This window comes from Nuphar pumila, chromosome 2 (genome assembly GCF_984573655.1).
Source record: "Nuphar pumila chromosome 2, dmNupPumi1.hap1.1, whole genome shotgun sequence".
In the NCBI taxonomy this organism is placed as follows: Eukaryota; Viridiplantae; Streptophyta; class Magnoliopsida; order Nymphaeales; family Nymphaeaceae; genus Nuphar; species Nuphar pumila.
This window is the reverse complement of record NC_143250.1, coordinates 137,682,207-137,970,564: the sequence shown is the minus strand read 5'-3', so window position 1 is coordinate 137,970,564 and position 288,358 is coordinate 137,682,207. Positions and strand designations below refer to the sequence as shown.

The 288,358-nt window shown below is 36.8% G+C and overlaps 4 protein-coding genes, 1 long non-coding RNA gene and 3 pseudogenes across 10 annotated transcripts; 3 read left to right on the top strand and 5 right to left on the bottom strand.

Annotated features, from left to right (window-relative positions):
- Positions 1–7,350: 7,350 nt before the first annotated feature.
- On the bottom strand, positions 7,351–9,245 carry LOC149847281 (aldehyde oxidase GLOX pseudogene; annotated as a pseudogene). The gene has a single exon (XR_016430600.1). The product of XR_016430600.1 is annotated as an aldehyde oxidase GLOX pseudogene (transcript).
- Positions 9,246–75,085: 65,840 nt separating this feature from the next.
- On the top strand, positions 75,086–76,396 carry LOC149847280 (uncharacterized). Its single transcript, XR_016430599.1, has 2 exons — positions 75,086–75,260; positions 76,085–76,396. It is a non-coding gene; the product is annotated as an uncharacterized LOC149847280 (long non-coding RNA).
- Positions 76,397–77,623: 1,227 nt separating this feature from the next.
- Positions 77,624–78,724, top strand: LOC149847279 (uncharacterized). The gene has a single exon (XM_089993845.1). The coding sequence runs from the start codon at positions 77,624–77,626 to the stop codon at positions 78,722–78,724; it is 1,101 nt and encodes a 366-aa protein (XP_089849971.1).
- A 5,266-nt stretch (positions 78,725–83,990) lies between these two features.
- On the top strand, positions 83,991–108,318 carry LOC149847278 (helicase SEN1-like). 2 transcript variants are annotated; one of them, XM_089998370.1, is made up of 9 exons: positions 83,991–84,117; positions 97,454–97,987; positions 98,975–100,129; positions 100,207–100,534; positions 100,835–101,090; positions 101,822–102,035; positions 102,703–102,782; positions 102,990–103,052; positions 108,249–108,318. In XM_089998370.1, exons 1-8 carry the CDS (start codon positions 84,007–84,009, stop codon positions 103,045–103,047), a joined length of 2,736 nt encoding a protein of 911 aa, XP_089854496.1. In that variant the 5' UTR covers positions 83,991–84,006; the 3' UTR covers positions 103,048–103,052; positions 108,249–108,318. The 2 variants fall into 2 exon arrangements, with proteins under 2 accessions (XP_089854496.1, XP_089854495.1); XM_089998369.1 differs by lacking the exon at positions 108,249–108,318 and adding an exon at positions 103,818–103,950.
- A 41,528-nt stretch (positions 108,319–149,846) lies between these two features.
- Positions 149,847–213,122, bottom strand: LOC149847276 (chaperone protein dnaJ GFA2, mitochondrial-like). Of its 2 annotated transcripts, XM_089996894.1 has the most exons (19): positions 212,945–213,122; positions 212,287–212,537; positions 212,106–212,205; positions 211,174–211,254; positions 210,960–211,051; positions 203,398–203,481; positions 203,266–203,304; positions 197,123–197,239; positions 186,475–186,525; positions 186,293–186,380; positions 186,089–186,153; positions 185,920–185,994; positions 169,971–170,043; positions 163,223–163,314; positions 163,070–163,141; positions 162,659–162,715; positions 150,896–150,944; positions 150,692–150,758; positions 149,847–150,399 (listed from the first exon to the last, which is right to left on the bottom strand). In XM_089996894.1, exons 2-19 carry the CDS (start codon positions 212,392–212,394, stop codon positions 150,303–150,305), a joined length of 1,407 nt encoding a protein of 468 aa, XP_089853020.1. In that variant the 5' UTR covers positions 212,395–212,537; positions 212,945–213,122; the 3' UTR covers positions 149,847–150,302. The 2 variants fall into 2 exon arrangements, with proteins under 2 accessions (XP_089853020.1, XP_089853021.1); XM_089996895.1 differs by lacking the exon at positions 162,659–162,715.
- LOC149847277 (U2 spliceosomal RNA) lies at positions 163,649–163,792 on the bottom strand (annotated as a pseudogene).
- A 34,998-nt stretch (positions 213,123–248,120) lies between the features above and the next one.
- LOC149847275 (3-isopropylmalate dehydrogenase, chloroplastic-like) lies at positions 248,121–262,421 on the bottom strand. Of its 2 annotated transcripts, none has more exons than XM_089998367.1 (8): positions 262,321–262,421; positions 260,445–260,690; positions 250,022–250,342; positions 249,786–249,947; positions 249,631–249,705; positions 249,267–249,376; positions 249,126–249,198; positions 248,121–248,521 (listed from the first exon to the last, which is right to left on the bottom strand). In XM_089998367.1, exons 2-8 carry the CDS (start codon positions 260,610–260,612, stop codon positions 248,330–248,332), a joined length of 1,101 nt encoding a protein of 366 aa, XP_089854493.1. In that variant the 5' UTR covers positions 260,613–260,690; positions 262,321–262,421; the 3' UTR covers positions 248,121–248,329. The 2 variants fall into 2 exon arrangements, with proteins under 2 accessions (XP_089854493.1, XP_089854494.1); XM_089998368.1 differs by having other exon boundaries at positions 248,407–248,536.
- An 18,870-nt stretch (positions 262,422–281,291) lies between these two features.
- LOC149847274 (pentatricopeptide repeat-containing protein At2g15690, mitochondrial pseudogene) lies at positions 281,292–283,161 on the bottom strand (annotated as a pseudogene). Its single transcript, XR_016430367.1, has one exon. The product of XR_016430367.1 is annotated as a pentatricopeptide repeat-containing protein At2g15690, mitochondrial pseudogene (transcript).
- Positions 283,162–288,358: the final 5,197 nt, after the last annotated feature.

Sequence of the window (288,358 nt, the reverse complement as noted above, 5' to 3'; positions counted from 1 at the left end):
CAACGAGTTCTAAAAGGTTTCGACAACCCAGTGGTGCCAAAAATTAGTCAGCCCCCATAGGTGTCTACTTATTTGCCACAAATCTAACCACATTTGATTAATGCAAAAGAGGGGCATCTATAGATACCTCAATTTTGATCAGGTTATTTCAAAGTTCTACTAGATTAAACATTTAGACTAAAAAAAGGCATCATCTAGATTTTTTAAAAAAATATCAATTAAACTAGAGAATCTTAGCTTTCCAACAAGATAAAAATCAGTTCCATATGATATCAGAGTAGAAAGTTGTGGTTAAAACAAGGTAACTTGTTTATTAAAAAACCTATTTTCAGGTAGGGTCCACTTTGAACACATTTTTTATTACCAAAATGATTGAATTTGGTTTGCACTTAAAAGATGAATTAAAGTTGGAGATGTTAGCTTTTCAATACATCAAACGGTCTATGCCTCAATCTAATATCTAGATAGAAAGTTATGACTAAAATAAGTCACACTGTCATAATGGATATGAAGTATGACCCAATTTAAGCGTAGAGATCCGAAATTCTATTATTAAATTCGTAGGAAACCTCTAGAAACTCCATCAAAGCATGTCTTTTATAAAGAAATTACTCAAAAGCCTATATTTGTCTCCCTAGAACCCCAAAAAATAAAATATTCTTAAATCCTATCTTACCCAAACTCTTATCACAAGCAAAACTCTTTTTGGATAATACACTAATATGTAACCAATACTGATTATCTCGATCCGAGAAGTTGGTACCTTCGAGTAGTACTTGTGACTGCAACCCCTTTTTTTCCCCTTGTAAGCCTTAACAAGTTGTCCTTTGGCACACAAAAACCTCAAAGTCTCTCTCTCTCTCTCTCTCTCTCTTTATTCCTTATTTCCCTCTTTTTCTTTATTCTTCTTAGGGTATGCTTGTTGATAAAAAATTGCGAAAGAAATATTTGACTAACCTAGATTTGCATAAATTCCTTAAAAAATATTTTTCAAAAGATATGGAGATGTTTGCAAGCTTTGACCGTCCTTTGCCTGAAGGAAAGATAAAGTCAAGGCAGGTTCTCGATTTTCTTAGCTCGAATCGCACCACCACAAATAGAAAGAAAATAAAATGTGTAATTATTTAAATGAATAAACTGACTAGAATCATCTTAAATGAACAAAGGGATATGAAAATACCTTTTTAAGACTTTGGGGTCCGTTTAACTCATTTAGGCTCTTCCTCCTCTGTTTAGCAGCATTTTCAAGTAAGTTTGAGGGTTTTTAATGGCTTTGACAGCACCTCCGCATTGGTATGGTAGTTTAGGTTCAGGCCAAGAGAAGGACAAAGTGTAAGCAAGGCTTAGATAGGCTCTTTCTCTAGGGTTAGCACTCAGATATAGGATTTTCTGATCTTCTGATCCTCCCAAACTATTGGGGCTACCCCTATTGATAAGTTTTTTGCATGAGATATGAATCCAAGAATTTCTAAGTTTGAATCCAACTCAAATAGATATGTCCAGCCATGTAATGACATTAATAAAAAATTCTCTCATGCTCTCCCCATAGATGTAGGCGGTTTTGCTAAACCATATAGATTTGGTGTCTTTGTTTTCTTGATTACTTTCTTATCTTTTGTTGCATTGTGTATTTGCATGCTTTTCACGCCTACAAACTAGTATCAGAGCAAGACCTAGTCTTTGAGCTTGTTCATCATAACAACAAAAGGATCAAACATGAAGTATAAAATTGAAAATTTTAATGGGAATATGAACTTTGAGTTATGACAACATAGAGTGAAAGATCTTTTGACCCAACAATTACTAATTAAACTCTTATATGAGAAATATAAGAAACTCAAAGATATGCCCGATGATGATTGTGATGACATATGTGAAAGAGTGATTAGTGTTGTTCGACTTAATCTTATGGATGATGTCCTCTATAATGTCATGAATATATACTGTCCCCCAAAGCTATGGTTGAAATTAGAGATCTTATATATGACTAAATAATTGACTAACAAACTTTATTTAAAAAACAAATATATGTTCTTCATATAGTGGAAGACTAAAATTTACAGAATCACTTAAATATCTTCAATAACATCTTGGCTCTTGGCTCAATTCTTGAGTCTTGAAGTAAAAATTAAAGAAGAAGATCAAACTTTGTTACTTTTGGTCTCTTTTTCTTCATCCGACAATCACCTGGTGACCACTCTTTTATTAGGGTAGGAGACTATTAAGTTGGATAAGGTTGTTGCAACTCTTTTATCGAATGAGATAAGAAAAAATTGGGCACTGATTGATCTCAAAGAGAAGAGTTTATGGAAAAAAGTGATTAAGGTAAAAAAAGAGATTGATCAAAGTCATGAGATCTTGAAAATAAGAATCAGTCAAAGTCAATAGAAAATAACACTTTTGCTATTATTGCAAGAAGGGGGGACACTTGAAGAAGAATAGGAGAAAGCTGAAAGAAGACATCAAGAATAAGTAGAAGGGAAAGATCTCAAAACAAGAAAGTATGGTAGCCGATATAAATAAAAGTGATGGTGAAAATCTTCTTTTAATTTATACTGGTATGAATCAATTCTATTATCACTGGACTTTATATTCTGAATGCTCATATAATATGTGTTTGCATTGGTTCGATACCATTCAAGATTATAATGGTGGTTTTGTTCTTATAGGTAATGATGTCTTGAAAATCAAGATATTTGATGAGGTGATAAAAACCTTAACTGATGTAAGATATATACTTGAACTTAAAAAAAGTTTAATCTCTTTGGGTGCCTTAAATCTAAGTAGTTAAATGTTTGCAACAATAGGTAGAGTTCTTAGGTAACCAAAGGAACTTTGGTTGTCATGAAGGGTCAATCAATAGAAAACCTATATCAGTTAATAGAAAACACAGTTTTAGGTGAAGCTGTTATGACTATTAATGAAGAGTCCAGTGCATATTAGAGCACTCTTTGATATATGCATCTAGAGAATATGAATGAAAGAGGTATGATAGAACTTCATACAAGAAACTTGTTGAATGTTGTTAAGTCATGCAAACTAAATTTCTGCAAATATTGTGTGTTGGGAAAACAATGCAGGGTAGTTTTCAAGACTGCAAAGTTTATGAATCATGGCATTTTAGACTATATACATACAAGTGTACGAGGGTATGCACTAGATAAATCTAATGGTGATGTTGAATATTTTATTACCTTTGTAGATAACTGCTCAAAGAAAGTTCAAGTCTACTTCATGAAGAGCAAAACCGAATCATTTTTGTAATTTAAACAATGGAAGGCAAGGTAGCAATACAAATAGGAAAAAAGATGTAATAGTTGAGATCGGATAATGAAGGAGAGTATAAGTCTAATAAGTTTATAGAATTTTGTAGAAATGAGAGAATCACTCATTGATTTACCACACCAGATACATCTCAATAGAAGGGTTGAAAAAAGAAGATGAACAAGACTCGCATGAACTCACAGTATGAGGTTGAATACAAGATTGGAGAAAAGCTTTTAGGCAAAGATAGTTGCTTTATTGTCAATAGGTCACCATCTAAAGGAATTGATTACAAGACTCTACAAGATAAATAGGCCGGTAATTATTATTTTTTTTAAAGTCTTTGGATGTCCTACTTACGTTCATGTGCACCGTGGACAACATTCTAAGTTAGATGTTAAATTTAACTCATGCATCTTTCTCAGATATGAGAAAAGAGTAAATGAATACAAATTATGGGATCCTAATGTTGTGTTAGATGTGGAGCACATGGTGAAAGCAAATAAGAAGGATAATATACAATAAAAAGATGATGAAAATAAACCGACACTTGAGGTGGAGGTTGATGATACCAATTCACCAACAAGGGAAGGTGTGGTCTCTTCCCAAGAAGCTCCTAATTGAAAAAATTGTGGATCAATTAAAAAAAAATTCATTGTTTTGCTTGCAAACCAAATACTTCAATCATTTGTTCTAAACTATATTATATGATATAAAATATATGTTCATTACTACTTAACGAGCTTATATGAGTCAAGAGGACCCAAACACCTGTCTTTTCATTTTTGACTTGCCTATTTTGTGAGTTCGAACAAGCTCCTTATGTGCCACACCTCGAGTTTTTCGACTTGTTTCCGAGCCCTAGTTACATTAAGTGGATGAAACAAAACCAAGTTCATGTTTCAGACACCCTTTAAATGGTGGCACACATCCTTCAGCTTTTAACCGACCTGTTTTTTGGACATCTCACTCACTTGTGAGCTCAATGGTATAAAAACCCCAAGTCCCACTTGCCCCTAAAGTCTACACCTAGCTTCAGCCTCGGGATACACACTCGTAGGATTTCAAACTTATGACATCCCTTCAGCTTGATGACATCCACCGGTCACCCAAGCTGACACGCTGACATGGACACTGACACACATGGACATTATTTTAATTTTTTTAATAATATTTGTAATATTTTTTACTATTAGAATATCAAAAAATGGTTTTTATTCATTAAAAATTTAAAAATTCCTTGTCCTTGTGTCCTACTTTGTTAGAAAAGAAAATTTTGAATTAGCAAGCCGAATCCGTGTCACGTGTCCCGTACTAGATGAATGGAGCCCTTGTGGGCTTTAACTAACAACCGTTGTGTGCTACTTAATGACCATTTGCTAAAAAATGACGATTCTCTCTCTCTGGTCCCTTATGGCTGGCCGGGCTTGGCTAATAACAGTAGTGGCAAATCTAATAAAAGTAAACGCCCGAGAGCCAGCCAGCAGCTGGTACTGTCGGTGGGCCGGTACTAATTGTTCTCCTGTGGGGTGGTTGGATAACAAATTACACAGAGTACAGTAACAAATTCCATAAGACAGCAGCAGCCATGTGCCCTGTACCGTGTATTGCATGGCTCAGCTTGCAATTGTAACTGTACTAGTGCCCACAGACAGACTGTTGGCTGATACACTTTCTTCAACTGCATCTCTTTCTTCCAAGGCTCTCCTACAATGCATTTATGGAGGGAGGATCAGGTGCAATGTGATTAAACACTTTTAGTGTGCTGCTGCACATGATCATCCATCATCTTTGAGATATAGCCTGTCAGCTGTAGGGGCTCAGCAGATAGTGGGTGATCAAGTATAGCAGCACACTTGAAGTGTGCAATCACATTGCACATGATCTCAATTCTCATTTATGAGGTTGCGGGAAGAATGACAGATTTCTGACCATTTCACATGTGCACCAAATTCTTTCTCTCCCTGACACTTAGTGTCACTGCAACCTTATTTATTAACCATCTTTTCTCACTTTTATTTTTTCTTTGTGCATACTAAATTGGGCAGTTGAGCTCTTTTATTGTTCTTGAAAGCAGCAGGCAAAGTTGCTTCTTCTCATCACTGTTTCACTGTCCACAGATAACTGTGGAGCCAGCTTAATTTAAATAGCCTGAGGTTCATAGTTGATGCAGGGGCGGGCTAGATCTAATTTGATTCATCAAAAAGAAGTGCAATAAGAAGATTAGAAAATTTTAGATTCAGGATCCATATAGATCCATTTATTTATTTTCTGTCTTAGTTTGGATCCCATATCTATTCAGGATTGGTCATAGGATTATGATTTCTCTTTTTATTATAAATATGTTAATTTTGAGTTTGTAATTAGATTGGTTGATCGATTTTCCTAAACTTGATTAATTTTCTTCTCTTTCTCTCTAAACCCTAGGCATAGCTTGTAACTCGTAGTTCGGTAGAACTCTAAACCCTATTATCTCAACTTTCTATTTGCCATTGGTGTTTTAATTCTGCACATTGCTTTGGCTCCATAAGAATAACAAACACCTGCCAACCGCCAGATCATCCATTGCAGCACCAAACCAGGCATTCCTACCGTGAACGAGAGAGAGAGAGAGAGAGAGAGAGAGAGAGAGAGAGAGAGAGAGAGAGAGAGAGATTTGAGTTCCTAAAGGTGCGCTCTCTCTTCGAATAATTGACGCCGGTGTTGAAGAAACGTGAATGAGAAGGGATTTTGCAATGTTGATATTGAGATTTGAGGTTGATTTTGATGGGGAGATAGGTCTGATAATAGCAGACTTTTCACCATGAAGATTTGACAAAGAAGACCCAAGATCAAACTCCGCTGGTGCACGAGTGTTCATAGTTTTCAGAGATGGGTCACGTAAGGAAGGGTTGTCGTGGGGCCCCACCCGGGGTTTTTTCTCGCTTCAGCAAGGGTTCCTTATCATAAAAAAAGGGCTTTCTAGCATTTTAAACCAGTATTATTGAGCCGGGTAGCCCAGCTCTAAACTTTTGCCTAACCTAGGTAACTTTCATTTTATGGAAGATCAATCATAAGTGTGATCCACATGGTCCATTTAGTGAATATTGGTATTCGAATGAAAAAAATCTGCAGCTATGAAAATAAAAAATCATATTTTTACAGAAAAATGCAATGCAAGGGTTGATTTGTATCAAGTTCATCATGATGAATCCATTTATGACGTCTAATTTGATTAAGGTTTATTTGGAAACTGGCAAATGTGATGAGTGTTTATGCATTTGGTAGATACATGATCAAACTACCTTGGTGGTGGATGTTTGAAAATTAGTTGTTGAGATGAGATTTTATGTAGGAGAGGAAGTGAGACCAAATCGGTTTCACTTATCCCGTCATTCCTATCTTCATACCCTTTCTTGGGATTTCTTTGGTTCAAGTTGTTTTGATCAAATCGGACTCCACAGATGTGATCTACATAATTCATTTAGTGAAAATCATCATTCAAATTGCCAAAATCCAAACTATATGCAAGATTTTTTGACGATTAATAATCAACAGTTGACAAAATACAAAATTTTGTGATTTAGAAAATCATATTTTTCGTTGAAAAATAATAATCCAAGAGACGATTCTTACTAAATTTGACCATGTTGAATCAATCCATAAAGTCATATTTGATCAAAACAACTTGCATCGTAAGATTATTTGAAAAGGGTAAGAAGATTAAGGATGACATAGGGGATGAGTGGAAAAGTGACACTGTCCTTAAATCTGAGATTTGGCAGTTACCATTTTTCAAAATCCAAAAAATCCCTGGGACTACCAGTTTCCAAACACAACAAAAAACAACTTGCATCAATGAGATTCCAAAATGAGTATTATAATGGGATGACATGGATGAGTGAAAATGAGTAAAGTTGCACCCAAGAAAACCCATGTATCTTAGATCTCCATCACTCTACTTACGTCACCCAAATGGCGTGGGTTCGAATCCCATACCATACACCCCCACTTCGCCTACAACAAACTTTTTACTCTGAGAATTCACCTCAGGATCATAAACATAATCGCGCTGATTCTGCCTGCCGTACTTACGGTTGGAGAGTATTTAACAAACCAAAATTCTCCACACCTAAATTTGTATTACCATAAATACAGTAATACACAACTCCAACAAAATCCAACAACTACCCAAAGAATTAAATCCAAGAAAAATAAAAAACAAAAAAATCCAAGAAAGAAAAAGAGAAAGAGAGTCCATTTGAGGTCTCTCTCACTGGATCTTTACCCAAATCCCGGGGCTGGGTATGCCTTGATGGACGACGAAGATCATGTAGTAACCCGGAGGCGCGATCTCAGCCGTCGGTGGGGCCATGACGGTCACCTGGAACGTCGAGGGCAGAAGCGTACGCGACGTCGTCACCACCTCCAGCACCAGCATCCTCTGGTTCATCGCGAACGAGTGCGTCGTGAAAGACGGCGCCAGCATCTTCACCTCCACCACCAGCTTCTTTTCCTCCGGTACCTCCTCGTCGTTCTCCGGCGACGTTTGGCCGGTCACGGTGAAGACAACGGTGAACGGCTGCTTGTACCCGAGGCCCTCCGTCTGCGTCGCGAACACGATCCTCGGTCGCGCTGGCGCCACCTCCGGCCGGAGATACGGCGGAGAGAACGCCTCCAGCCGGAGTTCTGTCGGAAAATCCACACCGGTGAAGCTGTAATTGATGTTAGGGTTGCTCCCTCCCACCAGGACCCTCCCGTCCGGCAGCACCACGGCCGACGAGTGGTACAATCTTGGGATCCGCGACTCGTTCATCAAGTCGAATCTCTTCCCCCTGGGAGCTCCCGGGCGGTAGATCACCGGATTCAACGCCGGTTTCCGGCCGAGGAACCACCCGGCGGTGCCGCTCATGGCGCCGTTGATGATGAGAATGTCGCCGCTGGGCAGGATCAGCATGTCTCCCATGACCCTCGTCACCGGCATCGCCTCCATCTCCCACGCCGGTGACGGGTCCGTCAATCTCAGCCGGCCACACGTCGCCACCGCCGCGACGAACTCGCCGTTCACCGCCTTTTCGAACGATCCCCTCGGCGCGCCGCCGCAGACCATGACCTCCACCTTCCGTACCCCGCCGGGAAAGTCCTCCGACAGCCGGATCGGCAGCAGAACCGACGATCCGGAGCTCGGGTAGTTCCTCGGATCCCCGCCGCGGATCTCCGGGAACTCGCGCAGGATCCGATTCCTCGAGTAGTCGAAGAGGATAGATCGCGTGTTGGCGAAAACGAAGAGGTTTCCGTCCGGGAGTAGGTGCAAGAACGGGTAGAGGTTGTTCTCGTCGGGATCCTGACGCGTCTCCCGGAGGAACCCGAGGTCGAACTTCTCCGGCGGGTCGGAGTTCGGGAAGAACTCGTAGTTGAACTGGAGGCGGCCTCCGACGACGATGATCCGTCCGTCGGGGAGGATCTGGTTGGTGGCGTACCACCTCCTGACCGCTAGCGGCTGCGGGGACTCGAACCAGTCGCAGTTCTGGAAGTCGGGGCAGGGGGAGAAGGTGCGGACGACGCGGTCGCCGTCGTTGTATCCACCGGTCTGAACGAGGCGGCCGTCGGGGGAGAGGGAGCCGGAGGAGCACCAGGTGTCGGTGCGGACGGTGAGTGGACGGACGGCGTTAGTGGCGACGTCGTAGACGAGGGAGTGGGCGGTGCAGTCCTTCTTGAGGGCGACGTCGTTGGGGTCGTACCGGCAGCGGCCCAAGGGCAGGGTGAGGTTCGAGGGCCCGAAGTCGGTTCGGTCGAACATCACCACCTTGTCGTTGTGCATCACCTGCATGTGCATCGCAGATATCCCCACGCTCTCCCTCAGTAAGCTCCACTCTCCTCCCTCGCCTGACTCCGCCAATGACCGGCGAATAAGAAGACGAAGGATGGAGCAGAGGATCAAGAGGAAGGGTGGTGAAGAACATCGCGCCATCGATCAATATCGTCTTGTGCAGCTTCTCTCTCTCTCTGGATTCTCTGGGCTTTTTTCTTGGTATGGATATCAAGAGAGAGGATACATGTGTTGGTACGGGGAGGAGATATAGATATGAATTTATGATGATTAGGGAAAACTAGGTTGGCGGACTTCAGGGCGTGGGATTAACTGGAATGGAGACGGTTGGATGATGTCCGGGCGTGGTTGAGATCTTGGTAGATCACTTGGATCTCTTTCCCTTCCCAACTTAGCAGATCACTTACCAGAGCTTTTGATGCACTTTTGAAACCGAAGATGCTAAAAAATCTCTAAGTTACACTCCTCTTACTTAGGAAAATTGAAGGAAAACATATAAAAATACTAAAAAAAATTACATAAAATTTAGGGAAAACAATAAGTATAATCTTTCAACTCACTAACCCCATGTAACAAGTATTTATAGAAAAAATTAAACCTTAATGCTATTTTGGATCTGTGATAGATTCGTTATATAAAAAAATATAATTCTATACAAATCCCAAATACAAAAAAAAAAAAAACTTAAACTAAAATAAGATCCAAATACTTCTCATCTGCATCAGCTTTTCAGAAACTAGTGTTTGCAATGCCATGATTCTTGGATTTTTCTCAAGATCACATTCACGATATTTTCTCAAGGTTAGTCAAACACGATTGTGACCGTTGGCTGAGTTTGTCTTTTAAGTTAAAATTGATCACAGCTTCGTGACCAAAGCAAGCACGCAGGATCCATGCAAGTTTGATTCTTCCAAAATATGAACAGATGTAACTTTTATTTTTCTTTTTTTCTAAAATCAAATTTTGTTGTAATTAAAACCTACGTGTAAGGTTGTAAACATTTAGCCGACTTTGCATGAGTTGGAAGTAGGGGTGGAAAACGGGCCTGGCGATCCGATGGGCCAAGCTGACCCGACCTGCCTTAGGCCGGGTTTGGGCCAAGATTTTAGGCCCGAGTGGGCCAAAACTCAACCCATTATATACATAAGCCAAGCCTTGTCTGGCCCAAATTTGAGTTATTTATTATTTTTTTAATAATATAAAAATACAAAAAATTAACTATTGCATAGTAACTTGGTAAGTATTACTATTTACCTTACATTAATTTTATGAAAACTAGAAAGATAATTAATTGAGTGCATGGAAAGTTGAGAACTTGTTAATTATTATTATTTACAAATGGATTTGGGCCAGGCCGGACTGGTTTGACCAATAGGTCGGACCATGGGCAAAATCTTCAAATCTCAGCTTGTTAAAAACCAGGCAAAAATTCAGCCCGTTAATAAATGGGCCTGGCTGCACTTAAAGCCCAATAAGCCGAGCTCTAAACTGGCCCGGGCTAGGCCGGGTCGATGCCCACCCCTAGTTGAAACTATAGCTATGGGTGAGAAGTGGGATATAAGCCACATCATCGTCAATCCAAATCCAAAAGGAACGCCTAAGCAGTGAGTTAATCGGAATCAGAATATGGACTCAAATAATGCAGTAGAATTGTTTAGAGATCCAAGTTTTATGTCGTAGCATTGGATTTAATAAAAAAAGGTTGTGAGGAAAACTATTATATGTAAAAGGTTCGAACGGACAGTATTGAATCCGGATCTGAATATATAACAGCCAAAATACTTATCCGGATCCAAAAAATGCTTGATCATTTGAGACTGAACGTGGCCCGGATACTCATAAGGATTTTATTTTAAGATCCATATCTGAAGATAAAGTGTCAGATCCTTGATGACGGGTTGGGAATGAGGATCTGACCCGGATTTTGATTCAGAACCACGTACCTGTGAGCTATGAAATTATTTAATTCTCCTCTTCCTTGCCTTACATGGGGCCCTAGCTTAAAAAGTTTGCTTTAACCACTTAGTTGGTTAGTAGCTAGTCTTAATTGAGAATACCTGCAGATTTTAACTTATCTTTAAATGGCAAAGTTTTATGATGCAAGTATGTTGCCTGTTGTTCATATTTAAAGGTTACTTTTGACCCATGTCAGTATCGGTATCCGCCCTGAATCGTTTGGCCAACGATTCCCGTGAATTGATCAATACCGATTCTCAAGTGAACCGTTTTGAATAGGCTAAAAAATAATTAAAAAAACATCTTGTGTCAACCAAAACATGACACGTGTTAAATTATTAAAGTAATATTAAAAAATTAATTTTAAGCACTTTTTACATTTATTAAAAAATACCAAATTCAGGTTAGTATCGTATCAATTTTCTGCCGATATGATACGTATTGCCCGATCACCACAACAAAGCCGTGGATTAGCGACGACCACATTCCGTCGCTATTCTGTCGCTAACAGGCTTAGCGACGACTAGGCGACGGTATGCTTACGTCGCGAATTTTTCGACGCTAACTGGCGACAGAATAAATTTGTCGCCAGGTCTGTCGCTAATTGCGACAGAATAACGAACGATATATTCCGTCGCCAATCCGCCGGTACTAACCGACGACCACGGCTTGGCGACAGATTCACGTCCGTCGCTAAGCCGTCGCTAGATTTATATGCATAGCGACAGATGGTTCCGTCGCTAATCCATCGCAAACACGAAAAAAATTTAAAAAAATTATTTGAAAATTAAATACCGAGAACGGTACAATTTATATTTTCTGTACAATTTATATTTCTTGTAAATAAAAAACAAACCACACAAAAAATTCCATATAAAAGGAATCTACAACAATTAATCGTTTCACCTTAAAATTAACAAGTTCAATTAACTACAATTCAATAATTACATTTAAGAAAAAAAAATAGAACTTCAACACAGTTCTCTAATCATCGCCAAGATTTTGTGCGTCTTCTTCTTCATTGCCTTTATCTGTCCCTTTAGCTTCGCTACGCTGATTATTGCCACCAACCTACACAAGAAAAGAACAGTCAGTATTGATAAACAAAATATAATGAAATAAATTACACACTATATGTGATTCTATCATGTGCTCATATGTGTTCTAAGGCAATAAAAAAACTTTATATGTGATTCTATCATGCTCATATGTGCTCTAAGGCAGGCAAAAAACTATATATGTGATTCAATCATGCTCATATGTGTGCTAAGACAGTCAAAAAATTGAATATGTGATTATAGCATGCTAACATGAGTTCTATGGCAGACAGAAAAACTCTATATGTGATTCTATCATGCTCACATGTGCTCTAAGGCAAGCAAAGCAAAAAACTTTATATGTGAATATATCATGAATGATATATGTTCTAAGGCAGTAAAAAAATTCTATATGTGATTTTGGCATGCTCATATGTGTTCTCAGGCAGTCAAAAAACTGAATATGTGATTATAACATGCTCATATGTGTTCTCAGGCAGTAAAAAAACTGAATATTGATTATAGCATGCTCATATGTGTTCTAAGGCAGTCAAAAAAACTTTATATATGATTCTATCATGCTCATATGTGCTCTAAGGCAAGCAAAAAACTTTATATGTGATTATAGCATGCTTATATGTGCTCTAAGGCAGGCAAAAAACTCTATATGTGATTCTATCATGCTCATATGTGCTCTAAGGCAGTCAAAAAAACTTTATATGTGATTCTATCATGCTCATATGTGGTCTAAGGCAGGCAAAAAACTTTATATGTGATTATAGCATGCTCATATGTGCTCTAAGGCAGACAAAAAACTCTATATGTGATTCTATCATGCTCATATGTGCTCTAAGGCAAGCAAAAAGTTATATATGTGATTCGATTATGCTCATATGTGTTCTAAGGCAGACAAACAAAAAAATTGAATATGTGATTATACCTGAGAGGGACCTGCAATCGAAGATCCCCTGTTCAGCACAAGATTGTTAATCTCATCTCGGAGAAAGGGGGCGACAGTGTCATGGAAGTAGTCATTCATTGTTTCCTTAATGATCTGGCGTACATCATCACTGGAAAGAATATGCTGCTGCTTGGAGCTTATGTCGACGGAAGAAGTCGGTGAGCCGTAACTGAAAGAAGCAATAACTAGTGAAGTGTTCAGATTACTCTCAAACTCGAACACACGACCCTTTTTGGGTTCACCTGCTGCAGTCACCCATGCTACAGGATCAAATGATGGATGCTGAGTAGCGTCATTGCCATATCGCTCTACCATCTGTTGCTCATATGCCTCATACAAAATAATGTTTAAAGTATGCATTAATAATTAATGATAACATTATGATAACTTGCATATTGTAATGATTATTAATAGAATAAATACATACTGTTGTCGTTTTCGCCTTCTCTGATACGAAGACTCAAATGGTCTTCCGTTTATGTGTTTCAACAAACACATTCTTATATGGTACAATGCCTCCTTTTTTTGCTTCCTTCGAAGTTAAATGACAAAAGATTTAGTTCACAAGTTTGCAACAATACTTATAAAATTAATATGATATATTGATGAGTTACCATTTTCTTCAGGTGGCTCCCAAATGTCTTAGATTCACCTGTGTGTAGATGGGCTTCGAGCATTTTCGCTCGATTTTGTGCAGCATTCGCAGAGCGATTTCAAAATGCATCTCTTGCCCACTTATATCACATTTCATCCCAATAATCTTTCCTGATAGTAATAGGGCTATGGCCCTTCCACTGTAGTGGATCATCTATTACGCCAGATGATTTTTTTGCTGCAGTATTCATAGTGTGCAGTATGTCTGCAAATCGATTGACAACCACCTTCTGCCACACCTTTCTTGCATCATTTTCTTCCACTGTAGTTGCGAAGCGATTCGAAACCTACAAATATTTTCAGAAAGTTAGTAGACATTACTTAAATAAATTAAATATAAAACACATTAACTATGAGGAACAAATGTATACCATGAATGAAGACCACAATCTGTCTAACACCTCCTTTGGGTACTCTTTCCATTGAGCCACCGGTCCTGGTAGATGTTGAAGAAGTGAATTCCTAATCTTTCGTACTACTTGTGGCTCAAACCTCGTGTTGCACATGAATTGATACACAGTAAATATCAATATAAAATATTTATAAGATATGCAATAATTGAAAACAAAATACTTACGATCGATTATCGATATACACTATTCGAATGAGTCTTCTTGCGGCAGACTGAGAAGACCCTGCTTTCTGTGTTGGCTCATGACTTGTTTGATCAACTGGTGTAGGTGGGTCGTGTACAAGCGAAACATCATCTATAAAAAAATACGTTAGACTTTCTCAGAATACGCATTTGAACTAATCAAACATCCAATTAGTTAAATGATATACCTATCACAGAAGCCCGTGAAGATGAAGGCTGAGCCTGACTACTACTGGATGAGCGACCACTGTAACCTCCACGAACCATATTCTAACAAATAACATATGTCATACAATACATTCAAGTCATTCACATCAAGTATTACAATACATTCAAGTCATTCGCATCAAGTATTACAATATATTCAAATCATTCATATCAAGTACTGCAATGCATTCAAGTCATTCACATCAAGCATTGCAATGCATTCAAATCATTCGCATCAAGTATTATAATGCATTCAAATAATTCAAATCATTCACATCAAGTATTGCAATAATTCAAATCATTCGTTGCATTAATTACAATACATTCAAATAATTCAAATCATTCACATCAAGTATTGCAATGCATTCGAATCATTCGTATCAAGTATTACAATACATTCAAATAATTCAAATCATTCACATCAAGTATTACAATGCATTCAAATAATTCGTATCAAGTATTACAATATATTCAAATAAAATTTTTAATCATTCACATCAAGTATTGCAATACAACTCATTCATTCGCATCAAGTATTACAATACATTCAAATAATTCAAATCATTCACATCAAGTATTGCAATGCATTTAAATAGAGGTTTGTATTACAAGATTTTTCTCACTAGCTTGAGAATTCTTCCTCGTTACTTGATTGACTTTTTTCTTCTTCATTGTTTTCCCATCCACTTGGTACATCATTTGGATCACATTCCTCTATGAATGTTTCATCGGCCAATGAAGATATGACATGCATATCATGCGCAACATCGTGACCATAAGTGAAGTCATAGACATCATCTGATTGATAGTAATCGTTGTCTTCAACTAACTCATCTTTCTGTAACTGATCATACTCAGGGTATAGTTTGGACTTCACCTTTCAAACTGCCCACCATTCATTTCTATCTGACTTTTTTATACTCGGATATGAAGTATAATAAACTTGTTGAGCTTGCGAGGCTAATATGAATGGTTCATATGTTCCAAACCTGGATTTATGATTCACCTCCACAATGCCTGAAGCTTTGTCGAGTCTTGTTGCAGTTAGATCAAACCAATGACACTTGAATAAAGTTACCCTGTTATTTATGCCTAAGTAAGTCAACTCCATTATTTCCTCTATAACACCGTAGTAATCATGTTCATTTTCACCGTAGCTGCTACCCTTGACACATACGCCACTATTCATCGTTGATTTGTTTATATCGTAATCTTTTGTATGGAATCGATAACCATTTACAATGTACCCGTTGTAGCATTGCACAACTTTGGTCGGACCATTTTCTAAATCACATATTCCTTGATCTTTAACATCACCATGGTGGACCTACGCACAGACATAAACAATGATTGTGATCACGATCAATTAAGTAACTTAGTGTTGTTTATAAGTATAAAATTTATGTTAGCTTCTTTACCAGCTGTTTCAACCACTCCACAAACTTAGTTTCACGTTCTTTGTGTATTTCTGCATCAGTGAGATGTGAAACTTCGCTTTGCAACTCCAGATCAAATCGTCTGCAAACCACAAATACTTATATTACCGAGCCATGTATCCACATATAAAACATAAAAGGATTTATAATTGTATTGCGTCTACATATACTTACTCGATGTATGGGTCGATCGCTGAGCAATTAAAAAAATATAGATGTGTGCTGCGTCTTGCTCTCGATCTGTCAAGAGCCTTGATCGGAAACTACCAAATGCATGCCCAAGTTGTTGAAATATCGATAGCTTGTCAGCTACAGTTACTTGTTCTCCATCATCGTTATGGGGCGGGCATGTGTAACGTGTTGGAATATGAGGTTCGAAGTACATAGATGAGAAATTTGAAATCTCTTCTAAAGTGTACGCCTCACAAATAGAGCCTTCTACTCTTGCTTTATTACGAACCTTTTTATTGAGGTCGAACATGCATCTGGCAAAAATATACATTTCAAATTTTAAATATCTGGAATTAAGGAGACAAATATAAAAAAACATATACCTTCCAAATGGGTACATCCATCGATATTGCACAGGGCCACCAACCCTTAGTTCATATGGCAGATGTATGATTAAATGTTCCATAACATCGAAAAATGCTGGCAGAAATATCTTTTCTAGCAGACAAACAGTGGTGATGACAGAGTCCTCGAGATTCTTTACATCTGATACTACGACTTCCGATGCACACAATGTTCTGAAAAATCCGCTCAACTTAGACAATACCCCCCATATAGGTTTGTCTAACATATCATGGAATGTTAGGGGTATCAATCGTTGCATAAAGATATGACAATCATGACTCTTCAACCCATATAATTGTCCATCGTCAATCTTCACAGCCCGAGCAATGTTAGAGACATATCAATCTGGAAATCTCAATTGTCTCAACCATTGATATACATGTTTTATTTGATCAGGTCTGAGCACGTACTTTGCCTTTGGTTTCGGTACTTTGCCATTATACTCTTTGAGTTCCAATTCTGGTCGTTTACATATTAATTTTAAATCCGTACGGGCCTTCGGATTATCCTTCATTTTTCCTTTAACATTCATTACTGTATTGAACATATTATCAAACACATATTTCTCCACATGCATCACATCCAAATTATATCGTATCAATAGGGTCGGCCAATACGGTAGTTTCCAAAAAATAGATTTCTTCTTCCAATTGTGATCCTTCCCAAATCCACGAAAGGGTGTAGGACTGCGGACATTTGTTAATACATCTGAAAAGTATCGCAATCTTCTTAGAATCTCTATGCCAGACAATCTTGAAGATGGATTTTCTGTTTCAGTTGTGCCTGCTTTAAACATATTCTTTTGTCGTCGGAACGGATGATCGCTAGGTAGAAATCGACGATGACACTCAAACTAGCAAGGCTTCTTTCTATGCCTCAATCTAAAAGCTTTGGAATCCTCCATGCAGTACGAACATGCCAATCTCCCATGTGTGCTCCAACCAGATAGCGTATCATATGCAGGGAAGTCACTGATTGTCCATAGAACAACGACCTTCATGTTGAAATTTTTTTTTTGGTGGGCAACATACGTGGTAACACCGTCATCCCACAATACTTTTAGTTCATCAATCAATCACCTTAAATATACATCAAGATTTTGGCCAGGTGAGGTCGGACCAGGGATCAACAGAGACAAGAAAAGATTTGGACGTTTCATACACAAGCTTGGTGGAAGGTTGTATGGAATTACAAATACTAGCCAGCATGAATATTGAGTTGATCTACCCCCAAATAGATTAAATCCATCTGTACATAGACCAAGTCTAACATTTCACACTTCCATTGTGAAGTTCTGCTGAGTACGATCAAAGTGCTTCCAAGCTTCAGCGTCAACAGGATGCGTGATCTTGTTTTCATCGTGTTGAACTTTATTTGCATGCCATCTCATGTGTTTAGCTGTCCTTGAAGACATATACAATCACTGCAATCTAGGAGTGATAGGAAAGTAGCAGAGCGACTTGTATGAAACTTCCTTTGATCTCGTGTTACCATTGCCTCTTGTCTTTGGCTTGAACCGAGGATGCCCACATGACGACCATGATATGTTGTTTTTCTGCTCCTTGAAATACAACATGCAGTGATTTGGACATGCATCAATCTTTTTGTAACCCATACCCAGAGCGTTGACCATAACTTTCACACGATAGAAATTTTGTGGCAATTTCTCATCTTTGGGCAACATACTCTTCACAATCATGCACAAACGGTCAAAACATGATTGACTCAAATTATACTCGGACTTCAAATTTATTAGTTGAAGAACTGCAGACAAGATAGTGTGACTCTCGCAACCGTTCCAAAGTGGTTCATCAACATCTCTAAGTAAATCATAAAATCTACTAGCTGCATCGTTTGGTGATTCTTCATCTACGACAGTTCTTACATCACTAGAACTCATAGCAGAACCCAGTTCTGTTCCTGCGGCATCAAATATCAAATCTGTATATGGATTATCGTGCACCACATTCACCCGTGCATCAAAATTGTTTCTAAATTCTTCTCCATGAAACGTCCAGTTCTGATAATCATTCACAAAACCCTTCCTGTATAGGTGATGTCTAACGCTATGAGATTCTACAAATTGATTATTCTTACAAATCTTGCAGGGACACCTAATCTGACCTATTGGATCTACTGTACTGACACTTGCCGCTGCAAATTCTATAAAACTGTCAACACCAACTATATATTCATCCGATAACCCATTGTCCACTATCCTACGGTACATCCATTCACGGTTTGCAGTCATTTTCTTATGATGTTACGAATAATAGCCTAACGAATTAAAAGAGAACAATCAGAATGCTACGATGAAGAAAATATCAAATTTATCATACAATATATGATGTCATGCAATAACAAGAATTTTGATGCATGCATTGATAACTTAATATTTTCATGTGCAAACTATTAATGACACGATACAATCATTTGAAACATGCATTCATTATACAATTTCACATGGAAGTCATAATCAAATTGAAAGTAACTACATACAAGCATGAATACAATTACATTAAACATTACAATACATCGTAATTAGTCATATCAAACTAATGGCAAACATGTACCTGCAACAAACACACTTCAATATCTCACTAACTACTACCATGCTTAGCATGGACTCCATACTCCAAAAATAAGAACACTTCAATATTCATACATTAAAATCATACTCAACATGATCTCTGAACTCCAACAAAGCAACCCTAAGTATCAACAACTAAGTGAGTGTGTGAACAATAAAATGTTACATCTAATAAATTAAATAACATGTGATACGCTTGCATCACTTACTTACCACGGGTATTTACTCGATTTGCATTGTTTTTGTCAATTACTTACCACAGGTGGCTGAGCACGAGCTGGTTCTGTTGAAAAATCTGCACAAAAAAACACAGTTTTAAAATGAAGTCACCACAAAAAAAAAGAGGTTGTTTCGGCAAGGGGTCGACTCCCCTGTTGTTCCAGCAGGGGGTCGACCCCCTTACGAAACATAGGGGGTTAACTGACCCCCTGTTCGGGCAGGGGGTCGACCCCCAGCCTTTCCGCCAGTGAGTCGACCCCCTGCCGGAACAGCAGGGGGTCGCCCCCCTACCTGATCAGGCAGAGGGTCGACCCCCTTCCTGATCCGGCAGGGGGTTAAACCCATGCCGGAAAGGCAGGGGGTGCCGGGGTCGACCCCCTGTCGGAATAGGGAAGGGGTTAACCTCCTGCCTGTTCCGGCAAGGGGTTAACCCCCTGCCTGTTCCGGTAAGGGGTTAACCCCTTGCCTGTTCCGGTAAGGAGTTAACCCCCTGTCGGAAAAGGCAGGAGTTAAACCCCCTGCCTTTTTCGGCAGGGGGTTAACCCCCTGCGTTTTTCGTCAAGGGGTTGCCCCTCTGCCTGAAAACGCAGGGGGGGGGTGCCTTCCTTTACTTGTTTTCGGGGGTTGGGACCGGCGGACGGTGGGATCGGCGAACGACGGGAGCAGCGAAAGAAGAAAAGGAAAAGCTGTCTGGGATTAGGGTTATTCGAAAATTAGCGACGGCTTAGCGACAGATGAATTCCGTCGCTAAGCCAACATAAATCAAATTTACGGAACGAGCGACAGACTATATTCTGTCGCCAAGTCCGTCGCTACTTAGCGATGGACTGGATTCGGTCGCCAACGTCGTCCGCAAATGGTGCGACCGTAACGACAAATCATTACGTCGCAAAATATGTCGCTAAGTAGCGACAAACTGGGCGACAAACTATATTTCGTCGCTATGTTCATAAACTTCATTAATTATAGCGACGGATGATTGTCGCTCAGTAATCAGTCGCTAACGAGCGATGGAAAAATTCCGTCGCTAACAACGTATTTTCTTGTAGTGGATACAGGCTGATACCCACCGATACTGACAACATTACTTTTGTCCCCTACTTTAATTAAAAATATATGTTCAATACTTTTAAAAATGATCGCCTTTGGGCTTCAATTTTCTCGACCCGACAAAACCGGAACTAGAATCGGAACCCAGCTACTTCTTATTTGGGTGAACGATGGGTCTGATACTTGACCCTTGGCAGCTCACCAACTGATGGTAAAGCCATGGATAGCTAAGGGGTCTCATGTGGGAGACGGGGTTGAGTGTGCACCCCCGGAACACGCACTATAGCTACAGTGCATGTTACGGCTTTCCCTACACCCCCACGCGAGCGATGCTCAGTCGGAACTCAGGAACACACACAGTGTTCATGAGGGTAACATATAACCTGCCCGCCTCATGTGGACACAATTAAAAAAACCGCAGCCTAGAAGTAATAAGTAAAACATTAGGTGTTTTTGTAAAATTACTCAAAATTTTTTGGTTGTTTCTGTTTCATTTTATTTCTAACAATGGGCATGCTTTTATTTTTACGTATTTGGTTTGCACAATAAGTGTCCCAACAAGACCCAAGGGGTTTGGCATAGTGGGATGGGGGCCTAGACCATTTGGGTTCAAATCCCATGGGCGTTACCTTCCTGCTTAAGCCCAAGCTTGGCGACTCCCTAGGGCCGAGGGGTTGAGTTTTACACTGACATGGACAGAGACCGTAAGTAGGGCAGGCTGAGCGTGGCTAGGTCGCTTCGCTTGGAGCGATTTCTCCTAGTAAAAATAATAAGTGTGCCAACAAACAAACTTTAAGCTTAAAAAACAAAAACAAACTATTTACAGAGACATCCAAGTAACATCAGCTGTTTGCATAGACAAAATAAGGCAATGCCATAAAAACGTGTCCACAAAAGCATGAAATTTGGTAAATCTAGTAGAAATTTGTGTGTGTGTGTCCTTTGGAACAATGCTTAAATGTCAAAGTGTACCTAAAGTTGTTGAGTACCACGGTTACATTAACATCACATAATTGCAACCTATTGCAGACTCATAGCTGTAGCTTCTAGAAGATTGCTTTCTTTCTTTGTTTTTTTTTTTTAACCTGAAAAAATTACCTCACTCACTAATGAGCTCACTGGGGTAAAATACCTAAGGGCCTCTTTCTCCACTCACCAGCTTCTGCTTTGTGGCTAGGGATGTAAATGGGTCGGATCTTTAGTTGTTCTGGATTCGATTCCCATAAGAATTCCTATGTATTTAGCTGTTCCAAATCTGAACCGTTTGCATATCTATTTGAGGCAAGGGACAAAACATTATACTAAGCTATTTAAAGCCACAAAAACTACCAACATGCTTCTTTTAGGCTTTTGAAGATTTATTAGAAGCTCACCTGCAAATGAGAAGCTAAGCTTGTCTCTGCCGGGGTGGGCCGCGTGGCGAGCAGGGTGGTTGTGAGGGTAATAAGATCGAAGGCACCAGATCGAGCCCTACTAGCGCACGGGTGTGTCCGTAGCTTTCAGAGGTAGGCCATGTAAGGCAGGGTTGTCGTGAGGTCCCACTCGGAGTTTTCCTTGCTTCGGTGAGGGTTCCTCGTCATAAAAAAAAAGGTTAAATATAATTTATATATTTCACATTGCATAGTGCAGCTTCAAGAAAAAAAAATGGCAGAAATGTTTGCATTGCAGACAATAGGTTTAGAGATAAAATCTCATTGCATCCTGCTTTGTGATAATGTATGTTTTCCTATCATAAAAGAGTTAGAGCTCTACTCAATAAGTCTACATTTCAAGTCCTATAACTGTCAGACTTGAAGCCATATTTTTTTTTTAAATGAACAAGCCAGCTCAAGCTTGGCTCGACTAGATACAATCATGAGCCAAGTTTGAATCCCTAAAATTTAGCTCCTTTATTGGTAAGGCTGCACACGAACCGGATCCGAGCCGAGCTTGGCTGGTTCAAACTCGGCTCATAAAAAAATTTGCAGTTCAAGCTCAGTTTGAGCCGAGCATGAACAGCCTCTGTCTGTAACTGGCTTGAGCTGAGCCGAATATAGCTCGAGCTGAATATACTTAGAAAAGAGGTGACATCTCACCCATTTGGGTGAGACCACTTTTTTAATTTATTTTGTCAACAAAATATGTATATATACTAATCTTAGATACGTTATATGACTATATAAACTGAGCTTAATCGGCCTAATCGTGGTTGATTGCCTTTTCAAGCTTGTCTCGTATGTACCAAGCCTAAGCCCTTGTTCAAGCTCGGCTCATCTATTTTTTTGGGACGAGTTTGAGCCAAGCTTAAAAGGGTCGAGTCCTTGCTAGCTCGGCTAGTTGTGCATCCCTATTTAACGGTGGGGATACAAATGGATTGGATATAAGTTGGATATGAATCAAATCGGAACAACAAAAGACTCAAAAAACTTCTATATCAGATAAATATATAAAAAAGTTGGATCTGGATCAAGTGGGAACAACCAAAAATCATAAAACTTTTATATTGGATCGGGTCAGTTTGCATCCATATTTACCCACCCTGCCCTCTTGAAGTGGCCCCCTCCCCACTCACCCACCTCTTTGTTTTCCTTGGATGGGAGCCACAAACCAGCAAGGACTGAAAAGAACAATCCATAGCAATAATGTAACTTGAGCATCACTTCAAATCCACTTGTTATATTATGGATCTTGGCAATAGGGGCTGGTAAACAAGTTGAATAAACCAAACAGAAGGTGTTCAAGCTTGTCTTATTCTTGTGGCAAGTCGAGCCGAGTTCTAGCTTAGAAGAGCCAAAGTTAAATAAGCCAAGCTTGAGCCGGCTCGCTAACTAAAAAAATACAACTTTAAAATTAAAAATAATAAAAATCCGAATCCAAACCTATTGATCCAAGCTCAAACTAACTCATTTACAAAATAAAGACATTGTTTCAAAGCTGTAAGCAATAAACTAAACTCTAAACTCTCTATGATATAAAATATATTTATTACTAATTCTCAAACCTGCATGAGTCGAACCCGAGCTGAGTCAAACACTCGTTATTCGTATTTGACCTATGCAGGATTCGGAAAAAACAGAACCGGGTTGGATGACTCATCTGAGTTTTTTAGGTCACTTAGATGTGAAACCGGAAGCCTGTAGTTAGTTTTGGATCTTTTGTGGTTCATGGTTTAATTTAAATTTATTTCTTCATTTTATTTATTTATTTACACATTATATTTTGCCAGCAGCCGGATAACTAAGAGACGTTTTTTTTTTTTTTTACTTTTTCCTAAAACAATGGTTGATTCAGGAGTACAAACAAACACTAGGCTGTGACTTTGCAAGCAAGAAAAGTAGGGATCTCAACGGGTCGGATTCAGATGAAAAAAGATAAAACTGTATCGGATCTGAGCTAATCGGAGGATTCAGAGTCAGATGGAAAAAGTTAAAACCGAATCCGGATCTGACTAGCTTTAAACCTGACATTTACATTTAATCGGGTTTGGGTTTCAATGAAAATCTCAGTAGCGAACTCGAATCTGTCTAATCGGATTCAGATTCGGGTAGGATGTTGGGTTACATCCGACCCGTTGACATCCCTAAAGAAAAGGAAGCTAAAAAGACAAGCAAAAGAGGGAATAGGAAATGTACACACCAATTCAGCTAGGATGGTAAAACTTGAATATGACATTTCAAACAAAAATAAATGTGGACCCTAAATGGTTCCATTTCTTGCGCCTAGACAAACGTCAAAATGAGGCCATAAGAAAAACGACTCTCAATTTGTTTGGCTAAAAAGTCGTTTTCTCAATTGGCCAGAATCTAAATCGTGAAGGGCCCCTTGTGATTCTGATTCATGTGACTCCAAATTAAGTTTGATTTGGACTCCCACATGGCCAACTTAGCAAATTGTACCCTAAAAATCTAATTGATGGGATTAAGTTTTTCACAACTTAAAAAATAGAATTTTTAAAATAAAAGTAAAAAAATTATTGAAGGCACACAAATCACATTGTACTCTAGCTATTCTATGATAATAATGAACGGATATTGTCTAATTCACACCACCATAACTAGGGGGATGGCAGTGGACCGGGGCGGGGGCGGGGGTCTCCTCCCCTGCCCCGTTTTAAAATTTCACCCTCCATCTCCACCTCCATCCCCACATGGTTTTTGGTTTTAACCTCTATCCCCGTTTTATGTTCTTCGTCCCCGGTCCAAATGGGGTGAGGTGGGGTGTGGCCCCGTTTTCCCTCGATCCACTGTCATCCTTAAAGAGTATTTTAGCATTTTACTAACATGGATCGCGGATGAGGCGGAGAAAAGAGTAAGTCTATCCCCGTTTCCATTCCGCATGGGTTTTGATTTTAACCTCTATCCCCACATGGGTTTTGATTTTAACCTCAATCCCCGTTTCATGTCCTCCATCTCAGGTCCAAACGGGGCAAGGCGGGGTGGGGTCCCATTTCCCCCCGGTCCACTGCCATCTCTAACCATAGCCCCTGCAAGAAATTTGCATCTGCTTACATGAATAGAATCACTTCTAAGAAATCAAAACAAGAGAACCACAAAATCCTTTAGGCCCTTTTTGGAATCTGCCAGACAGTGGCAGCTAAGGATGCACATGCCGAATCCCAAAAATTTATGGTTTTAGCAAATCCACATCGCTGTTTGGCATAAATGAAACCGTTCAGCTGAGGATTTACCACTTTCACTTGTGCGGCCGTTTCAAATGTAACCGGAAAAGCTGAAATTATAAAATGTAACTGAAGAACTGAAATTATAACTGGAAGAGCATTGAGAAGGTCGTCGGAGCAGTCACCGGTGTCAGAACTGGTGTAGCACTTGGTAACTACCACCTCATCCAGGTGGAAAGTGAAACGTGGAACTAGAGTCGCTACTTCCCACTCCAGTTCCATTATTTCCTGCAACTTGTGCTGGGTATTCCCCACTTCCCACAAACGGCTAGTTTCCAAACAGTAATGTTTGAAATGCGGGACACAAGGCATGAACTTAAAAACCCTACTTGGTGTAAAAAAAAAAGCAAAAAAAAATAAAAAATTACAGTGTTTTTTTTTTCTTATCAAACAAATCTTTTGTCATCTAGTGGCTTTTTGTTAAACAAATTAGTAATGAGAGCATTTTAGCTAGTTTCTTTTGCTAAATAAAGACGCATTGAATAATTTTGAGGTCCAAACATTCTTTGACAGATAAATCATAAGAGTAAGTGGCTAAATGTAATAAATGAAATGTTAGGGTAACTTTGTGTAAATATCTGATATTTTCTACAGCTTTTTGAAACTTACTCAAAAGAGCTTTTTGAATTGCAAATAAGTGGTGCCAATAAACAAACTTTAAGTTAAAGTCTTGAAGAAAACAAAAACAAAAACAAAAACAAAAACAAAGCTATTTACAAAAAGATCCAATTAATATCCAACTTTTTCATTATAAAACTTTTTTTTTTATTTATAACTAGAAGAAACCACACCCGACACGAAGATCTGGTCGCACTGGCTGCGTCGTTTTGAGTAATGTCTCAAATGTAAAGCGTACCTAAGTTCTTAAGGACTTCCCTTTAACATTGGCATCCCATAGTTGCAATGAAGTTGAGATGCCAATCTTTCTTCTCCTTCACATACGAATATCTTTTTAATGCTAAAAAGAATTGCACTTTTTTTAATTAATGTCATTTTCATTATAAAAGTCTGGTGTTTTCATTATAAAATCTAAATATATAATGAATATTTCATAAATTAGCATTTTTATTTGCTACCTGACTTTCTTCTAATCCACATTTAAGCCATTATTATGTACACACTCAATTAGATGTTCCCCGCCTTAAAAAACAAAGCCAGAAACACTGGCCTAGGGCTGAAAAACGAGATGAGCTGGGGTGGACAAAGGACTGGGTAAGCTCGGGCTTATCCTACAATGTAAATTAGCAGAGCCTGACTACTAAGCCCAAGCTTGTTATATCAATAGGGGTTGCACGTACTTAATAAGGGTAATGAGTTTGATTAAGCTTGATTAGCCTAATTAAGATCGTGAAGATATTATATGAGTATGTTTTGTTACAAGTAACAAAAAAAATTGTCCTACCATAACGAGTAGGATGTTAGCTTCTTATTCAAGCGATGATTGGTTTGGATCCTACCCCCTTACATGCATACTTTTTTTTTAAAATCAAAAGTTAGTCAGCTTAATTGAGGAGCCTCAGGAAAGCTTGACCCAATCAGAGCTCAAACACCCAAGTTTTTAATCTAACCAAGTTGGTTAGACCAACGATAAATTTTTGTGCTGCCCATGTGCAACCATAATCATGAGTTGCATGTGGCTTGGCTCTTTTTAAGCTTCTAAAGAGCATTCAAGAAATATAATGTGCTCACTTTAGTTACCATTACGAGCATAGACATATGATAACAGTATTGAATACGTTGGTTGTCTAAGACCAAAGTTTACGTAACAAATCATATCTTGAAGGCTTCTAACAAGTGTGATTATTAGCCATTCCCTCTCAATAGGTCTACCTGCCCCCACGCATATCAAATTTTCTAACTGACAAAGAGACAATGTCAGGTTTTATGCAAGCTGAAAGAAATCACCACAGTTTGTATTCAGCTGAAGGAGGAGAGAGAGGAAGAAAGGAGAAAGTGAGATGCTAAAAAATGGCAGCCACATTGGAGATGACTAACCCTAATCCTTTATTATGAATCATATAATACAAAAGGTTTAAAATACATGCAAATAACAAAAATGCCATTACATAAAGAAATCAGTCTAAGAATAATAAGACACACAGATCTGGATCCGATGACATCAAAACATATTTTATCACCCTCCCTTAAGTTGTGCATGGTCATAGACTATGGACAACTTGTTCTTTAAGAACCAAAATTGATGCTTTGTTAGGCCTTTGGTAAACAAATCTACAACTTGGCTTTCTGTACGAATGTGATGAGGCTCAATTTCTTTCTCTTCAACCTTCTGTCTAATGAAATATTGACCTATCTCAATATGCTTTGTGTGACTATGTTGTATAGGATTATAAACAATGTTAATGGCACTTTGATTATTACACAACAAAAATGATTGTGAGATTTCTTCTCCAAGATCTGCAAGAAGATGTTTGACCCAAGTAGCTTCAGCTATTCAAGAGGTTGCTCCATGAAAACTTTCTCCTTCAAATCTCCATGTAAGAAGGCATTTTTAACATCAAGCTGGCTTAACTGCCAACCATAATCAACAGCTAGAGATATAACAACCTATATTGTTCCCATCTTAACAACAGGACTGAAAGTTTCACCATAGTCTTGCCTATATTCTTGCATGAAACTGCGTGCCACAAGTCTTACTTTATATATTTCAATACATCCATCAGGTTTATACTTTATCTTATAAACCCATTTGCACCCAACAACATTTTTCTTCTTAAGTGTAGGAACAATTTCTCAAGTTTAACATTCATGAAGAGCTTCCATTTCCTCATTCATAGCCTCTATCCATTTATGTGATTTAATGACTTGATGAAAGTTGACAGGTTCATCATGCTTCTCTGCTTGAGACATGAATAACTGAAAGTTCATGAAAAAATTATCATAGCTGACCCATATTTGAATAGGATGACATATCCTTTCTGATATTCTCAACGAAGGTTGACTCATATCCTACTCAACATTGCCCGTGCCATTATTTCTTCCCCTTCTGACATAAACTTGACCAGAAAATCTTTGAAATTCTCTAGGCATTTTATTTTCAGAAGGATGTGAAGTTTCAAGATTTTGTTTATTTGAATTTAATTCTTCACAAAATGGTTGACAAGATTTCTTTTCACTCTCAAACAATTCAACACTTAATTAAGGATCATAAACTTCAACAATTTGAGATGAGTTCTGCTCTTGAACTAATGACATGCTCTCAAAATTTTGTTCATTAAAGACAATATTTTTGAAAATCTTGATATGCTTGGTTATCAGATCATAACATCTATATCCCTTATAATCATCCATATATCCAACAAATTTACACTTCACAGCTTTATCCAGAAACTTATTCTTCAGAGATTTGTCAATATGAACATAACAAATACAACCAAAAGTGTGCAAATTATTATAATTAGGATGTTTTCCAAAAAGGATAAAAAATGGGGACTTGTCTTCTAAAATTCTCATGGGCAGACGATTAATCACATGTACAACAGCATGAAAGGCTTCTATTCAAAGATTAATAGAAATGTTACTATCATGAAGCATACTCATGGCACTTTCAACGATATGTTGATGTTTTCTTTTAGCCACTCCATTCTATTGAGGAGTGTGTGGACAGGACACAAGCCTACTTATCTCATTATTTCAAAAAAATTAAGAAAGTCATTTTAAGAATATTCACCTCCACCATCACATTGAAAATGCACAACATTGGAAAAAAAATGATTCTTAACGAGGGCACAAAAGTCTTGAAACAATCTAAAAACTTCAAACTTGTGTTTCATGAAGTATATCCAGATGAAACGAGAATAATTGTCAATGCATAAAACATAATATCAATTTTCAAATGAAGAACATATAGAAGCTGCCCTCCCATACATCAAAATACACAATTTCAAAAGCTTTTGAGACTCTTTTGTTAACAAGATTAAAAGGAAGAAGATGACTCTTACATAACTGACAGCTTGAACATTTTTGACATATAAGTCAAAATGAAAACATGACTTTGATGTTTTACTTGCCAGACCTTCATAAGTCTAACCCATTTTACAAGTTTACAAGTGATAAGTAGTTGTTGCAGGCAATGACGTGATGATAAGGCAATATCATGGTTCTACTCTTTCTGTCTGTTCGCTCTTGAGCACATTTTTGGTCTTTTGAATATGAATTTTTGTATGAAACTATTTTTATCTAAATCTTTGGTTTGAATCATGATATGTTTGAATGAATATGTGGAGATTTGGACTCAAATCCAATACATTTGGAAACCCGATCACTTTAGCTGGGCACTTCGATTATAACCTGCCCAAGGTTTGCTAACTTAGGTCTTTCTAACAAGCTTTTTCGATCTAACTCTGAAAGAAATGATCCGTTTCAAAAAATTTAATTTTTTTTAAGTTAGAAATTTTAGGGCGTTACAATAACCTTCTACTTCCTTATTTCCTTATTGGAACTCTTATCGACGGGTTTGAGATTGAGTTTTATTTCAGCCTCTTTCCTGCATTGGTAAAAAAACAAAAAATAAAATAAAGATGTGAGAAAAGAAACAACTGTAACACCAAGAAATAAAGAAATTATCAAAATTTTTAGGCTTCGGTTTCTCTTAAAGATGGTGAAAAATCTTACCTCTCTGCCATTGAGGGAGATCCTCAACCTGAGTAAAAAAAATAAGAATTCATTATGACAATTCTAAAACCTCATGCAACACCTGTCCCTATCCAAACGAATGAATCCAAATTAAGAGGATTATATAGAGTATGATATAACTAAATGTCATATATTTGCCATAGTATGACGAAACCACAATGACATTGAGTTATCGAGTTAACCCAACAGGAAAATTTCCCAAAACAAAAAGAAAATAAAAATAATAATAAATGGCATATCCAATTACTTTGACATGGTGTAGGAATCCCCCATTTTTCTCTTTCTTTTTATTCAAATTCGGTGCTTGCCTTGTTCACTCCCTCTCCATTTTGCTTTTCCTCCTTTATTGGAGGTTCATTTCTTAATGGCGAAGAGAAGGGAATAAAGGTTTTTAAGATGGTGAAGAACTATAGTTCTAAGATCCAACTCTCTGCGTTTGTGTTTGGTTAACGCAGAATGGAAATTGCCATGGAGTCCAACGAAGAGCAAGCAATGCCCAATTTGCTGAATACGATTTTGAATTGGTCGATACAAGACGTGTTACATAAGAACCTCTTCAAGGGCAAGGTGATCAGCTCAATGAACCTATCACACTCATGCTTTTCATTGGCTCTAAAATTACATGTATGTCTTGTTTTTTTGTTCATGATGAGAATTGACAGGACCAAATTTTTTTTTTTTTACATTAATCATCCCCCGAAGACGTAACCTGTGCTGGCTTTGCATGTCATACTTACGGACACTGTCCTGACAGCATAAAACTCTGTGGGCTTACCCTTTGCCCCCTCAGGGAGTCGCCCATAGAATTTGATCATAGACCACCTGCCGAGCAAACTAGGTCCCATCCCACTATGCCAATCTCCTTTGGGGTGATATGACCAAAATTTGAATGGATAGTATCTCATAGACTCAGCAACATGGTGTTTACAATCGAGTTGCCAATTTGCCTTGGTCATAGGTAACTCAGGTAAGGTCTTCTCTATAGGTTTGCTCTCTAGGAAAATTTTAGATTTTCATTCCAATGCAAAAGATTTATCAGTTATATATTATAGAAGACTAAAAGTAATTTGTTTATGATTTTGAATATCGTAATGGCTGAGATGTGTGTTGTAAAGCACAAATTCTAATTTAAATATATTGCGGATGCTTAATGAATATAAAATTTGTGGAATTTTCTATGTCATAATTAGATCGAAATTCTAATGGCATTCTATATGATAATGCTGTCATGAATGGGACGTTAAGTGATCACATCTAACACTATATAAGTGATCTACAGGTTTTGTGTAGTGGGAACTGGGTTTTGGATCACCGGAATCTGACCTATATACAGGTTTTTTCGGCGATCCAAAATCAATGGTTATCAAGGTATCAGTTTTTTTACGGCTCATAAAATCATGTTTTTTTTGTTGATCCAAGAGTCTATTCCCACTAAATCGTCTAACGGTTCAGATCTATCATAAAACAGTTCAAAACTATGGGACAGAATAAAAAATGGGGCCTAATATGTTCACCTCTCTCTCTCTCTCTCTCTCTCTCTCTCTCTCTATATATATATATATATATAAAGCCACATGAACTAGGGTTTTGCTCTCAACGCTGGAAATGTGACACTTTTGTTGTCAGTAACACTAATTGGTGGACAAAAGGTTTGAGGGATAACAAAAGTATTACCATTTATTTTAATTTATTTGATGATAAGAAGTTTTGAGGGATACTAACCTTTATTTAGTTAGGGGTGGATATCAGGTCGGGCTGGACTGATTAGGACCCGACAGGCCCAACCCTTATTTAGGCCAAATTACGGCCCAAACCAATTACATTCGGGCCCGGATTGGGCTAGGGCTTGGGTTGTTCAGGCCTTTTAAACCAGACCCAATTAATGTGTTGGGGTCGTGAGGCCCTAGGCATTTTGCACATGGGCCCAGCCTGACTTTATTGGAGCTTGAGCTGCAAAGTGTAGCCCGAGCCCGACGAGCAGCCCAGCCCGATGGTTGTCAGAGAAATCATTCATTAACTACTTGGGGCTAGTAAACAAGCCGAACAAACTGAACAGAGCATGTTGGAGCTTGGCTCAATTACCAATAGACCGAACTCGTAACTCTGCTCGTATTCATGTTTAGCCGAGCTGAGCTCAGCTCATCCTTGAACGAGGCGAACACGAGTTGGCTCATATAAAAAAATTATCATGTAATTTATAGATGAAATATATATTTTTTCTATTATCGAAAATATATATTTTTATATATTGAACTTAATAGTTTATATTTTAAATGTATTTTATGCATCCATTTCTCTCTCTCTCTCTCTCTCTCTCTCTCTCTCTCTCTATATATATATATATATATATATATATATATATATATATATATATATATATATATTGCATCATTCTTTTTGTATATTACATTTAAAGTGTATTTTGTACATAAAAATATATACTTTACTAACACACGTCATATGCCATTCTCTTCACTGAATCATTTTAAAAATAGATTCAAGGTTCAATACAATTTTTTACCACAGCGAGAAGTATTGAGGGATGCCACACATCCGGGTACCGTTGTGCTTTTTGAAGGGATACCACACATCTATGGGACCCCCCCCCCCCCACCACCACCACCACCACCACCACCACCACCACACACACACACAATAAATAGATGCATGGCAGAATGGCTTCCAGTGTTTGAACCAATGTTATCAGTATCGGTGGCGCATTGGCTGATACACATCCTATCGGCAGAAAATCGATTCACAAGCTTGAATCAGCTATTTTTAATAAATATAAAAAATATCAAAAAGTATTTTTTTAATATTTTTTTTAAGCTTTAACACATGCACGTTATGATTGACACGTAATAAATTTTTATTTTTATTTTTAAGCTAATACAGAAACTGATTCACTTAAGTATTGGTATCGGCTGATACAGCTGAATTGGTGGCCAAACGATTCAGGGCCGATACCGATACTGACAACATTGGTTTGAACCAAGGACTTTGCAATACCCAATTACTGGATCTCATCAGGAGGAAGTGTAGCCAATGTTGTCAATATCAATATTGGCCCTGAATCGTTTGACCAACGATTCAGGTGAATTGATGGGCCAATACCGATAATCAAGTGAATAATTCTGAATCGGCCAAAAAATAATTAAAAAATGTTAGTGTCAATCAGAATGTGACACTTGTTAAAGCCATTAAAATAATATTAAAAAATAATTTTAAGTATTTTTTATATTTATTAAAAAATAACCGATTCAGGGTTTTCCAACGATACAATACATATCTGCCGATACAGGCTGATACACACCGATACTGATGACATTGAGTGTGGCATCCACTCACTTGGTGAATACCTTTGCAAGGTGCTAGGCCAAGTACTTGATCTGCTCTTCCTTTATTTTTTTTAGATGACAAGGAACCCTCGCCGAGAACCGGGTCACTTAATGGGCTCGGGCTCGCCCACCCTCTTGCGAGAGAAACCCTTTTTTCTTAATTCTAATTTCAGATAATGCACCTTCTCTTTGCATGCAGGTTGTGGAAATCCCATCGACGTTTCCCTCGATTGTGAGTTATCTCGGATCCTATATTTTCCCACTCATGGAAGAGATCCGGTCGGAGCTATGCTCTTGCTTTGAAGTTATTTCCAATGCACCAAGTGGGAAAATACTAAGTGCCGTAATGTCTAAGGAGACAAGATCTTCCTTTTTCAAGATTGAGGTTGGTGCATGGAAAAACGGATCAGAGTCCAGTGGCGAACTCTCCAAACCAAGTATTGATGATCTTCTTATCTTATTGACCATCAAGCCAAAAGGTGTTTCAGACTTGAGAAACTGCGAATCAGCTCATGCTTTGGCGGTTGTTACTAAGGTTACCAAGAGCAATGAAAATAAGATGACAGTTTATGCACCAAAATTCGATGGAGAAATCAAGTTTCGATATGCCATCTTACTAATGAATGTAACCACGTATAGAATGATTTCGGACGCATTGAACTTGGAGATTAGCAGCAAGAGAAACTTGAAGATTATTGAAAGGCTACTGAGCACCGACTCAAGTTTGACAACAGTAAGTTTGATTTTGTCTCATTTCTGTGCCTGAAACCACAGTGAGAAATATCAGCAATATTATGGAAATATCATGAACAGTGTGATATTTTAGTTGCTGTTTTAAATGGTTAAAATTATATCATCTTTTACACAAAAAATACTGCTTCATTTATGTTTATATTAGATAAGGCTAATGTCTGCTACCCTCGTGGGTAAGGAAGCCTCTTTTATTTTTCCAGTTTCTTTTGTTCATCCACATGTTAAGTTTAGTAGAAACAGGCTTTTAGATCATGTTTCTCTGAGGAATGTGTCAGATTTTAGTAGGGTTGAAATATCAAAAGCTTAAAATATACTAAATTTTTAAATATAAAAAATAAACATATTTTTATGTCAAATATGAGCCAAGTACCAACGAGGGCTCTGCTTGTCTGGCAGCAGCAGTTAGTGCACGTCACCTTGTGTTGGGACGTTGCAAGTTCGAACCACAAATTAAATGGTATCGTTGTTTTATAACTGGTAGGGATCTGCCAAACCCCAGCTTTCTCTGTTTAAAAAAACTATGAGCCAAGGGTCAATTCTTAGTATTTAGACTATTCTGATCACATCCATGAGATCAGATATCGTCAAAACAACGGTTTCTTACGAGGGTAGCAAATGCTAACAACAACAACAACTATGCCTTCATCCCAAAACAATTGGGGTCAGCGATATGAACAAAAAAAGAAAATCATTCTGGGTCTTCCACATGAATCCTTTTCCTCCAATCATTTCTATCCAATGCCATGTCCTCAGTGAGGTTCAAAGCATTCATATCCTTTCCTATCATCTCCATCCAAGTCTTCTTAGGCCTACCACGTCCTCTTTTAACTAATATATCTTTTCATTTCTCTATCCTTTTAACTGGAGCATCATTAGACCTTCGCCGAATATGACCAAACCACCATAAACGATTCTCTCTCATCTTATTTTCAATGAATGGAACACCTACCTTCTTATGTATCTCCTCGTTTCGAATCTTATCTTTTATTGTATTTTCACACATCCATCTAAGCATACACATCTCAGCTACACTCATTTTTTGAATATGATGTCTCTTGGCAGCTCAACATTCGTACCATATAATAAAGTGGAACTAATTGTCGTCCTATAAAACTTTTTCTTCAACCGCAATGACATTTTATATGATCGCACAACACTCCAGTTGTACTTTTTCATTTCATCCACCCAATCTTTATCTTATGATTTACACCTCCATCAATTTCTCCATACTTTTGAATGATAGATCTCAAATATTTGAAACAGCCATCCACCAGTATTTCTTGCTCACCAAGCTTCACTACACTCCCATCACTACTTCGTTGCTTACTAAACCGACATTCCATATATTCTGTCTTACTCTTACTCAACTTAAAACCTCTTTCTTCCAATGTTTGTCTCCATAATTTTAACTTAGCATTAACCCCAACTCTAGACTCATTAATCCAAATAATATCATCAGCAAACAACATACACCATGGCACATTTTCTTGAATTGATCTCGTAAGCTCATTCATCACTATAACAAATAGGAAAGGGCTTAATGCAGATGTAATCCAACCGTTATAGGAAAATTGGTTGTCACCCCTCCACAAGTGCGGACATTGGTTACTACTCTTTCGTACATATCTTTAATTATACTAATGTACTTGACAAAAACACCTTTCTTCATCATTGTCCATCAGAAAATATCCCTAGGTACTCTATCGTATGCCTTCTCCAAATCAATAAAAAGCAAATGCAAATCTTTGTTCTTCTCTCTATATCTCTCAATAAGTTGTCTAAGAAGATGTATAGCTTCCATAGTTGATCTTTCAGGCATAAAACCAAATTGATTCTCCGATATCATGACAACCTTCTTCAACCTATACTTAATCACCCTCTCCCAAAGTTTCATAGTATGACTCATGAGTTTTATATCACGATAGTTTGTGTAATCTTGTGTAATAAAGGCACCAAAGTATTCTTCCTCCACTCATTAAGCATCTTATTTGTCTGTCAAATCTTGTTAAAAAGATTTGTCAACCATTCTAAACCTTTCTCACCCAAACATTTTCAAGCCTCGATAGGTATACCATCTGAGCCAACTGCCCTTCTTGATTTCATTTTCTTCAAAGCCTCTACAATTTCTTTTGTTTGAATCTTACGCATAAAGTCGCGATTCATCTCATGAAAAGGAATGGAGAAGTCTCCAAGATCTTGAGCATGACTTCTATTAAATAGCTTATCAAAATAATCTTTTCATCTCTCCTTAATCTCCTCATCTTTGACTAAAACCCTTTGCGTTTCATCTTTGACACATCTAACCATACCCAGATCCCTCGATTTTCTATCTCTCATCTTTGCAAGCCTATAAATATCCTTCTCGCTCTCTTTGGTATCCAACTTGTCATAAACCTCCTTATATACCTTATCCTTCGTGTTTCGAACTACTTTTTTAGCTTCCTTCTTTGCTATCATATACTTCTCCAAATTCTCATTATCACGACTCTTATTTAGATTTCTATAACACTCTTTTTTAACCTTAATAGCTAATTTGACATCCTCGTTCTACCATGATGTATCCTTACCTAGCGGTGCACCGCCTTTAGACTCACCCAATACCTCCTTAGCCACCTTTCTCATGTCACCCGATATCTTATTCCACATTGATTCTGAATCTTTCTCGCGACACCAATCAGCTTTCTTAACTACCTGCTCTACAAACATTTCTTGTTTAGCTCTTTTCAGTGCCCACCACTTAATTCTAAGATTTATCCTATGTTTATTCTTTTTGCGGTATTTTTTAATTCTAAGATCTAAAATTAAGACTTTATGTTGTATAGTTATACTTTCTCTCGGTATAGCCTTATAATCGATGCAACAACCCCTATCTTTCTTTTTAAATAGGAAAAAAATTATCTGACTCGTAACCTTATTTCTATTTTTATAAATTTTTATTTTTTACAAAATTTTCATGATTTTTTAGTGTATTTATTTTGTAGATAAAAACACAAGAAAAATAAACAGTTTCAATTTCAAACAAGAATCAATTAGCTGCCACTATTTTTGCCATTTTCAATGTAACATGGATACTCTTGAGTGTGCAGCTGCACCTTACGGCCCTCCATTTCTGAGGTACAGCCTGTCAGCTGTATGGCCCAGCAGATGGTGAAGGGTGGGTCAGGTGAAGAGGCACACTAAAGTGTACAATGCTATTGCACCTGATGATCGATCGTTCGTCCATGTGAATTGTGACATATATGAACCACCTTGCTTTTTCTGGTAATTTTAATTCTATAAAGATGGTCTGCATATCTATCAGGACGCTTGTGGCGTGTGCTCATCTGAACAGGCTGGTGGTAAGATGGGGGGAGACTTACGTAGGGAATTAAACTTGTCGAAGCTGAACGAGTCGCAGATCGATGCAATCACAGCTGTGTATGCAGCAGCACATTGCACTCACTCGCATCTGGTGAAGCTCATTTGGGGCCCTCCTGGCACAGGTAAGACCAGCACCATCTGCAGGCTCTTGGAGGAGCTCTTAAATATAAAGTGCAACACCCTCGCCTGTGCCCCAACAAACGTTGCTGTCACGGAAATTGCCTCACGGCTGGTAAAGTTGGTCCGAGGATCGCGTGAGAAGCTTGGAAACGGATTCTCATGCTGTTCCTTGGGAGACATGGTCCTGTTTGGCAACAGAGAGAAAATGAAAGTTGATGGTGATCTCGAAGACATACTTCTGGATGCACGCATTAAGAAACTGACAGTTTTCTTTGGTGGGTGGAAGCATTGGGCAACATCCATGATTAACCTTCTGAAGGATCCCCTGTCTCGATACCGTACATTTCTCAATCACAAAAGTGATATAAAAGACGGAGGTGAGAAAGAAGTTAGTTTTCCACAGTTCCTGGGACAACGGTTTGACACCATTGTGACTCGACTCAAGGATTTTGTTCCTGTCTTTTACACCCACCTTCCTATGTTCCTCATTCCAAACAATGGATTCAAATTCATGAGAAAACTTCTGGACATGTTTGTTTCTTTCAGAAGCTTGCTACTCATTGCTGAAAATGGTGGTGTTGATTTGGAGAGTCTATTTGCCAGATTTGGAGAGGCTGGTATTGAGGAGTTTTTGATGGAGGAGAGTTTTTGTGGTCTCGCTCTCTACTCTTCTGAAAAGAAGCTGCAGCATACTAGAATGGGATGCATTGTGATTCTTGAATATCTTGACAAGGCTGTGACAATGGCCACTACAGTCGGCATTGATTCATTAACGCGTTTATGCTTAAGCAATGCTTCCCTCCTCTTCTGCACTGTTGCAAGCTCTGCTCGATTGCATAGCTTGAGGATTGATCATATGAAACTCTTGATCATTGATGAAGCAGCACAAGTTAAAGAATGCGAGGCACTGATACCATTGGAGCTTAAGGGTTTACAGCACTCTGTTCTTATAGGGGATGAACTACAGTTATCTGCATTGGTTAAGAGCAAGGTTTGAAGTTTCTTTTAGTCTATTGTTTATGCTAATAGAATGTGTGAATTCTGTTTAGTTAAATCTTTTTTTTTTGTTCTTCTTTGTATCAGATGTCAGATAAATATGGATTCAGAAGGAGCTTGTTTGAGAGACTGAGCCTGCTAGGACATCATAAACACCTTTTAAATGTACAATACAGAATGCATCCATCAATAAGCTCTTTTCCCAATGCTAAATTCTACAAAAACATGATTTTGGATGGTGAAAATGTCAAGGAAAGAAGTTATGAAAAGAGATATCTTGAAGGAAGAATGTTTGGAAGCTATTCTTTTATAAATGTTACTGATGGAGAGGAGGAAAAGGATGGGAGAGGAAACAGCTGGAAGAACGTGGTGGAGGCTGCTGTTGTCTCTAAAATAGTTCAAAGGCTTTTTAAAGGTGATGATAAGTTCATTTTGAAAGTTCTCATTTTCTCGCCATAAAAAAGAAAAAGTGTCTTTCAGGTTTCCTTTATATTTTAGTTCTTTGATGATTCGCTACAAAAGGTGCTGTGGGTGGTTTTTGTCAGTTGAGCAATCAGACGTTTTATGCCCGTTCATGGTTGTTTTGGTTTAATTTGGAAAAGCGCCTTCTTTAAACTTCTGGTATTTGTTGAAAGTTCAGTTGTACATTAGTACTGTCAGGATACAATGTTTTAGTGCATGTAGAAGGAATTTTGTGCTGAATATCTACTTTTACAGCTTGGGGCGGAGCAGGGGAAACCCTGAGCATTGGTGTCATATGCCCATACAATGCTCAAGTTGCCATACTTCAGAAGAAGCTCTCGTCCAAGTACCAGATGTATGATAATTTTGTTGTTGAAGTTAAATCTGTTGATGGCTTCCAAGGGAGCGAGGAAGACATTATAATTCTTTCCACAGTAAGATCAAACAACGAGGGATCAATAGGTTTTCTTTCCAACCGCAATCGATCAAATGTGGCATTAACAAGGGCTAGGTATTCCTGTGATTTTCATATTTGAGACTCTCTCTCTCTCTCTCTCTCTCTCTCTCTCTCTCTCTCTCTCTCTCTCTCTCTCTCTCTCTCTCTCTTGCATTTCTTTCATTTAGGGCTGGGAAACCAGATGAGCCGCTTGTGGCTTGGCCCATAAGAAGCTCATTTGAACTCGTAAAATAGGCTCAGCAAGCCGAATAAGAGCAGCAAGTGTTCAGTTCGTATAGGCTTGTTGGTTAGTAATAAATATATTTTATATTATAGAGTGCAGAACTTTGAAGGTTTGGCTTGCAAGTAATAAGTTTAAAGTTCAAATCTTGTTGCTTACCGCTTGGAAACAATGTACTTATTTTGTAATGATCCAGTTTGAAAATCACTGCACTTGACTGCCCGCCTTCTCTGGGGTACTGCCTTCAACTGTGGGGCCCAACAGAAGATGGAGGGCAGATCAGGTGCAGCGGCATACCAAAGTGTGCAATGTGATTGCACCTGGTCCGTCGGTCTGCTCAATAGGTTTATGGTTTAAATTATATTAATTTTAACTTTGGAAAAGAATTTTTTGGGTATAGGAGTCAGCTCGAACTCAGCTTGTTTAACTCAGACGTGCCATGAGCTTCAGCTGAGCTCGACTCAACACAAGAGACAAGCCGAGCTTGAAAGCTCTACCTGCACTAATTTGTAGAAAAAAGTACATAATTGGTTGGCTTCAAATAACCGATGCAGGCATTGTCTTTGGATTGTTGGTGATGGAAGAACTTTGGTCCGTAACCGTTCCATATGGAGAGATTTAGTGCATGATGCCAAACGACGTGGATGTTTCTTTAGTGCTGCAGAGGATGAGCTTCTAGCAAAGGCCATAGTTGACGCCAAATGTGAACTTGGTCAGAGCAGTCAATCTCATGTAGAAGATGAGCTTCTAGCAAGGGCCATAGTTGATGCCAAATGTGAACTTGGTCAGAGCAGTCAATCTCCTGAAAGAGACTCATGTCCCGTTCATTCAAATTCTAAGGTAATACACAGATTGAATATTACCTGTTTCCTTTTCAAAAGCTCATGTAAACAGCTTGTTTTTAGCCCTTTTCTACTAGATCCGGTATTGAAATATATATTTTGTGTCTTGATCCAATCCTACCTTACCAGATATCATTCGGATCCAAATTTGTATCTGAATTCTTTTTGGGTATTTTGGATTTGGATTTGCATCTGACATGATCTGGCCCATATCCAGCCCATTTCCACCCCCATATCAGACGAAGAGATGAACATCATCGGGTTATGTAAAAGGTGCTGAAACAAATTTATGGAAGCAAATATGAAATATTGAAACATCTATTTATTACATGTATTTCCAACTATACGGTTATGACCACCTATGCAGGTTTTCTTCTATTTAGCATCAAATATAACAATCCCTTGTAACGAGAGATAAAGAGTGGCAGGTTATAGAAAACTGATATGCTGAACCATCTATTGCTTACATTTTCAATATATTGTATTAAGCTCTGCAGGTTTTCTTCTATTAAGCTCTGCAGGATTTATTGCATCTTGTATCAATATAACCATCTGAATTTGCTGTGCACAAGCTTTTCATGAGGCTCATTTCCCCATATACATATACTACTCTATTTCAGGATGATATACATGTTGAAGAGTTATCTGATAGGATTGATCTGCTCGATCTGGGGAAGGCATCAAGTTCATCTACCTCTAGGTGAGTGCTAATGGAGCTTTCAAGCGATAACCACACTGCATAAATTTTGTCAAATGCAACTTTTTTTTCTCTTTTTCCCCTTTTCTTCTCATGACTTAATCACATTCGCATTTTCTCCTTTGAGCTTGTCTATTTTTCTCTTTGAAAGAACCTTTCAGCAAGTCTCTCAATCATTCCGGCTAATCTGTTGCAGGAAAAATGTATCTTCAAAGAAGCTGAATTTACGTGCTTATAATTGCACGGTGCTATAAAACATGTACTCTCTCTCTCTCTCTCTCTCTCTCTCTCTCTCTCTCTCTCTCTCTCTCATAGACACACACACACATATCCATACACATTCATCCACTTATGGATTCTAATTTCTGTAAATACTTGAGCCTGGAAAATCAATTGCACAGAATTTCTGTAAATACTTGAGCTTGGGAAAGCCATAAAAAACATGACCCAAGTGTCAATTCCTAGCAAATGAACTATGCAAACACGTGTGGGATCAGATTTGTGAAAAAAGTGCCTGAACTGCTCTGTTTTTACAGAGTTTGTATATTTTGTAGTTTGTATATATAGTTTTATATCCTGGTATTTTTTTCCAAAGATTTTCCTGAGAAAATCAGGTTTTATCATGAGATTTTCTTGAAAACAAGTTTGTGACTTTGTTTAAATATATCTTGTCGCCGAACTGATGTCGCACCACTTCTAGCTCCCTTTGCCCTATGCCTTGAATCTTCATTTTTTGCAGGCTGGCTCATTGACGAAGATGGTGTGCCATATCTAATTTGCTTAACCAAGGAAAGAAAATTTTGGGACTAGGATGGTCATTCTTGTTTGTTTATTTGGATCCATTACTACACTTATTGGACATGTTTGTTATACTGGCATTGCGAAGAAAACCCAACTGTTTGTTTCATGCAATTCTTAATGGAAAATTGCTGAATCGGCACCCCTTTTCTCTCCCTTCCTATCATGATCAAAATAAACATCACATACCTACCACACTATATCACCCCCCCAACATGAAAGCTTATACCACCCTCCAATATGAAAGCATTCACATGGAAAGGCCGGGCTGGCAGGATTTTTTTAAGAAATTGGTGCCCTTTCACATGAAAAACCCTGCTCTTTGATAAAATGAAAGAACCAAAAGCTTGTGCCAGATTGTAATCTTGGCTTGGCCAAAATCAAACAAGGGGCAAAGAAAAACATGGTAAAGATTTAATTAAAGTGGAACAGTAATCAATTGACTCTACCAAATGTTCTATTTTCCACTAGATTTATTCAAAACTTATCGTGGTATATCGCTATACCTGTTTTTATACCTATTTTTTGGGAAATTTATAGGTTTTGAAGCAAATGGCGATATATCGCTATATGTAGAGATTAACTCTAATCTCACTTGTAATATATAGAGTTTTTGCCCATACATTCTAAACATATTTTAACATGATGTAAAAGAAAAGCCGTCCAAACAATATTACTTGAGTACTTAGTACTTGATGATCAATGGTTCGCAACAACTAGCAAATTTTAGACCCAGGTCCAACTAGAGTCTAACCTAAACCTAGCTCTTCCAATATCGAGTTTAATTGGCCTGGTCAACCGTTGCGGATCAGCCTACTGACCCATTAAAATTTTAAAATAATAAAAATGGAAAGGTTTTAAATGATTCAAGTTGGTTTTAGGTTGGGTTTTGGCTAGGGGTGTCAACGGGTCAGATATGGTTCAGACCCAGGTGGCTGCAGAACAGAATCTGACTTTGAGGTCATGGTACCATCTCTGGACCTGGGTCTGATCAGATCCACTATAAGAAAAACCATACTCGGGTCCTATAAGGATTACATAAACTAGACCCAGTCCATACCCTATAAAATAACATTTTTTATCTCTTTTATACTGAAAAATCACATATCTTAATCGAAAGTCGGACTCGGGTTGCACTACAAGGATGAGGGTCAATAGCGGTGATGCTTTAACGATGAGAAAAAAACTCGCTACTATTAATCAAGCAATAAGGGCGAAAGTTTTGTCCCCGCTAATTGATAGGTAATAGCTGCAACATAAATATCGTCGTTATTACTCTATTATGGCCATGAATCTCACTATTATTGCTTCATCAATAATGGTGAGCTGGACCGGGCCTTGAATGCCTTGCCCCTACATACATCTCACCGTTATTGCTTATATCTATAACGACGACATCAGAATGTCTCCGTTAAAGATTTGTTTATAACTGTGAGATTATCTAGCCGTCAAATATTATCGATAAAACATTTTAACTGCTATATTTAACGAGCAGAAGATCTCACTGTTATAGGTCAATAATAGTGAGATCTAAATCTTGTTGTTATAGGGTTTGACTCTATAATGACGAAAGTTATATTACTATTAGAGATATATGTATAACGACAAAATTCTCTATCGTTAAATATTGTTGTTAAAATACTTTGATGGCAATATTTAATGGTCATAGAATCTCGTTGTTATAGATCAATAACAGTAAGATCTGGATCACGTTGTTATAGGGTTTTACTCTATAACAACAAAAGTTATGTCTCCATTAGAGTTATATTTAAAAAGGGCTTGACGACCCTTTTTTTTATTTCTCTCTGCAATCTCGCAGAACCACCGACCACCTCCAATCCTGCTCCTTGCTCGGGTGACAAGCCCAATAACGACCTCCCAATCCTTCTCCTTATTCAGGTGACATCGACGACGACCACCTCCTAATTCATTTGCTTGAATTTTTTTTCGTGTTTGGGTAAAGAGGGTCAAAATCGAGTTCTTGCAAAGAGTGCTCTCTCTCTCTCTCTCTACAAGAAAATACGTTGTTAGCGATGGACTTTAGTGACGGAATATTTTTGTCGCTAGTTAGCAACGGATTAACGAGCGAAAAACATTCGTCGCTATAATGAACGAAGCTTACGAAAACAGCGACGGAATATAGTCCGTCACCAAGTCCGTCGCTAATTAGCGACGACTTTTGTGACATATTATTTTGTCGTTACGGCTGCACCATTTGGCGATGACGTTTGTGACAAAAGCTATTCCGTCACTAATTAGCGACAGACTTGGCAACGAAATATAGTCTGTCGCTCGTTTCGTAAATTTGATTTACGTTGGCTTAGCGACAGCATTAATCCATCGCTAAGCCGTCGTTAATTTTTGAATAACTCTAATCCCAGACAGCTTTTCCTTTTCTTCTTTCACCGCTCTCGTCGTTCGCCGTTCGTCGGTCCCACTCCCGCCGTTCGTCGTTCCCACCGTCACCCGGTCCCACCGCCCGGAGACAGGTAAACGACGCCCCGCCCCCCCCGTTTTCCGGCAGGGGGTCGACCCTCTGCCTGCTCAGGAAGGCAGGCGACCCCCTGTTGTTTCTACAGGGGGTCGACTCACTGGCGGAAAGGCTGGGGGTCGACCCCCTGCCCGAACCGGGGGTTAGTTAACCCCCTATGTTCCGTAAGGGGGTCGATCCCCTGCCGGAACAGCAGGAGAGTCAACCCCTTGCCGGAACAACTTTTTTTTTATGGTGACTTCATTTTAAAACAGTATTTTTTTGTGCAGATTTTTCAACGGAACCAGCTTATGCTCAGCCACCTGTGGTAAGTAAGTGACAAAAATAATGTCAATCGGGTAAATACCCGTGGTGAGTAAGTGATGCAAGCGTATCACATGTTATTTAATTTATTAGATGTAACATTTTATTGTTCACACACTCACTTAGTTGTTGATATTTAGGGTTGCTTTGTTGGAGTTCGGAGATCATGCTGAGCATGATTTTAATGTATGAATATGAAAGTGTTTTTATTTTTGGAATACGAAGTCCATGCTAGGCATGGTAGTAGTTAGTGAGATATTGAAGTGTGTTTGCTGCAGGTACATGTTTGTCATTTGTTTAATATGAATTATTACGATGTATTGCAATGTTTGATGTAATTATATCAATGCTTGCATGTAGTTACTTTTAATTTGATTATGACTTCCATGTGAAATTGTATAATGAAAGCATGTTTCAAATGATTGTATCGTGTCATTAATAGTTTGCACATGAAAATATTAAGTTATTAATGCATGCATCAAAATTCTTGTTATTGTATGACATCATATATTGCATGATAAATTTGATATTTTCTTCATCGTAGCATTTTGATTGTTCTTTTTTAATTCGTTACGCTATTATTCGTAACATTATAAGAAAATGACTGCAAACCGTGAATGGATGTACCGTAGGATAGTAGACAATGAGTTATCGCATGAATATATGGATGATGTTGATAGTTTTATTGAATTTGCAACGGCAAGTGTCAGTACAGTGGATCCCACAGGTGAGATTAGGTGTCCCTGCAAGATTTATAAGAATAATCGATTTGTAGAACCTCATAGCGTTAGACATCACCTATACAGGAAGGGTTTTGTGAGTGATTATCAGAACTGAACGTTTCATGGAGAAGAATTTAGAAACGATTTTGATGCATGGGTAAATGTGGTGCATGATAATCTATATACGGATTTGATATTTGATGTCGCAGAAACAGAACTGGGTTCTGCTATGAGTTCTAGTGATGTAAGAACTGCCGTAAATGAAGAATCACCAAACGATGCAGCTAGTAGATTTTATGATTTACTTAGAGATGCTGATGAGCCACTTTAGAATGGTTGCGAGAGTCACACTATCTTGTCTGCAGTTCTTCAACTAATGAATTTGAAGTTCGAGTATAATTTGAGTCAATCATGTTTTGACCGTTTGTGTATGATTGTGAAGAGTATGTTGCCCAAAGATGAGAAATTGCCACAAAATTTCTATCGTGCGAAAGTTATGGTCAACGCTCTAGGTATGGGTTACAAAAAGATTGATGCTTGTCCAAATCACTGCATGTTGTATTTCAAAGAGCAGGAAAACAACATATCATGCCCGTCATATGGGCATTCTCGATTCAAGCCAAAGACAAGAGGCAATGGTAGCACGAGATCAAAAGAAGTTTCATACAAGTCGCTTTGCTACTTTCCTATCACTCCTAGATTGCAGCGATTGTATATGTCTTCAAGAACAGCTTAACACATGAGATGACATGCAAATAAAGTTCGACACGATGAAAACAAGATCATGCATCCTGTTGACGCTGAAGCTTGGAAGCACTTTGATCGTACTCATCAGAACTTAGCAATGGAAGTGCGAAATGTTAGACTCGGTCTATGTACAGATGGAGGTAGATCAACTCCATACTCATGTTGGCCAGTATTTGTAACTTCATACAACCTTCTACCAAGCTTGTGTATGAAACGTCCAAATCTTTTCTTGTCTCTGTTGATCCTTGGTCCGACCTTACCTGGCCAAAATCTTGATGTATATTTAAGGCCATTGATTGATGAACTAAAAGTGCTGTGAGATGACGGTATTACCACGTATGATGCCCACAAAAAACAAAATTTCAACATGAAGGTCGTTGTTCTATGGACAATCAGTGATTTCCCTGCATATGGTATGCTATCTGGTTGGAGCACACATGGAAGGTTGGCATGTCCGTACTGCATGGAGGATTCAAAAGCTTTTAGATTGAGGCATGGAAGGAAGTCTTGCTAGTTTGAGTGTCATCGTCAATTTCTACCCAGCGACCATCCGTTCCGACGACAAAAGAATGTGTTTAAAGCAGGCACAACTGACACAGAAGGTTCATCCACAAGATTGTCTGGCATAGAGATTCTAAGAAGATTGCGATACTTTCCAGATGTATTAACAGATGCCCGCAGTCCTATACCCTTTCGTGGATTTGGGAAAGATCACAATTGGACAAAGAAATCTATTTTTTGGAAACTACCGTATTGGCCGACCCTATTGATACGACATAATTTGGATGTGATGCATGTAGAGAAAAATGTGTTTGATAATGTGTTCAATACAATAATGAATGTTAAAAGAAAAACGAAGGATAATCCAAAGGCCCGTATGGATTTAAAATTAATATGTAAAAGACCAGAATTGGAACTCAAAGAGTATAATGGCAAAGTACTGAAACCTAAGGCAAAGTACGTGCTTAGACCTAATCAAATAAAACATGTATGTCAATGGTTGAGACAATTGAGATTTCCAGATGGATATGTCTCTAACATTGCTCGGGTTGTGAAGATTGATGATGGACAATTATATGGGTTGAAGAGCCATGATTGTCATATATTTATGCAACGATTGATACCCCTAACATTCCATGATATGTTAGACAAACCTATATGGGGAGTATTATTTGAGTTTAGCGGATTTTTCAGAATATTATGCGCATCGAAGGTCGTAGTATCAGATGTAAAGAATCTCGATGACTCTGTCATCACCACTGTTTGTCTGCTAGAAAAGATATTTCTGCCAGCATTTTTCGATGTTATGGAACATTTAATCATACATTTGACATATGAACTAAGGGTTGGTGGCCCTGTGCAATATCGATGAATGTACCCATTTGAAAGGTATATGTTTTTTTATATTTGTCTCTTTAATGACAGATATTTAAAATTTGAAATATATATTTTTGCCAGATGCATGTTCGACCTCAAAAAAAAGGTTCGTAATAAAGCAAGAGTAGAAGGCTCTATTTGTGAGGCGTACACTTTAGAAGAGATTTCAAATTTCTTATCTATGTACTTCGAACCTCATATTCCAACACGTTACACATGCCCGCCCCGTAACGATAATGGAGAACAAGTAACTGTAGCTGACAAGCTATCGATATTTCAACCACTTGGGCATGCATTTGGTAGTTGCTGATCAAGGCTCTTGACAGATCGAGAGCAAGATGCAACACACATCTATATTCTTTTTAATTGCTCAACGATCGACCCATACATCGAGTAAGTATATGTAGACGCAACACAATTATAAATCATTTTATGTTTTATATGTGGATACATGACTCGGTAATATAAGTATTTGTGGTTTGCAGACGATTTGATCTGGAGTTGCAAAGAGAAGTTTCACATCTCACTGATGCAGAAGTACAAAAAGAACGTGAAACTAAGTTTGTGGAGTGGTTGAAACAGTTGGTAAAGAAGCTAACATAAATTTTGTACTTATAAACAACACTAAGTTATTTAATTGATCGTGATCACAATCATTGTTTATGTCTGTGCGTAGGTCCGCCATGGTGATGTTAAAGATCAATGAATATGTGATTTAGAAAATAGTCTGACCAAAGTTATGCAATGCTACAACGGGTACATCGTAAATGGTTATCGATTCCATACAAAAGATTATGGTATAAACAAATCAATGATGAATAGTGGCGTGTGTGTCAAGGATATCTGCTACGGTGAAAATGAACATGATTACTACGGTGTTATAGAGGAAATAATGGAGTTGACTTACTTAGGCATAAATAACAGGGTAACTTTATTTAAGTCTCATTGGTTTGATCCAACTGCAACAAGACTCGACAAAGCTTCAGGCATTGTGGAGGTGAATCATAAATCAAGGTTTGGAACATATGAACCATTCATATTAGCCTCGCAAGCTTAACAAGTTTATTATACTTCATATCCAAGTATAAAAAAGTCAGATAGAAATAAATGGTGGACAATTTGCAAGGTGAAGTCCAAACTATACCCTGAGTATGATCAGTTACAAGAAGATGAGTTAGCTGAAGACAGTGATTACTATCAATCAGATGATGTCTATGACTTCGCTTATGGTCATGATGTTGCGCATGATATGCATGTCATATCTCCATTGGCCGATGAAACATTCATAGAGGAATATGATCCAAATGATGTACCAAGTGGATGGGTAAACAATGAAGAAGAAGAAGAAAGTCAAATAAGTGACGAGGAAGAATTCTCAAGCTAGTGAGAAAAATTTTGTAATACAAACCTCTATTTAAATGCATTGCAATACTTGATGTGAATGATTTGAATTATTTGAATGTATTGTAATACTTGATGCAAATGAATGAGTTGTATTGCAATACTTGATGTGATTGATTACAAATTTTATTTGAATGTATTGTAATACTTGATACGAATTATTCGAATGCATTGTAATACTTGATGTGAATGATTTGAATTATTTGAATGTAATGTAATACTTGATGCGAATGAATGAGTTGTATTGCAATACTTGATGTAAATGATTTGAATTATTTGAATGTATTGTAATACTTGATACGAATGATTCGATGAGTAAAGTATTATAAGTATGAATCTTAGGGATGAATCTTGGGTGTGTGTATATGAGCATATACTTATAATTATTTGAGTTTTATTTAATTTTATAAGTATTGTTGCAAACTTGTGTACTAAATCTTTTGTCATTTAACTTCGCAGGAAGCAGAAAAAGGAGGCAGTGTACCATATAAGGATGTGTTTGTAGAAACACATAAACGGAAGATCACGGGAGTCTTCGTATCAGAGAATGCGAGAACGACAACGGTATGTATTAATTCTATTAATAATCATTGCAATATATATGCAAATTATCATAATGTTATCATTAATTATTAATGAATACTTTAAACATTATTTTGTAGGAGGCATATGAGCAACAAATGGTAGAGCGATATGGCGATGACGCTACTCAGCATCCATCATTTGATCCTACAGCATGGGTGACTGCAGCAGGTGAACCCAAAAAAGGTCGCGTGTTCGGGTTTGGGAGTAATATTAACACTTCACCAGTTATTGGTTCTTCCAGTTACGGCTCACCGACTTCTTGCGCCGACATAAGCTCCAAGCAGCCGACTATTCTTTCCGGTGATGATGTACGCCAGATCATTAATGAATCACTGAATAACTACTTTCAATACACAGTCGCCCCTTTCTCCGTAATGAGATCAAGGCCGCTGTTCAGGATAGGGGATCTTCTATTCCAGGTCCCTCTCAGGTATAATCACATATTCAGTTTTTTGACTGCCTTAGAGCACATATGAGCATGCTATAATAACATATAGAGTTTTTTTATTGCATCAGAGCACATATGAGCATGCTATAATCACATATAAAGTTTTTTTGTCTGCCTTAGAGCACATATGAGCATGCTATAATCACATATAAAGTTACTTTGCCTGCCTTAGAGCACATATGAGCATGCTATATTCACATATTCAATTTTTTGACTGCCTTAGCACACATACGAGCATGATCGAATCACATATATAGTTTTTTGCCTGCCTTAAAGCACATCTGAGCATGGTAGAATCACATATAGAGTTTTTTTAGATGCCTTAGAACACATATGAACATGCTATAATCACATATTCAATTTTTTGACTGCCTTAGCACACATATGCGCATGATAGAATCACACACATATATATATATATAACTTTTTGTCTGCCTTAGAGCACATATGAGCATGATAGAATCACATATAAAGTTTTTTTGACTGCATTAGAACACATATGAGCATGCTATAATCACATATTCAGTTTTTTGACTGCCTAAGAACACATATGAGCATATTATAATCACATATTCAGTTTTTTGATTGCCTTAGCACACATATGAGCATGCTATAATAACATATAGAGTTTTTTACTGCCTTAAAACACATATGAACATGTTATATATCATTTATGATAGAATCACATATAAAATTTTTGGCTTTGCCTGCCTTAGAGCACATATGAGCATGCTATATTCACATATTCAATTTTTTTACTGCCTTAGCACACATACGAGCATGATCGAATCACATATATAGTTTTTTGCCTGCCTTAAAGCACATCTGAGCATGGTAGAATCACATATAGAGTTTTTTTAGATGCCTTAGAACACATATGAACATGCTATAATCACATATTCAATTTTTTGACTGCCTTAGCACACATATGAGCATGATAGAATCACATATAGAGTTTTTTTATTGCCTTAGATCACACATGAGCACATGATAGAATCACATATAGTGTGTAATTTATTTCATTATATTTTGTTTATCAATACTGACTGTTCTTTTCTTGTGTAGGCTGCTAGCGATAATCAGGGTAGTGGAGCTGAAGGGACAGATAAAGACAATGAACAAGAAGACGCACAAAATCTTGGCGATGATTAGAGGACTGTGTTGAAGAAGTTCTATTTTTTTTTATTTTTCCTAATTGTAATTGTTGAATTGTAAATAATTAAACTTCTTAATTTTAAGGTGGAACGATTAATTGTTGTAGATTCTTGTTATATGAATTTTTTTGTGTGGTTTGTTTTTTATTTACAGGAAATATAAATTGTACAGGAAATAGAAATTGTACACTTCTCGGTAATTAATTTTCAAATAAATTTTTTTAAATTTTTTTTCGTGTTTGCGACGGATTAGCGACGGAACCATTCGTCGCTATTCATATTAATCTAGCGACGGCATAGCGACGGAAGTAAATCCGTCGCCAAGCCGTGGTCGCCGTTTAGTACCGGCGGATTGGCGACGGAATATAGCGCTCGTTATTCCGTCGCAATTAGCGACGGACCTGGCGACAGAATAATTCTGTCGCCAGTTAGCGTCGAAATATTCGTGACATAAGCATACTGTCGCCTCGTTGTCGCTAATTCGTCGCTAACCATGTTAGCGACGGATTAGCGACGGAATGTGGTCGTCGCTAATCTACTGCTTTATTGTAGTGATCGTCAATCGAAGTTGTAGATCATTGCTAGATGTCGTTGATCATCGATCAAAGTTGCAGATGGTCGCTAGAGGCCACCGATCATGCAGACACAATCATCATAAAAAATAAACAGAAAAAACAAACAATCAGTTAGTACCTTTAGTTTAAGGCAACTGTCTTAATTCGGCCATGAAGTCGTCGAAAATCTAACTAACAAAAAAGTGAGGATATGATGATTAAAAAATTAAAAAATAAAATAAAATTGTTTCTATTTGGCCGATGTAATCTGAACTGCTAGGGTGAGGGTAAAAGTACCCTTGTCTATTTTTTAAAAAAAAAACCTATTTTTTCCCATCGATCTCTCGCTGAAAAACTCAGAGATCATTAGACTTGGCCGACGGTTGTGTTTTAGGCGAGTGACAATCAAGAGATCTGTTGCAGCACCTGAGTGAGGCGGCTCCAAGCGAAAGGCCAACCCCATCGGTCGGTTGTGACCTGCAATGGTGGGAAGCAGTTGCTTGAGGATCATTGTAGGGAATTCCTGCCTTCCATTACTGTCAGACTCAAACTCTTACTGTAACATCTGTGATTTTCTTGAAATTCTTGATTTTGGGTTATTATAAAATTAAAATTTAAATTATGAAGAATATTACAAGAATAATTATAAAATTTAAAAATATGTGGCTTAAAAAAGTGAATAAACAATTTTGTGTATACATTTGTATTATGGATCTTGGATTGAATTAGGTTCGGATCCAAACCTGAGTTGGATCTAGTGTTGTTTTGGATTTGGTATTTGAATATGATTCTTTATAGTGTTATTCATGTATTAATCCATATTAAGTCAGAACAAACAAGAAATAATAAGATTATAAAGGTTTTATAATATTAAAAAGGGTTTTTACAAAATCATTTTTTGAGAAACCTAAAGCTGTGATGTTTGATATATTTGTTCTTACCAGTTTCAGAAATAAATCGATAACTCTATGAATACCAGTCCAAAAAATCTAAATAAAATCACTACGATCATCTATACATCTTGATGTTGAATTGAAAATCTTGTTTCACTTATTTTGGATCAGTATTGATGCAGGTATGCCTATTTTAACAGAGCCCCAATTTATGGCCCTATTTACAGGATGATTTTGACCCATATTTGATAAAAGTTGTAAACACTTATGAAAAATGACTATAAATATTTTATAAAAATTTTGGGTGAATCTTAATACCAAATATTAGTCTGTTTAAAAAGAGTTTTGTCAAAAATACTTAAAAAAAAAATCCAAAAATACTTTAATCGGATTAAAATCTTGCAGATTATAGATTCTAGATCAAAACTTTGTCTAGATAGGGTTTTGTAAATGATTTTTAATTATTTTTTTGTTTATTATTTTTACAAACAATCTATTGGGTTATATTCTTGACAGGTACATGTAACCACAGTTAAAATCCCATGATTTTATAGATATTCTATCATTCTTGACAGATTTTATAAAATAGGGTCACCAAAAAACTGAATGTCCTATAAACTTATACTTTTTTTAATTACTTAATTAATTAAGAAAAGTAGTTAGAATATACCCTTAGATTAGGACTGATAGGGATCAACCCTAGAGAGTTTCGGCTGGTATGAAACTCCAAGAAGAGGGAAGCCCCCCCTTTAGTGGATTTTTATTATAAAAAAAAGAGAGACAATTCTATCTTATTTTTAACTCTTTTCTTCTTCCTCTTTCTTCTTCTTCTTTCTTAGACCTTTTTCAGTAGCCGTTGGAGCTCTACCAAGGTTCTAAGATGAAAGACAAAGGTCGATCTTTGGTTAAAAACTCAATTAAGGTAGGTACATCAATCGCATAGACACCGATTTTTCTAAATGCATGAAATATGCGTGGGACGATTTTTAGATCTGAACTAATAATGGATAATACCTTGAAACACATCTCTAAGTTTGATTTTCAATCTAGAGAATATGTTTTTATGGATCTATGTTATTAAAGAATAGAAAAAAAACCAGTTTTTGAAATAGGACGATTTACGAGCTTATAAAGAAAAAAAATGATTTGGGGATAGGTTCTTTAATTTTTTTGTTAGCTCTTACTGTTTCAGCATGATTAATATGTTAATCTTAGTTTATATTGATGAAATATAGGTTTTATATGATCTGAAAATTTGTTATATGCTTGAATCCATATTCTTGCATGCAAAAGATCGGTTTAATGAAGATTTTGGCAAAAACATTTTTAGGGCTTGGTTGTTCTTAGTAAAGAAAGTTGATATAAGCATGTATGATGAATTATTTCATGTTTAGCATAATTAAACTGCATGTTAATGTATAAAAAAATCATGTTTTCATGACTGATTAGTGTTTATTATGATTTTTTCATAAATGAAACCTTATTCGAGCTATTTCTTAATGGCTTTTACGATTCTCGGATGATGTATGTTATTTGTTTTGACAAGATTAGCATGGATCTGAGTAAATAATTATTGTATAATGATATAAACATGATTAAAGCATCAAAAAGTTATGATTGTATGGACCTTTACCTTGAATCTTGTTCTTTCTAGATGGATCTTGCATGATTTTGGATCTTAGTTTTCTGTCCTCATTTTTTATGTTGACCTATTTCAGAACAAAATCAATACCTCATTGAAAATGAAGTCAATGAATTAAAATAAAAATGCTGAAATGTTCTACACATCTAGTGATTCAATTTAGACTCTTGAATCGCTTTGTTTGGAGTTGTATTGAGGCTAAAACATCCTTCACAACAAAGCACTAGTTTTCTACCTTGTCTGCATGACTATTCTGACTCATGATATTATTGATTTTAAATACCCAATAAAAACTCATCAAAATAAATTAGAAAAAATTTGGGAGAAAGATAATAAGTATAATAAGATCTTGTAAAAAGTGTTTTGTATAAAGCTTTTTCTATAGGCCTGAAGAAATTTCCCATTCCGAGATAAATTTTTGCAGATGACAGGATCTAGTTTATAGTTTTCCTAAAAAGGGTTTAGTCCAAGAATTTTTGTGATTTTTGTACAGTAAATTTTTAGGTTCTGTTTCTTGGACTATTTTCATATGATATAAGGGCATTATCAGTAAAATTGGAAAAGTATAATTCGGTAATTGAAAATTTTGGTGGGTTGTTCAAAAATGGGTTAACAAGGACCCAAATTTACATATGAGGCCATGTATGATTGCTTGAATATATTTTACATTATGCAGCATGGTTATGGATGTTATCTTGAAATTTGAACTGATATATATGCAAACTGAATGTATTCCATGTCACTCTTGTTTTATAACCATTTATATGACATGCATGTTGATGGACATTGAATATTATAAGGCAATATCAGTGTAAATTGAATTGTTACACATGTTGTTGCTTGTTTATGCATGATAATGAATTGCTTGTAGTTGCATCCTTTATTTATGCATGTGAGCATGTGACATTGTAATAATGATGTGTGATATAAGCATGTGTAGCTCGCTGTGAGTCAGGGTTCAGTGAAACTTATGGGTGCCTATGGTGCACCAACGACAGAAAAAGATATCCCTACACATAATCACATAATTGCCTCGTGGAGGCTGGGCTCATAGTGTAAACTGTGAGATTTGGATGGGTCAAAAACAGACTTACTTATGAAATCTCCATTGGAGAGATTGGGCTGGTGAGCCTGAGTGTGTGTGCGGTGAGCATATATAATTTAATTTTAATTATTCGAGTTTTATTTAATTTTATTAAATTATTCAAGTATACTTATAATTATTCGATGAGTAAAGTATTAAGTATGAATCTTGGGGAGCCAAAATCCTATGCAGAGGTACAAGCAGATGTACATAGGGATGAATGGATGCAAGCCATGTAGGAGGAGATGAATTCTCTACATAAGAATCACACCTATGACCTGGTGGAGCTACCAAAAGGTAGAAAGGTGCTACAACATAAGTGGGTTTTCAAGCTTAAGAATGAAGGCCAAGGTAAACTGAGATATAAGGCCAGATTAGTGGTGAAAGGCTTTAAGCAGGAGAAAGGCATTGACTTAAGACATTGACTTTGATGAGATCTTCTCACCTGTAGTGAAAATGTCATCTATCAGGGTGATACTTGGTTTGGTGGCATATCTAGATTTGGAGTTGGTGCAGTTAGAAGTCAAGACTGCTTTCCTTTATGGAGATCTAGATGAAGAAATCTACATGGTACAACCAGAAGGTTTTGAAGTTGCTAGGAAGAAGCATATAATTTACAAGCTGAGGAAAAGCTTGTATGGACTCACGCAAGCACCTAGGCAGTGGTATAGGAAGTTTGATGCATTCATGATGGATCAAAAGTATCACAGATCAGTTGTAGATCATTGTGTTTATATCAAGGAGTTCTTGATAGGTAATTTCATTATCCTATTATTGTATGTAGATTATATGTTGATTGTTGGGTAGGATAATCACTTGATTGGCCAATTAAAGAAGGATATAAACAAGTTCTTTGACACGAAGGACTTGGGCTCAATACAACAATTGTTGGGCATGAGAATCACTCGTGACAAGAAGGCCAAGAAGTTGCAGTTGTCACTGGAGAAATATGTTGAAAGGGTACTTACGATATTCAACATAAAAGAAGCCAAGCCAATTGGCACTCCTTTAGTAGGGCATTTCAGATTGAGCAATGAGCAATCTCCATCCTCAGCAAATGAGAAGGAGAGAATGGAGAAGATTGTGTATGCTTCTGCAGTAGGGAGTCTTATGTATGTCATGGTTTGTACCCGCCCAAACTTAGCTTATGCAGTTAGTATGGTGAGCATGTATTTATCAAATCCTGGCAAAGAGCACTGGGCAGCCGTGAAGTGGATCCTCCGGTATCTAAAGGGTAAATCTAGTTATTGTTTATGTTTTGGTAAATCTAACCCAGAGATACAAGGATTTGTTGATGCAGAAGATTTGAATATCAGAAAGTCTTTTTTCTAGTTATGTGTTTACTTTGGCAGAGGGGGTTGTATCTTGGCAGTCCTGATTGCAAAAGTGTGTGGCTTTCTCTACCACAAAGGCAGAATACATTGCAGTGATAGAAGCCTGCAATTTTCTTCAGGATATAGGTCTTAGCTAGAAGGCCTATGTGTTGCATTGTGATAGCCAAAGTGCCATACACTTGGCGAAGAATTCAGCTTATCAATCAAGGACCAAGTATGTTGATGTTAGGTATCATTGGATACGAGAGGTGCTTGAGCAGAAGTTGATGCAATTAGAAAAGATTCATAAAAAGAAGAACCCTGCAAACATGATGGTGAAGTCTCTACCAAAAGATAAGCATGACAGACACAAAGACTTGGTAGGGATGACTGCTTTTCAGGCAGGGCCCTAGGTTGTTTCTTCATTACCGGTGTGATCCCTCTCTTGATGCTGGGGGGGGGTGAGTTTGTTGGGTCGGATCCAAACTCAAGAGAGGACCCGACTCTCACTACCTTAAGTGAGGTGAGAAAAAGGAGGGCAGCAGTGTGCCATTTTTCATCAAAAAACAAAAGGGGGCTTCACGGTGAGGTCAAACGGAGAGAAGAAGAAGAGTGAATTAGCAAGGGGGAGTATGTTGCATCGTTGTGGCGTGGAAGGTCATTAGCAGAAAAAGAGAGAGAGAAAAGAAGAAAAGATAGAGAGAGGGTTGCACACTTGGGTGATCTCTTTTCTCATTTTCTTTGGGTTTTTTTCTCAAATGGATAGAGGTGGTTATTTTCACCTCTTGCAATTATCTTTTTCTGCAGAAAATAGCAAGAAGTGTGTTGTTGGTGTATTGACTTTGATTTAATACATAAGTTTACCTTGCCCATGGTTTTTTACCCCAAGATTGGGGGTTTTTCTATGTAAACTTGTGCTCACTCATTTTTTGTTATATTTCTGCAATATCTTTGTTTTATATAAAAATTATAACTTGATATCAGTGCTAGCAGTTGGGGTTATTTATTTTCAGTAGCACCTTGCAATTATATATATGAGACAATATAGAGCATAAAGGAAACAACTTAAACAAACTGATTTGGTGAAGAAACTTGCAGCTGCAAGTGGGAACATAACAGATTTTTATAGACTTCATAAATTTCTATTGAAGTTGATAAATCTGATTTGGTGAGTTTTACATAACTTGGTTATATATTGCAAGTGTTTCAAAAGGGATGAGGCTCTCAGAGACTAGGCTCTGATACCACTATAGGGATCATTTTTTATGATGTGTGCAAAGAGATAGAACATATGAGAGAGAGATGCAGGGAAAATAACCTTTTTCATAGGGGTTATGCTTATCGATATTGTATGTATTCTCTTTTCCAATAGACCTATCCATATAGAAGAATAGAGACTGAGAATCAGTTTGCTACCCCTGAGTTACTGTTTTTCTCACATAATGGGGTAATTGTTTTGGATAACTATCCAAATAAGGCACATTTGGATAGGCCCTCATTTGGATAGCGAATAGGCAACCCATGCATTGAGCAGAGAGCAAAGGTGTAGCTAGAGGGGAGCCCAGTCCTGCCTCCTGAAACAGTTAATTTTTTTTTTTTTTTAAAAAGCCCAGTCCTAGCTCAGCCCTGATTCCATATGAAATAGTTTTTTATTCATTTTTGTAGCCCAGCCCAGTCCTAGCCCAGCCCTGACTGCAGCAAATAGTTTGATTTGTCCATATGAAATGGATTTTTATTAATAATTGTAGTCATTTTTTATTTTATCTCAAAAAAAAAAATTTCGGGGGCGCTGCCCCAGAACCCCCGACTATTGCACAAATAATTTTTTTTTTGCTACACCCTTGTTTGCCCCCCCCCCCCCCTCACATGAATCCTAGCTACGTCCCTGGCAGAGAGGGCTCACCTCCCTCCTCAATGCATGAATCCACGCATGAGGTGCATGGCCGTCAAGGGTGTGTGTATATATATAATTACCTCTTTCATAATTATTTTTTTGTGTAGATCTGACCCTATGAACGTAATCTATAATGTTTAGCAGGAAATGGCTTTTGAATCATGTGATTATGACATGTACGTTTTTCAAGGGTTTCAAAAATTAACCACTCACACTATACCAAAAATTCACAACTGAAAAAATAATATTTTTACATAAAAAAGACACGGTACAAGGTCTGATTCTTAGTAAACAAGTCATGCTTAACAAATATGATGGATTTGCTAGGAAATGATACTTGGATCATATTTTTTTGATAAAAACATTATTTTTAAGCCTTGAATATTTATGTAAATCTTAGACCGATGATTTTTAAACTTTATAAAAACCTACTTGCATACCATAACAGGATAATCCAATATTCGGTTCCTATAAAATCAAGCATTTGTATCGTCATATTTAAGAAAAACATGAAAACCCTTCAAAAGCCACTAGACAGCTCTCTCTCTCTCTCTCTCTCTCTCTATATATATATATATATATATATATATATATAATGGCACGATGCTCCAAAAGCACTTATTTTTTTTTGTTGGTCATGACGAGTCAGTCTCGCTGAAGAGTGGTAAAACCCCAGGTGGGGCCCCACGCACCTACTGTCTTTTTGTTGGTCTGTTTTTAAGACGAGGAACCTTCGCCGAAGAGAGGGAAAACCCGAGGTGGGGCCCCACGCACCTACAGTCTCTTTGTTGGTCTTTTTTTAAGACGAGGAACCTTCGCCGAAGAGAGGGAAAACCCTAGGTGGGGCCCCACGACCCCGCACTGGTTAATGTCTTTTTGTTGGTCCAATAATTGTTGGAAGGAAGCCTCACGTGATTTATACTATATTCTGTAATCTAAGAGGCTAGTTTTCAAATGTACCTGTAATTTAGAATATTTAGTAAGTTACAAGTCACCATTTATAAGTTTTTTTCTTTTTTTTTAATTCTTTTACTTATTTTTGTTTTAGTGAGTATTAGGGAGATGCTGAAATCAAGGCGACCTCTACCTTCCTTTGGTTAACCAGTTCAAACCTTACGTTTGAAAACCAGCAGTCTGGGTAGGTGGAGATGGAAGTGTGAAATCCACAAATACTGTGGATTTGGTAATTCTTTTTTAAAAAGGCAAGCTGGGGTTAGGCAGACCCTTAACTGTTATACAACTATACCATTGGGTTTTGAACCTACAACATCCCATGGTAACCTGCACTAGCAGCTCTTACAAGACAAGCGAAGCCCTCATTGGTTGTGGATTTGGTGCTTCCCACCAGCATGTTTGGCAGCACCATCAATAATCCGAAGCTCCAGCAGCACATAACACATTATTAACATATGAATTATGTAAAGAAATAAGATGTTTTTTTTCTTCTTCCAGCCCACAAAGGCTCCAGTCATCTTGAAAGAAATAAGATATATATTAAAAAAAAAATTAAAGGCAAGATGGGGTTAGGCAGACCCACCTCCACCACCACCACCACCACCACCACCACCCCCACCCACCAATTAATTCAACATACCACTAGGGTTTTCTTTTGGAGCCTGCAACATCCAATCACAAGGAGACATGCACTGAACCAACCACGCGGAACCCGTTGGTACAAATATTGGCAAGTTTTCAAAGATTCTTGAAAAACATTGAGGGCGTGTTTGGAATCTCTGCGCTGGGATGGGCGTTTATGCATTTGGTATTTCCAAGGCAAAAATCTTGGTCAAGCACCCATGGTGGTCCTGTTTGGAATCTCAGCGCTAGGATCGCCGTTTATGCATTTGTGATGGGAAGTGAGGCCCTTTCTCCTTTGTATTTACCCTAAAAGGATGGATTTGGCAGCCACCCACTTCCCAAACAAGCCCTGTTATTTTCAAAATTCTACCTATTTTTTTAAAACATCAAACTCTTATCATGATATTATCACAACAATAAAAGAAGATTTTTTTTTTGTTTTTATTATATTTTATATTTTTCTTATGTATTTTTAAAGTTTAAACATGCCTCTATTTGTTTCTCGAAAAACATTTTTTTTTTAATTTACCGGGAGATTCTCCATTGTAGAGATAATCCCGATAACCAGATTTATGAATTATGACCATGCAATGCCCCCCCACATGTCTCGGATCTGGATTCTGGCCTACTTACCCTAACCCGACCCGTTTGCTCTCCCAGCTGTACGAAAGAGTGGCTCCACTGCTGCTTCCAAGATCGTCGTTTCATCTCCTCCTCATTCAATTTTCCCGACCTCAGAAAACTATAAAAAGAGGGAAAAGAAACTTTAAAATTTATCATCTAAGAAAACGACGCCTCATTCATTCTTCAGTCTCCCTCTCTCTCTCACTTCGTCGATCGGATCTCTTTGCTCTCTCAGAGGTGAGCATCCACTACTCTTTCAAAGGTATTTTACGTTTTTTTCCCCTTCTTTTTCATTTGTTCTATGAATCGTTCAAGCTGTATTCCTCAAATATCAGGAACGCCATAGAAATCGAGAAATCAGGATCTCTGTAAGCCTAATTTTATATGCTAGTCCATGATAAATTCATTATGCACTCCAGAGATCATGATTTGGTCGCTTGATTGAGATAAATCGGGTTCTCAACTCGTGCTCTTGTCACAAACGTATTTTTCTGACTTATTTTGGGTTATTCAAATGGTTAGTTGATTTTTTTTTTCTTTTTTTTAGGTTGTATCTGGGTTTTTTTTTTTTTTTGAAAGGCAATTTGGGATTAGGCGGACCCCTACCAGAACAACAGCCGCACGTGGCAGAGGGATTCGATCCTGAGCCTTCAGCTTGACACAGGATACCGCTTACCACGTGGGATACCACCTCGATGGTAGTTGTAGCGTTGTCTTGCTTAATTAACGACTTAATGGTTTTTCTTGTCTGTTCAGAATTCTCAAGTTAGAACTAATTAAAAACGTTCGTGTTTCTTTAAATATAGAATTCAATCCAGCGTTTAGTTTGTTCATTTTCTTATCTTTTTATTTTTTGATAGTCAAGATGGGTTTAGTTCCTAGTGGCAAATGTTAAAAACAGCAAAAATATCGGCAGTCAAAAACTCAGGAGAATTTGAAATTTTCATAAATCTCACTTTTTTTGGAAAAAAATCTCAGCAATAAAAAATAAATTAAAAATATTTGTTATAAGAAAATGTAAATAAAATATATTTAAAAATAAAAAACTTGGGGGTTTTCACGATAAATATCTGTTAAAAATGTAAATCTCCTGATATTTGTCACGGTTTAAAAATCTCATGAGAAATTGCCGTTTTAAACTTTCAAGCAATTTCTTGCAATTTCTCACGATATTATCGTATCGCATGGTTTGTGAAATTTTACACCAGACCTAGGCTCGACCCGAGTTCTGATTAAGACCCATAATTTTTAAATGTAAAATTGATAAAAAAATATTATTTTATATATCAGGTATGGTCCGAGTCTGGTTCATGTAATTCTTATCGGGTTCGGGTATGATTTTTCTTATAATAAACTCGATCCAGATCGGATACCATACCCAAAAATCTGATCCAGGTCTGGTCTACCTAATTCGGAACCCAACCACGCCTTGTTTAACAAGCTATCTGTTTTTTTACTTTAGGTCGTTATCTGCTTTTATGATATTTTGTACGGAAAAAACTTTTATTATCGCTTGACTTTAAAGTCCATGTTTTTTGGCTTTTTCATGCTTTTTCTTTTTTGGATTTATAGACAGCCTGTCATACCTACGATCGTCATACTGGTGACGTAAAACTCCCAAGGACTAGGGATGGCAGTGGACCGGGGGAAAGCGGGCCCCGCCCCGCCTCGCCCGGTTTGGACCGGGGATGAAGGGTATGAAACGGGGATGGAGGCGGGGACGAAGGTTAAAATCCATCCCCGTCCGGGGGTGGAGGCGGGGATGAACGTGCACTTTTCCCCGCCCCACCTCATCCCCGTTTGAATCGAGGATGGAGGACATGGAACAGGGATGAAGGCGGGGATGGAAGATAAAATCCATTCCCCGCCGGGGATGGAGGCGGGGCGGGGGTGGAGACCTTGTCCCCCGCCCTGCCCCGCCCCACCCCACTGCCATCCCTAGCTAGGACCCGCGAAAGGGCTTATGCTTTTCATGCTTTATTTTGTGGACATAGTTATCAGAACAAAACTGATAAACTGGATCGTGAAACGGTTGGCTTGACTAGAGCCGAGTCCCTGAACGAGACGACTAGGCCTTGAGTTTGAACCAAAGTTAAGTTCTTGGACCCTAAGTTGACCGAATAGTATAGACCAAAAGGCAGAATTGGAGTAGGGATCTCACATTTTTATCTTTTATGTTAGTTGTATTGGTGTTTCATTTATTCAATTCTCAAATTTTTTTATTTGCCACACGACTCTCGTTCCAGACCTAGCCAACTTGAGTCGTTTAAGTAAGAAACTGAGTTGGTTTTGGGTCTTGATGTTTCCAGCCATGGTTTGGAACTTTATTGCTTTTGTAAAAAGCCATGGGGCTCCACTTGTATGGTGGGAGCAGTTAGTGCACGTTGTGTTGGGATGTTGCAAGTTGAAAACCCAATGGTAGGATTGTATAATTGGTGGAGGGCTGCCTAACTATGGATGGCAGTAGACTAGGGGAAAATGGGGGTTTGCCCCCTCCTCACCCCGTTTGTACCGGAGATGGAGGACATGAAACAGAAAATGAATCGGAGATGGAGGTTAAAATCAAAACCCGTGTGGAGATGGAGGCGGCGATGGTCTTACTCTTGTCCTCGCTCCGTTCGTGATCCTTATTAAAAAAAATTACTATTATACCTTTATATATATAAATATTTTAACCCTAACATAAAATCTCTCATTTTTTCTTCCTCTCTTTTTTCTAAAGAGTTGTTCGAGCTTCTGTTTCTCTCTTCTCCTCTCCTTCCTCTAACAACTGAAGGTGATCACGGAAGATGAACCGGAGAAACAGGGCTTTGCACCGCCTTGTCCCGTTTGGATCGAGAATAGAGGACATGAAACGGAGAATGAATTGGGGATGAAGGTTAAAATCAAAACTCATGCATGGATGAAAGCGGGGATAGAAGGCAAAATTTTAAGACGGAGCGAGGCTGTTGTTCTGGTAGGGATCCGCCTAACCCCAGCTTGCGTTTCAAAAAAAAAAAATTCTTCCCCTGCTTTTTGGGATACAATGGGTCAGCTCTAGGGCCCAACAGCAGATGATGAGTGATTAGGTGCAGCATCACACCAAAAGTGTGCAATGTAACACTGCACCTGATCTTATCTTGGATATGCAACACCCATTCTATTCAGGCAGTTGACCTCAACAGGTATCTTTTTTTCGGTTCTTATGTCACAGTGACACGCCATTTAGAGTGCATGTCACGGATAGCCAAGTCAGGCGCACTATAACACGCCTTGACATGTATTTATTATCATTTTAATGTATCTAATACATTTAAAAAAAGGAAGTATTTCATATATTAAAATATTAACAATCAGCTTTTATTGCTTAAAAAAAAATCTGTGGCCGTATCCTATTTTTAAAAATCACTTTCGAGCTTGAGTGACGAACTTAAGTCGCGCGTCGGGTCATACCCGTACCTTTGTGACACAGACCGGTTTCATGGCATGTTTTGTGGGGCCTGGCAAGACGCATAGTGTGGTGAGATGGGGCATCACATTTTGTGTGCTTGCACTTGATCCCACCAGTGATGTATTCATCCGCTTTTTTTCTTTCTTTTATTCAAATTCGGTGCTTGTCTTGTTCACTCCCGCTCCTTTTTCGATTTTCCTCCTTTACTGGATGTTCATTTCTTAATGGATAAAACGGAGTAGGTTTTTAAGGTGGTGAGCTTCTATAGTTCTAAGATCGATCTTACTGCATTTGTGTTGGTTAACGCAGAAGGGAAATTGAAAAGAAGTGCAAAAAAGAGCAAGCAATGTCAAATTTTGTGGATACGATTCTGAATTGGTCGATACAAGACGTGTTAAATGAGAACCTCTTCAAGGGCAAGGTCAGCTCAATGATCCTATCACACTCATGCTTTTCTTTGGCTATAAAATTACAAGTATGTCTTATTCTTTGTTCATGTGAATTGATAGGACCAAATTTTCTTTGATATCTACCCGAGTTACTGAAAGCACCATATTATATGGGGAAGCGTGCTTCCTCGAAGCACATTTCGAAAGCACGAAACATGGTGCTTCTAAAATATGCAAAAAAAACACAAAAAAAATTGGGAAGTGCACTTTCAATTTAGGGAAAGCACAATTTCCATTTAGGTGAAGCTCGCTTTCCCCATGTTTAACCCATGTTTTTTCTTATTTTTTCATTTTTTTTTGTATTTTTTTTCTTTTTCCACTTCCTCTTTGCTTTCTAGGTCGCTTTTGGTTCGCTTTTTAAGTCACTTTCGAGACGATTTCCGGTTTGTTTCTAAGTCATCTCATGCTTTCCGCTTCCTAAAACCCGAATCGCTTCCCGCTCCTGCTTCTTCGACTAACAACTCTTATATCTACACAGAGAAATCACCTTCAAGAATAGACCTAACCGCGCTGGCTTTGCCTGCCTTATTGAGGACCACTGTCCTAGCTAGCAGGTGGACTTACCCCATGCTCACAGGTTGTCACCCATGAAATTTGAAACTAGCTAGACCATCTGCCTAGCAGCCTAGGTAGGCCATCCCTATATACCAATCCCCTTTGTGAACCGAGTTGCCAATTTGCCTTGGTCATAGACTCATAGGTAGGGGTGGCAAAACCAGACATGACCCGCCAACCCGCCTCATAGGCGGGTTCGGGTTGGGCAAAAATGAACCTGTTTAATAAATGGGTCGACCCGCCTAACCCGTTTATTAAACAGGTCGGGTTCGTGTTAGGGGTATGCCAACCCACCAACCTGGCTGACCCATCTAATAAACGGGTTAGGCGGGCGGGTCAACCCGCTAACCCGCCAACCTGTTTACCCGAACCAACCAGTTTATTAAGCGGGTTGGCGGGTCGTGTCGGGTTACCCGTTTAATAAATGGGTCGGGTTCGTGTTTGGCCACAGCCGACCCGTTTAATAAACGGGTCAGGTACGGGTTGAGGTATGCTGACCCGCCAACCCGACCCGATTGCCACCCCTAGTCATATATAGGTAACTCAGGCAAGGCCTTCTTCTCTATAGGTTTGGTCTCTAGGAATCATTTAGATTTTCATTCCAATGCAAAAAAAAAAAAAAAACGTTAAATTATAGTTTATGATTTTGAATATCGTAACGGCTGAGATGTGTGTTGTAAAGATCAAATTCTAATTTAAATACATTGTGGATGCTTAATGAATGTAAAATTTGTGGAATTTTCTGTCATACTAATTAGATCTAAATTCTAAAGGGCATTCCATATGATAATGCTGTCATGAATGGGACGTTAAGTGATCTGGAGTTGTTAAATTAGAACTTGAATCGGGAAAAGGTCCAATGATAAGTGTTACGGGTTTGGATTGGAGGTCCGACCAATTCCAATCCATGTGCAGCCTTACATGAGGAGGGAGCCCGTATGTTAAACCTACGAACACAAAAGATATTATAAAGCAATACAAAATATATACAAGCTCATAAGGGCAGCTCGTATATATTTATAAAGCAATACAAAATATATACAAGCTCATAAGCAATGCAAAAGATATTATAAAGCAATACAAAATAGGTACCCGAAGCCTGACGGTCTGCCCAGCCCGATGGTTGCCGGACAAATCGTTCATTGACTACTTGGAGCTGATAAACGAGATGAACAAATTGAACAGAGCTTGGCTCGTTTACCAATAGACCGAGCTCGTGACCCGGCTCGTATTCATGTTTATCCAAGCCGAGCTCAAGCTCGGCTCATCCTTGAACGAGGCAAGGCGAACACGAGTTGGCTCATACAAAAAAATTATCATGTTATTTATAGATGAAATATATATTTTTGTATACTACGGTAATCTTTTTAAAAATCCAGGAACCCTCGCTGAGAACCGGGTCACTTAATGGGCATGCCCGCCCTCTCGCGAATAAACCCTTTTTTTTTTCTTAATGCTAATTGCAAATAATGCACATTTTCTTTGCATGCAGGTTGTGGAAATCCCATTGACGTTTCCCTCGATTGTGAGTTATCTCGGATCCTATATTTTCCCACTGATGGAAGAGACCCGGTCGGAGGTATTCTCTTGCATTGAAGTTATTTCCAAGGCACCAAGTTGGAAAATATTACGTGCTGTAAAGTCTCACAAGAAAAGATCTTCTTCCTTTTTCGAGATTGAGATTGGTGCATGGGAAAACGGATCAAAGTCCAGTGGCGAACTCCCCAAACCAATTTATAATGATATTCTTATCTTATCGACCATCAAGCCAAAAGTTGTCTCAGACTTGAGAAAGTACGGATCAGCTCATGCTTTAGCGGTTGTTACATATGTTAACCCGAGCAATGAAAATGTGATGACAGTTTCTGCTCCAAAATGTGATGGAGAAATCAAGTTTCAATATGCCATCTTACTAACGAATGTGACCACGTATAGAAGGATTTCGGAGGCATTGGACTTGGAGACTAGCAGCGAGAGAAACTTGAAGATTATTGAAAGGTTGCTGAGCACCGACTCAAGTTTGGCAACAGTAAGTAATGATTTCGTCTCATTTCTGTGCCTGGAAGCAGAGTAAGAAGTATCAGCAATATTATGGAAATATCAATATTTGCATGATATCTTAGTTGCTGTTTTAAATGGTCAAAATGTCATTATATTAGATAAGGGTAATGTTTGCTACCCTCGTGGGTGAGGAACCCTCTTTTTCTTCCAATTTTTTTTTGCTCATCTGACTCTCCATATGTGATCTGCATATTAAGTTTAGTAGGAACGGGCTTTCAGATCATGTTTTTCTGAGGTATATGTCAGATTTTAGTAGGGTTGAAAAATCAACACCTTAAAATATATCAAATTTTTAAATCTAAAAAAGCATATTTTTATGTCAAAAAAAACTATGACCCAAGGGTCAATTGTTACTATTTAGACCGAACACATCACTTTCTCCTTTGAGTTCCAACTAAGGGGTTCTTTACACACGAGGGTGGCAAATGCTGACCCCTATTCGTATATTGATAAGAAGGTTTATTTCTATTTTTATATATTTTTACTTTTACAAAAATTTTATAATTTTTTAGTGTATTTATTTTGTAGATAAAAACAAGAGAAAAAATAAACAGTTTCACTTTAAACAATTGTTTTTTAGTGTATTTATTTTGCCATTTTTCAGTGTGACATGATACTCCTAGAAGGGCATCGCATCTGTGCCGTGTAAGGTGCTGTCAGCCATACTGGAGTATATTTTTGGCCTAAGTTCACAGACACACACACACGCTTAGGGATGGCAGTGGACTGGGGGAAAGCGGGGCCCCGCCCCGCCTTGCCCCGTTTGGACCGGGGATGAAGGGTATGAAACGGGGATGGAGGCGGGGACGAAGGTTAAAATCCATCCCCGTCCGGGGGTGGAGGCGGGGATGGACGTGCACTTTTCCCCGCCCCGCCCACTACAAGAAAATTGTTAATTAGCGACGGAAATTAGCGACGGATTTTTCCCGTCGCTACTTAGCGACAGATTAGCTAGAGATAGAATCTGTCGCTAATTTGCGACGGATTAGCGAGGAAACGACTTTTATCGCTAATCTGTCGCTACTTAGCGACGGATTAGCGACTGCATGTTTTTGTCGCTACTTTTGATTACAAGAACACCATTTTAGCGACGGATTTAGAGAGGGAACTTTGTCGTCGCTACTCCGTCGCTAATTAGCGATGGAGTAGCGACAGAATATATTCTGTCGCTTTTTTGGTATTTGGGTTTCGCGACGGCTTCGCGACGGAATTTTTCCGTCGCTAAGCCGTCGCTAAATGTCGCGTAAATCCCTAATCCCATCCCTCTTTCTCTTTTCCCTGTTTCGCTGTACTGCACCCTCCCGCCGCCCGTCGGCCCTCGCCACCGTCCGGCCACCGCCGCTCGCCAGCCGCCGCTCCCCGTCCACCGCTCGCCAGCTGCCGCTCCCCGTCAACCTCCCGCCACCGTCCGGCGAAGCGCAGGTTCTTCTTCTTCTTCTTCTTCTTCTTCTTCTTCTTCTTCTTCTTCTTCTTCTTCTTCTTCTAAACGCAGGGGGTACGCCCCTTCCCTGCCGGAAACGGAGGGGGTTTAACCCCCTGCCGTGCTTTCCGGCAGGGGGGGTCGACCCCCTGCGTTTCCGGCAAGGGGGGTCGACCCCCTGTCGGAAAGGCATGGGGGGTCGACCCCCTGCCGGAAACGCATGGGGGGTCGACCCCCTGCCGGAAACGCATGGGGGGTCGACCCCCCTGCCGTAAAGGCACGGCAGGGGGTCAACCCCCCATGCCGGAACTGCCTTTCCGGCAGGGGGTTTAACCCCCTTCCCTGTTTTGAAAAGAATTTTTGTCGGCTGGGCCGGCTATGGCCCTGTCATAGGCTCGCCTAGCACCCAGCCGACTGGGTGCTGGGCCTGGCGCACCTGCCAGCATGCTGGCAGTCAGCCGAGTGCTACTCGGCTGGCTGCCAGCCAGCCAACAGCCACCAACGTGAATAAAAAGATTTTTTTTTTTGAAATAAAGGGATCATACCCAGCCGATCACTCGGCTGGGCCAACAACGAGGGTTCACGGCTTGACTTCGGCTGGTCTGTCAGCCGACACCCATACCACATCGATCGTGCCATGGATTTCTTTTTGAAAAAAAAATGAAAAACAAGGAAAAATATCAATATAACATAGTGGATTCGTAGATCCACTGATTCGCCATGGATTTCCATCAAAACATCCATGGAAATCCTACCTCTACCCGATTTCTCAAACGTTTCACATAAGAAAATGCCCGTACCTTGAGAGAAATACCCGATTTTTTTAGTTAGTGTTTCATCTTGTTTCATGATTAGTTAGTTTGTTACTTAATTTGTTTTGTTTTTGTGCAGATTTTTCAACGGAACCAACTCGTGCTCGGCCACCTGTGGTAAGTAAATGACAAAAACAATGCAAATCGGGTAAATACCCGTGGTGAGTAAGTGATGCAAACGTATCACATGTTATTTAATTTATTGAATGCAGCACTTTATTGTTCACACACTCACTTAGTTGTTGATATCTAGGACTGCTTTGTTGGAGTTCGGAGATCATGCTGAGCATGATTTTAATGTAGAAATATGGAAGTGTTCTTATTTTTGGAGTACGGAGTCCATGCTAAGCATGGTAGTAGTTAGTGAGATATTGAAGTGTGTTTGCTGCAGGTACATGTTTGCCATTTATTTGATATGAATGATTATGATGTATTGCAATGTTTGATGTAATTGTATCCATGCTTGCATGTAGTTACTTTCAATTTGATTTTGACTTCCATGTGAAATTTTATAATAAAAGCATGCTTCAAATGATTGTATCATGTCATTAATAGTTTGCACATGAAAATATTAAGTTATCAATGCATGCATCAAAATTCTTGTTATTGTTTGACATAGTATATTGCATGATAAATTTGATATTTTCTTCATCGTCGCATTCTGATTGTTTTTTTCTTAATTCGTTAGGATACTATTCGTAACATCATACGACAGAATGACTGCAAACCGTGAATGGATGTACCGTAGGATAGTGGACAATGAGTTATCGCATGAATATATGGATGGTGTCGATAGTTTTATTGAATTTGCAACGGCGAGTGTCAGTACGGTAGATCCCACAGGTCGGATTAGGTGTCCCTGCAAGATTTGTAAGAATAATCGATTTGTAGAACCTCATGGCGTTAGACATCACCTATACAGGAAGGGTTTTGTGAGTGATTATCAGAACTGGGCGTTTCATGGAGAAGAATTTAGAAACGATTTTGATGCACGGGTGAATGTGGTGTACGATAATCCATATACGAATTTGATATTTGATGCTGCAGGAACAGAACTGGGTTCTGCTATGAGTTCTAGTGATGTAAGAACTGTCGTAGATGAAGAATCACCAAACGATGCAGCTAGTAGATTTTATGATTTACTTAAAGATGCTGATGAGCCACTTTGGAACGGTTGTGAGAGTCACACTATCTTGTCTGCAGTTCTTCAACTAATGAATTTGAAGTCCGAGTATAATTTGAGTCAATCATGTTTTGACCGTTTGTGCATGATTGTGAAGAGTATGTTGCCTAAAGATGAGAAATTGCCACAAAATTTCTATCGTGCGAAAGTTATGGTCAACGCTCTAGGTATGGGTTACAAAAAGATTGATGCTTGTCCAAATCACTGCATGTTGTATTTCAAGGAGCAGGAAAACGACATATCATGCCCGTCATGTGGGCATCCTCGGTTCAAGCCAAAGACAAGAGGCAATGGTAGCACGAGATCAAAGGAAGTTTCATACAAGTCGCTCCGCTACTTTCCTATCACTCCTAGATTGCAGCGATTGTATATGTCTTCAAAGACAGCTAAACACATGAGATGGCATGCAAATAAAGTTCGACACGATGAAAACAAGATCACGCATCCTGTTGACGCTGAAGCTTGGAAGCACTTTGATCGTACTCATCAGAACTTCGCAATGGAAGTGCGAAATGTTAGACTCGGTCTATGTACAGATGGATTTAATCCATTTGGGGGTAGATCAACTCCATACTCATGCTGGCCAGTATTTGTAACTCCATACAACCTTCCACCAAGCTTGTGTATGAAACGTCCAAATCTTTTCTTGTCTCTGTTGATCCCTGGTCCGACCTCACCTGGCCAAAATCTTGATGTATATCTAAGGCCATTGATTGATGAATTAAAAGTACTGTGGGATGACGGTGTTACCACGTATGATGCCCACAAAAAACAAAATTTCAACATGAAGGCCGCTGTTCTATGGACAATCAGTGACTTCCCTGCATATGGTATGTTATCTGGTTGGAGCACACATGGGAGGTTGGCTTGTCCGTACTGCATGGAGGATTCCAAAGCTTTTAGATTGAGGCATGGAAGGAAGCCTTGCTGGTTTGATTGCCATCGTCGATTTCTACCCAGCGATCATCCGTTCCGACGTCAAAAGAATGCATTTACAGCAGGCACAACTGAAATGGAAGGTCCATCCTCAAGATTGTCTGGCATAGAGATTTTAAGAAGATTGCGATACTTTCCAAATGTATTAACAGATGCCCGCAGTCCTACACCCTTCCGTGGATTTGGGAAGGAACACAATTGGACGAAAAAATCTATTTTTTGGGAACTACCGTATTGGCCGACCCTATTGATACGACATAATTTGGATGTGATGCATATAGAGAAAAATGTGTTTGATAATGTGTTCAATACAGTAATGAATATTAAAGGAAAAACGAAGGATAATCCGAAGGCCCGTATGGATTTAAAATTAATATGTAAAAGACCAGAATTGGAACTCAAAGAGTATAATGGCAAAGTACTGAAACCAAAGGCGAAGTACGTGCTCGGACCTGATCAAATAAAACATGTATGTCAATGGTTGAGACAACTGAGATTTCCAGATGGATATGTCTCTAACATTGCTCGGGCTGTGAAGATTGACGATGGACAGTTATATGGGTTGAAGAGCTATGATTGTCATATCTTTATGCAACGATTGATACCCCTAGCATTCCATGATATGTTAGACAAACCTATATGGGGGGTATTGTCTGAGTTGAGCGGATTTTTCAGAACATTGTGCGCATCGGAGGTCATTGTATCAGATGTAAAGAATCTCGAGGACTCTGTCATCACCACTGTTTGTCTGTTAGAAAAGATATTTACGCCAGCATTTTTCGATGTTATGGAACATTTGATCATACATCTGCCATATGAACTAAGGGTTGGTGGCCCTGTGCAATATCGATGAATGTACCCATTTGAAAGGTATATGTTTTTTTATATTTGTCTCTTTAATGACAGATATTTAAAATTTGAAATGTATATTCTTGTCAGATGCATGTTCGACCTAAAAAAAAAGGTTCGTAATAAAGCAAGAGTAGAAGGCTCTATTTGTGAGGCGTACACTTTAGAAGAGATTTCAAATTTCTCATCTATGTACTTCGAACCTCATATTTCAACACGTTACACATGCCCGCCCCGTAACGATGATGGAGAACAAGTAACTGTAGCTGACAAGCTGTCGATATTTCAACGACTTGGGCATGCATTTGGTAGTTGCCGATCAAGGCTATTGACAGATCGAGAGCAAGATGCAGCACACATCTATATTCTTTTTAATTGTTCAGCGATCGACCCATACATCGAGTAAGTATATGTATATGCAACTCAATTATAAATCCTTTTATGTTCTATATGTGGATACATGGCTCGGTAATATAAGTATTTGTGGTTTGCAGACGATTTGATCTGGAGTTGCAAAGCAAAGTTTCACATCTCACTAATGCAGAAGTACAAAAAGAACGTGAAACTAAGTTTGTGGAGTGGTTGAAACAGTTGGTAAAGAAGCTAACATAAATTTTGTACTTATAAACAACACTAAGTTACTTAATTGATCGTGATCACAATAATTGTTTATGTCTGTGCGTAGGTTCGCCATGGTGATGTTAAAGATCAAGGAATATGTGATTTAGAAAATGGTCCGACCAAAGTTGTGCAATGCTACAACGGGTATATCGTAAATGGTTATCGATTCCATACAAAAGACTACGGTATAAACAAATCAACGATAAATAGTGGCGTGTGTGTCAAGGGTAGCAGCTACGGTGAAAATGAACATGATTACTACGGTGTTATAGAGGAAATAATGGAGTTGACTTACTTAGGCATGAATAACAGGGTTACGGTATTCAAGTGTCATTGGTTTGATCCAACTGCAACAAGACTCGACAAAGCTTCAGGCATTGTGGAGGTGAATCATAAATCCAGGTTTGGAACATATGAATCATTCATATTAGCCTCGCAAGCTCAACAAGTTTATTATACTTCATATCCGAGTATAAAAAAGTCAGATAGAAATGAATGGTGGGCAGTTTGCAAGGTGAAATCCAAACTATACCCCGAGTATGATCAGTTACAAGAAGATGAGTTAGCTGAAGACAGTGATTACTATCAATCAGATGATGTCTGTGACTTCGCTTATGGTCACGATGTTGCGCATGATATGCATGTCATATCTCCATTGGCTGATGAAACATTCATAGAGGAATGTGATCCAAATGATGTACCAAGTGGATGGGCAAACAATGAAGAAGAAGAAGAAGAAGAAGAAGAAGAAGAAGAAGAAGAAGAAGAAGAAGAAGAAAGTCAAACTAGTGACGAGGAAGAATTCTCAAGCTAGTGAAAAAAATCTTATACTACAAACCTCTATTTAAATGCATTGTAATACTTGATGTGAGTTGTATTGCAATACTTGGTGTGAATGATTAAAATTTTTATTTCAATGTATTGTAATACTTAATACGAATGATTCGAATGCATTGTAATTTATCTGAATGTATTATAATTTATGCAATTAACGAATGATTTGAATTAGTGCAATACTTGGTGTGTATTTTTTTACAGATGATGTTGCGCCTGTATACGACCCACCTACACCAGTTGATCGCACAAGTCAACAGCCAACACAGGAAACAGGGTCTTCACAGGCTGGCACAAGAAGACTCATTCGAATAGTGTATATCGATAATCGACCGTAAGTATTTTGTTTTCAATTATTGCATATCTTTTAAATATTTTATATTGATATTTACTGTGTAACAATTCATGTGCTGCACGAGGTTTGAGCCACAAGAAGTAGTACGGGAGATTAGGAATTCACTTCTTCAACATCTACCAGGACCAGTTGCTCAATGGAAAGAGTACCCAAAGGAGGTATTAGACAGATTGTGGTCCTCATTCATGGTATACAGTTGTTCCTCATAGTTAATGTGTTTCATATTTAATTTATTTAAGCAATGTCTACTAACTTTCTGAAAATATTTGTAGGCTTCGAATCGCTTTGCAACTACGGTGGAAGAAAATGATGCAAGGAAGGTGTGGCAGAAGGTGGCTGCCAATCGATTTGCAGACATGCTGCACACTATGAAGACTGCAGCAAAAAAAGCATCTGGCGTAGTAGATGATCCATTACTGTGGAAGGGCCATGGTCCTATTACTATCAGGAGAGATTACTGGGATGAAATGTGCGATATGTGGGCGGGAGATGCATTTAAAAATCGCTCTGCGAAGGCTTCACAAAATCGATCGAATATGCCCGAAGCCCATCTACACACAGGTGGATCTAAGACATTTGGGAGCCACCTAAAGAAAATGGTAACTCATCAATATATAATATTAATTTTATAAGTATAGTTGCAAATTTGTGTACTAAATCTTTTGTCATTTAACTTCGCAGGAAGCAGAAAAAGGAGGCAGTGTACCATATAAGGATGTGTTTGTAGAAACACATAAACGGAAGACCACGGGAGTCTTCGTATCAGAGAAGGCGAGAACGACAACGGTATGTATTAATTCTATTAATAATCATTGCAATATATATGCAAGTCATCATAATATTATCATTAATTATTAATGAATACTTTAAACATTATTTTGTAGGAGGCATATGAGCAACAAATGGTAGAGCGATATGGTGAAGACGCTACTCAGCATCCATCATTTGATCCTACAGCATGGGTGACTGCAGCAGGTGAACCCAAAAAAGGTCGCGTGTTCGGGTTTGGGAGTAATATGAACACTTCACCAGTTATTGGTTCTTCCAGTTACGGCTCACCAACTTCTTGCGCCGACATAAGCTCCAAGCAGCCGACTATTCTTTCCGGTGATGATGTACGCGAGATCATTAATGAATCACTGAATAACTACTTCCAATACACCGTCGCCCCCTTTCTCCGAAATGAGATCAAGGCCGCTGTTCAGGATAGGGGATCTTCGATTCCAGGTCCCTCTCAGGTATAATCACATATATAGTTTTTTTGACTATCTTAAAGCACATCTGAGCATAGTAGAATCACATATAGAGTTTTTCTAGATGCCTTAGAACACATATGAACATGCTATAATCACATATTCAATTTTTTTACTGCCTTAGCACACATATGAGCATGATAGAATCACATATATATATATATTTAACTTTTTGTCTGTCTTAGAGCACATATGAGCATGATAGAATCACATATAAAGTTTTTTTGATTGCATTAGAACACATAAGCATGCTATAATCACATATTCAGTTTTTTTACTGCCTAAGAACACATATGAGCATATTATAATCACATATTCTGTTTTTTGACTGCCTTAGCACACATATGAACATGCTATAATAACATATAGAGTTTTTTAACTGCCTTAGAACACATATGAACATGTTATATATCATTTATGATAGAATCACATATAAAATTTTTGGCTTTGCCTGCCTTAGAGCACATATGAGCATGCTATATTCACATATTCAATTTTTTTACTGCCTTAGCACACATACGAGCATGATCGAATCACATATATAGTTTTTTGCTTGCCTTAAAGCACATCTGAGCATGGTAGAATCACATATAGAGTTTTTTTATATGCCTTAGAACACATATGAACATGCTATAATCACATATTCAATTTTTTGACTGCCTTAGCACACATATGAGCATGATAGAATCACATATAGAGTTTTTTTATTGCCTTAGATCACACATGAGCACATGATAGAATCACATATAGTGTGTAATTTATTTCATTATATTTTGTTTATCAATACTGACTGTTCTTTTCTTGTGTAGGCTGCTAGCGATAATCAGGGTAGTGGAGCTGAAGGGACAGATAAAGACAATGAACAAGAAGACGCACAAAATCTTGGCGATGATTAGAGGACTGTGTTGAAGAAGTTCTATTTTTTTTATTTTTCCTAATTGTAATTGTTGAATTGTAAATAATTAAACTTCTTAGTTTTAAGGTGGAACGATTAATTATTATAGATACTTGTTATATGAATTTTTTTGTGTGGTTTGTTTTTTATTTACAGGAAATATAAATTGTACAGGAAATATAAATTGTACAGTTCTCCGTAATTAATTTTTAAATAAAATTTTTTTGATTTTTTTTCGTTTTTGCGACGGATTAGCGACGGATGATTCCGTCGCTATTCATATTAATCTAGCGACGGCTTAGCGACGGAATTAAATCCGTCGCCACGCCGTGGTCGCCGTTTAGTACCGGCGGATTGGCGACGGAATATAGCGTTCGTTATTCCGTCGCAATTAGCGACGGACTTGGCGACGGAATAATTCCGTCGCCAGTTAGCGTCGAAATATTCGCGACGTAAGCATACTGTCGCCGCGTTGTCGCTAATCCGTCGCTAACATGGTTAGCGACGGATTAGCGACGAAAGGTGGTCGTCGCTAATCTACTGCTCTGTTGTAGTGGCCCCATCCCCGCCACGATCCCCGCCTCATCCCCGCCCCAACCACTTTTCCCCGCAATATCCCCGCCCCGCCCCGCCTCATCCCCGTTTGAACCGGGGATGGAGGACATGAAACGGGGATGAAGGCGGGCATGGAGGATAAAATCCATTCCCCGCCGGGGATGGAGGCGGGGGTGGAGGATAAAATCTTGAGGCGGGGCGGGGCTGGAGACCTTGTCCCCCGCCCCGCCCCCAGCCCCACTGCCATCCCTACAAACGCTAGAGTGTGGATCAGGTGCAATGCGATTGCACAAAAAAAACTGTGTCCCACTGTCTTACGCGCTGACACATATTCGATTCAGTGCAGGAACCCTTCAAATTTTGTAGGGGTCAGTATGAATGAGACGGGTGTCATTCAAAAAAAGTGGGAACCATCTAGCCATTGATTGGATGGCTAGGATTGAATGTATGACGAAACCCATTATATTTCAAATGATGGGATCCGAGTTCTTTCTTTATGCAAGTTGTTCTTTCCATGTTCATGCTTTTATAAATTGCGATGCTGCACCTGTCGTAGTTGCACCCGCACCCATGGAGGGCGGATCAGGTGCAATCACGTTGCACACTTTGAGTGTGCAGCTGCACCTCACCGTCCTCCATTTCTGGGGTACACCCTGTCAGCTGTGTGGCCCAGCAGAGGTTGAAGGGTGGCTCGGGTGCAGCGGCACACTAAACTGTACAATGCGATTGCACCTGATTATTCATCCATGTGACATATATAGACCACCTTGGTTTTGTGGTAAATCACGATTCTAATTCTAAAAAAGATGGTCTGTATATCTATCAGGACACTTGTGGGGTGTGCTCATCTAAACAGGCTGGTGGTAAGATAGGGGGAGACCTACGTAGGGAATTAAGCATGTCAAAGCTGAACGAGTCGCAGATCGATGCAATCACTACTGTGTATGCAGCTGCACGTTGCACTCACTCGAATCTGGTGAAGCTCATTTGGGGCCCTCCTGGCACAGGTAAGACCAGCACCATCTGTAGGCTCCTGGAGCAGCTCCTAAAGACGAAGTGCAACACCCTCACCTGTGCTCCGACAAACGTTGCTGTCACGGAAATTGCCTCACGGCTGGTAAAGTTGGTCAGAGGATCGCGTGAGAAGCTTGAAAACGGATTTTCATGCTGTTACTTGGGTGACATGGTCCTGTTTGGCAACAAAGAGAAATTGAAAGTTGATGGTGATCTTGAAGACATATTTTTGGACGCACGCATTGAGAAACTGATTGCTTTCTTTGGTCCACTCAGTGGGTGGAAGCATTGGGCAACATCCATGATTGACCTTCTGAAGGATCCCCTGTCTCAATACCATACATTTCTCAATGACAAAAGTGTTAAAAAAGTTGTCAGTTTTCCACAGTTCCTGAGACAAAAGTTTGACATCAATGTGACTCGACTCAAGAATTTTGTTCCCGTCTTTTACACCCACCTTCCCATGTCCCTCATTCCAAACAATGGATTCAAATTCATGAGGAAACTTCTGGAGACATTTGCTTCTTTTAGAAGCTTGCTACGCATGGCTGAAAATGGTGGTGTTGATTTGGAAAGTCTATTTGCTAGATTTGAAGAGGTTGGTATTGGGGAGTTTTTTATTGAGGAGAGTTTTCGTGGTCTCTCTCTCGATGGCTTTTCTGAAAAGAAGCTGCAGCAAACAAGAATGATATGCATTGCGATTCTTAAATATCTTGACAAGGCCGGAACAATGACCACTAAAGTTAGCATTGATTCATTAACGCGCTTATGCTTACGCAATGCTTCCCTCCTCTTCTGCACTGTTGCAAGCTCTGCTCGATTGCATATCTTGGGGATTCGTCATATGAAGCTCTTGATCATTGATGAAGCAGCACAACTTAAAGAATGTGAGGCGCTGATACCATTGGAACTTAAGGGTTTACAGCACTCTGTTCTTATAGGGGATGAACTGCAGTTATCTTCAGTGGTTAAGAGCAAGGTTTGAAGTTTTGAAATCTTAGTCTATTGTTTCTGCAAATATAATGTATGATCTCTGTTTAGTTACATCGTTTTTTTCTTTTCTTTCTATCAGATGTCAGATAAATCTGGATTCGGAAGGAGCTTGTTTGGGAGGCTGAGCCTGCTAAGACATCATAAACACCTTTTAAATGTACAATACAGAATGCATCCATCAATAAGCTCCTTTCCCAATGCTAAATTCTACAGAAACATGATTATGGATGGTGAAAATGTCAAGGAAAGAAGTTATGAAAAGAGATATCTTGAAGGAAGAATGTTTGGAAGCTATTCTTTTATAAATGTTACTGATGGAAAGGAGGAAAAGGATGGGAGAGGAAACAGCTGGAAGAACGTGGTGGAGGCTGCTGTTGTCTCTAAAATAGTTCAAAGGCTTTTTAAAGGTGATGATAAGTTCATTTTGAAAGTTCTCATTTTCTCGCCATAAAAAAGAAAAAGTGTCTTTCAGGTTTCCTTTATATTTTAGTTCTTTGATGATTCGCTACAAAAGGTGCTGTGGGTGGTTTTTGTCAGTTGAGCAATCAGACGTTTTATGCCCGTTCATGGTTGTTTTGGTTTAATTTGGAAAAGCGCCTTCTTTAAACTTCTGGTATTTGTTGAAAGTTCAGTTGTACATTAGTACTGTCAGGATACAATGTTTTAGTGCATGTAGAAGGAATTTTGTGCTGAATATCTACTTTTACAGCTTGGGGCGGAGCAGGGGAAACCCTGAGCATTGGTGTCATATGCCCATACAATGCTCAAGTTGCCATACTTCAGAAGAAGCTCTTGTCCAAGTACCAGATGTATGACAAATTTGTTGTAGAAGTTAAATCTGTTGATGGCTTCCAAGGGAGCGAGGAAGATATTATAATTCTTTCCACAGTAAGATCAAACAATGGGGGATCAATCGGCTTCCTTTCCAACCAAAATCGATCAAATGTGGCATTAACAAGGGCTAGGTATTCCTGTGATTTGCTTATTTGAGTCTCTCTCTCTCTCTCTCTCTCTCTCTCTCTCTCTCTCTCTCTCTCTCTCTCTCTCTCTCTCTCTCTCTTTTGCATTTCTTTCATTTAGGGCTTGGAAACCAGATGAGCCGCTTGTGGCTTGGCTCATAAGGTGCCCATTTGAACTCGTAAAATAGGCTCCGCAAGCCTAATAAGAGCAGCAAGGGTTCAGTTCGTATAAGCTTGTTGTTTAGTAATAAATATATTTTATATTATAGAGTGCAGAACTTTGAAGGTTTGGCTTGCAAGTAATAAGTTTAAAGTTTAATCTTGTTGCTTACAGCTTGGAAACAATAACAATGTATTTATTTTTTATGAGCCAGTTTGAAAATCACTTCACACTTCGTGTGCCGTTGCACTTGACTGCCCGCCTTCTCTGGGGTACAGCCTTCAGCTGTGGGGCCCAACAGAAGATGGAGGGCAGATCAGGTGCAGCGGCATACCAAAGTGTGCAATGTGATTGCACCTCATCCGCAGTCTGTTCAATAGGTTTATGGTCTAAATTCTATTAATTTTCACTTTGGAAAAGAATTTTTTGGGTATAAGAGTCAGCTCGAACTCAGCTTGTTTAACTCAAACGTGCCATGAGCTTCAGCTGAGCTCGACTCAACACAAGTGACAAGCCGAGCTTGAAAGCTCTACCTGCACTAATTTGTAGAAAAAAGTTTATAATTGGTTGGCTTCAAATAACCGATGCAGGCATTGTCTTTGGATTGTTGGTGATGGAAGAACTTTGGCCACTAAACCTTCCATATGGAGAGATTTAGTGCGTGATGCCAAACGACGTAGATGTTTCTTTAGTGCTGCAGAGGATGAGCTTCTAGCAAAGGCCATAGTTGATGCCAAATGTGAACTTGGTCAGAGCAGTCAATCTTCTGTAGAAAATGAGCTTCTAGCAAGGGCCATAGTTGATGCCAAATGTGAACTTGGTCAGAGCAGTCAATCTTCTGTAGAAAATGAGCTTCTAGCAAGGGCCATAGTTGATGCCAAATGTGAACTTGGTCACAGCAGTCAATCTTCTAGAATAGACTCTGGCCCAGTTCATGCAAATTCTAAGGTAATACACATTGAATATTACATGTTTCCTTTTCAAAAGCTCATGTACACAGCTTGTTTTTAGCCCTTTTCAACTAGATCCGGAAATAAAATTTATATTTTTTGTTTGGATCCATTCCTACCTTTTCAGATATCATTCGGATCCAAATTTGTATCCTAATTATTTTTGGGTATTTTGGATTTGGATTTGGATCTGACATGATGTGGCCCATATCCAGTCCAATTCCACCCCTATCTTAGACGAAGAGATGAACAACAGCGGGTAATGGAAACGGTGCTGATACAAATTTATGGAAGCAAATATGATGTATTGAAACATCTATTTATTACATGTATTTCCAACTGTACTGCTATGACCACCTATACAGGTTTTCTTCTATTTAGCATCAAATATAACAATCTGAAATTACAGTCCACAAATTTTGCTTTACAATTTAATAAAAATTGCTCTTGTACCGAGAGATGAACAGTGGCAGGTTATAGAAAACTAATATGATGAACCATCTATTGCTTACATTTTCAATATATTGTCATGAGCAGCTCTGCAGGCTTTATTGCATCTTGTATCAAAATAACCATCTGAATTTGCTGTGCACAAGCTTTTCAAGAGGCTCATTTTCCCATATACATATACTACTCTATTTCAGGATTATATACATGTTGAAGAGTTATCTGATAGGATTGATCTGCTCGATCTGGGGAAGGCATTCGATCTGGGGAAGGCATGGAGTTCATCTACCTATAGGTGAGTGCTAATGGAGCTTTCAAGCGATAACCACACTGCATAAATTTTGTCAAATGCAACTGTTTTTTTTTGCTCTTTTCCCCTTTTCTTCTCATGAAAGAACTTACTGCTACTTAATCACATTCGCATTTTCTCCTTTGAGCTTGTCTATTTTTCTCTTTAAAAGAACCTTTCAGCAAGTCTCTCAATCATTCTGGCTAATCTGTTGCAGGAAAAACGTATCTTCAAAGAAGCTGGATTCACGTGCTTATAATTGCACGGTGCTATAAAACATGTACTCTCTCTCTCTCGCCTCTCTCTCTCTCTCACACACACACATATCCATACACATTCATCCACTAATGGATTCTAATTTCTGTAAATACTTGAGCCTGGAAAATCAATTGCACAGAATTTCTGTAAATACTTGAGCTTGGGAAAGCCATAAAAAACATGACCCAAATGTCAATTCCTAGCAAATGAACTATGCAAACACGTGTGGGATCAGATATGTGAAAAAAGTGGCTGAACTGCTCAGTTTTTACAGAGTTTATATATTTTGTAGTTTGTATATATAGTTTTATATCCTGATATTTTTTCCAAAGATTTTCCTGAGAAAACCAGGTTTTATCATGAGATTTTCTTGAAAAAAAGTTCGTGACTTTGTTTAAATATATCCTGTCGCAGAAGGGATGTCGCACCACTTCTATTTCCCTTTGCCCTATGCCTTGAATCTTCATTTTTTTGCAGGCTGGCTCATTGACGAAGATGGTTTGCCATATCTTATTTTCTTAACCAAGGAAGGAAATTTTTGGGACTAGGATGGTCATTCTTGTTTGTTTATTTGGATCTATCACTATACTTAGCATTGGATACATGTTTATTATACTGGCATTGGAAAGAAAACCCGACTGTTTTGTTTCATGCAATTTTTAATGGAAATTTGCTGAATCGGCAACCCTATCCTATCATGATCAAAATAAACACCAAATCATCAGCGTGTAAACATCAATTTGAGTAGCTTGGTTAACTCGGTTCCATCCCGATTCCTCAAACCGATATTTAATGCTGTTGCATCCCGAACACAGAATCACGCCTTGTTGATAAATCTCTGCTTTTTACTTTAGGTCGTAATCTGCTTTTTGAATTACATTGTTCGTGAATGATATTTTGTAGGGAAAAAAACTTTTATTCTCGCTTGACTTTAAAGTCCATGTTCTTGGCTTTTTCATGCTTTTTCTTTTTTGGATTTATAATAACTCCAAGAAAGTGGTGGCTCAGCCTGTCATACCTACGATCGTCATACCGGTGACGTAAAACTCCGTCTTGGTGCTTTATGCTTTTATTTTGTGGACAAAGTTATCAGAACAAAACTGATAAACCGGATTGTGAAAAGGTTGACTTGACTAGAGCCGAGTCCCTGAGCGAGACTACTTGGCCTCAAGTTTGAACCAAGGTTGAGTTCTTGGACCCTAAGTTGACCGAATAGTATGGACCAAAAGGCAGAATTGGAGTAGGGATCTCACATTTTTTATCTTCTATGTTACTTGTATTGGAGTTTCATTTATTCAATTCTCAAAATTTTTTTATTTGTCATACGACTCTCGTTCCAGACCTAGCCAACTTGAGTCGTTCATGTAAAAAACTGAGTTGGTTTTGAGTCTTGATGTGTCCAGCGATGGTTCGAACTTTATTGCTTTTGTTAAAAGCCAGGGGGCTCTACTTGTATGGTAGGAGCAGTTAGTGCACGTCACCTTGTGTTGGAACGTTGCAAGTTCAAAACCCAATGGGGCGATTGTATAACTGGAGGGCTTGCCTTTCAGAAAAAAAAAAGGGACATCAAGCTTTCAAGTTGAAGGAAGCTGTGAGTTAGATACTCAGCGTGTGTTTCCTTTGCTGCAAGGCTGAAGCTAGATGGGGAACTTTTTCTGGTGGGCAAGGGATAATACTCAGTAGAGTTTTGTACTGCACAGACAAATCTACGCGACATGTCTTGGCGATCAGGGCTGGCTGGCCTTTTTATTTAAAACATTTTTATATATTTAAAACATTTCAAAAAATGTATTTCATATATGAAAATATTAACAATCAGCTTTTATTGATTAAAAAAAAATCTGTGCCCGTGTGTCCTAATTTATTCTAAAATTACTTTCGAGCATGCGTGTCGAACTTAAGTCGCCGTGTCGGGTCATACCCGTACCTTTGTGATACAGACCCGATTCATGGCATGTTTTGTTGGGCCTGGCAAGACGCATCGCAATATGCTTGCACCTGATCCCATCAGTGTAGGAATCCCCTTTTTTTTTCCTTTCTTTTATTCAAATTCGGTGCTTGTCTTTTTCACTCCCCTCTCCATTTCTCTTTTCCTCCTTTATTGGAGGTTCATTTCTTAATGGCGAAGAGAAGGGAATAAAGGTTTTTAAGATGGTGAAGAACTATAGTTCTAAGTTCCAACTCCCTGCGTCTGTGTTTGGTTAACGCAGAATGGAAATTGCCATGGAGTCCAACGAAGAGCAAGCCATGCCCAATTTGGTGGATTCGATGCTGAATTGGTCGATCGAAGACGTGTTGAATGAGAAACACTTCAAGGGCAAGGTCAGCTCAATGAACCTATCACACTCAAGCTTTTCATTAGATCTAAAATTACAATGTCTTGTTTACACAGAGAAATCACCTCTAGGAATAGAGACCTAGTCGCGCTGGCTTTGTCGGTCGTACTTACGGCCACTGTTCTAGCAGTGTAATACTCCGCGGGCTTACCCCTTGCCTACAGGGAATCGCTCGTGAAATTTGAACCTAGACCGCCTGCCTAGCAGCCTAGAACCCATCCCACTATGCTAATCCCTTTGGGGGCGGTATGACCCAAATTTGAATGGCTAGTATCTCATAGACTCAGCAACATGGTATTAATTATAACCGAGTTGCCAATTTGCCTTGGTCATAGGTAACTAAGGCAAGGCCTTCTCTATAGGTTTGGTCTCTAGGAAACTTTTGGATTTTCATTCCAATGCAAAAAAAAAAAATCCGTTAAATTATAGAAGTTGGTTTATGATTTTGAATATCGTAATGGCTGAGATGTGTGTTGTAAAGCTCAAATTCCAATTTAAATCATCGTTTTCAAAACCAATGACTCATCACGTGGCTCGTTCTTGATTAAATCGTCGGCAAGGTCAACCCATTGACTTGGATATGGGACATGTCAACTTTATATTTTATATAAAATATAATATATGTATTTTTTTAAGCTATATATATTTATATATAGTATGTTACCAATATATTGTATATAATATGCATTTTATAATACTTTTATAATACGTTTAATATATGATTGTATTAATATAAACATAACCATATTTTTATATATAATATACATACTATTTATATTATATTTTATATAATATATATAATTATATACAAAATTATATAGAGAGAAAGAGAGAGTGAGAAGGTGGTAGTTACAAACCACTTTTCTAGCTAACCACCATACTAACCGGGCTTTTAAAAGGTTTTTTCATGTTTTAATTTCTTAAATCTGACCATACAGATTAGTTCACATGCTTGATTTTATAGGAAATAACTCTTGGATCATCCAATTCTAATACACAAGTAGGTTTTTATAAGGTTTACAAAATCAACGATGTAAGATTTTTTTTGAATATTCAAGGTTTAAAAAAGTCATGTTTTCCATTAAAAAAACATGATCCAAGTGTCATTTCTTAGCAAATTGACCGTGCTAAATATCTATATGGTAAAATTTAAGTAATACATGCAAAAAACCTTTCGAAAGCAATTAGCACAACATTTAGCTACAAAAGTGGTTAGTAGCTACCACCTTCTCTCTCTCTCTCTCTCTCTCTCTCTCTCTATATATATATATATATATATATATATATATATATATATATATATATATATTCTTTTTGTATATTACATTTAAAGTGTATCATATACATAAAATATATATTAACTGTACGAGCTGAGCTGAACACAGGGTTTGAACTAGACTTGTTTAAGCTAAACGAGCTGCTCATGGCTCACCTTGCCAACAGTATCAACCCAGTTGTGAGCTATTCGCTTTGTTTACATACTATTTAATATATGTATAACCATATTTTTATACATAATATACATACTATTTATATTATATTTTATATAATATATATAATTATATGCAAAATAATATATATATATATATAGAGAGAGAGAGAGAAAAGGTGGTAGCTACGAACCACTTTTCTAGCTAACCACCACACTAACTGGGTTTTTTAAAGGTTTTTCATGTTTTAATTTCTTAAATCTGACCTTACAGATATGTTCACATGCTTGATTTGATAGAAAATAACTCTTGGATCATCCAATTTTGATAAGCAAGTAGGTTTTTATAAGGTTTACAAAATCAATGTTGTAAGATTTTTAATATTCAAGGCTTAAAAAAGTCATGTTTTCCTTAAAAAAAACATGATCCAAGTGTCATTTCTTAGCAAATTGACCGAACACATCTATATGGTAAAATTTAAGTAATACACAAAGAAAACCTTTCGAAACCCTAGTTAGCACAACATTTAGCTAGAAAAGTGGTTAGTAGCTATATATATATATATATATATATATATATATATATATATATATAGAGAGAGAGAGAGAGAGAGTTGGCACCTATAAAAAATTATGATGTTATTTATATAGATGAAATATATACATTTTCTATTATGCAAAATATATATTAAACTTAAGAGTTGATATTTTACATGTATTTTATGCATCCTTCTCTCTCTCTCTCTCTCTCTCTCTCTCTCTCTCTCTCTCTCTCTCTCTCTCTCTCTCTCTATATATATATATATATATATATATATATATATACATTCTTTTTGTATATCACATTTAAAGTGTATCATATACATAAAATATATATTAACTATACGATATCCCCGAGCTGAGTTTGAACTGGACTTGTCTAAGCTAAACAAGCTGCTCATGGCTCACATCGCCAACTGTATCAATTGAGTAATGAGTTATTCGCTTTGTTTACCAGCCCTACTTGCTTTTAAGATAATTTCTGCACTCTTTTTTCTTGAGAGAAGATCTAGTAACATGACAGAGTACTTTGCAAGATAATGGGGAGGAGGGTGAGAAAGTGGCATTGCTGTTAGTATCCACCACAAGGGTAAGGGTCAATAGCGGTGACTTTTCTTGTCATTGTTGCCCTATTTATCGTCTCTATAGATCTATAACCGTGACAAAAGATGATCATTAATTTTTTGCCTCTGTTGAGTAATAGTGGTGACATTTACAGGTCATCGTTAATGTGTAACCCAACACAAACAAAGAATCTTGCCAAAAATGGAAACACTAATAGCGGCAACCCACCCTATAACGATGATATTTCTGTATCGCCGTTATAACCTATAATGGAGAGAATTAACTCATTGTTATAGTTGATAACAGAGAGAAGTAAATCATCGTTATAGGCTATGAAGGTGACAATTAAGTCACTGTTATAGGTTGTAATAGTGACATAGGGTTAAGGCTGATAACGGCGACACAAGAATGTCACCATTATAATCCTTAAACCTGCAAAAATAAAATTTTTATATTAGTTATAATTTTTTTTACATTACATTAAATAAAATAAAAAATATAATTTAAATATATACTTTAAACATCTTCAAATATACATCTATTCAAATATAAGCATACACTTCAAACATTAATTCAAATATAAACATATGCTAGTGTTTATACATTCTGAAACATACATTCAAATATAAACTTACACTTCTCTAACATCCTCAAACATTCATCATCTCCAACTCCCTCAAATATTCAACTTCAAACATATATTCAAATATAAACATATACTTTAAAAAATAAACATACATCCTCTCTAACCCCCTCTCCAAACCTGCAACAAACACTTTAAGAATGAGTACAATATGACAATTCAAAAAAAAAGTTGTAAAAAAAAACAATTATGACAATGTTAATGATGATGAAAGCACTATGAGAATTCAGTTTGATGACTTATAGATATTTTAATCACATTACGATTGAAGGCTCGATAATTTTTTCACCTTTTTCTGCACTTCCAGGAGAATCTAGAAAAGCATAAAGATAACATTAACAAAACATCTTTTCACATTCAAGAGGATGTCAACTTCAATTTAATATATATATATATATATATATATATATATATATATAATTAGTTTCACACTAACTACATCTCATTGTGGTAAAAATTAATACAGGTCAAATAGAGAAAGAAGATATAAACAAACACGTGTTCTTAGAACATAACATCAAAAACTACAACATGTTCATCCAACAAATAGACATTTGATGGTCTTATCTACAAGGAAATAAGAGAGATCTAGGATGAGGGTTCTGTCTGAGAGAATCTATGAAGGTCTGCATCTGCTTTCTGAGCTTTCTAGTTTCTTCTCTCTCGCTACTCGTCTTCTCTATCTCGCTCCAATTTATAAAGGAATCTCTCTCATTCTTCTTTCTTTGTCTCGTTGAACTCAGTCCATCCTTTGTTCCTCTCTTAATTGTTGGAGCTCTGACTCTGTCGCCTCTAGTTGAGAAAATAACTCTAAAACACGAGCTTTGCCTTTGGATGGAATGACAAATTCACTCATCCTTCTCACATGTCTGGACCACTCCTCGAGGACTTTGACAAAGATGTCTCGTTGTGACATCAACGGGCATCCTTCTAAAGAACATGTTTCATCACTTTCAATCTCCATAAAGTATAGCTTATTATACATTATGTTAATATTTGGTTATCAGTAACTAATGATAATGTACAAAATAGAATGAATGAATGTGGCTTTCGTCTCGCTACTACAAAGTGTGAGTTACTTATAAATGTATCTTCTACTTCACTTTAGATGAATATCGTCCAATCTGAATGGGTGTGCATCTCTTTGTAGAACACACTCATTGTCGGTTCGTACCCTTTTAATTTAGTATGTAAATAACAAATTTATAATCTATTAAATCAAACATATTTAACATTATACTACTATGTGAAAAAAATAAACTTAGAGAATAAGAAACTTACCCTCGTATGAAACCTCCAGATATACGAAGACGATCAACTGGTATGTTTGACCATCTGTTTTGCTCTATTCATGATTTTTTTTATGTCCACTATTAACCAAAGAAAGATCAATTAGTTACCATGGTCATAGGTAACTAAGGCAAGGCCTTCTCTATAGGTTTGGTCTCTAGGAAACTTTTAGATTTTCATTCCAATGCAAAAAAATTTATCCGTTAAATTACAGAAGTCGGTTTATGATTTTGAATATCGTAATGGCTGAGATGTGTGTTGAAAAGCTCAAATTCCAATTTAAATCATCGTTTTCAAAACCAATGACTCATCACCTGGCTGGTTCTTGATTGAGTCGTCGGCAAGGTCAACCCATTGACTTGGATATGGGACATGTTAACTTTATATTTTATATAAAATATAATATATGTATTTTTTTAAGCTATATATATATATTTTATATATATATAGTATGTTACCAATATATTGTATACAATATGCATTTTATGATATTTTTATAAGACGTTTAATATATGATTGTATTAATATAAATATAACCATATTTTTATATATAATATACATACTATTTATATTATATTTTATATAATATATATAATTATATACAAAATTATATAGAGAGAAAGAGAGAGTGAGAAGGTGGTAGTTACAAACCACTTTTCTAGCTAACCACCATACTAACCGGGCTTTTAAAAGGTTTTTTCATGTTTTAATTTCTTAAATCTGACCATACAAATGAGTTCACATGCTTTATTTTATAGGAAATAACTCTTGGATCATCCAATTCTAATACACAAGTAGGTTTTTATAAGGTTTACAAAATCAACGATGTAAGATTTTTTTTGAGTATTCAAGGTTTAAAAAAGTCATGTTTTCCATTAAAAAAACATGATCCAAGTGTAATTTCTTAGCAAATTGACCGTGCTAAATATCTATATGGTAAAATTTAAGTAATACATGCAAAAAACATTTCGAAAAGCAGTTAGCACAACATTTAGCTACAAAAGTGGTTAGTAGCTACCACCTCTCTCTCTCTCTCTCTCTCTCTCTCTCTCTCTCTCTCTCTCTCTCTCTCTCTCTCTCTATATATATATATATATATATATATATATATATATATATATATATATATATATATTCTTTTTGTATATTACATTTAAAGTGTATCATATACATAAAATATATTAACTATACGAGCTCCCCGAGCTGAGCTGAACACAGGGTTTGAACTAGACTTGTTTAAGCTAAACGAGCTGCTCATGGCTCACCTTGCCAACGGTATCAACCCAGTTGCGAGCTATTCACTTTGTTTACATACTATTTAATATATGTATAACCATATTTTTATACATAATATACATACTATTTATATTATATTTTATATAATATATATAATTATATACAAAATAATATATATATATAGAGAGAGAGAGAAAAGGTGGTAGCTACGAACCACTTTTCTAGCTAACCACCATACTAACTGGGCTTTTTAAAGGTTTTTTCATGTTTTAATTTCTTAAATCTGACCTTACAGATTTGTTCACATGCTTGATTTGATAGAAAATAACTCTTGGATCAACCAATTTCCATAAGCAAATAAGTTTTTATAAGGTTTACAAAATCAATGATGTAAGATTTTTTTTAATATTCAAGACTTAAAAAAGTCATGTTTTCCTTAAAAAAAACATGATCCAAGTGTCATTTCTTAGCAAATTGACCGAACACATCTATATGGTAAAATTTAAGTAATACATGAAGAAAACCTTTTGAAACCCTAGTTAGCACAACATTTAGCTAGAAAAGTGGTTAGTAGCTATATATATATATATATATATATATATATATATAGAGAGAGAGAGAGAGAGAGAGAGACAAAAAATTATCCTGTTATTTATATAGATGAAATATATACATTTTCTATTATGCAAAATATATATTAAACTTAAGAGTTCATATTTACATGTATTTTATGCATCCTTCTTTCTCTTTCTCTTCCTCTCTCTCTCTCTCTCTCTATATATATATATATACATTCTTTTTGTGTATCACATTTAAAGTGTATCATATACATAAAATATATATTAACTATATGAAATCCCCGAGCTGAGTTTGAACTGGACTTGTTTAAGCTAAACAAGCTGCTCATGGCTGACCTCGCCAACTGTATCAATCGAGTAATGAGTTACTCGCTTTGTTTACCAGCCCTACTTGCTTTTAAGATAATTTTTGCACTCTTTTTTCTTGAGAGAAAATCCAGTAACATGACAGAGTACTTTGCAAGATAATGGGGAGGAGGGTGAGAAAGTGGCATTGCTGTTACTATCCACCACAAGGGTAAGGGTCAATAGCGGTGACTTTTCTTGTCATTGTTGCCCTATTTATCGTCTCTATAGGTCTATAACAGTGAGAAAAAATGATCACTAATTTTTTGCCTCAGTTGAGTAATAGTGGCGACATTTACAGGTCATCGTTAATGTGTAACCCAACACAAACAAAGAATCTTGCCAAAAATGGAAACACTAATAGCGGCAACCCAACCTATAACGATGATATTTCTGTATCGCCGTTATAACCTATAATGGAGAGAATTAACTCATTGTTATAGTTGATAACAGAGAAAAGTAAATCATCATTATAGGCTATGAAGGTGACAATTAAGTCACTGTTATAGGTTGTAACAGTGACATAGGGTTAAGGCTGATAACGGCGACACAGGAATGTCACTATTATAATCCTTAAACTTGCAAAAATAATTTTTTTATATTATTTTTTATTTTTTTTACATTACATTAAATAAAATAAAAAATATAATTTAAATATACACTTCAAACATCTTCAAATATACATCTATTCAAATATAAGCATACACTTCAAACATCAATTCAAATATAAACATATACTAGTGTTTATACATTCTGAAACATATATTCAAATATAAACTTACACTTCTCCAACATCCTCAAACATTCATCATCTCCAACTCCCTCAAATATTCAACTTCAAACATATATTCAAATATAAACATATACTTTAAAAAATAAACATACATCCTCTCTAACCCCCTCTCCAAACCTGCAACAAACACTTCAAGAATGAGTACAATATGACAATTCAAAAAAAAAGTTGTAAAAAGAAACAATTATGACAATGTTAATGATGATGACAGCACTATGAGAATTCAGTTTGATGACTTATAGATATTTTAATCACATTACGATTGAAGGCTCGATAATATTTTCACCTTTTTTTGCACTTCCAGGAGAATCTAGAAAAGCACAAATTAACAAAACATCTTTTTACATTCAAGAGAATATCAACTTCAATTTAAGATATATATATATATAAATATATATATATATATATATATTAGTTTATATATATTTAAAATTTATATAATTAGTTTCACACTAACTACATCTCATTGTGGTAAAAATTAATACAAGCCAAATAGAGAAAGAAGATATAAACAAACATGTGTTCTTAGAACATAACATAACATCAAAAACTACGACATGTTCATCCAACAAATAGACATTTGATGGTCTTATCTACAAGGAAATAAGAGAGATCTAGGTTGAGGGTTCTGTCTGAGAGAATCTATGAAGGTCTGCATCTGCTCTCTGAGCTTTCTAGTTTCTTCTCTCTCGCTCCTCGTCTTCTCTGTCTCGCTCCAATTTATAAAGGAATCTCTCTCATTCTTCTCTCTTTGTCTCGTTGAACTCAGTCCATCTTTTGTTCCTCTCTTAATTGTTGGAGCTCTGACTTTGTCGCCTCTAGTTGAGAAAATAACTCTAAAACACGAGCTTTGCCTTTGGATGGAATGACAAATTCACTCATCCTTCTCACATGTCTGGACCGCTCCTCGAGGACTTTGACAAAGACGTCTCGTTGTGACATCAACGGGCATCCTTCTAAAGAACATGTTTCATCACTTTCAATCTCCATAAATTGTAGCTTGTTATACATTATGTTAATATTTGGTTATCAGTAACTAATGATAATGTAAAAAATAGAATGAATGAATGTGGCTTTCGTCTCGCTACTACAAAGTGTGAGTTACTTATAAATGTGTCTTCTACTTCACTTTAGATGAATATCGTCCAATCTGAATGGGTGTGCATCTCTTTGTAGAACACACTCATTATTGGTCCGTACCCTTTTAATTTAGTATGTAAATAACAAATTTATAATCTATTAAATCAAACATATTTAGCATTATACTATTATATGAAAAAAATAAACTTAGAGAATAAGAAACTAACCCTCGTATGAAACCTCTAGATATACGAAGATAATCAACTGGTATGTTTGACCATCTGTTTTGCTCTATTCGTGATTTTTTTTTGATGTCCACTATTAACCAAAGAAAGATCAATTAGTTCACAAAAATCTAAAAATTTGAACATTTATTTACTTATAAATATATATCTAATATTTACAATCAAATAGTCTTTTATGAAAAAGTTGCAAATCATGTTCCACACTTCAGAGTCGATTCCTTTGAGAGGATGTTTTGCTGCTTTGTCATAGTTTTCAAACCTCTTGTAATGCTTGTAAAAACCTTCTTGCACCCTTTAGTATAATAGCTAAAGTTGCTTATCCATGGTAGCACGATGTTTAGTTATATATTTGTCTAAATCAAACTCGACCTGCACCAAATTATCAAAATATAGTTAATAATAATTCTTTTATTGATTAATTTGTGTATCAAAATATAGTTAGGCAATAAACATACTCTACTGCCTCATGCAACACCATATTCTCGTCTTCTAGGACCTTTATCCATGACTTGTGAGTGATGTTGGCATGCTCCCTAACGATGCACGAAAGCCTTCTAGAGAATACGGAGGTGCACTCGCCCATAACTCTTTACATCACAGGTTAGATAGTTACTGAAGTCTTTTATTGTTTGTTTGCTTCTAGTGGGATACACATTTGTTCTTCTCATATTTGCGCTGACATGATTCTGTAGTTGTTAATTTGTTGTAAGAAATATATATTAATAGAAATGATAGTAATAAATTTTTAATTGTACTAGAGAAATACTTGATGGCTTTAGAGCTACAGTGGCCTGTGGTGTGAGGGAGTTCTCCTCTTCTTCCCTTGAAATATCACCCATCTATGATTTGAAGTCGATCATGTCTACGTGTTCAACTTGGCTAGAGGATGGTGAACTGATCCACAGGGAGAAAGAATGCCTACCTTCTCGTTGTGAACGATATGTCAACATCTGTTAATTTCATGCAAACAATATTTGCTCATACTACTCTGTACAAAATTGAATCATACAAGAATATTCACTATCATAAAAGAACAACATTAAATCAAATAAATGACAACAACAAGATCATAGAGTTAAGATAGCACATAATTGTAAAATATAAACAAAGGTCATGTACATTTTTTAACTTGTTTTACAGAAGGAAAAAGAACACAAAGACACTTACATTACACTTCCTTTGTGACCCTTGATACTTTGTCAACTCTTTATTAGGTAGATGTTTAATTGCACTTATATCAATTTTTAGGTTTAGTCATGAGTCCAACCAATCAAGACTTTCTGTTAATATCTATACAATAAAAATTTAAAAATAAAATAAAAAAACTACAAATAGATTAGGGCGATTGACATGTCATCAACTATATCTTTTATTGAACACATTCTGCAGTCTTATCTTATATATATGGGTCAAGTTCATCCTTACGTATGCGCCTACTATCAAGCCAATTAGTTTGGATATGGGTAATTTGTTCACAATATATATATATATATATATATATATATATATATATATATATATATATATATACATATATATATTCACTTACAGCACATGCACTTTGTATATAACCCCCAACTTTTACCAAATGCCGAATTCCAAAATGAGATACACTTCAAATATTGTTCACAGCATATGTGATTGTGCATTAGCATCATTTCTCATGTCAATTTTCATATCTTGGTGGAAATTCAGTTTGGAATGACCCTATAAAAATTGAATTCATCAAGATATGGAAATTCACATGAGAAATCTGCAACAATAAAATACATTTAGTAATTTAAAAACATAAAAGAAGGCTGAAATTTAATGTGTAGAAAGAAAAGGCATTGTTCTTAGATTTTGCTAATAAAAATGCAAATATTATAACATATTCATAATACAATTATTTAGAAGATAATAATGTGATGTATCTAAAATGAATAAATATTTGATTGTAATCAAGGTACAAACTATAGGATAAAAGTCACCTTCATATATATATATATATATATATATATATATTAAACTTCTTATAAATGGAACCTTGTAAATATGATCTACATAGCTCCTTCAGTAGAAAAATGGGTTTTGAATCATGTGATTCTGATATGAAAGCAGGTTTTTTCACAGCTTGCATCTATAATTTATAGCTCAGTAGTTATGTACCTTGATTAGTACCAAATATTTTTTAAATATCACATAATATTAAATAATTTAAAATGGACAACAAAATACCACATTTTAGTGCTATATTTTCAAAAATATTGCAACAATTTAGCACTATGACATCTAACCCAACTCAGCCAGCCAAAGTGCCTCATTAGTCAACTCCAACTTGGCCTATCCAGTAGAACAGAACCTCATACCTACACAAACTATTCATGCACTTCAAAAAATACCAAAACAAGGAACATCATATAATCAGCCCTCTATTTCTCTAAACACGATCAGGAAATAATATCATTATTAAAGGGCTCTACTACATGATGCATTGGAAGAGTCAAAACACACTAGCTCTCGAAAACCACAAACAATAAAAGAATGAAACAAAACAAAACCCAAAAATAATGAAAAAACAGAGCATGTGTGGATGCATTGGAAGAGTGCTTTCATTTCGAAATTTCATCGTGGAACAGAAAAGGAATCCACTCCATAAGTCTGAAGGAAGACGCCAAGAAAAATGGTGAAAAAAACAAAGAAATGAAGTGAAAGGGAAAAACAAAAAACCTCAAAACACTGCATGTTAAAAAATACTTAGGTAAGGAAAAACAATACGACAAAAGAAGACACAAAGCAATGAAGAAGCGGAGTAGAGGAACGAGGATCACCTCATGTTTCTTTCCTCCTTTTCGGTCAAGGTTGCAGTGAAGGCTTGGGCTTGAACAAAGAAGGGCTGAAGAAGAAGACAAGAGGGGAGGCCCAAGAGAGAGAGAGAGAGAACAAAAGAGAAAGGAGGAGAAGGAAGAAAAAGAAGAAAGAGAAGAGGAGGAGGAAGAAGAGAGAGATATATATACCTTGCACTTGCAGTCGGAGGAGGATGGAGGGTTGCCTGGCGATGGGAGATCACAAAGAGAGAGAAGGGAGGAGGCACTCTGGCGGCGATGGTATCACTCGAGCAGGGCGAGGAGGGAGCAAGCACTTTGGCGGCGGCCGACGGTGGTCCAACAAGAGTACAGAGAGATCACGGAAAGAGAAAGAGACAAAGAGAGAAGAAGAGGAAAAGGGCCTATCGGGCTATTTTAAAATACTAGGTTATAACGGAGACAAAAATGTTGTCATTATAGAGAAAAAAGAAAGACTATAAATGTGACTGACATGTTGCTGTTATATAGAAAGGCTATAACGGCAACATTCTTTATCTCTCTATTATATATCAATAGTGGCGATATTATTTAAATGTTAAATATTATAGTAAAAGTTTTTTAACGGCAATAATTTACAACCATATAATGTCATACCTATAATGGTAACATATAAAATCATCATTATAGACATGTCTTTAACTGCGACATTTGGGCTGGGCCAAAGCATTCATGAGGATATCTAAAGTTGCTGTTATTTCTAAGTCAATAGCAGTGACTTTTGTTGTCATCATTTAAGAGTCACTGCTATTGATTTTGTTCTTTGTACGTAGTGATCATTGCAAAACTAGCAAAAATAGCTTATTTTATTTTTTTTTAAATGGTTTAAAATAAAAGAAAATTTAATATTTTCATAGTTTTGGTATTATTTTAATATTTTGTTAACAAGTCATCTATCAGTTAAAAATTGACTCTCTTAAGAATCTGAACCATTTTTAAAATAGATTCAAGGTTCAATACAATTTTTACAACATTGAGAAGTAGAGGGATGCCACATCCAGGTACCGTTGTGCTTAATGAAGGGATATCACACATCTATTCACTGGGATCGCCCTCCCAATGAATAGATGCATGGCAACCAGTGTTTTCAATAGGGGTGTCAACGGGTCGGGTTTACCAGGACCCAAACCAAACCAAACCTTAAGGGTACGGGTATGGTGATAAATAAGAAAACCCGATTAAGACATGAATCCAGATCCAAAGATCCAATTAATACATGGACTCGGGTTTAATTTGTGAAATTTTATACCAGACCTGTTTCCAACCCCAGTTCCGATTAAGACCTGCAATTTTTCAATGTAAAAATGATAAAAAAAATATGGTTTTACAGGGTATGGCCCACGTCTGGTTCATGTGGTTCTTATCTTGTCTGGATATGGTTTCTCTTATAGGGGCTACCTATTAGACCTGGGTCTAGACCCGATACCATACCCAAAAACAGAGGCCAGGTCTGGTTCTACCTGGGTCCGAACCAAACCCGTCCTGTCGACTCCCCTAATTTGCAATACCCAATCACTGGATCTCATCAAGAGGAAGTGTGGCATCCACTCACTTGGTGAATACCTTTGCAATGTGCTAGGTCAAGTACTTGATCTGCTCTCCCTTTATTTATTTTTAGATCACAAGGAACCCTGGCCAAGAACAGGGTCACTTAATGGGCTCGCCCGCCCTCTTGGGAGATAAACCCTTTTTTCTTATGGCTAATTGCAACTAATGCACCTTTTCTTTGCATGCAGGTTGTGGAAATCCCATTGACGTTTCCCTCGCTTGCGAGTTATCTCGGATCCTATACTTTCCCACTGATGGAAGAGACCCGGTCGGAGCTATGCTCCTGCTTTAAAGTTATTTCCAAGGCACCAAGTGGGAAAATACTACGTGCCGAAATGTCTAAGAAGAAAAGATCTTCCTTTTTCAAGATTGAGGTTGGCGCATGGGGAAACGGAGCAGAGTCCAGTGGCGAACTCCCCATGCCAAGGATTGATGATCTTCTTATTTTATTGCCCATCAAGCCAAAAGTTGTCTCAGACTTGAGAAAGTGCGGATCAGCTCATGCTTTCGCGGTTGTTACTAAGGTTACCAAAGATAATAAAAATGCGATGACAGTTTATGCTCCAAAATGTGATGGAGAAATGAAGTTTCAATATGCCATCTTACTAACGAATGTGACCACGTATAGAAGGATTTCGGAGGCATTGGACTTGGAGACTAGCAGCAAGAGAAACTTGAAGATTATTGAAAGGTTACTCAGCACCGACTCAAGTTTGGCAACAGTAAGTTTGATTTCGTCTCATTTCTGTGCCTGGAACCACAGTGAGAAGTATCAGCAATATTATGAGAATATCATGATCTGTGAGATTTTTTAGCTGCTGTTTTAAATGGTCAAAATATCATCTTTTAAACACAAAAATGCTGTCTCATTTGTGTTTATATTAGATAAGGGTAATGTTTGCTACCTTGTGGGTAAGGAACCCTGTTTTGTGTTTTCAGTGTTTTTTGCTCATCTGACTCTCCAGATGTGATCTACATGTTAAGTTTAGTAGAAATCAGCTTTTGGATAATTCTTTTCTGAAGCATATATGTCATATTTTAATAGGGTTGAAAAATCAACCGCTTACAATGTATTAAATTTTTAAACCTAAAAGAAAACATATTTTTATGTCAAAAAACTATGATCGATGCTTAGTATTTGGAAGAGATCAGAATTATTCAAAACAACGTGTCCCTATGAGTTACAACTAAGAGTTACTTACAGCAAATCCTAACCTTATCCTATATATATATATATATATATATATATATATATATATTGGTAAAAACGTTTTTTTTTTCATATTTTTTAGTGTATTTATTTTGTAGATAAAAATACGAGAAAAATAAACAGTTTTAATTTTAAAGAAGAATTAATTAGCTGCCATTATTATTCCATTTTCAATGTTACACGGGGATACTCCCAGAAGGGCATCGCATCAGTGTGTGTGGATGTGACACTTGGACGCTGCTTGCACACTGTCACATCCACACCATGGAGGGCGGATCATGTGCAATCACATTGCACACTTTGAGTGTGCAGCTGCACCTTACCGCCCCTCCATTTATGAGGTCCAGTCTGTCAGCTGTAGCGGCACACTAAAGAGTTCAATGGGGTTGCAACTGATGATCCACCGTCCGAACATGTGAATTGTGACATATATAAACCACCTTGTTTTTGTGGTAAATCATAATTCTAATTCTATAAAGATGGTCTGCATATCTATCAGGACGCTTGTGGGGTGTGCTCATCTGAACAGGCTGGTGGTAAGATTGGGGAAGACCTACGTAGGGAATTAAGCTTGTCGAAGCTGAACGAATCGCAGATCGATGCAATCACAGCTGTGCATGCAGCTGCCCGATGTACTCACTCGCATCTGGTGAAGCTCATTTGGGGCCCTCCTGGCACAGGTAAGACCAGCACCACCTGCAGGCTCCTGGAGCAGATCTTAAAGATGAAGTGCAACACCCTCACCTGTGCCCCAACAAACGTTGCTGTCACGGAAATTGCCTCACGGCTGGTAAAGTTGGTCAGAGGATCGCGTGAGAAGCTTGGAAATGGATTCTCATGCTGTTACTTGGGAGACATCATCCTGTTTGGCAACAAAGAGAAACTGAAAGTTGATGGTGATCTTGAAGACATATTTCTGGATGCACGCATTGAGAAACTGAGTGCTTTCTTTGGTGGGTGGAAGCATTGGGCAACATCCATGATTGACCTTCTAAAGCATTCCCTGTCTCAATACCATACATTTCTCAATGGCAAAAGTGATGAAGTTATCAGTTTTCCACAGTTCCTTGGACAACGGTTCGACATCATTGTGACCCAACTCAAGGATTTTGTTCCTCTCTTTTACACCCACCTTCCTATGTCCCTCATTCCAAACAATGGATTCAAATTGATGAGGAAACTTCTGGACACGTTTGTTTCTTTTAGAAACTTGCTACGCATTGCTGAAGATGGTGGTGTTGATCTGGGGAGTCTATTTGCCAGATTTGAAGTGGTTGGTATCGGGCAGATTTTGATCGAGGACAGTTTTCGTGGTCTCTCTGTCGATAGCTTTTCTAAAAAGAAGCTGCAGCATACTAGAATGGTATGCATTGTGATTCTTGAATATCTTGACAAGGCTGTGACAATGACCACTACAGTTACCATTGATTCATTAACGCGTTTATGCTGGCGCAATGCTTCCCTCCTCTTCTGCACTGCTGCAAGCTCTGCTCAATTGCATATCATGGGGATTCATCATATGAAGCTCTTGATCATTGATGAAGCAGCGCAACTTAAAGAATGTGAGGCACTGATACCATTGGAGCTTAAGGGTTTACAACACTCTGTTCTTATAGGGGATGAACTGCAGTTATCTTCACTGATTAAGAGCAAGGTTTGAAGTTTTGAAATCTTAGTCTATTGTTTATGCAAATATTAGTTACATCATTTTTTTTTTGTTCTTTGTATCAGATGTCAGATAAATATGGATTGGGAAGAAGCTTGTTTGAGAGGCTGAGCCTGCTAGAACATCATAAACACCTTTTAAATGTACAATACAGAATGCATCCATCAATAAGCTCTTTTCCCAATGCTAAATTCTACAAAAACATGATTTTGGATGGTGAAAATGTCAAGGAAAGAAGTTATGAAAAGAGATATCTTGAAGGAAGAATGTTTGGAAGCTATTCTTTTATAAATGTTACTGATGGAGAGGAGGAAAAGGATTGGAGAGGAAACAGCTGGAAGAACGTGGTGGAGGCTGCTGTTATCTCTAAAATAGTTCAAAGGCTTTTTAAAGGTGATAAGTTCATTTTGAAAGTTCTCATTTTCTCACCATAAAAAAAGAAAAAGTGACTTTCAGGTTTCCTTTCTATTTTAATTCTTTGATGGTTCGCTACAAAAGGTGTTGTGGGTGGTTTTTGTTAGTTGAACAATCAGACGTTTTATGCCCGTTCATAGTTGTTTTGGTTTAATTTGGAAAAGCGCCTTCTTTGAAAATCTGGTATTTGTTGAAAGTTCAGTTGTACATTAGTACTGTCAGGATACAGTGTTTTAGTGCATGCAGAAGAAATTTTGTGCTGAATATCTACTTTTACAGCTTGGGGTGGTGCAGGGGAAACCCTGAGCATTGGTGTCATATGCCCATACAATGCTCAAGTTGCCATACTTCAGAAGAAGCTCTCGTCCAAGTACCAGATGTATGATAATTTTGTTGTTGAAGTTAAATCTGTTGATGGCTTCCAAGGGAGCGAGGAAGACATTATAATTCTTTCCACAGTAAGATCAAACAACGAGGGATCAATAGGCTTTCTTTCCAACCGCAATCGATCAAATGTGGCATTAACAAGGGCTAGGTATTCCTGTGATTTTCTTATTTGAGACTCTCTCTCTCTCTCTCTCTCTCTCTCTCTCTCTCTCTCTCTCTCTCTCTCTCTCTCTCTCTCTCTTGCATTTAGGGATGGGAAACAAGATGAACCGCTTGTGGCTTGGCTCGCAAGGAGCTTATTTGAACGTCTAAAATAGGCTCAGCAAGCCGAATAAAAGCAGCAAGTGTTCAATTAGTACAGGCTTGTTGGTTAATAATAAATATATTTTATATCATAGAGTGCAGAACTTTGAAGGTTTGGCTTGGAAGTAATGTTTAAAGTTCAAATCGTATTGCTTACAGCTTGGAAACAAAGTATTTATTTTGTAATGAGCCAGTTTGAAAATAACATCACTTTGAGGGTGCCGTTGCACCTGACTGCCATCCTTCTCTAGGGTATAGACTTCAGCTGTGGGGCCCAACAGAAGAAGGAGGGCAGATCAGGTGCAGCGGCACACCAAAGTGTGCAATGTAATTGCACCTGATCCGTCGTCTGCTCAAGTGGTTTAGGTCTAAACTCTATTAACTTTAGCTTTGGAAAAGGATTTTTTGGGTATACGAGCCAGATAAAACTCAGCTTGTTTAACTCAGACTTGTCATGAGCTTGAGCTCAGCTTGACCCACGACAACAAGAAGCCGAGCTTGAAAGCCCTACCTGCACAGCTGCATTAATTTGTAGAAAAAAGTGCATAATTGGTTAGCTTCAAATAACCGATGCAGGCATTGTCTTTGGATTGTTGGAGATGGAAGAACTTTGGTCCGTAACCGTTCCATATGGCACGATTTAGTGCATGATGCCAAACAACGTGGATGTTTCTTTAGTGCTGCAGAGGATGAGCTTCTAGCAAAGGCCATAGTTGACGCCAAATGTGAACTTGGTCAGAGCAGTCAATCTCCTGGTAGCGACTCTGGCCCCATTCATGCAAATTCTGAGGTAATACACATTGAATATTACTTGTTTCCTTTTCAAAACTTATGAAAACAGCTTGTTTTTAGCCCTTTTCTACTAGATCCGGAATTGAAATTTATATTTTGTGTCTGGATCCATTCTTACCTTATCAGATATCATTCGGATCCAAATTTGTATCCGATTCATTTTTGGGTATTTCGGATTTGGATCTGATATGAATTGGCCCATATCCAGTCCATATCCACCCCCATATTAGACGAAGAGATGAACAACAACGGGTTTTGAAAACGGTGCTGATACAAATTTATGGAAGCAAATATGATGTATTGAAACATCTATTTATTACATGTATTTCCAACTATACTGTTATGACCACCTATGCAGGTTTTCTTCTATTTAGCATCAAATATAACAATCTGAAATTACAGTCCACAACTTTTGCTTTAACATGTAATAAAAACTGCTCTTGTACCGAGAGGTGGACGGTGGCCGGTTATAGAAAACCCTGTTGATACAAATGTTTTGATAAAGTCAATATGATGAACAATCCATTGCTTACATTTTCAATATATTGTTATGAGCGGCTCTGCAGGCTTTATTGCATCTTGTATCAATATAACCATCTGTATTTTCTGTGCACAAGCTTTTCAAGAGGCTCATTTTCCCATATAAATATGCTACTCTATTTCAGGATGATATACATGTTGAAGAATTATCTGATAGGCTTGATCTGCTAGATCTGGGGAAGGCATCGAGTTCATCTACCTCTAGGTGAGTGCTAATGGAGCTTTCAGGCGATAACCACACTGCATAAATTTTGTCAAATGCAACTTTTTTTTCTCTTTTGCCCTTTTCTTCTCATGAAACAACTTACAGATCGATAATCAGATTCACATTTCCTCCTTTGAGCTTGTCTATTTTTCTCTTTGAAAGAACCTTTCAGCTAGTCTCTCAATCATTCCGGCTAATCTGTTGCAGGAAAAATGTATCTTCAAAGAAGCAGGATTTACATGCTAAGAATTGCACGGTGCTATAAAACATGTACTCTCTCTCTCTTTCTCACACACACACACACACACACACACACATATCCATACACATTCATCCACTTATGGATTCTAATTTTCTATCTGATATTGCCTTATTTCTTAATAACGTTGACCGCAGTAATGAATGTGAGTTTAAATCCTATGTCACAAATATTAGCGAGATATTGAAAATACCATGCCAGTTTATGTTTATTGTAATATTTTCAAAGGCAAATGTAATGCCAAAAAATGAGATATTTGAAAATATTGCCTTTTTGGCAATTTAGTGATTGAGTCCTAGAAACTGACATTCAAACTGACATTTTGAAGGGGGGGGGGGGGGGGGTTGTTGAAAATTTAACCCTCCTGATGTGTTTTACATGCTTGATTTTGTAGAATTTTCCTCTTAGATCATCCAATTATGATACATGAGCAAGTTTTCATAGCCCTGAAAAATCAATTGCCCAGAATTTATGTAAATATTTGAGCTTGGGAAAGCCATACAAAAACACGACCCAAGTGTCAATTCCTAGCAAATGAACTAATCCCAAACAAGTGTGGGATCAGATTTGTGAAAAAGTGGCTGAATTGCTCAGTTTTTATAGTGTATATTTTATAGTTTATATAGTTTTATATCCCTGAGAAAACCAGGTTTTATCATGAGATTTTCTTGAAAACGAGTTTGTGACATAGTTTAAATATATATCCTGACGCCGAAAGGATGTCGCACCACTTCTAATTCCCTTTGCCCTATGCCTTGAATCTTCATTTTTTGCAGGCTGGCTCATTGACCAAGATGATGTGCCATATCTAATCTGCTTCACAAAGGAAGGAAAATTTTGCGATTCGGATGGTCATTCTTGTTTGTTTATTTGGATCTATCACTATACTTATCAATGGATATATGTTTGTTATATTGGCATTGCAAAGAAAACCAGACTAGCTTAGAAGGCTGATAGATTTAATGATACCATTAATGTGTCCAGCCTGACAAAGCATGCAAAAAACACAGGAAACCACAACCTGGTTCGGTGGCAGACCACCTACATCCGCTATTCTCGTAGCTATCAATACCAACTGTGAGTTGCCCATTATATTTTATATTCATTTACAAGATAGAAGAGACCTTTTCTCTACATTTCCGTAAGAATCTCCTAAAATCATGGTAACATTAGAAAATATGTTGACAATAGGATTTCCAGAATTATTGCCTTTCAATGGATTCTTGCTTTCCTTATTTGGTAGATCTTCTTTCTTATCTTGAGCCGCAGAGATAAGTTTGCCATACGAGTCATTTGGTCAAACCATTAAGGCTAGAGCGCGTCTATCTCTAACATCCCTCTGCAAACTGAAAAGGGTCGGGAGAGACGTGGAGTTTGGAATGAAGAAGACCAAACTAAGTGGTAGGCAATGGTTTAGTGAAGATGTCACCTAGCTGATCTTGGGAAGGAATATGCCTGACAACAAGTTGATTTTTGGCCATATGATCACGTACGAAATGTACATCAATTTCAACATGCTTACTCTGTTGGTGAAACATGGGATGTGCAGTCATATAGGTTGCACTGACATTATCACAGCAGAGAACAGGAGGAGAGGCTTGATGAATGTCAAGTTCTTTCAGCAAAAACTAGACCTAAATGAGCTCGGCAGCAGTGACAAAACTTGAGCGAGTAACTGTTTGCTGATTTTTGGAGTTCCATGAGACAATATCATTTACATAAATGAGAAGAAAAACAAGGAGCCTTTTTTTATAATGAAAAGTGAAGTGTCTATGTAAGAACCAACAAAACCCAAGTCAAGAAGAACATTGCTAAGCCATTGGAACCATGTTCTCGGAGCTTGCTTGAGGCCATATAGAGCTTTATGTAAACAGCAAACATAAGTAGGATAAGTGAGGTTCTCAAAACCCTAAGGTTGTTTCATGTAAATCACCATGCAAGAAGGCATTTTGTAGATCAAGTTGTTCAACATGCCATTGATAATGAACAGTAATAGTGAGAATAACATGAATGGTAGTTGGCTTAACGACGAGACTGAATGTTTCAAAATAATTCACACCTTCCTCTTGATCATACCCCTTCTCTACAAGACGAACCTTATACTGTTCAAGAGACCCATCAACTCGTCTTTTAACTTTGAACACCCATTTGGACCCAACATATTTTGATTAGAGTTAGGGGGTTCTAAAGTCCAAGTGTTATTTTGTAGCAGGGCTTGGTATTCTTTAGCCATAGCACCCCACCACTGGAGGTGTGGATGAGCTTGAATAAAAGTTTTTGGGATCAAGATCTTGAGTAAACTGGGTGATTAGGGCAATTGACAGTGGATAAAGAGTAGAGATAAAAAATCCCTAGCTTCGTGCTTAGACTGATATCCAGGGGTTTTGGAGGTCTATGGAAACCTGAAAAGGGTTTTTACCAAAATGAGTTCTCAAAAATGACCTAAATCTTGTTTGTAATTTGTAAAGATCATGTTCGATATATATATATATATATATAGATAGATAGATAGATAGATCACACATTTATGTCAACGACTATGGTTAGATCATATAACTTTTAGTTAGAGGTAATCGAGTTCAAAACCTTGTCCTTTTCTCTACAAATAATGTTATTAAAAATTATTTAGATTACAAATTGCAACTCAATTGGATTTGTGGTGAATCTTGAACGAAAATTGAATGTATTATATGGGAAAAATTACATGTTTCTCGAAATGCCTCAAAATTTTAAAAATCCGCCCCATGTCCAAATTTGCAAATGCTTGACTTGTTTTGGACATTTTTACCCTTCGCACTAATGAGCCTTCTACGGTTTGCATGCAAATGTGTGAGGACATTCTAATATATATAGTATGACATTCGTGAGATACCATGTGAATATCCTGTTAAGTAACTGATCATCAAGAAGGTCTGTAAATGTGTGGAAACATTCACATATATAGTATGGCATTCGTGCGCTACCATATAAATCTCCTTTGAGTAATTGATTATCAAGAAGGTTCATAAATGTGTGGTGTCATTGACATATATAGTACAACATTTATGAGTTATCATGTGAATCTTCTTTAACAACTAATCGTCAAGCTAACAACTTAAATATACTGGTGGGGGATCTGAAGGTCTAAATAATGGGATAAAAGATTTTTGTGAACTTCCTTAATGATTAGTTACTTAAAGGAGGTTCGCTTGGTAGCTCATGAATGTCATACTATATACCTCTTTGACAATCAGTTACTTGAGATTCACATGTTAACTCGAGAATATCATACTATATATATGTGAATGTCACCACACATTTGTGGACTTCCTTGATAATCATTTACTTAAAAGAGATTCATATAGTAGCTCGTGATTGTTGTACTATATATATATATATATATATATATATATATATATATATATATATATATATATATATATATGTGTGTGTGTGTGTGTGTGTGTGAATGTCACCACACATTTGCAGACCTCCTTGATAATTAGTTATTTAAAGAAGATTTACATGGTAGCTCACAAATGTCGTACTATATATATATATATATATATATATATATATATATATATATATATGTGTGTGTGTGTGTGTGTGTGTGTGTGTGTGTGTGTGTGTGTGTGTGTGTCCCTACATATTTGTTGACCTCTTTGATGACCAATTACTTAAGAGAAATGTGCATAGTAGCTCAAGAATATTGTTCTATATATATGTGAATGTCACCGCACATTTTTGGACCTCCTTGGTGATCAGTTTCTTAAAGAAGATTCACATGGTAGCTCATGAGTGTCGTACTATGTATATGTGAATGTCTTCACACATATGCGGACCTCCTTGATGATCATTTATTTAAATGAGATTTGTATGGTAGCTCACAAATGTCATTGTATATACAAGTGAATGTTTCCATATATTTGTGAACCTTATTGATGATCAGTTACTTAAAGAAGATTTGTATGGTGGCTCGCAAATATCATTATATGTATATGTGAATGCCACCATACATTTGTGGACCTTCCTAATGATCATTTACTTAAAGGAAATTTACATGCTAGCTCGTGAATATTGTACTATATATATGTGAATGTCCTTACACATTTGCTGACCTCCTTGATGATTAGTTACTTAAAGAAGATTCACATGGTAGCTTGTGAATGTCGTTCTATATTTATTGAAATGTAACCACACATTTGCAACCTCCTTGATGATCAGTTACTTTAAAGAGATCCGCATGGCAGTATGTAAACCTCTGGATGTTCGCTAGTGTGAAGGGTAAAAATGTTCTAAAAAGGTTGGTCAGTTGTAAATTTGTGAATTGGGCAGATTTGTGAATTCATAAAGTATTTCAGAAAATATATCAGTTTCTCATACAATACAATCATTTTCCGAATCTTGAGCATGATTATTGGTTTCAACTTGGGCCTAAAATAGTGATAGACAATGTAGGTTGTTTAAAAAGAGAGAATTGTTGCTTCCTTATAGTCACTTATCTTTCCATTCCTTTTTCTATGCTATTTTCATAACATATAAAGATCTAATCACCTAAATCACATGAACGGACCACTTTTTTATTGATCAAAAAATGATCGTAGTGTCATTGTAAATGGTGCAATTTTTGAAATGTCTCACAATTTGCCAAAATCCCTCCCATACCCAAAATTTCAATTCTTGACTTTTTAAAAACATTTTTACCCACTCTAACGAATTTGCTAATGTTTGCGTGATAGATAAGTAAGTTGTATGAAGCACACGTCTCAATAAAAAATAGATTCACATGAACATTTCGTAGACCTGATGAAATCCACATAAAGTATTTGGAAACCTAGCAAAATTGAATAAGGACAAAAAAGATTCGCATGTGAAATGTGCAAATCTTCTAAGATTCGCAACTCTCCTGTGAATCTTCTTGTTATTGATATGTTGTGTGTTTTGTATGATGTATGTATATGTCACATGAACATCACAAGGTTCGCTAGAGTAGGACAAAAATATCTTTAAAAAGTCGAGAATAGAAATTTCATGCATGAAGATTTTGGTAAATTATGAGGCATTTCAAAAATCGCACAATTTTACAAGGACATTACCGTTATTTTTCATTTATTGAATAAGGGTTTCCTTTATCACTTTGAATTTTTTTATTTTAAAACCTACTTGCTTGCCTTGATGGAATTTGGTTTTGCTGCACCAATCCAATTTTTCTTGTCTTTTGGCAGGCAACAGGTCACATAGATGACACCCCTGCACTCACTTTTCAAAGTCTAATAGGTGATAGACAATAAGTGTATAAACTTAGTCAAGACTTTTTTGAGAGAAAACCTGGTTAGGACTTAGAGCTATCTAAAACCAAACTTGAAGCTCAAGTGATATTCGGATGCAATTCAGTTTGTGCATGTCTCCTAGTTTATGTGCAGGAGAGAAAGAGTGTCTAGTTGTTGATGGCAATAAAAATTTATATAACACAGTTGAAATGTTGATCTGTAACACTTTCCAATTTGAATGGTGATGTTGCAATATCCTTTTTTTTTTTTAAGATTGGCAAGATTGGGTTCGGCAGACCCCTAAATAAAGACAATTACATCAACAATCACAATAGATCTGAATGTGGCTTCCAATATTGTCTTTCCCTATACGACTATCACTCAACCCAGCTCCCTGCGGGTTCGAGAAAAATGTTACCAGTCCTCAACTGCTGTCACTATAAGTTGTTGGAACTTGCACCACTATGTGGCCTTCCCTTATATGCCTCGGTATCTCATCAGCGAGTTGAGATCAAAGGAGCGGCTAAGTGCCATGTCTATGTGACACTAGCGAATCACAAGACAGTATTGCATGGGCCCACAGCTACAAAATGCAGGCCTGACATGAAAAGCTATCATGTGATTGGCTAGATATGTTACTTAGCTGCACTCTAGATCCCCTCTCTCGGGCTGGCTCAAATATAATACCCAACCTCTTTTTCTTTGAATCAACATATCGTACGACTGAGAATGCTATTCTTGTTTATTTTTTCTTTGTAGCCATCGGGGTGGTAGTGGTTGTGAAGGTGTTGAGTTGAAGACCCCGGATCAAACCCCATTGACAAACCAATGTGTTTGTAGCTTTCAGAGGTGGGCGACGTAAGGCAAGGTGGTCGTGGGGCTCCACCCGAGATTTTTTCTCTCTTTGAAAAGAGTTGCTCGTCATAAAAAAAAATGATATTCTTGCTTTTTTGCTTTTTGTGTACTTTGAGAGACAATCTTTCGGTCTGACAAATATCAATATGTGCTCTCTCAACAAAGTTGGTCATGGAGAGTAACTCTTCATTCAAGTAAAAAAGCCATATCATCCGAAATGCTTTGAATCAATCCCATATAGTAAGTGAGGACCCACACGGATTCCGGAAACTAATAGCTCCTTCAATTGTTCAAATCAATGTTGTCGGTATCGCGCCCTGAATCGATGGATTAGCCGATATTGATTCTCATGTGAATCGTTCTGAATCGGCTAAAAAAATATTTTGCGTCAATCAGAACATGACACGTTAAAACCATTAAAATAATATTAAAATTTAATTTTAAGCATTTTTTTATATTTATTAAAAAATAGTCGATTTAGTATCATATTGTTTTTTTGTTGATACAATACGTATATCAGTCGATACTGACAACATTAGTTCAAATGAGAGGCCTGCAAGTCTGGCAATCATTAGCATGAATCAGTCCAAAAACATAACATGAGATGCATTAAACCAATCACTCTAAGGGTGTGATTGATTACCTAGGATCTCTGAGTAGGGCCTAGGTTTACTGGACAAAGGCATGATGGCCACGCCTTGATCCAACCTTCTTACAAACGGAGGATCTCAAAACCTTGATTTTGATGGCCATTTTCTTATTCTTATTCACGTTTCAGTGAGGTGCAAGATATAGAATATATAGAGGCACATAGAGATGGGAACACGTCAAAGGAAGGTTATCCAATAAATATGGTAACTCCCCGTACAGGTAGCTTGTGATCTGGTGTTAGAGGATCACTACCGCCGAGATCTTGGGGGGAACGATCATGACGTGATCTTAGGAGGATGATCACGTCGTGATCATTTTGGTAACTTCAACAACCCCTACCAGTTATACCACTATACCATTGAGTTTTGAATCTGCAATGCCCCAACTCAAGGTGATGTGCACTAGCTTCTCCTACCCGACAAGCGGAGCCCCCATTGCTAAGAAGATTTGTCGTTTATCTCTAGAGAAATGCCGAAAGAAATTCTCATTTGCATTGGAAGGTTGCAGTCATTGGTGTATCTATTCCTTGATTGTTCATTTGAAGTATAGTTAATGCAAATTTTTGGAGAGATAGCTGAGGTTTTGATTAGGTTGCTTTTGATTACTAGAGATTTGAGGTTTGTGCTATATTTGCTTAAACACGAAGTTGAAGCCTTCAAAACCTATAGGGAATTCAAGAGCATAATTGAAACCAAATTCAATGCCAAAATAAAAACCTTTCGTTCGGATAATGGGATAGAATATGTTAATACCAACTTTAGTGGGCACCTCACTAGTCACGGTATTACCCACCAAACTACTTGTGTTGGCCCACCTTAACAGAATGGAGTAGCCAAGTGCAATAATAGAACCTTCTTAAACATAGCCAAGGCCTTTATGTTCTACATGAATATTCAGATGCCATATCTATCGCCTATTACTTGTCAAACCGTCTACCTACCCAAGCCATCGATTACATGACTCCCATGGAAATGTTGAGGGGGGAACATCTATCTCTATTGCATTTATGGGTTTTTGGGTGTAAATGTTTTGTACACCTACAAGAATGACATAGGGACAAACTTGAGAAAAGAGCAACAAAAATGCATATTCCTAGGATACTCGTCCATAAAAAAGGGATACAAGTGCTATCATTCTCAAAACAAGAAATTTTATTTCTCCTGTGTTGTTGAGTTCTTCGAAGAAGAGTCGTACTATAAAAAAAAGACTCACCCTTTTTTTATGATGAACGATAGGGGGGAGCACCCGATGAATGTTGCAACACCGGTCCTACCTACAGTTGACGTCAAAGATGACTCACTCACCAAGACCATCGGCAATACCCCATTTGTGCACTCTAACAATAATGTTATCGAGCCTCCAAGAAATGAGGATATGCATATGTCAACTAAGATTCCAGTTGAAGAAGTGATCATGTCACAGAAATCTAGCAGAACCACGAAACCTCCCTGCAGGTTGAGAGACTTTTACATTTATTTCGCCTCTAAGTTAACTGATCACCCGATCGAGAGGCACATGTCATTTGATGGCTTCTCCAAAGCCTACCTCTTCAGCATATACTCTAACACAGAACCATCCACATTCCGCAAAGCCAATGCTCAAGATGTATGGAGAGCGGTCATGGATGAAGAGCTCACTACTTTAAAAAGGAATGGGACATGGGAAGTCATCTCCCTACCACTAGGCAAAAAACCGGTGGGATGTCGATAGACATACAAAATCAAGTATTGCAGCGATGAATCAATTGAAAGGTACAAGGCAAAACTCATCGCAAAAGGGTACACCCAGGTGGAAGGAACCAACTATCACGAAACGCTCACTCTTGTCGCTAAAATGAATTCTACAAGAATTCTTCTATCTGTTGAAGCCAACCAAAGATAGCCTCTATACCAACTTGATGTCAAGAATGTTTTTCTTCACAGAGACCTCAAAGAAGAGGTATACATAGAGTTATCCCCAGGACACCCTAGTATAAGCGACAAGAACCTCGTCTGCAGATTAAAGAAAGCTTTGTACGGACTCAAACAATTATCTCGTGCATGGTTTGCCAAACTTAGTGATGCTCTCACTCAGTTTGGATTTCAAAGAAGTCCAACTGAGTATTCCATGTTCAGTAAAAGGAGCACCACAGGTGTGGTCATTATTCTCATTTATGTCAACAATATCATCATAACGAGAGATGACCCCAAATTGATTAACGACATGAAGGATTACCTACGTCAAAGGTTTGAGATTAAGGACCTCAAAAAACTTAGATATGTTCTTGGCATAGAAGTTGCCTAGTGGGTTAAAGGAATATTCATGTGTCAAAGGAAGTATGCAATGGATTTACTCAAAGTGGTTGGCATGTTGGGAGCAAAACCCACCAATACTCTCATCGAACAAAACCACAAGGTCGCAAAGAATGAGGGTGAGCCCATAAGCGACACTGGCAGTTTTCAAAGACTCATGGGATGCCTAATCTACCTTACTATCATGAGGCTCGACATTACATCCGCAGTCAATCTCATCAGCCAATTCATGCATGATCCAAGGATCTCTCGCCTGTCAATCGCCCACGGGATTTTGAGATATATCAAGTCATCGCCAAGCAAGGGAATCCTCATGTATAGAAAGGGTCACACCAAAGTAACAGGATACTCGGACGTTGATTAGGCAAGAGACCCAAACGACAGGAGGTGTACATCAGGATATTGCACATTTATGGGAGAAAACTTGGTAACATAGAGAAGCAAAAAACAAAGTGTAGTGACCAAATCTAGTGTGGAAGTTGAGTACCAAGCAATGGCCACAGCCTCCTACAAACTCATATGGATCAAGGTCCTACTATGCGATATGGGATTTTTTGATGCAAAACCTATGTAACTAAGGTGTGACAATCAGGTTGCCATTCATATTAGGGCAAACACAGCCTTTCACGAACGGACAAAACACATCAAAGTTGACTGTCATTTTGTAAGAGAGAAAGTTCACGCAGGGATCATCTCCACTCTGCATCTCAAAAGCGAAGACTAGCTGGCCGACATCCTCAGCAAAGCCATCAGAAATGACAAAAACTCCAAGATATTGAGACCAAGTTGGGACTGGTCAACATCAAAGCCCAACTTGAGGGGGAGTGTTGAAGTTATCAAAATGATCACGACATGATCATCCTCCTAAGATCACGTCATGATCGTTTCTCCCCAGGATCTCGGTAGTGATCCTCTCTCACCAAATCACATGATATCTGTATGGGGAGTTACTGTATTTGTTGGGAAGTTATCACATTTGTTGGATAACCTTCCCTTGAAGTGTTCCCATCTCTATGTGCCTCTATATATTCTATATCTTGTGCCTCATTGAAACGTGAATAAGAAAATAATTGTGTCAGCTTTCTCCCATGAATGTAGGCTTTAAGCCGAACCATGTTAATTCATTGTACTGGTTGTGCTTTATTTGTGCGCACTACATTTTATTAGGGGTCAGCCTAACCTTAGCTTGCCTTTCAAAAAAAATGATGAAGCTTCTTCAAGTCCCCTATGGAATCAGGCATCCATTTTATTAAAGTGCAATCACTAAAGCCACAAACGGGGGCTCCACTTGTCTAGCAAGAGCAGCTAGTGAACGTCACCTTGTGTTGGGATGTTGCAAGCTTGAATCCCAGTGGTATCGTTGTATAAATGGTAGGGGTCTGCCTAACCCTAGCTTGTCTTTCAAAAAAAAAGGTGCAACCGCTAAGGTCAAGTAATTCCAAAGAGTCTAACCTTCTAATGGAGTCGGGTAGTTCTTGAAGGCCTTTCAACTCAGACCTTTTAAGGCCTTCAAGTCTTCTATAGAATCAGGCAATCCTCTTAATGATTCACAACCACTAAGAGAGAGCACTTCTAAAAATGTCAACATTTCAATCAAATTTGGTAATTGTTCCAACAAAGTTCTTTAAGCCTCCAAATGAGTGAGACAGCTCTCTTAATGACCAGCAACTACTAAGATAAAGATCCTTTAAAGATGTTAGCATTACACACTACTTGAGAGACAACTTAGAGAGGTTTTTTAAGCCTCCTACTGAATCGGGTAATCTTCTCAAAGCATAACAACTCTCAATCTGGTTAAACACTGCTAAAAACTCAAACCCCTCTAATGGAATCTGGTATGTCTTCTGAAGGTCAAGATGTTTTAGGGGTTTTAAGTCCCACAATCGTTTTGGCAGAACAAAAAAATCATTTGCAATGTAACCTCCAAGATTAAGGAATTCAAGTGATGTCAACTCACAGAAACTATTGGGATATTCTTTCAATGCCCTACAACCTTTAATTTCATACTCAAGAAAAGGAGGATTGACTCATGAATTTCAATTAGCGAACTGCAACAGTCAATCACTAGCTTTACCAAGCAAGGGAGATGAGTAAAATCATAATCCTGGAGGAGATCCTTATAATGACTAACGATGTGGACCCCTTCGACTTTGGAAAATCATTTTGTTTGATGCGAAAACACTCCCTGCATCTAAGACATAGGAAACTATAGGATAAGGATAAGGTGGACAACTCTCTCCTACATTCGAGGTTGGTTACACTTCATTGGTTACATTTGGCTGGCCATTCATCCATTACATTTGAGATGAATCCCTATTCTCATGGCTACATCTTGGGATATGATTGGGATCTCCCATCCCTATCGTCCTTCCCTCTCATCTTTAAGTTTTGTAAGTGCAGTGTACTCAAACTGAATAGAAATGCTATTGTGTTTGAGGACGTAGGCCCACATGGGCGAACCACAAAAATGAGCCTCTCTCTCTGTATATGTGTGTCTTCATGGTATCAGAGCAGTAATGATCAGGGTCTCTTTCCATCTCCTGAAATTGGATCTCTCTTTCTAATCATGGCCACTGAAAAGAACTCGTCCTCACCTACCGTGCCCAAGGTGGTCATCAACGAGCAATCCAATCATGCTCTTAATATTAGAATGGTGCCTCTTAATGGCACCAACTACTTGTTCTGGTCCAAATCAGCCACCCTGAGCGGCAAAGGAGATATGTCAATGGTCATAAACCTTCCTCAATTGCATTGAACCCTTCATTTGAAGAATGGGAATCATCTAACCATCTCGTGATGTCATGGCTGCTCAACTCAATGGAGCTTCACATTGCAGAAGGATTTCTCTTACTGAACATAGTTGTCGCCATTTCGTCTACCACCAAGGAGTTGTATGGGGAGCAGAACAATCTTGCTCACCAATACAAACTATCTCAACAGATAAGCAAATTCAAGAAAATGAACCACCCATTCAGTGAATACTTGGGAACGCTAAGGGCCATGTGAGTTGAAATGGACTCCTACACCCCATCTACAAGTGACGAGAATAAAACAAAATCTTCCAAATGTTGGCTAGTCTCAAACCTGACTACAAAACCACCTATAGCCATATCTTGATGTATCAACAACCACCTTCCCTCAACATCGTCTGCTCCTTAATCCTAAAGGAGAAAACATGACGATAAGTCATAAACAATCATGAAACTAGACACCCTGACCTTACAGAGAATTCAGCCTTCATCATCGATAAGAATGAAGACAACCGCTTGGAGTGGATCCCCCCCCCCCCCCCCCCTCCCTTGACCAACCAAAATTCAAGGAAAAAAGAATGACATGTTTATATTGCAAAAAAGATGGGCACATCTGAGACAAATGCTGGAAACTCACAGAGAAACTAAGAGTATAAAAAAATGACAAAGATAGGACAAAATTGGTGGCTAATGACAACTTGGAGGGGATGCCTTTAACGATGGAAAATCTCACTCAAATCTTGCAAAGTGTCCTCAAGTCCCGCTCTGCAGACATCGCTGCTACACCCTCTACTCCCAACAAAACTACTCTTGGTAAGCTGAGTAAATCACTTTCCTTCCTTTCATATGTTCCTCATAACTCTTGGGTGATCGACTTCGGAGCCACCGACCATATAACTGGGGTGGTGAACAATATGGAAATTGACTCCTATAGGACTCTGGTGACCATTGCCAATGGATACCAAATTGCCTTGGATAGAGTTGGAAAAGTCAATTTTTTTGATGTTGGAATAGAGGAAGAAGCTCTTTATATGCCTAAATCCACTTCCAACCTTATGTCAATCAGTAAAATTGCCAAGTCTTACAACTACAATGTTATCTTTTCTTCCCATGGTGTGATCTTTCATGACCGCATGACGAGGAAGATTATTGGTGAGGTCATAGAAGTTCGCAGGCTTTACATACTAGACCAAGATAGTCATGCCATGTTCTCAAGTAATAAGTTTGGACATCCTCAATAAGGAAACCCCAACCTAGCATGCATGTTCAAGAAGGCTATCTATAGGTTGAAACAATCACCTCGGGCATGATACTGTAAGTTAGAGTTCGCTCTCCTAAGAAAGGGATTTAAATGCACCTTGATAGATAACATCTTGTTCATGAAAGTCTTAGGAAATATGAAAGTTTTCTTATTAATAAATGTGGACGATATTATGATCACTGGGAATGACAAGGAAGAAATTCAAAATCTCAAAGACTACCTCAATCATGTCTTTGACATAAGACCTCAGATACTTTTTCAGGATATAAGTAGCCCACTTCAAAAAGGGCATATTCCTCTCACAAAAAAATACTCCATTGATCTCCTCAGAGAAACTGACAAATTAGGAGTCAAACCGGTTGGCACCCCCATAGAACTGAACTATAAGTTTAGTGACGAATGAGAAGCCATCAAGGACATCGAGCATTACTAGAGATTAGTTGGGAAACTCATTTATCTCACGGTCACCGGACCCTACATCACTTATGTCATTATCCTGATCAGCCAATTCATGCATGCTCCAATGTCACCCGGAGATCGAATGTTAAGATACATAAAAAAAACTTTTGGTCAAGGCGTCTAGCTAAAAAAGAACAATCATCACAATATAATAGGGTACTCTAACACGGATTGGGCAGGAAGCAAAATCGATCAAAAAATCACAACTGGATACTGCATCTTCGTAGGTAAAAATCTAATTTCTTAAAAAAGCAAAAAGCATAGCATCATTGCCAGATCTAGCGTTGAAGTTGAGTACAAAGCCATGACCTCCATTGCCTGTGAATTAATATGAATCACTGCCTATGAACTAATATGGATCAAGTCTCTACTCATCAAAATGGGTTTCAAGGTGGACACCCCTATTAAGATGTATTGCGACAACCAAGCTGCCATCTGCATTGCTGCCAACTCGTTCCTTCATGAAAGGATGAAACACATCGAGCTCGATTGTCACTTCATCACAGAAAAAGTCCAATATGAGGAAATTTGCACACCCTACACTCGAAGTTCAGATCAACTCGCTGACATTTTCACCAAGCATGTGACAAAGGCACAATTCTTGAGTGTTCTAGACAAGCTGGGCTCAATGACTATCTTCACGCCAACTTGAGGGGAGTGTAGGATAAGGTGGACAGCTCCAGCCTACATTCAAGGGTGGTTACACTCCAGCGGTTACATTTGGCTGGCCTTGCTTTTGGATTCATTCATTACATTTGAGATGAATCCCTATTGTCATGGCTACATCTTGGGATATGATTGGGATCTCCCATCCCTATTGTCCTTCCCCTCTAATCTAAGTTTTGTAACTACCTCTCTCTCTCTCTCTCTCTCTCTCTCTCTCTCTCTCTCTCTCTCTCTCTCTCTCTCTCTCTCTCTCTCTCTCTCTCTCTGTGTCTTCAGAAACTAACCAAGTCACCATAGTTGGAAAACTCATGACTCGGATCCGGATGGCTTGACCCTTGACTCGCGAGTCAGTGGGTTGACTCGATAACTCAGACGACTTAGGACTATGCATTTTTTAGTGTTAAGATATGAAAAAAATCAAACTCCAAATGGTATAATCACTCAATTTATCCCTTGTGGCAAGCAAGGTCCTTTTTCAAGTTGAAGGTCTAGGATTGAATCCCTCTACCACATGGGGCGGCTATTGTTCTGGTAGAGGTCTGCCTAACCCCAACTTGCCTTTCAAAAAAAATTAGTACATGACATCAATAACTAAGCTATACAAATATTCAAGGATACATAATTTTATATAATTTTATGATTTAAAAATATATAATTTTATATAAAAATTATCCCTTTATAAGAATTATGCACTAAAACCATGAAATGCATGACAAAAGACATATAAGAGGCATGTGGATCGATCATCCTAAATCCCTAACCAAGTTGGGGTTCGATCCGGGTTGACTCAGGCCATTCTTGACACAACTCGCTGGGTTTGCCAACTATGCATGTCACCCGATCCAAGGTTTCAAAAGTCACTTCGACGGGTTGAGGACAACAAGTTCCTCATGTTAGCAGTCATCAAATAGGACTGTCTTCGATCCATGACAATGCCATCTCAAATATTTTGTGTTCCTTGGGAGGTGTATGAGTCTTTCTTCAAACATCTCCATTCCCCACACACACACATCTATGTAGAGCATCCTGAGTCTGGGAATTGCTGCAAATGCATTCAAGCTCAAGAGTTCATTTCTGTTCTCATGTAAACGGATAATGATGCCTTGGATAGCACGATTCTTGGATACCTGCAAAAGAAAAAAATAAAACACAGACAATCAAATTAGACTTCAGAAGAAAACTCAGCAACAGACATGCCTCGGTTCATCAGTAAAAAGAAGAGTTGGAGGGCCCCCGCCAACTCAGCCATGTACTCAATTGACTCAATTTTCTGACCTTTACCAACGGAGACTCCAAACAAAGTATAGGGCGGTCTCATTGTGTCATACCAAAAATATGTTTTTAAAACAAAATGATAAATATCAAAAATATAGGGCATAGCTAAAAAAATTTATTTAGAAAAGTTATCATATCAAAACTTCTCATATGCAAAATTTTCTTTTCTTATGAGAATTTTTCTTGCTTCCAAACATGTCTTTAAAGTTAGCCTCTTCAAATAGAAACCAAATTGCATGAAAGACTGCTCTTATAGGTGTCATCATTTCTATTAATTTCTTTCAATGCATTTTCCTTTGCATATAATAATCAGGTTCGTTCCCAAATTCGAGCATCCTTCTCTGAGGAAGGACTGAGCGTGTGGTATATTTTGGTGAAGAAAATTCTAACCTATCAGTCATGTATTCAAGGAAAATACAAATGAAATGGGTGGATTTTAATGAAGTCTCAAGTCTGATCTAGGCTTGGTATAACAACTCCAAAACCAGGTTCATCTAATAACTTAACCTTTTGGACTAGACTTTGACTGCCTTTCCGGTCATGTTTTATCTAACAATCGATTATAACCAATTGACAACCCTAGCAGCACCATTCCTCAAAAAAAATATTCCTCAAAAAACAAGACAACCCTAGCAGCACCAAAACTTTTGGCTCCATTTAAGCATTGCCCTTTGGAAAGTGCTTACAATTCGCAAACACTTCATCCCTAAAAATCCCAGAGGCAATGTCAAGATGATTGCTGAAGAAAATCCAAAGTCTAGCAAATATTTTGGTGTCCCCGTTATGGATTTTTAGGTTGAGGACTCTTCATGGTCAAGAGACCCTTCTTCCCAAAGAAAACACAACCAAAAATATAAAAACCAAATAAAAGAGAAACTAGATGCACAGGATGAATAAGAAGCAGATTAAATGTGAGATGGTTGTTGGAATCCAATAATCAAAGAGTTTGATCAATTTACAAGACCACCAGTGCATTGTATGTCATGAATGATTGTCACTGTCATAGAGATTTGAGTTGATTGATTGAGGAATCCAAATTCAGCAACAAGCATTTTAATCTAGGATTATATGCTAAACATGATCCAGTTGGATATTTTATATGGTCTTGCATAACTTTTTGATGAAATTCATGAATATTCAAATATGATCATTTTAATGCTCTAAAATTTTTAACTTGAAAATTTTAGCAAAAATTTTAAATTTTGCAAATGATCTTTTTAAAACCAAAATGACAACACAACGGAAATCTTTTAATTAATCAAAGTTAGCAAAACATTGACTAGGTTATAGGTGTTACCAATAACGCAAGATTGGATTCACTTTCCATTAGGACTTGGATCCAGGTCCACCATAGTAAATCTATATTTATGAATCAAATTCTAAATCATAACAATAAAAGTCATATATATCTATTTTTAAACCCATGCAATTTAAACATAAAACTGACAATACTAATGTCATGAAAACACATTTGATAGTTTTCAAATATCAAAATTGTTTTCTTAAACAAGTCTTAAGAAAACTTCAAATGAATAAAAATCTGGTTTGAAGCTTTGTTGTTGCATCTTATCGTCACATCCTATCATTGCAGCTATTCTCGGTTTCAGCAACTCAAGCTCATTCTCGATCTATAACACACACACACACACACACATATATATATATATATATATATATATATGCATGTCATACGTGCGTTATAGTACAAATAATTACATGTCACACATACATAATCAATAAGACACCAGTCTTATTCATTGAGCCACAAGCTCTAGCATGAGCCATAAATAGTTTATCATATCATGCAGTGTCTCAACATGTAATCACACATTTTAGCATGACTAACAGGGTTTCGTGAACCATGGCTCCATCATGAGCTAAAATATTTATCACAAGCATACATAATTCATATCAAACGGCATTTTACCTATCATGGCCACTTGAAACATCGTATTTCATTATACATTAAATTATGAGTATTCATGTTTTCTAAAAGATAACTTATTCGTATTTGGAAACTAACTGGAGTATTTTGGTAAATCTAGCTTATATCATAAATACTACCTGAATCTTAAGTCGGGATAATCCAGATTTTCTTGATGTTTATCAAAGAACTTGATATACCTATGAATGATGTCCACACAATTGAATTCCCTTAATTACACAGTTAAAATATTTCAATTGTGTATCTCAAATGATCCATACGTATTTCAAGTCATGTATACGCAGTTCAAATCGTGCATGATTAATGTTTTGTAAAGTTTAACATTCGTAAAATGTTCAATGCATGTGAAGGTAAAATATTCAACGCATGCGATTGCAAATATTATATTTTATTTGAAAATATTCAATGCATGCAAATGTAAATTATTCAACACATGCGAACATAATTATCATATTTTATTTCAAAAATATTCAATGCATGTGAACATAAATTATCCAACACATGCGAACATAAAATATCATATTTTATTTAAAGAATATTCAATGTATACAAACATAAATTGTCCAACATATGCCAACGTAAATATCATATTTTATTAGAAAAATATTGAATGCATGCAAACACAAATATCATATTTTATTCAAAAAATATTCAATATATGTGAACATAAACATCATATTTTATTTATAAAATATGCAATGCATGCAAACATGAATTATTCAATGCATGTGAACGTAAATTATCCAATGAATATGTAAATCAAATCATGCAATATTATTGAATATATATATATATATATACTTTATGTACTTTATATACTTTTTATGTAAATATAAATATATATATATATTAATATTATATAATTATCAATAATTAACATAAAAACTCCCTAGCTTGAAATCCATGAAGTTTAGAGGGAAGCAAACAATCCTAAAAGCACCAAATGCTTGATGTGGATCGCACTCACCGGTGGGTCCGAATGCGGGTGAGTGCTTGCATGTGCCTTGTTTTTTGCATCACTAGCATAAAAAGAGGACGGACGTGTGATCATAGCCTTTGACACAAATTGGTCCAAGTTCGCAGTGTAGCAGCACACGTGTGCTTGCACCACTATGCAGGTCCGACGACAAAAATGGTGGACTGCACCATTGGCCAGTATGGCGGTAAGTTCGGAGGTAGCTGCCGATGAGAGTGATCGAGGAGGGTGGCACTTGGACTAGGTCCACCAACTGAAACTAATCTCTGATTTGGATTAGGTCCACCAACTAAATTCAATCCCAGTCATTTGGCTGATCAATTTGGATCTCTCTCAATATCCAAATTTAAACAATTCTAATTTGGATTTGATTCACCAATTGGCTCCAAATCTCAATCATGTAGGTTTGATCAATATGGATTTCCCCCAACATTCAAAATGTGCAGTTTTAAGATCCAATAGATCATGTGTGTTTCAAGTAAATATTTCAAACTTAAATTTGTATGGTTTAATTCTCTTGGATCCCTATGAGGGATCCAAACCTAAATAATGATTTTAAACTTTGTAAACCTAAATTGTAAAGTTTGTGATTTTTTTTATTTTTTCTGAAAATAATAAAGGATTATCTCTGTATTTTTATCAAGTTATTTAACAGTTACGAGCTTTTAAGCATCTTTGGATTGGATCCCGATAGGGGATCCACAAGGATCGACCCCCCATGAAACCTAGTTCAAAATATGCAATTGAGATGCCTAGGATCCACTGGATCTCCTAGTTAAATGAGTTTAGATCTAGAGAGTGATCTGAATTTGTAAAATACTATAAGGAGAGCTTGGATCCATTCACTGGACCCGATCCAAGTTTAAAATAGTTTCGAGTTGGATCTTGGAAGATATCCAAACTTTTGAAAACCTTAAGACTTAGGTTACGATCCATTAGATGGATCCAATCCAATCTCAAAATAAGTGGGATCCAAAACTGATCCAAATTGTTTAACTAATTGGGTTTAGAATCGAATCCAAATAGAGAAACCAACTTTAAAACAATTAAACATATATATATATATATATATATATATATATATATATATATATATATATATATTTATGGATGAATATCAATTTGGATCCGAGATCCAAATGATACTCAAGGTGAGTCTTATTTTAAATAACATAGTGATCGGATCCATTCGGACCCAACCCAATAAAATCACATTATTGTAATATTTTAAACTCATTGAATTAGAATTGAATCCAAAATGGACCCAATCCAATCTCAATTCAAATCCATATGCCTTGGATTTAGACTTGAGAATAAGGTTTGGATTGGATTTTGATTTAAAATCCAAATCCAAATCACATAATATATATATATATAATATAATATATAATGGATTGAATTGGATCCAAATTGACCCGACCCAATCCAAAACAAAATCCAAATCACACAGTATATATATAATGGATTGAGTTGGATCCAAATGAACCCAACCCAATCCAAAACAAAATACAATCACTTTTAAAATATTATATACATTGAGTGAGTAGTGGATTGGACCCAACCCAATCCAACAACGAAACACCCACACTTTTTAAGTGTTTTGGGTTTGAAATCATACCCCACCGCCACACGAAGGAGGTTACTCTCTCAATGAGTTTTCAAAAACCCAACTCTCCTCCCCCTCTCCCTACGTTCTACCTCTCTCTGGTGTCTCGGTTGAGCCCCCAATAGCAGCAGGTAACCCCCCCCCCTGCCCCTGCTTCTTTTGTAGTTGTTGCTGCTTGCTTGTCCTTGGGGGGGCGTGTTGGAGTCACCCACATATAAGAACTCTCTTAGAGGTGTCCCTATCGGATAAACCTTACTATTTGGAGGGAACAGTTATGTTAAATGTTTCCTAATAAAGATTAATGATATAAAAAGGGGTATTGATGAAAGACCCCTGTGCAGAAAATCAACACAGTTGATTGCTTTGGGATTGGGATTTTGCTCATCGTCCCTGGAGGGCTTGCGCTCATCAAGGGTTGCAACCAACTGAGGAAATGAGCATCTCAGAGACGGTACGCATTGGGTTCACTAATAAGCCATTATCAGACGAACATGGCCGCTTGGGGTATTTTTCATCTCTCCTTTTGCGCAGGCACCAACATTGGGTTATGGGCCCACCTCCATGCTTCTGTTGTGCATGTGGGTGCATCGGGAGCATCCAGTTTATGCCCGTTCATGTGGGCTTCTAGTTCTCACGGCTATGCCTGTCGCATTCTAGTGCCACTGATGGGTAACGGTTCCAGGTGCTGGAAACAGCATGCAGCAAATGGGGCCTGCATATGGGTACGCTCGTTCTGCTAAATGGCTTGCTTGTGGTCGTGTGTACCCCCTTCACCATTTTTGTCGAAGGCCAAAGGGGGAGTCACACATTCAGTGACTGCTCTCGGCCAGGCACTGGTACTAGTGATCATCGGTCGTCATTGGGCGATGTGGGTCGCCGGTAGACAACGACGTGGGGCGACAGTCACCGGTAGGCGGTGATGGTCATCGTGGGGCTGCTACCATCCCCGGCGGCACATTCATAAAAAAAATAAGAGCGGTTTTACCTGCACCGTTGGGTTGCAGGGAGGCTGACCTATGCCAGGATCATCACCTGGAGCATTGCCGCAGACGGGTAGAAGGAGGCCCTTTCGCCGGCCGTTTCCCCTCTACCGTCGGGCATGAGGGGGGTCTGTGTCGGCGATGGCTTTTCACCTGAAAGGGGTGTAGCAGTTGTTTGCTACCGTCCTCACCAAAATCGCTGGCTACCGGAAGCCTTCATCGATTTTTCGCTGGCAGCATCAGCATCGCCATCGCCATCGCCATCGCCGAACCACCAAGTAGGCCGGAACCCCGAAACCCCCGTTAGATGGGTTTTCTTTCAAAGGAGTTCCGGCCATGGACAGTCATCGGGGAGCTGGCCATGGCTTTTGATGCCAGACATCGCCCGGTGCCACCGTTTTGCCAGCAATTTTACTGCCAATATGAGGGGCGAGTGGGCATTTGCCCTTTCGGTTTCTGAGAAATCGGCTTGATTTCTCATAAGCCAAAAACCCTTTTAATTTTTGTTTTCGGCTATCTTGATCGGACCAGGATTTTTGACCCAGTTTCGGACCCGATCCAGACCCAATTTGGGTGGATCTGGTCTACCAGTATACCAGGTTTGTCCTGACCCATAGGATCAGACCCGGACCCATAATGGTTCCGAGTCTGGGTCTGATCCGGAAAGACCGGGTCCGACCCAGGTTATGATTGGATCGGGTAAGACTTGGATCCAATTTGTACTGAGTCAGACCTGGATCCAGTTTGTACCGCCCCGGATTCTGTTTGAACTGGGTCGGACTCATACTTCTGTAGGGTCCAGACACTATTTGGCCTGAACGAGATCAGGGACCGATACAGTCCTTTTTAAGACCTGTTTGAAGCCATTTTTGAATGATTCTTTCCAATTTTCACCAGTTCTGATATGCTAAAACACTATTTTTATAAATATATGAAGATACAGGGATTTTGGAATGTGGTTATAGAGTTTTATGAACTTTTGTTCATACTTGGCACCAGTTCATAAGGTTCAGAACCAGTTCAGACTCTTGGATGACATGTTCAAGGTTGTTTCAGACTGGTTCAAGGTGTTTTCAGACCAGTTCCTGCTTAAGGACCCCGGGTTTTACCCATTTGAGCTTGTTTTATTATTTTTCATGCATTCTATTTGTAATTATACATGCATTATGTATGACTGATATTGGAAGCAAGGATAGTTAGATAACTTAGTGAATTCATGTTACCAAAGTAACTGGATGTATATATGTTGTCAATGTTGTTTTATCATACAGCTTTATCTAATATTAATGTTGTACTTAAATTCATGAAACGATGAAGTGACCCATTGGGAGTTTCATCGTGTTTGAAATTTATGTATGGTAAAATAAGGCAAGTGTGTTAAGATACATCGTGCATGTGTACCCAAAGGTGCAATGTGTTGATGGTCTAGCTTCACATGAGCTTTAGTTTTATCAGCTATGGTCGGTAGGCGTAGTGATTACATGTGTCAGAGCTCTTACCAAAGTAGGACTTTGATGACCCCCTACACTCACCCGGAAATAAGCACATCAAGGGCCTTTTATTTATTGCTTTTTCATCAGGTTTGTCTCGTATATGCTTCTTTTGATATATGTCTTTTTCCATACAGTTTTAGGTTCTATGATTTTAGATGGTTCGAATACTATTCCTTTTCTTGATTGATCTAATTTTAGTGATTGAAAAAAAACTGTCATTTTCACATTAAAGTATATGGATTTGGCCTTAAGAAAGGATGAGTCTGTTGCCCTAACATATAAAAGCATTGTTGAACAAAAGAGTGCTTTTGAGAAGTAGGAGCGCTCGAATAGACTTAGCCTGTTGCTTTTGCAATCTAAGGTGGCTAAGAATATTCGCAGTGCTATCCTGCAATGCATGACAGTGAAGGAATTTCTAAGTGTCATTAAAGCATAATTTGTCGGTTCGAATAAGGCAAGGGTCAGTATCCTAATGTCAAAACTCATATCTATGAAGTATTCTGGAGGGGGTAATATTCTCCAGCAAATTTTGGAAATGAGGAACATAGCATCCCAGCTGAATGACATAAGCTGACCATTTCTGACTCATTCTTAGTGCATTTAATTTTGACATCCCTACCTATGGAATATGGTCATTTTAAGATCTCTTACAACACACATAATATTGAATGGACGTTCAATGAACTTATGTCCAAGTGTGTTGAAGAAGAAGAGAGATTGAAAGGAGAGAAGGTGCAAAGTGCACATATGGCTTCTCATGGATCTAAGGTAGGATCAAAGAAAAATGCATTTAAGAAAAATGTTAGGAAGAAGTTAGCAGGAGAAAAGTCATCTCAAAGCAAGCAACCCAATTCTGCTCCCATAAAGTGCTTTTGCAAGAAGAAATACAGGAAGGCGGATTGCATAAAGTACAAGAAATGATTAGAAAAGAAAGGTAATTTGTTATTTGTTTCTCATGAATTCAATTTATTACATATTTCTGGAGATAGCTGGTGAATTGACTCTAGTACTATTGTTCATATTGTCAACTGTTTACAATCGTTCCTGAATAGAAGGGAACCAACAATGCATGAGAAGAGTATCTATTCGGGGAACAAGATATGTTCGCATGTGAAGGGTGTTGGGACCTAAAGGATCACTTTAGATACCATCGTAGATTTGGAGCTTCATGATATTTTTTATGTTTCATCATATAGTAGAAATTTAATTTCAATTTCAGAAATATATAATAAATTTGGATATTGTTTTAAATTTGAAAACTCCAAGTTATTCATATATAGAAATTCAATTAAAATTGATTTTGCTTTTGTTTATGATAGTTTATACAAATTAAACGTGAAGATCCAAACTCAGAAGTCTTTGACTTCTGAATACGCGTTGGTTGGAAACAAACGTAGCATGATTAATGATAAGTTCTGCATGCTTTGGCATTGAAGATTGGGTCATATCTCTGAAAAGATAATAAAGAAACTCGTAAATGAAGGGATTTTAAAATCCCTAGATTTTACTGACAATGAATCGTGTGTTGATTGCATAAAAGCTAAGCAAACAAACACATATAAAGATGGTGTCAAACGTAGTAGTGAGATATTGGAAATAGTCCATACAGATGTATATGGACCATTTACCCCATGTTACACAGATGAAAGATATTTTGTCATCTTTATTGATGACTATTCTCGATAAATATATCTCTACTTTATTTATGAAAAATTCGATGTTTTTCAAATATTTAAAGAATTTAAGAAAGAAGTAGAGAAACAAACTGATAAAGTTATTAAGATAGTCAAGCCTGATAGAGGTGGTGAATATTATGGTAGGTTTACTGAGATAGAGCAAAGAGAATGACCATTAGTGTGATTTTTCAAAGGGAAAGGCATTGTGCCTCAATATACTATGCATGGTAGTGCCTACCAAAATAGTGTAGCTAAGAGGAGAAAACGTACGCTTGAAGAAATGGCCAGGGCCATATTGAATTATTCAACACTTTCTATCAAGTTGTGGGGTGAAGCCTTAAGGACTGTTGTGCATATTTTAAATAAGGTTCCTATGAAATCTATACCTAAAACTCCCTACGAGTTGTGGACAGGTAGGAAACCATTATTGTCTTATACGCACATATGGGGTTGTCTTGTAAATACTAAGTTGTATAACCCCCACATTAAAGACTTTGATTCAAGAACAACCAGTGGATATTTCATTGGTTATCCAGAGAGATCAAAAGGATACAAGTTTTATTGCCCATCTCATTCATCACAGATTGTTGAAACGGATAAGGCAAAATTCCTTGAAGATGGTTTAATCAGATTAAGTGCACTTCAAAATCTTAGTTTTGAGGAAATACAGGATCCAGTCTCACTACTTGTTGAGGAAAACATCGAGAGATACCATATTGTTATTCTTAATAATGATGTGGTTAATCACCTAGTTGTTGATGCATAAATCCAAAATAAACCTATTGTGGATAATGCAGAAGAACACGAACAGGATGAACAGGTTCAATCTGAACCTGTAGATCGACCTGTTTGGAGATCCATAAGAGTTATCAATCTGAACCTATAGATCGACATGTTTGGAGATCCACAAGAGTTAGGAAATCTGCCATACATCCTGATTATGTGATGTACCTTCAGGGTCCTAATGATTTCATAGATATAGATGATGACCTGTTGACTTTTATGAAAGTTGTTGAAAGCAAACAATCTTCGCACTGGATAAAATCCATGAAAGAAGAGTTGGATTCTATGTCTAAGAATCAAGTGTGAGATTTTGTCAAGTTACCTAAAAGAGTAAAACCCATAAGGTATAAATGGGTCTTTAAGACCAAAAGAGACTCTAAAGGTGACATAGAGAGACATAAAGCAAGATTGGTTGCTAAAAATTCACCCAGATGGAGGGTATTGACTATAATGAGATATTCTCTCCTCTCTCAACTAAGGAGTCAATGAGGATAATTTTGGCCCTCGTAACTCATTATGACTTAGAGCTACATTAAATGGATGTGAAAACAGTGTTACTCAACAAGGATCTAAATGAAGAGGTATACATGGAATAACCTCTTGGTTTCTCTGAAGATGATTGTTTGGTTTGCAAGCTTAACAAATCAATATATGGACTTAAACAGACCTCCCGACAGTGGCATATTAAATTTTTTCATGTCATCATGACTTTCGGGTTTACAGAAAATATCATTGATCGATGTATATACCTTAAGGAAAGTGGGAGTAAGTTCAGCATATTGATGTTGTATGTAGATAATATACTACTTGCAACCAATGATATAAAGTTACTCGCAAAGACAAAACAGTTTTGTACATCACATTTTGATATAAAAGATATGGGTGAGGATGCTTTTGTACTTAACATAGAGATCCGTCGAGATAGAGCAAAAGGTTTTCTAGGTCTCTCCCAAATATACTATATAAATAAGATATTAAAGCGATATGGGATAGCGAATTATTCTCTTGGTACATCAGCCATATCAAAAGGTGATAAACTGAGCCTAAAGAATTGTCCACATAACGATATTGACAAAACACAGATGAGTGCTTATCCATATGCATCAGTTATTGGCTGCTTGCAATACACACAGATTTGTTCACGTCTAGATATTTCTTTCGTAGTAGGGATGCTTAGTAGATTTCAGTCTAACCTAGGCATATCCCATTGGAAAGCTGCTAAGAAAGTCATGTGGTATTTGCAAGGGACAAAAGACTATATATTGACGTATCATAAGGTTAATCACCTCGAGGTCATTGGCTACTTAGATGCAAACTTGAGAGGGTGTCTTGATAGTAGAGAGTCTACTACTGGGTATGTCTTCCAACTTGCTGGGGGCACGATCTCTTGGAGGAGTGGAACGCAGACAACCACTACTGCTCATACCATGGAGGCAGAGTTTATAGCATTGTATGAGACTACTTCGCATGCCATATGATTGAAGAACTTCATATCACAATTAAAGGTGGTTCATTTCATCGAGAAGCCACTGAAGGTCTACTGTGATAATGAAGTTATGGTGTCATTTTCAAATAACAATAAAAGTACTACATCATGTAAGCATATAGAATTAAAGTACTTTTTTGTTAAAGAAAGGGCAGAGAATCATCTAGTGCATATTGTTAATATTGGTACCAAAGAGATGATTGTTGATCCTCTTACTAAAAGGCTAGCACCGGGATTGTATTCCGAACATGTATTGAGGATGAGCTTGTGAAACTCTTTTTGATATATGCATATGAATAAAGTGACCACATACAGTTTTGATTCTCATTATGGTTCTTTTTGTTAATCTCATAAGGATTAGAGATTCAACTAAAAACTGTAGAATAGATTTTAAAGGCCAATCTATTCGTCAAGTCATTCACATAAGGTATTCGACTAGGGTTTTATCATTGGGACAAGTGGGAGAATGTTGGAGTCACCCACATATAAGGACTCTCCTAGAGGTGTCCCTATCGGATAAACCTTACCATTTGTAGGGAACAGTTATCTTAACTATTTTCTAATAAAGATTAATGTTATAAAAAGGGGTATTGATGAGAGACCCATGTGTAGAAAATAGAAGAAAATCAACATAGTTGATTGCTTTGGGATTGCAATCCTGCTTATTGTCGCTGGAGGGCCTGCGCTCATCAAAGGTTGCGACCGGCTAAGGAGATGAGCATCTCAGAGATGATACGCATTGGGTTCACTAATCGGTCATTATCAGACGAACATGGCTGCTTTAGGTATTTTTTGTCTCTCCTTTTGTGTAGGCACCAACAGGGCGGGCCAGCAAGGTCGCCTGCCCTCCCGCACTTCTCTGGTTCACGGTGGCGCAGATAGCACCGTCGTCTCCCTCTGTTTCTGAGGGAAATCTGTTGTTGTTGTTGTGTTTGGCCAGAGGGTCTGGCAGAAGGGTCTGGCCGGAGGCCACCCGAGTTCAGGGTGCCTCTGCCGCCCTCTACCACCTCCCCCGCCTTCTTTTTTTGTCAGACGAGAAGAGCTTTGGCTACTCTCAAATCACGCAGCGGTGCCACCTGTTGTGCCATCTGCTCTATCTTCTTCCCTCTGCTTCTTTTCCAGCGATCCACCAGCGGCAGCGGCAAAGACAACATCAAATTAATGGTATTTGGCAATGGTATGCAGGTGGATGTAGTTCTAAAGTTATGACAAGTTGACGAGTTTATAGTGAGGACAGGGTGAGCTTGCTATTATGTACTTCTTGGCTCAGTTTTTAATCCTCAACTTTATTTTATCCTTTACTAGTGTTGTCAGTTAATGATGATATAATGGATGCCAAAGTCGAAATCCCCTTGAACATAAATTTAGAGTTGTGTCTGATGACAATTCTGCAAGCAATCAGTAAGAAACAGGGAAGCAATAAGAAAGGGAGTGATATCCAAGTGAGCATTACATATAGTTGTAACAGTTGTTAGCTAGTGAGACGTTTGTTTTTGGTTGATATTGAAGGAAAGTAAAAATGGAGAATGCAAAAATATTATTGAATCATTGAGCTCACCGAATTAGCATGATACAATGGGTATATATATTACACACAACTTTGGAAAGAAGGAACGTTTACATGTTTACAAACAACTATCATCGTTATCTCTGAATATCGGTGTTATCTTCACATTTATTTCTTGAATATTCTTGAATATCAATAAACAAGGAAACTATTTTCCTTGATTATCGATATCATCTTCACATTTGACCAATAATCTGAATATCTATATTATCTTCACATTTGATGATAGTCATTTTAATTGATATTATCTTCTCAGTCTTCGTATTTGACGATAAATGTTTCCTTGATACAATGTACATGTGTACATTTTAATGTATACGTGTATCGTAAACACTTTTACTCTCCCTCAAGTTGGAGTGTATAGATTAAGGATGCTCAACTTGTTTTTGAGATGAGAGAAGTGATCGGTGTCGAGCTCCTTGGTGAAAAGATCTGCATACAAAGAGTGTGTGGGAATAAATCGTGTTTGAATTAGACCACTTAGAATTTTCTTTCGCACGTGGTGGCAATCAATCTCGATATGTTTAGTGTGCTCATGATAAACTGAATTTGCGGCAATTTGAAGGGCTGCTTGGTTATCGCAATACCATGTCATGGGTTGAGAATGATAAATGCCAAAGTTCATCAGCAGGTACTTGATCCGTGTGAGCTCGCAACATGCTAGGGTCATGGATCGGTAATCGGCTTCGACCAATGACCGTGACACGGTGGATTGCTTTTTAGTCTTCCAAGAAATCGGGTTGTCCTCAGTCATGATACAATAACTAGATGTAGATCTGCGAGTCATTGGGCGGGAGGCCCAGTTTGAATCACAATAACCGAGCACTTGAATCTTGCTGGTGGACGACATTAGAATTTCTTGTCCTGGAGAACTTTTGATATATCGAAGGACCCGTATGGCAGCGTCCATATAAGGCTGTTGTGGCTGACTACTGAACTGTCTTAAAATATTGACCGTGAAAATGATATTGAGGCGGGTTATAGTAAGATATAACAACCGACCCACTAGGCGCCTATACGACCCTTAATCCTCCAACAAAACTCCATCTTTATTATTGAGTTTGATATGTGGTTCCATGGGAAATTGACTTGGCTTGACTCCAAGGAAACCCATGTCCTACAGAATATCAAGAGCATATTTTCGCTGAGATAAGAAAATACCATTTTTTTATCTTGCAACCTCAATGCCGAGAAAATATTTTAGTCGTCCAAAGTCCTTCAATTAGAATTGTTGATTGATGTGAAATTTAAGTTGCTTGATGTATGTAATGTCATCTCCTACAATGATGATGTCATCCACATAAACTAGAACAAAGATGTGTGTCTCATTAGTAGTCTTTGGAAAAAAAAGAATAATTCGCTTTAGATTAGGCGAAACCTTCTTGAAGTAGATAGTGTGAGAGCTTGGTAAACCAGTTTCTAGAGGATTGTTTGAGTTCGTACAGTTACGCTCCCCCTGAACATAAAAACCTAGTGGCAAGTCCATATACACCTCTTCATCAAGGTCCCCTTGGAGAAAGACATTGTTAACATCTATTTGATTGAGATATCAATTCTTTATTGCTACAATAGCTATCAAGCATCGCACTATTACCAACTTGGCGACAGGGGCAAAGGTCTCATTGTAATCCAGTCCTTCAATTTGCGTATAGCCCTTGGCCACAAGTCAAGCTTTATACCTTTCAATGGAGCCATCAAAGTGATATTTAATTTTGTACACCCACTTGCAACCAACTGGGTGTTTGTCTACGGATAAATCCATAATCGACCAAGTGTGGTTTTTTTCCAATGCCCTAATCTCTAAAGTAATAGCATCACATCAATACTGGAACTTCATGACATGGGAAAAGGTTTTGGGTTCTGGCTGTTGAGGAATGGCACTTAAGAAAACATGATGTCCCTTTTGAAAGTGATCATAACTTATGACTTTAGACAACTCATGATTTGTGCTATGGGCCTCCTCTCTTGTGTTGATCGATTGGAGTATAGGAGCAACCGTTTAACAACTGTAGTCTTTGAGATGCAGTGGCGGTTGACGGGTTCTTTCAAATCTTCGGAGATGAACTTGAGTAGGTTCAATTGTTCCATGATTGGAAGGTTCAGAATTTGGATCAAAGTGAATGGGGTTAGAGATCTCATTGACTGGACTGTCACTGACTTCTTGAATCTCATAAGACTAAGGTTCAAATATGGAAATGGGTAAGATGTGCCCCTCTCCTTCATCTAGAGTGTTGTGATCTTGAAATGAAAAACCATTTTCATAAAACTTTACATCCTGACTTACAAAAACTTTTTTTGTTTCAAGATCATACACACGATATCCTACTTTACCATATGGATATCCTATGAAAACTCATTTGTGTGCACGATTATCAAACTTATGAGAGTGATGTATGTTGTGGGCACAATACAAACATCCAAAAACACGAAAGTGGTCATAAACTAGGTTCTTCCCATGAAGTAATTCATAAGGTATTTTGCCCATTAACGGTTTGGAAGGAATACGATTAATGATATATGCAGTTGTTAAAATGCATTCTCCCCAAAACTTAATGGGTAAAGATATTTGAAATTTCAAGGCTCTCGCAACATTGAGAAGATCTCTATGCTTGAGTTCGACCACGTCGTTTTGTCGGGGGGTCGCAACCCAACTATGTTGGTGTTCAATACTCTTTTTTTAAAAAAAAAAATATTGTGTCATTCAAGAAAAATCCAGTTCCAATGTTAGATCTAATACTTAAAATCTTGTTTTTAAATTGATTTTCAATAATTAAAAAAAAAACTTTTGATTTGTACAATGGTTTCTGATTTGTGTCGCATAAGGTGAACCCATGTGGTCCTAGAATAATTGTCCACTATGGTCAAAAAGTATTGTGCTCTAGATAATGAGGTGGTTTGATATCCTCCTCATAAGTCGCAATAGATTAATTGGAAAGGTTTTGATGAAGAAATTGGCTCGTTAGGAAACGGAAGGCGAGTTTGCTTGGCCATATGACAGATATCATAATGATTGTGGGGAACACAACCACGTAATTTATTATCATTTATAAGGGTTTGCAATCTAGTATTTGAAAAATGGCCAAGTCTTAAGTGCCATATGTTGGAATTGAAGGAAGAACTACTCAAGGAAAAATTATCACCGTTCTCAAAAATATAAAGTTCACTATGTCGCTTACCAACTCCAATCTTCCTTTTCGAGAGATGGTCCTGAAAAACACAATGATCGTGATAAAAGAAAATGTCACATTTCAAATCTTGGATCAATTTGCTCACAAAAATAAGATTAAATTTGAATTCTGGGACAAAAAGGATATTTGAAAGGCTAAGTTTTGGTGTCAATTGAACACTACCTATGTGAGTCGCATGTGTAGAAGATTTGTTTGGTAATTCAATAGGAGGAAAAATAGTGGGCTTTGAGAGCATTGAGTCTGACAAGGAATTAGTAATATGGTATGCCGCGCCCGTGTCTATGATCTAATTTTTGGGCGATATGGAACAAACAAAGGAAGCATCGAGATTACTTGTTAGTTTGACCGCAGGTATTGGTTTAAAATTACCTAAATTTATCGCATCTAATATTTGGTCAAGTTGTTCCTGGGTAAGTCGTTAGGGGCTTTGGGCAGACATTGGCTTGTTACCTTCGAAAGTCGTAGAATTTGTGTTGGCCTGACTCCATTGACGGGCATTGGCGAGTGTACCAGATCGATTTGGAAAGTCGTGGAGGTGAAAGCATGCATGGCTGAGTTTTTCGCAGTGATCGCACTTTGGGCGGACACGATTTTGCCAAATTTTATTTGGATCTGCAATTGGTCTGAATATTGGATCCATTTGCAATCGCTGTCGTCGGTTCTTGATTAGCCATGACCCTAAGATCACGTTGTCTCTCTTCTCGCACAAGTAGTGCGAAGGCTTTAGATATATTCGGCAATGGTGTCATCAAGAGCAGCTGGCACCATATAGCATTGTAGCTCTCATTCAATTCCATTAAAAACTACATAAGTCTTTCCTGGTTATGTTGTTTGATGCAACTTTTTCGATAAAGTATATTAAAAATATATTTTCAATAAAAATATTTATGCAAACCGTGCATCAAATAATAAAAACCGGTTCACACTAGTAGTGAAGTTTGGGTCAAACTCAAGGAACAAGAAAAGCACTTTTGTACCCCACACAATACTACTTTGCTGCCATGAAAAGAAATTTAATTAATTAATTTAAATAAATAAAAGGGAATGTTGCCATCTGTGGAGGGCTTACAAAAGAATAATAAATGATTTTATTACAGACCTAAATTAATAAAAAATAATAATAATCTTAATCTAAAATAAAGATGAAAATATTCTTCTATGCTTGAGCTTCTTGTCGCTTCTTTGTTTTCCTTTTTTCTTGTTGTTGGTGTTTTGAGGGCTCCCTGAGGGGCTTGAAGTGCCTTTTGAGTAGACCTTTTCGAGACCTCAGAGGGTTCTTCGGAGGCTCATTTTGGGGCTCACTGCACGTCTAAATGTTCTGTAAAAATAAACAGATGAAACACAAAAATATGAGAGAAAACTATAAAAAAATCACATGTTAGTTTTAAGAAAAATCACAAAAACACTAAATAACTATGATATACACTACACTAAAAGACAAAATAGCATAACTAATTCTATAACTAACATGAAATAACTATGAATCAAACTGGCTAGATGACAACTTAATATAGCTAATTAACTACTTAACAAGAAACAAACTCTAGAATTAACTAAAAATAAATATCGAGAAAGAAAATAAGCTAATTAATTGATTAAAAGAAATGTGAACTATAATTAATATAAACTAAATTAATTTATCTTAAATGCTATACTGACTGAATTCTAAAAAGGAATTGAATCAACTAATTAACAAAGCAATCAACAAATTAGCTATCTACACAAACCGATAATTTAATGCAATAAAGAAAATTAGCTAATTACACTTAAATCAAATTAAATTAACTAATTAATTCTAACTAATCTACTGACATAAACTGAACTTAAATTAATCTAATTGCTATAGAAAAATCAGATTTAACATGGAACTAAATTCAACTAGTTAATTGCAGGAAATTAAATCTACCTAAATCGATTAATCTAATTCTATCCAAGAAAAAATGATAATGATTAAATAATAACTAAATTAAAATTTAAATGCTGGAAATATAAATTCTGGAAATTTAAATAGACTAAACTAATTGCTGAAAATAAGAATTAATTCTAATCTATTTTGCTGAAAAAAATAAACAATTAAATGATCTACTATACTTAATCTAACGAGCCATCTAACTGTTCTATAATTCAGAAAATTCACAAGAATCAATCAATTAAACTAAATTAGCATATTAAAGCACACTAACTAAGAAGTAAACAATTATTTAATTTGTTAATAAATAAAGAAAAATGTTAGCTTTATTGAATCAAAAAAGATTAAAATAATAAGAAAAACGCAAAGACTAAAAAAATGTTATTCATTTAATGTGATTATTCTAAATTATTCCTAATTAAACTAATTCCTAAAATTAAACTAATTAAAAAAACAACAAATAACGTGAGTCAAAATCACAAATTAAACTAAACCTACACTTGTCTACTTACATGCAATCCAAGAAAAATATTATTTTATTATTTTTTATTTTTTTTTCAAAATGATAAACAATGGATATATGATATGCTAAAATTAAATCATGCAATATGCCATGAAAATAATAAAAATCTAACTACAATGCATGCTATGAAACTAAACTATAGAGAAAATGGAAGAAGAAGAAATTGGTTTTTACCTGTGCAACCGAACGAACTCTTCTCTCTTTCTGATACAGAGGATGAGAAGAACCAGCGACGATGTGGTTTAGAAGAAAGAGTGAAAAGCATAAGAAGCGAGAAAATGGAGGTAGGCAACTGGTCAATCGAACAAGGGGGGAGAAAGGAAGAAAAGGAGGCAGAGAGGAGAGAGAGAGGAGGGGTGCAGGCTACAAAGAGAAAAATGTTTTATCTGGTCCTCAAAGATTCTATTTATAGTGTGTAATTTGGTTTTGAGAAATTATTTTAAAAAGAGTCTAATAAATTTTTGATATTTCTAAAAGGCCTCTCTTTTAAAAAATAATTTCTAAAAACTTATTTATTCTCCCCTAAGTACTCCAACAAGGCTCAAATTTGCTTAAATTTTAATTTTGATAAAAATGTAAAAACCTTCACAAATGAGCATTTTTAATCAACTATCGCATATGTTCATGCATGAAAATGTATGAATTTATGCATAAGACTCTGGAACTCTACCCGCAGTTTCCACATAACACATTAATCTCATACATGCAATCATGTCATGCCACATTTATTTCATAACTCAGGTTTAAGCATCACACTTAAACTTTATAGATTCTTAGGCATGCAAAATATTGTCTATTCACAAAACTAACATACTTGAAGCATTGGAATCATATTGAAGAATGCCTAAACTAGTTGGCATGTGTTTTAATTAACTAAGGAGGAATTTGTAAATGTTTACTTACCTAGAATGCTTAAATTCCAAAATCTTAATTGTATATAACCTTTGATCTGAAATCAATAAATACCTCGTATTATTATCAAAATTACTAAAATACTGTTAGACTTAACTGTCAAACTCTGACTCCATTCATTCAGATTTTGTCCTCACATCTCCTACTAATGGATTCTACTCAAGCAGTAGAATCCACAGATTCAAGAATCACATGAATCTGACTTCGGGTACTTAGTTATGCCTTGTTTATTTTGTAGGCATATCAAGGGTAAAATGGTCTTTTTGATCTTTCAACCACTAATAGTGACCTCTACTTTATCTTTACCTCATGTTACTTTAAGATCAACATCCATAATAAAAATTGGATCACTTAGGTCCTCAACTTAACTCTGATTTGGATCCTGGATTCGGTATTCTTGATCCAAACCCGCTTAAAATAGTTTGTCTTGATTTAAATCGGGTCGTCTTATCAGGTCTGACTTGAGTTTTGGGTCCAAACTGGGATACAAACCTGAATCCAAATGTAAAGGAAAATTTTAGTCTTCGCTACTTCAATTTTTCCATCGTGCCTGATCAATCAATCGCACGCACGCATATCTTTATATACCCTACGTGTTCGATTTGTCTCGGTCTAGACTAAGTCGGTCTGACCCATATTGGGTCCGCCTTTGGTTTGGGCCGAATCGGTCCACCATTATAAACTCGACTCGATCTGCTAACTAATTTGGACCCGACTCGGTTCGAATAGACCGAGATTGTCTGTCACAACACGCATAACTCGTTTTTTTTTTTTTTGGCTTGGTCTCAACACACCCAGACTGAGTCCCGCCGGTCTGCGCTCAGTCTGGGTCACGTCCAGCCTGATGACCGACTCGGTCTGTAGAAAATGCAATCGAGCCTGTCGTCTCGACATGCAATAGTTCTAGCAACTTCTACCATTGTCGGATTGTTGCAGCTTTCTGCAAGCAAGGCGGCACCATTGGCGCTCGTCGGTGGCTATTGATCCAACGGTGGTAGCAGGGGAAACCCTCCCCCCCCCCCCCTTGTTTTTGTCTGCAACCGATGAGGGCATTGGCCTGACCTCCTGCCTCCTCACAGCAGGCGGTCCATCCCTCTCCATTTTTCATCACCGGCGGGTGACACTAGCATAGGGGAAAACCCCTCTGTTGCTCCCTTTCCTCCTTTGTAGGGCAGAGACAGGGTTCTCCCTGTCCTTGTTCTGCTGCAACTCGCCAGCAACCATGAGGTTGCTGGCAACCTCCATAATAAACCAATGAGAGGCAGAGGGGACTTACCTGTCGATGACCGACGGTGCTCCTCTCCCTCTTCTCCCTTCACGCTCCCTCTCTGCTCCTCTGGTGTTCGAATGGGGAAAGGGGAGGAGGAGGCCCATGGCTTTTATAGCCATGGGGTGTCAGTTCCCCCTCCTCCCGAAATAAATGAGGGCACCTCTCTTCCACTCCCGCGATCTGATTCGTGGGAGAGGAAGGGGCGTTGTTTCCCCCTCCTTCGGTAACCCCCCCTCCCACAACGGGGGGGAGCATTACAATTTCACCCTCCTTACAAAAAGATTCATCCCAAATTTTTCTCAAAAACAATTAGGGAAATTATGCGCGCATATATGTCTCATTCTCCCATGTAGCCTTATCCTTACTGTGATGCTTCCATCTCACTAGGACCATTGGGACAACCTTGTTTCTGAGCTTGTGCTTCTTAAATTCAATTACTTTAATTGGTTCTTCTCAAATGCTTAAATCTTCTTGAATGTCTAACATTGATTCCACTGTATCCAATATATGTGAAGGATCTAGCATGTACTTTATTAACATGGATACATGAAATATGTTACGCATCCTGGAAAGTGATTGAGGTAATGCCAACTGATAGGTTGTAGAACCTATTCTTTTTAAAATCTCGAATGAGACGATATATCTTGGACTTAGTTTGCTCTTCTTTCTGAACCTCATTACCCCTTTAAATGGTGATATCTTCAAGAAGACGTCATCACCTAACTCGAACTCCAACTCACATTGCCTCTTATCTGCATAACTTTTTTGATGACTCTCAGCTGCTTGAAGTCTTTCACGAATGAATTTGATTTGCTCCTCCATTTGTCGAACCAACTTAGGTCCTAAGGTTTTTCTTTCACCAACTTGGTCCCAACATTCGACTCCTATATAAGGCTTTATAAGGAGTCATCCCAATACTGGCTTGAAAGTTGTTGTTATAGGCAAATTCAATTAGCGAATGAATTTCGTGTCATGAGTTGTGATACTCCAATGTACAAACTCGCAACATATCCTCCAATGTCTGAATGGTTCTTTCTGACTGCCCATCCATCGATGGGTGGAAAGTTGTGCTCATTTTCAACTGAGTTTTCATTGTTTTTTGAAAGCTTTGCCAAGACTTGGAAGTAAATTTCAAATCTCTATCAGAAACAATGGAGTCTGGCACTCTGTGCAATCTCACTATCTCTTTTATTAAAAGACGAGCCAAGTGTTCAAAGGAACACGTTGTTTTGCACACAAAAAAATGCATAGACATGATCAATCTATCAACAATTACCCAAATCGCATTTAATCCCTCTCTTGTCTTAGGAAATCCTATAATAAAATCCATCGTTATATCTGCCCACTTCCATGCAGGAACAGGTAGTGGTTGCAATAGTCCACCCGACCTTTGATGTTCAGTCTTTACTTGCTGACATATTAGGCACTTACTGACAAGCTGAGCAATATCTCTCTTCATTCCATTTCACCAGAAATTATTCTACAAATCTCTATACATCTTTGTACATCCAGGGTGAATGGAATACCTGGAATGATGTGCCTTGGCAAGCAATTGTTTCCTAAGTTCTTCGTCCTTAGGAAAACATACCTGGTCCCAAAATCTCAGCATACCTTGGTCATCTACTTTGAAATTTGGATCTTCACCATTATTTATTGTTGACCTGATTCCTTCTAACTCTTGATTTAAGAGTTCCTTCTCATTGATTTCGTCTCAAATTTCTGACCCTAAGGTCGTCTGGACAAACATTAGCCGACCCGGAAGACATTGCACTTTTGCTTTTTGTTCTACAATGTTCACCAGCAGACTTGATATGGATAGTTTTTGTGACTGATTCTGCTTTTTGACTTAGTGTGTCAGCTACTACATTAGCTTTCCCTGGGTGATACTTCAGTTTAAAATCATAATCTTTGAGTAGTTTCAGCCAACGTCTCTATCTTATATTTAATTCCTTTTGAGAGAACAAATATTTTAAACTTTGATGGTCAGTGAATACCTCAAATTGTTCTCCATATAAGTAATGTCGCCATATTTTGAGTGTGAACACTACTGCAGCCAATTCTAGGTCATGAGTTGGATAATTTATCTCATGCACCTTTAGTTGTCTTGAGGCATATGTGATAACCCTATCGTGTTGCATTAAGACGCAATCCAATCCTTTATGTGATGCATCACTATAAACGGTAAAACCTCCAGTGCCAGAAGGCAAAACTAACACTAGTGTAGTAGTTAATCGCTTCTTTATCTCTTGGAAGCTTTTCTCGCACTTTTTATTCCTTTCGAACTTCACATCTTTCTTTGCCAACTTAGTCATGGGAGCTACCAATATTAAAAATCCTTTCATAAAGTGTCTGTAATAACCAGCTAACCCTAAGAAACTTCAAATTCCTGTGGCGTTCTTGGGTGTAGGCCAGTTGGTTACCACTTCAACTTTTGTTGGGTCCACCAACACTCCTTTACTAATGATATGTCCCAAAAATGATACTTGATCAAGCCATAACGCACACTTAAAGAACTTAGCATATAGCGTGTGATCTCTAAGCATTTGTAAAACGATTCTTAAGTGTATTGCGTGTTGTTCCTTACTGGTCGAATATATGAGGATGTCGTCTACGAACACCACCACAAACTTATCCAAGAATGGTTTGAACACTCGGTTCATTAAATCCATGAATGTGGCTGGGGCATTTGTCAGCTCAAATGGCATGATCAGGAACTCATAATGACCATATCTTGAGCGAAACGCTGTCTTGGCAACATCCTCTTCCCGAATCTTTGGCTGATGATACACAGAACGTAGATCCAATTTAAAAAAACAGGTTGCGCCTTGAAATTGATCAAATAAATCATCTATCCTTAGCAGAGGATATTTGTTCTTTATTGTCACTGCATTTAATTTTCTATAGTCGATACACATACGTAATGACCCATCTTTCTTTTTCATGAATAAGATTGGTGCGCCCCAAGGTGATACTGATGGTCGGATAAATCTGATATTCAGCAACTCCTGTAGTTGATCCTTGAGTTCTTTGAGCTCAGCAGGTCCCATCCTATATGGAGGAATGGAAATGGGCGTTGTACATGGAGCTAGATCTATCTGGAATTCGACTTCCCTATCCGGTGGAAGTCCTGGAAGTTCTTCGGAAAAAACATCCATGAATTCTCGTGCAATCTCAACCTCTGTGACCGAGAGTTTAGCGTCAACTTCGGTCTTCATATAAGTCAAGTATCTAATACAACCCTTCTGTAGATACCGGTTAGCTTGAAGACATGAGATGATTGTCGGTTTTGCAAGTTTTCTAATACTTTGAAAGGTAAAAATAGGGGTTCCAGGGTATTGAAAATTGATGCTTTTCCCTCGACAATCAATCATCGCATGATGGTTAGATGACCAATCCATGCCCAAGATAACGTCCACTCCCTTAAAGTCCAATATTAGATGGTCTACCAACAATAGACGTTTTTTGACTTGTACCATACATCCTTGGATGACTTCATCTATATACACTGACTTTCCTACTGGTGTCTCTACTTGATATTTTATTTCTAGAGATACAGGTGAAACAAGTAATAGTGCAGCAAAAGTAAGGGTGATGAAACTATGTGTAGCCTCCGAATCAAAGAGAACATGTGCACTAACACCAGAAATTTGGAGTGTACCTCCCACCACGTCAGGACTAGTCAAGGCTTTCTCCAGAGTCACTGCATAAACTTGGCCTAGAGAAACTGGTTTCTCCCTGGGTTTTGCTTCTTCTCCCTGTACTGGCTAGAGACATTTCCTTGCAATGTGTCTCATTTGACCGCAATTGTAGCATTTGATATTCTTTTCATCGCAATGACCTTCATGCTTGAAGCCGCAAGTCCTACAGTTGTTGTTGCCCTTGGAAGGTGGTCCTCGGTATCAAGGTTTCTTAGCTTCTGGTTGTTCAGGCTTCTTCCTCTGTTGCTTATTATTGTTTTTTGCACTGCTTTCCTCATGTGGCTTCGAAGATCTGTCATTGCCTTGCCTCTTCTTGAAAAACCTTCGGGATGACAAACTAGTTTGTCCCTGTTGTACTTGCTTGGGTTTATCTTGTACCTCCATTTTTGTTGTTCGAGCATCCCAAAACTTGTACCGAGATGCCATCTCTATCAATCTGTTGAACCTTCGAATTTGCAGAGGTTCCACCATCCTCAGAACTTTAGGCTTTAGTCTGCGCTCGTATAGCTTGCATTTTTTGCTTTTTCGTAGATATTAAAGTCTCTCGAATCTGGACAGTGAATTGAACTTGGTGGTGTAGGCTGCTACACTCATGCTTTCCTGTTTGAGCTTTCTAAATTCCTCTTCTTTCTCCATCCTCTCAATCCTGGGAAAAAATTGTTTGTAGAACTTGTTCTTGAAGGTGATCCAGGGAACAAACTCTCCACTACCCAGGACATCTCTGATGGATCGCCACCAGTACTTGGCATCCCCAATTAAGTTGGATGTCGTGACCCATGCTTTCTGATCCTCTGGGCACTATATCGCATCCAGTGCTTTTTTCGCTTGCATCATCCATTTCTCTGTTGCTACTCCTCCAGAAGTTTCGTCAAACGTGGACACTCTCATATTCTTGAACTTCTCATCCCAAGAACTGCTTCGTGACGCTATTTGGTTTTGACTTTGATGCAGTAAATTTTGTAATAGCTCATACAAAATTCTTTCTGTGGTATATCCGGGAGGCACACCACTACCAATTGTAACACGTTCTTGCCGATGTGAAACTGGTGATGCACCTTCTACTCCCATGCTCCTTGGAGGTAGGTTGCCTGATGCCTGTGGAGACACAGGACCAATGGGACTTACAACACTTCTCCTTGCAGAACCCCCATTCATATGCCTCGCTTGAGAAGGGTTTGCTTGTCTCCTGCTTACTTGGGAACCTCTTGACTGGTAAGATGTTCCCTGATGAGTCCTCATACTGCAACATGAGTAGAGTGATTACTAATAGATTGCATTTACTTACTCATTCAGATTCTCACAGGTTTAGCACATTCGTTGAAAGAAATTTACTATTTATTAATAAAAACAATATTTTTATAACTTTTCATGGGTTCTTCCGTAATACAACCTGTTACTTACTACGAACGCTAGGCAACCATAGGCCTTTATTACATGACTTAAACAAAACAAGCACTAAGTTATCGGGGTACGAGGGGTGTAAGTAGGTTCTTCTTCTTCCTCAGAGTCTGAAGGAACCCTAGCTGGTGTTGGCACTGCCATATTGTTAAAAGCATGTAGGTATGTGTGCCTATTCATATGCCCCCTGCCTCTCCTCAGTAAGGTCATCCCTCGACGAGGTTGCGCTGATTCTCTTACTTGTTCATCTTCTATGACATTAGTGCCTCAGCCTTGTTGCAACATCGACCTTTAAACACCCTTGTGACAGGATGTATCGGGTTGCTCTTGACTTCTTCGGCTATTGGTAGGTGTAGCGTTGCTCGATCTTGCCCCCATTTTAGCCAAAATAAGGTCTACCGTAGCCCGAACAACCTGTTGCAGCTCCCCTACCACCTTGATTTACCAATGAACCTCTTTTGGCATGCCTATATGGAGGACGTCCTCGTGGCCCTGGCGATTCTCCAACGGGTGGTTGAGGTGGTGATACCCCTTTTCTCCCATTTATTATGCCCCTAGTTATTCATTGTGACTAAAATTGGGGCTAGAGAAGGAATGGGAGGTATCATACTCCTCGTTGCCCTAGTGACATCCAGCATGGCCGTCACGAAGAGCGAAAGGACAGCAACCATCTGATCCGTCTAGATCACTTCGGGATGCCTGTACCTCCCAAAGCTCTTACTGCCTCTACGATCGCTCTCATTGTCACTATCGTTGTTAGTGCATATTCCTGCTAACAAGAGACAATCATAAGTTCAGGACCTTCCAATGACTCTTTTTCCACATAATCATTTGGATGGTTCCGATAATCATTCTTTTAGGACCTTTAAATTATTTTGATCTAAACAAAATTCTTCTTTCAAAATTCAACCTTTTCTTATTGAACCTGGCTCTGATACAACTTGTAACGACCCGATCCAGGGCCTCTTGAGCCCGGGTTCGTGGATGTTAGTTTTCAGAGGAAAATTACTTAATAATCTCAAAAACAACTCCAAACCATGCCAGATTTTTTTTTCATTTAATAACTAAAGGTTCATACATCTATTTTTTTTTCAATAACCATCCAAATGCATAAATAGAATAAAAGAGTAGAGGCAAACCATACTTTGATATGGTTGATGTGGCAGAGTTGTACTAAGTCATGTGAGTGACGACTGCAGTCCTTGAACCTAAAGTTGCAACCAAAAGAAGGAGGTGAGTCTACAACCCAGTAAGATTTCATTTACAAATAGTCACGACCGTTGCAACTGTAGTGAGCTTTAAGCTCCTAGTCTTAGTTTAGTTTTCTACTTTACACACATGCTATTTATGAGTTTTACCCCCTTTACCGCATCTCTATTATCATTTTTAAATAAATCTTCTACTCTAATTGGCTATTCCGGACATAGTCTCCTCGGGCGTAGCAACCCATGTAGATAACTCAAAGACTACAATGTTGGCCAGATATATGAACCACTCACAACAACATAGTCCAAATCGGCCCAGACTACGGACACAAGTGCTGCACCAGCTCGACGGTTACAAGCCGGGAGCAAAGGAGCTCAAACGGTAGCTAGCCGAAGAGCCACGATGGCTATATCTGCCCCCAAGGTGTCTCAAGGAGCTATACCTGCCCTCAAGGAGCTATACCTGCCCCCAAGGTTTTGTGGTTCATGTTACATCCTACATGTGTCTAGTGGGCAATGTTTTAACCCCTAAGGGTCACCTAGAAACGTCTGAGATATTTTCAGGTTACTCACGAGGTACACACCTCAACATTGCTCCAGACTATGCCTCCTAGTAGAGTTCTCATCATATACTGGGTGGTCATCCTATAAACAACTTTTACTCAACATTCACATCTTGAAGTCAGTGTGTTATACAATCCTCAATGTATACTCACTAACTATTTTTTAACACATGTTTAAACTATTAAGGATAGCAACCCACCACAGATTAATTCACGACACTTACAATGCCCCTCCCAAGGCATAAGTGTGACATTCCTAGGGTAATACCTACCATGAAACTCTGGAACTCTACCCGTAGTTTCCACATAACACATTAATCGCATACATACAATCATGTCATGCCACATTTATTTCATAACTCAGAAAATATGCATGATCAGGTTTAAGCATCACACTTAAACTTTATAGATTCCTAGGCATGCAAAATAGTGTCTATTCACAAAACTAGCATACTTGAAACATTGAAATCATATTGAAGAATGCCTAAACTAGTTGGCATGTGTTTTAATTAACTAAGGAGGAATTTGTAAATGTTCACTTGGAATGCTTAAATTCCAAATTCTTAGTTTTATGCAACCTTTGATCTGAAATCAATAAATACCTCATATCATTATCAAAATTACTAAAATACCCTTAGACTTAACTGTCAAACTCTGACTCCATTCATTCAGATTTTGTCCTCACATCTCCTACTAATGGATTCTACTCAAGCAGTAGAATCCACGGATTCAAGAATCACATGAATCTGACTTCGGACACTTAGTTGTGCCTTGTTTATTTTGTAAGCATATCAAGGGTAAAATAGTCTTTTTTCTCTTTCAACCACTAATAGTGACCTCTATATCATATTTACCTCATGTTACTTTAAGATCCACATCCATAATAAAAATTGGACCACTTAGGTTCTCAACTCAACTCTGATTTAGATCCTGGATTCGGTATTCACGATCCAAACCTGCTTGAAATAGTTTGTCTGAATCTAAATCGGGCCGTCTTATCAGTTTCGACTTGACTTTTGGGTCCAAACTGGGATCCAAACATGAATCCAATTGTAATGGAAAAATCGAGTCTTTGCTACTTCGGTTTTTCCACCGCACCTGATTAGGGATGGCAGTGGACCGAGGGAAAGCGGGGGCCCGCCTCGCCCCGTTTGGACCGGGATGAAGGGTATGAAACGGGGATGGAGGCGTGGATGAAGGTTAAAATCCATCCCCGTCCGGGGATGGAGGCGAGGATGGACGTGCACTTTTCCCCGCCCCGCCCCGTCCCCGCTACGATCCCTGCCTCATCCCCGCCCCAACCCTGCCCCGACCACGTTTCCCATCAATATCCCCGCCCTGCCCTGCCTTATCCCCGTTTGAACCGGGGATGGAGGACATGAAACGGGGATGAAGGCGGGGGTGGAGGATAAAATCTTGAGGCGGGGTGGGGGTGGAGGATAAAATCTTGAGGCGGGGCGGGGGTGGAGACCTTGTCCCCCACCCCGCCCCACTGCCATCCCTACACCTGATCAATCAATCACACACATATTTTTATATACCCTACGCGTTCGATTTGTCTCGATCTAGACTGAGTCGGTCTGACCCATATTGGGTCCGCCTTTGGTCTGGGCTGAATTGGTCCACCATTACAAACTCGACTCGGTGTGCTAACTAATTCGGACTTGACTCGGTTTGAATAGACTGAGATGGTCTGTCACAACACGCATAACTCATTTTTTTTTTCATTTGGCTTGGTCTGAACACACCCAGACTGAGTCCCTTCGGTCTGCGCTCAGTCTGCAGAAAATGCAGACCGAGCCTGTCATCTTGGCGTGCAATAGTTCCAGCAACTTCTACGAGTGTCGTATTGTTGCAGCTTCCTGTAAGCAGGGTGGCACCATTGGCGCTCGCTGGTGGCTGCCAATCCAACGGTGGTAGCAGGGGAAAACCCCCCTTTTGTGTGTGTGTGTCTGCAACCGATAAGGGCATTGGTTGGATCTCCTGCCTCCTCGCAGCAGGCGGACCATCCCTCTGTGTTTTTTGTCATCGGTGGGTGGCACTAGCAGAGGGGTTTTCCCCTCTACTGCTTTGTTTCCTCCATTGCAGGGCAGGGACAAGGTTCTCTCTGACCTTGTTCTGCTGCAATTCACCTGCAACCATGACGTTTCCGATGACCTCTATAATAAACCAACGAGAGGTAGAGAGGACTTACCTGTCGATGACTGGTTTGTGTTGTAATTCTTCGAGCCTATTGTACACAGATTTTGAGGTGAATGCTTTTTTGTGTAAAGATCTTGTGATAGGATAACTCTCCTTCTATGTGTGAATTCAAAAAACTAAAAAGGAAAATCAACAGTGTCAGTCACGCCAATGCCATCTTCACACATCCACACAACCTATGAGAAAGTTGTGCGCTCATGCTGATATACAACTTTTCTGATAAAGAAATTGCCTGAAAGTTTAAAACGGCAATTTCTTGCGAGAATTTCAAAATATCACGAGATTTATGAAAAAACATAAATATTGTGATTTAAACATGATATTTATGTTTTAAATGGCTATTTATCGTGAAAAATCCTATATTTTTTGTTTTTACATAATTTTTATTAATATTTTCTTATAAAAAATATTTTTAATATTTTTTAATTAATTTTTTATTGCTGAGATTTTGCCAAAAAATGCGAGATTTATGGATTTTTTTCAATTTCTGGCAAGTTTTTGAAAAACAAGAAATTGCCGATAAAACCTTTTGTCACTATGGGTGGAGATGAGTAGAGAAGAGGGATGATTGCTCGTGTTGGTTAGCTGTTCTGGAATCCCTTCTAAGTTTTAATGCCAACTATTTCAAAAACACGCCATTAGCATGAACCCTTTGCAGAGACTAAATTGCTCATTGTTACACTGTATACTCAGGTGGGCAAGGAGGGGCCTAAAGTGTTTTTGCCAACCAGAGGCCAGCCAATTTGCGGTCGGTGATCTGTGGCAAGGGTTTGTTTCCTTTGGATTTTTCATAAAACAAAAAAAAAGATAGAAGAGTAGGCAAGAATATATATATTTCAGTGGCAGTCACCCCAACAAGTGTAGCAAAGATTGCCAGGCTCTAACAGACTACCAGAATCAGACCCTATCTAGCGTTCAATTCCTTGAGTTAAATTTCTCCTAATTCCTTACCCTAAGGCAATTGAAGGCCTTTAATTTCTCAGGTCTCAACTCCCTCCTACACTTGGCTGCAGGCTCCCAAGGTTTCAGATCAATGAAAGACCTCTGCAAATGAAGAGAAATCTTCTTTGTTCTGAATAGCATTCTTGCAATTGACGACAGGCCAAACGATAATCATCTAGGGTTTGTTTGGAAACTCCCTGTGGTAGGGTACTGTGGGTGTTTTCATGGAATCCGCGGCTTACTCCCTTGTTTGGGAGAGCAAAATATTAGAGGAACTTTTGCAGCAGTCGACGATGTGAATTCCTCAAACCACCTACAACCGCGAGGAGGTGGTAGCTAGTCAAATGCTGCCCAACCGTTCTTCCGATGGATGCTTTCCAATTTCTGACGGCTCTTCCACTTATGAACAAGCCTCTTCGCTTACACACAAGGTAAGCATCCTCCATCCCAAACATCATGCTATTGTGGATTTTACACAGCCGCATCTCCAGAGGTAGGTTTCCAAACATAGCCATAAACTTCATAGCAAAATAGGCAGAGCATGAAGCTCATTCACAATCCCCAGTGTCTCTTAAAGGCTGCTGGATCGGATTTTTATCTCCGAACGTGCAATGAGCTCAAATAGTAAATCCAAAATTCGAAACTACTACGCCAGAAGATTTCAGAGATTTTTTTTTTCAAAATCTCCTCCATACTCTGGTTAACTACAAAGTCACCCCTGATCCCGAACAGAAACCATAGCAACTCATTAGATTGTTTACGGTAATGCATGATTTTATTTTGTACAGGCATGACGGCCATATAGTCTTCATGCTGGAAATTCAGCCAAAATTACCGGGGGAAGTTTTTAACATATGGATATTTACCAATCGCAGAGATAAAATTCATATTTCATTCTAATCCATAACTGACATACAAGTACGCCATTTATCTACTGAAATAGCAATTGGTCTTCATCAAAATAAACTGAAAAACACAAAGTTCAACAAGCATATTTCAATAATCTTTTCAGACATCCGTACGTTTATAAGTCATGACAATAAAATTTTATTAAAAACAGTGCTAGTGAAAATCCTTTACAATGTTTATTGGTCAATATGCACTTTTATCTTCAGTAACAACCACCCCATTTCTTCATTTCATTTGTGACCCCTATAAAAGAGATTAATAGATCAATCTTAACTAAATCAGTCCTATTTGACATTGTTTTCTCAGAGGCAAACAAGGATAATAAAGAAAAAAAAAGCACTCTCTAGCATTCAGTTCATAGCCAAACTTATATACAACATTTAGCACCTCGCAACCCCCCCCCCCCAACCTTCCTATCACCTTTTTACGGCAAACACGATTTATACTCAGGGCTCAGGATACATGTGATGTACACAGCGCCAATAATATACCTAGACATTACCCTCTACCAAAATTGGCAATAAATGGCCATGGTCCAAATAATTTCCCTCCTATTTGATTAAAGTTTTATCAGCTTGCTCCAGCAGCTGCAGAACCCCTTTCATATTCTCCCTGTTCTTCCTTTGCAAACTCCTCAATTAGCATTCTCTGCCTTTGTGTCAAATTCCTGAAAAAGGAGTGACATAAGGAACCACGCACACATGCAACTATGAATAACAAGATAACTGAAGCGGAACCAGTGCTACGATAGAGAAAGGGACCATCAACAAATGGGCAATCAATTATATGTATATGGACTGCTGGAAACAGTCAAGGGCCTCAACTTTCAACGCCCACAAAATTCAAACAAAGAACGAGAAGGGAAATACCATAGGGGACAAGCCCTCGTTGGGTTTGAACAAAATAACACTCACTAAGATGCATTACTTTCTATCCTGAAAAAAAAAAGATAAGCTTACGTTGGTATTGTAACATTAAAGTGGACATATTGATTCCCGTAGAAGGAAGAACTCCGTGTCTTGATCCCTGCATGAATGCCAAAAACTGTAAGTCTCGTGAAGTACTTCTATATGAGTGTAAGGGGTAGAACGAGAAATAACACACATTTTACTAACAATATGACAGATCAAATTGATCAAAAAATCTGGTGTGTTTTAACTCACCTTTTCCTTTCAAGACTACCTTCTGACCATGTTGAGTGCCTTGCCGAACCTAGGAAACATAAAATGACAGGTTTCACTTTTGACAATTCTAAACAAACAATAAATTTTCAAGTGTTTGAACTAATGACAATAAAAAATATCCAAAAATAAAAGTATGTGCCCAATAGAAATCATTATATCTACAATACACTCGTCAGGCAGATTGGAACCAGGATGCAACAAAATTGAACCTGCAGGTTTGGGTTGTGTGACTTGTGTCCAATCTGTACCCAATTCTCAAACAAATCCAGGCATTAGTGTACTGCATAGTCACCTATGTCGCTCAAGGTATTTTCTCGGTGATGGTATTTCTCGGAGGGATTTTCAAAAGTTGGAAAAGCTCGGCAAATTTCGAGAGTTTAAAAATATTGAAAAATATAAATAATAAAAAATACGAAAATAATAGTCGTGCATGATTTTTCTTGCAAAATATAAAAACCAAGTTTTAGAAGGTTTGAAAATATAAAAGAAATAAAAAATAGAAAATTCATGCTTCAAATATTTAAAAATTGAGATTTTCCCAAAAAAAACTGATATTTTTGCGATAATATCGTGATTTTATCACAACCATATTGCGATATTTTAAGTATTGGCGATGTTTTGAAAATATCGCAATAAATTGCAGATAATATCGGCGACATAGGTGACACTGGTATACTGATATTGGGCCCAATCTTAGTTGTCAAAGGTGGAGCCTAGGCGCAGCCCCACCAGCTGGGCGATACAGTTTGGGCGGTGGGGCCCTACTTTTCCGCCTAGCGAGGCTAGGCGATAGCCTAGGTCTTTTTGTTTACGGCGTTGACTGTCAACGACTATAAAAGAGGGAAAAGGGGTCCTGTTTCCCCCTTTTGTTTGCACTCTCCTCTCTCTCATTAGGGCACGAAGAAGAAGGTATGGGTACCTCTCTCTCTCTCTCTCTCTCTCTCTCTCTCTCTCTCTCTCTCTCTGGCTTGGTTCAAATTTGATAATTCGAACACATTGTTTGTTATAGTTCTTGTCCTGATGCTTTAATAAATGAATTATTCAATAGTTGATTTGCTGGACGGCGTACTTTCACAATGGATAACAGGTTGTCAATAATTCAGAATTTTTCATGAACGTTTTCATTTTATTTTATAATTATTTCGCTTAAGCTTGCATTGACAAAAACCCAAAAATATATCCTGGATAACAAGAACAACCAAAACCAATAACACATATTGCAGCAGAACTTAGATAAAAATTCAAATTTGCATTTAAATAAGTTCAATCCAAATCATATTTTTTAGTAACTAGGCTCTGACAAACACGTCTACAAGTTTCCATGAAGCAAAAAAAGCTTGCAACTACGATCTTTTTGAAGTGGTGAGGGTTGTTAAAAGGATAAATTGGTTGGGACCAATTCCTCTTCACCTTATTCTTTTGAACATAAAATGATATGCACTAACCTCAAAGTTAAAGTTTCAAATCAACTATTGGATAATTCATTTATTAAAACATCAGGACAAGAACTATAACAAACAATGTGTTTGAATTATCGATATTTGTGACTATGGTTTAAATTTTTTTGCTCTAACATGTGTCATACTATGCAATTCTTGGCTTCTTTTGATTTATTTTGTTGTTTAACTTTTAGTGCATGCATTTAGAACTAATAATCTGATATGGTCTTGCAATTCTTCCATGTTTTTTATTATCTTTTGCTTGAGTAAGTTAAAAAAATAATAATAAATTTATTGATTGACACATCTTCACATTCATCAAGCACGGACCATCTTTCTTAAGGATTTTGAGTAAGTGTTTTGCTCTAATGTGTTCTCTTAAAATTTTATATTATCACCTTCAAGGTCATACTATGTTATTCTTAGGCTTCTTTTGATTTATTTTGTTGTTTAACTTTTAGTGCATGCATTTAGAACTAATAATGTATGTTGTTCTGAGTTCCTGATATGGTCTTGCAATTCTTTCATGTTTTTTATTATCTTTTGCTTGAGTAAGTTAAAAAAATAATAATAAATTTATTGATTGACGCATCTTCACATTCATCAAGCACGGACCATATGTCTTAAGGATTTTGAGTAATTGTTTTGCTCTAATGTGTTCTCTTAAAATTTTATATTATCACCTTCAAGGTCATACTATGTTATTCTTAGGTTTCTTTTGATTTCTTGCTCGGTCTTGGGCTCGGGCTATGAAATTGATGCTTATTTATTTGTTTCTGTAAAATTTTTTATAAAAGCCCAAAGGCATGTTTAGACTATTACTTATTATATAATACATTATATATTTATATACATGTAATATGGGACAATGTGTGTTTCTGAGCAAGGCTGAATTCATATTTTTTGTTTATGTTAATTGTTGCTTATGCTTACTCTTTTTAATTTAGCGAATTTACTTGTTCTTTTTTTTAGATTCTTATCATTTTTTAGAACGATGATGGAAGGGGCTTCTTCTGCAAGTGCTAGCAAGTCCACTCCAAGCTTGACATTTCCAAATTTAGAAGATATGCAGAACTTCAAGCGAAAATCAAGTGATCTAGCAAAGGAGTGGGCCTATATTAAGAATAAACAAGATCTAAATTCTATGACGTGACTTAAATATGAAATAACTTATAAATGACGCATATACAGAATAAAGCAACATCTACTTGGGATTGGAAGAAACGTGAAGGCTTGTGATAAAACAACTGCAGAAATCAAGCAAGTACTTTCTAAGTACATGGAAGAATTGAAAAAGAAAAGAGATGAAAAAAAAATAAGAGACCCAGTTAATATATATGAAAGAAGTGAAAGTTTGTTCTCAACTTCTTATTCTGGCGAAAGACATGCTGCAATTTCGTAGATAAAGAGGCAGCCAAGTAGTGCATTCGGCTTCAGACCATCACAAGCAAAAGGGCCTAAGGATTTGTACTTCCGAAGTGATCTAACAGAGAAAGGAAGACAGGCAAACAAATAAACAACATAAAAGAATAGCTTCAAAAAAGAAAAAAGGGAAACAGTATGAAAGTACATTAGTAGGTGACGGTGGAATACCTTTTTAATACAGCAAAATTGCTTTCATTTTACTGTATGATTGAAGCTATAGGCCAATTTGGATGAGGGATGAAGCCTCTATCATATCATGAGTTGTGAGAACCACTTTTAAATAAAGAAATGAAGAAAACAAAAGAGTTATTGGACCAATACAAAGTGCATTGGTCCAAATATGGATGCAAGGCGTACACTTATTAAATTTTTTGTTAATTGTCCTTTGGGAACAATGTTTTTGAAATTGGTTGATGCATCAAATGAAGTAAAAGATACAAATTTACTTTTTGCATTGTTGAATGATAGTATTGAAGAAGTTGGGAAGGAGGATGTCTGTTACTGATAATACCTCCAACTACGTCAAAGCAGATAAGTCGTTGGTGGATAAGAGAAGACGTTTATTTTGGACTCCTTGTGTTGCACATTGTATAGAGGATGTCTGTTTATGATAATACCTCCAACTACGTCAAAGCAGATAAGTTGTTGATGGATAAGAGAAGACGTTTATTTTGGACTCCTTGTGTTGCACATTGTATAGATTTGATGTTGGAAGATATAAGAGAACTGAAATGGTTGAAGAATATTTTTGGAAAAGCAAGGCAATTGGTAGTATTCATATACAAACATACTCAATTGTTGAGTATGATGAGAGTACACACACAAAGGGACTTATATAGGCCTTCAGTGACGAGATTTGCTATTAGATTTTTTACTCTAGAAAGCATATATAATTACAAAAAAGGCCTAAGGTCCATGTTTATTGAAGATAATTTGGCAAAAAGTAGTTTCTCAAAAACATAAGTTGATAAAAGATATAAAAGCATGATTTTGAGTTCAAAATTTTTGAAGGGAGTGAGTCATGCTCTGAAAACAATGGCCCCATTTGATTGATGTGCTTCGATTCATTGACAGCGATGAAAAGCCTGCTATGTGTTACATCTACGAGAAAATAGACCGTACAAAAGAACAAATCAAGGTATAAGTTAAGTTTTTTGTATTTTACTAATTGTAGATTTTGTTTTTAAAATTTATCTTAGCTTTTATAATGATTATTTTTAATTATTTTACTTAATACGTAAATTTACGCAACGATGGAGAAAGATATGGCTCTGTCTGGGAGATAATCGATAAAAGATGGAACAATCAATTGCACAAACCTTTGCATGCAACAGGCCTTTATTTGAATCCAGACATATATTATGAGTATAAAAATACCAAGTCCAATGAGGAGATAAAGAATAGCTTATATGATCGCATTCGAAGTGAAGTGGATCGAGATACACTAGTAGACCAACTCATGAGATTTAGAACTGCTAGTGGGCCTTTCAGGATGGACTTAGCAAAGACGAAGAGAAAAGTGCAAACACCAAGTAAGATGATTAAATTTTACATACCTCGCTTTAAATTATTTTTATAACTTATATATTTTATTTACATCTAATTTGATTTTTTTAGTGGATTGGTGGATTTCTTTTGCCATTGGTTGTCCCCAGCTCCAAACCTTTGTTGTTCGAGTCTTAGGCCTTACATGCAGTGCATCCAATTGTAAACATAACTTGAGTACTTTTGAAGCAGTAAAATATTATTTACTATTAATTAATAATTATTAAATAGTATTTGTCAGTTTGTATATATTTGAACTTTATATATTTATTTCATATTATACAAAGAAAAGAAACTGACTTTTGCACAATAAGTTGAATGATTTAGTTTTTGTGCAATATAATCGGAGATTGAAGCGAAGGTATGATGAGCGAATGAACAAAGGAGATCTTGACCCTATTGTCTTAAGAAAAGTCGATGATAACGATTTGTGGCTAAGTGAAGATGAGGCAATCTTCGAAGATGACATGTCACTTACATGGGATCTTGTTGATAAGGCATCGAAAGCATCAAGTCATAGGGCAGGGCAAGGGACAAGAACGTGTGCTACTAAAGAGCTAAGAAAGAAAAGGTCTGACAAAAGAAAGAAGGTGGTGAGCGTGGAAGAAGAAGAAGAGGAAGAGGAAGAAGCTAGCTCTACAGATGAAACTGAAGGAGAGTAATATATCGTTGAAGATTATTCAGATGATGATGATGGACTTTCAAGTTAATTATCTAAGGATTAAATTCAAGTTGTTATTGTAAACTTATTATAAACTTATTGAGGTTATTTGACTATTTTATACTTGAATACACTTAAAGTTAGTTATGTTATGTGTGTGCAGATTTGTTAAATATTTTTATGCCTATATTTTTATTTGGTGATTAATTGGTTATGTTTTAATTTTTTGTATAGGTTATCAGTTGCATGGTTTATTTATTCAATTGTTCTTTGTTTCATTTTTTAACATGGTTATCAGTTACATTGTTTTACATCTTTGTAGTGATTAGCTTTATTAATTCACGTTCTAGGAGGTCGATGGAGGGTGGAGGTCTTCGATGATGTCTCTCAAAGGATCCTGCATTGAAGTATTGTACATCAGTTCACTTGGAGATGCCTCTCAAAGGAATAGTGAAGTCTAACTTTTGTGATTTTATAATGCATAAAGGATTGTATAGATTTAAATGTCATGTTGTGGGCATATCAACCCCACTGTGAAATTATGTACACATAGCATTAATTCGGATATTCGTGTTGAGCTTCTTACTAGTCTTAGAGAAGATGACGAGAGAAAGTCACAAGTACATGCAACATTTGTGGGACAGAAATTGATAGAAGTACAAAAATTGATAGAGGTGGTCCCTGATTCAAAAGATGGAGATGACCCACCATCATCATCTCAAGCCACTAAAAGATGCAATAAACGAAGGAAATCGTTGAAATGAAGTTTGCTACTGAAGAATGAAGATGACTTTTGTATATAGACATGTTTCTGAACTCGATGTTTAGTTAAATATATTGTGTTGTTATATGTTAAATGTTTTATGTTGGACAATGTATTGAGCAGGTTATTTAATATAATTGTCTTATAGTGCTCGACGACATATTTTGTTTTGTCTATTACTTATTGTTGATTGATTTTATGTTGTACACATGTTTGTTATTAATTTTAGTTGTTTGTTTACATATTTGTATTTTTTTTTGTTTTTTATTTGGGGGTACCGCCCAAGCCTCGCCAAAGCTTTTTAAGAGGCTCACCGCCTAGGCTCCGCTTAGCGCCTATGACAACTAAGGGCCCAATAAGCCCTAATGTATAGCCACCAATACATGCCACATTGATATGTATGCAAGAACAAGATACTATGCAGACTAAGTCACAGGGATTCGGCCAACCAGGCGCCGCACCCGCATCGACGCAACACTGGTGTATGTGCGGATGCGGCACCCGGTGCGGTCAACGCACCCAAGGTCATTTATGTTCAGTTTTTAGACTTTAAAAAAAATCTACTCGATGAAATGGGCTGTGAAGGGAAGAATTAGGACAAATTTTTTTTTTGCCCTAATCCTCCCTTCCTCTCCTCCCGACCTCTCCTCCTGAAGCCGACGCCGATCGACCTCTTCATCGGACCCCGACGCCGACCGCTCTGTCGGACCTCTCCTCCTCAAGTACTCTCTCTCCTCTTTGACTCCCTCTGCTCTCCTCCTCTCCTCTCTGACTCCCTCTGCTCTCCTCTTCGACCCCTCCCCTGCACAAAGAGGGCGTAGGGAGGGGGCTCGACCCCTCCCCTGCACACAGAGAGCGCAGGGCCCCTCCCCTACATTACATTTGCACATTCACGTAACTGTTAAAAATAAAAATTTCACAGTTCTCCACTTCTTCTCATATAAAGCACGAGTTAGAGCTTAGCTTCACTGAGCTTCTGAGGATGGTTCATTTATTGCATCCAAAATGGTGTCAGAACACATTGTCTTGTTGCTTTTACTCTTTTATTTATCCACTTGATTTTTCATTTCCCTTTTTCTATTTTTTAGAACTTATTGTATATGTTATTGACTTTGCACTCATTATTATAAATCTTGACTGTGTGCATAATTGATTTTAATATAATTTTTTTGTGTTTTCAGGACAAAAATGACGGATAAAAGGGAAAGGACTTGCGTCATCCTCATCCCCACATGTGAGTTCTGCTACTAGTGTTGCTGATAATTGTAGTGGGAGTGATGATGTGGGGCCACTATGGGTACATGTAGATAAGCTTGCAAGAACTGAAGAAGGAGGTGGTAGAAACAAGAGATTTTGATGCAAGCTCTGTGAAAGAGATTTTGTTGGATCTTACATAAGAGTTAAGGCTCATTTGTTGAAGATACCAGGACATGACATTTCAGGATGCAGAAGAGTTGACGAGACAATGCGAAAATAATACAAGGAAATACAGGAAGAATATGAGAAGAGGAAGACAATGAGTGATTCTTGTGCAATTAGTGTCATTTTTATGCTACCAAAAAGGTGCTCAAAAAAAAGTTAATGTAGGAAGTAGAGGAAGAGGAATGATACAAGCATCATTCAATACATATGGAAGGGAGGAGATTGATAGAAAAATAGTGAGGTATTTTTATTCCAGTTCACTCTCATTTAATGCAGCACGAAATCTTTATTGGAAGGATTTAGTTACTTTTTTGGCAAATTGTAATTTGAGTGGCTATGTACATCTTAGCTCAGAAAAAATACGAACCACACTTCTTGTAGAAGAGAGGGCAAATGTTGAAAGATTGCTAAAAATTAAAAAATATTCATGGGAGCAAAATAGAGCTTTCATTGTTTCTGATGGGTGGACAAATATTCAAAGGCGTCCACTAATCAATTTCATTGCTTCTTCGCTTAGTGGCCCAGTATTCTTGAAAGTAGTTGATGCATCGGGGGAATATAAAAATGTTGAGTATTTAAAAGGGTTATTTATAGAAGTAATAAAAGAAATGGGTGATCAGAAAGTAATACAAATCATCACAGACAATGCTCCAGTTTGTAAAAGTACATCATTAAATTTGGAGAGTGAGTATCCTCATATTTTTTGGACTCCCTGTGTAGCACACAATTTGGCCGTCAAGAGCATCTGCAACCCCAAAGAAGAAGAAAATTCACCAACATATGTTCTATGTTCATGAATTGAAGAATTAGAAAAAAATGTCAAAAGCATTAGAATTTTTGTTGTCAACCATCATCATGCTAATGCTATATTTAATAGGCATTCTGACCTGAAATTGTTGAAGGTCGCTGAAACACATTTTGCGTCCATCATTGTGACGGTGAAGAGTATTAAGAAAGTGAAGAAGGATTTGGTTAGCATGGTGACTGATGAGAATTGGGTATTCTATTGTGTTGATGATGATATCAAAAGAAATTAAGAAATTTATTGTTGGTGATGAGTTTTGGGACAGGGTCGAATATTTCCTTCAATTTACTCAACCTATTTGGGAAATATTGAGAGAAGTTGATAAGGATAAGCTCATGCTTCACAAAGTTTATGAAATGTACGATAATATGATTGAAAAAACATAAGTTGTACTTTTCAAGCATGAAGGAAAAAATCCGGCATTGGATGATTTACAATTTTTTAACCATATTCATTCAATTTTAGTCAGAAGATGGGATAAGAGCAACACTCTTTTGCATTGCATAGCACATTCTCTTAATCCAAAATATTATGCAAAAAAGTGGCAGAAAGGTGGTATTGATTGTGTCCCTTCAAATTTAGACCCAAAGCTATCAAGGCATAGAAATATGTGTATGATAAGACTTTATCCAGAATCACATATTCTAAATCAAGTCACACAAGAGTTTAAAAAATTTGCATATTCGAGATTATATGAACAAGCATTACTCGCAAGAGAGGAGGATAATATAGATCCTATTACATGGTGGTCAACATTTGGATCAGAAACACCTCTTCTCCAACGTCTTGCATTAAGATTGCTATCTCAGCCTGCTAGTTCATCATGATGTGAAAGAAATTGAAGCACATATTCTCAAATTCACAACAGGAAAAGAAACAAACTCACCAACAAGCGGGCAGAGGATTTAGTATATGTTCATTCAAATCTTCGACTAATTTCATGAACCAATGATGAATACAGACACTAATTTGCTCTCTTAGTTATTTAACTATTTCTTAATTTTTTCATTTAAATATACTTGTATCTAACATTTTCAAATTGCGTGTGTAATGCAGACAAGGATCATCCAAATTTTGAGATGTAAACCCAGAAGAGTGTGACTTAGAGGGAGAGCATGATTTCAACATTACAAACATGGATTTATCTGAGTCCAGTCTTCCATCTACCGATGCATTTGATGATGAAGAAGAAAATTATTAGGATCCATTACCTCATCGTCATATACGTTATGTAGGATATACTTTTGGTACGTAATTATGCATTTTTGTTTCTTTTGTTAGTATACTATATAATTTACTTCTTTTTTGCTTTACTTGTTTGATTGTTTTTATAATTGTGGTGTTGGTTTTTATGATGTAGAATAGAATTGTAGATTGTTAGATTGATTTATTGCATGCATGATGATGAATTGATTTGATGATATTGTGATAATTGTTTTTTATTTCATTAGTGTGAATGTTGTTAATTGTTAAAACTTAAAAATTATATATATATATAATATTTGTTTTTGCCGCACCCCCGCACCCGCACCCATGTGACATAGGATGCAGATATGCTTGATACAAAACAACAATTCTTAAAAATTAGGACATGGACACACAGGTACACACCACATAGAGATGTATGCATCTCTCTCTCTCTCTCTCTCTCTCTCTCTCTCTCTCTCTCTCTCTCTCTCTCTCTCTCCATTGCTTGATACAAAACAATATATATATATATATATTAGTAATGATAGGGTGCTCTCGAAGCACCTACTCCCTCGTTACAACCATTGGATCTGTTAAGATCCAACGGTTATGAATAGAGTTAAATATTGCATGTCTTTATTTTGCTAGAAACTAAAAGGCAAATTGAGAGAGGTCGAGGACGGTTTCCAACATTGAAAATTAAATGAGCTCTTGGCATTTTGTAACTCTCTCTCTCTCTCTCTCTCTCTCTCTCTCTCTCTCTCTCTCTCTCTCTCTCTCTCTCCATGCATTAATGTGAATGATTGACATGGATGCATGGTATACTCACACAAGTATGTAGGTATGCCATTGTCATAGAGGTCTTTTAGAATGATAAAACAGAGTCGGTATAGATTTTGTGAACCTGTACATAGCATGCATGATAGAGCATTCTCCATGGAGAAAGACTTGGTTTTTGTCATGTACATAATGTCAGTTCATCCATGACATATGCATGGCATGCTTACATAGGTATTTACACATGCCATTGTCATAGAGATCCTGCAGAAACATAAAATGAGGTATGCATGGCTTTTCCCAACACGTACATAGCATGCATGATAGAGCACCATCCATGGAGACCACATGTTTTTATCCATGGTAGTTTCATCTATGGCCCTTCATCCATGTAAGCATGAGAGGAAAGAGAGATTTACCAAAAGAGCACTGCCTTTCATGAATGCATGAGAAGAAAGGAAGATTTACCAAAAGAGCACCACCCTTCATGAATGCATGAAAAAGAGAGACTTGCCCAAAAATCAATCACTCATTTAATGTTCAGCTTTGGAAAGCATCTCTCACCCTTTCATTTGCTTTAGTTTCCAGCAACAATAATGGAAGGCATGCAATATTTAACTCTCGTTATCACCGGGGGCACCCTATTATATATATATATATATATATATATATATATATATAAACATGAGTATCATCTTAAGTGCAAACTCTTGAATAATAATTCTGGAACAATAAAAATGTCAATAATAAAACTAAGTTGAAAGTGAAATAAAATGTAATTGATAACAAATTTAAAAGAAAAACAGCACAAGTGAATACAAAATAGGTGATGAAGTCATAAAAGGAAATTGATAAAGTTGATGACATCATGACACAATACTGACTGTGTCGGACACCGGTTTGACCATGTCCATAAAGTGCCTGGTGTCCTTGTGTCATGTTGTGTCAATAAGGGATACGCATGATAAGTCCGTGTGACATAGGACCAATATAGTTCAAAAGAACTTGAAAATAGTAACTTATCAGAAAAATAACTGATGCTTTAACAATGATGTATAGAAGCAGAGAACGAAGAAAATTAGTAGAAAAAACAAGAATTCAAGAATTTTTTTACTTAAATTGGAAAACTTAAACAGAAAGCTATCATGACACTTTCGTGACTATCATGATACTTTCATGATAATGTCACAATATTTTCAAGATATTGGAGATATGGAGTTGTGCGTGCAGATTCACCACAATAATACCTTAACATATTCAACAATGGAATGGTTATTTGGTAATAACAATTTGACATGATCAAGGAAATTTTAAATTTTTATGAGGAAATCTTAAAAAAATTGTCTTTTCAAGTTAAAGTTAGCAATTGTGTCATTTAGTCTTCTATGAGTCACTAATCAGTAGAATGCCTGCCACATGGATAAAACAGACGACTCATTTTTATCTGTTGGAACTCTTGGGGGTACAAAGACGGGCTGAACTTGTTAGCATTCATGAGCATGCACAGATGTTTACACAAACATGCACAAGCACACACACGTGTATGCACACACACACACACACGTGCATGCACACACACACAAATCCACCTGTAATTATATCAAGAAATTTGCAAATTAATGTATTATTATATTCTTAAAATATTAAGAAAGGATGTGTATATCCCAACAAACATCAGTAGCACAGAAAATGATAAGACAAATGGGACTGCACAAACCTTCAAAACAACATCCCCTATAAGGGTTGGAACTTGAATAGTTCCTCCCAGTATGGCCTGCAAAAGAACAGTTCACCAAGCAGAGAAATGATATTAGTCTGAAAGAAAAGTCAGAAAGCTGGCTCCTGAAAAGTTAAAGTGATGTCTGCACATCAAATTGAGCCAGGTAAGTGATTAATGTTATATATGGCCGAGCAGAATGATAAGCACAAATTTAATATATGCATCAAATAATGCTTGCAAGAAAACTACATACTCAAAATTTTACAAATTTGTAGAGGACAACTAGCATCATCGCGCTTTTTGTTAGCTCAAAAGAAAAGCATGATTTTGATATAGTGTCTGGCATTATTTCATACTGATACCAGTAATATTTGAGTGTTTTTTATAACAAAATAACAACAATAGTACCTGGGTGACACTAATTACAGTATCCACATGAATATCAGCACCTTCTCTACGGAAAACTGGATCTTCACGGACCTGCAAATGTATTAAGCAATCAGCACAGAAGCAACTTAACTTTAAAATAGCAACAATAAAATCATCCACATGCTGTTTCACCTTGATTGTAACATAGAGATCACCAGGTTGATCACCATCAGGATCAGCCCCACCACTTCTAGAGACCCTTAAAGTTTCATTATCATCTACTCCTGCAGAAGTCACCAAAAATAAATCAAGGATCACTCCATATGCAAGACACTTGAACATTTGACTGTGATGCATTGAGCCATGTTAGACTCCCAGACACTTCTCTTGGAGAACACGACTTCATGGTTCAAATTGTAAAGGCACACTGATCATCATGTGCTATTTCCGATAAAAGGATACTTAAACAGCCTTGGATTGAGTATCACTTAGTGCTGTTGCTCCCAATTCATATTTGCCAAGCTGGTTAAATAAATTTACTTCTTATTCTTATCTACTACGACAGAAAGGCCAAGTAGGAATCTAACTACATATATAAATTACAGAAAATGGACGGCCTGTGGTTTTTTTGATAAATGAATCTATTTTGGCTCTTGCAAAAAAAGCACTCGTGTAAGATGTGTGTGTTGCACCAATGTGTTGGTTGAAGATGATAAGAGCAGATACTACACTTGATCTTATCCAAAAGGCCGAGAGAGATATCACTTAGTTCAAGATGAGTGCATCAATATGGCAATCTGCTTCAAATTTAGATATTCAACTAAAGGGCAATTATAGAAAATTTAAAACATAATAGATCTTTTCATCAAACACTTGAAGCATGAATTTATTACTTCGACCTATAGCAGAAGCTAGGGTCCAAGTATTAACTTGTAAAACATAAGCATTTAAGTGTCCAGACAAAGACATGATTGGTTTTAATGCAAGCACAGGACAGCCTTAGTGATCTTCAAGGAATTGCTACTAACCAACATTCAACCAGCCTAATGAATGTTCTTTCTTTGTTTTGTCCTATTAGAAGGCCCAGTATGAAAAGTTGTCTTAACTTATAGATGCATTATGTTAAAATGTAAAGTGTAATACATATATATATATATATATATTGTTTTCATTTTTCTTTATTTTCTGTTTTTTATTATCTAGTTCAATTTGAACTAGATTTAATAAACTAGTCAAGTCCCAACTAGGACTTGACTAGGTTATACTCATTGGACCTAGTCCAACGGCTATAATTAGAGCCGTTGGACTAGGTCCAACGACTCTAAGGGTGAGCTCTCCTTCTTCACTCTTTCATCTTGTATAAATAGGGGTGATCCCCTTCAACAATGTATTAAAGCTTCTTAAGCATTTTGTGTATGAAATAAAATATTATTATTAGAGTGTTCTTCCATTTATACCCTTTTATGGGTTCTGCTTGTAGTGTCTCCAATAGACACCCTTTGTGAGTTTCCGTGCTTTTGTGGAAGACCACCATTTCATTACATGGTATCAAAGCCTTGAAGATTTTAGATCTTGGAGAATTTTCACCTTGTTTTTCGTGCCTTCCTTGCAAAGAGTGATTTGTTCTTTTGTTCGTGGTTCAAGTGACCCTCTTTGAAGAAGGAAAGCGCTTGGTGAAAAGATTAGATACAGAATTTATGTTTGTACTCATTCTCTTTCTCTCTTTTGCTTTCATTTTCTTCTCTTACATATCATTTTTCTTTCTCTCAACCTTATAAAAGATGGATGACAATGATAAGATCACCATCATGCCCATGAAACTCAATGACACTAATTATGTAATGTGGGCTTCGATCATGAAGCACAACTTTGGGAAAAAGGCTTGTGGGGTATAGTGGATGGTTCTGATTCAGAACTTAAATTAGTTCTCACAAAAATTGAGAATGATAAAGAAGTTCCTCTATCAGAAGAAGAAAAGAATAAGGCAATGATGACTTATGAGAAAAAAAGGAAAGAATGAAGGATAGGACACGCCAAAATTATGTCATAGCTAATTAATATTGTTGACATTAAGAAATGCTCTAGCCTTATTAAATTTGAGCATGCTAATAAAGCTTGGGAATACCTTAAAAATATGTATTCCCTTAAAAATAGTGCACACATGTGCAATTTGCAAGACACGGTTCGGACAATGACTCAAAAGGATAAAACTATTAAAAAATATTAGAATGAGTTGTCCAAACTTTAGGAAGAATTGACTCTTTTAGAGCCAAAATGGCATTGTCCCGAAGACATCGAACTCCGCCAAAAGCAACTCGATATGGAGTATTTTTATCAATTTATAAACGGTTTAAGACCAAAATTTGAGTCGACCAAATCAGCTCTTGCTCATCGAAAAAAAGTTCCTTCTATAATTGATACTATAGAAGAACTGACTATGGAGGAAAACAGACTTAGAAAGAATACTCTAAAATCTGAAGATGAATCCGTTCTAGCTTTGTCTAGACTGGGTAATTATATACGCTCTCATAGGACACCTCATTTCAATAGACAAAATGGTGACTTTAACAAAAGAAAAGTCATTTGCCACCATTGTCATGAACCAGGGCACTATAGGCCTCAGTGTCATGAGCTAAGAGAGTTAAGAGAACTAAGAGGAAGAGAAGAAAAGAAAGTTGCATATGTTGGATCGGAATCAAAATATCAAGATGCACCGATATCTATGGCTCAATTAATGGAGATTCTCCAACCTCTTCTCAAATGAGCTTCCTCCTCATCTGAAGCCTCAACTGGAGCAATTGTTTTATCCTTTTCCGATCCAGGTAACTTTCCTTGGCTTCTTGACTTTGGTGCTTCTTTCCATATGACTTCAAATGTCAATAGCTTATCCGAATGTTTTAAAAATAAGTCATGTGTGTCAAAAGTTTTCACAGCTGATGGAACCTCTTTTTAAATAGAAGGAATAGGAAATTTTGAAAAATTTCATAAAACAAAGAAAACTTTTATTCCAGAAGTTAGATATATTCCTAAACTAAATTTAAATTTTTTATTTGTTTCTCAAATATCTGATTATGGATGTAATATCTCTTTCTCTTCTCATGGTTGTTGGGTACAATATCGTCAGTCAGGGAAGCTTAATGGGGAAGGCCATAGAAAAGGAGGACTCTATTACATGGATTTTTTTTAATTACCTAAGAATGCTTTCTACTATAATATTCAGAAAATAGCGTTGGATTTGTGGCATAAAAGACTTGGTCATCCTCATATGGACAAAATCCAACATTTTTCAAGTTTAGAAAAATTTTGTAACTCTGAAAGTTTCACTTGTATAAATTGTATTCTTGGCAAAATGAAAAGATTACCATTTCATGATAGAACTTTTGTTTCTTCCAGACCACTTGAATTAGTACATTCGGATGTTTGGGGTCCTGCACCAGTTATTTCAAAAGGTGGATATGCATATTATGTTATTTTTGTCAATGATTTTTCTAGGAATACTTGGATTTACTTAAGCATAAATCTGGAGTTTTTTCACACTTTCAAACATTTTATAACATGGTTAAAAGTAAATTTCAAAATGATATTTCTATTTTTTGCACTAATTTAAGAGGAGAATTTCTATCCAAAGAATTCAAAGATTATCTCAACTTGCATGGCACTACACATCAAAGATCTTATCCATACACACCACAACAAAATGGACCGACCGAACATAAACATCGACACATCATGGAAACAACTAAAACTTTATTAATAGCAAATCACCTTCTAAAAGAATTTTGGGTAGAAGCTATCCTAACTGCTACCTATCTTATTAATCGAATGTCATCTTCCTCATTGAAAAATATAACTCCAATTAAAAAACTTGTTAACCTATCTCATGATTACTCTAAATTGAGAGTTTTTGGATGCAAATGTTTTGTTTTCACTAACAAAAATGGCAAACTCTCTCCTCGTGTGATTCAGTGTCTTTTTAAGATATGTCGATAATCAAAAAGGCTATAGGTGTTTTGATTTCCAAAATGAAAAATTATATGTATCAAGAAATGTATCTTTCCTAGATAAAGAAAGTTTCTTTGAATTTGAAAAACCCAAGGAAGTCACTGAATATTCCTTCTTAATAGATTTGACTTCAAAATCCAATGAACGTGATCTTGAATGTGACTTTAGCAATGATCAAAGTACTATTGATCTTGAACACAACGATGATAATGAAGAGCAAACCCATAGGAACGTTAGTCTACAATATTTGAGACAAAGAGAGTCAAATCTTCCATGAGCATTAGAAAAATATTCCAAAGTACCAACCAGAAGGTTATCCCGAATTTCTAGGCCGCTTGGAAAATTTGTGTCATACAAATCCTTTTCACCGACATACAAGGCAATTATTGCATTAATAGACTCATATGTTGAACCATCATCATACACTCAAGCCAAAAATCATATAGAATGAGTAGAAGCCATAAAGACAGAGTTGGATGCATTAGAAGAAAAGGCTTTCACTTGAATTGTTCAAGATATTCCTCTAGGTAAGAAACTTATAGGTTGTCCAGGGGTTTACAAAGTCAAAACCAAGAGTGATGGAACTTTTGAAAGGTATAAAGCTCGATTAGTGGCCAAAGGGTATTCCCAGGAGTATGGCATCGATTATGAAAAAACTTTTGCCCCCATTGTTTGTTTGACCACGATAAGAACATTAATTGTCTTGTCTTCCATTAGAAAATGGCTTATATTTCAAATGGATGTCAAAAATGCATTTTTCAATGGAAATCTAGTTGAAGAAATATATATGGAAGCCCCACCTGGTATTAGTATTCCCAAGGGTAAAGCTCTTCGTTTAGAAAAAGCTCTTTATGGTCTTAAACAAGCACCAAAAGCTTGGTATGATAGGTTTAGTCATGTTATACTTTGATATTGGTTTTCAATCCTGTTTGACTGACACTGCTTTGTTTATTATGAATTCTGATACAGGGGTTATATTTCTTCTTCTCTATGTGGATGACATGATCATCATCGGAGGTGATAAACAGAGAGTTGAAAACATCAAAAAACTTCTTAAAACTCATTTTGAAATGACTAATTTAGGTTTATTAAGATATTTCTTAGGAATTGAAGTTGCTTATTTTCTTCGTGAGTATTTGATGTCTCAATCTAAATTTGTCTTTGATATTGTTTTCAGGTCTGAAATTATAGATGATAAGAAAGTGGACACTCCAGAAGTTGTCAACGTTAAAATGAGAATTGATGATGGAGAACCTCTTGATGATCCCACTCCTTACAAACAGCTTATCGGAGTACTTTCCTATCTTTTCATTACCAAACCAGACATAGCACACATTGTACACACAGCTAGCCAGTTTCAACATGCTCCCACCACTGTTCACATGCAAACAGTTTTGTGTATTATTAGATACATTAAGTCCTTTATTTCACGAAAAGTTTTCTTGTCTGCTACCTCTTCATTAGATTTAATTTCATATACTAATGCTGACTGGAGAGGTGATCCCAATAATAGACATTCAACCACTGGTTTTTGTATTTTCTTAGGTGAATATTTAATTTTGTGGAGGTGCAAAAATTTAACAGAATGTCTCTCTCTCATCCACCGAAACTGAATATCGAGTGTGATCTACATTGCAAGCAACCGAACATTTCATAAACGCACCAAACATATTGAGATAAACTATCACTATGTCAGAGAGGAATATATACATGGAACCATTGATCTGTCATAGGTTACATCAGAATATCAATTAGCAGACTTCTTCATCAAACCTGTCCCTGCTCCCAAATTTCACTTCCTCTTGAACAAACTTTCGCTCATTATACCGTAAGTTTGAGGGGGAGTGTTAAAATGTAAAGTGTAATATATATATATATATATATATATATATATATATATATTACTTTTCTTTATTTTCTATTTTTTATTATCTAGTTCAATTTAAACTAGATTTAATAAATTAGTCAAGTCCCAACTAGGACTTGACTAAGTTATAATCATTGGACCTAGTCCAACGGCTATAATTAGAGTCATTGGACTAGGTCCAACGTCCAACAACTATAAGGGAGAGCTCTAAATGAGCTCTCCTCTCTTCCATCTTGTATAAATAGGGGTGATCTCCTTCAACAATGTATTAATGCTTCTTAAGCATTTTGTGTATGAAATAAAATATTATTATTAGAGTGTTCTTCCATTTATACCCTTTTATGGGTTATGCTTGTAGTGTCTCCAATAGACACCATTTGTGAGTTTTCGTGCTTTTGTGGAAGACCACCATTTCATTACACAGAGAAACTTATGCATACCAGATAAACAATAGAAGATTGTTCCTGGTGATTATCTCCAGCCACTACAGGAATGAAGCCACTCCATCTTAAGACCTAATAGAAGATGATGAATGAGTATTGGTCACAACTCTACTCCTTTTTGTCTATCAAGGCAAAGAAATATCCTTTCTATAACACTATTGTTGTGGATGACTTCTTTGGCCTAGGTTAGCTTCAACTTGCTTTTCACTGTTTTCAAATAAAACTGTCCATTTTTGTCCATTTAAGCCAAACATTAAACTGGTAAAAACACCTATTGGCCACAATAACTATGCTGAAAACCAGCAGGTTTGATTTGACATATGTACAGAGCTAAGAAAGGCACCTGGACCAAAAAATGTGCACATGGAGGAATGATACCTATTCACCATAATAACAACAAAAAGAAGAATTTAAAGCATGGGGTACCAGAAAACAAGTAGATTGATCACAAGGATGTGAAAAAGGAAAAAATTGTAAAATAAATGGCAAAAATAGATGAAACATAAGCAGAATAATATCATAGTGAACAGAAATCCTTCATGATTCAAGTGCATGACCCCATTGAACAATAAAGAAAACAAACAGGAAAACTACATCTCAAATTTCAAATGATAACGCTTTGTTATACCTGCCATTATATCTAGCTTGACTGATTTTGATCCTTTAACAACTCTATCACCTTTGCACGTCTTGCAGAAACTCTATCATGCATACATAATACAAGTTAGAAACATTAAGGAATAAGAAACTCCAACTAGCATGTCATTCCCAAAGATACCCCAAAAAAAAAGATGAGAATGAAAGATAATGAGTAACAGAAAGGGAAAGATGATATAGAAAATACAAGAGAAAGAGAATTTGATTTAGTTGGAACATCACTAAACATCCTAGCATTCTATTTTGTAATCAGGGAGGCAAACGGTATGGATTTCGGATAAGAAAATACATTGGAGAGCCAGATCGGACCGGATCCAGGACAACCAAAATTTGCAAAATCCTCATCCTGAATCCAACCCGTTTGCAACCCTATTTGTAATTTATATTGAGACAAATTTTCACGAATTAAACACAAGTTGCCCCCGACACTGAATGCCATAGACATCAATAAGTTCCAAATTTCGGGTTTTATTCATGGCGAGAAGCTTTTATATATGTGTTTGTGGGTATCTCATCCCTTCAAGTCTATACATGTTTCCGCCAGTACATTGTTCTTTTCTATTTCCATTTTGGCTACCTCTGGCTTTATAATTTAGCACCAGTTAACTCGACCAGATCACAGACGGTAAGAGAATTGAAAAGTACTACTTATAGTCCAATAATGCTTTATTTCAACATTTCTATTCTCTAAAATCAGAGACTATTAAATATGAGCAAGAAATTACTAGGCACCCTTTTAGTTTGCTTGGATTTGCATATAAGTTCTGGTCACCTTTGCCTACAAAACCACACAATTGTAATGAAATATGCAGAAATACAAACAAAGGCCTCTTAGGGCTTACATGATCATAAACACAAAGTCCACATAGACATACACAAGTCCAACTAAGGCACAATATAAGAGCACTAAGTGCATACAAGACATTAAAGAATTAAAAAGAACTCAAGAATATAAAAAATATACATTTTATTGAGCATGAATGCTTAAGAGAAGCATTAGAAAATGAAGGGGGACAAATCCTCTATTTATACACAGAAGCAGTCTCAATAGAGCAGTTGGACTGTTCCATTAGCTCTATTGACTAGTCAACTCTATGTTGACTAGTCAAAAAAGAACCCAACAGCTCTATTTGGTATTTGATCAAATAGTCCTTATAAAAACAGAAAAGGACAAAAATAAATAAATAAATAAAGTAAAAGTACTAATGTGCCCCGAATATTACCTACTACATCATTATAAATAGAATATATATATATATAAAATATATGTACAATATGAAACAAATATATATATATAGAGTAATGGGGTCACAACTGCGAAAAAAACACCGGAAGAACAGAAAAACCCATTTAGCATGATTCATTTAGCATATTTTATTTAGCACGGCCCATTTCTCTCTGAGTAATGGGTTTGTGCTAAATGAAATATGCTAAATGAGTTTTTCAGGGGGGGGTCGTTTTATTTTTAAATTCTGACCATACAAATGTGATCTATGTACTTGATTTTGTAGGGATCAACTCTTGAAGTGTTCGATTCCAACACATGGGTGGGTTTTTATAACGTTCAAAAAATCAACGGTCCAAAATCTTTGTAAATTTTCGAGTTTCCAAATTTCATTTTTTCATTGAAAACACATGATCCAGGTGTGGATTCCTCGTAAATCGACTATGCCCAACACATTTATGGGGTCGGAACAGCGAAAAAAACACCAGAAGGACAGAAAAACCCATTCAGCATGTTTCATTTATCATGGGCCCATTTCTCTATATATATGTGTGACGATACATATACATATATACATGTACAACTTATCAACAATGTGATGGTGCAGAAACCTCCAGGTTAATTTGTTCCGCTCTTCTAGTCAACTCTCAACTTAGAGGTGAAAGCTATGATGGAAAAGAAGTCACTGGATGCTTAAATAATGCAAAATCTCAAAAGATTCTCCAAGAATAAGTAATAGGGAATGACATTATTGTACAATGCTACACCTGTGTGTGTTTGTGGAGCCAGTCCTTTGTGCCTTGGTAAAAGTATAAGCAAGTAGCGAATTGAAGGTGCCAAAGATAAGTCCTTGATACTCCCAATTACACCTTCTAATTGGTTATGCCAATGGTATGACCATCACCACAATAGTGATATATAACAAGATAAACTATCATAGGATATGAGACATGAGCACATGCGCAGGTGTGTGTGCATGTGCATGAGTGTGTGTGTGTGTGTGAATCAAGCCTATTCTGTGTCTCGGGAGTGTATGATTTCTCTTTCTTGCAGAACAAAAGGTTGAACCAATAAAAAAGGGAGACAGATCCATATCAAAAGGGCCATAAATAAATAAAAAAACTTTTTCATTTGACTCAAGAACTGAGAAATGCATTTCAAAGGGAGGGAAGCTAATGTTCCCAGCATATTTTGCTTACATCATATGGTTTATCCATTTATGAATCCGGCTTGTGAATAGGATTTTACTTTTCTAAAGATGCCTTCAGTTGATTTGTTATCTATATATTTACTTATTTATTTGTATATGTATTTGTGTCTTATGTATATAAGTATATATATATAGATGTATATATAATATACTTTTTTGGTATCGTAATAGGTAATGCCTTCTAGGGGCATTTTGGTTTTTTCCTCATGTAATAGGTTTTGTCCTCTAGGGACAGATTTTTTGTTTTTCTTTATTTTTATTGTTTTTGTCTTTCGCTAAAGACCAAGGGCAATATGGACCTTAGTCCATAAAGTCACTGGAAGACATCCCAACGGCCATATTTATAGCCATTGGGAGCTCCCAACAACTCTATGGGAGCTCCCTTGGGCCCCATTTGTTGTATATGAGAGACATCTTGTCCCCTCGAAATGTTATGCTTCTCTAGAGCAGTTATAAAGTTATTTATTTTTATTTTTGTGCTCTCTTTCCCTCTTTGTGAGTGGTTTATGTTAGCACTTTGTGCCTTATTGTATTTAGCCCATTAGTGGTTTTCTTTTTTGTGCACACATTATACTCTTTTGTGCACACTTTAATTTCATTACATGGTATCAGAGCCCTTTGGTGCTCTCACTCTTGGGCCTTGATTGACCGTCTTTTTCAAGTGTTCAAAGTGCTTGTGGAGGTAGTGTTGGTGATAATCGTGTTCATCCTCATCCTTCCATGTTTCTTCTTCTCTCTCTTCTACTTTCTTTGTCGTGGTCATGAATGATGCAAAGATTAATCTCTCCTTTAAATTAAATGGCTTCAATTATTTGATATGGGTGGCTGTCATAGAGAACCACCTCAAAGACAAAAAGCTTTGGGGTTACGTTTGTGGTACCATACCCGAGCCACAACTTAAACTTATCAGAAATGAGGGAAATCAAGAAAATACCCTCAATGAAGAAGAAAATGAAAAAAACATCCAAGAATACCAAACAAAAGTAGAAGATTAGGAAAGTGAACATGCTGAAATTTTGGCATGGTTCATAAGCAATGTTGAGCTCAAGATTTGCACCAATCATGCTAAATTTAAAAAGGCCAATGAAGCTTGAATTTTCATCAAGGGTATGTACACCCAATTCTGATCTAACTGACGAAAAGACAGTGGACACTCCAGAGGTGATCAATGCAAAGACGAGGGCCAATGATGAAACCAGAGTTACCGAAAGCGCCTAGGCATGTGGGGAAGCGCGCTTCCCCAAAGCGCATTTCGGAAGCACGAAACGGCGCGCTTCCGAAATGCGCAGGAAAGCGTCTTTTTTTGGGAATTGCGCTTCCCTTTTATGGGAAGCTTACTTCCCCCACGCTTCCCCCTTTTTCATTTTTTTCCTCTTTTTTTGCTTCCCCCTCGCTTCCTAGGTTGCTTCCGGGTCGCTTCCGAGACGGTTCGTGATTCGCTTCTAAGTTGTCCCACGTTTCCCGCTTCCTAAAATTTTGAAAGTGCCTCGCTTCTCGCTCCCGCTTCCTCAACTAGCAACCATGGATAACTCAATTGGAGGATCTTACTCCCTATCGTCAGTTGAATGGATCGCTTACGTATTTATCCATCACCAGGCCAGATATAGCACATGTTATTCACAGTGCAAATCAATTTCAGCATACACCTCACATGGCAGCATGAGAATTGTCAGATATCTAAAGGGGGCAATGACAAAAGGGTTTTTTTTATTCTCTTCTTTCATCTATTAATTTAATTGCTTATACTAACTCTGATTAGGGTGACAATCCCAATGATCATGTTTTCGCTACACAATGAATCACTTATATCATATAGATTAAAGAAATAACAAAAAGTGTCTTCCACTAAAGCTAAATACAGAGCGATAGTGATAACTACTGAAATTCTTTGGTTGAGAAGTCTACTCAAAGATATGGAAGTCTACTCAAAGATATGGAAGTCATCATCTCTACTCCTTCGAAGATGTGCTACGACAACAAGAGTGCAATAAATATTGTATGCAACCACACCTTCCATGCAAGAACATTGAAATGGACTTCCATTATGTTCGTAAAGAATTTCAGAAGGCACTATCAAACTTTCATATGTCACATCAGAATATCAACTTGTAGATTTCCTCACTAAAGCCTTGTCGTCACCTCTATTTTCCTTTTTTCTTGGCAAACTTTTGGTGATCTCACCTTCAGTTTGAGGGGGATATTAAATATATATATAGAGAGAGAGAGAGATAGTAATATGTTCCTTAGGAACCCTTTTTCGTTAGGCCTCATAAAATTCGCAGTTTTAAGTATTTTTTTCTCACATCTAACATCGTAGATGTGATCTATAGGTTTTGTTTAGTGGGAACTGGCTTTTGGATCACCGAAATCTTACATGTATACAAGTTTTTTTGGTGATCCAAAATCAATGGCTATAAAGGTATCAGTTTCCCCAGCTCAAAAAACCATATTTTTTCATCAAAAAACATGATCCAAGAGTCGATTCTCACTAAATCAAGCATGATAAACACATCTAACGGTTCAGATCTATCACAAAACACTTCAAACCTATGGGGCAGAATGAGAAATAGGGCCTAATACGTTTAATTCTCATATATATATATATATATGAGAATTTGGAGAAGTATATGATAGCAAAGAAGGAAGCTAAAAAAGTAGTTCGAAACGCAAGGGATAAGGTATATAAAGAGGTTTATGACAAGTTGGATACCAAAGAGGGCGAGAAGGAGTTGTGGTTCCGGAATGGTGCCCATGACGTATCCCCAAAGCTTTTTCCCTTTGAGGTTGTTTTCCATGACGGCGGCCCACATCATGTAGTTGGAGCCATTGAGTTTGAAGGAGAGATCAATCTTTTGTTCTCCTTCCATAATAACCACTCACAAGAGGATAAAAGAAGAGAGAAACAACAAGAAACAAATATAGCTACACAACTAGCTATATTAAGAAGAAGAGCATACACAAGGCTCTGATACCATGTAATGAAATATGCGGAAAAGCAAAGAGTGCACTAAGCACTTACAACATCTACTAATGAACAAACAAACAAAAGGGCTAATACCCAAACTCACAAGAGACAACACAACATAAAAATATAAATATCTCTTATTGAAAGAGAGAGAGCTCTCAAGAGTGAATAATACAAGAGGGGTTCACCCCTATTTATACACAAAAGAAGGAGAGGAGGAGTGGCCATATGGCCTTAAAAGAAGAGCCACCTAGGGGCTCCCATGGAGTCGTTGGGAGCCCCCAACGGTCACAAATGTGACCGTTGGGGGCCCCATCGACTCCATGGTGGGGCCCCTTTTAGGTGGATAAAAAACCAAAAAATAAAAAAGGAAATTTACAAAAAGAAAGAAAAGAAACAAGTACCCCTATCGGGTACTTGTGAAATGACTAAAATATCCCTATCGGGTATTTTAGATTATACAAATATATATGTATATAAATATATACATATATATGAATTACATATATTTAAACACCCTCCCTCAAGCTTTACGGGGAAATAACCGAAAGCTTGTTAAGGAGAAACAAAAACCGAGGAGCCGCAAGAGCCTTAGTGAAGAAGTCCGCCAACTGGTACTCTGATGTGACGTAAGGTAGTGCTATGGTTCCTCTTAGGTATTCATCACGAACGTAATGGCAGTCCATCTCAATATGCTTAGTACGCTCATGGAAGGTGTGATTGCTTGCAATATAGATTGCGCTTTTGTTGTCGCAACACAGCTTCGAAGGAGTAGAGATGACAATGCCCATATCACTGAGGAGGCTTCTTAGCCACACAAGTTTCATGGTTGTAGTGGTCATAGCACGATATTCTGCTTCTGTCGAGGACAAGGATACTTTGTGTTACTTCTTGCATCTCCAAGAAATCATAAAGTCACCTAATAAAACACAAAATTCGGTAGTTGAGACTCGGTCATTGGAATTTCCTCCCCAATCTGCATCAGTATAAGCAATTAAATCAAAGGACTAGGCAGAAGAAAGAAAAACTCCCTTAGTTATGGTATTTTTGATATATATGACGATCCTTAAGACAGCACTCATGTGCACAGTTGTAGGTGCATGTTGAAATTGACTAACAGAGTGGATGGCATGAGCAATGTCTGGCCGTGTGATGGATAAGTAGGTTAGAGACCCAACAAGTTGCCGGTAGGGAGTAGGATCCTCGAGAGGTGTTCCATCTTCCAACCTTAATTTTGCATTGATGACTTCTGGGGTTTCTGTCTTCTTATCATCGGAGATACCAGATTTGGAACAGATGCCAGCAGCAAGTTTCATTTGAGAGAGAATGTACCCTCGAGGAGAGTACGCCACTTCAATTCCTAAAAAATATCTTAAGAATCCAAGGTCAGACATATCAAAATTTTCTTTCAAAACCTTTTTAATATCATTAATGCCTTGCTCATCACTTCCTGTGATGATCATATCATCAACATAAAGTAGTAAAATAACTATTGAAGACCCTGCACTTTTCACAAACAAAGCAGTGTCAGTATAACATGAACGAAAATTCAAACTTGTCATTACATTGCTAAATCTATCATGCCAAGCCTTTAGGGCTTGTTTTAAACCATATAATGCCTTTTTAAGTTTAAGAATTTTATTTTACCAATACATACTCCTGGTGGGACATCCATGTAAACTTCTTCATTTAATTCGCCATTTAGAAATGCATTCTTAACATCGAGTTGATAGATAGGCCATTTTTTCACTGACGCAATAGCAATAAGAGTCCTAACACTAGTCATTCTAGCAACAGGTGCGAAGGTTTCTTCATAATCTATATCATATTCCTGAGCATATCCTTTAGCTATTAATCGTGCTTTATAACGTTCTAATGAACCATCACTCTTGGTTTTAATTTTGAAGACCTATCTACATTCTATTGATTTCTTTCCAGTGGGTAACGAAGTTATTTCCCAAGTTTTTGCTTTTTCAAGAGCACTAAGCTCTAAGTTCATGGCTTCAACCCATTGGGAAATATTTTTGGCCTCATTATAGTGTGAAGGTTCATGAAATGAATGCAACGCAATTAGACATGCTCTATATCTAGGAGTTAGGGACTCATAGGAGACAAACCTATTAGGAGGGTTGGAGATCCGACTGGATCTCCTTAAAGATGTTTCTTCTATGTTGGATCCTTGAGAGTATTTTTCTAATGCGCTTATCTGAGTTTGTTGACCACGCCTAACATATGTTTGGATTGGTCTATTATTCTCATCTATAGCATTATCAAGAGGAATTTCCTCTAGGTCATTCAAAGACTCATTAGAGATTTCATCTTCTTGAGGAGTCTCATCTTCTTGAGATAGAAGATCAAATAAAAAAGTATATTCACTTTCGTCAATATCTTTAGTTTTCACAAAACCATTTTCATTTTCCAAAAATGTTACATCTTTGGATACATAGAGTTTGTTATTTTTCAAGTCAAAACATCTAAAACCCTTTTGATTTTCTCCATTACCCAAGAAAACGCATTCAATAGCTTTAGGAGATAATTTGTCTCGTTTATGAGTAAGGACAAAACATTTACATCCAAAGACTCTTAATCTATTGAAGTCGGGTGTTCTTTCAAATAGTTTTTCGTATGGAGATGTATTTTGTAAGGATGAGGATATCATTCTATTTATTAAGTAAGTTGAGGTTAAGGCCGCTTCGGCCCAAAAATTCTTTGGAATTTCTTTGGAGATAAAGAGTGTCCTAGTGGTTTCCAAGATATGTCTATGCTTTCTTTCTGCCAAGCCGTTTTGTTGGGGAGTCCTAGGACATGATCTTTGATGACAAATTCCATTTACTTCTAAATAGTTTTGAAATTCATTTGATAAATATTCTCCACCCGAATCGGATCTAAGAGTAGAGATATTACTTGAAAATTGATTTTTAACTATCATATGAAATTTTTTGAAAAAATCAAAGACTTCGGATTTCAAATTGAGAAAGTAGATCCATACATACCTAGTGTAGTCATCGATGAAAGTGACATAATAGGAGTACCCTCCTTTAGACATGACGGGGGAAGGACCCCAAACATCCAAATGGACTAACTCAAAAGGTCTTTTGGACACAAAAGTTCGTTTTGGAAAAGGAGTAGATTTCATTTTGCCAAAAATACAATTCTTGCAAACAAAATGTTTCTCATTACAAAATTTCTTTCCAAATGGAAAGAAGTACATTTTTGAGAAACTTGGATGTCCAAGTCTTTGATGCCAAATATCAATATTTTTATCTTGGACATGGTTACAAAAAGAGTTAGTGGGGAGTTTCAAGTTGCTCATGTATTAGAGATCTCCCCTTCTATGGCCTTGCCCAATCAGCTTCCCGGACCGGAGATCCTGTATATAGCAATCCTTAGTTGAGAAGGAGATTTTACATCCATGATCACATATTTGAGCAACAGAGAGGAGATTTAAATTAAGTTGAGGTACAACTCTCACGTTTGGCACAAAGAAGTCTTTTGAAAAGTTTAAGGTTCCAAAACTTTTTACTTGTAAAGATGTACCATCAGCAGTTGAAACATAGGAGTTTTTATAATTATTACATAAATCGGAAAGCTCATTTTCAAGGGGGGTCATATGAAAGGAAGCTCCAGAGTCAAGGATCCAAGACGACATACCTGGAGGAGAGGAGGAAGCTACGGCGGCACCCGAAGTTGATGGAATCTTGAGTAGAGTTTGTAATGCCTCCGATAGTTGAGCAAGAGAAAAAGAGTCCGTTCCTTTGATTGCTTCCTCTTTCTTTTGAGTAGCTTCTTCAACGGAAGCAACTTTAGTTTTTGGTGCTTCATTCAACTTAGGGCAATTAGGTCTTATATGACCCGGTTCTTGACAATGATGGCAAATGGCTTTTCTATAGTTGCCATTATAGTTATTTTGCCTTCCAAAATGTGGAGGTTTGTAGGTTTTCATATGGTTGCCGGGTTTGGATACGGCCAAGACATCATTTCCTCCTTTAATCATGCCAAGACGGGTTTCTTCTTGGCATATTTCGGCTATGGCATCTTCCAAGGGAAGAGGCTTTGATCTATGTAGGAGGGAGGATCTAACTTGTTCATATTCGGGCCTAAGCCCATGTAAAAATTGAAAAAAGTGTTCTTTTTCCATTTGTTCTCTTCTTAATTCCACATCTATACTAGAAACCCATTTTGGTTCTAGTAAGGATAGCTCATCCCATAGAGGGCCAAGAGTGCTAAAATAGTCCCTAACACTCATTTTTCCTTGCTTGATAGTCCGGATTTTTTCTTGAAGAAAGAATTAACGAGCAAGGTCTTTTTGGGTAAACATACCTTTCATGAAGAACCATGCTTCATTTGCCATCCGAAAATTGGCAATGTTGGCGCAAATCTTGAGCTCCACATTGTTCATGAACCAAGCAAGAATCTTGGCATGCTTACTTTCCCAATCTTCTATTTTAGATTGGTGATCTTCAATGGCCTTCATGCGGGCATCTCCTTGAAGAGCTTTTTCTTGGTCGCCTTCCATCTTAGTTAGTTGGAGTTGTGGTTCCGGAATGGTGCCCATGACGTATCCCCAAAGCTTTTTCCCTTTGAGGTTGTTTTCCATGACGGCGGCCCACATCATGTAGTTGGAGCCATTGAGTTTGAAGGAGAGATCAATCTTTTGTTCTCCTTCCATAATAACCACTCACAAGAGGATAAAAGAAGAGAGAAACAACAAGAAACAAATATAGCTACACAACTAGCTATATTAAGAAGAAGAGCATACACAAGGCTCTGATACCATGTAATGAAATATGCGGAAAAGCAAAGAGTGCACTAAGCACTTACAACATCTACTAATGAACAAACAAACAAAAGAGCTAATACCCAAACTCACAAGAGACAACACAACATAAAAATATAAATATCTCTTATTGAAAGAGAGAGAGCTCTCAAGAGTGAATAATACAAGAGGGGTTCACCCCTATTTATACACAAAAGAAGGAGAGGAGGAGTGGCCATATGGCCTTAAAAGAAGAGCCACCTAGGGGCTCCCATGGAGTCGTTGGGAGCCCCCAACGGTCACAAATGTGACCGTTGGGGGCCCCATCGACTCCATGGTGGGGCCCCTTTTAGGTGGATAAAAAACCAAAAAATAAAAAGTAAAAAATAAAAAAGGAAATTTACAAAAAGAAAGAAAAGAAACAAGTACCCCTATCGGGTACTTGTGAAATGACTAAAATACCCCTATCGGGTATTTTAGATTATACAAATATATATGTATATAAATATATACATATATATGAATTACATATATTTTAACATGTTGTTTGCTGATGATATTGTTTTGATTGATGAGTCTAGAGCTGGAGTTAATGCTAAGTTAGAATTATGGAGACAGACATTGGAAGCAAGAGGTTTTAAGTTGAGTAAGATTAAGACAGAATATATGGAATGTCGGTTTAGTAAGCAACGAAGTAGTGATGGGAGTGTAGTGAAGCTTGGTGAGCAAGAAATACCGGTAGATGACTGTTTCAAATATTTGGGATCTATCATGGTTATCAAAAACGCGCCTTGAGGCGCGGCCCTCTGTGCCTCAATGCTCAAGCCTGAGGCGCATTTTTTTTTTTTTTTTACTTTCCAACAAGATTTCTGAGACATAATCACCAAAGCTTTTGTAGGTTAATCTCATATATTTTCCAGTTATTTCAGTTATGTAATAAATTTCTTAATATATTACTATATTTTAACTTTTGGTGGTTAATCTTGTATATTTTTCAGTCATGTAATTAGTTTCTTAATATATTTTAACTTTTGTTGGTGAATCTCATATTTTTCAGCTATGTAATCAGTTTTTTAGTTACTTTTATATGTTAATCTCATATTTTTTAGAATAATCTCATATATTTTAACTTTTGTAGGTTAATCTCATATATTTTTCAATTATGTAAACAGTTTCTTAGTATATTTTAACTTTTGTTGGTTAATCTCATATATTTTCCAGTTATATAATCAGTTTTTAGTTACTTTTATATGTTAATCTCATGTTTTTTAGAATAATCTCATATATTTTAACTTTTGTAGGTTAATCTCATATATTTTTCAGTTTTTTCAGCTATGTAATCAGTTTCTTAGTATATTTTAACTTTTATTGGTTAATCTCATATATTTTCCAGTTAAGTAATCAGTTTTTAGTTACTTTCATATGTTAATCTCACATTTTTTAGAATAATCTCATATATTTTAAATTTTGTAGGTTAATCTCATATATTTTCCAGTTATTTCAGTTATGTAATCAGTTTCTTAGTATATTTTAACTTTTTGGGTTAATCTCATATATTTTTCAGTTATGTAATCAGTTTTTTAGTTACTTTTATATATTAATCTCATATTTTTTAGAATAATCTCATATATTTTAACTTTTGTAGGTTAATCTCATATATTTTCCAGTTATGTAATCGGTTTCTTAGTATATTCTATCTTTTGTTGGTTAATCTCGTATATTTTTCAGTTATGTAATCATTTTTTTAGTTACTTTTATATGTTAATCTCATATTTTTTAGAATAATCTCATATATTTTAACTTTTGTAGGTTAATCTCATATATTTTCCAGTTAAGTAAAGAGTTTCTTAGTATATTTTAACTTATGTTGGTTAATCTCATATATTTTCCAGTTATGTAATCAGTTTTTAGTTACTTTTATATGTTAATCTCATGTTTTTTAGAGTAATCTCATATATTGTAACTTTTGTAGGTTTATCTCATATATTTTTAAGTTTTTTCAGTTATGTAATCAGTTTCTTAGTATATTTTAACTTTTGTCGGTTAATCTCATATATTTTCCAGTTATGTAATCAGTTTTTAGTTACTTTTATATGTTAATCTCACATTTTTTAGAATAATCTCATATATTTTAACTTTTGTAGGTTAATCTCATATATTTTCCAGTTATTTCAGTTATGTAATCAGTTTCTTAGTATATTTTAACTTTTTGGGGTTAATCTCATATATTTTTCAGTTATGTAATCATTTTTTTAGTTACTTTTATATGTTAATCTCATATTTTTTAGAATAATCTCATATATTTTAACTTTTGTAGGTTAATCTCATATATTTTCCAGTTATGTAATCGGTTTCTTAGTATATTCTATCTTTTGTTGGTTAATCTCGTATATTTTCCAGTTATGTAATCATTTTTTTAGTTACTTTTATATGTTAATCTCATATTTTTTAGAATAATCTCATATATTTTAACTTTTGTAGGTTAATCTCATATATTTTCCAGTTATTTCAGTTATGTAATCAGTTTCTTAGTATATTTTAACTTTTTTTGGTTAATTTCATATATTTCTCAGTTATGTAATCAGTTTTTTAGTTACTTTTATATGTTAATCTCATATTTTTTAGTACTTATTTGAGATTTTCTATTTCTTATTGGTTGTTATTTCATCAATAAAGCATTTCTTTATTTATTTGTATTTTTATATATTTTTTATAATTTTTTTAAAGTTTTCTAAAAAAATTGAGGCTTACGCTTTACGCCTCGCCTCGGTTCTTGGTAGAGCGCCTCGCTACGCCTCAACGCTTTTCACAACACTGGGATCTATCATTCAAAAGTATGGAGAAATTGATGGAGATGTAAATCATAGGATAAAGGTTGGGTGGATGAAATGGAAAAGTGCAACTGGAGTGTTGTGCGATCATAGAATGTCATTGTGGTTGAAGGGAAAGTTTTATAGGATGACAATTAGGCCCGCTTTACTATATGGTACGGAATGTTGGGCTGCCAAGAGACATCATATTCAAAAAATGAGTGTAGCTGAGATGCGTATGCTTAGATGGATGTGTGGAAATACAATAAAAGATAAGATTTGAAACGAGGAGATAAGTAAGAAGGTAGGCGTTGCATCCATTGAAAATAAGATGAGAGAGAATCGTTTATGGTGGTTTGGACATATTCGGCGAAGGCCTAATGATGCTCCAGTTAGAAGGATGGAGAAATGGGAAAATATATTAGTTAAAAGAGGTCGGGGTAGGCCTAAGAAGACTTGGATGGAGATGATAGGAAAGGATATGAATGCTTTGAACATCATCGAGGACATGGCATTGGAGAGAAATGATTGGAGGACAAGGATTCATGTGGAAGACCCTGAATGATTTTCTTTTTTGGTTCATATTGCCGACCCCAATTGTTTTGGGATGAAGGCGTTGTTGTTGTTGTTGTAGTTGTATATGCTTTTTTGGTATTGTAATTGGTAATTCCCTCTAGGGACATTTTGGTCCTTTCCCCCCTAGGGACATTTTTTTCTTTATTTTTATTAGTTTTGTCTTTTCACTAAAGACCAAGGGCAATATGGACCTTAGTTAATAGAGTCGTTGGGAGAGTGTTGTAAGTATCTTACGATACGATATGTATCGTTACTTTTGGGTTTTGTGATACAATATACAATTGTATCGCAATATAAGTGTCTATCGTACTTGTATCGTGTTGTGTATCGTATGATATACCCCTGTATCGTGTTGTATCGTACAATACCTTCGACGCACTTTAAAAAGGTCAAAAGTTAATTTTTTTATTTTGAGTTTCAAATACCAGTTGAGGGTCGACTTCTCCATTTGTCTAAAGGCCATTAGAAGTGCATTTGTATCGTGTTTTCACACAAAGAAGTGGGTTAAGGTAAAAAAAATGCATTTTCACCATTTTTCCAATTAAGAAAATGGATTAAGGTAAAAAATATTTATTATGGGTAAAATTATAAAGCTACTCTCCAAAAAAAATTTGCCTCCAAGGTAGAAATCAGGCTGCACACTCCAACAAAGATGTCATAAGATGATCCGCATGGCAATGGCGCACTGAAATAATTAGTACAAACCGATTGAAAATCGAGTGCAACTATTGTCATAATATTTTTGTTTATGTAATATGAAATTATGAGTCTTGTGGCATGTTCTTAATTGCAAGATATTTAATATTTTGCAATGTTCTTGTGAGATATGCATGCAATATTATTTATGATTCTATATTAGTTGATGTTTGATGATGTCTTATATGGCTCATACAGAGATAAATGCTTAATATGTGATTTTATGGTTGTATTTTGTGCAATTCATCATTGTTTCATGTGATATGATTTTTTTAAAAAAAATTGCTAATTTTCCTGATTTTTACTATTTTTTGGAAAAAATTTATTAAAATTTTACATTACATTTACAATACAATTCGGTGTCACTTTGGGCTTGACCGATACGGGTAACGATACGATACTTACAACCTTCGTTGGGAGACATCCCAACAGCTATATTTATAGCCGTTGGAAGCTCCCTTAGGCCTCATTTGTTGTATATAGGGGTGTCATCAGGTCAGGTTTGGTTCAAATCCAAGGGGAACCAGACCTGATCCCGATTTTCAGGTATGGTATCGGGTTTGGACCCGAGTCTAATAAGACCCACCATAAGATAAACCATACCCGAACACATAAGAACTACGTGAACCATACCAGGCCATACCCGATAAAATAATATCTTTTATCATTTTTATATTGAAAAAATGTGGGTCTTAATTGAAACTTGGGTTGGGCTCGGGTCTGGCATAAAATTTCACAAACTATACTCGCCTCCATGTATTAATCGGACCTTCAGGTCCAGACCAAGTCTTAATTGGGTCTTCTTATTTATCACCATACTCGGACCCTATAGGGTTTGGTCTGGGTAAACCCGACCCGTTGACACCCCTAGTTGTATATAAGGGACATCTTGTCCCCTGTAAATGTTATGCTTCTCTAGAACATTTATAAAATTACTTATTTTTAATTTTGTGCTCTCTTTCCATCTTTGTGAGTGGTTTGTGCTAGCCCTTTGTGGCTTATTGTATTTAGCCCATTAGTGGTTTTTGTTTTTGTACACACATTGTACTCTTGTAGCCCATTAAAGCCATCTCTTTTGTGCACACTTTCATTTCATTAGAGATTCAGTTCCCATCACTTACCCTTAACATGTGACATCAAAGATTATCATACATAGTTGTCTTTTCTTTGTTCATATTCCATGACCACACAAATACTTCTCACAGTTTCTCGTCTATCTTCCGTGGTTTAAAAAGATAATGTAGCTAAAAGCCAAAACTAAACTCTCTGAGGACAAGATAAATCCAAAGATCCAATAGAAAGATAAAGTCTTTATAGTTATTCATGCACAGGTCAAAGCTGGAACTAACTTCAGGAACCTCCTGACATTTACGAAAAGCAAGCAATAAAATTAATTATATAATTCCATTAGTCATTTATGTAAATGCATAAAGAAAGAAGTTATAACTTAAGAATAGAAAAGATGACAGTTCATAATGTGTGCCAAAACATAGGAAGAAACATAAACCAAAAACATTGTTATTATTTACAACCCTGAAAATGTACAGCTGAATGGCTGATCCAATAACAAAGCAAATGGTCAGTCTACCAGAAAAACATGTTAAAAGACAGTACAAGAATCTAAAAAATGAAGTGAACAGCCACTGGAAATTCAAGTGATAGATTATAGGATGGTATCTTACATTGACAGTCTTTCCGCTTCCACCACACTGTGAGCAGGTGGACTGCAACCTAAACGGACCTCTTTGCATGAATATCTGTAATTCACCAACACAATCCAAATGTGTGAACCACATGATAGAAAAAACATAGCCTTTGCATATAAATCAGGTTTCTAGAATAAAAGTCTACCATCCCCGAGCCTTTGCATGCCCTGCATGTTTCTGGCTTGGTTCCAGGAGGAACACCACTACCACCTGAAAAATTAACCGCAAACTCATATAAATCTGAAAGCAACCAGTCCCAGGATAACCAAAAAAGATATAAACTTGATCTTAACCAAAAGGCTGGAAATATAAAAAGAATAATTTCTTATAAAAGAGTAAAAAACAATACCGCAAGTGTCACAGGGTAAAGTGGTTTGGAAAGTCACTGTCTTTGTACACCCTTGAACAGCTTCCATGAATGACAGTTCAAGGGAAACCTATTAAGAGAGAGAGAGAGAGGGATGAGTTAACACCAGCCAAAACAATCTAAACAAGTAGTTGACTTATTGAAAGGAACAGCTAATGACCAACCTTGACGTCTGGGCCGCCAAATCCTTTTTGATTAAAAATGTTCTTGAATGCCTGGCATTAATTTATTACATACCAAACAAAATGAGTAGATATATTATTGCATGCCAAACAAATTGAGCAAGTTAGATATAAACAGAAATAACTCCTTAAAAATAAAGAGTTGAGTTCAGTTCCCATTCTAGAGCAATCTTTAAGGACCAATTGGAGTAAGAAAGAAATTGCTATATATTTCCAAACATAATCTACTACACAATCTAATTGTAGGACGGGGTTCTTCTGGAAGATCGCATACCCTACAGGCAAATCATTGGATCTCTCACTTACCTAACCATCATCAGACCAGACATCGCTCATGCGGTTCACTCTGCAAGCCAATTTCAGCATGCTCCTACAACTGTGCATATGAGCGTCGTGCTCCGGGTCATCCAATACATAAAAAATACTATAAATAAAGGGTTATTTCTATCATCATCATCTTCATTAAACCTTCTTGCTTATACTGATGCAGATTGGGGAGGTAACAGTAACGATAAAATCTCAACTACCGGTTTTTGTGTCTTTTTAGGAGATTCCTTAATTGCCTAGATATGCAAGAACCAACAAGTCTCGCTATCTTCTACCGAAGCTAAATATCGGGCTATGGCAACCACAACAATGAAACTAATTTGGCTTCGCAGTCTTCTCAAAGACATCGGGGTTGATATTGCTGGAGCTTCAAAATTATGTTGTGACAACAAGAGTGTCATATATATTGCAAGCAATCACACCTTCCATGAGTGCACCAAACATATCAAGATGGATTGTCATTATGTTCGAGATGAATTTTTATGAAGAACAATTACTCTTCCATATGTCATTTCAAAATATCAGTTGGCGAACTTCTTTACTAAAGCCCTTCCTACTCCCCGCTTCATGTTTCTTTTTGGCAAACTTTTCGTCATCTCCCCGTAAAGTTTGAGGGGGGTGTTAAAATATGTATTCGTACATTATATATATAACACCCGATAGGGTTATTTTTGTCTTTTCACATAGTTGTTTTAGAAAACAACTATTTTTTAATTTAGCTTTTCTAAATATATTTAGTTTTTTTATTTTTTTCCTTTTCGCAATAACCAAAAAGGGGCCCCACCATAGAGTCGTTGGGGGCCCCAACGGTCACAAATGTGACTATTGGGGGCTCCCAACAACTCCGTGGGAGCCCCCTTTTTGGCTCTCCTTTTGAGGCCATGTGGCCTCCCTTCTTCTCATTTCTTTTTGTATAAATAGGGGTGAACCCCTTTGTATTTTCTTCATGCTTGAGAACTCTCTCTCTCTCAATAAAGAGGCTTTTATATTTTTGTATTTCTCAAGGATTGTGTATGTATTGCCCCTTAGTGGACTTGGCTATTGTCTCTTTTGTTTGTCCATTGTAGGACATTGCAAGTGCTTATAACACTCTTTATATTTTCGCATATCTCAGCATATCTCATTACAGGTGCCACCAAATGTACCAATGATATGAGGACAATTTGGTACTGAATTTTTGACATGCATTAAAGCATAGGTCCGGACCTAAGTCACACGGACTCGGCTAAGGAGGCGCCGCACCCGAGTCGACACGCCCCTCTCTGTGCCTCCTATTCACAAAGGAGGGGCTCGGCCCCTCCTTGTTTTCCCTGCCGCCTTTGGCTTTTTGGCAAGGGCGAAGCCCCTGCCACTGATAAGGTTCAGCAGGGGCTTGCCCTGCCCCTCCTTTTTGCGTCAGATAAGGGGTAGGCCCCCTATCTCGAACCTGGTTTGCAGAGGAGGGCCTGGTTTGAACCTGATTTGCACAAAGGGAACGAACCTGGAGCTCCTATTACTATTATTTTGAAGTATTTATTAACTTTATTTTATTTACTTATTTTCTTTTCAGTTTTCACTTTTCAGATATAATGGCGAGTTCTAGCGGTAGTGTCAATACATTTGGTTCAAGTTCTAACCCTGAATTAGAAGTTTCTCAACCACTTTGGAGGCTTGTGACAAAAGGGGTAAAAGCTAGTAGGGGTGGTGGTGGGAATGTGCAGTTTCATTGTAATCTATGTAAGACTGTTTTCACAGGTTCTTATACGCGTGTGAAAGCACATCTTTTGCATATTCGTGGTCAAGGAATTAGGGCATGTTCTGAGGTTGACAAAGACATGTTAAAGCAATTAAAAAAAGAACAAGAGGAAGCTGAAAAGAAGAAAATTGCAGAGATGAGAAGCGATTCGATTAATTTGTTTTTTCCTATTGCTAGTGATATACAAGAAGAGTTTTTAAAGAAAAGAAAGATGAAAAGCAATAAAACAATACAAGCGTCATTCAAAAACATGGCAAGAGCAGAAATTGATAAAAAGATTGGACGATTCTTTTACTCAAGCTCAATTCCTTTTAAAGTAGCTAGAAGTCCATACTGGAAAGATATGATTACATCTTTGACTAATTGTAATTTAAGTGGTTATGTGCCTCCTAGTTCAAAAAAATTAAGAACAGTCACTCTTGCAGAGGAAAAAAATAGAATTGAAGACTTGTTAGAGACCCATAAATTTGCATGGAAACGACTAGGAGTGTCGATTGTTTCTGATGGGTGGACTGATATACAAAGGCGACCACTGATAAACTTTATTGCTTACTCACTTAATGGGCCAATCTTTTTGAAGATTGTTGATGCATCTGGACAGTATAAAGATGTTGAATATTTAAAGAGATTATTTGTCGAAGTGATAAAAGAAGTGGGTGAAGAAAGTGTGGTGCAAATCATTACTGACAATGCTCCAGTTTGCAGTTGTGCAGGAATGAATTTGGCAAGTGAAGATACATATTCACATATTTTTTGGACTCATTGTGTAGCACACAATTTAAATTTGGCACTTAAGAGTATATGCAATCCATCAAAAGATGATACACATGCACGTGAAATATGTTTATGGATTGAGGAAATAGAGCATGATGTTCCAAATATTAGAAATTTTGCTGTAAACCATCATCATGCTCTTTCTATATTTAATAGGCATTCTGATCTCAAGTTACTGAAAGTTGTTGAAACTCGTTTTGCTTCTCTCATTGTTATGATGAAAAGAATTAAGCAACTCAAGAATGCATTGATGATGATGGTGGCTGATCAAGATTGAGATTTTTATCGTAACGAAGATGATGTCAAGGCTCAAGCTATCAAAAAATGCATCTGTGATGATTTTTGGTGGGATAAAATTACTTATTTTGTTGAATTTACAGAGCCTATTTGGGAAATGTTGAGAGAAGTTGACAGAGATGTACCCATGCTTCATAGAATTTATGAAATGTGGGACAATATGATTGAAAAAGCTCAAAGTATCATTTTTAAAAATGAGAAGAAAGATATTGCACTTGATGATTCAGAATTTTACAATCATGTACATTCAGTTTTAGTGAGAAGATGAGATAAAAGCAATACACCTTTGTATTGCACGGTTGAGAGCAGGTGTTGGTCGTGTTTCTCCAAATAAAGATCCTGAGATATCAAGAAATAGAATGATATGTTTGGGAAGACTTTTTAATGATTTTCACATGTTTAAGGTTGTAAATAGTGAGTTTGGCAAGTTTTCTACTGGGAGATTTGATTCTTTAGCAGCAATCGTGACAAGGGACGAGGAAGATCTCATTAATTGATGGGCAACATATGGATCAGAGACACCAAATTTGCAACGTCTTGCAATGAAGTAGTTATCCCAACCTGCTACATCACCTTACTGTGAAAGAAATTGGAATACATATGCTCAAATTCACAACATTAAAAGAAACAAACTCACTAGTAAAAGAGCAGAGGATTTGGTTTATGTTCACTCAAATCTACGATTAATTTTTCGCTGCACCAAAGAAGAGTATAGGTACTTTTTTTTCTTTGTATTCAAAGTTTGTATTTAAATATTTGTATTCAAAGTTTTAAGTTAGATACTAATATAGTCATTTTTTGATGCAGTTGTGGACCATCCAAGAATTGAGATGTAAATCCAGAAGATTTTGACTTGGAGGGAGAACATAATTTGCAAAATCTCAACATGGACTACCTCGATCCTGTTTTTCCCTCTAATTAAGACGATGAGGCAGATTTATGATAAGTTTTGTTGTTTATCACACTCACAAGCTTCTTTATGTGTTATATTTTGGTAAGTTTGTGTTGTTAAGAATTGCTTTTTTATTTTTGCTTTAAAATTTACAATCTTTATGTGTTAATTTATTTTATATATATAATTATATATATTTTAATATATATATAGCCGAGTCCCTGTGTCCAAATTTTTTGGAATTGCGCCGCACCCGTGTCGCACCCGCACCCATGTGACATAGGTCTGGACCTATTCAACCCTAAGCTAGTAATATTATTCAAAAGTATACTCAATTATCACCAAGTGAAATAAATGAGGGAAAAAGCATATCATTAATGAATCCTATGACAGAGCAATAACAAAACCAAAAGTATCAGATCCTAGAATAGTACTTCTAGAAGAACATCCAAAAAGGATGAATAAGGGAATAACTCATGAGGAAAATACACGTTAAACTTTAGCAGTCCCGCATGATGAAACATCACCAGAAAGTTCTGCTAGCAATAAATCAAAGTTAATTTAATTTCCCAAGACTAAGGCGAGTCAAAACATCATTGTTATGGTAACACTTGAGCACATTTAAATTACATAAAATGATCAATAAATATGTGTATCTCTCAGGGATGACTAAAAAACACCAATGACCAGAATAAGAATAAGATGACTCCAAAACTCATAAAATGATACGAGATACAATTAAGAACTAATTTTGTATAACTAATTTTTTCTACTTCTTGAGTGTGAGCAAGGAGTTAAATAGCATTGCTTGTCTACTTATCCCTGCAGGTAATTTTGCTAGCTATTGCTTCTCTAGATTGCTTACACAGGAGCATTCCCTATTGATATAAGCATGCCATAATGTGCTATGACCGAAAGAAGGAAACTGCTTCAGAATTTAATGTGATTTAGACTCATATGGCACCCCTACTTGCTTCCTCCTGAAAAATAAAAGGAAAAAAAAAACAAAAAATGTTGACAGTCAATAAGGTAAAAAGACCAAATCCGATAGCGCTCTCAAGATATATAAAGCTTGTTTGGTTATTGCAACTTCTCACAAGACTATAGCATAAATTGTGAGACCTTTGCACCTACCACTTAAATGACTACCATCAGGTTTCTTCCACCACTCATGGACTGCCTCCCCATTATATAGCGAAGAAACAATACTTCAATGCCCATATCAGAAGTGGTTCTACGTGGAGCCTCATGTATTACTTTCTTTCTTAATGTTCAGTTCTACTTTGGAAGAAACCATGTATGGCCCAAAGCAAGGTGCCTCATGTATCATTTGAGAGCCCCATAAACATTAGCTATTTGGATTGATCTCCAAGACTCCAACAACAGCATATCTGATACATACTCCTGTTCAGCAACTATAGCCTAGAATTATTATACTAATACTATAAGTTAACAAAATCCACAATCAAGAGGCAGATTCATATCAGTTTCTGAAAAGGAACCTAAGACTTCATCATTTCTTTGTGAATTAAGTTTGTTACTCTCCTTCAGGTAATTAGTCATAGCTTGTCTTATGTTTACTTACATCTTTGGATGAAATGGCTGTTATGAATACAGAAAGGTTGAGCCATGGTTGAACAAGTACAAGCTCCCAGAAAATTAAGACTCTACTCAGATGACAATGTCAAAGCATTATCATCAACCTAGGTTACCAACTGCCATTGGTAAAGTAGATTAGCCTCTGGGGTTCGAATGAAATAGTTGGATAGTTAAGATGGATTTTATGTTGGAATTTCATGGGTTTTTACTCCACCTTGACCATTAAACAACCACAACGACAACAACGATGAATAACAGCTTGGCCTAATAAAAAAAGACAATATTCAGTAAAAAAGATATATCTATGGTTTCCTAATTGCAAAGCATGTTGTGAAGACTTGAAATTGGTAAATATGGGCTAGTCAACATTACCCTATTATGCAAGATATAAATGAATCTCAATGGTACAAGCCCATGTCAACCCATGAAATACCCACCATACATCAACCAAAGGCCCAAGACAAGCCACAAACCTCACTCTGTCAGTCATTCATGTTTATTCACATGTACATCCACACAAACACACACACACACAGATGTTTTTCTCTTGTGTGTGTGTGTGCATGCACATGGGTGTGCATGCCTGCTCCACTAAAGTTCTTAGATCCCATATGAGCAGAACTAATAGATTAGCAAGCAACTTACCATCAAACTTTTAGTTTGCTCAGTTTTATTGATGTTTGTGCATCATTTAAGAAACAATAAAAGAAAAGGACGGCCAGGAGGAATCATTAAGCTCTCATCAAGCTTAGATCTTCTAGCTAAGGTTTTTCTACTGAATAAGATAGCTAAGCTTTTTTTTCAACAAGCCAGTGAGGGGCGACGGTCCTTCCTTACCACCGCAAGCCTTTCTATCGCTCTGTCACGGGCATAGAATGTTTTGTAAACCCGCGACGCGCCAAGCTACCCAAGCTGACCAACCTTACGGCTAAAGGCCGCGCACCAACACTTGTTCATGTGTTGAATCATTTTCATTGGCCGTGTGCACCACCCCGTGGGCAGCTGCCTAGCGAAAGCTAATCAAGCGCATTTTCAAATGTGTATTTTATGTAATCCATGCCGCTTAGTGCATAGCTCTCTCATACCAGCTATCACTTCCGAGCTATCACTTCCGAATGAAGCACAAACTTTTGCCTTAGCCTTTGCATGTCATGCAGCGTATTGCGACTCCATGCGCACGACACAGAAAAACCTCGCCACCGAAGGAACAAGACCTTGTGGCCCCCAATCCGAAGACCAGTTAATGATTGAACACCATAGCGAAAAGCACCACCCAGACTCATTCGTTGGCGCCTAGGCATTCACTCGCCTAGCCCCGAGTCATCATACTCGGTTGGAATCACCTAATGTGATCCCCTGGGAGAATTAGCTCTAACCTGCACGCACCCCCGTGCATCCAACCGCTACGCGTAGGACATCTTGCAAGCCGAGAGGTCCTTAACCAAATCTCCAAAGGCAACATCCTTTGATCCGTTGGCACTCTTGAACCAAACAACACTTCATGTTTGTGTTGCCACACAGTGATGCACCAACGACGAAACTGATACCTATCGTGTGTTGTGCTACCACCACACACGTCACCGATCAAGCGAACGCATACCGCGCGTTCCTACACTCGATGCATTTTCCACTCAGTAGAGCTTTGCACTGCACATGCCCTATTCTGAAATATCGGCCCGGGACATTATCCCTCACCCAAAACCATTGTCGTCCTCGACAATGCTAGTATAGGTAAGAACACAGTCTTCACTGATATGTCAGTTTTCCTTTATATTTATCTTTACCCCAGTGCAGTCTCATACACAAGTAGGTCACCCTCGCCCGCACGACAAGCTTGTCGTCTTTATGCTCATGGCTGGGGGGGCTTCCAACCCCAGCAAGGGCAACTCCAAGCCCTTCGTGGTCCTCGCAGAGAAAGACAGTCCAATGCGTGCCACGGGAATATCAACTTCCTTAAGCACTAACTTGCGGTTTTCCAATGGTCCAAACTAGTCCTCATATGGGGGATGCCTTTTTGCATATCACCCCACAGTGGTCCTTCAAAGTGTCTTCCTGGACACTCATCTTCGCAAGGACACCTTGGCCCATACTGCAACTCCCCTCCCGAAGCCAGCACGTTGTAACTCTCTCTCAGAGTCAACAAAACATTCCTGCAGGAACCAACGAGCCACGAACAACAACTTTTTTTGCACACACAATTTGCAGAGGATCTGCCAACTCAAGGGATCAAAACAACAAGTATACTGCTCAACGTGGGCACTCCGCCAACCCACAATCTTGGGAGAAAATCTAAAAGTTTTAATCGAGTCTCCCATACCCAAATGTGCAAATCCATCCAGTCGAATCCAACGTGCATTCTCTACATGCAGAAGGCAAACGTCACGCTCCACCTGTGAGCCTAACGCACAACTGGTAGGAATCTTTAGCTTATCTACGTTCTCTTAGTCAACTGAACAGTAACCTTACACTTCTGCTTATCATCGACAAGATGTTTCATGTCATCTTGCCAACATCTTGCTTCTGTACTCGGTCAACCACACTTCAACTGCGAAAATTTGTGTAACTAAGATAAACCATCTCTATCTTCTTCAGTGTCGCACACAATGAATAATAAGGTCTCCGTAAATAACAAGTTCTTAGTTCTCATATGAGCAGAACTAATAGATTAGCAAGCAACTTACCATCAAACTTTTAGTTTGCTCAGTTTTATTAATGTATGTGCATCATTTAAGAAACAATAAAAGAAAAGGATGGCCAGGAGGAATCATTAAGCTCTCATCAAGCTTAGATCTTCTAGCTAAGGTTTTTCTATAGAATACGCAGCATAGAGGTCTGATAGGTCAAGCAGGTTTCACATCATAATAAATTTGTAAAAGAGCTTGATTGTCCAGGTTATACAAAAACCAAGACGACAAATAGTGATCATCTAATATATCTTGTTTTACATGCACTTCGTGGAACAAAATAAATGTAATTTTGTAATTATCATCCTTTAGCTATATATTATTTCAATGCTCCAATGATGACTCAAATTTTGCTAACAGAAATCAGGACACTAAATCTAAGTGGGAAAATCTCCCAGAAACAATAAAAGAAAAGGACGGCCAGGAGGAATCATCAAGCTTAGATCTTCTAGCTAAGGTTTTTCTACTGAATAAGCAGCATAGAGGTCTGATAGGTCAAGCAGGCTTCACATCATAATAAATTTGTAAAAGGAAGAGCTTGATTGTCCAAGTTATACAAAAACCAAGACGACAAATAGTGATCATCTAATATATATTGTTTTACATGCACTTCGTGGAACAAAATAAATGTAATTTTGTAATTATCATCCTTCAGCTATATATTATTTCAATGCTCCAATGATGACTCAAATTTTGCTAACAGAAATCAGGACACTAAATCTATGTGGGAAAATCTCCAGCTTGACTCATGGATACAGGGCATCGGCGCAGATATGGGACAGAAAAAGAGAAACTGTGTAAAGTAGAATAAAGAACACATTTACAAATTTAGTTATTTAATCACACATATAATACAAGTAATATAGCAGATAACAACATATGCAAGTTTAGAAGAAAAACTCCTATTGCACAATATATAACCTGGCATGATGGCTCCTATTATAAAGAAATGTGGAGAATGTCATGAAGATGACAAATTAAGAAGGAAATCAACAATTAACAACAAATATCAGAACTTGTGATCACAAAAGAATGAATAACGTCATGGACATAACACGGAATATATCTGTGAAGAAGTAAAAGTAACTGATCTGTATCAGCCTTTAGACAGAGCTGAACATGCCCTCCTCCAAGGTCCTTGAAAGTAATTGTAACCTATGTCACACGGACTCTTATAACATGGCACCGCACGACACTTGGACACAGCTTCCTTTGTGTTAGGTGAAATCAACCACACTGAGGTCTATTTCTATCCAAAAGTAGATTCAGTTAACCCTAATCAAGTCCATTTTTATCTATATTATATATATATAAATGCACACAAATACATGTAGTGTTAACTTAAAAGTTAAAACTGTTAAAAATTATATATATATATATATCCTCCCTGCACCCCTGCACCCAAGTTTTTTTAAAGTGCCACATCACCGCATCCGCACCCGTACCCATACCCGTACCTGTACCCATACCCGTACTCGTACCCGTACCCACACCCGCACCTATGTGACATAGATTGTAACATGATTCTACAACATGGATCCAACTCGGTGCAACAGACTGATTTGAGATGTGTGGGTAGTCTCTAAAGGCAGTACCATTTCAGGTTATGCAATGCTTGAGATGAGAATTAGAATCACATGCACGAGTCCCAGGTCAAAGCACCAAGTGAAAGTTCTGTGGTTCAAGCTAATACTAAGAATTAAAGCACTTTGTTTGATTTTACAGGAATGGACTAGGTGACCATGCAGAGCTATATGTAGAAACAAGGAATGTATATCACCTATAACTAGATATTAACCATTTAAATGGCGTTAAGATATAGAATCCACATAATGATAAAAGGTTGGAAGTGTTAGCACATGCATCAAAAAGAAACTTGGTTAATTGATGATTGTTGGAATGATTCCAAACCTCTGCCATTATTGAAAATAATGTGAATGAAATTACCAAGAAAGATAATAGAAGGCATAAATATAACATCTGATATTCGCATGACCTCATGTATGAAAATGAGGTCACTAGCTGAAAGGCTGAACACAAAACACAGCTACATTCTTTGCCAATATAAACACAGAAGAGAGGCCTGATTGCTGAATATCAGGTGGTGAGCTTGCTGATATCATCCATACAGAAACAGTTCCAAGATTCAAAAGGATATTGGGAACCTAGTAATAGGCTCTTCGAAAAGCAGAATTGTCTATTCCTTCTTAGCGCATCCCGTTGAAGTTTAAATACATTGCAGAAGCTAGTTCAACAAAAGAAATGCAAATGCAAATGAAATTAACAATACAGTCATGGTCACATGAAAGAAATGCAAAATACCTCATTAAATCCACCGCCAAAGATGTCTTCAAAGCCAAAACCAAATCCACCACCCCTAAATTCAGGACCTCCAGGACCCCCTCCAGCAGCAGCTTGTTCAAATTGTTCAGGACCAACCTGTCAAATGTACCATTAGGCATTTCAGACCAATTTGAGGTTAAACGGCACTCATGACAACTGATGAAAGAGTCACACCAAAGAACCACCAAGAAATTCCCTAAGAATACATAAAACTCAAGCCATAAGGTAATAATACAACACAAAAACATGACAGTGTAGAGAAAGCACAAGGAATAGAAAGAAGTTCACAACACATTCAAGGAACAAGTCAAGAAAGTTTTATTCAGAACACATACATCGGGAATATGATGGTAAAAATTTCCATTTCGACCTTTCCCTTGAAAAGCCCAGAGCAACATGAATCAAACTTTTGCATACATTAAAGCGGACATGCACATGTGTAGGCATGCGTGTGCACACACATATATATAGAGAGAGAGAGAGAGAAAGAGGGGAGAGGGTGGGTGGGCACACCCCAAGTGCACCAGTGTTAGACACCATTTTTCAGCAATTCGACTGTAAAGATATGTTTGGCATGCTCCATTTGCTAGGAACCGGCCCTTGATTTGGGTTTCTTGACGGAAAAAAAAACACAATTTTGCAAGGTTTTTAAAATTTGAGGGTACTTAGTTTTTTCAATCCTCATAAAAACCTGGTTATGTGTTGGAATCACAATTTATATAAAAATAAAATAAAAAAGAACTGGCTCGCAGAATCACAATTTATATATATGTAGTAAGGTTTGGTCATGGTGACCTGGCCATTCGAATGAGCCGGAATCATAGAATCAGGTCATGTTGATCCAATTGGACCTCATAGATGTGTCCAGCATGGTCCAAATGCTAGAAATCAGCTCTTAGATCATGATTGTTTGATGAAAAATCACAATTTTATGAGGCGAGAAAATCTATCACATTATGGGCTGATGATTTTTCAAGTCTCATAAAATCATGCTACATGTCGTAATCGAATGATCCAAGGGCAACCAAACATGAAGATCACATCTATAAGGTTCGTTTTGAAAGAAAAAAACAAAGAAAAAAGAATTAAAAAAAATTGAATGTCATGGTTACCTGACCAAAACTTACCCTTATACATACATATATTATATAGGAAAAATATTCACTACACTCCAGATTACCATACCCGCTAGCTAAAACTCATACATGAAAATTTTATTTGATCAATTTGACTCCAAAGTTGTGTTTAACAACGTTCATTTACTAGGGAATGCACTTTTGATCTAGTGGTTTAAACTTTAAATGTAAAAACATGATTTTCTCAATCATGAAATGTTCACAGTGGACCATTAAATTTTGAAGCCCTTAAGATATATAATATTACCGGACAATCTAAAACATGTCTTTTACTAAATAAACCATATAGATCATATCCACAAGGCTCGATCCACAAAAAAGATGTACACAAGAAAATGTGATGGAACAGAGTTTTTCCACTAGTCTACAGTACACTCGAGGATACCCAATCAATTATATAAAAAATCAACCTAGCATTTTGCCTTTCCTTTTTTTTCTTTTAATAATTCTAACCCTGCAAATGTGATCTACAAGGTCCATGTAGACAGGATTGACTTTTGAATCACCAAATTCCAACATGTAAGCAGGTTTTCCAAGCAATTCAAAAATTGATGGTCATAAAAGCTCTAAAATTTCATGATTTAAAAAAACACATCTTTTGTCCAAAAAATGCAATCTGGGGATTGATCCCTAGTATATCGACCATCCTAAACACATTTACAGCATCAAAGTCAAAACAACATAAAACTATGAGTTTCTGGGTTGATTGTACCTACAATCGACTGATATCGTTAACTACATATATATAGTCAATGATATCAGCGACATATTGAAAATATCACAAGAAATACCAAGAAATTAATGTCGTCGATAATATAAGGAAAATCTCATGATATTTTAAAAATATTGCAAAACGGAAATATCTGGACCAGTGTTGTCAAAAGCATTGAGGCGTAGCGAGGCGCTCCATCAAAATCTGAGGCGAGGCGTAAGCCTCGAGGCGCAAAGCGTAAGCCTCAAAAAAATTAACTTAAAAAAACTATAAAAATTATCTAAAATTATAAATAAATAAGAAATGCTTTAGTGATGAAGCAACAACCAACAAGAAATAAAAAATCTCAAATAAATACGGAAAAAATATGAGATTAACATGTAAAAGTAACATTAATGCAACAACTTGATCTATGTAAGTATCTAAGAAATAAAAGAACTTGGTGAAAAGCATGACATCTGGGTTCTGGCATGGAGAAGCATACATAATACATATGGGGAACAAACACAAGAGATAGAAGCAGCAAGTAAAGAACTGTAAGGTAAGCCAGAGTCTACAAGCATGATGCTGAGCATTTAGCTATGGACTTAAGGTGTTTCCTTCACCTTAACCATCATGCCATTCTTCATGGTCAAGATGACAGATGTCTTTGGAGAAACAGGGTATCCTTCCTCAACCCTTACCTCAAAATTCAGCAGAATCAGTACAGCAGCAAGCTTCATTTGTAGAAAAGCTATTTCTCTACCCACACAAGTCCTAGGTCCACCATTAAAAGCAAGAAACCTGAAGTTGTTGCTTTCATGCCTCAGCTTTCCTTCATCATCTATCCATCTCTCTGGTTTGAACTCCAAGCAATCTTTTCCCCATACCCATTCCATCCTCCCAACCAAGTAAATCGTGTAGAGGATCATCATCCCTGGCTTCACTAGAGCCCCACTGGGAAGGGTTACTTCTCTTGTAACCCCCTTTTGGCCGATCGGAACAGAAGGGTACAATCTTAAGCTTTCACTTAGTGCTGCATGTAGATACACCATCTTGTCTAAATCTTCAGGCAATAAATTATCCCTCTTGTTCTCCTTGAGGATCCCTCTCACCTCTTCTATTATCTTGGCTGTGAGAGACAAGAGAGAGAGAGAGAGAGAGGGGATGCGAGAGAGGGAGAGACAGACGAGATAGAGAGAGGGGCTGCGACAGCCAAATTAGGGCCCCCGACCCTTATTAGGGTTGGGGTAACATTTTAATGTTGGTCAAATGAGGGCTTTGACCCTCAGTTGACCAACAAAATGAGGCATGTGCGCCTCACCATGAGGCGCGCCTTGCCTCGAGGCGTACGCCTCAAGGCGCATGAGGCATACACCTCCATGCTTTCACGCTTTATACCTACGCCTCAAGGCACAAAGGCCCTCGCCTTGAGGCGAGGCGCGCTTTTTGCGCCTTGAGGCGCGTTTTTAATAACACTGATCTGGACATTATCATGATATTTTTTGCAAAAAAATTTAAAATTCTTATTTTTTATATTTTAAGTTCAACTTTTCTATTTTGTGTTTCTTGTGTATTTTAAAAAGTTTTAAAAGTTGGTTCTTTATAGTTTTGTAAGAAAAATAATAGAAAACCTATTCTTTCTTATTATTATTTATATTTTTTCATTTTTTTATGCTTCCCAGATTTTCACAAGATTTTCAACCTGTTGAAAATATCTTCGAGAAAAAATTCACCAAGAAATTACCTTGAACGATATAGCCATATAGGTGACTATGATATAGAGAGAGAGAGAGAGAAAGTGGTAGCTGCCTACCAGGTTTTGGGCGAGACCCGAACGGACGTGCAAGAGTGCAGCGTACGTCCCGTGCACTATTTTTTTTTTCACCCAAAAACTCTTTAGTGACAAAAGTCCTTTCAACATATATTTGTTCATAGAAGGCAGGACGACGAGCAATCTTAGCGAGACAGCAGCCACTACCATTTCAATTTTCATTGGAGAGAAAGTCATTATACCTAAGCCTCCTAAATCTTTTAAAATGTGCCATGATTTCCTAGAAACAAGGTGGAAAACATCACAATCAGCATGCTTTCTTGAAATGAACTTTCTTGTATGCCTATTTAATCCGTTCTCCACTCTCTTCAGCGTAGAATACAAAGATATGCAAAAGGTAAGCACAAGGCCCAGGTGATTCTCCAAGCTATAGATAACATTCTAGGCTTCTAGCTGATCAAATTTGAAATTTATGCAGAACAGAATCCTCGGCCCCTATCTAGTGTAACTCCCTTCAGATACCCTCTTGTAAAGGCATATCATGAATTCATGATAGTATATTGGGAAAAAAATGCCAATTCACAACCAAAGATCCTCAGACCTGCCTGCTTTATTTCTTCATTATGATAAAACCAAAAGCCTGCTCTCATGTTCATTAATTTTCAGCCCTGAAACCAACACAGAACTCTTTAACAAGAGTCAAGTCCTCCACATTTGCTCTAATGATGCTTCTCCAAGCACAAAAAACACATCTACAAGCTAAAGGTAAACTGATGGCTGTACACTGGGCAGATTTAGTCCTTTATCAAGTTTTCTAGAACTGAGCATGTTGGTGCAGGGCCCTTCCCGTCATGAAAAAATTGCCTTGTATATTATTAATGGACACAATGACCGAGGCCAACTCTACAAAGTTTCTAATCCACAATAGCCATTTGTCCCCAAAAGACACCTTCCAAAATCTAGAACATCATATGTTATCAAAATCAAAAGCTTTTCCCAAGCTCATCTATTAAGATAGAAGAAGGTTTCTTCCTCTTCACAGCTTTATGGATTGCCTCACTGGCCAAATGGTATACTCTTGGATTCTTTGTTCAAGGACAAAAATATGCTGATTTAGAGTGATAACAAAATCCATCACCTTCTTTAAATGTTCAGCAAGTATCTTAGTGAAAATCATAAAAAATGCTACCAAGAAGTGATATAGGTCTAAAAAACATGCTGATTTGGCACAATGACAAAAATCATCACTTTGTTCAAACCTTCAGCAAGTATCTTAGTGAAAATATTAAAAATGCAACCAAAAAGTGGTACAGGTCTAAAACAAGAAATATATTCAACCAAGGATCTTTAGGATTAAAAACTAATATACTTGGCTCTTTCACAATCCTCCCATTCATAAACGATTCTTATAATCATTCCAAAATGTGTCACTCATAATCATCCCAAACCAACTCAAGTTCCATAGGAAAATCAAAGGTTCCCAGTTTCTTATGATTATCCAATTTCCATACCATGAATTTTCAGTACTTCTCTAGAGAAAGGTATTTCTAACTGTTCCATTATATTATTCAAAAACATAATGAATGTGGAACCCTGATGGATTATCCCCCTCAATCCATATGTTCCCCATTCTCAAGTCTGTGATTTGATTAATTCTACACCTTTATGAGGCTATGGAATAAAATAGCTTGTGTTTGATCTCGACACTGCATCCACTTCATTCTGCACTTTGTTCTACTTCGTTTCATTTCTAGCCTCCAATAATTGATGCTGACCATTAAATATCATATCCAGTTCCACCTTGATGATCAATTTTTACATGTTCAGATTCTCTTCTCACAACAGTAAACTCTACAATGCAGCTTCCCATTCATCAATATTTCTAAGATGAATTTGTTTCATCTCTTTTCCTCCCATCTTTTGTCATTTTCCTCCAGTGACCCAGCTTCCTCACAAGTCTAAGTGTTGCCCATCTGCCACGTTCAGGAGTTGACCATGTCCAGAGATTCCCTAGAAAACCAGATACTTTGCTCTACCAGAGTTCAGATATGAAGGGTGGTTAGGTTTAAGGTTTCCACCCCATTGGGATCATCATAGCATAGTCGTCCAATAAGAATATGGAGGTATGGCCCACTAAATGATAACAACAATTCAAAACATCATGTGAAAAGAGATAGTCGTCGAGCTTTCCCAAGTAAGGTGAAACCGGACAGTCTGACCAGGTATAGCAACTGCCCCCAGATGGTAATATATATTATATACCAATTCCTCTGTTCATGAATGAACTAAAACACCTTATATTTACCATTCTCGTCCTTAAATTAGTCACATCTTCTAGATTAATCAGTGAGTTAAATGTAAGCTAGGCAGGCAAGTATCTGTCTAATGGCAGAAACCACAAGCAGCCAAACATAAACACAAAAAGGTCAGTGATTAGAGGTAACAAGATCAAAAGTTAGAAAGACATTCATAACCTATTGAATAGAAAAGGAGATAAGAGAGAAAATTCATTGACAGGTACCTGGTCATAAAGTGCTCGTTTCTCATCATCTTTAAGAACCTGCAGCCAACCATGAAAAGACAATGTTATATTCTCAGTGAACTTGCTAAGTTCTACATAAAATGGAGCAACAATTTTCAAACTACAACAAACCTCATATGCACGTTGAACTTCTTGAAACTTCCTCTCAGCATCTGCATCATTTTTGTTGGTATCAGGATGAAGTTTCTTTGCAAGCTACAAAAGCAAAGGAGAGAGTTACAATGAAGTGGCAGAAACATGCGGACAGAGAATTACAGATAAAAGAACATAGTATTTAGACTCAGTAAAAAGAAGAGGGCTATGGAGAGGCATTGTAAGAATAAAATATAGGACCTCTTCCATTGATACAGCTAGGAAGCAGACATCTACTGTGTGTAACATTTTGAACAGGTTCATTAACTTCGAAAAGGTTCATCCATTTGGTTAAACGAATACATCTTTTAATATTTAGTGCCAACGATAAATAAAATCAAGTCAATGAAGATCAATGAATTACAAAGCACCTAGACAGACAGACCCTATTCATTCATGTTGGAAGCCTGGTGAAGAGTTAGAATTGGCAATAGGATCTGATCCAATAAACCTTACGCAATTTGATTTGGTAAATCACTCACATTGACATAGTCTTTGTCACCAACCTTCAAGGTAAACTTACAGCTCACATGTTTTGCTTTCATTCTGACCCTAAAATCTCTTTTCTACAAGATTTATTATTTCTTATTTGTATTTCTCCTAGCATAGCTACCTTTATGCAAAGCCTAACAAAGAAGATTTCATCTCCTTAACAAATACATCTTCAAATAATTCAAACATACCAATTGAGATGCCTTTCCTCATTAATATTGTGCAGATCACTGAATGGGACTTGATCATACGTCTCCAACAGAATCTCCACAACAACAAAAGCTTTTTGCAGTTTTTATCTTTTTTTTCCCAAATTTTTAACATGCTTTTTTAGCAAGTCTATTATTGACCATCCTAATTGGTTCTCAAGAAGGTCTGATTGTCTACTTAAAGGAGTTTCATAACATGGTTCATAGTACCACAAAGGTTCTAGGTGAGTTTCCCTCTATTCATTGGATATGTTCTTTACAGCCAAAATCTAGCGCACCACTCCAGACTACCATGCCTATCAAAATCCATGTCTTCATATGAACACCATCTAAACAAAAAGTCTTGCTTCATTTCCCCAGTTAGCTATTGATGTTTCACCCAGTGTTATCAGTACCTTATCGTAATAGCGGTGGGTAAACTGTTACAACATAAGGGTCATATCGTATTCGGTACGATTATCGTACAAATATGATATGACTCGGGTGTATCGTACCATATCATGTGATACACCCTATATTCTATGAGTCAACTATGTTTTTTTTAACTTTCCTGGCACCGGAAAAGTGGCAACCGGCCACATATGGGGGGCCATTTTGTAGCCCCCAAGGATCATTTTGACCTTTTTTTGCATGTTCTCCCTCCCCAAACCTCTTTTCTAAGCCTACCCACCTTATTTTGAGATCAAAACTACTGTAAAAATTGGGGCTTTTGTTGCCTCTAGAAGTGTGATTTCCCTCAAATTTCACTTGTTTTCATCCTACCCAACTTTTTTTGGGATTCTAACCCTCAAAATCGAACCCACAAGCCTCTCTTTTACCCTAAAACCCCTTATTTCCATCCTAACTCGTTTTTTGGCTTCTAACCCTCAAAACAGTCACAATGGTGTGATTTACCCTAAATCCACCTATTTCCATCCTACACATTTTGTTGCCCTTTAACCCTCAAAATTGATCCTTAGGAGTTTGATTTGTTTGAGGTTGAAGTTGGAGAAGGGCTTCAAGCATCAAAACCAAAGGTAAACTCATTTCTTTTGATGTTATTTTAATATATTTCTTCTTTTTTGCCTTTAGCCCTTTTTTTAATCTTAAATGTGTTGTTGATCTTAGTGTTTTTTCCTTTTTATCTTAAATCACCAATTTTTGTATTCTTAAATATCAAAATTGTGCCCTAAAAGTCGATGGATGGTGAAGGTTATGACTCAAATGATCCAACATAGAAATATTGCAAACTAGTAGATTTAGAGACACCTTTGAAGGGGATAGTAAAGTGCAACTTTTGTAGTTTTATAATGCATGGTAGATTATATAGATTTAAATGTCACATCATAGGATATAGCAACTTTATTGTATGATTATGTACTCATCATATTGCCTCTGAAGTTCATGTCAAGCTTCTTACAAGTCTCATAGAAGATTATATAAGGCACAAGGACATGCACCATTCATTGGAGAGAAATTACCAAAAATTGTTCCTGATTCAAAAGATAAAGATAAACGAGGAATGTGACATAGGATGCCTCAAAACAAGATGTCATTTCTGATTATGAACGAGGAATGTTTGACAATGAAGACAATTGATGAGTTTTATTATAGTGAATTAAGCAGTTGTAGTGAACTTTTGAGACTTTTCACTTTTTTAGTCATGTAGTCAACTATGTAGTTGTAGTGAACTTCTATGTTCTTGACGTTATTTGTTTATGTAGTGAACTTTTGAGCCTTTTGAGTTTTGTAGTTATGTAAGCAAACTATGCTTGTATGTTTTACCAAGTATCACCTATGTTATTGACTTTATTTAATGAATTATTGAACTCTATTTCATGTGAAATGACATGTCAGTAGTCTACTATGTTTATTTTTATATAATTACTTGTTTTTAATCCTTGTACTCATTCTTATTTATTTTTTTTTTCTAGTATTCTAAGTTTTACATTTTTTAACTTTTACATTTTTCTTATTTTTTGTGATTTTGTGTTTTTTAAATTTTTTTGCATAACTTAAATGCTTTTTCTCTCGTATCTTACAATACAGCACGATACACCCATATCTCAGGCTCATGGGATACAGGTTCCAATATGCTAATTACAACATTGGTTTCACCTTATCAATCATCTCTTGATTAGACTCACCCCTTTTGTTCATTTTGTTATTGCAGTCTTCACTCAATGGGTCATAGAAAAAACTTCAATTACCCATTTAATCCAATCATCTTTCACAAGAAGCTACAATTTCATCTTTAATGAAACTTGCACGGTCAAAATATATTGCCTTCTATCCTGTAATCATCACGAGCTTGTATATATTAATCTACCTTTGTATCTAGTCTAGTGCAAAGTTTACCAACCTAGAGTAAAGGATAAAAAAAATCTTCAAAGTTAGTGTTGTTTGCAGCATTTATAACTATGATATCAAATATTTGAGAGCATCAAACAATAAAATTCCCCTGATTGAGCCTGCCACTTAACCCACTTTAAATGTCTAAATGCATTTACTATACACACTTCAAAAAAGTGAAGTAATGTGCTGAGAAACCTATTTGTTTGTTTGCAGTAAGATTTAATGGTTCGTTATGTCAAACATTTATAGGAACGAAAACTACTGCAAGTTCTCAAAATTTGTTGCAGGAGATCCTCATACACAATGTCAAGCCCAAAGCAGACACATGCCAAACCCATCTGTACTATAATGCCTTCCACAAAAAGATCATGATCGTTTGTCCATTTTTTCAAGTACCTGAGCTTTCTTCCATTTACATTCATGCTTCCACAAACAAACAATCAGACTCTTACATTTTGAGCATAACCACTAAACATCAGCTTTAGAGGAATGCCCGTGTTCGTCAGCATTCGATAATAAGAGATTGGTTAAGGGCCCCAAGCATTAAATGCCAAGATCCACCAGCATATTAATTTCTTTGCATATAACCAAGTGGGTGCAAATGAAGATGAACTCCCTTTCAGTAAAAAGTGTCGGAGATGGGTCTTAGGTCAGCTGAGTTAGTAAAGGGATCAACGATTTCTTGATAACTACCTCCGCCATCTAATTAGATAGGGTGAGTGGCCTCTTCTTAATAGGGAACACAGTCAAGCATCTACCACAGTCGGAATGATAGGTTGAGGGGCCAGCATGTGGGGGAGTCAAAAGAGGAAAGTGAGAGCACAGATATTTCCATTTTTGAGGAAAATGGAAGATTTTCTTTTCTCGTTAGTGTTGGAAGAGGTTCAAAGGGGAAAGTGGGCATTTTTGGACAAACATACAAAGAGAGGAGAAGAGTTAGTCCCAGATAAAAAGAAAAACATTGTTGAAATAGACTCAAGACTTAGTTGTGGGTGCACAATCAATTGATTATACACCTGCCTGAGGAAGAAAGGTTGGGTATCTTGAATCTGAAGATTGATTAAAGCATCAGACCTTTTCATCCCTTTCGTGCTCGATTCACCACCAAAACCTATCCCCATCTATTTGTTTTCATTTTCACATGTAAAAGAAAATGATCCCTGAGATAGAAGCCAGTTCAAAAAATAAATTTGTTGCTGCCTCTTGTAGATTGTAAAAGTTTTCCCCTTCAAACTCCCTTCACAATTTTGCTTAATCCCACGTTGTCCTTCTATTAAACTACTTCCAAACTATAAAGGCTTCGTCCCCAAAATTTTCGGCACATTTTTTCTTAATCCTGCCAAACTGCTTCCTGCTAAGGGACGTGACTGAGATGGCAGGCATGTGCTAGTACCTACATATTGGACCATTCTAACCCAGGCCAGCCAAGTGGACATAAAACAGTGGTTAAACTTGCAAATAGCAATTTTCCAAATGACCCCCTCTTTTTCCAACCAAGGTGGTGTAGAATAGTAGCAGTGTAGTGAAAAGCGTTGAGGCGTAGCGAGGCGCTCCACCAAAATCTGAGGTGAGGCGTAAGCCCCGAGGCGCAAAGCGTAAGCCTAAAAAAAATTAACTTAAAAAAAACTATAAAAATTATCTAAAATTATAAATAAATAAGAAATGTTTTATTGATGAAGCACCAACCAACACGAAATAAAAAATCTCAAATAAATACGGAAAAAATATGAGATTAACATGTAAAAGTAACATTAATGCAACAACTTGATCTATGTAAGTATCTAAGAAATAAAATATGAGCAGTTCCAATGCCTAGAGTAGCATAAATAATCCATTTCTTCATCAAGAAACAAGCAATGGAAGAAAAACCATGGAAGCAGGTGCAAGCAAGTGGGAATCAGTATTTGAAAGCTTCGAGCAAGCAGACCCAACAACCACTAGAAAGTATGTAGAATATCTAACATCCTTCTACAGTTTGTATCATAAATTTGAATACTTCAAGTAGCGGCACTTTTTGTTCAGGTCAAATGCCTGGTCATGCACAATCAATTACTTGAACTTATGATCACTATGAAGCAAGAATAGCCAATATATTATGGAGCATCTGACTATAGTAAATGAAATCAAGAGTGGAAGCAAGACAGATCCAGGCGCAGGATCTCAAAAAAGAGTAAATAACAACCTACTAGTAAGATTACATAAGTAACCTTTTAAATGTTTTAAGCTCACCAAAAGAATAGTATTGATACAGTGAGCAGAGATGACCCATACATCAAATCATAATGAAGTGGTCCCAAGTACAAATATCCTCATTGAATCATACAGCGCTCATAAGAATACAAGCACAATGCTCACAAACAAAATCATAAGATCTCACAAGTACAAGGGGTGGAGCCCCCTTCCCTGCCGAACAGAAGGTGACAGGGGGTGAAGCCCCCTGCCGAAAGAGAAAGCGACAGGGGATGGAGCCCCCTGTCGATAAGAGGCGATGACATAGGGCTCTGCCCCCTGCCTGTCGATCCAAAGAAAGAGGCAGGGGGAGTCCCCCTGCCCGTCGACAGAGCAAAAAGGACAGGGGGAGCAAAGCCCCCATGTCGACAAGGCAAATGTCAGGAGGGGAGGAGCCCCCTGCCGGCAAAGCAAGGAGGACAGGGGCGAGCAGAGCCCCCCCCTATCGACAAGGCAAATGGCAAGGAGGGTGGAGCCCCTTGCCGGCAAAGCAAGAAGGACAGGGGGTGCAGAGCCCCCTACCTGACGACAAGGTGAGCGACAGGGGGCGAAGCCCCCTACCGAAAAAGAAAGAGACAGGGGGCTTCGCCCCCTGTCGGTCGACCAAGAGAGAAAAGCAGAGGAGGGGGAACCCCCTGCCCACGAGAGGCGACGACAGGGGGCACCGCCCCCTGTTGGTCGACCCAAAAGAAAGGCAGGGGGTAACCCCCTGCCGATGAGAGGCGACGACATGGAGCTCCGCCCCCCTGTCGGTCGACCAAGAGAGAAAAGCAGAGGGAGGGGGGGAACCCCCTGCCCACGAGAGGCGACGACAAGGGGCATCGTCCCCCTGTCGGTCGACCCCAAAAGAAAGGCAGTGGGTAACCCCCTGCCGACGAGAGGTGACGACAGGGGACTCTGCCCCCTGTCGGTCGACCCCTCACGGAGAAGAAGAAGTAAAGAAGAGGGTTTACCTGGCAGCGGCGACTTTGATGTCACCGAAAAACGCAGAGGAAAGGCGGCGGAGGTCGCCGGAACGGACGGCGGTGGCAGTGAGTCGATGGCGCCCTCGCAACAGAGAAAAGAAGACGGTGGTGGCTGGCGGGTCGTCGACGCCTTCTCAGTAGGGGTGGCAATCGGGTCGGGTTGGCGTGTCAGCATACCTCAACCCGAACCCGACCCGTTTATTAAACGGGTCGGCTGTGGCAAACACGAACCCGACCCGTTTAATAAATGGGTAACCCGACACGACCCGCCAACCCATTTAATAAATGGGTTGGGTCGGGTAAACGGGTTTTCAGGTTCGCGGGTCAGGTTGGCGGGTCGGGTTGACGGATCGGGTTGGCAGGTTGGCGAGTCGGGTTGACGGGTCGGGTCAGCCGGGTTGGCATACCCCCAACCCATACCCGACCTGTTTAATAAACGGGTTACGCGGGTCGACCCGTTTATTAAACGGGTTGGCTTAAGCCCAACCCGAACCCGCCTAAGAGGCGGGTTGGCGGGTCGTGTCAGAAATTGCCACCCCTACTTCTCAGCAGAGGAAAGAAGAAGGTGGAAGAGGCGATGACCGGCGGCGGGTGGAGAGAGAAGGGGAGAGGGCTTTAGCCCCTCGCCCGAGGCGTCACACAGGTTCTCTCGAACCTTCAATAATACGGGTCCGGGTCAGACTCGGGTCCGGGCCCATCCAATTTTTTAATGCGCACCTCACGGTGAGGCGCGCCTCGCCTCAAGGCGCATGAGGCGTACGCTTTTATGGTTTTGCGCTTTTTAAGTGCGCTTCAAGGCAAAAAAGCCCCCGCCTCGAGGTGAGGCTGGCTTTTTGCGCCTTGAGGCGCGTTTTTAGCAACACTGAATAGTAGTAGAGGACCTTAAAATAAGGGTGCCAACACGTTCACTGGTTCCTATCAACCAATAGCTGAAGGTGGCTAAAAAACTAAAATGCCCACATAAGCCATAACCTCTTACATCTTCCTGGAGCATCCATTCTATGTCCACCACCGAATAGCTGAATTGATGGGGAGTGTGAAAAAAACATGACAATGAACAAGCTAAAGTTTCAGTCTCCAATGCTAAATAATCAATGATTATGGAAAATAATGTAAGGACAAAATACATTTTAAGGTAAGGTAAGGACAAATATATTTTAAGGTTATGTATTCTGTTCTGTTAACCCTTTTTTGAAGAAGAAGAAGAAGCATACACAAGCATGCAGATAGATTGTTAGTTTGTGCATTGAAGTTAACCTGACTTGAACAAAATTATAAACAGATGAAAAGAAGATGGTGTGAGGTTACGTACAGCATAATAAGCTTTTTTTATTTCTGAGGCAGATGCATTTTTACTCACTCCAAGCACATCATAATAATCCCTCGCTGCCATTGACCTTGATCCTAGAAAGAGATATAGAGATCAACCGAAGTGAGAACATAAAGCCATAAGAAACAGTAACCGATTACCAAGAAAAAGAAAGTAGAAAAAAAAACAAGAGAGAGAGAGTGAGAATCATACAAACCTGTAGAATGGATCAACCTAACGCCATAAATTTTATCCCCCAGTGCTCCATCAAATCTCTCACTTCTTGGTCTCAATTTCCCTAGATAAGCAGTACACTGATTGAAAAATCCACTATCACCCAAAGGTATCAAATCTAAAAGTTTAAAGAGATGGATCCCTTTTCGGATGTAGATTAGAACTGTTCTAGGTACAGCCTCAGTACAGACTACCAGCCCACATCACTCAGATGAGTTGGTTCTGAGTCATAATGATGAGAGGTTGTTTGTATACTAAGTCATTCTAAGGATGGGTGAAACAAGCTTGTTGCGAGAATATTGGGCTCTCAAGCTTGTGTTATTAGTAAATGACCTGTGCTTGAGCCCGGAGTCCATAAAAGCCAGTATGCTTGTTAGGAGTTTATCGAACACCAAATACATTTGATGAGTTTATAAGTGTGCACTTTTAGATTTATTTTCACTTACTGTGGCACATTAAACTGTTGAATAAGATGTATGGAGCTTCCGTTAATGAAATAGCATAGAAACAATAGCGTTTGTGTGGTGGTATGTCTACAGGATTGCGAGCCAGAGGTAACAGATCACCAGGCTTAACTATACTTTCATTGAGCTCACAAAGTGCTTATTCTCGAGCTCGAATAACAAAGGTTAAGCTCAAGTCAGTTAGTTATAAAGCCGATCTTGAATGACCTCGGCACAGGCTCGGCAATGGCTGGCCTCAACCAATCCATTGCAGTTGTTCCTATTTACTAGACCTTAATGATCCGGAAAACCAAAGCACAACTAAGGTGTGAAATAAACATCGAAAAGGAAAAGGTCCATAACCAAAACACTGATCGTGCAATTGGTAGCACCCCATCGGTTGAACGAATAAAAATAACAAGCGAACAATGTAGACTTCTGATGTCAAAAAACTAAGAAAGTTCTGGCTTACATGTATTGATAACGCTCCCGTAAATACCAGCAGAATTGCAAATTCCAGAAGCAAACACCCAAGAGCCATAATGGCACGATCCGTGTGCCAACTTCTGAACCTGTTGCACCAGCTGAAACCATAAGCTAGCCGTCGATAGCAGCCATAAGAACGGAATCTTATTTGGGGGGGAGGCACTTACAACTATGTTCGTGGAATCACTCAGCCACCGTGGGCTACAAAGCGTTCTTCTAGCAGAATTTCGAGCGGAGGAGAGGAGTAGCCTAGCAACAGCGCCATGGTGCACCATTGGAAGCCAAAAATTATGCGCCCTTGTATGATGCCCAAACTTTCCAGAATGGAAAATGCCAGAACCGAAAGCCGAAAAGACAATCAAGTCGCGACAGGAAATCCTATTCGACGAGAAAGCAGGCGATGTCGGCCACTATTTTCCTGCATCATATACAAAAAAGACGATTTTATTCAATCCCAGAACTAAAAACCGCACCGAAACCCTCCCCCACATTCAGAAACAAAGAAAAAGTTACTTGTTAGAAACCCGACAAGCAAACGCACAAAAAACGAACAGAATGGAGATGGGTTTCTATCAAATAGCCCAAAAACGACTGAAAAAACATTACAGCAAAAAAAATCGCTCGATTCCGAGAAAAAAAAAAAAGGAAAACCCAGTGGCGCGCTGAATCAAACCGACGAAAAGATCGCAACGAAGGCAATTAGAATACAGTTTTTTTAGCAGAAATGAATCAGAAAGAGGAGCCGATCGAAAGAGAGCGAGATGCTGAACTCGATCCACGAACAAAGAATGAACGGGTTCAAGGGGTAGAGTCAAAATCATTTACCTCTTGATGGGTTATGCTCGAGAGAGGGAAGGAAGGAAGGGCTTGGCGTGGAATCGGGGGGGAGGAGTTGGGGGTTCTTCCTGTCCTGGACGGAGAGAGAAACGGCCCCAAAGCCGTCCGTAGCCCCAAACAAGCAGGAGAGAGAGGCACACGTCGATCCTTCCAGAACGAGGGCTCCGATCAAGTGTCCATTCCCCTTCACTTATGATGCCTCACTCGAAAGACCGCTGCCCTACCGCTCTCTTTTGTTGTTGTTTTTTTTTTTTCTGAATGTTGTCAGTATCGGTGCGTGTCGGCCTGTATCGGACGATATGTATCGGACGATATGTATCGGACGATATGTATCGTATCGGTTTAAATCGATACAATACTAACCTGAATCGTCTATTTTTTTAATACATGAAAAAAAATGCTTAAAATTTATTTTTTCAATATTATTTACTGTTTTAACACGTGTAACGTTATGATTGACACAAAATATGTTTTAATTATTTTTTAGCCGATTCAGAAAGATTCACTTGAGAATCGGTATCAGTTTCGATTCACCAGAATCGTTGGCCAAACGATTCAGGACCGATACCGAAACTGAGGTGCTTTTTGGGACACGGTGGGACCGGCTTAATGGAATGGATACAGTATATGTGAACCGAATTCGGATCTGTACCAGTACCGCTGACGGAGGCATGTTTTTCAGCATGACAAGAATCTCGAAATTAGGCAGTTAATTTGGGGGACTGGAGACGTATCGGATACTGGATGGGTTCTGCCTGATCCGAAAAAAAAGTTCGGTGGTGTTTATGAAATGTAGCATGATGCGCAGGTTAGCGGGATGTAAATAAGGCCCGAACTCCATCTGATACGGTTTGCTTTGGTCCAGACGCAGCCTAACCGCGTGTTTGCAATGGGCCGTGATTCTTGAATTTTTTTTTAGACTCAATGACAACTTTACCACCCAGGTGGTATCCCATGTGGTACTAAGCAGGTTATATGTTCCCACCCCCAACGCGGTGTGTGTTTTTGGGTCTGAATGAGCGCCACGTATCTAAGCACATGGGGCTCATTTCCCCGTGTGTATCAACATCACTTAGCATCTAAGTCAGGTGCGTTTGCAAAAACTTAAGTACCATTTTCCGTCATTAGCGTCATAAAACGATGTTTTGAGTAAATGATAAAAATGCCCTCTCGTCAGAAAGGGTTAAAATCATCATCATTTTCACCCTAAGGAGTAAACTCCTCTGTTTTAACAAGAGTTCCTCGCAATATATCGCCCTAAACATTCTGAATCACCCTTTGGCAATGCACCATCTACTATATAGGAGCTCCGATTGACGACGCACCCTTTGTCATCATTTGTTGCCGCCAGAGCACACTTTGTTACCGTCTGTTATCGTCGGAACATCCTTTGTCGTCGTTTGTTGCCGCTAGAGCACCTTTTATCGTCCTTGTCGTCTATTATCGTTGGAGCACTCTTTGTCGTCGTCTGTTCGTGAGAAATAGTTGAACTACCAGAAAAATCAGCATTCTATCTATTGTTCATCATGATACGAAGGTGCAAACGTCAAACTGAGTAGACAGAGAATAACGATTTACAACAGAGATAATGATGGCAACGTCAAACTGAGTAGAGTAGTGATTTATAATAGAAATCAGATAAGAGAGTAATGATTTATAGTAGAAATCAAATTAGAGAGTAACGATTTACAATAGAAATCAGATAAGAGAGTAGCTATTTAATGTAGAAATCAAATTAGAGAGTAGCGATTTAAAATAAAAATCAAATCAGAGAGTAACGATTTATAATAGAAATCAGATAAAAGAGTAGTGATTTACAGTAGAAATCAAATCAGAGAGTAACGATTTACAGTAAAAATCAAATCAGAGAGTAGCGATTTACAATAAAAATCAAATAAGAGAGTAGTGATTTACAATAGAAATCAGATCAGAGAGTAGCGATTTACAGTAAAAATCAAATTAGAGAATAGTGATTTATAGTATAAATCAGATTTTTACTGTAAATCGCTACTGTCTAATTTGATTTTCATTGTAAATCGCTACTCTCTGATCTAATTTCTATCATAAATTATTCTCTTTGATCTGATTTCTACTGTAAATCGCTACTCTCTAATCTGATTTCTATTATAAATCGCTACTCTCTTATCTAATTTTTATTATAAATCGCTATTCTTATATCTGATTTTTACTGAAAATCGCTACTCTCTGATTTGAGTTTTACTGTAAATCACCACTCTCTGATTTGATATCTACTATAAATCATTTTTTCAACAGAGAGAGAATAAAAAAAACCACGGTCGCTCAGAGAGAAATCTTGTTGTTATTGCCAATAGTTACAAGAGAGAAAGAAAAGAAAGAATTTATACAAGGCAAGGGCGACAACCCTAAACCTAAACAAGTTGGGTCTGATCCATAAGAAACTGAATCTCAAACATAAGCCCAAAAAAAATCTTCCTGGAGACGCTGCCCCCCACGACCCCCCGCCAAGGGCGGCTCCCCTGGACCGCTGACTGCGCAGTGCGACCCGAGCCGCGGAGAGCCCCCGGACCTTCCTTTCTAAAAGGGCAAAAACTTTGAATCTGGCTCCACGACTCATTAGGCAGGATCGAGAAGGCGGCCATGTGTTGTAACACAAGCTAAAAACAAAGGTGAAAGGTGCAAATCTAGTTACGGGGAGCTGGAGGACATTTTCATCCAACGCATATCTATCTTATCATAGGACATTTCCGTTAAAAGCATATCTACCTTTTTTATATGTTATTTTATTATAAAGTCATCGTGGGCAACATTGGCATATGAATTATCGCGGGACCCAAGATTTTCTCCATACACACCGAAACACGTGAATTTGTGTTTCGGGGAAAACACACATCACCCTCTCCATGTGGTAAGTGGGGTAAGGCCCAGGTTCAAATCCCTTTGTCACATGGAGCTCAAGAGATATCTGGTAGGAATCTAAGAATGGCAGTGGACCAAGGAAACAGAGATGGAGGGAAAAATGGAGATTAAAATTAAAACCAGTGAGGGAATAGAGAGAGGGTGTTGTGTGTTCTCCCCCGAATACAAATTTGTGTGTTTTGGTGTGTATGGAGGAATATCTTGGGATCCACAATAATTCATATGCCAATGTTGCCCACGATGACTTTATAATAAAATAACATATAAAAAAGGTAGATATGCTTTTAACGAAAATGCCCTCTCGTAATATAGATATGCATTGGACGAAAATGTCCTCTTGCTCCTCGTAAATAGATTTGCACTTTTCGCTTTTGTTTTTAGCTTATGTTACAACACATGGTCGTCTTCTCGTTCCTGCCTTGTGTTAGATTGAAAACATTTCAGGGTTTGTTCCTACCTCATCGAGATAACTATAAATCGAATGACTGGTTCGATCATTAGTGGGTATCATAGGGGGATTTGTCGGCCATCTCTTTTTACAGTCATCTCTTCTTCTTCGTTTTCGTTAGGCAGTACAGAAAAAAGCAATGGCGCACATACATTCCAACAAGTGCCATTAAAGTGAGGTGAGTATCTTTCCATGTCATCATGCTATTGTTGAAGAACGTATGTCGTCGTGAGTGTCATTAAGGCGCTATTTTGTTATTGCAGGTAGATTTTATCATTTCGATGATTGAAAACTTGAAGATATTTGTAAGATGCTGGGACTTGTTGACAAGAATGCTTGGTTACAGATGCGAGCAAGGGCCTCTACCCCATCTGGTATCATCCATTCACTCAGTATATGCAATGTAACGCAAATCGCAGTTATAGTAACACGTATATCGATTTTTGAGATATTGTTATGTTTGTTTATATTGATTTGTAATATATTATGCTGAATTACCGTATATTAATTTGTAAGATATTATGTGTTTTCTAGTGTCGATTTGTGAGATATTGTTTTGTTTGTTAATATCGATTTGTCATATATTATATTGAATCGTTATATATCGATTTGTAAGATATTATGTATTTTCTAGTGTCGATTTGTGAGATATTGTTTTGTTTGTTAATATCGATTTGTAATATATTATGTTGAATTGTCATATATCGATTTGTAAGATATTATGTGTTTTATAGTATCGATTTGGTGATGTTGTTTTGTTTGTTAATATCGATTTGTAATATATTATGCTGAATTGTCGTATATCAATTTTGAAGATATTATGTATTTTCTAGTGTCGATTTACAAGATATTGTTTTGTTTGTTAATATCGATTTGTAATATATTATGTTGAATTGTCATATATTGATTTATAAGATATTATGTGTTTTCTAGTGTCAATTTATGAGATATTGTTTTAGTTGATAATCTTGAATTGTAATATATTATGCTAAATTTTTGTATATCGATTTGTAAGATGTTATGTATTTTCTAATGTCGATTTGTGAGATATTATTTTGTTTGTCAATATCAATTTGTAATATATTATATTGAATTATCGTATATCGATTTATAAGATATTATGTGTTTTCTAGTGTCGATTTGTGAGATATGGTAAATGATTGTTAATATCAATTTATAATATATTATGTTGAATTATCGTATATTGATTTGTAAGATATTATGTGCTTTCTAGTGTCGATTTGTGAGATATGGTTTTGTTTGTTATTATCTATTTGTAAGCTATTATGTTGCTTTGATATTGTGATTCATTCAATCAATTCTTTGACTTGCTTAACTAATCGGTAGTCGTTGTTATACGCATCTTGAATAAATCATAGTAAACGTATGCGCTGGCTAACGCAAATTGATATTTTGCTCATGACAGTGTTGAGCATATCAACTAGTTGAAGTGAAAATGATGTATCTCAATCACTGAAAAGTCATGATGCAACGAGCATCTGTACTATCGACGCACCTGAAGAAGTGAATATGTATACTAATGATGCATATGATAAGAAGGGTGCATGCATTGGATTCACTCTTGACTTGAATATTCCAGCAGATGAAATGCAATTCAATAATGAGGTAGACGATCATGACAGTGCACTTGACAAAGGTGCAGACACCTCAAGTCTATATGATAGTACACTTGACTTTGTTTTTGTAGAGTGAATGCAGTTTAATTGTAAAACTCATAAAATTTTGATAATTATCAAAATAAATAAATATTATAATTTTTTGAAATAGATACCGTAAAGTGATATAGAGTCGATCCAAATGGATCTTGTATCCAAACTGGATCAAATGGATCCAGTGTTTGGATTTGATACGATGTATGGACTCAGATCCTGGACGGATCCGAAACCCAATTAAAATCCAATTTTTAATTTTTAATTTAAACTAATTCTCAAAGTACATCTTTAAATTTTTATCTCTTGCGAAAATCGCCCTCATTGGGACCCATATCCTATCAATATACACTTTCCAGTAATTCACATGAAATAACGAGGTTTTTTCTTTGTTTAGGTCCCAAATTCGAGGATTGACTAGTCTTATATATTATGAATTTGACTTATGATTCTTGAGAATTGATTTCTCATAAATAGTACTCATGACACTTCGTACATCTTACTTATGCGATTTCGGACCTCGCTCATCAATATATATATATATATATATATATATATATATATATATATATATATATATATATATATATATATATATATATATATATATATATATATATATATATATATATATATATATTTTGAAAATTCCTCATAACTATACGAGAAATTCCATCTTCTGAGACACATCATATTTTATGTTATCTTAGAACTATCATGGGCCTTACACCAATTGGATCTTAATGGATCCAAATATGGTCGAATCACAATCAAGTTCTGAAAATGCAATAAATAAGAGTTCGAAATTCCTAGGAGAATGACGTCATAATCAAGTAAGAGGATGATGAGACACAACCCATGCCCAAAGGATAATGAGTCAAGATGCAAGACAAGAAGAGATGTCTCAGGTTCGAATCCTCCATCCGCGGAAAAAGCATGTGAAAACACACATTCTAGGGATTTAGACGGAATATCATAAGAGGCTAAATGGCTTTTAGTTGCAAGAAGGTGCAACTAAAAAGGAATTGGTGCAGTGGTCTGGATGGTTGACTCGTAGGGAGAAGAACTCAGGTTTAAATCCCTTGGGTGCCAGAATGTTTTTGCTAAAGAAAACATTTTATTAATAAAAGTCATTCCATCGTAACGAGGTTAAATATGATTTGGTTGCAGGGATTTGCAATGAAACAAACAATAGCGCACTGGTGGGGCTTGTTACCCCTTAGAGAAGAGAACCCATGTTCAAATCCCCCTATGCGGTGGATTCTTTTTGAAAAACAAGGCAATTCATTTTTTTAAGGAATTGCTATTTGAAATTCGAAATGGAAGTTAATGTAAACATTAATGGGGAGTGGGCGATTTTAAATGGGAAGGAGACTGAACGGTTGGGCCATAGTGGAAGCCCAACCATCCACTTTGGAAAGAACACCCCCTTCCACATTTTTGAAATGGAAAGGTGGTGTTTCAAGAAAATTTAAGAGGGCTTAAATGAGGCAATGAATGTCATTCAAGGAGAAGGAGGTTGGACGGTTTTCAAAAAAAAAAAAAGGGAAATTGGAACTTTGAATGCTCACAATTTTTTTTAGGAAAGTAAGGAGGCTACCTTCCCAATTCACTATTTTTGTGAATGGAGAGTTATAGGGGCTGCCATATGGGGAGGCTAGAGGAATTAATTTCCAGAAGTTTCAAGAAAAAAAATGGAAAGGTGCGAGAGGCTTACAAAAAAAAAATCTGGCTAGTTCATTCTTTATTTTATTTTCTCCTTGATTTCTCCTCCTTCCATTCATTTGAAGGGGCTGAAGTCAGGGTACTATAGCTGAACCATTTTAGAGTTATGGCTTGAAGGAGGGTCAGCCATTGATCCAGCTACATTCCAGATGTGTCGAAGACTCATTTCATCTGCAAGGAAGAAGAACATCTCGCCGTTGGTTGAAGCTTCAAACAAGGTAAGGGCATAATCTCTGTGTGATTGTGCATATTGTTATGAAGTACATGTATGTGTTGGACCATCTAAGTTCATATTCGATAATACATAGATGTTCGACCAACAACCTTAGCTATGATGGACACAAAGGTCTCTTGATATTTCTATATGTATGTACATGGAAGTCCATAACCATATATATATTATATGGTTTAGTTGAGAGCAATAGTGTATACAAAATATGCATATCAAGGTATTATGTATCTGTATATTTATAAATTCAGTTCAAGCATGAACCTGCGTATTCATGTATGTCTAGTTTCTAAATTTGGTAGAAATGTGTATGGAAGAAAATGAATCTGCCGATTATTGTAAAATCCTGATTTATGATGTGCAAATGTATGTGTTCATGAGTAGTAGGTCTGCATATGTTAGTATTTCGAATAATTGGAATATAGCTTTATCAAGATTATAGCCTGATCATGTGTAGATTATACCACGCGACCTGCACTCACAACATTAAATCTGGTAGAAAAAAATATATAGATAAGTTCCATCAAGTGAATAACTAGTTTACAGAATATGTTAGATGGAAGATCTGGAGATTTTGCAGTGCAGATCACATGACCTGCACACACATCAGTGAACCTATGGGAGAGAAAAAAAATCACAGCGTGTGAATATAACCCCATTCGAATCATGTTAAAGTTTATGCTTATGCGTCCCATATGTTGTGGATTAACTTACAATCCCACCATAACGTTCAGCCCGATTATATTTTTTTCCCCATTTGATAATGTGTTAAGATTAGTTAGCTATAGTCAAATTATGTGTAGGTTTAAGTTTCATGAACGTTGATTTTTTCCATGTGAATCACTGAAACTTTCATTTTGATCAACACATATTATTTGATATAAAACTTTCTATTGGTGTTTTTCTTTAGATTGACATATGATGTCGCTATTCAATTGAATATGCTCATACTTGAATTCGGTATATGCATGTAAGCATAGGCGGTCTGGTTAATGTAAATTCCGATGTTTGCTGGACGTCTATGTGAATGCAAAAAAAAATAGAATGGGTTAGGGCTTTTGGATTAGCCTCCACCCAGCCTTGGTTATGTTGTGATATTGAGCCAGATCAGACGGTGATGGTCAATCTAATTCAGTCAGGGATCGACAGGCCTAAACCCTGCTAACGGCTTGCTGGTGCTTCTACTATGCAGTAGTGTTGGAGCTCTTCCGACATTTGCACATGGGTGCAGTCGGTAGCAGACCAATGACCTGCTAGTGCTGTTGCTACGCAGCAGTATAGGAATACCCTCGGGGCCGGTGCACTGGTGCATTTTGGGCACCATCGACCTTGGCGCACAACAAGCCACATTGCGCCCTACTATACTAGTTCAATTGGCGGGCTGCTAATGCACTCCAGCAGTGGCACAATGGTTTTACCTGTACAAGCGGGTTGTTGATGGACTTGTCAGCTAATCAGTTTATGGACAATGGGTTCTACAGCCGTGGCATGCCCTAGATGGCTATGAACTACGATAGATTCTGATCCAATAACATCAGGATTGAGACCAGCGTGAATGGTTTGTGGCACCCACCTATGACATGGCGTAGCAATCTTACTGTTGCAAGTTCTCCCAACCGTGGCACATAGCCTCACCTAAAAAAAAAAGACTTATGGGTGATAAAAACTTTAAGGGCTTCTGATTGAAATTCAAATTGAAACAAGTGACCTAGGTGGGTCTGTGACAACAACTGAAAAACAAGTACCATTTTGGGAATAATATGCCAAGTGGGTCGACGTGTCCTTCAACCAAATGGTTGGATCACCAAAATGCATGTGCAATGCATTATCGCTGAGAGTCGTGGGTTCTATGATCGATATCAGGAAATTTATGATACAACCTTGATTCAGTTATCAGACTATTCCTACCTCATATGTTCAAATACGTTTTTGAATGGTCCAAGTCATAAAGATACAAGTTCACACAAATTGAAGTATTCATGTAGTGATCATAGTTGTGAATCATATGGGTTAGACATTGGTTGAGGAACCGGTCGGTTGCTCTACCTCTGGATAACTTTGCAGCACATATTGATGTTGCTCTTTCGTGGCGCAAGACCCTATCGAGGATGGCAGACTCGAGTCAGTCAAGCCAGCCTTCCTCCTCTTTTCGAATGACAAACAGAGCAAGTCACTTTGTTGTTATGCAACAAGTCATGACCTGGGGTAGACTACAGACCGATAGGGGTCTGCCATAGCTCAACAAGACTTAGAAATACAAACATATATGTACGCTTTGACAAAGAAAGTGATATCCATGATAGTTATGTTTGAAAAAAAAACTCACTTTGTGTATACATACATATGGCATTGAAAATTACTATAGTACACATACCCTGAGTGGGTCGAAAACTCACAAATGTGAACATACATTGGTTGTAGAATAAAACACTGCAATGCACATAGTCACTACCATCATGAATTTTCGATTATCTTCTTTTGAAAAGAATGTATGTGATTATGGTAAATGAATGAGATGTCATTGACACAATCATGTTGCACATGGTTTTGTGTGTGTGGTTGACGTAGATATGTTGCGACCTATGTTCAATTCATGAATCACACATAGAACCCTTGTGGTGCCATAGGGGCACTTAAGATGCAAATTGATTTGCATATAAATTGGATTGTGATTGCAAACAAATGTTATGACATATTTATGTGCTAGTTGATCTATATGTGTGTTTAGCAAAAGCTTGCATAATAAAAGACATTTTCATGTCATGATCAAGTGAAAGCTTAAAATTGAGCTTACAACTTTGTAGAAAGTTGAGAGTGCCATACGAGCACTTAAGAAATGATAAAGTTGGATAATGCCATGTTGCGACATAACCAGTGGGGTGCGATATGTATACCCTAGCACCAAAAACAAAGGCAAAACTAATACATGGTGACATAAATGAAAATTCTAGACTCAGGGTATACATGACAGATAGTATACGTTACCAGTTTCTATTTGAGATTCTGGGTATACCTGAAAGATGATATATGTTACTAGATTTCCTCCAAAGTTTTGGGTACACCTAAAAGACGGTGTATGTTACTGGATCCAAACAAAGCAAGAATGAAAATTATGCACATATAAAATAATCAAGGGACTCTGGGTATACCTGAAAGACGGTATATGTTATTGGTTTTCCGGGATACTAGGTATACCTGACAATGGTATATGTTATTGGTTTCTCAAAGCTCTGGGTACACCTGAAAGATGGTGTATGTTATTGAATCCATGGTCTACCTTGGAGAGGGTAGATGGTACAAACTCCGTGGGACATTCTAGTTTTTGTGAGAGCTAGGCATCTCACCCAGTCCCCAGTCCTTTGAGTTAGGAGGCCAGGACTACCAATTCGTCCTAGGTGGTAGATCTAAATCTTCTGCAAAAGTACAGGGTGCATCCTAATTCTTGTTCTAGCCATTGGGGAGTACTCTCTTGATCATAAACCGACCCCTTTGGATATTCGTACGGCTAGTCACACGGGTTATAAAATAATAGACCCCCGCGTGGTCTCGGTCCGCTATGATGTTGAATGTATGTGCGTACCCATAGGATAATTAACAAGATGAAACATAAAGTTAGTGCATTAAGAAAAATCTTCAAGTAGTTGCATAATGCTTGATGCTGCAATTGTTAGAATAAGTCGTGATTCCTGCGTTGCACTCAAATTGGTTTTCCTTTATAAGAAAAATGTGATAACTTATAAATGATGTGTTGAATATTGGTTTGTGCTTTATGCAAAATTTACATGGAATACTTTACTTAAGTCAGGTATGCATCCAAATAAGTTCCAAAGTTATTATTACTTATATAAATATGGTTCATGCATATGATGTAGCGTGCTTTGATGTTAATGAAAATTAATCATAAAATACTTGACTTTAGTGACCTGTACATTTATCACTTATTAAATGGTTATTAGTTCTATATAAACATGTTGCACATATACTTGTACACATGACACTGTGCACAATCATATGGATATTATGCTTCTTACTCAGACATGGTAGTTTGACTCCTTCTGAATTAATATTTTCAGAAAATAGAATGACGAGCAATTGTGGTCGTCGCTGCGGACAGTGCCATGTGACCATATCTTCTTCAGATGTCCTGAGGAATTCTGACTGACTTGTAATAAATCATTAAGTTGTAATTGATAACCTGTACTATTTCAATGCAAGAGTTTATGTTACTTAATGCCTTGAGTCTGTGCTATTACTTGTAATCCGCCCAAATAATTTGATTAAGGATTTAATAAAGCTTTTCCGCTGTTGTTTAGAAAAAAAATTATTCCAAAATTTTAAAGCTAAATATTTCGGGTGTTAATGAGGAAGCTGCATACAAATTTTACAATGATTATGCCTTAAAACTTGGCTTTAGTGTTAGAAGGTATTCTTGGGCAAAAAATCCACAGAGTGTCGTGGTGAGAAAGACATATTTTTGTTCTAAGCAAGGTTGAAAGAAGTCAAATGGAAATCCAACAAGGAGCAAGCCAGATTCAAGATGTGGTTGTCCAGTGAGAATGGTGTTAAGAAGACTTTCGAATAGGAAATATGTAGTTCATACTTTAATCAATGATCATAACCATGAATTAGCCCTTTCATTTATGAATCCTATGTTAAAGTCACATTGTAAAGTAATTAAAGTGCATGCTGCAATTGCTGAAATAGCTGATAGCATCGGCATTGCACCAAGGAAGACATACAATTTGTGTGCGCACATAGATGGTGGTCGCGAGAATATATCATTCACACCTATGGATCTAAGAAACCATTTAAGAAGGAAGAGGTCAGACAATATGAAGAATGGAGAAATATGTTCTTTGGTTGATTACCTACAGAAGAATTCAAGCAATGACCCTAGTTTCTTTAGTGCAATGCAACTGGATGAAGATGGGTATGTTGTGAATATGTTTTGGGCAGATTCAAAGTTAAGAGTATATTATAAATGCTTCAATGATGTGCTTATTTTTTATACGACAGTGAAGATTAATATAGAATAGTGGCCATTTATGCAGTTTGTCGGAGTGAACCACTCACAGAGTTGCATATTAGGCAGCACTTTTTTGTATGACCAGACCAAGAAAACCTTTGAGTGGTTGTTTAGAGTATTTACACAGGAAATGAATGAGAAGCACCTTGAAGTTGTACTTACAGATGGTGATCATGCAATTGTGGTTGCAGTGTCTCATGTATGACCATATGCACATCATCGCCTATGTTTGTGACATATCTTTCAAAATGCAGCAAAGAACATAGAACATATTTTTAATCAGAAGACAGGGCTTGATAAAAAGTTTAGAAAGTGTGTACTGGAGAGAATAGACAAGGTCATTTTTATGTCTGATTGGGAGAAAATGATTCAGATGTACGACCTTAAAGACTATGTGTGGTTACAAAATTTATATGCAGACAAAGAGAAGTGGGCATTGACATATGAAAGACAATACTTTTGTGTAGGTATGATAAGCACACAAAGAGCTGAATCTATGCATGCCACACTGAAAAAAAAACCTTATATTCATGTTTAACAATGTTTCGCTTCATAAAACAATATGAATTATTTGTAGATGGTCATAGACAGAATAAGCTTAAACAATATGTGAAATGCTTCAACACCCGCCTTGTAACTTTGGGTATGAAAATATTGACGCAACCTGCAGATCTGTGTACACTAACTGTATTTAAATGGACTAAAAAGAAGGTTATACATGTCATGAATTGCAATATAGAAAGTCGTATGCAATATGAGAATATGCACAAATATCATGTTGTATGGGAAGGCGAAGAGCAACTAAAATGGAAAGAAGCACATGTTACGTACAATGTTGACAACATAACAGTTAAATGTACGTGCAAAATGTTTGAATTCAAAGGAATTTTATGTTGTCATGCATTAAAGACACTTAATCAAGAGAAAATACAAGAAATACCTGAGTCATATATAATGCGAAGATGGATGAGACAAGCAAAGATTGAACTACTGGATACAAATAATGTCAGTCCATCTAGTGTTGATGAGAAGTGCCACATAGCCTCCCGTTACCAACAACTATGTAGGTCACTTATGCATGTTGCAGATTTGGCATCGAAAAGCGAAGAAGCCTATGTATGTATGAAAAAAGTGTGAAGGAAATTACTTGAAAAAGTGCAGTTAATTCACCATGAGTCTGTTGTAGCTCATTAAGATCAATCTAAGAAAACGAGATCGAGTAGCGTAGGTAAAAATCACGCTTCCACTGACCCTTATATTAAGTTGCGCCAAAGCGTCAACTTCATCTTCGATAAGTCAGGCGTAAACTTTGTAGATTATGATAGAAATATTCACCTAGCGAAGGGTATCAAAAGGAAACCTGCCTCTAATCGCAGTCATCGGAGGACAAAGGGTGCACTGGAATTGCTTTGCAAGAAAATGTCTAAGAAACAATCAACCCCTAAGCAACCAAGCCCTTCACATGAACAGGTATGCAATACAATATATTTCTTCCCATGTAAATTGTATTACATGCAACTTATCAATATCTAACTTGTGTAATTTTCAACATGCAGTAATACCCTATAGACGTGCATTACAATGTTGGAACCTGCAATCCTCCCGACCTGTTTGAGTGGAACGATGGCATGAGTTTGATAAGTCTTTTGGTATGTAACAATTTTGGGAGGATGTTTGCATTTCTTGTTGAACTTAATGTAGTGCTTGATATTGTTCTATTTAATGCCAGACTCAATTCAATTCAAAAGTGAGCAACGCAACACAGGAATCGCGTGTGAATTCTTCAGCTACAAAATAGTTCTAGCATTTAACTTTCATTAGTGTAAATCGTTGTAATGTTTAGCATTGTATAATTCTTTGTTGTAATTCTATAATTCTATGTTGTAAAACAATAATTCTTTGTTGTAATTTTATAATTCTTTGTTGTAAATCTATAATTCTTTATTGTAATGTTATAATTCTACAATAGAAATCATACTACAAATATCATAAAATTCGACACTAGAAAACACATATTATCTTATAAATCGATATATAACAATTGAGCATAATATATTACAAAATGATATACGACAATTCAATATAATAGCTTACAAATCGATATTAATAAACAAAATAATATTTCATAAAAAATGATACTAGAAAACACATAATATCTTACAAATCTATATAATGCAATTCGGCATAATAATTTACAAATCGATCTTAACAAAAAAATAATATATCACAAATCGACACTAGAAAACACATAACATCTTACAAATCTATATACGACAATTCAACATAATAATTTATAAATTGATATTAACAAACAAAACAATATCTCACAAATCAACACTAGAAAATACATAATATCTTACAAATCGATATACGACAATTCAGCATAATATATTAAAAATCAATATTAACAAACAAAACAATATCTCATAAACTGACACTAGAAAATACATAACATCTTACAAATCGATATACGGTAATTCAGCATAATATATTACAAATCGATATTAACAACCAAAATAATATCTCACAAATCGATACTAGAAAATACATAATATGTTACAAATCGATATACGACAATTCAACATAATATATTACAAATCGATATTAACAAACAAAACAATATCTTGCAAACATGCTTGTTCCGAGAAAATACATAATATATGATTTGTTGTCTCGATGAGTTTCGTATAACCATGTGTTTTTATGATTTATGAAGTTACAATATCTCACAAATCGATACTAGAAAATGCATAATTTCTTACAAATCGATATACGACAATTCAACATAATATCTTACAAATCGATATACGATAATACAACATAATATATTACAAATCGATATTAACAAACAAAACAATATCTCACAAATCGCCACTAGAAAATACATAACATCTTACAAATCGATATACGGCAATTCAACATAATATATTACAAATCGATATTAACAACCAAAACAATATCTCAAACATCGTCACTAGAAAACACATAATATATTATAAATCGATATACGACAATTCAACATAATATATTATAAATCGATATTAACAAACAAAACAATATCTCACAAACCTGCTTGTTTCTAGAAAACACATAATATACGATTTGTCGTCTTGGTGAGTTTCGTGTAACCATGTATTTTTATGATTTATGAAGTTACAATATCTCACAAATTGACACTAGAAAACACATAATATCTTATAAATCGATATACGGTAATTCAACATAATATCTTACAAATTGATATGCAGCAATTCAGCATAATATATTACAGATCGATATTAACAAACAAAGCAATATCTCACAAATCGATACTAGAAAACACATAATATCTTACACATCAATATACGACAATTCAGTATAATATATTACAAATCGATATTAACAGCCAAAATAATATCTCAGAAATCGATACTAGAAAACACATATTATCTTTAAAATTGATATACGACAATTTAGCATAATATATTACAAATCAATATTAAGAAACAAAACAATTTCTCACAAACCTGCATGTTCCGAGAAAATACATAATATATGATTTGTCGTCTCGGTGAGTTTCATGTAACCATGTATTTTTATGATTTATGAAGTTACAATATCTCACAAATTGACACTAGAAAACACATAATATCTGACAAATCAATATACAACAATTTAGCATAATATCTTACAAATCGATACACGACAATTCAGCATAATATATTACAAATCGATATTAACAAACAAAACAATATAAGATATTATGTGTTTTCTAGTGTCCATTTGTAAGATATTGTTTTGATTTTGTTTGGGCTTTGATCGTGTCTACCCGTTAATCAGAAAGGAGGTGAAAAGGAGGACGACAATGACAATGCAAGTGAGGTATAGTGAATTAGAACATGGTCTGCCCAATGCATTTGTTTATCTGCGTGGTTTTTAGTTTATAGTGTATCGTCAACCTTTTCTGCGTGGTTTATGTAGTTTATAGTGATTTTGAATACAAAGTGCCATTGACGCGATCACAGGTAAGAATTGAGGTACCCCCATCTTCTCCACCCTCTGTTCCGTTGTTGTCTTATCGCGACACACCAACATTGTTGAAGAAACCGATGCTGGAGGAGCCAACCCCACCAAGAAGACGGTTGCAGTTGAAATTGGAAGAGCCTCTATCTTCCCCACTGCAGTCTTCTCCTCCAAGATTGCCATACCATGAAGCCTCATTTTCGAAGAGATCCGTGTTGGAGAAGCCTCCAAGAAGGCAGTCTATGAGAGTGCAGGAACCTCCACGTTCACCATCAACATCTCTTCTGTGCTTGCCATATCGGGAAGCTTCATTATCAAAAAGGCGGGTTGCGGAGGCGGTTTCACCTCATTCATTTGCTTGAGAAAAGAGAGGGCGTGCTGACAAAAACAGTAATCAATCTGACATTAAGAAGCCAAAGATTGAACCCACTGATAAACCTTTCCCTATTTCATCAATTAATAACCCTGAAGTTCCCATTTCTAAGAAAGCAGGTAAGAATTTTTACTTCTCTTTGGCTTGATAACTTACAAATCGATATACGACAATTCAGCATAATATCTTCTAAATCGATATACGACAATTCAACATAATATATTACAAATTAATATTAACAATCAAAATAATATGTCACAAATTGACACTAGAAAATACATAATATCTTACAAATCGATATACGACAATTCAGCATAATATATTATAAATTGATATTAACAAACAAAACAATATCTCACAAATCGATACTAGAAAACACATAACATCTTATAAATCGATATACGACAATTCAACATAATATATTACAAATCGATATTAACAAACAAAACAATATCTCACAAATCGACACTGGAAAACACAATATCTTACAAATCAGTATACAAATTCAGCATAATATATTAAAAATTGATATTAACAAATAAAATAATATCTCACAAAATCGATATAATATCTTATACATTTATAATAGACATCGTGTTAGGAAGCAATATCTGCAAATCCATGATAAAATATCATAAAAATCGAGAGGGAAATTCCTATTAATAGCTTACAAATCAATATTAAGAATCAAAATATAAATCAATATTAAAAATCAATTTGTAATATATTATGCAATATTATATCAATTTGTAAGATGTGTCGATTTGCAAGATATTTGTATTATGATTTTGAAACGTGTGCTTGTAGAATTGACATTATTGCGATTTGCGCGCTTGAGGTGGCGATTTGCGTATTCAACACATGTGTGTCAGGTACGTAATTTTGGTTTATGGATCAATGTGAATTTTGTACACAGTCTTATAAAATTCGTATACACAGTCTACAAAATATGTTACAAATGTATGTACACAAAAAATTTGTCATGTTCGGGAAATTGAATGTTGAACAAAAAATTGCTCTCTCTCTCTCTCAGCAGTAGAATGTAACCCTCTTCACGTTGTCCTTGAGAATAGGTAGACGTTTAAACCGACTTCCTCTTACTTCTGGGGGCCTTGAGTCCTTCATTGCTTTTTAGGTAATCTTGCAGTCTGAGGTTTTGTATCTTTCATAATTAAAAAATCCATCAATTTTTTGTATAGTTCTGTGTGGAATCTAGGTATATCATCCTGGAAAAAAAACCCTGAAAGTCATACCAATATAGAAATGTAGTCAGCAATAATATAGGATAATAAAACATGTTTAAGTGTACAACATACAACAGTGAATTCTGGTGCTCGTCCATAATATATTGCTTCAATATACTTCATTACAAAGACGCCACAATCGATACCATTATTTTGTAAAGAAGCATCCTCTACGACGTGAAGCCTCCATGGGCCAATGCCGATACCCAACATGTCTCTAAAAAATCCAACATGTGGTTTATGCAAAAGTAAGTAAATTTTGGCCCACGGTAGAAGATATAGTAATCTTATAGATAGAAAATTACCAAATGCACAATGTTACGGTCTACACCAATGTTATAATCCAAGGAGTCGTATAACCATATTTTTTGTTTTCGTACATCCAACATGTATAAGACCCAATGCTTTTCTGATTGTCACAATGTAGAAATCAATATATGAAAATCGATGTTAAGAATCAACATATAAATCGATATTAAGAATCAAAATAATATCTTAAATCAATATTAGGAATCAACATAGAAATCAATATTAAGAATCAAAACAATATCTTAAATTGATATGGAAATTCTTATTGATAACTTAAAATAGATATTAAGAATTAGCATAGAAATCGATATTAAGAATCAAAACAATATCTTAAATCGATATCAAGAATCAGCACAGAAATCGATATTAAGATTCAGAACAATATCTTAAATTGATTTAAAAATTCATATTGATATCTTAAAAATCAATATTTAGAATCAAAACAATATTTTTAATCGATATTAAAAATCAAAACAATATCTTAAATCGATATTTAGAATCAACATAGAAATCGATATTAAGAATCAAAACAATATATTAAATCCATATGCAAATTCATATTGATAGTTTAAAAATCGATATTAAGAATCAAAACAATATCTTAAATAGATTTAACATCTTACAAATTGATATGGTCACAAACCTTTTCACTTAACGAAAAGTCCGTCATTTGGTCATCGTAACCCCAATATTGTAGTCCATCTAGAAATCCAGCTGCATATGGCATTCGACGGATGATACTTTGTTGAACGAAATAGTAATAATAGTAAGTTTAAAACATGCAAGTACATTAGTAAATAAAAAATATATAAACATATAAGATAACCGATATACCATAAAATAAGGCGTGACGACGTGGACCGACATGGTTAATCCCTTGCTTTGAATATACATGACAAAATCATGTATAGTCTGTTTACAACAAATATGCACTTGTTAATATACATGACCATGACATACGTAAATGTATAACTGATAGTGGTTTCATACATACAAAATTACTGATTGTGTGTCCTTTTGCAAATTCATCTTGCATCCGGTCGATGTTCTCTTCAAGCACTTTGTTGAGTTTTTTGGCACCTTATTTTGTGAATGTTGCACTGAAATTAACTGAATATTCAGTAAAGGAACTGTAGCGTTATATTCAGTAAACAAACTATAAACGACATAAAAAAGATGAAGCAGGTTAAAGGAATCGAAGGTACTTTTTTTTTGGATGTTCGACTGAATCACAACATCCTTCTTCAACATCGATACAGTTTTTGCGATGACAGTGGTTAACTGAAACATCAGTTTTTCTGTTCGTTGCTCACGAAGCAGAAAAATGAAACATCACCTGTTTCTTGCTCTTAAAAGAAACGTATTGTGTTCCTTGTGGAACACACTATCGAAGTTAAGCAATGTTTCATTTCACGTCCTGCCGATTTTCAAAAATCATGCTCAAAGAATATAATAAATAAATAAATTACATTTTGTATTAATTAAAAGACGCCATTTCATTTGCTAGTATCATCAAAATGGCGTTAATATGTGTAAATGAATGACATGTTGCATAACATCAGTAGTGTATCAGATGATGTTTCCCTAAACTCTAGACCATAAACCCTAAACTAATATTATGTGACGTTCCTTGCACGCACTTAAAGAAAATGCTATAAATAATAAACCCTAAACCAGTAATCGCTTAACGATTGAGCAAACCTACGTATAAATCATGGTAACTTCATAATCGCTATACCTAGTAATCGCTATTACAGAAATCACTATACATAATAAACTCAAAACTACTAATCGCTATACGACTTAGCAAACATAAGTACAAATCATGGTAACTTCATAGTCGCTATACTAACTAATCGCTATCACAGAAAACACTATAAATAATAAACCCTAAACCAGTAATCACTATAAGATTTAGCAAACGTAAGTGCAAATCATGGTAACTGCATAATCGTTATACTGAGTAATCGCTATACTAAGTAATCACTATCAGAGAAAACACTATAAATAATAAACCCTAAACTAGTAATCACTATATGATTTAGCAAACACAAGTACAAATCACAATAACTTCATAATTGTTATACCGAGTAATCGCTATTACAGGAATCACTATACATAATAAACTCAAAACTAGTAATCACTATACGATTTAACAAACGTAAGTACAAATCATGGTAACTTCATAATCACTATACATAGTAATCGCTATATAGAGCAATTACTATCACAGGAATCACAATACATAATAAACCCTAAGCTAGTGACTGATATACGATTTAGCAAACGTAAGTACAAATCATGAAAGAATTATATAATTATAAACCGAAGTTTATATAGTCTTATCGATTTTTCAGTGGCACTTCTCTGTTACACTTATTAAGGAGAGAATTATATAATTACAACAAAGAATGATAGAATTACAACAGAGAATTATCGAGATACATAAATCACATATGTTTATTCACTGGCACTTGACGACTCAGATGAACATACAAATCGTCTCTTTCTTTGCCTTGGTGAAGTCTCTTTATTCGGTGGCCTGTTCATTCCCTTGATCTTATTAAACCCACTGGTAATCATCTCAACCAGTGACCCAATTTGTCTCCTCAAATTCTGCACGTCCTTTAGTAACTTTTTATTCTCCCTCTTCAGCATCACTAACCTTTTGTCGGACGATACATTCTCCTTTAGAAGTTGTGTTTGCTCCTTATCGTATACTGCAACAAAAGAAATCACAGGAAGTGCCAAAGGGACACGATGGACATTAAGTCTATGTTGGAAGACGACATGCTTGGGGACAAGAGTGTCCTTACTTTCAGGTTGCTTCTCCTTAATTTGTCGATTTAGATGCATGGGTTGCCAATATTGTTTGAAATAGTGGGGGTCATATTGTCGTTCTTTATAATCATATGGTATGGCACAAACACCTCCTTTGTTTTAGCTATCCAATTGTTTTCTGAAGCGTTCATGCCAATTCACGTTCCTGGCCCCACCACTATTCATCTTTTTTCTCAATAGAACAAACAATTTTGGTACCAACTGTCCCAAGCCAGCTTGTAGGAGTACTCAACTACCATGCTGCAACTCGGCTTCACATTTTCTAAAGATCCAAATATCGTAGACAAACAGTCTCGCAGCCACAATAACAACCTCTTCGTCCTCATTGTCCCTATCTCCATACGATCTCTAGACAACCTGTACAATCAAGATTCTGGTTTAGATATAGATATAATTATTCATGCAAAATATTGAATGCGATAACAATTTGTACAAAGGAAGGCAAAATCGTAAAGCGATGATTACTTAAGAATGCTAAACATTATAACCATTTACGCTAATGAAAGTTAGATGCTAAGGAGATAACGATTTGTACTAAGGAAGACAAAATCCTAAAGTAATGATTACTTAAGAATGCTAAACATTATAACAAATTACGCTAATGAAAGTTAGATGTAAAGGAGATAACGATTTGTACTAAGGAAGACAACATTCTAAAGCGATGATTACTTAAGAATGCTAAACATTTTAACAATTTACGCTAATGAAAGTTAGACGCTAAGGAGATAACCATTTGTACTAAGGATGACAAAATCATAAAATGATAATTACATAAGAATGCTAAACATTACAACGATTTACGCTAAAGGCCATTTCATCATGAAGGACCCTATTTTCAGAGAGAGTGTGATGGACTCGCTCCTTCATGACCAATTCACCGACCTCACCATTACCGGCCCCCTTTCCATAAGAGAAACCTAATGTTTGGAAGTTTTGACGAAAGCTTAATTTCTCTTCGAAAGTTCATTTTGCAAACACCTCCTCTTCAGGGAAGAGAGGAGTAATACCTATTTCCAAATTTCTGAATCTTCTCCTTTGGGCAAAGGAGAAGAAAATTTCTGTCATTGTTGCGTTGTGCTTCAAATGCTCGCTTTCACAAAGGATTTCAAGAAAATTTTATCAATTTGTCATTAAATATTTGTCGATTTCAAAATCTTTATTGCATAAAAACATTACCTCAGAATACCTTCAGTATTACTTTCGAAAGGACAAAAGCTTTCGCGAAGAAAGATTCAAAACTTAAGATATTTCAATTGGCCAACCAAAAGGATGAATAATAAATCCTCGATATGGCCAGCAAAGAAAATTCAATATTGTTGCAAAGCCACAAGTGATCGATATTGATCGCAGTCAATGACACATTTTTAAAGACCATTCTTGGAAATTAAAGCAGTCAAAAATATCCTGGGTGATACAGAAAAATCCACTCAATCTCCATATCTTCTCAATCATCTAAGCTGCAATTAAATATTCGCAAAAGGGATCTCTCAATTGTCGTCAAGGTGAAGGCGAATTAAGCGAGTAGACCCCCGGGGCCAAAGAAGATTTGGATCATCTCCAAGATGACGGAGTTTGTGACGGATCCTTCCAGGGAAAGTCTAAAGCATTGTCGAGATGAAGGCATATGCGATGAACCTCCCGACAATCCCTAAAAGGTATTTAATTTCTGCTATCACCAAGAGATTTCCAACCAAAGAGCCAATAACCGTCAATATAATCCCTGAGAGAAAAGAAGGATCGAAACATCTCTCAGATGAAAAAGTTTGTGACGTACCCTTCCCAAAAGAGAGAGAGAGAGAGAGAGAGAGAGAGAGAAAGACATCTCCAAAATGAAGGATGATGTAATCTTCAAAAGCCCAAGAAAGCCCAAAAGAGTACAAAAAGACCATCATAAAAAAGAATCCCAGGATATCAAACTGCTAAATCTACTAAGAATCTTCTTTAAATTTTGTGAAATTCTTTTATCAATATTCTTTCACCAATTGCTTTCATAATATCAAGAATACTCTCTTTTCTGCTCATATCAAGGAAATTGATAACTTCCTTGAAAGAAAGCCAATCGCAAGCAATTTGAATTTGAATCTTGATTCTACGGAGTTAAGCCCAGTCGGAGGTAATACTTCAGGTAGAAAAGAGAGAATATTTTCAAAACAATATGCATCATTTTCAATTATTTTGAATCAACAATAATTTTCAACATTTTGACAATACTTTCTAGCTATCCTGGCGTGAAGCAAGGGCTTGAGGTTCATCTTTGGCGTATCCTGACATCAGTTGTTATCCCTTTTAGGACTTGATCACGGGAGTTTTCAAGATTTCTGCCCTTCTTTGGTATAATTTGAGCGCCTGGGCTCTCAGATTCGCACACTTTTCTGTGTCCCCCATTGTCCTACCATAGACAGTCCAATTTTGGCTTGAGGTTAAGTCACAAATCACTTTCTCGCAAAAGGTCATCAAATTCAAAAGTTATTCAGTCTTAGCAATGAGGCGCCCAAAATCAAACCCCTTTTCAAGCTTTAGGGACCTCAAATTCATCCTTTTGCAAAACCCCTATCAGATTTACTGTGCAAAATTCGAAGGTTCCATCACAGTTTCTTCTTTTAAGGATTCTGCCCAATCATGTTAAGGATATAAACCTGAGCCTCCTTTGATGAGGTATTTCATTTTCCGCCCAATCAGATTAAGGGTATAAACCTGAGCCTCATTTGATGAGGTATTTCATTTTTCTCCCAATCAGGTTAAGGGTATAACCCTGAGCCTCCTTTGATGAGGTATTTCATTTTCCCCAATCAGGTCAAGGGTTAAAACCTGAGCGTCGTTTCGTACGAGGTATTTCCGTCCCATCCAGGATAAAAGCAAAACCTGAACTTCAATCTCGCAGAATGAATTTTCCTTCTTAATTCTCCATTCCACACCTATCATGATCACCGTCAGAGTTGATTATCTCATACCCAACCAAAATTTTCTAACTGGGGCATTTTTATAATCCAAATTTGGTGTGTTTTCTTTTCCACTAAGCTCGACTTTCAACCGGCTTAGCAACAAAGAGGGGCATCTGTAAACACCCCAAATTTTCACCCTCATCTAGTGCTTACATTTCATGTGTCATTGCATATCATTACATACATTCGACATACCATTTAATTTCATTGCATTGCATAGCATTGCATGTCATTACATCTCATTTTCGAGATCCAGAACTCCTGTTTTCAAAATATTAAATCCAGATTTGAGCTTTTTAAACATTTCTTTCAAAATCAATTTTAAAACCTGGGGTTTTAATCAACATTATGTCATTCGCCAACCCCCAGGACCTCATATTTTGAATTGTTTTTCTCAGAAAACAATCTGGATTCATTTTAAACTCATTTTTTAATTAATTTCAATTCTCAGATAAGACCCATTTAGGTGGTGTCGCTTCTGGATTCCTTGTCAAAAATCTCCAAAATTTTAGAGTCCTAGTTGGATCAGGACTCTTTTTCAAAATTCAGTCGGATCAGAACTCTACTTTTCACTACCTTTTTACCTGTTTTTGGAGAAAACCTTTTAAAATCTTCTGTTCTGGCCAAAATCTTAGAGTCCTAGTTGGATCAAGACTCTTTTTCCAGAGTCCAGTCGGATCAGGACACTTCTTCAGAGTTTTAATCGGATTAGGACTCTAATCTTTTACAGCTATTTTATCTATTTTCAATCAAATCTTTTAAAATCTTTCAAAATGAGTCAAAAACTCAAAGTTTTAGTCAAAACATACCTTTGTTTGAAGAGTTCTAGTTGGATCAGGACTCTGATCCTGATTTCAATTTTGAGAGAATCTTTCAGAAATCTTTCAATCTGCCAAACTATTATACTTTTATCAAAGAATTTCAAAATGATGAGGTTTTAGCCCAGAGTCCTGATCAAATCAGGACTCTACCCCCAGAGTCATGATCGAATCAGGACTCTATCCAAAATTGATTTTCATACTTCATTTTCACTAGTTTTCAAAAGCTTTGTCCAAATTTCATCATTTGCTTATCAGAAAACCAAAATTTTTAGAGTTCTGATCGAATCAAGACTCTTTCTTAGAGTCCTAATCAGATCATGACTCTGAACCAAAACTTCAATTTCATCCTATTTTTTTTACTGATTTTTAAAAATTCTCTCATTTGCTTTCTCAAAAAATCCAAAAATCTGAGTCTTAGTTCAATTAGGACTCTCTCTTCAGAGTCTCAGTTGAATCAAAACTCTATTTTATTTCAATATTTGTTATTGTTTACACTGTTTTGACAAGTTCTTTCATCTATTTTTCAGAAAAATACCAAAAAAATCTAGAGTTTCAGTCCGATCAGGACTCTGTCCCAGAGTCCTAGTCCAGTCAGGAGTCTGTTTTGAAGTTTGTTTTTACTTCCATTTTCATTCTTTTCCATTTGTTTTTCAAAAATTAGGTCATTTTACAGAGTCCAGTTAATCCAAGACTCTATTTCAGAGTTCTGATTGAGTTAGGAGTCTAACCCTGACTGTATTTTCTGACTTGTTTTACCATTTTCGATGAAATCTTTTTAAAGACTCCTTCATTTGGCTTTTAAAATCCAAAATCTCAGAGTCCTAAAAATCCAAGACTCTAACTCAGAGTTCCAGTTCGCCTGAGACTCTATTTTCAAAGATTTCGAATTTCAATTATTGATTTTAATCTCTTTTCAAAGTTATTTTCAGTGTTTATTTCAAATTTTGCAAAACCTGGTGGGGCCCACTCAGTTGGCGCCACATCCAGAGGAGTTCTAACCCAGTTGGAACTCTATGCCATTTCAAAACTTTTAATTTCAAGTTTGCTTTTGAAAATCTTTTGAAAACTCTCTCAATTTCAAGTTTTAAAATCATTTTTTTGAAAAACTCAAGTAGGGCCCACTCGGAGTGGCGCCACATTTGAGAAAGTCAGGGTTAGCTTAGGCTTAGTCAGTGTCTTGGTTAGTTTTAGAAGTTTAGAAGAGTCAAAATCTATTTTGAAAACTCATTTTTAAAGTTTGGTTTTTAAATTGTTGTTTTTAAAAGTTTTAGTTAAAACTTTAAAAACCCAATGTGAGAAAATGCCAAGTGACACCACATTTGGGGATTTTCTAGGTTTAGCTAGGGGCTAATTAGGACTTAATTAGGATAATCTAGGCTAGGGGTAGTTAGGTAAACTCACACCTAAATCGCCCCCCTTAGAGAGTCCAAGATTTTCAAAAGTGTTAAAATTTAAACCTAATTTTTTTATTATAAATAGATGCATAAGGGGGGTCGATTTTTCCATCTCTCTCCTATTGGATTCTTGGAGCTTCTCTCTCCTCTCCAGCCCTTCCTCCATTGCAGCAACCTCAAGGTAATTATTTTCTTTAATTTTTAGTTTTTATTTAATATTTTTCATTGTTTTAAGCATGATTTAGCCATTGGCACCATCACCTTCATGGATTAAACCATGGATTCAACCTCAAGAACCTCAAGAACGGTCCAAGAAGATGATCTAACCTGGTTTCACTGTTTTTACAGAGATTCTAATCTGTTGGAATTGATTATTGCATCGATTTTCATGTTATTAACCAATAAAACATGAGATTTACCCTTTTAATGGGTTAAATCCATGGTTTTAAAGGTAAAATCGAATTTCAGCCAATGATTCCCTGTGTTTATTTATTTTTTTACTTATTTATGCTTATTACATGTGTTTTAGCATAGAAATTAATTTTGTTTTGCTGTTTAGTATTTTTTTATTGTTTTCATTAGTTAAAGCATGATTTATTAGTTTTTCCTAGATTTCTGTGTGTTTTTAGTTTAGAACAGTAAAGAGCATGTTATTTCATATTGAAATACTCACTGTAAATTGCTGATTTTTTTATATATGATACATGGATGTGTAAATGAACTACTGTGAAAAAAGCAGAGGTTTTAGAATTCGGGAACCCTTTCAGAAAAATCAGACATCAAATCGGGATTTTCAAGCTTTAAAATCGTTGTTAAAATCAAAAGGGTAACTTGTTGTTATGTTATTTTTCTCATCCAATATCCGATTTGAGATCCGTAAAGTGCTGTGAATTTGTGTTAAGATGATATATTTACTGTGAAATGTTGATAATTTTTTGCCTCTGTTTGATATTTGTCCTCTGTCAGAGAATCTGATTTTAAATTTAAAACTCGTTAGGGTTTACCAAAACCCTAATCAGACTTGTAATGACCATAGGTCTCAAACCACAGATCCGATTAATGATCTGTAAAAAAAGAGTTTCATTATTTTTCTGTCTATGGTTCACTACTAAAATCTCAGAAACTTTTGAATAAGTTTGTTATTTATTTCTGTATTTTCAATCCTAAGTACCTGTTTTAACCCCTGTTAGATTTGTTATATTTTAGTTCAGATTGCCGGAAAGGTTTCTTCCTAACCGAAGATGCTTTTTCTGATCTGTAAAAAGGAAAACCTCTGTTTTTATGTCTAGTTTGCCTCTGTGAAAATTCAGAAATTTTTATGGAAAATTGACCCCTGATTCGGGTCTAACTCTGAAATTGGTTTGTGACCTAGGTTAAAAATAGCATATTTTAGGTTGTTAATGCAATTTTTGGATTAAAATAATGTCAAAAAATTATTTTTATGATTTCAATCTGATTTGAGGGTTATAACAAGTGCAGGTACCAATTTGTATGAGTTTTAGAATCCGTTTGATGTCTGAGTTGATCAAATTTGAAAACAGGGTCCCTGAAAGATCCAAAAACACTGCCAAAATCATGATATTTGAGATATTTCTTGATTTTTGTGTGTAATTTCATGTTTTTAGGGTTTGTTCATGTTTAGAATCATATTAAGGTGTTTCATGTTTGATTTTGTGTTTATTTCAATCATAAATCCCAAGTTTTTACCAAAATTTATTTCAAAAAACCCTGATTTCAAGGCCATAATCTTACTATCAGAGGTAATTTGGTCATTTGACCTAAATTTCGAAATTCAAAACCCTAATTTTCACATTTTTAATCATTTCATGTCATATTTGAGTTAATTTATCATTATTTGTATTTTAAAAGTTGTATTTTACAAAATATCTTTCTAAAAACCCTAATTTCACAGCCATATTCTTGCTATCAGGGGTATTTTAGTCAATTTGACCCAAATTTCGAAATTTCAAATTCCATTTTCATATTTATTCTATCTTATTTCATATTTTATTAAGTTTATATAAGGGAATCATATGGAAAATGGTTTATATCTAGCAAAATCCAGTAATTTCTAGATATTACTGGATAAATATAGAAAAGCCAACATATCTTCACTAACCAGTTTTCTAGTTTTGCAGGGATATTGAAGACTTTACTTTCTTTTAATTTTCAGTCATTTAAATTCAATTAGTGAAGTAAATTGTAATTAATTTTGGAATAAGAATTTTAATTCCTGCATAGAATAGGATGCATTGCATATAGTTTTAAATTTTGATATATAACTGTCATGTATGCCAATTCATGCACATTTTTTTATCTACTATGGTCTACACGAATGGTACATGCACAAGCTCTTATGGAGTTGACAAACTTGGTGAAATTTGTATTTATGGCCATAGTCAGAATACGAATGATACCTAGATTTGTAATCTTCGTATTAGCCACATTCAGCCTACACTCTTAGGCTAATTTCAAAATGCACTGCATTTCTCAAAAATACAAAAAGGATTTCCTCAATTCCTCAAAATCAAATCTTTCAAATCCATATTCATTCAATTCATTCATTTGCAAATTCCAATTTCAATTCAAAGAAATCGATTTTCTCAAAATTTTCTAAGTCTTATTCAGAAATTGATTTTCTCAAAACTCTAAGTTTTCAAATGATATTTCAAGTATTTTTCAAAGTTCAAAATTCGATTTTCCAAGTTATAGCTTCAATTTCTAAGTTCTAATTCAAAGAGATCAAGTTTTTCAAAGTTATTTGAAATTCCTCAGAATCGATTTTCACAAAACTTCAAGATTTCTTCAAAAATCGATTTTCACTTTCTTCAGAAATATTCTCTCACTAAGCTCATGAGTTTCCAAGTGTTATCTTTTCCAAGAATTTCCAAGTATTTCAAATATTCAAAGCAAACATCATGTTTTCAAATCTGCATTTTTCAGAAAGCCATAGCACATGCTTGATTCTTTGTGCATTTAGGAAATAGAATATGATTTAGACAAGTTGAGCAAAGTTAAGCATACAATTGATCCTTGGTTCAATTACCCCTGGTAAAGGCGCCAGGAACAGTTGAACCTCATACCGACAGGCGAGTCCCATTCTTCACAATTATCCCGCATTTTAAAAACGGAGGCGAGTTATTTTCAAAATTCTTTTTCAAAGGTTAGTTTGACTCGCAAAAGTAAAAATTTTGCGATGATAACACTACCAAAAGGCAAAAAAAATTGGCTTGGTGCAGCAAAACCAAATTCCGTCAATGCAAGCAAGTAGGTTTTAAAATAAAAGAATTCAAAAGTGATAGGAAACCCTGGATCAATAAATGAAAAATTACAGCAATGTCCTTATAAAATTGTGTGATTTTTGAAATGCCTCACAATTTACCAAAATCTTCATACATGAAATTTCGATTCTCAACTTTTTTAGGATATTTTTATCCTTCTACTCTAGCGAACCTGCTAATGTTCCCGTGATAGATACATACATTGTACAAAACACACAACATCTCAATAACAAGGAGATTCACATGAGTCGTGGTCCAAATGAAATCCACGTAAAGTATTTGGGAACTTGGTTAACTTGAATCATAACGCAGAAGATCGCAACCTTCGTACAAACTTTTTAGAATTTAAAAGTTAGAGCTCAACATGTTCACTCCATACATTTGTGGCAATCTTGACATTCACAAAGACGTCATGTGAATTTCCTATAACTAAAAACTCACTTAAAGTTAAGATGTACATTCATAAATTTCTGTACAAAATTCATAAATATTAGTTAAGAATGTCATTACCTTCGCATGTTTATTGATTGATTGCATATCCACATCATATATTTGCGAACATCATGACCTTCACACGAATATCATGTAAATCTACTTTAACTAAAAACTCACGTAAAGTCTGTGTACGTTCACAAATGTGTGTTGACATTTGCAATCATGTGTTGTGAACCCCCTTACCTTCGCATGCTTACTTACTGATTGCAGATTCACATCACACATTTGTGAACGTCATAACCTTTGTAAGTATACTATGAGAACATCCTTTAACTAAAACTCCCATAAAGTTTAGATGTACAACTTCAAATGTGTGTCCTAACTTTCAAAAACATGTGTTGCAAACCTCTTTCACTTTTGTTTATGATTCATATATAGTCATTGATTCTTTTTTTTTTTTATTTCTCATTGTAACCCTAACATTTTTTCCTTTAGAACCCTAACCTTTTTCCCTCTCTCCTTGCAGTGAATCATGTGCAATTTATTTTGCAGCATTCCGATGAGGTTGCACTAGTTTTTTGGTCAACTTTCTCGTTTATGCAAATGTCAAGAGGACATCCACAAATGTATGGTGCAAAAGTAAGGGCATTTGTGAATGTACTCGAAAACTTAATGTAAGTTTTTAGTTAAAGGAGGTTTGCATGATATCCACGTGAAAGTCATGACATTCGCAAATGTGTGATGCAATCAGTCACTAAACATGTGAAGGTAAAGATATTTGCAACACATATTTGTGAATGTCAAACAAACATTTGTGAACATACGTCTTGACTTTAAGTGAGTTTTTAGATATATGAGGTTTGTGTGACGTTTGCGTGAATATTAAAACTGTCGCAAATGTATAGAGCAATCTGTAGAGCTTGAACTTTTATATTCAAGAAAGTTTGCACCAAAGTTGCGAATCTCAAAAGATTTGTGCATTTCACATGTGAATATTCTCTGTCAAGATTCAATTTCACTAGGTTTGCAAATACTTTATGTTGGTTTCATTAGGTCTACAAAATGTTCATGTGAATATGCTTTTTATTGAGATGTTTTGTACTTCATACAACTTAGTAAACATCAACAAATTTGCTAGAGTAAAAGCGTAAAAATGTTTTTAAAAAGTCAAGAATTGAAATTTTGGGTATGGGAGGGATTTTGGCAAATTGTGAGACATTTCAAAAATTGTACCATTTACAATGATAGTATGATCATTTTTGGATCAATAAAAAAGTGGTCCCTTGATGTGGTTTAGGTGATTAGATCTTTATATGTTATTAGAAAATAACATAGAAAAAGGAATGGAAAGAAAAGTGACTATAAAGAAGCAACAATTCTCTCTTCTTAAACAACCTACATCGTCTATTACCATTTTAGGCCCAAGTTGAAACAAATAATCATGTTAAAGATTTGAAAAGTGATCGTATTGTATGGGGAAATGACATATTTTTCGAAATGCTCCACAAATTCAGAAATCTGCCCAATGTCTAAATTTGCAACTAACCAATTTTTTAGAGCATTTTTACCCTTCACACTAGCGAACCTCCAGAGGTTTGCACACTACCATGCCAATCTCCTTAAAGTAACTAATCATCAAGAAGGTCACAAATGTATGGTGGCATTCACATATGTATATACAGAGAACGACGTTCGTGAGCTACCATGTGAATCTCCTTTAAGTAACTAATCATCAAGGAGGTCAACAAATGTGTGAGAACATTCACATATATATACTACAATATTCATGAGCTACCATGTGAAAGTAAATGATCATTAAGAAGGTCCGCAAATGTGTGGTGACATTTACACACACACACACACACACATATATATATATATGACATTCACAAGCTACCATACAAATCTCATTTAAGTAAATGATCATCAAGGAGGTCCACAAATGTGTGAGGACATTCACACACACACACACACACACACACACACACATATATATATATATATATATATATATATAGTACGACATATATATATATATATATATATATATATATATATATATATATATATATATATATATATAGTACGACATCCATGAGCTATCATGTGAATCTCCTTTAAGTAACTGATCGTCAAGGAGGTCCAAAAATATGTGGTCATTTGTAAATATATAGAACGACATTCACGACTACCATGCATATCTTTTTTAAGTAATTGGTCATCAAGGAGGTCAACAAATATGTAGGGATGCATATATATAGTATGTACGGCCGTATAAATCTTTTTTAAATAACTGATCATCAATAAGGTCTGCAAATGTGTGGTAACATTCACATATATAGTACGTCATTCATGAGCTACCATGTAAATCTCCTTTACGTAAATGATCATTAAGGAGGTTCACAAATGTGTGGTGACATTCTTATATATATTATATGACATTCGTGAGTTACCATGAGAATCTTTTTAAGTAATTGATCATCAAAGAGGTATATAGTACAACATTCATGAGCTACCAAGAGAATCTCCTTTAACTAACTAATCATTAAGGAAGTCCATAAAAATCTCTTATCCCATTATTTGGATCTTCAGATACCCTCACTAGTACATTTAAGTTGTTAGTTTGACTATCAGTTGCTTAAAGAAGATTCACATGGTTGCTCGGAAATGTCACACTATATATATGTGAATTCCACCACACATTTATGAACCTCCTTAACGATCAATTACTTAAAGAAGATTTGCATGATAGCTCACGAATGTCATACTATATAAGTGAACGTTCTCACATATTTGAACCACAAAAGGTTCATAAGTGAGAAGGGTAAAAATATCCTAAAAAAGTTAAGCATTTATAAATTTGGACATGGGGCAGATTTATGAAATTGTGAGGCATTTTGACAAACATGTATTTTTTCCCATATAGTACAATTGTTTTTTGTTCAAGATTCACCACAACTCTAATTGAGTTGCAATTTGTAATCTAAATCACTTTTCATAACATTATTTATAGAGAAAATGATAGGGTTTTGAACTCGGTTACCTCTAACTGAAAGTTATATGATCTAACAATAGCTGGTGACATAAATGTGTGATATATCTTATATATATATATATATATATATATATATATTAGGAGTAATAGTGAATGACATTTTGTCCACTGTTATTGTAATGCCCCAAAATTTTAAACTTGAATCCCAAAATCAATTTTTATTATTTAGGGTTATATTTTTTTAATTTTATTTTAATTAAACATCATAAATATCAATTTCAATAGGATTTAAACATGTTAATCATATCAAATACACATACATCATAATCTGGATATATCGAACATGATCTTTACGATTACGAACAAGATTTCGGTTTCTTTTGAGAACTTATTTTTGGCAAAAACCCTTTTCAGGGTTCCTTAGACCACCAAAACCCCCGAATATCAGTCTAAACACAAAGCTATGGCTGATAACACATCAAATACATATCTATAAATTTATTCCAGCATGTAGGTGCACCCTCGATGCTACGTACATACACAAGTCTAAGGTTTCCTACCTGAAATTTGACATAATGAAAAAATTGTCGGATGTTCGATGTTGGTGCGTAGCTTCACCACCCTCTTGTTGTAGCTTTAATGGTTGTGACACATTCACATGAATATGGTTCTCTCTTAGGGTCATGTGTAACGCCCCAAAATCTTAACTCAGAATTTTAGGAAAAATTTGAAAATTTTGTTTTAAACTTTAAACAACGAAAAACAATATTTTCATGGGGGGTTTAAAGACTCTGGAGCGGGTTACAAGTATAAATTAACAACATAAATTCAAAGAACTTGCAATTACACAAACACTTGGGATCAAAATGAAATAAAATTCTAAGTATAGACCTAGATCCTCAGAGGTCCTGGTTCTCGACGCCACCCCTGCATCTCATTATCCACTGTCTGGCATGTCAATCACCTAAAATCTCTTTAAAAGGTGAGACTCATGAAATCCTAGTAGGTATACACCAATCTTAGGTAATTATATAATATTAAAATATGCATTTTCATACAAGATGTCATAGTTTATATATAATAGTTAATAGAAAATAGTATGACATGTTTCAAAGTTAATAACCATAAAGAAACATACAACTTCATTCAGAATATAACTATGCACGCATATTTTTATTTCAAAACTGAGTGAATAAGAATTTTTGTCCTCTTGATTACAGTCCCCTCTGGCATGTGGAAAAAATGATCACCTTAAACAATCGTGACATTCTGAGGGTATACTATTCATGACTTGTAATTTTACACGGGTGTTGAACTGAGCTGGACCCAAAGCAGGCAGTCTGTGACAGAAAAAAAAAACTTGTTATAGCATATACACGATATAGGATGCATCATGAGCTAGTTGCAGTAGTTGAAAACCAATCAACTAAGACACGTTGATAGCCTCAATCTCATAACGTTTGAGTGACTGGAGACCATTGAGACACCTTGCTCCCATAAAATATGATATTATCACTCGAGGTTTGTACATCTTACCTCTTCAGGTAGACCACAGATCTCAATGAGTTACATGGTTCTTATTATGAGATCTTATTATTTTATGTGCCTCATATCATTAGGCGATTCAGGGTTCAGTAATCCCAGTATCCCTCCAGAGTAATTATGATTCATTCATAGGTACCCAACTTTTCTCGAATGCTTTTAGCTCATACAAGCACTTTGCCTGTGAAGGCTATCATAACATTATATGTGTATCTGTGTATTCATGGTACCGTGTCCTCTTTTGCACCTCACGGGTTTGTATCAACTCAAGCTCGTGTATGAGACAACATAAGTATGTGTAAGCTCATATTATACCACATGTCATACACACCACATGCCCAATGACACTTTACAAGTTCTTTGAACCGTCAGCTCCAATATCAGCCAACATACCTACATACAAATCATGCATCATTTCATATGTCAAAAAGAAAAGACATAAAATCTCATTTTCTGTCCTGACTGGTAACATGAACCTTGAGCTCCATCGCAAGCCATGCATACATCATGTATCACCATATATATATATAACATCACAAGTCTTTGGTAGCACCTCCGTGTGGTATCAATGATTCGAAACTCAGAGGTGCAACTTGTTTCGACTCAATTTGACACCATACATACCATACATGTGATGTACATGTTTTATTTAACAAGGATTGGCACTTAGATCATGTTTTTTTGTAAAAAAAAAAGGTATTTTGATGCCAAAAAAAATTACAGTCGTTGATTTTTTAATTTGCCACCTACTCAAACTCATTTTCAATTCTATTAGCATCAGCAGTAAGAGTGCAAAATGATGGGGTATAATCAGACATTGATCTGAATCTAGCATGTTATTTTGGAAGGATGATTTTTGAAAAAGTTCATCATGAACGGATGGTTACAAAATATCATACACCGTTATTTGGGAAGAATCTCTTAGAAATCTCTCTCTCTCTCTTTCTCTCTCTCTCTCAAGAACAGAGGAACAAAAAATAAAGAAAAAATAGGTAAAAAAAATTTGAGCTCCCAAGGATCAAAAGTGAGAAAGTTACAAGGAAAGCAGAGTCATTTACACCAACAAAAATTTTTTGGACCATGCAAATCTAAGCAACATGGGGCCAATTTCTTGCACCCACAATCCTTTCATGCAGATGAGTTGGTCGTGCCAAACTTATTCGGAAACACCAGCCAGTAAGCCATTTTTCTGAGCACATCAAATATTGTTGCAAATTGCCTCTGTGAAATCGGATGTTGATGCAGTGCCCCCAAGATCTCCAGTCCTGCACTTCCCTTCAGCAATAGTCTTGAGGATAGCACCCTGAATTTTGTCTGCTTTGTCATGGAGCTCCAAATGCCTCAACATAGTGACTGCACTCAATAGTAGAGCCGTAGGATTTGCAAGGTTCTGCAATCATCGTCCCTCAATTGAAAAAGAACAAGAAAAGAGAAACACACCCAGGATATATAATCAATATTGTCATGCACCATTGCTGAAGACTGACATTCAATGTTAAGCTCATATATCTTGTTGCCTATTGCAATTTAATAATAAGTTAGTTTTCAAGAATTTCCATAGAAGAATCCAATCAAAGTTTAGAATAATGGTGGCTTTTCAAAAAGAAGAATTTGAAGCGATAGACTGAAAGGTGACCTGGTGAACAGAGCAACTTGGATACCATGGACTAGCGAAATGTAACACACTCATTATCGCAAGTTGACGACAATAAAATCACATTGTCTGTCTCTAAAAGTGCTCTCCCAGGTGTCCATTTCCATAAAAAGAAAAACTCAAACCCTCGGCATAGTCTTGCCAAAACATATCCAGATCATAGTGGTGAACATAAATATGACACATGCAGTGATAACCAGACTGCAACTATATACTTTAACTTGGATCGCCCAAGTTAGAAACCAAGCTACTATGGATATGAAATGGAACTTTTTCAACACTAAAGAAACATGAGATGCAAGGCTGATGCCTAATTCGCATATGAGAGAGAGAGAGTCACCTTTCCAGCAATATCAGGTGCTGAACCATGCACAGCTTCAGCAAGCGCAATACCTCCCTCACCAATATTACAGCTGACAAAATTTAATGAGCTTTGGAATTTGCTACATCAGCGAAGACATAATTAGAAAAAATTACATACCTTGGTGTCAAACCCAATCCCCCTATTAATCCAGCACAAAGGTCACTAATTATGTCCCCATAAAGGTTTGGCATCACCAATACATCGAAAAGAGCAGGATTTTTCACAAGCTGCAAGTGCAAAATCATTAGGTTAAGCTCAAGGTGAGACACAGAATAGAAGTGAATACTAAATTTAATAGAGAAGATCCAACGTTCAAGAGATATCTAAAGTTGGACTACAATTTTGGGAAATTGCGATAGCTATAGGATAACTTAATGATTTAAATAATAAGTTTTTTTTAGAAGAATTCAAGAAGATTAAATAGAAAGGAAACAACATTCTTCTTCCTATCATCATAGAAACAGTTAATGTTATAGGTTACCATCATACAGCAATTATCAATGATGACTTCCTCATAATTGATCTCAGGATATTTGTCTGCAACCTCCCGGCAGCACTGCAGACGAAGACTACAATTAATGTAGAATTTGCAAGAAACGAAACTGTATCAAAAGTAGAAATCAGAGACAAATGTACCTTAAGAAAAAGTCCATCAGTCTTCCTCATGATGTTGGCTTTGTGTATGGCAGAAACCTTTTGCCTTCCATGGGTTTTCGCATAGTGAAAAGCATACTCGGCTACCCTCAGACTTGCCTGCCGAGTAATGATCTTGAGGCTCTCGACAACTCCTCTTACAACCTGATTAAGAGGTGGAAAAAAAAGATCAATGATGAGACATGATTCCAGGTAAATGCAAACAAAAGAGAGGTTACCTGATGCTCCAAGCCACTGTACTCCCCTTCTGTGTTTTCACGAATTGTCACAAGATTAACATTATCATATCGAGTTTTATAGCCAGGAAGACTGTAGCAAGGTCTAACATTGGCATATAGACCAAGTTCTTTCCGCAAGGTAAGATTCAATGACCTATGTCCTTTTCCAATTGGTGTGGCCATTGGACCTTTTAAGCCAACACCATTTCTTCGCACCGATTCTAAACTTTCCCAAGTCAGAAAGCTTTCAGTTCTATGATCAACTTTGTCACCCACAAAATGCTCCTCCCATTCTATCGGCACCTCAGCAGCATTAAACACCTACATTAGTAAAAACTAGCCTGAGAATCAACCCAAAAATTCATGCACTAATTAGCCTTGTATTATGAAGAGAAAATTAGAATTTTGTTTACAATATCAAATTATAAGTTCATTCCAGCATAAAATTTTAACTAAAAAAATGGTTTCAATGTAGTAGCCATAGCATCCGTATGGAAACAAAAACAGTAGCCATAGTAGGTTATAGATGTAAAGAAACCAAAATTGACTTAAACATGCAAAAGTACCCATCACTCATGGAAATTAACAACGCATTTCATAAGTATCAGTTCCTAGACCAATTTCTTGATACCCAGACACTTCTTAGAATGTATAATTTCCCACCTCATCGATTATAGGAAAGTCACTCACAAATGCCACTAGTATTAGACAACCTTCAGTAAATGTGCACAAGCCAGAATTTTCAACTAAACCAAAAACTAGTATCAAAACAAAAAACTACTGTCAGAACAAAATGAACTCTTATTAACCAAGAAAAACAAGTAATGCCAACTCCATAACATTTTTTAGAAGAAATAACATGTTCCATTTAAAAGATGACCTTAGAAGGTTTTATCTGTCATTTCTTGCAATAATGACCATACTTTAATACCTTACCTGGACCTCATTGAATGTATCTTTACCAACAAATAATGAAAAAATCAAGAAAAATAACCAAAGTTCCCAAACACCTTAAAAATGAAAAAATATTAACCTTCCTCATCCAAAATCATCCACAAAATAACTAAAATCAGGAATCCTAGAAAGCACCTAAATTAACTAGCATGATTCCAATCTTAAACAACTGTATAATCCTCATACAACCACATTTCAACTCATTCCCAAAGATCAACATTAAGCAGACCTGAAGAGTTTTACTTGCATTCATAATAGTGAATTCACAAAGTATCTTAATAAACATTTAATACAAAAGATATTCTTACTCTAGTTGTCTGGCCAGTTAAGACTGCAAAATAAATGATAACCTAAAAAAAACTCCCTAGACCTACATCACATGGCTACAAATGAAGTTACAGGTTATAACAACCGAATGTCTGAAAGATTGGTGCGCCTAAGCAGGGGATGTGATCACGTGCTTGTGCACACCCACACCCACATACACACACTGTTGTCACTTTCATCTATACCACAAATATGCTACAGTTGATCCCACAGACTTGGGCAAAATTGGTCATGTCAACTTTAACAGTCCAAACTATGGAGAAGTTGAAAACCGCACATTAACAGTGTGATTTTGACCTTTCTGAGGTACTCGTTAATGGACAGCTCTTTGGCATTTCAAGAGTACTCATGCTACACGGGTACTTTGGCATGTCACAGTCTTCCAAATTACATGGCTCTTAACTCAGTTCTACGCTACTTCTGCAGCTCATAATTGATACACCAAATTTAAAAGCTGTGAAATGAAAACATGAATAACAGATTAAAAAGCAACAGATACATCAGGATAAGTCAATTTACCCATGCTTCTGTTAAATTGTAATTCATAAGACAATGTATTTTCTATATATATTTTATATGTATAAAAGAAGATACATGTACATATATATTTCATATATATGTACATGTATCCATCTACTTATATATATAATATATATTTCTTTCTTGTATTAGCTGTGGAGGTATTTTAGTCATTTCAAAATTTTATGCATATTCATGTCTTTGAATATGATTGTAATTCTTCCTTTTTTAATTTTTCTTATTTTTGTAATTTTTCATTTTTATTTTTTGTTCTTTTTTATGTACTATTTCTATACACAGTCAGTAGCTGCAGTGCACAATTCGAAATAAGAGACGTTGGGCTGATTCCCAACAGCTCTAATTAGAGCCGTTGGGCATAGCCCAACAACTCTTTAAGAGTTGGTAAGCCTTATAAATAAGGGATGTGTGAGCCCATTGTAAAACAGTAATACAGTGAGGAGTTTTGTTTCCTTAGGTTTATAAACACAGTGCATTTGCTGCATTTCTTTCCCTTTGTGGTGTAAAGCATTTGAATGCTATTTCATGTCTTGAGTATTTGAAGTATCAAGTTATTTGAAAACTTGATTGTTTGCAAGGATTTTTCACATGGTATCAGAGCGAGGTTATTATTGAAGAAGAAAGGTGATTATTGAAGAAGATCATGTGCCTCGAAAGGCGTACACCTACCTTTCTCTTAATCCTTGGAGTGAAGACTCCTTGCAATATATATTGAAAGAATCATACCATATCAAGTAAGCTCTAAAGACTCGTTTGTGGTAAGATCTTCTTCACTCTATATTCCTTTCTTCTCAAAATGGGGGAAAAAGACTCTCACTTCTCTCTTGGGTTCAAACTGAATGGCTCAAATTATCATGTTTGGGCCGGTAATATGGAAGCGCATATTAAGGGTAAAGGGCTTTGGGGGTATGTCCAAGGCTCAATACCGGAACCAAAACCAATAATTACTTTGGTAGAAAGAAGAGATAAAAATTCTTGAAGGTGAAAAGAGAATCAAAGCGCTTGAAGACTATAGTAAGAAACATGAGGAATGGGAGATGAGAAATTTTAAAATCTTATCATGGATCTTCTCATCCGTTGAAACAAGAATCAATGCCAACATTATCAAATTCAAAAAAGCCTCTCAAGCATGGCAATATCTTGAAAAAATGTACACCTCAAGAGACTTGTCCCATAAGTACTATCTTCAAAAAAGGGCCTTGACCTTCAAACAAGGCGAAATGACTATTAGAGAGTATTTCGCAGAGTTGTCCTTTATTTGGGATGAGCTTGCCATGCTTGAGCGCAAATGGAGTGGTGAAACCATTGAGCTTAGGCATAAATCGCTTTTTCAACTTTCTAAATGGGCTTAGACCCGAATTTGAACAAATACGATCCTCTCTTTTATCCACCTTTACTTTCTCTTCTCTTGAAGATATAATTACTAAATTAAGTGGGGAAGAGACTCGTATGAGTATAAGCAAAAATAACCCAAGTGTTCTTGCAACACCTTTCAACCAAGAAGAGGTATTAATGTCGTTTCAAGACTAGAAAACAATTTGAGAACCTACAAACCTCTCCACTTCAAAAATCAATGAGCAAGGGAAAATAGTAGGCAAGGTGAAAAAAGAGAGTATAGCAAAATTATGTCACTTTTGTAAGGAACTGGGGCACATTAAACTGGTTTGTCCAAAATGGAAGAAATTGCTAGCCATGACTACCACATCCCAACCCCAAAAGGAAGAAAGTTCATCTTCTTCCAATGGAGCTCTATCTTTGCATCAAATTGTGGAAGCGCTTCAACCTCTTCTCAAGGGGGGTAATTTTTGGAGTTGCCATATCAAGTTTCTCTTCTCCCGGTAAGACTTCTTGGCTCTTAAATTCAGGTGTCTCCTTTCATATGTCTCCAAGTATTTGTTCATTTTCCGAATATTCAAAAAATTTCTCTCTATCTTTTGTTTCAACAACGGATGAAACTTCTCTTGAAATCAAAGGAATTGGAAATTTTGAAAAACAAGGTTTTTTTTTATCTCAAAAATTAGATTTATACCAAAATTAAACTTAAATTTGCTTTCGGTCTCTCAACTCTCGGACCATGGATGTGATATAAAATTCTCATATGATAAATGTTGGATACAGGATCGCCAGTCTGGGAGGTTGATTGGAAAATGCTCTAGGAAGGGAGATCTATACTATGTTGACTTCTTCAAATTTCAAAAAACCCTTTTTTGTAATGTTGTCCAACATAAAGATATTAATGTATGGCATAAAAGGCTTGGACATCCCAATATAGTTAAAATTTCTTATTTACCTTTTGTTAAACATCTTTGTAAAAGTGATTTTACTTGTAATGATTGTACTCTTAGAAAGATGAGAAGTTTATCTTTTAATCAAAGATCTATGTTTACAACAAGACCATTTGAAATTGTCCATTCAGATGTATGGGGACCGACACCTATTTTATCAAAAGAGGGGTTTTCGTATTATGTGATTTTTGTTGACGATTACACTAGATATTATTGGATATTTTTTCTTAAGCACAAACATGAGGTTTTTACGACATTCAAAACATATTATATGATGATCAAAAACCAATTTAATGGTGACTTGAAAAATTCTTAGAACTGACTCTAGAGGAGAATACTTATTAAATGAATTCAAAAGATATCTTGAAAGTTATGGTATTCTCCATCAAAAATCTTGTTCGAAAATACCTCAACAAAATGGATTAGCCGAAAGAAAATATAGACATATTATTGAAACTACTCGAACCCTTCTCATTTCGCAAAACATAAAAAAAAAAATTTGAGCCGAGGCAGCTCACATTTGTCTATCTCATAAATTGGCTTCCATCCAAAAATTTAAACAAAATTTTGCCCTTTGAAATGTTGTACACAAAAGAACCTGATTATAATAGGTTAAGAATTTTTTGATACAAATGTTTTGTTCTTACGGACAAGAATGATAAGCTTTCACCAAAAGCTATCACATATGCTTTTCTTGGTTACTTTGAAACTCAAAAGGGGTTTCGATGTTACGATATTAAAAACGACAAATTATATGTGTCCAGAAATGTGAGTTTTCTTAAAAATGTTAGTGGTTTTGAAAGATGTGAACCTCATGAAGAAAATATGGATTATTTCTTTTTATTTGAGTTATTATCTAGAAATGATGATGAGTTCCCACATAATGACTAGTGATAATGAAGTTGGGAAAAATAACTCTTTATTACACCCACCTACCTATCAACATATTGATGAAGAAACATCTAGAGATCCTATCACATATTCCCATAGAGATAAAAATAGTTTTAAAAGTGCAATAAAAAAATATAACGAATCTAGTGGAACTACCTCTTCAAATGAGGAAAATCCATGAAGAACTGAGAGAAATAGAAAAGTCCTTTCTAGGTTCATTTCTTATGATTCATTCACATCTAAACATAGACCTTGCCTTAGTGCCATTCACTCATACGTAGAACCCAAAAACTTTGAAGAAGCCAAAAAAAGTATTGAATGTATAGAAGCTATGGATAATGAACTTAGAGCTCTTAGAAAAGCAAAGACCTGAGAATTTCAAGATCTTCCTAAGGGTAAGAAAACCATAGGGTGTAGATGGGTCTTTAAGGTCAAAACCAAGGTTGCCAAACTAGGAAGAGAAAGCAAGAAACAATATGAAAAGCGAAAGCAAAAAGCGAGGCATTTTAAAATTTATAGAAAGCGGAAAGCAAAGTATCAATTTAAAAGCGAAATATTAAAAAAAATGAAGCAATATGGTAATTGAATAAGAATCGAACAAGAAACAAATAAAAACTAAAATAAAATTGATCATTCTTATATTTCGTGATTTTTCAATAAAAGAGTTAAATTTTTGTTAAAATCTAACAATGATGATTACTAATTTAAATAAAGTACATGGAAAGTGAGTGAAAGCATGAGAGAAAATACATGAAAAACATGAAAAGAAACGTGAGAAAAGCATATAGGAAGCATAAACCATGTGTGTGGGAAGCATAGAAGAAGCGTGGGAGAATCGAGATTCCCATGAAGTTTCCAAAGCGAGGAGTATCGCGCTTCCAAAGCGAGTTTCTGAGAAGCGAGTTTCTCACCTACCTAAGAAGCTTCCGGTAACTCTGGTCAAAACCAAGAGCGATGGATCTCTTGAAAGATATAAAGCTTGTCTAGTAGCCAAAGGATAAAGTCAAGAATACAGGATTGACTATGAATAAACATTTGCCCCTGTTACACGAATGGTTATTGTCAGATGCCTTATTACCATTGCTTTTATTAAAAAATGGAACATCTACCAAATGAATGTTAAAAACACTTTTTTAAATAGCGATCTTAATGAAAAAATATATATGGATGCTCCTCCAAGAATGGAGACTCCTAAAGAAAAAATACTTCGTCTCCAGAAAACACTTTATGGACTAAAACAAGCCCTCAAGGCTTGGTATGACATATTTAACTCTATAATGTTAAAAAATGTTTCTCCTCATGTTTTACTGACACTGCTTTATTTGTCAGAAAATCCAACATAGGAATAGTAATATTGCATCTATATGTCGATGATATGCTTAACTAGAAACGATTCTAAAGAAATTAAGAGCATAAAATCTATTTTAAAAGATAAATTTGAAATGTCTAACTTAGGATTTCTGACCTACTTTCTGGGAATTGAAGTTACATACTCACATAGAGGTTATTTTTTATCTCAAACTAAACTTGCTTCTGAGATTCTTGACAGGTCAGGTATTACAGATGATAAAATTTGTAAAACTCCTGCTATAGTAGGAACCAAAATAAAAATTGATGATGGAATTCTTCTCAAAGATCCCACTCCCTACAGACAGCTTGTAGGCTCCTTGATGTATCTAAGTATCACTAGACCAAATATTTCACATGTAGCTCATACTATCAGCCAATTTCAACATGCACCAACATCCGTTCATATGAGTGCAATTATGCAGATCGTGAGATGCATAAATGGATCGTTGAGTAAGGAAGTATTTTTTATCATCTTTCTCTGAATTAAATTTAATAGCTTATACTGACTCTGATTGGGGAGGTGATCCGAATAACCGTCACTCTACCACTGACTTTTGTGTGTTTTTAGGAGACTAAGTAATCTCATGGAGATGTAAGAAACAACAAAAAACATCATTATCCTCTACCGAAGCTGAATACCGAGCCATGACAACTACTACCATAGAGATTGTATTAATTCATCAGCTACTAGAAGATATGAGGATTAATGTAGAAGGGCCCACCAGGCTATGCTGTGATAACAAGAGTGCAATTTATATTGCCAAAAACCACACATTTCATGAGTGGACCAAATACATTGAGATGGACTGCCACTATGTCCGAGAAGCATATCTAAAAGGAGTCATAGATCTTCCATATGCAACTTCAGAATATCAGCTGACAGATTTCTTCACCAAATCGTTGTGCTCTCCGCGATTCAACTTCCTTCTTGGCAAACTTTCAGTCATTATGCAGTAAGTTTGAGGGGGGGTGTTAAATTGTAATTCATAAGACAATATATTTTCTATATATTTTATATGTATAAAAGAAGATACATATATATATATATAATATTTCTTTCTTGTATTAGTTGTAGAGGCATTCTAGTCATTTCTACATTTTACACATATTCATGTTTTTGAATATGACTGTAATTCTTCCTTTTTTAATTTTTCTTATTTTTTTAATTTTACACATATTCATGTTGGCGAATACTTGGATTGTTCAAGATATTCTCCTAGAAAAGAAACCCATAGGTTGTCGATTCATGCCATAAAGTACGTGCAAGGACTCAAAGATGGCCTGAGGAGTCGAGTGCTTGGGAGTAGACCCCAGAGTCTGAACCAAGCTATTAAGATGGCTACACTGTTGTAAGCCGATTGGGACTCTTCGAAGAAAAGCCAACCCCAGAGATTTCAGAAGAAAGATGGCAATGGGAGTAACACCCGAAAGTTCACTGGAGGTCAGAAATGTAAAAACCAAGAGTAATGGAACCCTTGATGTTGGATTTTAAAAACCAAGGGTTGTATGACCTTAAACAAGCTCTAAAGGCTTAGTATGACAGGTTTAATCAAGTTATACTTGATGTTGGATTTCAATCTTGTTTAATTGACACAACCTTGTTTGTTAAGATTTCTGATGCAGGTATTATTCTTCTTCTTCTTTACGTGGATGATATGTTCATCATAGGAGGTGACAAATAAAGAGTTTTCAAAACATATTTGAAATAACTAATTTAGGGTTTTTAAAGTATTTTCTTGGTATATAAGTTTTTTATTTCTTTAGAGGTTATTTACTGACTCAATCTAAATTTTCTTTATATATTGTTATCAGGTCAGGTATTTCAGATGATAAGAAAATCGACACTCCCGAAGTTACAAATGTAAAAATAAAGATTGATGATAGGGAACCACTTGAAAATCCAACACCATACATACAACTTGTCGAGGCTATGTCATATCTCTCAATTATGAGACTTGACATTGCGCATACAATTCATACAACGAGCCAGTTTCAACATGCTCCCACCACTGTTCATGTGGGACCAGTTTTGCATATTATTAGACATATCAAAACTTGTGTTTTTCGAGGACTTTTATTATCTGTTTCTTACTCCTTAGATTTAATTGCTTATACTGATGCTGATTGGGGAGGTTATCCAAATAATTGACACTCAACCACTGGTTTTTGTGTGTTTTTAGGTGACTCAATGATTACATAGAGGTGTAAGAAGCAGCAAAAAGTTTTTTTCTCTTCAACTGAAGCAGAATACTGAGTCATGACTACAACCACTATAGAGGTGGTCTGGATAATGAGATTATTGGCTGACATGGACGTTCAGAGTAAAGGATCATCACGACTATGCTGTGACAATAAAAGTTTCATCTACATTGCCAACAATCGGACCTTCCATGAACAAACCAGACACATTGAGATGGGTTGTCACTATGTATAAGAATAATTCCTACACGACAACATTGATCTTCCCTACGTTACTTCAGAATATCAATTGGCGGATTTCTTCACCAAACCTCTCGTTGCTCCTAGATTTCACTTTCTCTTGGACAAACTTTCGGTTATCCAACCGTAAGTTTGAGGGAGAGTGTTAAAAACAAGTGTGTATATATATATATAGTCATATTATGTAATATAACTAAATAGGAACTAGGAATAGTAACTAGGATTAGTTTTTTTTTTTTTTGGATTTGAACTAGTCAACATATGCTGACCGGTCATAATAGAGAGTCGTTAGGATCCCAACGGCCCCTCCTCTTTGTGTATAAATATGGGCAAATCCCACTTCAATGTATGCTTCTTGCATGTGTTATGATAAATAAAATCAGTATTTTATATCTCTTGTTCTTGATTTTATACCCCTTTAGTGGATGTTTGTGGGTGAACCCTTTTGTGGTTCTTTGAGTATTCTTTTTGGTATTTTAGTGAAATTCTTTTGAGTGTCCATTGTTGGTGACTTAGCGAAAGAACTCATTTCCTTACAGGGCCTAGGCCGTCAAATGGGTGGTCGAGTTTCGATTCCTGCGAGTGTCACTCCCTTGCACAAACCATCCAGCATAGGCCCTGGGGGTGAGGATCCTAGCTCGAAGTTTTATGCCTCTAGGCAGACGACCGTAGGTATGATAGGCTGAGCCAGCGCAACCAGGTCTTCAAGCCTAGACACAGTTTCTTCGGGTGATAAAATCAAATATATATATAAGATCAATCCAGTGCTGCAGAAAAGTAGAAAGCCAGTGGATGGATGAGCAACCACCTTTCATAAGGCAAACAAATACACAACATGATAAACCCCCACACATAGTTCCTATCCAGGTGTTGGCATGAGAATCATACTTTGTGTCAGTGACCTTAGCATACCACGAGAAACTAGAAATGTTTCTTAAATATCGAACAATTTCATTGCTCCAGGTCTCCATGAGAGGCTTAAGCTGGCCCCAATGTGTTGCTTTCTGTTACTATACTTATTGTGCATAAGATATTTAATCAATATGTGTAGAACTAGAACATAATTCCTTTTACTCCATAATCATTTATTTCCAATAATAATTTCTTGTCAAATTGTTCTTTTACAAGCTTTTGAGATTCAAACTTCTCATGGTTGAATTCAATCTTGAAATCTCCCTCTTCATATTTCCTTTTAGTGCACTTGGCGTTGAAGGTTACCAAACAGAACATCACTTTCCAGAAATTATTAATGTCTTTGCAGACATAATTTGGAAGTCCTTTCTTTCCCTTTTATCTACCCAATTCAGCACATTGAATGCTCCAAACAGAGAAGCAGGTTTGGAAACTCAAGTTCATCTAGACAAAGATTGACATCATTTTCAATACTTTTCCAGTTCTACCATATTTCCACATCATAGAAATTGAGCAACATTTGCTATGTTAAAATATGGCTCAGCAAATCCAGGGCCTCAACAAGAAAGCCTCTGTCTATTGCGTCAAACAGATGTACAGGTAAACCCAGATATATACAAGCCATTCTATAATTCCCCAGCTCGAGGTGATAAAATTCATGTTACATTCAGATGTGGGAATAAGAGAAAAAAGTAACACCACAAAAAGGAGAATTCTGGGGCACTGGCCTGTTTAACGGATTCAGCAATCTCGGGGCCGATTCCATCACCAGGAAAGAGAGTTGCTCGGATGGGTGTAGCCGTGGAGGTGATGGAGGAGAGGCCTCGGCTGCGAAGGAGGTTCATTTGGTCAAGAGAAGTGTGTCGAAGAAGGCGTCCAAAGAGCTGAGTAGCCATTGAGGAAGGGAGCCTCAATGGCAGAAGATGGAATATTGGATGTGTCTCCTTCTCCCTCTCTCTTGCGCTCTATCCAATCTGCAAAGAAAAAGCAGAGCTCAAGACATCTAAATAGATGATAAAAGCAAACATCCAATCAAGAAACAATAGTACAAGCTCGCATCCAATCAAATTAAAGATCTTTAAAATCCGAAACCCAAGTTTGCTAAGAAAACATGCATTCAAGAAAATCAAAGTGCATTAAAAGGAGTTCAAACAAAATGATCCAACTTTTATCATAATTTTATTCATCCCATACCAAATCGACCAAACAAAAAAAAAACAAATTTAAACAACTACAGAACCCCCGTCCTCTAAATCCAAAACAGTCCCTTCACTCTTTGGATGTAAAAAAATGTCTGTTCTCCACCTTGAGACAAGAATTGCTCACTCATATGCTTCTGAACATATTTCCTGCCTAAAAAGGGAGCTAATGTCTATGATTAACAAATTTCCAACCTCAATTAATGCAATTGCATGTTTCTTAGTTGCCAATTGAAGACAAAAAGCCAATACATGAAATACTTTCCAGCCTTTATTTGTTACTCTATACCAGTTATGTTCATCCTTCTAGACCACCTTTTCCAAGACCCACAGCCTACTTGATACCAAAACATGCAAGGAACCTGATCTGAAGAAGATCTTGAATTTGAAGCTAATACGGAGATTTCACATTAGGAAAAAGAACTTAATTTTGGACAGTTTGCTTTTTGCTGCTAACAGATCAGAAGACAAAACTTTGGCAAATGCAGGGAATTATATCACATCTTCAGTTTCCAGAGGTAAGACGGCCTGATCGGACCTAGGAAAAATTCCAACCAGCTAGCAGATTTCACACACTTCCATGGAAAGAATAAACAAATAAAATTATACACTTAATAGCTCCTTCAAAAAAAAGTTATAAATACAAGCAAATCAAAATTTTATTTTGTTTGTGTGACGTGAAACCCGAATTGCAAGAGAGAGAGAGAGAGAGAGAGAGAGAGAGAGAGAGAGAGAGAGAGAGAGAGAGAGAGAGAGAGAGAGAGAGAGAGAGAGAGAGAGAAAATTTTCATACGAAGAAAAGATTTTTCTAGTTTGGAACAAATGAGAAAACTGCACCATTTTCTTTTCAACTCAGATTTCCCATTTTTTTTCACTTTCAAGAGGGAGAGAGAGGCATGTCATAAATTTCTCCATCTCGTGAGGAGAAAATTTTCATACGAAGGATATTTCTAGTTTGGAACAATAGGAAAAACTGCACCGTTTTCCTTTCCACTCAAATTTCCCAGCTTTTTCCCACTTGAGAAAGAGAGAGAGATGGTTCTACGAGATTTTCCTTCCTTTTCCTTTTCCCACTATTCGTTTTGCGGATTATAAAAATTATAGATAACGGATCCTTCAAGAAACAATATAAGCAAAAGCGAATCAACTCAAAAGAAACACAAAATTCAATAGAGAGAGGAAATCAGAAAGCTCGGGATCATAGAATGAACACAGCAATTTCAGTAATTTCTGATTAAAGAAGAGCGATAAATCGACTATTAGCAAAGGATCGTCAAATCTATTTCATCAAGATCACATCTGGCCCTTCCACCTCCCTTCTGTGACTAAGCCTCTACGGCCAACGCATGAATTCGCCTCAAAATCCAATTTTCATCCGAGAGAGAGAGAGAGAGATCTGAGGTACCTCTGGATCGCGTCCCCTGTTTTCTTCTGCTGCTTTTCTCTGTGATTCCTTCTTATCTGGCCACGAACTACGAAATCACCTAGAACAACCACAGACTAAAATGATTAATATGCTTTCAGTACTTTTTTTTTTCTATAGAACGTAGATTTATTTGTTAATCGGGCATTTGAAATTCATTGAAAAAATAGGTGGTGAAATGTAATAACAGAAGAGTTGGCTGTTCTTTTGTAAGCCAGCGGTAAGTTACTGTTTTTTTATCCTTTTTTAATTTTCCTAAGGTCAACTACAGAGCATGCCCACTTCACAAGATTAATTTTTATTTTAAAAGGCCAGAAACTTCCTTACATGTTATATTCAGCAATGAATTTTATAATAAGATTTTGAATTTTAAAAGGCCAGAAACTTCCTTACATGAATTTTTTTCTCAACTAAGAACCTTTCTCTATCTGTAGAGGACAGAAAAGACAAATATCAAAATAGTCCAAACAATTATTTTCAAATGCCATCAGAATGATATAATAAGATTTTGACAACATAATATATTTCTTTGATCACTTGATCTCAGTTATTTGATTGTTATGCATTCCCTTTTCGTACTCATCTCTCTCTCTCTCCGTTTCTTTTAGAATTGCACTTGGAACTGTAGTTACCAGCAGCTTCTTATTACTTAGGGAAACTCTTTCTCTGGAAATTCTCTTTGAACACGGAAAACTCCTTGCTTTCTCAAAAGGAAAAAACTTTGAAAAACATTCTTCTGACATATGGGAAACTCAATTCTCTTTAGTGGAAAGTTAGCTTCCTTTTGGTTCACCGATCGATTCCCTTTCGCTTTTTTAAAGTTTCCCTCTTACCTATCACTTCCACTCAGTGCTCCCTCACTTCCAATGTTTTTTATATTAAAAATTATATTTTTTCTATAACAAGCTTGCATGTTGGGTTTATATCGTTTTATACTTGTGCTCATGTTATTTTTTATTTACTTTCTGCTTGCACTTCATATTGCTTTCTATGTATTTCCTTTTCATTTTTCATGCACTGGTATAATCGCTTCATATTGTATCCTGCTTACTACTTTTTAGCACTCACTTCTCTGTTTTTGCTTCATGCATCGCTTCTAATATCCATCTCATTTCCTCGTAAATACGCTTGGAACATTGTCACATACATTTTATTTTAGGTTCATTCAGCCACTTTAACAAGTTGCCCATATATATACATATATATGAGTTATAAAAAAATATTAATGGGTTTTTCAGCTTTTCTCATATTCTTTTCCTCATTCCGACACCATAGATGTCTTTAGCATAGTACATTTATTAAGAATTGACGCCCAGATTATGTGTTTTTGATGAAAAAAATGATACTTAGAGCTTCAAAATTTTACAATGATTTTAAACCATTGATTTTTTTAACATTATAAAAACTTGCCCATGTATTGGAATCGAACGCTCCAAAAGCTGATCCTCATAAAGTCAAGTACATAGATCACATTTGTATGGTCAGAATTTTAAAAAAATATAAAAAAAAAACTGAAAACCCCCAATTAGTATGTTTCATTTGCCATGTTTGCATCATTGTACATGAAGATTTTATGCCGTTGATTTTAACGCTTTAAACAATCTTGCCTATGCATCTTAACCATTCAAGAGGTGGTTCCCAAAAAACCAAGCATGTAGATCAAATCTGCATGGTTGGATTTAAGAGAAAGAACAAAAAAAACCGTGAAAATTGTGGTTCGCACGGTATTGCTTATATATATATATATATATATATATATATATATATATATATATATATATATATATAGAGAGAGAGAGAGAGAGAGAGAGAGAGAGAGAGAGAGAGAGAGGAGAAGAGAAGGATCGGTCAACCAAAGGAAGGTCCAAAATCTACAACTAATCCAATACTTGAGCACCAAAGGAAGGACGTCATATCTTTGTTCTTTATAATTTATTTAGTAAGAAATATGTTTTACACCAAAACTTTATGACATATAGTCATGTTTTTTAAAGCATGAAAAATTGATGGTTCACAATGCATTTAAAACTTTATAATACAAAGTATTGTGGGTCATTGATTTTTAGCACTTTATAAAACACATCTAAACATAAAAAAATCATAATCCAAAACATGTCTCTCACTAAATGAATGACAAAATACAATATGTAAAGTCTGAATGATGAAAAACTCGATCATTAGAGAATGAACATAGTAGATTATCATCAGTTGTAGATTTTGGACCTTCCTTTTGGTTGAACAGTCCCCCTTCAACACACACACACACACACACACTATATATATATATATATATATATATATATATATATATATATATATATATATATATATATATATATATATATATATATATATATATATATATATATATATATATATATGAAAACCCGTATCTTCGAATGGGTTTTCGTCAAACTCGGTTTGGATGAGAGGCTGTGCACCACGCAAAAAAATGAATTTTGGACATTTAGAGGCAGTTCTTAACCACTGCTAAAACCCAGGGCTGCAGCGGTCAAGACTGATGCTAAAAGTCAAAAAAAAAAAAAAATGCACAGCTGATCATGCCCGCGATCAGTGGTGCACAAGTGTCCGAAAATGTTTGGACACTTTACCCATTTGAAGATAAGGGTTGCTCATATATGTATATGTGTGAGCGCTTGTGTGTGGTGAATTTTATCGTTATCACATCATTTTTCTAACCAAAGCTCAATTAGGACTTGCACTGAACTTTCCAACAAAGGGGTAGATTTTCTTTAACATTTATAGATTCTCAAGGTTGTCAAACTTTTATATGCTTTTTAAAAATATTCGAACTTTTATGCATCAATATAAGAACGAGAGAGTAAATTAACACCAAAAGGATGAAGAATAAGTATTTTGAACCATTTTTGGAGTTATTAGATTTTTAAATTTTTGTGAAATATCTAAAACTAATTGTACATATTTTTAGATTTTTAAGATTTATAATAACTATTTATAAGATTATGCGTTTTTTATTTTATCTACATTTATGTCGACCCAAAACCCACAAGGGCTCGGCACACTTGGCTAAGTGGGTAGCTTAAGGTGTTCAAGTTGGTGGACGTTGAGAGATTGATATATGGGGTGCACATCATTTTTTTTAATGGAGAAACCACCACCAGGAACAGAGACCTAGCCGTGTTGGCTCTGTCTGCCGCATTACACAGTTACTGTCCTAGCAGCATAAAACTCCGTAGGCTTTACCCCTAGGGTGCATGTCCCTTGCTAGCAGCCGAAGGATTATAACTGGTCGAGAGCATTGTTCATTCATGAATCCCACCGTTTGAACCAGGGTTCTCCCCTAGCTAAATATCAAAGAAAAAAAAGTAGATCTGAAGGTCGCATTTTTTGCAAGCTACCATCCGTATGGTCAAATAATTGAAAACTTCAATCGAGTACCAATCTTGGGTAAGTGAAAATAATTCATCTTGGATTCAAAAGAAGTTTGCAGTATGCATATCTCATGTTGGGCCACTTTCCTTTGTTCAATTCTTCTTGAATTTGTGTAGAATTCCATTTCTTGGCTTTCTCAGGCTTGATTTCAGAAGAATGATGATCTTTTGTTTCCTAAAGAGTTAGAGTGTAGACTTTTAGCGACAATTTTTTCATTACTAAAGGCTCTGGATCTGCCGCTCATCATCCTAGGATCCGTAGCTAATTGTCTGGTTACTAAATCATCTAGCAACGGCCAGGATTGTCACTTAGTACCATATGGCCACTATAGTATTCCTTCAGCGACAACCAAGAATGCCACTATAGTTTCTCTTTAGTGACAGTTGTGTTTGTCACCTTAGGTCTTGCCTATGACGCCCTTATTGTTCAATAATCAATAGCAACGAAAAAACTTCCATCCAGTTCACCCTTTTCTTGCAGTGTAATTCAAGACTGCTCTAGCTGTGGACTCGTAAAGTATGGAAAATGTTTCCTAAGAAAGTTTTTCATGTTGCTACCGATATGATTTGCCCGCATCTGCTTGTTCGTGTAAATTTTCAACAACAGAAGCAATCAGAACTTGGATTAAGTTGAGAAACCATGTTTTTTCTTGGACACTTTTTTGGTAGTTGATGTTGAGACAACAATGCTAAAGAAGAACAAACCACCACCACCGCCACCGCCACCACCACCACAGTTTTTAGAGCACACAGAGTTGCCCAGCTGGTTAGGGCGAGTTTCCTCAAGTTTGATTCCCCCGCGACCGCAGTGCAACAGGTATGAAGTAGCATTGTGTGGCTGAACGAGATCCAGGGCTTGCTCCCACAGCAGATCCAGTGATCGACCCAGCGGACTTATTAAGTAGCTATGAAAAGCTAACTATATGTTAATTGTTTTGTCATTGCATATAATAGACTTCTTTGAGAGGAATATTTGAATCTAGCAAGTATATAAAGTGTTTGCCTATAATATTGTAGACGACTTAACTTCCAGACATTGTGTTATTGATACCCTTTTAAAAAAATTAAACTAATTTAAGACAATAATTTTTATAAAGAGTTATAATTGAAACTTATGTGACAATAATTTTTTATAAAAAGTCATAATTGAAACTTGTGTAACCATGTGAAGCAAGCAAGATTCAGTGTTGGTCAAAAAAAAAAAACATGTGATTATGGGCAAAAAAATACAATATTTTAATACTATGAAATATCAAATAACATATATAAAAAGGTTCACAATAAATATTTCATTGAATATACCTATAAAAGTATTGAAATATCGAACTTTACAAAGATATAAATATCAATTCTTTGTATGTTTTTGGGTCTTGTCAAAACACCTATAATAGAAGTGTGGTAACATAGATAACACACCCATCATTTTGGAGTTTCCTTTGATATAAAGAGCATGTTTTCATGTATGATGAGAACGTCTTTAACACAGGTGTAATGATGAAGATAACACACCCACCGTTTGGTGTTTCCAAATATACTGAAGGCATGTTTTCGGGGCTCTGTAGAACACCCATAGTAGAAGTATGATAGTGCAGATAACACACTTATCCTTTTGGTGTTTTGAGTTCAAACACACAAAAACTCATAACAAATCATACACTATTAACATGGCCTTCATCTCAATCATAGGGATCATGTGCATTTTTTAATTATTCATGCACCATAACTAGTTCCATCTTTTTCTAATGTTTTGAATATGTTTAGGACTAATTAATTCTTTCTTTGAGTTAGTTAACAATCTTTTCTAGAATTTGATATTTTCATAAATTGAACTTTTATGTTTTAAATGCACATAGTTTTGCAGTCATCTTTTTATGTCTAATTTTCTTATTTGTTTGATATTATTACACAAACTTCCTTTGATGGGGCTTTCTTTTTTACAAATGACACGTTCATGAAACTACCATTTTTTAAATTAGCTATGTTAAAAATGAAGCAATTGTTGAATGTGAAACAATTTCCTTATATTTTTTGTGTTTTAGGTGACGTGGTTAGGTGATCGGATAAAATAATTTACAAAGTATCAAAATATGCAAAACATAGAACTCAAAATTTTTCTCTATCTATGTTTTGTGCGACCCATGTTAACGATTTTATTTATCGTGTATGGCATGTGTTTTGTTGCAATTTTATGTGTAAAACACAAAACACAATAAGTACTTGGCTCGATCTCCTAATTACATCTCCCAAATATTGATTTTTGCATCAACACATAACATCAATGCATGCTTTTTGTCTCAAAATATATTCAATAACAGAATGCATAAAAATTGATTTTTTTAAATGATTTTCACCTGAACAATAGAATACACCAAGTTTTTCATATACAAAACACATAAAATTGCCTTCTATAAAGTGATTTTTCTTTAAACAACATAATATACATATATGAACACATAGATGCAAGTTATTTATAAACAAAACACATAACATCATTTTTAGTAAAGTGATTTTCACTTGAACAACATACTATATGGATCAGAACCCATCGATGTAAGTTTTTCATAAGCAAAACACATAAAACCGTTTTTTATGAAGTGATCTTCACTTGAGCAATAACTTGCAAATATAAAAAAACATCAATGCAAGCTCTTCATATAAAAACACATAAAATCACTTTTTGTGAATTGATTTTCATTTAAACAATAAAACATAAATATCAAAATGCATCAATACAAGTTTGAGCTGATTGGATAAAAATCATATCCAGTTTAGTTGTTGTTTGAGCAGTTTATCTCAGCTTAATTATCGTTTGAGTAGTTATAGACACCCCAATTTGACTTAATTGTCTTGTGTCAAAGGGTATATATAAAAGGGCAGTTGCCTCGAGTCCTACATAATGTATTTTTCACTTTCACTATATTTTTGACCTATAAAACAACATTCTCAAGGTTTTTGTCTAAGAAAAAGTTGAAACTAGGTAGTCCCAGCTTCAAAAAAAAGTTGATTTGTCTGGTTGGAAAACATATTTTTAAGTAGGCCCCACTTTAAGCCTGATTTTAACCCTTGAAATGATTTAATTTGGTTTTGTACCAAAATTTGTTTAAAGTAGAGGATGTCAGCTTTTCAAGAACCAAACCTCACCTTAAATTGATGCACGGTTAGGGAGTTATGGCCAAAATAAGTCAGCTTATGAGTGTAGTTTTAGCCTGTATGTCAGGGGGCAAGTCAAAAAATTAGACTTAACATTAAAAATTATCATATTTGTCATCAGAAACCCTTGAATTGTTAAACATAATCAATTGTCGTCAAATAAGAGTTCAAATATGTATGTTGCTGTCAGACTAGCACACTTGTTAGACAACTTTCTAACTTGTCGTTAAAGAGAAAGTTGTCACTTTGGCCAGGGACACACTTGAAAACAAGGATAATGCCTATCCTCCATGATAGGCATTATGTCCAGGACTGACTACTTGTTCTCAGTACCAAATGTGATGCCTAAATGATAGGCATTTTCTGGAATGCATCTCACCTCTTTGATAAGCGTCCTGGCCAGGACTGAATACTCACTCTCGGTACCAAATGAGACGCCTAAATGATCGGTGTTCTCCAGGAAGCGTCCCGCCTATTCGAGAGGCATCATGCCCAAGACTAAATACTCACTCTGGGTACCAAATGAGACACCTAAATGATATGTGTTTTTTTAACACATCCCACCTCTTTGATATGTATCCTGACCAAGACTGAATACTCACTCTCGGTACCTAATGAAGTAGATCCAATGATGAATGCATAAGTATTTTGCAAAGTGCTTAAACACACAAAACAAAGAAAATTACTGTGTATAGCGAATTTTTTGTGTTTTGTGTTTTACAAATAAAATCGTTGATCTAATAGTGATTTTATGTGTTAAAAGAAAATAAAATCAAGGTAAAGTTCACACAAAACACAGAAAATCACCACGCATTTTACACATAATATTGTTTTCGAGCTAACGATTTTACTTCATATTCTACATGAGTGCATAATTTTTTGTGTCTAGAGTATTTTACATAGAAAATCACTGATATGAAAGCGATATTCCATGAAAATGCAAGTGATGATTATCTATACATTATGGTTAGACTTACTAGACAATATCTAAAGGATAGATAAAAGCAGTTACGGTGCATGGTAATTCAAGAATGCATCGGTATCCGTTGAACTAATTGGATCTAGATGAGATCCAATTAGGTTGTTGCTTGAGCTGTTTGGATCTGAATTAAATCCAAACTAAGTTGTCGCTCCAGTGGTTTGAATCCAGATCGGATCCATTTTCAGTTATCGCTCTTCATTGGATCTTGATCAGATCTAGATCCAATTAGTTATAGTTGTTACTCCTATATTTGGATCCAGACACATTTTATTCAAACAACAACCTAGGTTGACACTCTAGTTAATGGTCCCAGATCCAGACTCGGTTTAGTTCAAATGACAACCAAGGTTGTCGCCTGGACTAACAAAGTGCCGTTTGGAACTGAAACTTCCTATTTTGGATCCAGTTCACATTTGAAAGTTGTTTTGGAACCTGTGGAAAGCCAAAATTCACCCCAAAACCTTCTTAAACCCCTAGTTTAACCCCCTCAACCTACCAAAACCATCTTACTTAACCCCTAAGATAAATCCTTGGCCAATCAGATTATGCCACATCATTTTTTTTGGTCAATCTGATCAAGCTCTTGCATGACATCTGGATCTGGATCTTTTGACCCAAAATCATTCAAACCTAAGTTCAAAACTCAATCTAACACCTATAAATAAGGGTCTAGCGCCCCCCTCCCTCGCCCAGCATATATGATCTAAGTTCTTTTGAACCCAGACTCTGTCAGATTCATCCTAGACACCCATACCCTGCTCAAGACCCTAAGCCTAGATCTAGATCCTTGTCTCACCCTTCTCCCTAGAGCATCTTCCTAGCGAAAGTTGTATCAGTCTGTCACCGCATTCATCATCATTATCATAGAAAGGGATACCTAATCCCAAGGTAAGACTATTCCTGTACTTATTTCGATTTATTTTGCTTATTTTATAAAATTAAGTATGGATTTATCCAATGCATATCATATTGTTTATTTTTTTTATCTTTTCAAGTATTGGTGGTGTCCCTTCACCATCAAGCTCAATTTCTTTTAACATTGCTTGCAAGGTACTTTTATTGGCATGCCAAAGCCAAGACCGAGGGAGCTAACATTCTTAGCTAGGTTGATCCCTTCTCATCGAACAAGGAAAGACGTATCCTGCAAAATCAGCAATGACACTTGGTAGGATCTTTGCCTATTGAGGTTTAGGAACTTAAGGCAGTTCGATCACCATCTTTTGGTAAAAGATTTAGCATTTCTACTGAGTTTCTTGCTATTGAATGAATTTATGATCATTCATCATTGGTGCAAAATGTGTGTGTGCATAAAAATAGCGGTTAAACTTCAAGAACTACGTAGAAATGCTATATAAATAAATATTGGTGCCTACTATTACTTAACCATAAACAATGAGTTGTGGTGCCATTGTCCATGGCTAAAACTTAAAAATTATGCCCAAAACAATGGACAAAAATTAGTCAAGTAAATTTCGGGTAAATTCAAAATTTTGAAAAAGAAAACATGGGGTATGTTTGTTTGTTTTTTTGAAAGGCAAGCTGGGGTTAGGCAGACCCCTACACGATTGGGTTTTGAACCTGCAACGTCCCAACATAAGGTGACGTGCACTAGCTGCTCCTACAAGACAAGCAGAGCCCCCGTTGGTATGGGATATGGTTTTTAAACACACCAAACTCCTTGTTAACCCACGTCGAGGAAAGCAGATCAGGTCATGCTGAACATGAGGTTTTTGCTCGAGCCAACATCGTGGCTGTCTGTTTGCATTTTGGATGAATGCCACGTAGCATATAACTGTTCCGTTGACTTTTTAACTTTTTAAAATACAAAATGGACGGCCACGATGTTGGCATGAGAAAAAAACCTCATGTTTAGCATGACATGATCTGCTTCCCGCATCGAGACGATTCGAACACTCAAATTAAACCATGTTGATTAAGGCTTTTTAAACACTAGACCCAAACCTGTGAACACAACGAATGCTTAGCTTTTCACAAGAGAATGTCCACCCTCGACTCTCATGGATTAAAATGCATCCCGACCATTTAAAACTTAACTGTGGTGAGCCAGCTGCCTAAGTAACATTGTGCTTGATATAAAGTTTGGCAACAAAAAAAACAAGAAAGAAAGAGAAGTTGGATTTTGGATCGGATAGAATCCAACTTAGATGTGACCCATATTAACATGGGCACATCAAGGGACATACATGAGAAAGGCTTTTGGGAGGTCAAACATAATTGTCCATTCATGCCCATTAAAGACCTCCACTAGTGACCATTATGAACACATTATGAGCCTCCTCCAAATCTCCTTATAAATAGGAGAGATCCATGGTAGCTTGATGAAGACTACCATGAAGGTATATGTGGTTGTTGAGTGCCACATTCATTTGTGATCTCTATCTCTGGGTTCAAGGGTCCTACTCACCTCTCGACATTCTAGCTCGGGTAATTAAGGGCGTCAATTGGTTGAGGAGAACGTCGACCACTCGCATCCACCGAAGTGTCGTTCGGATCGTCCAAAGCCACATCCGATAAGTGGCGCTTTCACGATCCATTTTTATGCTAAAATTTGGTTATGGGCCCACACTGCGCATCCGTTGCGCATATTCGGAGTGTGGGTGTGCCGACGTCCATGGGATGCTTGCCAAAAATTTTTGTCAGCGTGATTCTCTCTTGTCGGACTCCCATTTGGTTTGGGGATGTCAGACGACAATAGAGAAATCATTGACAAGCGACCCACCACCTGCTATAGATGTTTTAGCCAGTCATTCGGTTGGTTGGTTGTCAGCGACTGCTGAAGTAGCCTTTACTGTCTATCCTTAATTTTGGCTATATCTGACAAATGATTGACAACCCACCAGTGGATCTGAGTTCATTGACATGTGAGAATCTTTTTTGAGTGATTTGAGCATCATCAGAGTTGTATGGAGGAATTCTGGTGTGTGTTTCAGCGACTCTACAGAATTCTGACAAATCTATCTATGCACAGTCTGACACCTTATTTTGCATTTTTTGGTGAACCGATGTGGAATTTGATAACAACAAAAAAAATGAAATTTGTTCGCAATTAAATTCTGAGCAACTTCCATTCAGACCTCGTCGGCATTTGAGATCTCCAGCAGGCTGTATTTTGGGAAGATCATTCTCGAACCCATTGTGGGCTTCAGGCAGATCGGGTATCGGATCCACATTCTTGGGGGCGATCCAGTCTGGATCCTCTATTCTGGGTGGATTGGGTCGGCGCCCGTCCTAGGACATGGCTGATCCAAACCCGAATCCGTTAAGGAGCGGATGGATAGGGTATGGACCTGATCTTGGGGACCCAATCCAAACCCGTTTGGGGGTTCTGGGTCTAGGTTTGACCCGATCTGAACCGAACACAGGATCTAAATCCAAATAAAATCCTTTTTGGATCTGGATCTGACTCAAACATGTTTGGATCGGGTTTGGATCATAAGATCCAACCCATGATCCGATTTGGATCAGGTTTTGGATTCTGAGTAGGTCTGGATCATGGGATCCAATCAAGGACCCAATCAGGATCGGGTCAAGATCCATTAAAACATGATTTAGATTTGGACTAAATCAGATCAGGTCTGAAATAAGGTCCATGTACTATTTAAACCCTTTAAAGGACCAAACTGTTTATATGACCGATACAGGGTGTTTTGGGATCGGTTTAGAGCTCTTTTTAACCCGTTCCTATCAGTTTTTCATTGGTTCCTGAATGTAGAGAACTTATGTTCATAAATCAGTGAAGGAACATGGATTTTCTCAATCTGTTTTATGAGTTTATAGATTTTTGTACATATTTCAGACCGGTTTTACTATTTCGGGACCAGTTCCAGACCTTGATTGACCAGTTTGGGGCCATTTTAGACCGGTTCAGAGTACTTTCTGGTCGGTTCCGGCATAAAGACCTCAGGTATTACCTCTAAAAGCATATTTTTATCATTTTTTCATGTTTTATGTGTATTTATTATCATGGAAACATGACTTTCGCATGACTCATGTATGTATTTTATGGTATTTAAGTTATCCATGATATTTAAGCATGAATTATGACTAAATTCATGACATATGTGATGTATTTTCTTTAGAATTTATTTATGCATATAAGTTGATGCATGAATTTGTGCTTTTGATCATATAATATATATTTTGTCATGAATATATATACATTATCATGTGTGCATGGGCATGCTCCATGATAAGAAAAGGTTTGTGGTAAAAGATCTCAATTAACTGACTCATGCAATCACCAAAGTGATATGAGTTGTGTTGATTGAGGATTCTTTGGACCATGTTAAGATTCAATATTATGGTTGTGTGTGACTTTATGAAATAATGATTCTACCCAAGGTAGGTATTATGTTTCAAATTCATACAGGATATAATAATAAATGTGTATATTAGCTCATGAAGTATGTTCGTACTCAAAAGTACATTGCCGAATTGTCTCTAGTTACATGATCTACCATTTTACCAATTGAAATCAATTCCTTGATCATTAAGAAAACGAAACAGCTTAGAGTATTATTGTTTTTACCAAAGTGAAATGATAATGACTCTATTGTGCTTGCCTTAAAAAATAGAATAATAAAGGGTCTCACATTTACCTTTTTAATATGAATCTTGTATAAAGTGATTAATCTTTCATTCATACAGACAATAGAACAACCACTCTGAAGGTTGTCTATGAGAAGTTGGAGCGTTTAAAAAGATGTCTATGAGAAGTGAGAGTATTCAAATAATCTTAGCCTGTTATTTTTGCAATCATGAGTGACAGAATATTTGAGGTGTCATCTCTCACGGTAGGACAGTGAAGAAATTTTTGAAAGCCATTGAAGCAAAAATTATTGATTTAAATGAAATTTCATCTCTAGCTATAAGAATTAGAAGGTTCATTATGGGTCTTGGTATAATGGACTCTATTGCGAGACCACTAAAGATCTTATGTGATAATAAAGCTACAATATCATTCTCGAATAACAAGAGCTCTATCTCGTGTCAACACATGAACTTAAAATACTTTGTTGTTAAAGAAATGACTAAGAATCATTTAATGTGTATTGATACAATCAGTACAAAGAATATGACTGCAGATCTCCTTACTAAAGAGTTAGCACCGAGATTATATTATCAACATGCAATGGAGATTAGTCTGTTTGATTCCTTCTGATGTATGACAATACATTATGGTTAGATGTAATTACATTTATGAAGCTAAATTGATTATCTACAGTTTTGTGTATTGTTGATTCTGCATAAAGAATATTTTATTTGGGTATATAAAATAGCAAAATAATAATATTAAATTAACAATAAAATAGGTTAGAGACCAACCTATTTATAAAGGTAATCTTAATATGCTAAAATACTGAAAATGAATAATATTGTATTGCATGAAAATATGATATCGCATATAGAGGTGTTCATCTCTAGAACTCATATAATTCATTCTTCTGATGTTGGATAGCATATGAACCCACATAAAAATTAAATCATGATAACGATAAAAAACCTCAATTATGTATTTTTCTATGTCAATAGGTCAAGTGGAGAATGTTGGATTTTGGATCAGATATAATCCAACTTGGATGTGACCCATATTGACATAGGCATATCAAGGGATATGCATGAGATAACTTTTTGGCTTTTAGGAGGTTACATAATAGTCATGAGGTCATGCCCAATGCCCATTATAGACACATTATGGGCCTCCTTTAGATCTTCCTATAAATAGAAGAAATCCATGATAGCTTGATGAGGACTACCATAAGGGTATACGTGGTTGTTGAGCATCACATTCTTGTGTAATCTTTCTCTTTGGCTTCAAGAGTCCTGCTCAGCTCTCGACAATCTGGTTTGGGCTCATTGAGGGCATCAATTGGCTGAGGAGAATGCCAACCACCAGCATCAACCAAAGCGCTCGCCATTCAGATTGCCCAAAGCCGCATCCCGCTAAGTGACTTTCACAATCCATTTTATGGTTAACAAGGAAAAGAAAAGCATGGTTTGCCATGAGGTGTAGTACATGTTTAGAAGCCATCTTCATGACAACTTTCAGGATTATCCATGAGAAATGCACAGAAAGATTTCCTTGAGCAAGTGAATAGAACAGTACTGCACAAGCACCCCACAAGAATAACACCCGGGTTAGGATACAAGAACAACAAAAGAAAAGAGGAAAAAAAGAATCAGCTGGCCATCTTTGTCTGGCACAAAACTTCAGCTAGAACTGGTAGGTTTGTGCCAGCATTGCCAGATTCTACTAATGTCAGCACCAGAAAACACTAGTAAACCACCAGAATGGCATGTCCCATCTTTTCCACGGCGATTCCTTCAATGTTCTCAGAATCACCATTGAACCGCCCCAAATGGGATTCAAAGGAGCCGATTCAAGGTCGATTCAACTAGTATTTTTTTAATATTTTAAGAGGGTTAAAACAATTACCATTTTTAAAAATATTTTTTAATGATGTCATCATATGGTGAAAAAGTACTGATTAACAAACGATTCAATTTGATTCCATTCAGAGGTTTTTTTAAGAAACTGATTCACCTACTGAACCGATTTTAACAACATTGGATGACTTGTATTAGTTGGTACTATTAAATTAACAGTTAAAATTTTGTTGCAAATATTTGAGAGAAGTGGTCGTTACAATTATCATCACAAGAATGATAATACAATTTTAAAGGAAATAACTAACTAGTTTGATACCGATTTGAAAGCAAAAGTGGCGTGGACAACAATGGTCACAACAACAAGGATAATTCACCACAAAGTTCAAAAGATAATAAAATTAATTAAATACAAAGCGCTGAAGATAATAGGCTTGTTAAAATCAACTTAAAAACTACAGATTGTCATCTTAAAGGAAAAAGCCATTCACATAGTGCGAGTTGTTAAGGTTTAGAATGCAAAATACCAAAGTTCAGCTGTACTTACCAATTCTTATGTGTCTAAACTCTAAAGGTCCTTCTTGCATGCCCAAAGGAAGCAAACCATCTGATTTTATAAGGTCATTTAGATTAGCCACAAATCCAAAAAAACATAAGATAAAAAACATTGATAGCAAGGTGGATGTGGTATCCACTATCCGATGCCTCCCTTATGTTAGAATCAACAATTCACCCTTTCTATTCAGGTGATCCAAGTCAATGAACCTCTTTGTAAGGATGTGCACAGCTTGCAAGATAAGGGAAGTCTACCAGAGGGGTCTGGCTGAGGACCAACATTCACACATGCAGTAAATCAATTCTTGCGCTTAATAACTTGGCTTCCATAAGATCTATCAAGGCTAAACTGTTGGAGATTATTACGAATTGTGAAAATGTGTCCACCATTTTACAAAGAACTTGCAGTAGTGGTCCTCTTCTCATAAGATTGAAGTGCTTAGGTGGAAAAGAGGAACTCATGCATCATGGGGATGAACACATACTTCTGTTCTAAAGTACCAAAGAATGAATTCTTCTATAAATATAAGCATGAGGGCAATGCAAATGGTGTGAAATGGGGAAAAAAATAGACATAACAGATTGGGGGAGCAACAATAGGACAAAACTACATTAAGGCAGCACATGGGCATGAGAGAGGACCCAAGAATTTTGAAAAAAGATTAAGGAAAGGAATCATGATTTAAAACTCACCTGAAAGACAGCTCACTGTAGACCAAAGTTGCAATGAATCAGATCAGGGTTTTCTGAATCTGCTAAGAGTCGGTATAACATGGACCAGGTTCAAGACAGATCCCCTTCCAGTATCTTACTTCTACATTCAACTTGTTGAAGAGACCAGTTAAAAATTAAGTTTTTTTTGTCAGGAATGGATCCATCACTTTACTGCAACAAAGTTGTTAGCAGACACTAGCAATACAGAATATGGGGAGGAAAAAGACAGAAAAGAGTTTTGAGGAGGATGTGGCGCAAGAGACGGAGTAATGGACCACAACCACCAATGGCATTTACGACAAACTGACTGCAGCACAAAAGACAAAGATTGACCATGCCCACATCCATGAGAGATTACAAGTGTCAAGAAGAGCTTGTGATGCAAATGGTCCACATGGCTTCTAGATACTGAATGATTTTCAGCTGAATAACTTCAGCATGAAAGTCATGGAGATGCCAGTCATGCCGTATCCACAGTGCTATGCAAATTCCAAACATAAACCGTACAGATCCACATGATGGTGTGTGCTAGCAATTGTTGGTCCTTGAATGGTCCCTGCTTTATAGGAAAGGATTGGAGTTGGGGAAACTTTATCATCTCCATTACGCAGAGGAAATTTATTATTTATTATCATACTAAAATACTCTAGTGAATTAATTCCTTCTGCTATGAAATATGAGGTGAGTTTCTTGTAGACAAATTGAATAATAAAAGTGGAGACAGAAGATCCTACTAATAGGTGGAATCAAATTGTTGAACTTCTATAAAAAAGACATGAGATGCAACAGTGGATAAAAATCAGTATGGAAATATGATTTTATTTACTTTAAAAATAAATATTCAAATAAGGAGGGAACGTGTGCAAAGAAAAGTGATGATTCCGATGATGTCAAAGGAAGATTAAAATGAGGCAATAAATGCTAAAAGGAATGAAAAACGGCGAATATAATTATTTTATTTCAAGAAGAAAAAAGAGGAGTGAAATGAATAGCCGGTTAGTTGTAATCTTTTACAGTCTTCTGGCTAAATCTGACACTTGATGCTTTCACATAAAAAACAAGTGGTATTTTGTGTGTTATATGGATTGGTTAATGGTCATACATGGGATTTTGCATTCAAAACATACAAGTTATCACATAAATATATATATATATATATATATATATATATATATATATATATATATATTTCAATGAATAATTAAATTTAAGAAAAGCATTCCCTATTATGAAATTGGGTCGACCCATTGGGTCCGAACCCACTTGGACACTAGGTCCATTAAGAAATTGATAATCTTTTCTAAAAATTTATTTTTCTTATCTTATTAACACCAAAATAGCTATACTAATTATACATAGTTCATGGTTTTGGTACTTTCTAAAATACTAATTTATTTGATTAAAATGTTTTTCATAAATTATTAAAGACCAAAATACCTTTTTGATAGAATTTCTTATGAAACTATCAAAATACATCTAGTTAGGTTCGAAACACTTTAATAACAACTTGATGAGTCATAGTTCACTAAAATAAATAGTTCTAATGATAGATTAAAGGGACTTTGGTTATTGGAACTGTTGCCTTACCATATATGATATTCATTAAAAGCAAATTGTTGCTGATTGAAAGTCCTTGAACCATTTCACATTGGAAAGTGCATTTCCCTAGTCATGTGGTGTTTACTTGCAGGTGAAGAATTTAGGAAACAAAGGGCACTAAATTTCATTTGGAAAAAATAAATGTTTGAACTTTGAAATATAGAATGTTCCAATGTTTAGAAAACATTGGATAAGAACAAAAAAGAAATGGATCTAGAGGAGTGATATCAATAAATCAGTACCTAAGCTTGAATTCAAAAAGAAAGATTCAATCAGTGGAATTTTGGAATTACAAAACTAAAGTGAAGGTTTCAGCTTCCAATCAACAAAAAAGAGATGCCACACATGCAAACAGAAAACGATAAAACCATTTTCCATACCTTTTACAGGTGCATGAGATGATGCGGGTGTTACACCATAACTGTCCCACATATGGTATTAAAAAAAACACAAATAAATCAAGCATAATTTAGGAGCTATGTTGATCAGTTTTATTAACAGGCTTGGGATGCTGGGAAATTTTGAGAGTGTAGGCCATGATGTTTTAGGGGTTATCAAAAATTGAAATTAGGCTGGTATCTCAGACTGCTGTATGGCAAGTTGTGATTTAAGTGCAGTGGAGATAGTGCATCGTTAAGTTCTAGGCTAAATAATTATAACATGTGGAGAAATGCAAGGGCTGTTAGATGCTGGAGCGGTGACAGTGAAGTAAAAGATTACTGATGATTTGGAAGTGGCAGTTTTAATAAGCAGACAGATATTTGAAGAGGCAACAATAAAGGGTACGGAACTTGCAGAAACATCTGTTTCATGGAAACAAGGAAATGATCCTGTAAAAGGAACCCGATCAGGAATGGGGAACAGAATCCCTATAAGTAAAACAACAAAGGGATTCTGAGAAAACAATCACATAGATACAGAGGGAATCTTGTGCCTCGAACATGAGCATAATTTGTGTGCACTAAAACAGAATAGAGCAAAACAATGCTGATCTATATCAAGCATATATGTGAACCAAAGCAGTAAAGCGATCCAAAAGTCGGTTCCCACTAAACAAAACCTATAAATCACATCTTCGGTGTTAGACGTGAGAAAAAATACTTAAAACTGCGATTTTTGAAGGGGCCTAATGAGACCTAACGAAAAAGGGGGCCTAAGGAACGCATTACTCTCTCTCTCTCTCTCTCTATATATATATATATATATATACAAGGGCGTAGCTAGAAGGGGGCAGGACTGGGCTGCCTCCCGAAACAGTTAATTTTTTTTGTTTTGTTTTTTAAAAGCCCAGTCCTAGCCCAGCCCTGATTCCATATGAAATAGATTTTTATTAATAATTGTAGCCATTTTTTATTTTATCTCAAAAAAAATTCGGATATATATATATATATATATAGGGCGTAGCTAGGAGGGGGCAGGACTGGGCCCAGTCCTGCCTCCCGAAACAGTTAATTTTTTTTTTGTTTTTTTTTAAAGCCCAGTCCTAGCCCAGCCCTGATTCCATATGAAATAGATTTTTATCCATTTTTGTAGCCCAGTCCAGTCCTAGCCCAGCCCTGACTGCAGCAAATAGTTTGATTTGTCCATATGAAATAGATTTTTATTAATAATTGTAGCCATTTTTTATTTTATCTGAAAAAAAATTTCGGGTATATATATATATATACACACACAAGGGCGTAGCTAGGGAGGGGCAGGACTGGGCTACAGCCCAGTCCTGCCTCCCGAAACAGTTAATTTTTTTTTTTTTTTTTTTTAAAAGCCCAGTCCTAGCCCAGCCCTGACTGCAGCAAATAGTTTGATTTGTCCATATGAAATAGATTTTTAATAATAATTTTAGCCATTTTTTATTTTATCTCAAAAAAAAAAAAAAAAACGGGGGCGCTGCCCCCGAACCCCCGACTATCGCACAAATAATTTTTTTTTTGCTACACCCCTGTTTGCCCCCCCCCCCCCCCCCCCTCACATGAATCCTAGCTACGCCCCTGTATATATATATATATATATTAACAACAAAAAAACGCAAACTTAAAAATAAACAACTCCAGCATGTATGATAACCAAACAACTCCGCAAAATAACTCAGAGAATATCCACATGTTTCACCAACAAGATACAAAAAGACACTTTAAAGAAAAAGTAAAAAGAACCTTTGCAAGTTTTTTTTTTCTTTTTTGATAAACCAGAACACAAATTGTACTATTAGCATGAGGCTTTGGTTCCAACACAACGTTAAAAATATGAAGAGGACAACCACATATAGGTTTAATAACACGTTTAACTCATACCTAAGAGCCCTTAGTCATTCATTCATCAAAATGCACTGCTAACAAAAAGCCGAGTCTCCGATACTGAATCTGCATCCTGACCTCAAGTCTACGAAAACCTAGCAGGCAACCTCTCATTTGTTGACATTACATTAGCAGTAGTGGACTCCATACAAATCATCTTGTAATCTTTGAGTGATAAGAAATGAAGAATCCTTCTACCAGTAATCACCACAGGAACACTTGCCGTCCTTGAAATGATGAAACCGCTTGTTGTCTCTTACAATGAGTTCCCTTCCAACAATCTTAGACATAATCTTGATGGCGTTGTGGCAATCACCACACACACGTAGGTTCTTGATAATCCTCAAGGGCGTGTTAGCTGGAGTACTGATAAGCCCATAAGCGATGGCCAGCCGCTCACTGTGATAGAGCAAAGCCTGCTCCTTGGCTTCCTGATCAATATCATGAAGCACATATCTGGTGTCTGGCACATAACCAGCTTCCCTCATCTGCCCAGCATCACGCCTCTGAACGATGGGAGCTCGAAATTCGTTTAACTTGTAACTGTCCTCAATCATGTTAAGACCAGTTCGTCGTCTCGCCGTTAACGGTTTAACGTCAGGTTTGAGGGTAATGGCTGGGATGATGGTCGGTTTCGGCTTCACCTTTGAAGGATCCAATACAAGCAAAAGCTCCTCAATACGATCCTCCATCTCAGTATCCCCATGTATTCTCGCAAGGTTCATCAGAGCCTCCCAGACCTCACTACTTGGTTCAACGGGCATCCTCCCAATAAATTCCTCTGCCTCATTGAGATGCCCAGACTTACCAAGGACTTCCACCATGCCCACATAATGCTCGTCACCAGGAATGATCCCATAGTCCTTCGTCATAGACTCAAAATGTATGAATCCTTCCTCCACCGCCTCCAGATTCGCGCAAGCAGATAAGACCCCGACATAAGTCTGCCCGTCCGGCAGGGCACCCACCCGCCTCATCTGCTTAAACATCTGCAGCGCATCTTCACCTTGCACATTCAACGCAAACCCCTTAATCAAAAGGTTCCAAGACTCCAAATTCCTCTCAGGCATTCTGTCGAACACTTGGCGGGCGTCACCCATACTACCACAACGAGTATACATCTCGATCAATCTATTGTTGATATAGACATCATGCCTAAATTGGGTCCTCAGAAAATGATCGTGCACCTTTTTCGCCTCCTCCACCGACTTCCCGGCCGCGCAGCCATTAATGAGCGCCAAGAAAATGTTCGGCTCAACGTGAATCCCTTGCCTCTCCAAACTACCCAATACCTCTACGGACTCCTTCATCTTCCCCTCCCTGCAAAGGCTTAACAAAGTGTCGACGTTTCCATGGATGGGAAAGTTCTCGACGGGGCGTTGCTCGGGAACAAACTGGTTGGTGTTGGGGTTTCCCCTCTGAACGGGCTGTTGGTAGCCACCCCTGGGACCGTACTGGTTGTTGGGTGGCCTCTGATAGCTATTGGGTATGGCCGATGTGCTCAGGCATCTTACGGAGAGATTTTGATGCTGAAACGAGACAAATTTCTTGTGGGTGTTGTTGAAATGATTGAGGGAACGAAGCCAAAGGGAGGAGGAATTTGGCATCCTCACCTTGAAGAAAGATGCGAGCATGGTCGTTCCAGCTCGTTGGATCCCCACGAAGGAACTCATCTCTCTCTTTCTCTCTCAAACCCTAGTGAAAGAAGAAAGAAGGTACAGTGGTAGGGCTGAGCGAGGGTTTTTACGCTTCAGAAATATTTGATTGGCAAATGATTTGTAAGGATTATGGACCTCTTTCGTGGACCTGGATCTGGATCTTTTCTTTATCTGTTTTCTTTTTCCTTTTTTTATCTTTTTTTTTGGCAGGGTACTAATTTAAGTGGGGATAAGATTTGTCACAATCAACGGCTCACAATGTGTGAAAATTTCATAACTCAAAAGATTATATTTTTACATCAGAAAACACATATGTTGAAGACATGTTTAGTTAGATTAATTAGATACAATTTGCACTTATAATTTCTAGCTCAAATGCCTAGAAATCACTTTTTTCTTTATTTTTTATATTTTTTTTTAGATCAAATGTTATCAACATGGTTTGTTTAGTAGGAAACTTGTTTTGAATTATGTCTTCATGAAAAGTAATTAGGTTTTTAAAGGGGTCCAAAAATCAATGGCCCATGAAAAAATTATACTAAAAATGATCATAGTGTACCACAAAAATGACCATTTCTTGAAATGCCTTAAACCTTTTCAAATCTGTCTACTATCTAAAATCGCAAATACTGTTATTTTTAAGATCATTTTAGCCTTCACACCTATCATTTTTGTGTGAAGTTTTTTCATATGTGAATTTTTTCTGTCTTTATCGGAAACGCCTAAGCCGCGCATATTTTATTCAAATTTAATACATTTTTTATGTGAGGTAACTCAACTATCTACGAGGTTTCTCAGTTTGAGTTTAAAACAAATTTTGCAGCATTTTTATGCGCATTTCTGAATTTTTTATACAAAGTAACTCAAGTATTTGCTATGTTATCGGTTCGAGTTTTAAAAAAATACAATTTTTTTTTGAAAATTTAAAAAAAATGTGAGTAATTTATATATTTACGATATTTGCTATGTTTCTCAGTTCGAGTTTAGAAAAAATTCACAAATTTTTTATGCGATAACTCAGGTATTTGCGATGTTTGGAGGTTCGAGTTTAAAAGAAAGTTCGTTCACACTTATTTTATGTGAATTTCATAATTTTTTTATGCAATGTAACTCAACTATTTGTAAGGTTTGTAGGGAAGAGTTTGTAGCGCATTCTTTCTTGTCAAAAGAAAATGGCATGAGTTTTTTAACTTAAGTTATCTTACATAAATAATTTATAAAATTCACATAAAATAAGTGTGAAAAAACTTTCTTTTAAACTTGAACCTCCAAACCTAACAAATAGTTAAGTTACCTCGCATAAAAAATTTATTAAATTCACAAAAAATATGTGCGAGCAAACTTTCTTTTAAACTTGAACCTCTAAATCTCGCACATATTTGCAAGTCAACTTAAGGAAAGAAACCTAAGTGAGTCCCTTTTGACAAGAAAGAATGTGCTACAAACTCTTTCCTACAAACCTCACAAATACTTGAGTTACCTCACATAAAAAATTTATAAAATTTGCATAAAATAAGTGCGAGCGATTTTTTTTTTAAAACTCGAACCGTCAAATATTACAAATACCTGAATTACTTAGCACAAAAAGTTCTTAAATTCGCATAAAAAAATCTGTGAAATTTCTTTTTAAAACTCGAACCAAAAAACACAGCAAATATCATAAATACCTAAGTTACTTCGCATAAAAAACCTTCAAAATTTCTTTTAAACTCAAACCAAGAAACCTCATAAATAATTGAGTTAACTTGCATAAAAATATTATTAAATCTGCATAAAATATGTGTGATTAATGCATTTTTGGTGGAGATAGAGAAAATTTGCAAATGAAAGAAATTTGCACCGAAAACAATAGGTGTGAAGGCTAAAATGATCCTTAAAATAATAGTGTTTGTGATTTTGAACAATAGACGAATTTAAAATGTTTCAAGGCATTTCAGGGAACGTGACATTTTTGTTGTACACTAAGGTCATTTATCAAATTTTATAACTCAAAAAGATCATATTTTTACATCTAGAAAAACAAGATCCAATGTTATATGTGGTTAGATTGAGTGGATACAACTTGCACCTATGATTTTTAGCTTATTAGTTTTGTACCTTCATTAGTAGCCAATATTTAGCCATCATTTGTATATATAAACACTTATTTTTTTTTAGTTTTTTTTATAAAACTGATTTGTGTAGTATGTTTTGTGAGGATGCACAATTGGATTGCCTAATTCCAACATGTGAGGGTTTTTGTTAGCAATCTAAAAAGGGACGGTTATAAATGAAAGGGGAGGGGGCTCGGCCGGTGTGGTAGGCGCAGTTAGGGCACGTCACCTTGTGTTGGGATTTTGCAAGTTCAAAACTCAATAGAGTTGCCTATTCGAAAAAAAAATTCAAAGTTTTTAAATTCACAAAATAATTTTTTATTTAAAAAATTGCAATTCAAGGGTCAAATTTCAAACAAATTAACCATGTTTAACACCTGAAATTTTTTGTTTGAGAGGATAATCAGCCACACTGGACTAAGACGGCTACATACACCATTTTAGCAAATATATACCCCAAGATGTAGGTGGCACAACTAACAATGCATCGGCCTAAAAGTTTTCACCTTTTTATTTTATCAGTTTCTTCTGGATGGACATGACCTACATTACATTGATTATAGCTGTAATTAGAGAATTCAAACATTGATTCATACCAAACAAACGATGTAGGTCATGTCCATCCATAAGAAACTGATAAAATAAAAAAAATGGTGAAAAATAAAATTCTCAAAATATTCTCCAATTACATGTAAACTTTAAAAATCAATGCCTTACGTGATACCAAATTTTCACAACTCAAAAAAACATATTTTTTTTCATTAAAATACACGTAGCAAATGGACCATGTTCCACACATTGTGGGTTTTAAGTTGTAAAACATGCAATGGAGCATCGAAAACTACAAACATCCACACCTATACCCTGTCCCTAATTAGATTTTAGAACATAGGTCCTAATCCATATTAGATCATGATTCTGGTTGGTTCTAAAGTCTGAAGACTGAACCAAACATGGGATGAACCATGTTTCTAGATGCAGTATGGTCTTGGTTCGCGCCTAGTTTGATATTTGACTTATTATACTCTAATGTGGTTGTGTCAATACTACGATGGGTATTTCTACCCATATCCCAATAAAAGATATGACTGGTTTTGTGCATGTAATGGCCTGGATTTTTGGACCCCTTATTTATGAGATTATTCAAATAAATATGAGCCTTTGCATTGGGATTGGCATTTAATATTTATGATTATTGGGTCATGAAAGTTTGATCTTTGTATGATTGAATTTGGGTTTAGATTGTTGCGATTTAGGGTCATAGGAGTCATTTTTTATAAGATCATGGCTTTTTGGGTAAAGGATATGTTTGTCCTTTATAAAAATGGTTGAGGATATTTTTCACATAGAGGATATGCAAGAAATTTATTAAAAAAAGGTTGGTTTTTATGGAGAATGACAATTTGGTAATAAGATTGCAGTTACGAGCAAAATTTGTAGAAAAAAGGATTGTCGGGATTTTATTTTGTAGCATAGGCATTGTTATCATCTAGAAGGGACACTTGTAGAAAGTGATGGCCAGGTGCTTCCCACCCTCACTCACTCTTAGCCATGTTAACCCCCCTCCACCAAAATCTTGGTTTTAATGGAGTTATTTTACTTTAACTCTCTCTCTCCCTTCCTAATGAGTGTTTCTCTCCCTCCCTCACCTCCCTTCTCTTTTTTTGCTTCAGATCCTCCAAAATTTGAAAAAATTGTGTTAGATTGATTTGAAAGGCTCCTAAAAATGTTGGAGAAGAACTTCGGATATGCAAGAGTTGACTCCTTGTGTGTTGAGAGTTGACTCTTATAGAATAGGAGTTGACTCATCTGCATTGCAGGTCGACTCTTGCATAGCAAAAATTGACTCTTCAGTGTGAGGATTGACTCCTACAATAAAGAGGTTGACTCTTGAAGATGCAAAACTTGGTTTTCTTGTGATGAAACTTGGCTTTTTGGTTGTTGAGCCTGGGATTAGAGGGAACCAACTCAAGAATAGTGTGGAGAAGGTCAGTAGGACCTGGTATTGTTGTAACTTGTGGATTTTGTGCGGTAATGCACGGATTTAAGCTATAGTGGAACAACAGAAACTCAATTTATGAAAGAAAGCATTGTTTGCTTAAGCATCACAATGTGTTGGCTATGGATCATAAAAGGTTAGAGGAACCCGATCTTATTGTGAGTCTTGGATTTTACGTTAAGAGGTTGGAATTATGACCCAATGTTGTGATTCTTCAATCTTATGTTAAAGGCATGGATTATGATATGGTCTTATTTGTGATCTTGGACTTTGTTGTGATCTTGATTCGTGTGCTAAGATGAATAGATTTGTTACCAGATCATGTTTTGATTCATGATTTTGTATTAAGAGGCATTGATATAGATTGTGGTGGTCCAAGGGGGACCGGATTAGTGCAAGAGTGCACTGGATGCAGGTGTGGTGTGTTTCCATGCTATTCGTATTGGGAGTTTGTTGAGTATGATAATGAGTTATTATTAGAAGTGTCAATGAACCTGGTTTACCTAGAACCGACCTGAACCAAACCCTATAGTGTCCAGGTATGGTGATAAATAAGAAGACACGATTAAGACTCGGGTCTGAAGCCAAAGGTCCGATTAATACATGAACCCGGGTATAGTTTATGAAATCTTATACCACACCTAGACCCGACCCAAGTTTCAATTAAGACTCACGAATTTTCAATATAAAAATGATAAAAAAAATATGGCTTTATTTGGTATGGTCCGAGTTTGGTTCATATAGTTCTTATCGGGTCCAGGTATGGTTTTTCTTATAGTGACTCGAGTTTGGACTTCATACCATACCCGAAAATCTGGTCCAAGTTTGGTTCCACCTAGTTTCGAACCAAACTTGACCAATTCCCCTAGTTGTGATACGTGATCCATGGATGTGATAGCACATCAGTGGGTGTTGACCCATGTGTGTTTGACTTATGGGTGTTGACCCAATGTACCCAGAGAAGTGGTACCATGTTATGACACAATGAGTGTGTGTGTAATAGTTTTCGTACTCTTGTATCATGCATCATGTATCATATATGACACACTTAGAATTCTAACACTGCGACTAGCGTGATAACTTTTTTTGCTTAGTTGAGAATAATCAAGATCAAAACATGATAGATGTATATGAGTGATCATGGTATTGTACCCAGCA

Excerpts from the sequence above, each read along its gene's own strand:
- LOC149847275 (XM_089998367.1), bottom strand. The coding sequence starts at position 260,612 with ATGGCTACTCAGCTCTTTGGACGCCTTCTTCGACACACTTCTCTTGAC. Across the intron at positions 249,377-249,630 it reads TTGATAATTGCTGTATGATG|CTTGTGAAAAATCCTGCTCT; the intron begins GTAACCTATAAC and ends TTGCACTTGCAG. Across the intron at positions 248,522-249,125 it reads CACCTGATATTGCTGGAAAG|AACCTTGCAAATCCTACGGC; the intron begins GTGACTCTCTCT and ends CGATGATTGCAG.
- LOC149847276 (XM_089996894.1), bottom strand. The coding sequence starts at position 212,394 with ATGGTGCACCATGGCGCTGTTGCTAGGCTACTCCTCTCCTCCGCTCGA. Across the intron at positions 186,526-197,122 it reads TTGGCGGTGGATTTAATGAG|GCATTCAAGAACATTTTTAA; the intron begins GTATTTTGCATT and ends AATTAATGCCAG. Across the intron at positions 150,759-150,895 it reads GGTAGTCTTGAAAGGAAAAG|GGATCAAGACACGGAGTTCT; the intron begins GTGAGTTAAAAC and ends GCATTCATGCAG.
- LOC149847278 (XM_089998370.1), top strand. The coding sequence starts at position 84,007 with ATGGAAATTGCCATGGAGTCCAACGAAGAGCAAGCCATGCCCAATTTG. Across the intron at positions 100,130-100,206 it reads CTTCACTGATTAAGAGCAAG|ATGTCAGATAAATATGGATT; the intron begins GTTTGAAGTTTT and ends TCTTTGTATCAG. Across the intron at positions 101,091-101,821 it reads GTGGCATTAACAAGGGCTAG|GCATTGTCTTTGGATTGTTG; the intron begins GTATTCCTGTGA and ends TAACCGATGCAG.
- LOC149847279 (XM_089993845.1), top strand. The coding sequence starts at position 77,624 with ATGTCAAAGCTGAACGAGTCGCAGATCGATGCAATCACTACTGTGTAT.